General features: G+C 38.0%; 9 protein-coding genes and 1 long non-coding RNA gene across 10 annotated transcripts; 7 read left to right on the forward strand and 3 right to left on the reverse strand.

Moving 5' to 3' along the window:
• Positions 1-10463: 10463 nt before the first annotated feature.
• LOC116260252 (probable LRR receptor-like serine/threonine-protein kinase At1g53430) lies at positions 10464-45515 on the reverse strand. Its single transcript, XM_050079638.1, has 25 exons — positions 45263-45515; positions 37162-37321; positions 36984-37055; positions 36235-36303; positions 27085-27156; positions 25891-25962; positions 25102-25173; positions 24814-24927; positions 24663-24734; positions 24272-24343; positions 24113-24184; positions 23702-23773; positions 23523-23588; positions 23009-23068; positions 22874-22909; positions 22716-22762; positions 22212-22594; positions 21938-22133; positions 21475-21615; positions 18417-18426; positions 15152-15269; positions 14108-14318; positions 13637-13874; positions 12112-12262; positions 10464-11116 (listed from the first exon to the last, which is right to left on the reverse strand). The coding sequence occupies exons 1-25, from the start codon at positions 45375-45377 to the stop codon at positions 10706-10708; spliced, it is 3102 nt and encodes a 1033-aa protein (XP_049935595.1). The 5' UTR covers positions 45378-45515; the 3' UTR covers positions 10464-10705.
• A 5962-nt stretch (positions 45516-51477) lies between these two features.
• Positions 51478-129484, forward strand: LOC116260251 (probable LRR receptor-like serine/threonine-protein kinase At1g07650). Its single transcript, XM_031638435.1, has 24 exons — positions 51478-51776; positions 57174-57348; positions 59397-59468; positions 60690-60758; positions 61695-61766; positions 78561-78632; positions 79151-79222; positions 80308-80379; positions 81772-81843; positions 82155-82226; positions 82309-82380; positions 82579-82650; positions 82763-82828; positions 83949-84005; positions 84084-84122; positions 110163-110212; positions 110331-110701; positions 110777-110972; positions 111150-111299; positions 123767-123885; positions 124948-125158; positions 125360-125597; positions 125711-125861; positions 128869-129484. The coding sequence occupies exons 1-24, from the start codon at positions 51635-51637 to the stop codon at positions 129073-129075; spliced, it is 2889 nt and encodes a 962-aa protein (XP_031494295.1). The 5' UTR covers positions 51478-51634; the 3' UTR covers positions 129076-129484.
• Positions 84153-86989, forward strand: LOC126410383 (uncharacterized). The gene is made up of 2 exons (XM_050079637.1): positions 84153-86579; positions 86876-86989. Exons 1-2 carry the CDS (start codon positions 85574-85576, stop codon positions 86911-86913), a joined length of 1044 nt encoding a protein of 347 aa, XP_049935594.1. The 5' UTR covers positions 84153-85573; the 3' UTR covers positions 86914-86989.
• A 24872-nt stretch (positions 129485-154356) lies between the features above and the next one.
• LOC116260244 (uncharacterized) lies at positions 154357-157004 on the forward strand. The gene is made up of 3 exons (XM_031638421.1): positions 154357-154542; positions 154983-155141; positions 156582-157004. The coding sequence occupies exons 1-3, from the start codon at positions 154357-154359 to the stop codon at positions 157002-157004; spliced, it is 768 nt and encodes a 255-aa protein (XP_031494281.1).
• Positions 157005-199194: 42190 nt separating this feature from the next.
• LOC126410408 (uncharacterized) lies at positions 199195-200772 on the forward strand. The gene is made up of 2 exons (XR_007574334.1): positions 199195-200434; positions 200715-200772. It is a non-coding gene; the product is annotated as an uncharacterized LOC126410408 (long non-coding RNA).
• Positions 200773-203555: 2783 nt separating this feature from the next.
• On the forward strand, positions 203556-204257 carry LOC116260245 (uncharacterized protein At2g29880-like). The gene has a single exon (XM_031638422.1). It carries the CDS (start codon positions 203556-203558, stop codon positions 204255-204257), a length of 702 nt encoding a protein of 233 aa, XP_031494282.1.
• Positions 204258-207241: 2984 nt separating this feature from the next.
• On the reverse strand, positions 207242-241678 carry LOC116260246 (probable LRR receptor-like serine/threonine-protein kinase At1g07650). Its single transcript, XM_031638424.2, has 21 exons — positions 241473-241678; positions 239157-239325; positions 238226-238297; positions 237953-238021; positions 236524-236595; positions 231938-232009; positions 230738-230809; positions 229842-229913; positions 229687-229758; positions 217473-217544; positions 217313-217384; positions 216920-216991; positions 216008-216057; positions 215559-215920; positions 215284-215479; positions 214396-214539; positions 211985-212103; positions 211337-211547; positions 210417-210654; positions 210171-210321; positions 207242-207634 (listed from the first exon to the last, which is right to left on the reverse strand). Exons 1-21 carry the CDS (start codon positions 241591-241593, stop codon positions 207242-207244), a joined length of 2871 nt encoding a protein of 956 aa, XP_031494284.1. The 5' UTR covers positions 241594-241678.
• On the forward strand, positions 219338-221016 carry LOC126410385 (uncharacterized). Its single transcript, XM_050079647.1, has 2 exons — positions 219338-220259; positions 220556-221016. The coding sequence occupies exons 1-2, from the start codon at positions 219344-219346 to the stop codon at positions 220591-220593; spliced, it is 954 nt and encodes a 317-aa protein (XP_049935604.1). The 5' UTR covers positions 219338-219343; the 3' UTR covers positions 220594-221016.
• A 10654-nt stretch (positions 241679-252332) lies between the features above and the next one.
• Positions 252333-257089, forward strand: LOC116259818 (nascent polypeptide-associated complex subunit alpha-like protein 1). Its single transcript, XM_031637756.2, has 4 exons — positions 252333-252492; positions 255577-255667; positions 256088-256221; positions 256477-257089. The coding sequence occupies exons 1-4, from the start codon at positions 252433-252435 to the stop codon at positions 256807-256809; spliced, it is 618 nt and encodes a 205-aa protein (XP_031493616.1). The 5' UTR covers positions 252333-252432; the 3' UTR covers positions 256810-257089.
• A 15771-nt stretch (positions 257090-272860) lies between these two features.
• LOC116261481 (probable E3 ubiquitin-protein ligase RHC1A) lies at positions 272861-275613 on the reverse strand. Its single transcript, XM_031640255.2, has 2 exons — positions 275493-275613; positions 272861-274107 (listed from the first exon to the last, which is right to left on the reverse strand). Exon 2 carries the CDS (start codon positions 273983-273985, stop codon positions 273008-273010), a length of 978 nt encoding a protein of 325 aa, XP_031496115.1. The 5' UTR covers positions 273986-274107; positions 275493-275613; the 3' UTR covers positions 272861-273007.
• Positions 275614-279783: the final 4170 nt, after the last annotated feature.

Here is a 279783-nt window from a genome sequence, read left to right on the forward strand (position 1 = left end):
AACTCTTGATACGGGAGGAAGATGTTTCTAAGACTGCTTTTCGAACCATGTATGGACATTATGAATTCAGGGTCATGCCTTTTGGGTTGACTAATGCTCCCGCAGCATTCATGGACCTCATGAATCGGGTTTTCCAAGAGTTCTTGAATCGTTTTGTTATTGTGTTTGTTGATGATATTTTGGTGTACTCAGAGAGTGAAGCAGAGCACAGAGACCACTTGAGAAGTGTGTTGGGTCTTTTGCGCAAGCATAAGCTTTATGCCAAATACTCAAAATGTGAATTTTGGCTAGAGAATGTAAACTTTTTGGGTCATGTGATCTCGAAGGATGGAGTATCTGTCGATCCGGCTAAGGTGTCAGCTGTTCAGGACTGGAGAACACCCCGCAGTGTAACTGAGGTTAGAAGCTTTTTGGGATTGGCAGGATACTATCGCAGGTTCATACAAGACTTTTCGAAAATAGCTACGCCCATGACTAAGCTATTGAGAAAAGGAGTGAAGTTTGTGTGGAATGAAGAGTGTGAGAAGAGTTTTTAAACTCTGAAGGTCAAGCTTACTACTGCCCCTATTTTGACGCTTCCATCAGGTCATTCTGGTTTTGTGGTGTACACTGATGCTTTGGGAATCGGATATGGTTGTGTGTTGATGCAGCATGGCCGTGTAGTGGCTTATGCATCAAGGCAGTTGAATGCCCACGAGCAACACTATCCCACTCATGATTTGGAGTTGGGAGCAGTTGTGTTCACATTGAAGATATGGAGACACTATCTTTATGGTGCAACATTCGAGGTGTTTACAGATCACAAGTCCTTGAAGTATATATCCTCGCAAGGGGATCTCAACTTGAGGCAAAGAAGATGGATCGAATATTTAAAGGATTATGATTTCACCATATCGTATCATCCAGGCAAGGCGAATGTGGTGGCAGAAGCGTTGAGCAGGTATGCCAAGGCGACAATGTGCAGTATGTTGACTCGTTCTTGGACATTATTGCAAGATGTGATAGCTTGGCAGCATTACATTTGTGATGAGAACAAGGAAATGATGACGACCTTGATTCGGCATCCTTTGATGGAAGAACTTGTAATGAAACAAAAGGAAGATCCAGAGTTTGCTAAGAACATGGAAGAAAGCAAAAAGACAGGTTCTCATTGGCATCAAGATGAAGATGGGTCATTACGGTTTCGCCAGAGATTATGGATTCCTAGAGATGAAGGGGTGAAGCGTCTGTTGCTTGATGAAGCTCACAAATCTAAGTTTTCTATTCACCCGGGCAGTACAAAGATGTTTCAAGATATGAGAAGAATTTTTTGGTGGCCTGGAATGAAACGTGAAATTACAGAATATGTGGCAAAGTGCTTAATTTGCCAACAGGTAAAAGCAGAGCATTAGCGGCCAAGAGGCTTGTTGCAAAGAATCGATATTCCAGTGTGGAAATGGGAAGACATTATGATGGATTTTGTGGTTGTGTTGCCTCATACCAAAAGACAACAGAATGCCATATGGGTGATTGTTGATCGACTTACGAAGTCCGCTCACTTTCTGCCAATCAGTATCAGTCAGTCTTTGGAAAGTCTCGCAGAGTTATATATTGGCGAGATAGTAAGATTGCATGGAGTGCCAAAGTCTATCATTTCGGATCGAGATCCACGTTTTACTTCTAGGTTTTGGGGGCAATTACAGAAGGCTTTGGGTACCAAGCTTAAGTTGAGCACAGCGTTCCACCCCCAAACTGATGGGCAGTCTGAGAGGACCATTCAGACTTTAGAGGACATGTTGCGCGCATGTGTCTTAGAGTGGAAAGGAGATTGGGACAAACATGTGAAACTTGCAGAATTTGCTTACAATAACAGTTACCACTCTAGTATTGGGATGGCACCTTTTGAGGCTTTGTATGGAAGGTCGTGCAGATCTCCAGCTTGTTGGACCGATTTAGGTGATGGCAAGATCAAAAACCCTTTAGTATTGCAACACTACACCGACCAAGTGAAATTGATACGGAAAAAGTTGTTGACTGCTCAGAGTAGACAGAAAAGTTAGGCTGACATTCATCGTAGAGAATTGGCTTTTGAGGTGGGTGATCATGTGTTTTTAAAGATTTCTCCTACTAAGGGTGTTTTTCGCTTTGGTGCGAAGGGAAAGTTGAGCCCGAGGTTCGTAGGACCTTTTGAGATATTAGAGAAGATTGGAGAGGTGGCATACAGATTGGCGTTACCACCAGATTTGAGTCACGTTCATGACGTCTTCCACGTTTCCATGCTTCGAAAATACGTACCAGATCCGACACATATGATTGATTTTCAAGGTATTCTAGTACAAGATGATTTGACAATGGAAGAACAGCCCATTAGAATTGTGGATCATCGAGAGCAAGTACTTCGCACTAAAAGAATTCCTTTGGTAAAGGTGGAATGGCAGTACCATGGATTGAAGGAGAGCACATGGGAACCTGAGGAGGACATACGGAAGAAGTACCCACATTTGTTCTCACTTTGAGCTATGATCTAAATTTCGAGGACGAAAATTTTTTTTTAGGAGGGTAGGATGTAACGCTCGTTGTTTGGCAGGACGGGTCGGGTCAAGGTCCAGACCCGGACCCGAGCCCCTCACGCGTGAGCGAGCCCGACTCCACCTCCCCTCCCTCGTCTTTCCTTCTTCTCCCTCGTTTCCCCTCTTCGTCTCCCCTTACCCACGACCGGAACTCAGCGAAGCAGAAGAAGGCGACGGCGACGGTGACGGCGACGGTGACGGCGACGGTGGCAGCTCGCGGGTAAGCTCCCTCTCTCGCCCTCTCTGCCTGTTTTTCCCCTCCTTTCCTGCGCATCCCTTCCTCTCTACAACACTCTCTCTCCTCCCACACGCTGTCCCTCTCCTCCTTGCCCGAGCTCTCTTCCCTTCTTCTCTCGCCTCCTTCTCCCTTCTCCCTCGCCTGCTCCTCCTTCCTCTTCTTTCTTCTCCTCCTCCTTCCCACGCAGACCCTTCCCTCACCATCCGAACCGTACCCCTTTTGTCTGTCTCCCATCTCTGTCGACGTTTCCTCCCTGCTCATTCTCGTGCTCTTTCTCAGTTCTCAGCCTCCCCCAATCGAACCAATATTTTAGCCGAATTCCTCCTCTTGAGCACGTTCTTGCTTGTTCTCTTTAGTTGTGGCTGTTGGATTGGAATTTCAGTTTGAGGGTTCATAATTCTCTATAGAAGGCGTTGGTGGTGGCGGCTTGGCACGATTTCTACCATTTGGGGACCGACTATATGCTTGAGGTGGCTGTTTGAGGCATCACAGCAGTTTGGACGCTTAGATTGGGGTGAGCAAAGCCTCTTTGAGCTTAGATTATTGGATATTATATAGTAGAGCATGTATAATTATTGTTCGAGCATGCTAGAGCTTAGAATTGATGATTTTGGGACGCATGTTAGTGATTTTGTTTTTGGGGAAAACTTAGGATTTGCATTGGGAAGTAATGATTCATGTATTTAATGATCGTTTAAGCATGATGGATTAATTTTCGAAGCTTTAAGGAAACATGGTAGAGATTGTGAGGTTGTGGGGAAGTTTTGGAACCGTCTTAGGGAGTGTAGTGCAGACTTCGGTGAACGGGTGTATCATGAAGTTAATTAGGGAATATACGTATTTGGATGTGACTTTGGGGTTGATGTCTTAATTAAAGAACGTTATTGAGGAAGGAATTAGTGATGGATTGATTGATGGTTGAAGGCTTTGATTTTTCGAGGCAACGTCAAGACGTAAAGGAGGAGGCCTATTGGAGAGCTTGTTAGTCGACACTACCTGTCGACACCCTCTTGAGGCGACGACACGTGCCTCAAGGATTTTATTTTTGTATCTGTTTGTTTCTGTTTGAATGGTGTAGGTATCTAGTAGAAACCTTATTCTTGTTTATGTTTGCAGGTGCACCGGGCACATCCCGTCGACCTTGAGTTCGAAGCTTGAGGCATTTTGAGGAAGTTGGTGAGCGCGCCACAGGTATGGCAACTTTCCAGGCAAATTCCTGCCTGGGGCAAATGTGTGATTGGGTGCTCCTAGGATCAAGGGATCCTAGGATTGTGATGTTAATTGATTGACTGTTTTGTGAAAGAGTATATGTATGTTGCATACATGATATGAATGGGTTAGAAAGATTATTAGTCATTCGTTTTGAAATTGTTACGCATTGGCATGTGCATGCTAGAATTGATATCTGTTTAGGACAGATGAGGCGGAGTATCGAGTCGATTGTCTCCTCGACCCCAATTGTGCATTAGAAAGCACCATAGAATGATAATTGCATAGGACAGCTACGAGCCAACCGCAGATTGAGACTACTCTATGTGGATTGGCTAAGTTTTTCAAAGAGGTAATTGACGTGATTGATGTGAGGATTGATGTGATGATTGATATGAATGTGTATGTTGTTGCATATCCATTGCCATGGGCAATGATGCGAATGGATGTTTTGGTGGGTAGTTGTACCCGTATGGTATGACGGCTAGCAATAAGTGTTACTGTATGTATAGACCTCATGTGAAGGTAATCGGAGGTGTGGGTGTACTCGTGAAGTGTACTAGCCTCATGTGCTAGGCAGTCATCTTGTGAATGTGTAACTATAATGATAAGAATGAATAACTAAGAGATGTGAGGCCAGTGGGATATGGCTATGTGTTTGGGAGACGTCCCCCTTGTTTGCCACTGGTCTCGCCTGTCAGAGCGCAGGCGGTGCAAGGCCCCAGGGTTCTGTTGTGTGTTTTGCTTGGAGCGTTGGGCTCCCGCCTTCCCAACCTGGGTGTCCTAGGGAAGGCTGAGTATCTCACCTTGGACTTCACACATCCAGGGATGAGTACTCTACCGCTGCAGCGGGTGAAATGGATCCATACTGTTATGGACCACCACGGGGGTTGTCTCTCGGTTGTAGGCCGCCCGCGGTGTGCACGTGCCTGTGTTGCACCCACAGGAACTGTTAATGCACTAAAGTTAATGAAAATGTAATATATTTGATAGAATGCATGTGACCGACGTATATGTGATTGATATGAATGCAAGTGTTATGTTTAAGCATACTTCGCATGTGACTGATGTTGTGTTAGTGTGGCCATCAAGTGGCTTTTATGTGTCGTACTCTGACACGACATGACGATAGATGGGTTGATATTTGTTCTTTTATTTGAGCCTTACTTGAGAGGGTTTGGCATTTTCCTGGTTGGTTACCATACTGCGAAGGCTGAGCCTTCAGTTGTTTTCTTTTTCAGGTTTTGGCGGACCCGGGGCAACAGGTTGGGGAGGTTTTGGGATTGTCGTTTGTTGTGTCGGCGCGTCATGTTTTGGTTTTATTGATGTCTTCTTTTTGTTAGGCATCAATGTTATGATTTTGGGGCATTTTGGTCATGCACATAGATGTGAATTTGTATGAAACAAAATGGTTATATAAATGAAAGTTCGCCCCATTGTTTTGAATTGCTTGGCTCATCGTCTTTTTGAATTGTTGGGTAGTCACTCCTCGATGCTTTATGTTTAGAAAAAAAAAAGGGGGTTTGTGGGTTAAAAGGTCGGGGTGTGACATAAGTGTTGCTTAGTTTCTTTTCTAAAAGATTGGGAACTTGTTAGTTTCTTTTCTAAAAGATTGGGAACTTGATGCACGAAGCTCATGAATCTATTCAGCAGAGATAGATGTTTTTCCTCCATCAGGTTTGGTCACACTAGAACTAGGCTTCTTACCGCTAGATGACTTCCCACGACCATTCTTCTTTTTAGGATGCAAGTCTCAGCAAAACTCCATGGTATAACATGTTTTCTTGCAATGAGTGCATTTTCAGGAAGATCGAGTGGCTCCCAAGGTAAGCATGGGCACTAGGCCAGGCCGTCACCGGATACCTGATACCGAGCCTGGCTTGGGCTTGGGCCCGGGCCTTGAAAAAAACAGTTATTGGGCTCGTCTTATCAGGCCTGGCGCGGCCGACTACTTTAACGAGTTGGGCTCGGTCTTGAATCTGTTACCATTGACGACCTGATAAACTCGACTAACTAAAAAACATAAAGGTTAGGACTTAGGGTTTTTCGTTATCAAATCTGGGGAGTGTTGGTCGAAGGCAGCAGAAAAAGAAGGCTGTGGGGAGTGAGACAGAGTGGAGGTTGCGGGTGAGGAATCTGCTTCTCCTCCTTTATCTTCCATCATTCTAGCAACCAAGAAAAGGGGAAAAGAGATTAATGGAATCGCTAGCCCTTTGATGATGACGAGTGATGTCTCTCTTCCTTCTCTTCTATTTCTATCGAACTACAATAGAATGACAGTGAGTCTCACTCTCAACCGCCAAGCTAAACAAAATCATGCTTTTGTTGTCTATCTTGCACAACAACCTCGGATTGCAACCAATCATCAGATTGAAGAGGGAATGTACGGCCAACGAGAACCCATGGAGTGTTTGCTTAATCGCTTCCAAAAGACGATGAAAAGCGGGGGAGGAAAGAATGACGGAAAAAAGGGGGAAGCTTGAAAGGGGGCTGAGAGAGACCCGTCACGACAGCACGGAAAATCTTGAAAGTGGCTGAGAGAAACCCTTCACGGCAGCAGCAATCAGGTTGGGCCGGGCCTCGGGCATAATCTCAAGCCCGAGGCCCGATACTTCATCGGCCTGGCCCGACCCGGTTAGAAACGGACAGGGTTTTGGGCTGGCACAATAGCCCTAATGGGCTTAGTTTTTGTCACTTTTTTCAGGCCGGCAGGGCCTGATGCCCAGCCTTTACCCATAGGAGCCCGGCTAACAAGCGCAGACCTCTCAGTGTATGTGAGATATGGGCCTCTTTTCTCCCTATAATAACAAGGTGTATTTTCTCTTCAGCTTCAACACGAGAGTAGACATCTTCAATGCTACAGAGTCCCTCTGAATTAAGAAACTGACTCCTTATACCTTTGAAATCATTGTTGAGCCCTGCTAAGAATACAAACACCTTGTTCTTCCATTCTTTGTTCCAATAATGCACCTGGTCTTGAGGACAACTCCAAGCAACATTGGAGTAGTAGTCAAACTCTTCCCATTTTGATTTCAATATCGCATAAAAATCAGCCACAGAAAGTTCTCCTTGTCGCAGGGCATAGACATCCTTCATTAACTGATACACATGAACATCCTTCTTCTTTTGGCCATAGATTTGTTCTAAAATGCCCCACATGTCTCTAGCAGTCCTCTTAAAGAATAAGAGGTTGAATATCAGAAGATACAAAGTTGACAATCCAAGTTTTTACTTGATTGTCTTCAAGAAACCATGTAACCCATGTTGGGCTAGTCTCAGGTGGTTTAACCTTTTTCCCATGGACATAGGCAATTCGTCCCCAACCAGCGATCCCCATAGTGTTAGCAGCGGACCATCGAAGATAATTATCCTTAGTAAGACGAGTAGTGGTAACCTGAATAAGCATATTTTCAGTTCTAGAGACCCCAACATCTCCCTGGTCAGTATTAACAGTAGAGGAGGCTGATTCCGCCATCACAATGCAGTGATTTGACAGTCAAGGACAAAGAGAAATGCCTGTGACACACAGTGGCGCAGCAACGAACAAACAACTGTAACAGAAGATAATACTGGAAGAGGTTACTTGCTGAAACGAGGACAGGGAGACGACACAGCAGCTGTGTCGTGTGACTGTAGAGAGAAGTCGGGCGACGCAGCAGGACAGGCACCTCTAAAGTCGAGCAATGTTCTCAGGCATACAGAAGAGGAATAGGCAACACAAAACCTTGTGCCACTACAGAGGACAACGGCAAGGAGCAGTGACAGCAGGGAGCAGCAGCTGAGATGGATTTGCACCTGGCAGAAATGCAGAAGTGACGGATGACCCTCAGGGAAGCATGGCAGGGCACACGGTCGACTTACCTGAACTTCACGACTAAGACGGTTGACGGCAGAGCTCGAGTGACTTGGCGGCAGCAACGGCGACAGCAAGAAACAGGCGTACATACAAACCGAAAATTCAGAACCACGTCGGCTCTAATACCATGTTGAAGTAGAAAAAAGGATAGAACGGTAACTGAAGATGGGTGTAACGTGGAAAACCCCTCAACTTGAGGGAAAAAACCACGATGGAGGAGAGATGACGCCCACTAGCAACCAATTCTCTCTCTCTCTACAATAATTTTCATTTTATTTTTTGAAATTAGGGATTACAATGACTTAAGTAGAGCCTTAATAGGAACACACACTGGAACGAGCCCAGACCCAGACCCAAACAGAAGGCTCATTCACTAATACATGTCAACATATACCAAATTGAATTTATCTACCTGAAACTAAAAGAACAAAGAAAATTATATTGAAGTGAGAAAAAATAAATTGAAGTGGAAAGATTTGTCTCTTTTTCATATGTATTGAGGTCTGAAGTGAACATAGCACTCCAAGAGAAAGTCTACAATATGGACAGTCCACCCAATATGAACGTTCTAAATGCAAATATTTGTAGATTATGAAAAACATACATTGCATGGCCTCAAACAAGTGGCTAACACTTGGTTTAATAGATTTAACAACATAATGACAAAATGTGGTTTTAATCCATACATGTTGCTCCCTTTGTTAAGAATTCTAGTGCAGGTATTATGACAGTGTCATCATGTACGGATGGCATATTGATGACATGGTGCAATAAACAAAACCGAAGCTAAGGAAGTTGATTGTGACACATTTAAAATAGCTGATTTGATACTTCTAAACTTATCTTCTAAAATTGAAGTTGCATACTCTTCAAAAGGATACATTTTACCATAAAGCAAGTTTTGGTTTACACTGCCAAGACAATAATAAGAGATGATAAAGTAGCCACGCCACCAAAAGCTATTGGAACCAAGATAAAAAAATTTTCCAATGAACTCCCAAACACCTTTTAGTCAATTAGTTGGATGATGTACGTAACAAAAAGTCTGACATAGCTTCCAGCTCATGCATTAGCCAGTCCCAACATACACTTATAATATATATGCAGACTTTCATACCATTGACAGGACCAAATAAGAGAATATGTTTGTGCTTTAATGTTTCATTAGATTTCATTGCTTATATTAATGATGAGTAGCTGACTGAGAGAGAATAGATACTTCATTATAAGTATTTATATTTTCTTGTGAACAAGGTTTTACTATCATCAATAGAAGATAGAAATTGAACAATGACTAGTATAATATTGGAGATTGTAAGACTCAGACAACAATTATTAGACATAAGAATTCTTTTGGAGAGACCAACCAAGATATGTTGGTGAAAATAAAAGTACAATTACGTAGTTCAAATCACCCATTTTCTGCACGTAAAATTGGCCTGTTATTTCATATAGAAGAGTATTGAGAAATATCATTGAACATCACTTTGTTGCCTCAGTGTATAAGCTAACAATTTTTCACTGAAACATTGTGCTTCCCACAGTACATGCTTAATTCAAATAGATGCATGTATACTACTTATACACATACATGTATCTGTTACCTCTATGTAACAGATACATGCATGTGCATAATCAGTATACCGGTCTATCAAATAAGTGCATTTTACATATAGGTTCAGTCGATGCATTTTTCGGTTTTATATTTTCTATTCTTTATTTCCTGCATTTTTTTCTTGTTTGCATCCAAATTTGGACTTTGACCAGCTTTGACTAGCTACATTTTAGAGCCGCTGAAACTAGCCCAACAGGCAGTTCAAGAATCCTTTGCTGTGAGGGATACTTCCTCTGTTGTGATGTACTTCACATCTTGAGCGAATCCTCATTCAGACTTGGGTGACTTGATTATTTGTACTTGGAATCCTTCATTGTTGCTGTTTCAGTTTTTTTTCCTTTTGGAGAATTATTAGACATCTATACACTTCAGATTCATGTGAATCCAAGCTCATGCAGTGGGAAGAAGGGGAAAAAAGATAAAATATCTAATTAAAAAAATAAAGATCTCACAAATTCAGATTGTTTGCTCGCATGCCATATGGGCTACGTACGTAAAAAACCATCACAAGAGCACCATATGTAGAAAACCTCTGGTATTAGAAAGATCTAAGTGAGAACCCAAGTTGTGCAAGAATCTCACAGTTAAAAACATTACAAATATATTTCAAATGGCATGTCACGTGACAGAATATTGCAGTGATGACAGCTCTCATAATCATACATCATAAGGAAATTATTCATCGGTTAAGATGGCTGGTCTGTGTTCTCCACTCATGCAGCGGGCCAAAGCAAATACCCTGCTAGTCTAAATTAAAATGATATGGATCACATCACCATAGGGTACGTTTTCGTATGCATTTGACATGAAAAAAATATTCACTTGATCATATCAATGGAGAATGCTTCATATTTGAAGAATAAGTCACCTTCAAAACCATAGAACATTAGCTCACACGTTCAGAATCCCAAGCTGCATGCATGAGACTGTGAAGCCTTCTATCATGCACATACATCCTTTCAACATAAAGTCTAAGCAGTCACAATTAGTGGGGAATGTTTTGAATGAAAATGTAGGTCATATACTCAGAAAATATGACAATCGGAAGATGGAATTAATTGAAGTATTGCCAGTCAAAGAAGACAAAGTATTGACAGAACTGGTAAACTTCAATGTGTTGATCATGCCACTGGTACTCTTGACTTCTATTATCTCCTCATTTACAAGACACATTTGAAAGTTTCTAAGAAGCTCCATACCTATGTATCCACAGCTACATTCGTGTGACAGTTTTGACATCACGAATGCATATGGTACATCTCATTCTCAGTTATGGAGCATAGACTGCCTGTATACATTTGGTCGGCTGATGAAGTTAATGACCCTGCATATGACCCATATCCACTACTATGGGGTCCAGTTGATGATTCACTGGTCTTTGAGATGCTGGCTAGATAGGGATTACTGAATCTCCAAGCATTGCTCAGGGAAGCTTTGCCAAGAGTACTACTCAGAGTTGGTGATTTTGCCAGGATTCTCCCTTCAAGCATGTCAACAACAGAAGACATTGTCGGCCTGAGAGAGGGAGAGGGGCTGGTGCAAAGAAGAGCGATGTTCAGCATTCTTAATGCCTCATCCTCTGATAAATCTGAGCCTAACCTTGGATCGACTAGGTCCAAAAGGCTCCCCTTCTCTTGTAGAAAAAAGGCCTGTAAGTTAACACTACAGCTGTTAGAAAGTATTGGTACATGAAATGGCATGCATATCAATAACAATAAACTAATAGGTTTTTCTATTATGAGTACTTGAAATAGTAAATGAGCATGTGCTTTTCAGAAATACAGAGACTAAACAGGAAAAGCAAGGTCACAAGTCAAATTTTTAGTAAGCAAGATGAATATAAATATGTTGCTTAACGAGCTACATCACATTAATACATGGCCACAATGATCTGATGGAGATTTGACTTGTTAATTGGACAAAACATGAGAAAACAACTACTCATATCAACAGGAGCATGCCACTAAGATGGTGTATTCCTGTAAAAAATGGCAGAATAACAACTCGATCCCTCACGAATCTGGTGAAATCAAATGGTTCTCAAGAACCAATATGAACATGAGATCACCAAACACTCATAACAAAGAATGCTGAATACAAGGAGCGGCTCAGACTTTATGTATATTATATATATGAACATGAGATCACCAAACACTCATAACAAAGAATGCTGAATACAAGGTGCGGCTCAGCCTTTATATATATATATATATAGCAGAAAAGAGAACTCACTGATGGGTATCCCCAATGGCTAGTTAGCATTAGCCATTAGCTACCTTCGATAGCCCTATTATGGCTAATTAAATGAAAAGAAAAAGAAAAAATAAGATGTTACAGGAAAGAAATAAGCAACACACAAAAGATAAATGGAGCAGACATAAACTACAAAATATATATATATATATATATATAGTGTATACATATATATATATACACTATTCACATCATAGACAAACTATGTAACATGCACATGTACAAGCATGTGTAAATATGCATATACAATGCTTCTGTATGTACATAACCACACAAACACGATCTTTCTTAGAGAATTTAACAGCTCTTGCCTCGTAGCTAATCAGCCAACATGTACATAACTATTCCAGCTAGGAAATTATGCCAAGGTATGTCAGTCAAGAGAGCATACCCAGTCCAAAAGGAAGGCAAAATCCTCTTTTGGCATCGCATGTGCATTGCTTCGACCAGTAACAATCTCCAAAGCTACCACTCCAAAGCTGAAAACATCTGCCTTGTCTGTTAGGTGTCCACGCGTAGCATATTCGGGAGCCAAATATCCCCTGTTACCAATCATTTTGAACAAATGTTAGCACATACAGCATGCGCAAACACATAAAACTTATGATTTGAGATGACTTCATGTACATATCATACTATAGCATTCACATGTACCATTGAAGTAGGGAGAAGCATCAAGATGATAGTGGCATATGTACTGCAGCACATGAATCTGGCATATGTACTGGAGTGCATGAATCCAGCTCTGATAGCATGATTTATAGAAAATAATACATGGGTGTCCTTATATGATTAATGCATGTGTATATGTGTGGTGGGCCCATAACCCACAGGTCCCAGGATCGGAACCTGGCTCTGATACCATGTAGAAACACGAACCACAAGGAGAGAGCAGAGAAAGAACACACGATATACGTGGAAAACCTCTGAAAGAGGTGAAAAACCACGGGGAAGCTTTGACCTAGGGGCAAACTGCAACCCTAGGAGAGAGAAAATAATATTCACTTAACTCAACAATTACACGTAAGTGAAGAATATATAGGAGGGAGAGAAAGAGCGCCGCCTAGGGTACCGAGCCAGCCTCGGTACCCGTGCCCCATAGGACCGGGTCCAGATATGGACCCGGTTCCCCATTACGATATATTTTAACATGTGTGGAGAGAGAGGAAAGAGCACGTCCATGTGAAATTGGAGTGATACAGTTTGACAAGGTCAAATCATCTTTATGCAGGGGATCCTTGCATTGCACTAGAACAAAGGACCTCATTTCTCTTATTTGACATTCAAAATAGAAAGTAGTTCTGCTGTATATGATTTTTTTTGTTTTGGTGGTTATCCAATACTTCTAATTATGGCTGGTACCAAATGATTGTGTAGTCTCACTCAGGTCATGACTTTGACTTGGAAGACAAACAGAGAACCACCTATTAAGATGGTAAAATGATATTGCAGATTTAAGTTTCACGTTTTATCAACACTATCTAATTGGGTAGCTCCATTTTTCCAACATCAAACTCAGGGTTTAAATATCATCTGCTTCTATAATGAGGAACAAATGTTCAACCAAGAGAAGTTAAACCTATTGCGAGTGAGGTTCTCCAGAAGCTATCACTGCAGAAAACGAGAGGATAGGAAGAGAATAGAGCGGAAAGAAAACCGCATGTCTCAGCAGCCCTAGACGTGGTTCATTCAATCAATAAAAGGAAGGTTAATACCCTAAGACTCAGTCTTTACAAGAATACCCTCAAGTTAAACATTATTTACAGCATACAACATTTAGAACCAGATCTGTAAAGGATCCAGATCCAATAACTTACAAACCATCACGTCTTAACATTGCTCAACATACTTCTTCAGACAAATTAGAAGAGTGATCTATAAATCCTCAAAAGAGAGAGATAGAGAGAGAGACTCACAATGTCCCAGCTACTCGAGTGCTGATATGTGTTTTATCGCCTTCATCAAGCCTTGCTAAGCCAAAATCTGAAATTTTAGCATTGAGGTCTTTATCAAGAAGGATATTTGTAGCTTTGATATCTCTGTGAACAACCTTTAGCGTAGATTCTTCATGAAGGTAGGCTAGACCTCTTGCTACTCCAACGCAAATGTTCTGCCTTGTTGGCCAGTCCAATAACAACTGATGCTCGCATGGTCCTGGTATACAGCATTGGGGAGCATTAGCCTTTTGAACGACAAAATTCATTTCAACAAGTTGTTCCACCATCTTTATATATATCCTGTAAGAGATCATAATTCTGGTACACGTGCTTGTGAGCCTTCATATGCTGGCCACAAAGAATACTGACAATTTAAGATGAAGATTGGTGTCTTGCATAAATGAATTACTATAATTATGTGAATTGTTAGTAGGTAGTGCAGATTCTTACCAAAGAGAGCACGTGCAAGGGAATTATTTTCCATGTACTCGTATATCAGCATCAATTCTTTCCCTTCAATACAGCATCCAAATAAATTGACAAGATTTGGATGCTGCAAAGCTGATATCATGCCTACCTCATTCAAGAATTCTCGATTCCCTTGTTTTGATTTTGATGAAAGCTTCTTAACTGCAATTGCAGTACCATCTGTCAAAACTCCCTGCCTCCATGCCGGATGTAGGAACAAGAAACCATTAGGAAATCAACACAAGCTCGGAAAATTAATAACTAAAAAAAAGATAATATGTGCTTTGGTTTGAAAATGTATCTTCACAGATAATCCATCATCCATGCCACATCATGCAGGTGCAGCAATGTATGTACATGCGTTTGTGTGTGCACGTAAAAGTTAAAAATAAAGAAAATTCTCACATAATAAGCCTCTTACTGTAACAAAAAATATTTGGAAAGGAGGAAAATTGAAATCAAGCATCAACCTCTGTTTTGTATCACTAAAAACCGTTGCAAAAGGTGCATTCCATTGCTAAACGTCATGGTCAAGCAATTGCCATCACCAATGCACCTTTTGCAACGGTTTTTAGCAACACAAAATGAAAAGAATCTATCCAGCCACAGAGGTTGGCTGGCTGATTTCAATTCCTCTTGGAAAGTAAGATGACAAGAAGCAAAAAGGGACTTTCTGAGAAATGATGATATATGGGAGATTTAAAACAAAAAGGTACATATATGCCTGTCAATATCAAGAAGTTGTACTTATTACCACAAAGTCCAGTTAGCAGCCATTAGTCTCAAAAAGTCAAACTTCCAGTTTGGGCTTGTTTTTGTCACAGATAATGTTCCTTTTACCAATTGAAATTAACATAACAAAGGACACTGACAGCAAATGATGTGTTTATTTATCTTCTCGAAATAGTTTTACATGTTAGAACTCAAACCATAATGAAATCGACATTAGCAAATTGGGACATCTAACGATGACCAATTCAAAGTCATATTTATGCATATAATACCTTAAGTATTTCAGAAATATACCTTGTAAACTGGCCCAAATCCACCTTCCCCTATCTTGTTCTCAGGATGAAAGTTCCTCGTAGCTGCTTTTATCTGTTTAAGGCTGAAATACCCAGTTTGCAGCTGTAACCCCCAAGGTCTACCATGAAAAGAAGAGAAAATCAGTTAATAATAATATTGCCAGTCAATATTTGCAACCAGAACTTTTAGTAGTTAGCGGACATGCAATTATCCAGTAAAAATAGAGTTGCATTCTACCATTTTTTCCGGATACTAAACAGTTATTCAGGACATATCAATATGTTATCTTGAGGTAAACTGCAATGTATGCATATGGACATGTGTGTATCTGACTATACACGTAAAGCAAACATTTATTGGTCACGCTGGGCTGAACGTAATAGGACCCAAGGGACTCAATCTGAACCCAAGAGTTAGCCAGGCCAACATGGCTATTTTTGGGCAGAGACATATCTAGCCTACGTGACCCTTGTTGGGCCTTGGATCTCAGTCATCTTTCCAAGTTCAGTTGCTTCCTGTTAGAAAATATGTAAATAACATATTTTTTCTTGATTTTATGTTAAACATATACATGCACATATGCATAAGGATATGTGCATTGTGCATATATGTAAGTATCTATTTAAAGCAAATAATTATTGTATATAGGGCCTAAATGTATTTTTATTTTTCTTTTTTCTCCTTTTTCAAGGATATTTCAGTCATCCTAAAATGACAGAATGCCAGCAGTTGGCTATTCCCTGTCTTCATCTTGCATATTTTGGGTTAACCCTTCCTGTTATTTCAGTAAGCATTTGTTGTGAAATATATTACTATTTTTACAATGTCACTTAGTACATGTTGATTGATCGAGAGCAGTTCCCATTAGATGTGATGACAATGTACTGGGTTTTCTTTTTGAACCTTTTAGTTCCCTGAGTTGAGTTTTTCTTTTGGCTCTTATTCTGGTGGTTTTTCACATGAAAATCAGAGGCGTATAGCTTTTAGATCTGTGTGTTTTGTATGTGTGAAAGCTAAACTAGTTTAAAGATTGCTTGGAGTGTGGGCCTCTTGAAGAATTCATGCCATGGGATCATCAAAGGAGCTATCCTTACCTCATGGCTGAACATTGTGAAGCTACGATTTCAATTGTTTTCAGGTTAAATGAATCGAAAAATCAGCTCGTTTGAGCTGGAGACTTTGAGGCTGTACATTAAGAGATAAGGATTATGGGGCTGTGCTAAAGGAACTATCTCTGGATGGAACGCAAGCTCACCAAGATTGTTGAATGTCAAAATCAGAGTTCTTAATTACGCTGTTCTATTCAAGATGAGCAAACACTCCATGATCCCAAGACACGAGGGAGACTAACTGAATGAGACAAAAATAACTTGAGAAAGATACTCTTTCCTCCATGGGCATAGACCTGAATTTGAGCAAACAAAGATGTTTGTACTATTAACTCTTTATCTGTCACCTATTGTGATTATTTTCTCTAGGCATAGTAGTGAAGAAACTTGCCGTAACTTAAGCAAAACTAAGGTAGTGCGCTCATAACTTCCACTACAAATAAAAAGATGCCTCAAGAAGAAGAATATGCTCTAGTTTGGCTACACTAGTCACTATGAAGTATGAAAACATATAGGGTTTCACATTTTGGAAGAAATGTGGGAAAAAAAAGTATTAATCATAACTGCAATGAACCTGAACGCATAAATCCTGTGTCCAACATCTAGGGAAAATGACCAACGAAGAGCTACTACAGTAAGAGCCTACAACATTGGAGATACGTCTTTGACCCAACTTGTTGAAGCCCTCCAACCACTTAAAAAATAGAAATTTATCGTATCTTGGAAGTTGCAAATTCAACATCTTTGCCACCCAATATGGGTTCATATCAATGTGTTGTAAAATCAGTTTGGAATTGGATCATCTAAGCTGCTACTTCATTAGTCAGCCAACTCAACATTCAGCTGAGTTGGCTGTAAATTGGAAAAAAATTGCAAAAATCATGTTTTGAAAGAAAATAAATGGAGAAATATACAAAGAAATAATTAAGAAACTCCTTACAATATTTACAAAAATGACATGTAGTACTCTTGAATCCGCCACTGCATCAAATTATTGTCACCAATTCAACTTGAATTGGCTGATTCTGATAATGTTGGTTTATGGCTTCTTGATTGTACAGCATCATCTAATATGATTTCAAATAAGTCTATTTTATCACATTGCACCAGACCTTATATCACAACCACCCATGGCTCATCTTTTTGTGTAGAAAACATAGGAAATTTTGGAAAATATTTTGAAAATTTTATGTTACAAAAGTTAGATGTATTTCTTAAGTTTTTAGTCTTCAAACCTTGGATATGATGTCCTCTTCTCAGCAAAAGATTGTCCAGTATGGGATCACCTGGTATTTCGTAAGACCATAGTCACAAATAACATCTCAGAGTTTTAAACGGCAAGATTTTCTCGGGTAATACGGTAGGCTTGAAAAATACGAGAAAAAAAGGTCTAAAAATAGGGGAAAAATAAAATGAGTGAGAAAATAATAACACAAACATCAAAAGATAAGTATATTTGCAACAAATTAAAAATAGAAAATGAAAAAAAAACTGTTTGGCATTAAAAAATGAAAAAAAGTGAAAAAAACGCAAAAAAAACGTGTTAAAAATGTGTTTTTTCGTTTTTAACATTTTTAAAAAAAAACACATTTTTTTGTTTTAAATGACATTTCATTTTCTCTCGTTTTTTTGTGATTTGATTTTAAATAACTTGTTTTTTGTGACTATGCAGTAAGACCATAGGAAGGGAGATTGCTATTATATGGTTTTTGTATATTCTAAAAAATTTGTCTAAAACTTGTTTGTTCAAAGAATATAGATTTGGCATGAAAGACTGGGTCATCAAAATATAAACAAGCTCTCTTCTATTCTATTGTTCAAAAATTAGGCAATGAAACCTACCTCACAGGGATGTGATATGGCGTTACAACCATTATATTAAGTCCACATCTCCTATTGTTAGAGGATATGGAACAGGTTCCAAAATGCAGTATCTTTTGATATAAAATGAGGCATTTACCTGCAAGCATTGTATTCAAGCTTTTTCTTGAGAAAATAAAAATTACATGACTTAGAAACCTTTGAGCTGGTGCAGTAAGATGTCTAGGACCCTCAGCTATTATGCCAAAAGGAGGAGTATTTTATTATGTTATTTTTGTGGATTATAATTTTAGATTGTTGGATCTATTTTGTCACTTAAGTCTTGGATTCTTCACTCTAAATTTTCTATAACATGGTTCAAAGCCAATTTAATACAAACATAGTAACCTTTAGATCTGACACCAAAGCAGAACATTTATCAAATGATTTTGTAAGTTCTTCTAAAGAGAATGAAATTCTTCATCAAAGATCATTCCAAATGCACCTTAATGGAAGTAGTAGGGTTAGATGCAACATAATTATTTTCAAAAAGAATTCCTAAAAATTATTGGGCTGAAGTGGCTCTTGCATTTTTTAAAAGGTTAAACTGAAATAGAAATCCATCTGTTTTGTGAAGAAGTATATCTTCATTTTGAAAACCATATAAATTAGAACTGAGCTATAAAAGGCAAAGGGAATTTTGGAGGTAAAAGGATTTTGGTCAAAACGTCCCATATTAACAAATAAAAGGAAAACCTACTTTTAAAAGTTATACCATGTGTTTGGATTGGTTATGTCAAAAACCAAAAGTTAACATTGCTACGGTACTTAAATTGGCAAACTTGATGTTTCGAGAGTGCACCTTTATAGAAGTGAAAATGGTTTTGAAGGACATAACGCTAATGTAAAAGTAGATTGTATATTCCTATTTGATTTATTAACTAATCTCGACAACAAGAATTTTATGAAGAACGTTTGAAGATGTGCAAGATGAAATTCCTGCGCACAAGCACATAATGTAAAAATAGAAAAGTGAAAGGATGATAGAATATCTCCAACCTAGAATCAGAAACAGAATTAGGAGAAATCAATTTCAGGAAATCTGCGTTTCTAGACTACCAAATAAACTTGTATAATAAGAATATTTCTCCTGCATGACATAGAGCATCATAATATGAGTATTTCTCCTGCATCACATAGAGCATCCTTCTTGCCACTCACTCATATTATAAACCAAAAAATGATATAGAGAAACCAATGATCATTCTCATCAGGTTTAAAATATGATAATCGAATCAGAAGCCCTTGAAAAGGCTCATGCATAGGATGTTCAAGATTTTACTTAAAAGGAAAGAAAGCTATAGGATGCCGACAGATGTAAATGGTAAAAACCCAGATTGATGGAACACTGGAGAGATATAAAATAAGGTTAGGATACTCATAAGAGTAAAGTACACTATAAAGAGACATTTGGCCACATAGCTCATATGAATACCACGAGGACCCTCAGAAAAATAGCTTTCATTTAAGTGAGAAGTGCACATGAAGGCTCCTCTTGGTTTGATTGTTTCTCAAGGAAAGAATCTTTGCTTTAGAAAAGGTCTTTGTGGGCTTAAACAAGTGCCTAAGGCTTGGTTTGATTTAGCAAGTAATGATAAATTTTAGATTTCAATTTTGTTATATTGCCACAACTTAAAAAAAAATGCAGATGCAGGTAGTGTTTTTTCCTACTGCATCTTGTGGCAAGGTAATTATCGGATGGGGTTAAAAGATTAGATTATTTAAAAAAAAAGTGAAATAATTGATTTTAGGTATTTGAGTTTTTAACATGTTTTTTTAGGTATTAAGGGATCATGTTCCCCAAAAAGAGTTGTGCTCCAAGTAATCTTCTAATACCATGGAAATGCAAGCAACAGAATGTAACTCTCCTCAACAGAAGCAAAATATAAGACAATGACACTACTATAAAAGGAGATTGTATAGCTAAGACATTTGATTCAGAATAGGAGAACTAGTATTTGTTGACATATCAGAATGTAGTGTGATAGTAAGAGTACTATCTATATTACAAGCAATCACACCTTCCATGAGCATATTAAACATATTGAGATGAATTTGCCACTATGTCAAAGAAGATTATTTAAGGATATAAGTTTCACTGATGTTACTTCAAAGCTAAGTCACATGGGTACGGGTACAGGTACAGAGATACAGGTACGGACACAGCAACGTTAGAAAATGTGGGTATGAGGGTACAGCAAGATATATAATTATATATGTATATGTGCAAAATAATACAAAAAAATCAAAATGAAAGCAACATTGAAATAAACAAGTGATATAAATAAAAACATTACATATTAATGAACAATAACTCTAAAAACATAATGAAAACTGAGTTGGAAAAAATTAAAACAAGCAAAATTAAATAGTTTGGATCAGTTTCAAATTAAAAAGTGCCCAAGTACCCACTTTGGGCATGGGTACGGGGACACGGGTATGTGGGGCTTATTGAAGTACCCATGTTACTTAGCTTCAAAGTTTCAAATTGATCAACTTCTTCACTAAGGCTTTGTCCTCTCATAGATTTCATAAATTTTCAGATGTAATAACATATGTTTGAGGGAAGGTATTAAGAAAGATGTAAAATACAATAGTACTTTCTCTATGAATATACTAAATATATGCATGCATATATATATATGCCTTTCCTTGTGTATATAAGTATCTATGTAAAGTAATACTCATTGCACATTGATTGTGCACAGGGTTTAAGTGTGCTGTCATTTTGTTGTTTATTTTCCGTTTTTAAGTCATCTCCATCATCCTCAAATGACTGCATACTAGTTGCTCACTACTCCAAATAGCTTAGTCACTGGGATGAGCTCATCTGATAGCCCCTTGTTGTCCTTGCATATGCTGAGTTAATCCATGCCATTATGTGTGCCATGCTCTCACTAGGCCATCAACTGTGAAGCATATTTATTATTTTTACACTATCCTTAGTGCACAAGGGGTGAATGTTGGTGAGTTTTAATCCTCCAAGTTCGCTAGTCTTGTTTGGGCTTCTTTTTGAACCTCTGTCTCTGTTGAGTTGAGATTTTCTTACTGTTATTTTTGGATCTTTTCACACTTCTAACCAGGCCCAATGCCCAACAGCTCCATACTGTACAAAAGACTTCTGACCTACCATTATCTGGCTGATCAAGGTCTTTTGTGTTTTATATGGGGTTGATATGTCAAGTAAGAAACCTATAATGTGGCTCATTCCTGAGTTTTAGGAAGGGAATAAGACACCCCTGTTCACAGTACTACATTACTAACATGATTATTCTTTAATTATTAGAAATCTTGTCATTAACAATGAGCAGTCAAAGATAGCCGACAAGCCAATTTCATTTCATGCTTATGTACCTTCATCCACAGATTCTCTGCTTCCAAGGTAGCCTTTTATCCGAAGGATCACTAAAATAAGGAAGATGATGAGGCAAACAAAGAGGACAATCAGCACGATCATTAAAACTGAAGGTTCATGCTTGGTCTCAGCTTTAAAGTCTGTAAAAGATAAAATAACAGATATTAGTGCCATTGTCATATTGCACTGGTTTGGACCATGAAGTTGTTACAAACTTACAACAATCATTCAGATATGAAAATGAAGAGTATTTCACTGCTCTCAATAAAATATAAAACTTTATGGTGCTATTAGCAGTTCTACCAGGTACCAATGCGTTGGACTTACATTATTTGATAGAACTACAGGATTGATGTCATGATATGTTGTCAACCACTACTTTGTATGCATTAGGTTTTCTTCAAGAATATGTATAACTTTCAACATGGCAGTGCAAGAACGACCCAGAAAAACAAAACTCACTGGGTGTCACTGAAATTGCTGAAATAAGAGGCCCATATACTCCTCTAGTTGGAATCATGATTGTCCCCTTGCCTGCCCAATATAAACTGATCTCAAGAGTATTTTTTGTCACGTTAACATTGAAACTTTTAATGATTTTCTTGCCAGGGCCACCAGCTTCTCTTTCGATGTTAAAGTTCTCTAGAACTTTTTCATTCTGCACAGAAACAGTTGATAGAAATTCAATACCTAATATAGAAGCTATCCAGTAAATCAGTTCATCTGCATCATTCACCTGGATGGATACATCAAAAACACGCTCACCAAGGCTGCTAAAAGTTTGGTCATCAGTGAAAGTTATTTCAGCAAAGTGAAGGCCGACATTGTAACTCCCACTCTGTAGGCACAGACCATAATATGTCATTGCCATCGGTGACGTACGTGCTGTCATATACAATGTTGGATCATTCATTGACAATCTGCTTTTGTTGGCTATTATGTAAGTAAGAGGGGTATCATTCTCAGAGACATCCAAGAAAGCCCCAGTGCTGGTGAGGGCCCAGTTCCTTTCAGTACTAAGATAGTATGTGGACTCTCCCAATGGTGTTGGATCTGCTTCGTATTTGTTTTCATTGTCATTGTACTGATTCCCTCCACAATTTATGAACAAGGAAGAGTCTGGGAGTAACACATTCAAAAATCAATCCAGTCCCTGATGTACAATAAATTTCATAGCTGAACATATCAATTGGTTTAGAATTTTAATAAGATGTTTAGCCACATCAGTTGCTTTACTTACATTTTGCAATCTCACATGGATAATCCTTCCTAAAGCACGAATCAACACTGTTAAGAAAGAAATAATTTTCATGATTTCTGTGGAAATACAAATCAAGTAACTTTAACTGATTTCTTCCTGAGCATCTTCACAACTTGCATAAAAGAATGAAAGCTTACAAGTTGTCAGTGGAAGAGAAGCTGGACACAAGGTTCCTGGAGGCATGAGGAATAGCACATTTACCACAACACATACATGACAAGAAGATGCTGATTTAATATGAGGAGGGTGATCTTAGAAGAGAGTATCCTTACAATTTCCCTTGTGGACAAGATGATGAAGCCTTTCCTGTGAAATTGTTCACAGACAAATCCCTGGAGAGTTTTTTCCTTTTTGTAAATTACTTGCACAATATAAAATATAGCCAGCCACAGAATGCATTTGACATTTACATGCTCTTATGTTAAGGCTTGGAATAGGTTCATAATGCATAAGCATGAATGCAGTATGATGAGAAAACATTCCACAAATGTAGGAAAATAGATTGATGACGTTAAATATGAAGGACCTTAGAATGAATATCATGGCTTAGCCGCTTCAAAATGTCTTTTCATGAAAACAAGGCCTAAAGCTGTTGACGTCATAGAAAAGATCTCAGAGTGTAAGGCCTTTAACTGTTGCTCTTTATATTTCTTACTGGAATTTCTTAAAAAAGGCTCGCAAGAACAGGCATATTTGGTGGGTGTGGTATTGCAGAGAGCTATCTGTGGTTTTCAGCAAAGAAAAATAAGTTATAAATGAAAGTAATCAGGATCCGAGGAGCCATACAGATTGTTTTTGCTACTGAGGATCCACAGAGGTAACGTTCCAGTCAAATTGTTGTTCCTTAGGAACCTATATTAAAAAGGTTAGATCATACAAGGAGACATTAAGGGAAACATCATGTGAAAAGGCAATGAGAAAGGTACAACTTAAAGATTGATAATTTGTAACACCAGTCAGCTTACATTGCATTTAGACTTGCCTCAATAGACAAAGAAGCTGGGACATGTCCTGTTAAGCTGTTGAAAGAGAGGTCCCTGCAAAAGTAATATGGCAAAATAAGAAACATTATGCCAGGTTCTAGCATAATTAGTCAACCATGATAGTCTCGGAGTCAGAACATTATTCTGATGTACCAAAATGAATAAATTTTACTAGTTTAGCAATTTATTATGTCCCTGCTCTGATTCAATACTTGGAGTTTGATGATTACTAAATTCAAGCAAGACACTACCGACATCTGATTCCTTCCAGGAAAGAATCTCAAAAAAAAAGAAAAAAAAAGAAACATTTTATCGAAGGACAAAATCCACAACCCAAAATTGGATACAGCTTCAGGTACCTATATCTGAATTTATCACTAACAAGAAACTCACAGATGTGTCAGTTCATTCATAGTCCAGATATATGATGGAATTTCGCCTGAAAGTTTGCAATTTCTCAGTATCCTGCATCATTATTGCCAGTTAACTGATTTGAGAAGACTTGGATATTGAATTAGTCATTCAACACAGGGAAACTGTCAAGGAACTTACAATTTTTTCAATTTTTTCATTTTCTGCAGAGGCGGGAAACTTGAGACAGGACCTTGTAGATCAGAAATTCTCCTGAAAGTTAAAGTAAACTAGATTAACATTCTTTGGCTAAAACTAAGAATCTGTGTGCAGCTTTTGGCAGTTGGACCTGACTGGGGATGGTTCCTTATTTTCTTCAGTCATTGCAAACCCTACAGGCTGGATCTTTATGAAGAGATAGCTGAGTCCAAGTCCAACTGCTGCAAGGCACGTCATAACAGGCTAGAGAGCCCATGAAATGCATGCAGAGAAACCAAAAGTAATTTGAATTATGACAATTGGGTAGCTATCTAAGCTCAAAAACCTAGGCATTAACTTGAGCTTCCAGAACTACCATTGAAGTTGCACTTACAGGTCAGTGATATTCTCCAAAACTGATAAGCTAGAAGGTATAGGACCTTCCATATTCGTACCCATTATCATCCTGCATTTTGGTTCAGATATGATTAAGATCACAGAGAGAAAAGTTTGACTGGTTCAGATTAACATGATTATTTACATACAAGAGCTGAAGCTGAGTCCAGTTTCTAATGAAATCAGGTATCTTCCCAGTGAAATTGCTCCCACTGATCCAGCTGCACATACTACAATCATTATCGTCTTGTACACTGTATAGCCTACAAGAATGATGTATTCATATACTTATTGCTTGACAGTTAGTAGTTTCTATTGCAACCATGCTTCTAGGAGTCACATCAATGATCAACCTCCTAGTTAATATCAAGAACAGCCTTCAAGATGGTTTCCTACCTATGAAAGAGTCACCTATACAAAGCCTTAATTTCACTTACAAGTGATTTAAGTTGGTTAATTTGGCCAATGCTGGTGGTAGCTCCCCTGTGAAGTTGTTTGAATTCAGGAACCTGCATTTTGTGGCTGGCATTAGGTTAACCATATATAGCTCATCTTTACCAAAGGCAACATGAGGCAGGGCATAAAGGTAAACATAGTCAACTTATTAGTTGCTTTTTCCAGTGAAAAAGTAACTATGTTTTAGTCATTGATTTACTGCTCAATCCAAACATTGGAGAACAAGCAAAACAAAGCGTCCACTATGGATCTCCATGGAGAGTTGTGCTCAATACCACTTGTCCCGAGGTGGACCAGAAACATAATCACAAATATCAGTTCCAGATTTTTATTGGTAAGGTTTTCCAAAGGCCAGAATTGTTTTCAGAACAAAACACTGCGAAGTCAAAAAAATGAAAATATGTAGAACATAATATTAACATTATGAAATTAAGTTTGCACTGTATACATACGGACATATTAATAAAGATTCAAGTTATATTTAAAATTTTAAAATCAATAAGAATGGAAACATACAGCAAAAAATATATTTAACAAAGGATTTTATAAAAAAATGGAAAAGTGGTATTATCGCAAGAAATATTTTTCAGCAACACTTTAGAAATACCATGAGATTCTCCCATTGAAAACATTTTATTTTGCTTCACGATAGAAAGGTGATATTTTCAAAATATTGCCAATATTCGTGACCATAACTAGAGTAATAATCATAACAAAGTTATTGATATCAATTTAAGATAACAAGTCGAAGTAGCAGCAAGGTATAGTACATCTTTTGCATTCCGGCTAAGTTACCCAGTTCTGGAGGAAGTGGCCCTTCAAGTAAGTTTGCTTCAAGTCCCCTGTGTTTGACATCAGAAGAAATGAGAAAACTAAGAGTTGTATATAGAAGGTTAACACAAGTTCTATGAGATCAGTTGGCTGCAAATTGTACTGAACAGAGGAAAAATGTCCTTATCTCTAGTTAGTTAGTAGCCTTCACATTGTAGAGGATTACCACAAGTTCTACAAATCAGTCGTCCCGAATATAGTGGACAGAGGCAAAATGTCCTTTATCCCTAGTTAGTTAGTAGCCTACATATTGCCTTAATGCCCTCCAGTTTGAGTGACAAAATGAGCAATGCAAACCAGAAAACTGTGTTTCAAACATAGTTTCAAATTTCTTGATGCTAAAGAAATTTTATAAAATTTGTTTTTGCATTAGAGAACCTTACTCTTATAACTTAATTTAGAATAATTCACTATTTTTAAGTACTGAAGAAATGGTATATGATTTCATATGTCGCTGCCTATAGACTTTCACTTTTTTTCCAACATAGGTTTGAATGGAAAGCCAGCCCTGAACCATCTCAGGGGCACTGGTAAAACTAAAACCACTTAGGCATGCCTCCTAAACCATGGGCTGTACACCTAATAACATTGGCTTGCACAAGGAGTAGCAACCATGGGATCAGAATCATAAGTGCTGACGGGACAGCCAGAGCCATGCCCCACTTCCACAATGCCAACCCCTTTGGATCTACCTTTTTGTTTGTTACTGGTTTTGTCTTCTTTTTTAAAAACTTTATCCTTTAAAAAGTTCACTACACTCTATACATTCACTTCTTGGTTCGAGCTTAAGAGCTTCGTCACACTGAGATGGAAAACATTTAATGGTAGTAGGTAAATTAGCATTAGGCAGCCCTTACTGGTTCGAGCCAAGATATACACCTCAGGAATCAAACCCCTGACCTCCTAATTTGTAGATCCTAAGTTCAACCCCTCAGTCAAGTGGATTAACCACCTGTTACATCATATTCTCTTTTCTAGTTGCATTTCAAAAAGAAAAGGCAGAGAGTCAGAGACTTCTCTGATGGCCTGGGCATAACAGTATAACTAAAGGCAATGGTAGTGAAAACCTCAGGTTATAAGCAGTCCTAGCAAACTGTAAGCAGAAAGCAACCAGCCAAAAGATCAATACTTACAGTCCTTGAAGTGTGGTGATATTCCCAAGCTCCTTCGGGATCTGGCCAGACAAACGATTTCCTGACAGCACCCTAAAATAGTTGAACATGTAATATACAGTGATTGGATGAGAATATCATCTAACACAGCTATCAAGCATATGAATAGATCATGCTGATCACTTCTTTGAGATCAAAGATGAACCATGTAACTAGGTGCTTATACCATGCAAACGTATTAAGATAGGGCCACACATAGTGCCATAGTGATGAAATCTTCTAATGTCTTCCACAATGATGATTCTACAGGAAAAATAAAAGCATGATAGCATATGCTCATTCATGAAGATGATATGGTTTCTCAACCTCAAGGAGTTGTCTCATCTGCAACCACAGGCTGGCTAGATTTGGCAATAGAAAATATTTGTAATGATATGGTTTCTCAACCTCAAACAGGGGTTGTCTCATCTGCAACCATAGGCTGGCTAGATTTGGCAATAGCAAACACTTGGATGTGTTCACAAATTTAACACTGTTGATGTGTTCACCATGGTCCATTTGCTAAGAAAAGAAACTTGAACCATGTTTTTACTAAAATATCTAGAAAACTTTTGAGCAATTGATTTTTATATCTTTATGGAAACGTATATATGCATCATAAAATGAGATTCCAATTGCTGATCCTTATAAAAATTAATCAACATTCTAGTTTCTCGTATAGAGTAACTATATACCAAAAAATGAATCCTGAGTTCTGTAAACACAACATACTGATTACTTCTCTATTTTTTCTTTGATACTGAATTTCAAAGGGCAAACAGAAAATTCACTAAAGAGAGATGAAAAAAATAAACAGGGTTGTCATGTTCATACAAGTCATAGTTTTAACAGTTGATATATATATATATATACATACATATATATATATATATATATATATATATATATATATATATATATATATATATATGCATGTACCCGTGTCTTGAGACAGAGAGAGAAAAGTGTTAGTCTATATCAGTTCAATGCTATATATATATATATATATATATATATATATATATGCATGTACCCATGTCTTGAGACAGAGAGAGAAAAGTGTTAGTCTACATATCAGTTCAATGCACACCAGATGAATATCTCAACTGTGAGTCCATCTACTACCAAAACTAACTACAATGATATTTTAACACCCCAAAAGTTTAATCTTGTAATCTTGTATTGAAGATTTTGAAAGATCTTTAAGGGCTTGTAAAAGGGGTTGTTAAGTTGTTGATTGCCTTGGTTCCTAGTCTTTTTTTGGGCTTGTATAAAGTAGAAAAACAGCAAGAAGACGATCTTAACGTGGAAAACCCTCGACTCGAGGGATAAAAAAACCACGATAGAGGAGATCCGGCCCCACCTAGCAACCAGGCTCACTCTCACTTAATTTTTCATTCACACAGAGAAATTAGGGTTACAAAGACCTAAAATAGAGCCCAACAAGGACATCAAATCGGATCAGGTCCAGACCTGGACTAAAACCCAAACACCAAAACATGTCAACACTCCCCCTCAAGTTGGGCGTACAGATCAAACATGCCCAACTTGGTTACATTTCTTTCAAATGAAGTTGATGACGAGGCCTTTGTCAGAACATCAGTTGTCTGGTCTTTAGACTTCATGTAAGGTAGAACAAGTTCTTTAGCGTCAATTCTCTCTCGAATGAAATGCCGGTCGATCTCGACATGCTTTGTTTTGTCGTGTAGTACCAGATTATTGGCCAAGTTGATTGTTGACTTGTTATCGCGATACATCTTCCTTGATCTCTCGGTTTTTATCCCAATGTCGGCTAACAATACTTTCAGCCACAACAACTCAAAACTCCCATAGCCACAGCTCTATATTCAGCCTCAGCACTGGAGCGTGAGCAAACGTCCTATCTCTTACTCCTCCACACTACGAGATTCCCTCCCAAGTAAATACAGTAGCCTGAGGTGGATCTCCCAGTATCAACAATCCTGCCTAGTCAGCATCCAAATACCCTTCAATCTCAAGAGAATCTTGGTTAACATATAAGAGGCCTAGCCAGGATTCCTCTTCAAGTAACATAAAATCCTGTCTACAGCCTTCAAGTGAGCATCTGTGGGAGCATGCATGAACTAACTCATCACATTCACAGCAAAGGTAATATCAGGTCTAGTGAGAGTAAGATAAATCAACTTCCCAACAAGACATTGATATCTTCCATTGGCATCTTTACAGAGAGGCTCCCCATCTCTAAGACTAAGCTTGTGTCCAGCATCTAGAAAAGTAGAAGCAGGTCTACACCCCAGTTTTTCAGTCTCCTTTAGCAAGTCAAGGGTGTACTTCTGTTGATTTAAAACAAGACTAGTACCTAACCTAGCAATTTCAATGCCAAGAAAGTATTTTAATTTACCAAGATCCTTGAGATCAAACTCGATAGCCAACAGTTTCTTTAACTTTGCTATTTCTTCTTCATCATCACATGTAACAATCATATCATCAACATATACTAACAGAAGGGTAATTTTATGCTCCTTCCTCTTCACAAAGACAATATGATCTCCATTCCCTTGATGATAACCATGTTGTCACATAATAAGTCTAAATTGTTCAAACCATGCCCGGGGAGATTGCTTGAGCCCATACAAAGCATTCCTCAACTTGCATTTTCTAGGTTCCTCATATCCTGGAGGCATAAACATATACACTTCCTATTCAAGATCTCCATTGAGAAATGTATTCTTAACATCAAGTTGGTACATCTTCCACTCCTTTATCACCGCCAAGGAGATAATGACTCTGATTGTCTTCATTTTTGCAACAGGAACAAACGTCTCCAAGTAGTCAATTTCATATTTCTGATTGAACCCCTTGACAACAAGGCGAGCTTTATATATGTCTACACTCTCATCTAGCTCAAATTTAATGGTGTAAACTCACTTGGATCCTTCCAGATGAGCCGCTTCAGGGATATTCACCACCTCCCACGTTCTGTTTTTCTTCAGTGCTTCCATCTCTTCTTGCATCGCATGAGCCCACTTGGAATTGCTCTGAGCTTCAGTAACAGTCTTGGGAATCACAACTATAGGAAGAGATGATATAAAACATTTGTAATTCTTGCTCAATTTAGAGTATGATATGAAATTAGTAATTGGGTGTTGAGTACATGACCTGATACCCTCTTTCTAAGAGCAATTGGTAACTTTTCATTTTCAACCTCTATCTGAGTGCCTTCGACTGACATCTCCCAAGCACGACTTGGGTCATCCAGTGAAGGTATAGCATTAGGATTGGGGTTAGGATTTTTGTCACCAGTCACCCCACCAGTGGGCTTTGTTGCAGTCAATCTTCGCCTAGAGTAAATCTGCCGAAACAAGCGGTTACATTCCTCTTCATTCCCAGTTGAGCAACCATCATCCTTATCGTGCTCTAGAAGGTTTGTAGCTTGAATCTCTTCCTTTTTGTACTCCAGAAAATTTGTAAAATAAAATCTCTTAATTTGGAGAATACTCTTCTCTTGTTGTAGACATCTCCCCCTGAAGAGAATTATCACCAAAATAGAAAGTATTTTCTAGGAATGTGACATCTTTGGTAACATAGACACGACCAATGGAAGGGTCTAGACACTCATACCCTTTTTGAGTAGGGGAATAACATAGAAATACACCCTTAATCAACCTTGGATCAAGTTTTTTAATATGAGGATCGTGATTGTGAATAAAACAAACACAATCAAAGACTCGAGGTGGAAGAGAAAAAGGTCGACCATTCCCTGATAACATAGAATGAGGTGTCCGTCCATTCAACACACGACTAGGCATACAATTAATCAGATACGCACTGGTGAGTACAACATCCCCCCAATACTGTTTTGGAAGATGCCGTTGGAACAAGAGGGCGCTGGTAACATTTAGTAGCTGACGATTCTTTAGTTCGGCAACCCCATTTTGGGGGGGTATAACTACAAGACATCTCATGAAAAATCCCTTTTTTTCAAAAGAAACTATCAACAGAATGACACATACTCACGAGCATTGTCAGACCGAAAGGTCTTAACAGAGGTTCCAAATTGAGTTTCCACAAGAACGATGAAAGTCTCTATGACATTAGGTACATTACTACGGTCTTTCGGCAAGTATACAAAAGTGTTACGAGAATAATCATCTATAAAAGTTATAAAGTACTGAAACCCTCGGTCTTAACAGAGGTTCCAAATTGAGTTTCCACAAGAACGATGAAAGTCTCTATGACATTAGGCACTTCACTACGGTCGTTCGGCAAGTATACAAAGGTGTTATGAGAACAATCATCTATAAAAGTTATAAAGTACTGAAACCCATGACAAGAAGGAATTCCCGAAGGCCCCCACACATCAGAATGGATCGAAGCAAAAACTTCATTAGAACGATTGATAGAAACAGGATATGAAGCTCTAACATGTTTAGCCAAATGACATACATCACAAGATACCATAGTCATATGTAAACTAGAACATAAATCAAGAAACAATTGTCTAAGAATTCTAAAAGGAAGATGCCAAGACGCTCATGTCAATGCAGAACCAACTAAAGGAAGTTTTCTCTACACTTCTTTGTTTTGCTAACCGCCGTCATGAGAGCTGTGGCAACACGCATGGGTAATCGATATAGCCCCTCATAAACCAAACCAATCTCAATCTTCTTCCTTGTCATCAAGTCCTGCAAAACACAACGATTAGTAAAAAAAATAAGTTCACAATTCAACTCTTTCGTAATCTTGCTAACTGACAAGGGGTTCAAGGGAAGATGAGGGACATGTAGAGCATTGTGAACTAAGAACTTGTTTAAAAGTGAGAGACTCCCTTTTCCAATCACAGAGATAGAGGAACCATCTGCAAGATAAACTCGTTCCTTCCCTGACGAAAGCTTATACTCATGAAAAAACTTAGGATTGCCGGTCATGTGGTGGGTGGCACCACTGTCAACAATCCACTCTCCCATACAAGAATTACCTTTTTCTCCAAATATAGCAAGGGTGCAATTAACTCTCACATCATCTTATGCCTCAGCCTGACTAGTTTCAATTTGACTTAGGTATGCACGAAGCTCACGAATCTGTTCGGTAGATATAGATGTTTTTCCCCCATTAGAATTAGTAACATCAGAAATAGGCTTCTTCCCACTAGAAGATTTCTCAAGATTATTCTTCTTTTCAAGATGCAAATCCCAACAAAACTTCATGGTGCAACTGGTTTTATTGCAGTGAGCACATTTCCTAGAGGGTCGAGTAGCCCCCATAAGAGCTGGGCTAACACGAGCAGACCTTTCACTATATGAGGTATGAGCCCCCTTTTTCCCTGTTATAATGAGACGTCTTTGCTCTTCAACTTCAACACAAGAATAGACATCTTCAATACTAAACATTTCTTCTGAATTAAGAATTTGACTCTTTATCCCTTCGAAGTCATCATTCAGTCTTGCCAAGAACAAAAACACCTGGTTCTTCCATTCCTTTACCAAATGATGCAGCTGGTCCTGGGGACAATTCCAAGTATCATCAGAGTAGTACTCAAGTTCCTCTCATTTTGATTTCAATGCCACATAAAAATATTCTACAGAAAGTTCTCCTTGTCGTAGGGCATAGACATCCTTCATCAACTGATACACTTGAACGTCCTTCTTCTGGCCATATATCTGTTCTAAAATAACCCACATGTCTTTGGCAATCCTCTTACGAAGAATGAGGGGTTGAATATCGGAAGACACAACGTTGACAACCCAAGTTTTGACTTGGTTGTCCTCAAGAAACCATGTATCTCACACTGGACTGGTCTCAGGTGGTTTAGTCAGGTGATTCAGTCTTCATCCCATTGACATAAGCAATTCGCCCCCGACCAGCAATCCCCATAGTAATAGCAGCAGACCATTGAAGATAATTATCCTTGGTAAGACGAATAGTAGTGATTTGAACAGGGATATTTTCAGTTCTAGAGGCCCCAATATCTGCCTGGTCAGTGGAGGCTGATTCCGCCATCACCAAGGTTCAACAATGCAACAACAGCAGAGGTGCAGTAGACAAGGGCTTAAATGTGCACACAAGCGATGGAGGATTGGCGATGCACAGGGAACTTCGAGGGTTTGCAGAAGAGATGCAGAGTACTTGAGCAGGAGGCTGCACAGACAAACTCATTGAAAGATGCTGCCATCGAAAGACAGAGAAAATAGTGTTTGCACGACAGAAGCTGATTCAGACAATGCAACAGTCCAGGCTATGCAACCGATTCAACATAGGTCACAACAGAGGGCAACGGCAGCAAGAGCAGCGGTGGCAAGATATCGAACAGAGGTGCCTGGCGTCTGGCAAAAACAAGGAAGAAAGGTAGCAGGTGAAGCGAAGTCAAGCAACCTCAATCGATGCAGCACAAGGTCGACACACCACAACAATGGCTGAAAAGACAACAACAGGCAGCGACAGCCGCTGCGCAATAGAGGCAGAGACGGTGACGGCACTCCACGGACGTCAGGCGGCTGCAGTGGACTACAGGTGAAGGCTCGCCCGGTCAGGCGAGGCAGCAAACTTCCTCGGGCGAAGCAGGAAAGAAATTCCAAGAGAAGTCGGACAGAGGGCGTTGAGCGGAAGAGTCTCAACCACGGCGGCCGCAGCTGAGGATGAAGCGGCGAGCAGGAAACGCTGATCAGCATAGGCGAACGACAGGCAGACAATGACCGCCGTACGACTAGCGTACAACTTAGGCGACGGAAGCAGAGAGCAATGGCAGTAGCTGGCACAGGCGATCAGACCACCTCAACGAAAAAAAATCAACGACCACGATCTACCGTCGGAACTTCACAATGCTTCACCAAAACTTCACGGGAGATATGCAGCACCGACAGACAGGGTTGGGCAACTTTGGCGATGGCAAGACCCTTGACCAAACCGAACAGAAAAAATCAGAACCTAATCGGCCCTGATACCATGTAGAAAGTAGAAAAACAGCGCAAGAAGACATTATTAATGTGGAAAAACCTCCACTCGAGGGATAAAAAACCACGATAGAGGAGATCCGGCACCCACTAGCAGCCAGGCTCACTCTCACTTAATTTTTCATTCACACACAGAAATTAGGGTTACAAAGACTTAAATAGAGGACATCAAATCAGATCGGGTCCAGACCTAGACTAAAACCCAAACACCAAAACAAGTCAACAGGGCAAAAATCGAAACTGCTACGGGTGGGTTGGAATCTGTCAGATCAGGGGCCTGAATCCGAGAGTGGGTCAAGTTGTTATAGTGGTATCAGAGCATAGTTCAAACACTCAGACCTGTGGACCCACAAGCGCGGACGTGTGTGCCTTAAGGAGAGTGCATTGTAACTCCCCAAAAGTTTGGTCTTGTATTGAAGATTTTGAATGATCTTTAATGGGTTATAAAAAGCCTTGTTAGTTGTTGATTGTTCTGGTTCCTAGTCTTTTTTAGGCTGAAAACCAAAACTATCAAAGGGTGTGTTGAGATTTGCCAGACCAGGGGCCCGAGTCAGGAAGTGGGTCGAGTTGTTACAGTTTTAAAGATGCAGCACATAGATTTGAACATGAAACCCCTCATATACCAGTCACGTGCATACCCATTTGAGTAATCTACTTTTTCTATAGTGTAACACCTCAAAAGTTTAGTCATATACTGAAGATTTTGAAGGATCTTTAAAGGATTATAAAGGGAGTAAGTTGTTGATTGTTCTCGTTCCTGACCTTTTTTGGGCTGGAACCAAAATTGTCAGGGGGTGGGTTAGGATCCTTCAGACCAAGGGCCCGAGTCCCGGAAGGGGTCGGGTTGTTACAATGGTATCAAAGCACGGTTCAAACACTCAGCACCTAGAGCCCCACATGTGTAGACACGTATGCCTTGAGGGGGTGGATTGTAACACCCTAAAAGTTTAGTCCTGTATTGAAGATTTTGAAGGACCTTTAAGAGCTTATAAAAGGAATTGTTAAGTTGTTGATTGTCCTAGATTCTAGGCTTTTCTGGGCTGGAACCAAAACTGATAGGGCTCGAGTTCGGGAGTGGGTCGGGTTGTTACAAATGTGACCTCCGCATGCAAAAACCTTGAACTTTTTTTTTAAAAAAAAGGACAATGTTCTTTTGCTGCATGTGTAGGGCTTTACAAACTGAAGTTCATTCATTGGTTTTAAATCGTTAAAGAATAGGTGGTCTTGAAGGATCACAATGCTTTGCAAAATAATGAATTTTTTATTCCTAAAGCACAGTTCAAACACTCAGCACCTAGGGCCCCACATGTGTAGACACGTATGTCTTGAGGGGATGGATTGTGACACCCTAAAAGTTTAGTCCTGTAATGAAGATTTTGAAGGACCTTTAAGAGCTTATAAAAGGGATTGTTGAATTTTTTATTCCTAAATTTTTAAACATGTATATCACATTTATGTGTTTAATTTCACAAAAAGAACTTTACCGACTAACATATTCTGCCAGAGATAGACTCAATCATGTGTTAAAAGGTGTCTGTATGGGTTATGTGTTGGTCCTGTGGAGTTTCGATTAGGTTTCATTATATGTCCTGACCAAAAGTATTATTGATGATTCATCCAATCTGAACTTTCAAAAGGTTACTGAATACTGATATATTAGGAAACATAATTCCACATTGAGTTAATTTAGTGAAAGCGGAGTTCCCATTGTCCACTTTTCATGTGATACTAGCCATTAGTTTTTTGGCATCCCAAAGAAGCATAAACAAGCATCAAATGTCACTAACCTAATACATGTTTTTTACTAAATATAACATGATAAACTTCTAATATCAGTTTAATGTTTAAAACTTAACAAAGCACGTTACTAGAGTATGTGTCAGCCTGAAATGGGACCTAACCAAAGGTTGTGCTAACCAATGTACTTCCCAACCATAAACACATATTATCTATATAAGACTCTTTGAATTGAAAATCCATGCAAACTATAACAAGCTATCAAGTGGACTCATACGTTGCCACATAAAAATGGCTTTTCATTATCCAACTACCAGCTGACACCTATTTTACCCAAAAGGTACTTTGATGTAAAATTGCTCATAATGGTTTAGATGCAGCCTTTGGCAGTTTATCAGACCAATGCATGATTAAGATCCACACTATCAAGAGAAAATATACCACATAAATGCTAAGCAGGACTTACAGTGTAACCAAAGGCAAGGAAGCCCAAGTAACTGGAATGGTGCCATTGATATAGTTAGATCCAAGATGTCTGTCACAAGAAACGTTTGTTAAGAGAAGTCTATACATCTCTTTCCAACTCCAAAATAGACAAAGAATGCGTGATAACAGAAAAATATGCTTCTCAGTTACACACATACGCAGGAATTGATCGTTATACGGTTAAATGAGAGATGCTATGGTATTTAATACATTTTTAAAATAGTAAATATTATGTGGTTGAATTAGCTTCAAGTCATATCATGATGCAAATCTACTTTTACATATTTAAGTACACAGAACCATTTTCACCTATCGCCTAAGCATATTTCGATTGAAATCCAGGAAAAGCTTCATTTGCAATCTAATACACAAGACAAGAGCCTCTGAAATATTGTACTTACAAAATTTCACTGTATACATGGGTTTTACATCAGTGGTTTGAGAAGAATCAACCCTTGAACTTTTGAAAATGCAAATAGACGCATACAGGAAGCAAAAATGATCGTGAAAAAAGCACGTCTGTTTTCTCAAAATGAGAAGTCGTTCAGGGGCGACTTTATCATATCAATCATGTAGATCACATCTATAAGGTAAAAATGCACTCAAAACAACAAGAAAAATCAAACCGAGGATATTTGCACGGTGGCCTTTGTTGGACGATCCTGAGTCACTTAATATGTTTTACCAGTGAAAGTATTTTAAGACATAAAAAGTCACAGAACTGCTTACAGTTTTGATAAGTGGGTGAGCTTGCTCAGCTCCTCAGGCAGCACTCCTGTTAAGTTTTGTGTGCTTAGTTGTCTGAACCATGCAACAAACACAACAGACAATTTCAACGCCGTTTAACTGTAAGTTACACAAATCGGTACGACAAGGAGAAAGTTTGTATGATTGAAACAAATCGTACATGCTTACTATGTGACAGACCGTCCTGTTTGCGTAAGAACAATTACATGTGACATTGTTGTTCGATGAATCCATCCACCCTCCACTCCCCGAGCATGGATCCACGCTGAAATTCCAATCCCTCTTTCCCAACTTGGTTGCAACTGCTTTGAGTGCAGCGGCTAACGGAATTCATGGAAAACACAGTAATCAAGTAGAGTCTCGCTTCTTCTTTTTTCATCTTCAATCCTTGATAGCACAGTCCAGTATTCCACCACCAATGAAGTCCGTGGTCAATAGCAAAAGCACAGGAAAATGATACCGATGAACACCGCAAACTTGTTCTCAAACTTGAGTTTAAAGAACAGAGAGTGAAAGCACCAACAGTAGTGGTGGTAGAGTAATGAAAAGTTTTAAACCGTTACTCCGGACATGAGTTGGAGTGAATTGACCCTCGACTCGCGGGGTCTACCCGATCACTTGGCAATATTTTCATATGCATAAACGGTGCTTTTGATTCGTTATAAATTAATATTTTATTATAATAATGTATATGCATATGTAAACTACAAGCTTTAGCAATATATTTACTACAATTATATAATATTATATATATCTCTTATATATGTAATGCACTCAAAATTTTATATAATATGCGGGTTTCATATCATTTATAAGTACACTTATAGCGTATAATTTGAAGACTTAGATCATATCCATAGATGACTTCGTTAAACCCACATTTGACTCGGGCAAAATTCGGATAGTTCCGACTGTTCATCCTATAACTCGGTCCGACCCTATTACATGTGATCTTATGCTTGAAAAATATAAGGGAGATCTTCCGACACTTTAAAGCTTTTGTTTTCTTGAAAAATAAAGGTATATGAAGCACACAAAATATGTAAAAGTATGAACGTATGAAAGAGAGCCGAAAAAAGCAACAGTGTTAGACCAATAGATTGATAGAAAGATGCAACATTTTAAAGATCGGTATCTTCTGATTCTGGAAATATCATATTTTTCTCACATTTATATTGCCACTGGAAATTTTAACAATCCGGAAAGGCCAAGATTTTCTAGTCACTTTGGGGTTGTTTGATTGCTTCTGATTTTCAAGTACTCAGAATTTGAAATTCACGGATTTAAGATCAAACTCCCCCTTTCTCCTCTCTTTTTCTCAATGTAGAAAAGTAGGCTAAGGATTTTGAATGTAGATATTAGGTCAGATCTGAAATCCTTGGTTTGATAAACCATGAATTTCATCATGGACCTTTTATTACATCAGCAGAAGCATGTCACAACAGATTTTTAGATTTTAAATATGAGGCAATCAAACGCCCCCTTAATCACATGTATGCGGGCAGTTACGACAAGTCTACTAAATAGGACCCAATTTCGTATTTAAGCGAACATAAGCACGAGCAGGTGACTCGATCAGAGTTCAGAATCACCAAATCCAAAAACACTGTAAGGAGCAAGGCTCGGTTAAGAAATTTCTATGTCGAACATTCAAGCCGTTCTTGCTTGAGGTCTGTCTGCACTTTTGTCAATGCAAAGAGTATCAGCCTAAGAACTTGACTGGGCCAAGCTTGCTTACCTGTGGCTGTGACCATACCCAATGTATGGTATGCCGAACCCAAATCCAGATTTGGAACGACGACCGACTGTACTAGAAGCTTAGCATTGCACCTACGTCTAGAATCATTTGACTCTGAACCCGGTGATAGCGTTGGATTATCGGGATCCGTTCGTACTGCCAAAAGCTTTCAACATGTCCTAAAATCAGGAAGACCTATGGGTGTGGAGACCTTGATGACAGGCTTGACTTTGTTCAGACAATTTAACCAGGGCGGATCAGATTTTTTTTCATTGATCATTAAATATATAGTTAACAAAATTTCAATTGACTATGAGTAAGCTTAGGCATTGGGCTGGCCCGACATTTAAAACTGGGGCTCGGGGCCAGCTCGATTCAAAAAACCCAAGCCCGGCCCGATTACATTAAAAAAATATTTTTTAATATAAAATAAATATATAAAAATAATAAATTATTATTATTATTATTATTATTATATAATTAAAAACAAATCGTTATCGGGCTCGATTCAGGCTTATCGGGCCCGCCCAGCCGGCCTAGGTCACGTTTTCTTGGGCCCGAGTCGGGTCGGGTACCGAGTACTCGGTGGCAGCCGGCCCGGTGCCCAAGCTTAACTATGAGACAATGACCTAAATCTCATGGGCTAGCTCATATAACTGGACCCAGGTTTGTTTAGGTCCTACACTCAGGAAGCGGTGCCAGAATTTTTTCACGAGGGAAGCGAAATTAAAGTTTCTAAATGAAGTGGGGCAAGGGCCCATGCAGGCCCCCCTTTGGCTCCGCCCCTGTTACCACTAAAATAGAGAGATTGGGCTCCATGGAACATAGGCTCCATTGAGACCCCACGCATCACTGCTCCTGATCCCTGAGGTTACGCTTAGAGAAGCTTGTCTTGAAGGAGAAAAATCAACCTTAGTCCCAAATAAAAGAAGCTGATGCTTAAGAAGAGCAAAATAAAGCATAAATATTTACAGAAGACAGAAGTAAACAAAGAAATTTCGGTAGATCGACTAGTGTGAAAGCCCAGCCCTGAGGGCAAGTTCCCCACAAAAATTTTCCCCGGATCTCAGATCCAACAGTAAGAGGCACGGAGCAGTCGTTGAGGGAGCTTTTCCATCAAGGCGTGGCCTAATTACGAATCCAGTAATTCCAGGAACCAGGCCATGGAAAGATGCTCTGCCCACTAACACTATTTTGAGCCTTTTGTTTCTTTATAAGTTTATCTAAGTTTAATTCAACCCGCGCTTGACAAATTTTATGCAAAGTTAGGATGTCGTCAGAAAAGGCGCAAAAAAGTTATTTCACCTTTGAACGCTGGAGGTCAAAACCAAGCCTAAATTATATAATACATATATGTTCGTTTGTTTTAGACTTGCATTTGACCTACGTCCCGGAAAGGGTCCCACTTTGCATAAAAATTATCAAGCAAGCTTTGAGAGAGAGAAAGAGAGAGAGCTATCACCGATCTATAGATGCATAGCTCTATTGTGTCATTTATATTTTTAAACATAAAATTTGATTGTAAATATCTTAAATTATTTTTAAAAATAAAAATATTAGCCCTATTTGACACATACCGGCTTATACTGCAACACGGAGCCCCTTTTTTAAAACAATAGATGATCATATAGGGGCCGAGCCAAGGTAGTGCTCACATAGTCCTGGCTTTCCCTTTATTTTTTTTTCATTTTCATGTAAATTTTAAAAAATTTCATTTGTTTTATATACAAATTTTGAAAAATGATATTTCAGTCATAATCAAAATTTATAAACTTTAATTCAGCTCCTCTCATAAAAAATCTCTAGCTATGCCCGCTTGGGTGATATCAATGGTCAGTAGGTTCTCAATTCATTCACCAGCCCTCAAGGATTTGAGCTATTAATGATATAGCGGGCTTTCCCTAGTGTCCTTGCTTGGTGGCTGGCAAGCGGCCATAGTACTTTGTTTCTTACACAAAAAAAAAAAAAGAAAAGGAACATGTACAAATGGGGATAGGCTCCTAACTTTACTACCCCTCTCCCTGCCTCCTATCAATTCCTCTTACTTGCAGGGCCTCAAGCTGCTTTGCCACCAATATATTTCAACTTGGCCCAAGGACATAGTGCCCAAGGTAATTAACTTAAAAGACCCATCTTAAACAAGCCCTTATAGCCTCACCAGCTATGCTATAATGCTCCTCGAGTCAACTTACTTCCTTCGTTTACCAATATTTCTGGTCGAAACTCTGGCTATGATGCTCCTCGAGTCAACTTACTTCCTTCGTTTACCAATATTTCTGATCGAACCTCTGACACTAAACCTTAAACTCGCTACTCGGTTCCGGAGTTTGTAAAATTAAAGACATTACTTTGAGTGTAAGTGCTAGGATGCTAGTTTAACATGGTTTCCTTATGCGATGCTTTCGATCCATTTAACTTTTGCAGGTCCGGATAGGTTAAGCTCCTAGAAAGTCTTTCTCCTAATAATAAAACTAATGGGTTTAGATGTGATCCAACGAAGTGCAAACAATATTAGATTAAACGTATTAATAAATTCAAGTTGAACCTATAAACAAAAGATATTTGGCTCATAAAGTACAAAAAATATATATACTCGAAGGTTATTAAAAAATAACTAATAAGTACGTAGAATACTTATGCACCGATCAAGTGTAGATATGGTGTAAATCCGAAAACAAACTTAAATCGGACACCACTTGAGACTGGTGTCTTCAAAGGTGTGCACCACAAAAGCAAAAGAAGGCTCGGTTCACACCCAACAAGCTAACAAGTGCTGGGCCGACACCTAAGCAGTACAACAACCTGAGCCAATTTGAGCTTGACTTAACTCGCTCCGTTAAGCTCGACTGGAGCTCGATTCCTTTATAAACCAATCGAGCTCAAGCTGAACTGAAAACTTGAGCTTAACAAGAGAAACTCGCATAACCTCATTTAATCTAGGTTTTTTTTTTTAATTTTCAACTTTAAAACAAACCAAGGAAAGAGATCAAGCCAAATGGGGAATTGGTAAACGAGGTTAAACAAGCTGAGCTTGACCCCAGACTCAGCCTATGTAGTAAAGGTCGAACTGAGCTTGTATTTCTAGCTCAAGCTGACTCAGCTTGTGTACAACCCTACCTAAGAAGCTGACGAGACCGGTATAAGTAATTGCCGCAATGCTGAATAGCTGTCATAATAACATAATAATATGCAACTTAATTTATCATTAATGCCACCCACCTTTCAAACTTTTTGTGCTTTAATGTACAAAATATCCCGATTTCTGTTTCTCATTGATTTCTCGATATTTTCTCTAGTTAGTTGGATACTTTCCAAATGTCTATATACTGCTCACCCAAAACAAAGGGTGCAACAAAAAAAAAAAGAAATTACACGATAATATATATATATATATATATATTATTCAGATCTACCACCAACTCCAACTCGAATATAAATCACAAGCTCAACTCCAAAACCAACCTAACACCACTATCTATCTATATATATATTGAATTTAAAATTCAAAAAAATGCAAAAAGTAAGGTTATCACCATATACTGTATTTAAAAATCAACAAGATCCAAAAAGTAAGGTTTGGATTCACAAATTCAAGCACAATGAAATCTAAACCATTACTTGCGGTATTAATTACAGTTCTGTATATTAGTCATTGATGGAATCTTTATTAAAATAACGTGTGAAAAATGATTTGCAAAAAAAAATAGATTACTTGTTTATATTAATTTTTATTTCGCCTTTCTTGCCTTTCAAAATAAATATACCCAACAATAATTCCACAATAAAGAGAAAAGGTTAGTTGCCTTACAAGTTCAAACTGTGTATCAATTTCTTTGTAATTAAGATCTCATGTTCCACTTTTTAGATCAATAATGAAGGTTTAGATTGTATTAACGTTTGTTCCGATGTAAAGCGAAGACTCAAACTATGGTATCCAATTGAAACTCCAATGAGAACCCTTTCCGCGCCCGGACCCCCACCCCCCACCCCCGCAAGGCAATGAAAATAGGACGAAGCGAGACATGCAAATACATAGATCTACTTTCATATCTGCCTCCAAATTCGTTCTATCAGATCAAACATTCAATTTCACTTTATTTGCGCTCTTACAATAAATTAAATCGTCTTTCAATATTTCACAATGCCTTCGCCAGTTCTTTTTATATAAAGCTTATATAGCCAAACATGTCAGCTTTTGTACTTTATGTTTTCGCGTGATCACGGCCTTCAATACCCAGCTTTTCGTATTTTGTCTCTTAAAACTATAATATTTGCCGTTATATAAATAAATGTAAAATGTTTCAAATTTATAACGTTTAAAAGTATATAAAAAATTGATGTACAAATCAAATTATATATATATATTTTAAATAATCACTTTAATTTATCGGTGCCTTAAATTCAACCTATAGATACTTTTTTTATTCTCACGAATTATTTTGTCCACTTTAATTTACAAATAAAGCCTGTCGACAAAACACAACATATGTATATTACACATAACCTTTACGACCGTATGGTACTTTTTAAATCTGGGAATACTAAATACTGTCCCAACCAGTGCAACATGAGAAGCCTGTCCGCCCCTATTACCTAATAGCTAAATCATGGTTAAATGAGAAGTAAATCATTGCTAAAAACTACATAAATTGTCATTATATATTAGACCCCTGCTAGTGCTAGTACACAAATGTGATTTTCAAAAATTTTATTATCCGTAGAGAAGTCTCCCCTTTATTTTTTTTTTGCATAAGGAGGCATCGGACCTTTTAGAACGGGCACTCCATTTGGCTTGCCCCATACCTTGCGATTTGCAAGGGGAGGCAGTGGCCTATGCCATGGAGGGGAGGCAACAGCCTTTCTCCCCCAAAAAAAAAAAAGAAAAATTGCCTTTGACAAATTATTTTGAAAGATGGAGGCGGTCCCGACCCTGATGATTTTGGAGACGGTCATTCCTTCTCTTGTTCTGCTTCGACTGGCTGCCGTGAGGCCCAGGCCCCAGGCGGGCATCACGGTGACTGCACTTTCCCACAACAAGATGGCAGCATAGGCCCGTCATGTCGAACTTGGTGAGAGATACGGCAAATTTTAGAAAAAATTTAAAAACTAAAGAAAAATAAAATAAGTGAAAAACTAATAACACAAACATAAAAAAAAATGTAATAAATAAAATTAAAAAAACTAAAAAAATGGAAAAAGGTGAATATAATGCAAAAAAACACGTTTTTTTGTTTTTAACGTCTTTTTAAATGTGTTTATATATATATTACAATAATCAAATGGTCTTTTATTTATTTTGTATAATTGAAAAGCATAGGCAAATGTGCATTACCGACAACAAGTTGCTCGGCCATGTTTTTAATAACGAAATACGTATTACTACATTTTTTAATTACACTAATGAAAAAAGTAATTATTTGTAAAGTGGTCTGTTACCGTTGGGTGAGATTATTATTTGTTATTTTATATCACTAAAAATCGTCGCAAAAGTTATAGTTGCGATGGCCAGTTAGCCACGGGTTTTAGTGACATGTTTTAAAAACACAATAATAAAAACATAACTATGTGGCTGTAAAAGTAAGTATCAAACAAACCCTGGTATACTAAATTTGGATTGGACTCATTAATACTATCACCTAACACTTTATCTCTCCATCTCCTATTTGTCGGTTGGATTCTTCATCCCTCTTTTAAAGATAGAATTTGAGTGGGCAGAGCTCACCTTGGCTCCACCTCAAATATTTTAAAAAATTCTACTTATTTTATAAAAAAATAAATATTTCAACTCTAATCAAAATTTAAAAGCTTTAATTCAATCCACTTTATTAAAAATTTTTTGTTCTCTCTCTCTCTCTCTCTCTCTATATATATATATATAAAAGAGACTCACTTCTCATTCCCAGCCGCATCAAATCGCAAGACAAAAAAAAAGAAGAACTCGGATCGCTGTCTATATCTGCGGCAATCTTGGTGACGCACCCGCGTCGACGCAACGCGGCGCGGGCTGGTGCTACCCAGATTCGCACCCTAATGATTTCAATTTTTTCCACCGTTGCACCGTAATGTATCGCACCGACAACCTCATGCCCACCCGCACCTTGCATTCTAGTGACATAGATCGCTGTCGAGTCACAGCCATCGCCCTTCTGAGATGCCCTCGCCCTAATGATAAGAAACTAACATCCGGTCGCTCCTGGTTCTGAGCCGTACCAGCTCAGATCCCCGCTACTACACGTGAACCGATCCATTAGACCGGATGAACAAACTCCAAAGAATCAGTTGGAACTAAAAGGAACAAGAATGACCGATTCATTTTGCCGGACTTATAGCGAGATCGGAAGGACGAAATGAGTTAGAAAACTAAGTCGAAATTCCGAGAAACAGCGTCGGAATATTTCGACGAGACAGAGACCTCGTCGAGAAGAGGAAGCACAAAAGGGGAAAAGGAACCGCGGACTTCAGAAAGGAATTTATCTCTGAAATGGAACACCGGGAAAAGACCAAGGGGGAGAGAGATCCGCACCTTCACTGTCGGGGAGCTTCGCGGCCTCCGGCCGGACGATCTCAGTGGACTTCGCAGCGAGCAGGAAGAAGACGAACAAGAAGAAGAGCCTCAGAAGACGGGATACCGGAGTCATTTCTTCGGATCTTTCACCGATTTTCTGTATTTCTCGTGACAGTGGAGGAGCAGAAGAAGAGCAGCAAGAAAACAAGTTTCATCTGCAACTGGGAGGAAAGCGGGCGCGCCCTCGCCCGAAAGGGGGAGGAAATTGCTTGGTTCCTCGGGATTTTGCCTTTATTATGTTAAATTGCTTGTCAAAGTTTTAATTAGATGCCTAGATCTGTCACGTAATTACAGGAAGGTACCTTGACTTTTAAAGTTTCTCAGCCAGCCCACCAAGCGTGAGCACCCATGCCGGTTAACAATATTTGGATATCTTAATGATGAAGAGAGTGTATAATGTAGAGTGGACGGTTTCCTCAAATAGAAAGGCGGGTAAAGCTAGGTTTTTTTTTCGAGTATATAGATATCTAAACAAGTTTTAATTGGTCTTCACGCGGGGACTCAGTCCTGTGGCACCGGCTTATAATGATTAGACGGATAATCAAGTTTTAATTGGTCTTCACGCAGAAAATGTAAATTCAAAGTTACAGATTGGGTTGGGTAAAACATATGGCATGGAACCCCCATTTATTTTGCTGTGCGGGTAACCCTTCCCTTTCTTAATAATCACTTAATTAGAACCGTATTCGACTATTTGCAGAAACACAATCATAATGCAAAATTACAATAATGACTCTCGATGATCTTATGCTCTATATCTATAAGCATTTTAGAACTAAATGAAGAGTGAGAGCTCATAAAATGGAAATATAAGAGATATAGAACTAAGCTGGAGCAAATGCCAACGAATGGAGAGGTCAACGAGGTTGGTGAAGAATGCTGGTTGAATGAAGAACACGATGATGGAGCAAATGCCAACGGATGGAGAGGTCAACGATGTTGGTGAAGAATCCTGGTTGAATGAAGAACACGATGATGGAGCAAATGCCAACGGATGGAGAGGTCAACGAGGTTGGTGAAGAATCCTGGTTGAATGAAGAACACGATGAAAGATATGATGTCAGATGTGGTTAAAGGTAATATGACAACTACTAGCAAGGAGAGTCGGGTAAAGATGTGGTCAAAGGTAACATGACAACTATTAGCAAGGAGAGTCAGGTAAAGAAGATAGGCGCGCATAAGAGGGCATGACATGAAGAACTGGAGAGCTGGCTGGTAAGCAAGTAGCAAAGAGGTAGATGAAGGCACTGCAATTGAGCGGCAAGGCGGCTCACACTCAAGTGGTTTGAGGTTTGAACTATGCTGTCACACTTTGATGTGTTGCTTTTTGGGCTTCAAATGGTTGCAAGTACAACATCTGAGTTGAAAGATATTTTGTAGGTTGAAGCTTTCAAGCAAATCAAAACTTTGGAAGCCTTAAGCCAAAGTATGACTTAGGATGTTTTAAGTCAAAGGTGATTTTTCCCAAATAAGCATTGTAAAAAATGAATTTATTTTTAACAACCTTACTTGTGTAAAATTGTTTTTTAAAAATAGAGATAACGACTGATGCATCAGAAATTATTAGTCGAATCCATGACATGACCCATAGTTAGAGTTTGTGCCCTTTCGAGTGAGAGAGATGGTCAATCCCACTGCCCGAAGGCTCCTCCTATTTCTCCTGCTTCCGGAGTCTTGAGCTGCGTCGGTGTCAGTAATATTGTGCCCTTTAGTCTGGCATTTGGCAGATTAGAACCTCCTTATACGTATGTGCACGCACAGACACACTACAACAATATTAGAAATAATGACATCACATTATATGTATGAAATACCATGTTCCAAACAGATGACAACTTTAAAATTTATCTTATACACGACAATGAGCAACACTTCAATAATACTGTTCAAATAAATCGTTGCCCATACTTGCTTCCTCAAACACTTCTTGTGAACGTACTCAATGTACCACTCCTATCCCTTAATTGTGGTTCTGATCCGATAGTTCCTTCTATAGCATGGTTAGCATCCTAATTTTCTGTAATTTTTGTCGATTTTGATGTTCTTTAGATCAATTGTAAATGGAATTTATAAAATAAAAGCATAGTTATTAAAGCACTTGATGTATAACTCAATTTTTCAAGATCAAATTTTTAAAGCTTCTAAATATTTATGCATCAACCAAGTATAAGCATGTTGACTCATAGGTTTCTCATTCCATAAACTCACATTCATATAATTAGATGAACAAAAAAAAGCACCTCTAAAGTCCAAGGTGTTATTTTTCCAAAATGCACATTGGACTGTGAATGCTCACTCACACCCACATTCATATAATTAGATGAACAAAAAAAAAGCACCTCTAAAGTCCAAGGTGTTATTTTTCCAAAATGCACATTGGACTGCACACACACACACACACTTAGGTGCTAAATCTATAAAGAATCATCTTGACCATCTATCTTTATAATATGAACTGTTGAGACAAAAATTTTAAAAATAGAATATCTTTAGTCATCTATCATTAATTAACAATGCTTTCTCTTTTTTCTTTTTTTAGATGGATGGCTAAGATGCTTCCTTACAAGTTTAGCACCTAAGAGTGGAGTACTTTTATACAATGGCTATTTTTAAGTCATTATATGCTTTATAACCTTGCAAACATGCAATGTTAAATTTTAAATTTGCTTTGCTCATGATATACACCTTTATGTTGAAATTATTCAACTTTGTAAATTAACTATTTTATTTTTTTTAACTATTCTTTTTATCATGTCATGAATATGTAATTATGTCAAATCTCTGATAATTTTTTGCTACAAGCTGATAATTGTGTACATGTTTTCCACAGTAGTACTACTTATTTTGTTGTTAATTTTAAAAACTAAAATAACATTTTATTCGTTATCTTTTTTTAAACCACTTAACGCACATATGCATGCTTACTGGTTTGGTGAGACTCTAAATTTCATGGCATTATACACTTCTAGTAACATTTACCATTGTCGTTGTTCCTCTCGCTTCCTGTTTCTTCTTTGTGACGTAGTCGAGGAGGAATGAAGAGGAAGACGAGGGAGAAGAGGGCAACGTCAGGAGGCTTCACGTGTCGAGCTCGGGTCTGGACCCGCTCCACCAAACCCGCCGAGATATAAAGCGTTACATGTTGTCTCCCAACTATCGGTTGCCCATTATGTGCATGCATTTGTGTTTTGCAACCACTTGAGCTATCAATTAACATAAATGAATGTGAATGAATTGAATGTGTATGAAATGAATGTGAAAATAAAATGAATATGATTGAAGTGAATGTGAACGAATTAAATGTGACTCATAAGTGTGTTTGATTGTGGCTATTGAGTAACCCTTATATATTGTGGAATGTGTAAGGACTACCATGACAAGTTATGTAAATGTTTGTATGCATCATGATATTATAGTAATTATGTTTCTTTGTATGTTGGACTTCATATTTAAGCCCTTACTTTCTGGGGTTAGGGATTTACTTAGTTTGTCGTTATACTGCGAAGGTCCAACCTTCTGTCGTTATTTTTATGGTTTTAGTAGACTCGAGACAACAAGTTGATTTGATAGCTCAGCTCACATCCTATTGAAAAGATTTTTGGTGTATAGTCATGTTAACGTGTGATGTTTGGTTTCATTGATATATTGTTTTTGTTTAGACATTGATGCTTTGTTCTAAGAGCATTTTTGTCATGAGCATCATTGATAAATATGAAGTTATTCTTGATACATAAATGGATTATCTGCCCTACTATTATTTTGATTTACATAAAACCATTTTGATTGTTGTGTTGTTGCACTTCTATGTGTTATGTTGAAAGAAAAAAATTGAGGGGAAAAAGTCTAGGTGTGATAGTCTTTGATATCAGAGCCATAAAAAAACTCTACCACGAATGTGAGCTAAAGCCCGTCTTTGAAGTTGTGCCGCCCAGGTACGTGCTGCGTGATTGAGCTCATATAGTATTTTTTGAGTTTAACTGTGATTATATACATATTGGCGATTTGATATTTTGACGTTATTTTGACAATGCATTTTTGCAATTTGACTTGAAAAGCTTGACATGGACTTTGTAATAAGAATGAGGCTTCTTATTTGTACAGATGTAGTACCAATGAATGGGTAGGAAGCAAGGTGGGCCGGCTAATGAAGCACAGAGAGTGCCGAGTTCAATCCACTCAGTTGCACATACCCCTTTAGATGATAGTAGGTCGAGGCAATAGTTTGCTTAAACTAGTATGTGTGTCCAAACCCCACTGTTGCAGTCTCTACCCGTGGACCAACGGGCTATACTATTAACAACGTTGTAGACACTGACCTCCCTAGTCCAATCGATGGTCAACAACCAAAGGACTCATGTATCACCTATAGGAGACACCAATGTGCTGCCTAAGGAGAAGGTGGCACTCACATCATTTAAACAATTCATGTCGATGCAGCTGCCTATTTTTATATCCTGGATTATGATCCACGGATTTCGGGAGGGACTAAATCTCTAGAAAAAAACATCTATCCGTTAAAACTTGTCTTCTTCCTCTTTTTTCATCTTTTTCTGTTGCTGCCACACCCCACGACTGATTTATGCAGAAAAAATTTACATGTAAATTTTTAAAAAATATATTTATTTTATACAAAAATTTTAAAAATTTATATTTTAAATCTATCAAAATTTTAAAATTATACTTTTGCCCCTTTCATAAAAAATTTCTAGATGAGTCCCTATCCCTCATCTAAGTCATCTTCACTGGTCGCCGTTTGCTACCCAGCCCGTTGAATACCCTCCTTGCTCCTCGCCCCCTCATCTCCCCTTCCCATTTACTGCACAGCCCGTTGCAGACTCTCCTTGCTCGTCGCAGCCACGTTCGCTCACCGGTTGAAGGCAAAGGTTTTAGTGGCTTGTAAAAAACGAATGCAATTCAAATTTCAAGCCAGGGCAGAGCCGCCTAGGCCATGGCCCATCCCAGTTAATTGAAAAAAAAAAGATTATATTAAAAAATTGATTTTTTTTAATAATTGAAAAAAATTACATCAAAAAAATTAAAAAAATTTAGTTGCGTAATGTATTTTTTGAATTCATGTTTAGTTTGGCCCTATCCGGATAAATTTGTTGAACCATTTGACCCGTCCTTGAAAAAAATCCTTGCTCGCCCCTGTTTCAAGCGATCAAACGTAGGTGCTCTCAGCTCAAAAGGAGACACGTATTTGATTGCAGACACCTTGGAGCTTCCTTACGCAGTATTTTATCCTATTGTTCATTAATAGGTTTCTCTGTTTCTAATTCTCTTATCTTTATCAGATTGACTAGAGAAGCCATCAATGATATCAGAGCCCTTCCACTGAATCAGTATTATACTGTTTGAAAAAGGATAAATTTCTTTGTAATGCGTGCTTAGTGATATTGTCGACTTTCCAACATCGTTGTATATTGTTACAAAGGACATCAAAGATTTGAGAAGGTTGCATAATACCAATGTTCCAAATTTTTTTCCATGCTGCAGACAAACACTGGGATGGAACTTCAGTAGATTATAATCCAAGTTCAACAAACACGCCTAAAGTTCCCTCATGTCTATGGCTGTCAATTGATCTGATTTTAATCGGGATATGCTTTATCATATTAAACTTTTCTGATAGCTATATATTCAGATTCAAATTCATATTGGAATTTCGATGCGGAACATTTTATACCATATTCCAATGTGAAATTCATAATCCCAATCTGACTCGAATGCAGTTTTTAGATTAACATCTGAAACTGAATCCTATTTTTAAATTGAATTCAAACCATATTATAGACATTGACTGTAGGATATTTATTTAAAACTTTTGAATCCAAATCTAAATCCGGTCAATATTTACTTCTGAGTCAATCCGAATCCAATAACATGTCGGATTCTCATCTGAATTCTTAATTGGATGACAAAATCTGTTTCATATCGTCTTTTTTTTCTTTTTAATATGGTTTAGTTGGATCGAATTTAAAACCGTCTCCACTAGAAAGCGTATAAAAACAAGTTGACGATAAACTTTCCAGAAAGAATGCGTGCCCGCATTCGAAAATCCATGTTGATGGCAGCATATTTGAATATAGAAAAAGTTGGACAAAACTGAAAATTTCTCGCTGACCCGTCTAGCGAAGGTCTGCCACATTAGTCGTTAAAAAAAGGCGGCTTGCCAGTTCTTACGGAAAAGTCAGATAAAAAGAAAGAAGAAGGGGAGAAAATCCGGAGAGAAAGATACATTAGTGTCCACGAACCCTTTCACTCTGTCTCCTCCGTCAGCTTGCTTGATTCGTAGAGGAAGTTGGCGAGTCGTGAATAGAAAGAGAAGAAATGGAGGGAATTGGCCGCGGCTCTACTTCGAGGCTTTTCTCTGTTTCGTCCTTCTTCTTCTTCTTCTTCTTGATTTTGCACATGGCCGTGCATTCATTCGAGAATTCTCGATCCGAAGCCGCAAAACTCCCAGACGAAGAAAGTATGAGCTCTTTCCCTGGAAATTTTCCGATATTTTTCTGCATATCCTCTGAATTTCATGTGAAACTTACTGTCTGGAGCTCTGGATATACGTTCCTTGTTTTTTGCTATCATTCCTGGTATGATTTTTTTATTTATATACCCGCGAAATCGGGAGAACCTGAATCCAATGACTGGCTAGCCGGTTGTTCGAACTTCTTGTGTTCCTTCGTCGTTGACGGTTAATCTCGAAGAAGCCGCTAAGGATGTGAGATTTTTCAACTGGAACAAGGCAATTTTGCGCCTGGTCTCCGAGAATTTTTTACGGAAATGCTTGCTAATCCTGTCGGGTGGAGACAATGAAGTGGGGTTAGAGTTTGATCCTCGTCGACTATTTTTTTTTCGCGACCAGCCAGTTTTCAGCACCGACTACATTGTCCTTTTTACGACCGTCGGGGTCAGGGAAAAAAGTAAGGGTAAAATAGACTGTAAGATGATCTACCGGCTACGATCATCCGTTCGTAACGTTCAGTTAATAAAAATGGGGTGAAGGGACGGGTCCGTGAGTTCTGCTGTTGGACCTGCTTGGGATGGGGAATAGGTCATCCGGCATATGATCCTCCTGGAGCAAGACTACCTCTGTGTGCACGCCGAAGAGTTCTCTTCTGTTCGTGTAAATATATAATATAATTTTGAGAAACTTTCAAAATCGCACCTAGAGAATTCTCGATAACTAAAAAGTCATTTCGCTTTTTAATATTTTTAAAATGCACCTGGGAAATCGTTTGTTTTTGCACTAACAGTTTTTTTTTTTTTTCAATAACTCCAGCCTATGTCACTTAGGTACGGGTATGAGTACAGGTGCTGGTGCTTGTATGGGTATTGATTATTTTCAAAAAATTTAGGTACAGGGGTATATATATATATATATATATATATATATATATAAACAAAAAAAACTTAGAAAATATATATCAAAATAAAAAATATACATCAACATAAACAAATAAATAACATAAAAAATATATATTAACGGTTCATGCAGCAATGTGTTTAAGAAACCTATGAAAAACTTCAAACATATGGAAAACTGAGCAGACCTAGACAGTCAAATATGAAATCAGTTGAGTTTCACATCCAAAACACAACTCAACATTGTGGAACTAGAGTCTAAGCGCTAAATGCTGAACTGGAATGGTTTAGTTACAGAAAATGCAGGTTTAAGCACCAAATACAGAAAATATTGGAACGACTCAACATTGTGGAGCATGGTTGCATATAAATGTATAAGGGCCAACAATATGATTTTCAAAGAGAAAAAAGATTAAAAATGACAAACCAGTAAAAGAAGAAAAACAAAATACTACACGAACAACAATAAAAATAAAAATAGTTTATGCAAGAAGTTCGCCGGAGGTCGCTTAAGGTCGACGGAAGACATATCGCCCAAATCAGCAATCGTTGGCCCAAATCGTTTCCGGCAGAGGTCGACATAAGAATGACCAAATCAGCCAATGTCGGTCCAAATCGTTTCCACCGGAGGTCGCCAGAGGTTGCTTAAGGTCGCCAGAGGTTTTTCTCAACAAACAGCGGTTGAGAATAGCAAAACAGAGCCAGTTTTGTTGAGGCTTTGTGCTTTTGAAAGGAAATAAGAAAACACAAAAAAAAAAAACCCTACATTTTTGGAAGAAAATGAACTCGGTCAATATTGACCGAGTCTGTTTTTGGAGAGATACAGACCTGGGTACGTTGACCATACCTGGTACGTGTTGACCCGTATCTAGGCCGTATCAGACGGCGTACCCGTACCCGCACTGGTGTCGCACCCAACCGGTATAGGTACTCTACCAAAATTAACGTACCCATGTTACATAGACTGCAGGTTATTTGTAACTTGGGTATGGTCAATGTGATAAAACAAGATCAGGCTATATGTTATGGCCGATCCCATGTATCATTGGCCTGAAATGACCAGAATGCGTCAGCTGACATATTCCTCCCCGCAAAGGCAAAAATAGTATGGATAAAAATACCCCATAAAATGACAAAAATGCTCCTGGGGTTAAACCGTGAGGCACTGTTTTCCACGGCATGACAGGGAAATCGTTCTCATAAAAAAACTTAGACTTTAGAAACGCCTTCAACTAAGATAATTTTTCAATTTATTAGTTTTCGTTAGCCTTTTGAACAACACTCTGGCATGATTAACTATGTTCAAGTTAGTTACTTTCTTATTGGTCAATAAAGGAGTTTGCTGAGAGATAGGCTCCCGACCTTTTATTAGCAGAAATGAGATATGTACAAACAATGCAAAGCATCAGCAATACAAGTAGACCACCAAGCCAGTGATTGTAAGTAGCTCATGCTATGCCACAAATAGGACACATCAAAACTATAAACATGAGAAGAGAAACAGCAAAAAACAAAACAATCAGCCTCCATCATCTCTGTTATTCAAAAAACCGTATCTTCTTAGGAAAGCTCCAGCAGCACGAGTGGGATGAGAGAGCATAAACTCCAAACTTCCTGCCTGATGAAGAAGACATCTCCAGCTTCACGGAATGTGCCTTCTACCTCTAATAATAGAGGTGATGCGTTTGTGACAATTTTTGTTAGGAATAATTAGTTTTTTATGCCCTGCAGTCCAGGTGTGACCTTCCAGCCACTTGTTGATCAGCTCTGTGTCTGCCCAACAAGCCTGATCAGTTTCCTGCATAACACTCCATTTAAGCTCCTCCTGCCTTGGATCATACCAGACTGTGATAGCTAGGGATCTACTATGCCTCTAAGCTGAGATTTCTGCAGCACATTAGGATCCTTTTCTAGCTTTCATCCCTTTCACAGATGATACTGAATTTCATCCAAATGTGCAGCATACTTTGCTCAGTTTCATCCCATTTGAGGCCACAATAGCAGTCCACGGACTCCTTCCATATAGTGTGTTTAAGGAGGGAAACACCCCTTTGCGTCCCAATGGTCATGCATCTTCATATTCCCTGCCTTCCATAGCTGCCAACAAACAATTTGAAAGGTTGAATCCCGGTACTTTTTGAACCAAGATGGAGAAACTTTAATAGAGGCCCAATGAATCTGCTCCTCAGGGATAGGAGTGTAAATCAGGCCCAAACAAGACAAATGCTTCAAAAAATTCACCCCTGAAACTTCCTCCAACTTAACAAAATAGGACCTCAAACAAGAGGAGAATAAAGCATATATTGATCTCAACAAATAATACAAAAGGTGGCTAAAAAGCCATAACTAAACAAAAGGAGAGTTGCCCTATTTATAGAGGAGAGGGCCAAAAGGAAGAAGGAGGAGGCAGTCCCAACGGCTAGAAATCTAGCCGTTGGGACTAGTCTCCCTCTAGATAAAAGAGAAAAAGGAGAGCGATGAAAAAGGAAAAACAGAAAATACAGCAAGAGAAAAAATACATAAAGAAAGTGAAAAATTACATAAGTGTCCTAAGTACCCAAAATATACGACATATATATATATATATATATATATATATATATATATATAATTGAGAGAGACGAGAGAGATTGTGAGGAAAGGAGAGAATGAGAGAGAGAGAGAGAGAGAGCCAAAAAGATTAATCATTAACGTAAACCTAATCTCCTTTAAAAGAGATTAGGGCTCGCCGTACACACTTAACAAACAGTCCAACAATTATAAAAACATATTTAAAAACCTCTTCTCTAACTTTCTAATATTTCAGAAATACTCTTCAACACTCCCCCTCAAGATGGAGCGTATATATCAATCATGCTCAGCTTATTGCAACATCTCAGAAAATCGCCTACGGAAAGAGCCTTGGTGAGGATATCAGCAACCTGAACTTCTGAGGAGACATGAATAGTGCTAACAAGTCCTTCTTGAACAAGGTCCCGAACATAGTGGCAATCCACTTCAATGTGTTTAGTCTTTTCATGGAAGACATGATTGTTAGCAATATATGTAGCTGCGTTGTTGTCACAATACATCTTCATTGGGAGATTCACTGAAACACCCAACTCTAAAAGTAGTGATCTAACCCACGACATTTCAGCTGCAGTTTGAGTCATAGCCTTATATTCCGACTCAGCACTAGATCGAGCCACCACATTTTGCTTCTTGCTCCTCCAGGAAATAAGATTACCTCCCACAAAGACACAAAAACCTGTAGTAAACTTCTTGTCCTCTACAGACCCTGCATAATCAGCATCACTATACACTTCAATGTCAACACATTATCCTTTTTTGAGTCATAACCCTTTTTTCGGTGCTGATTTCAAGTATCTGACAATCATTTGAGTAGCATTCCAGTGAACCTTCTGGGGTTTTTATTCACGGCAAAGCTAATGTCGGGGCGAGTGACAATCAAATTAATACTAGATGACTAAACTGCCCCATCTTCTTTTTCTCTCAACTATCTATGTGTAAAAAATCAAAGGCCAAGATTGTTCCTCATGGATCCAGCACTTATGGGTTTTGAACCTACCTGTCACACACACACACACACACACACACACACACACACACACACACACACACACATATATATATATATATATATATATATATATATATATATATATATATGGTGTATCATATCACACACACGCATGTATAGAGGTGGTGTGTGTCAACTCCATGCATGACAGCACACACACACACACACACACACACACACACACATATCTGTTGAGTTCTATAGAAACCACATTTAGCTTAAACATTTGAATGTATCACACTAGAATAAGATAAAATGTCATTTAATTTAGTAGTTTGAAAAATTGAAGTAACAGCAGAAAACAAGTAGCCAAAAGAAGGGATATAGGTCATAAAAGGAAACTGTGGAAGGTGGGTTCACCTCTTAAATGTTTTACTGTGTATTATTTCAAGTACCCTTTGTGTGTATGTTTTGGTAAGTGCCATCAGTTGCAGCGGAGGCCAATTTTGAGTGCTTATGCAGTATCCTGTAGAAGATCAAGCATAGCCCTCATTAAACAAATCGGGTATACTATATTTACCCAGAAAACTCGAAGAAAACAATTTGGGGGCCAATACCCAGCTTAAAAGCTTATGACTTATGAGGCAAACATTGTGCAATAGGCTCCCTTCACCATCATCCAGCTGGAATAGAGTGGCATTTATTAAGCAAAACACATTTTCATGGAATGACACAGTCACATTTGGTTTTGAAAATTCAAAGATAACCATGACCGTTCTGGTGCTACCATGCATTCTTTCTAAAATGGCATTAAGAAGATTAAGCAGAACTGGAGGCGACTTCTAAAAGATAGACTTGAAGCTCTGCAAATGGATAAAATAGATAATAGTGGATCTTTTCCATCTTTGTAGTTCAACATATCCCTTTGGTAAGATTTTGATTTTTTTTTTTTTCTAAGACCTTTGTGACAATTTTTCTGTTGGATAGTTGCTGCTCTCAAATCCATTGGAAGCAAATTGAGGAAACAGAATTGGAACTTCAGTGTGGATCCATGTTCCGAAAGCTCAGGTTGGAACACAACTGACGTGGACTATGGACATTTGAACAGTGTCATATGTAATTGCTCTTTCATGAATGGGAGTGTCTGCCATGTAGTAAGCATGTAAGTGAAATTCTTTCCCTTTTGGTGGAAGTGAAAAACTTGTTTGATCTTACATGTGCAAATTACTTATGATGCCTTGACATCACATTTTGGTAAAAGTTACCCTCGTTCATTTTTTTACATGTTGGAACTGGTTGATTTGAGGATGTAATCTGCTTGATCTATTTTCTAAATATTAGCTTCTGTGTCATGTAAAGGTGACTTGCAAGCAAGTTGTACCTAAAAAACAAACAGTGTAGAATGTATCGAAGTGCATGGCCGACAGGTGTGTTAACTCAAAATAAAATGACCCGAAGTGTGGTTCCTACTCTAGTACAGTAGACCATCCTGAATGTGGTCATAGCTGGATTGCGTTTGGTGCATCTTCCAATTATGACTTGTTGATGATAGGACAGTAATTCCAATATGTTTCTTTACACATCAACTCTCTCTATCTCTCTCTCTCTCTGTGGCAGTCAGCCACTTTGACTGATTCTCTTTTAAAAATCCGACAATGCATATGTGGTCTCTGCAAATGTATGGAGCAAAAATCATGATTTTTTTATGCTTAAATAAGATTTTATGACTCAAAAACTTAAGAACTTTAACTTTTGGGCCTTATAAGATCTTGCATACATTAAATGTTGGTGAATCTTCTTTGTATTTTATAATTTTGGATATTCAGCCATATCCATATGGTTGGATTGTTGGACCGCCACTACATATATAAATGCATACATTTACATGACCGCCAGATTCTGTGTGTGTGCCTATAAGAATTGACATCAGCTCACTGCCGGATGTTGCTGGATGACAAAATATTTAAAAACTGTCACTAAAAACACCATGCAACAGAAGCACTACGGCATATCGACAGTTTATGGTGTTTTTAGCGACAGTTTATGTTGCCACAACTTTTAAATATTTTGCCATCTGGCAATGTCTGGCAGCTGGCCGATTTCAATATATGTATGTATTTAAAGAGAGAGAGTCTAAGATGCCAACATGGTCAATATGTTGTTGATATTGTTCTTCAGATAAACATGATCCTTTAGCACTAAAGTTTGCACGATCATGGCTTTAAACTCTTAATGAAACATGTCTCCTAAGATCTTGATCAGCAAAGTACTATGAAATGCAATAAGAGAGTACAGAGTAGTTGTGTGGCTCTATGTGAGATTGTGAACCATAGTTGCAAATTTGTCTGGCAAATATCTTGATATTATCACCATTTGTAAGTTGGCCAATATCAATGTTGTTATCAAAATGTTTAAAAAATGAAATATCACTGTAATTCTATTGCGTGCATGCATTTTCTTGAGGTGTGTGGAAAAGTCCCTTTTCCATATTTTTCATGCATGTGATTTTTATCTGTCTTCAAAAGGTTCTTTACCTGTTTCTTTATATTTTTTTGCAGTAAAATACTAGAGAACCCATTATCTGATCCCTTTTTTGGTTCATTGGTTCATACAAGTTTCTTTTGAAAACCTATCTCACCCCACCCCAAAGAAACTGTATACTGGAAAGGGAAAACCAATCAAGAAAATCCTTGCCAAGAAATTCCAAAGAATAGTGTTCATGGTTAAGGAGTGAATGATGAAGCTTTCAAGAGAAGAACAATGTAAAGAGAGGCATTCCTAGTTTGCAAACCAATGTAAGTCCCCCTTATCCTTTGAGAGATTAAAGCTACTCAAGGAGTTGACATTTGACACCAGCTATCTGAGAACCTTGAAGGAACCTTTATTCTTGTGCTGGATTCTGCACAAGCAAGTATCAATCTATATATTAACCACTGGGATGCATTATGAAGTAGGCCGAAATGGAGGTTGTTATTTGGTAACTGTCATTTCTCTTTGGTTGCAGAAGGATGTATACATGTATATGTGAATATCATATCATTGCATCACATTAATTAAAAATCTTGTCATTTTATATGATTCTGTGTGTCTATCTGTGTAGATTATATCCTTGCACAGCATTAAAAAAATATAAAATCTGTGTAATTTGGAGTTTGTTGTGCGTGCACGCAATGACATTGACCAAATGTTTTGTTGTTTTGTATGATTCAGAGCTCTAAAGAGTCAGAATCTAACAGGGGTACTTCCAGAGGAGTTGAACAAGCTGAGGTTTCTGAATACATTGTAAGTAGTTCATCAGTTCAAAAAATTACCGTTTCTGATGATGGATTGGTTTTATCATGATGATGGTTACTCCTAACAGTAGTGTACAATTTTGGAGATTCTGAAAGAACTGTGGTAATATTGCCTTTTTGGAGCCACCACTAATATTTGCCATAATATCCCCATTTTTTTAAATATCGCCTCGAGCAAAACTATTGTCATATAATTCTATTGCATTCCTGATATTTTCCCAAGATTTTCATTTTTTTTAAATTTTTGAAGCATGTGATTTTTTTCTTGCTTTATCTCTGTTTTCAAAAGTTCTTTTTTTCCAAAATTTTCTCTTGATATTTTCGGAAGAACCTGTTCATCTCATTCTTTAGTTTTTTAGGTTTTGAAACTTCAGAGCTTTTCTGCAGAAACTACATTTTGTAAAACCTTTCCAAGTAAAAGTTTGTCAAGGATGGTATTGGCAACTACATCCCTGACTAATGAAATACATGTATTGGTGAACAATATGTCTTTGGAATGACTAATTTGTGGGCTTGATGTATCGCTACATGGACATAAGCTGGATATGCTTGAGCCAATTGGGACATGATGGATATACATAATGTAAGAAAGGGTTTGGTGTGCTTAGATAGAACTTCAAGTAAATATAGGGTTAAAATTAGGCCTGGGCGTTCGGGCCGGGAAAAACCTGGCCCGGGCCGGGCCCGATAGGCCGGCCCTGGTCAGCCCGGCCTGGCCCAATTCGGCCGTTTAGGATTAGAAAATAATTTTTTTAATTTTTTTGTTTTAATAATATATATTTATTATTAACAAATATATTTATATTAAAAAAATTTATTTTATAATTAAAAATTATTTTTTATTTTAAAACGGGCCGGGCCGGGACCCAGGCTATCAGGCCGGGCCGGCCCGGCCCGATACGCAACCTTAGTTAAAATAAATATTTGAAATGGATTGAAGAGATTATAAAATATAGTTTCTTTTCAGTTGAATGTGAGGGTGGATTCAGAATCAGGTAAAACTGCACAAAGAATGTAGCCAGCTAACATGTGGCTTCTATCTGCCAGCCCAAACCGGCCAGTTGGCATCTAGTGCTAATTATTGTATCCAATTATCAACTGTTTTATGCTCGGGACCGATTATCTAATCCAGATCGAGCAGGTGTGCTATATATATATATATATATATATTGAGATAACCTACTGCTAACATTGATTTTTTTACTCCCAGTGATCTAGCACTTAATTACGTCAATGGGACCATTCCAGCTGGCTGGGCCTCCTTACCATTGGTTAATCTGTAAGTTTAATCTTAGTGTTTTCTACAGTCATTCTAAATTGCTTGAATTATTAGGTAGCCATTTCTGGATTTGAAGTCCTATCCAGTTTTATATTTATAATGAGTCTGACACTGCATCTCTTGACTACACCACTCTTATGAATTTTGTTAAGCTCAGTCACAAAACAAGAACTTCTGTGAATGACATGATCCATGAATGCTCATGTTGAAAGTGCCTGCTAGCATTAGTAGGTAATGGTTTAAACAATTAGGTGGATGGGCCAAATAATTTAACTTGAATTAGTATTTTGCATACAATCATGGATTATGTCTTTGTGCTAACAATATCATGCACACATGATGGAACCCCTTGGTTTTATCTAGTATTTATACCCTTACGATACCAAGGGACATAAGTCTCGGAACTTAAGTTGACCCAACACTTTAAAGCAGTTGCTACAACCCAAGTCGACATGACTTGGGTGCGAGTTCTGGCAATGGTATGGTTTGGGTGTGGCAATCAACAATCTGCTTTCATTTTTGTAGAATCATTGATAAAACTGTAGCTTGTTGACGATTGATTTTGTTGTACCTACCTGCATCCGCTGGTGTGCTCAGCACCATAGTTAACTTAGTAAGAAAGATCTTGAAATGGTTGTTTTAAGGTAAATGTCATAAGAAACTTAGAAAATAAAAAAATGAAGAAATACTGCAAAATTAGAACGAATAATACTATAAAATGAAAGTATGATATCATGAAAATTATTTTGAAGAAATTTATTTTTTTCTCTATAATATCATGGAAAAATGATACATTTAAAGTATCTTAGTCATCAAACTTATGCAGGGGAGGAAGCTAAAATTGCATTACTGTATCATTTATAATAATAATATGTTGTACCATTCATGTTACTTGAAATTTTTGTCTTGCCATTGATGTGAGTTCGCCTATTGTAGGTCCCTTATGGGAAATCGTGTATCTGGATCCATTCCAAAAGAGCTTGGAAATATCACCACCCTTGAACAGCTGTAAGTATCCATTTTGGAATATTATTGCTACAATGACAATGCTTGCTTTTCGAACAGTAAATCCTTATTGCTAGTTCCAAGGATAGACCCATCAAGGTGGCTGCCTCATCATGGGACAATACACTTTTTGCAGAATTTACATAAAACATTGAATATACTTTAGAAAGATATATAAAATTTAAAGAAGAACCAAAGTGATGTAGAAATTGTAGAAATGAAATAGAAAGGAGAACACGATATAACGTGGAAAAACCCTCAACAAGAGGGAAAAAACCACGAATGAGGAAGACTGGTGCCCACTAGCAACCAGACACTATCTCTCTTAGATTTTCATTCACACTCAGAAATTAGGGTTTACACAGGTTAAGTAGTGCCATAACAACACACTGGATTGGGTCCAGATCTAGACCTGGATAGATGACCCAAATACAACATATGTCAACACTTCCCCTCAAGTTGGGCATACATATCGAACATGACCAACTTGGATGCATTCTTCTCAAACTGAGTCAAAGGTAAGGTTTTAGTCAGAACATCAACAATTTAGTCTTCAGACTTCATATAAGGTAGAATCAACTCTCTGGCATCAATCCTCTCCCAGATGAAGTGGCGGTCAATCTCGACATGTTTAGTTCGGTCATGTAACGGAGGGTTGTTGGCTAGATTGATAGCGGACTTGTTGTCACAATACATCTTCATTGGTCCTTCAGTCTCTATTCCAATGTCAGACAACACTTTGAGTCACAGTAATTCTCACAATCCCATAGCAACCCTATATTTGGCCTCTGCACTTGAACGGAAACAAACACCTTGTCTCTTGCTCCTCCAAACAACAAGATTTCCTTCCAAGTAGACGCAGTACCCTGAAGTAGACCTTCTAGTATCAACACAGCTAGCCTAGTATGCATCTGAATACCCCTCAATCTCAATAGGCCCTTGTTTCACATACAGAACTCTCTTGCTTGGATTCTTTTTCAAGTAGCACAAGATTCTGTCGATAGCCTTCAAGTGAGCATCTGTAGGTGCTTGCATGAATTGGCTCATCACATTTACAGTAAAGGTGATATCAGGTCTAGTCAGAGTGAGGTAGATCAATCTTCCAACCAAACGCTGATACCTCCCCTTAGCCTCTTCACAAAGAGGTTTTCCGTCCTTAATACTGAGTTTGTGTCCTGCATCCAGAGGAGTAGAAGCCGGTCTACACCTTAGTTTTCCTGTCTCCTTTAGTAAATCCAAGCTATACTTCTTTTGATTCAACACAAGGGTAGTTCCTGACCTAGCAATTTCAATACCCAGAAAATATCTTAGTTTGCCAAGGTCCTTGAGATCAAATTCGGCAGCCAGTAAGCTCTTTACTCTTGTTATCTCATCTTCATCATCACCTGTAACAATCATATCATCAACATAGACTAATAGAAGAGTAACCTTACATTCCTTCCTTTTTACAAACAGAGTGTGATCTCCATTTCCTTGATTGTAACCATGTTGTCTCGTCACTAATCTCAGACGTTCAAACCATGCTCGGGGAGACTGTTTGAGCCCATATAAAGCTTTCTTTAATTTGCAACATTTTCCTGGTTTCTCTTCTCCTGGGGCCATACACATATATACTTCTTCTTCGAGATCTCCGTTGAGAAGAGCATTCTTAACGTCAAGTTCGTATATCTTTCATTCCTTCAACACTACTAGAGAAATGATAACTCTAACAGTCTTCATCTTTGCAACAGGAGCAAAAGGCTCCAAGTCAGTGTACGATACGCCTATGATACACGATACACTTGTGTATTGTAGGTGTATCGTCTGTATCGTGCGATACGGGGGGGCGTATCGTACAATACGCCCCGATACACCCCCGTATTGTACGATACAGGGATAAAATTATTTTTTGTGGTTTTTTACAAAAAAACTTTTTTCTCCCTCTTTCTAAACATGTTTAAAAGTTGTCAGAGGGGAAAGTTTTACTAGTTTTTCTACAAAAATCACCCATTTATGTGATAAGTCGTCGATTTAGAGGAGAATTTGCTTGTCGATAAGAAGGTTTACTCATGGCCCGTGGGGATGATGGGGACTTGATTGATGATAATCATAATATATTATTTGTTGCAAACTTGTAATGTAATCTAAAACACTTTAAAGTTTAAACTTTAAAGTTTTGATGGATGTTTATTATGTTATGAATTTCTTATTTGTCATTTCTAAATGTTCAGTGTTGTTAATATATTATGGCTTATGAATGATGTGATGAGTTTTTTTTTAATATATATAAAACATGATTTTTTTAATTGATTTTTTGCTTTTCTTGATTTTACTGATTTTTTCTCTATTTTTTTCTTATTTTTTAAATATTTTTCTGAATTAAAAAATTAATTTACGATACATTACGCTACGTTTACGATACGTTATGATACAGTGTATAGGTCGGCCCGACCGATACACGATACGCTACATCTTTTATAATATTGCTCCAAGTAGTCGATCCCATATTTCTGACTGAACCCCTTGGCAACTAGGCGGGCTTTGTACCTGTCAACATTCCCATTTGGTTTGTACTTAATGGTGTAGACCCACTTGGATCCAACCAGATCAACCGCTTCAGGGATCTCTACCACTTCGCATGTCCGGTTTTTGCTCAAGGCTTCCATCTCTTCTTGCATAGCATGAGTCCACTTGGGATCACTCTGAGCCTTTGTAACAGTCTTGGGAATCATAGCCAAAAAAAGAGATGATACAAAACATTTGTAATCTGTGCTCAGTCTAGAATATGACACAAAATTGTTGAGTACATGACCTGACACCCTTTCTCAGGGCAATGGGAAGCTCCTCATTTTTAGTTTCTGTCTGAATGTCTTCCTCAACAGGTTTCTTCTGAGCACGACTTGGGTCATCCAGGAAAGAAGTGGCATTGGGATTAGGAGTGGAATTCTCACCATCAATCATCTTATCTGTACGAACTCTTTGCCTAGAGTACACTTACCCAAACAAGTGATTACATTCCTCTTCTGTCCCAGTGGAACACCCTTCATTCCTCTCTTGTTCAAGCACCTCAACAATTTGTGGACTCTCTTCTCGCTTGTACTCCAAGAAATTTGTAAATTGAATTTCTTGACTCGGAGAATATTCTTCTCCTGACATAGACTTCTCCCCCTGAAGGGGACTCTCACCAAAATAAGAGACATGTTCCAAGAATGTGACATCCTTGGTAACGTAAACACGACCAGTGGTAGGATCAAGACATTTATACCCATTTGAGTATTTGAGTAGGAGGATACCCAACAAATATTCTCTTAATTGACCTTGGATCAAGTTTTTTAACATTAGGGCTGTGATCATGAATGAAGCAAACACATCCAGAGACACGAGAGGGAGGTGAAAGGGTTGACGATTCCCTGAAAGCATAGAGTGGGGGGTCCGCCCATTTAACACATGACTAGGCATATGGTTAATCAAGTATGCACTAGTAAGAAGAACATCTCCCCAATAATGTTTTGGAAGATTCCTTTGAAACAAGAGGGCTTTGGTGACATTAAGCAGCTGACGATTTCTCCTCTCAGCGACCCCATTTTGAGGAGGGGTATAACTGCAAGATGTCTCATGAACAATTCCCTTTTTTCGAAGGAAAACTTCAACAGCTTGACACACATACTCACGAGCATTATCAGACCGAAAGGTCTTAACAAAACCACCATATTGGTTCTCCACAAGAAGAATGAAGGTCTTTATGACACGAGGCACTTCGGTACGGAGTAATCATCTATAAAGGTTATAAAATACTGAAAACCACAATGGGTACGAATTCCCGAAGGCCCCCACACATCAGAATGAATTAAGGAAAAAACTTCATTAGCACAACGGTTAGAAACAGGGTATAAAGCCCTAACATGTTTAACAAACTGACAAACATCACAAGGTAACATAGATATGTCCAAACTAGAACATAAATTAGGAAATAACTGTTTCAAAATCCTAAAAGGAAGATGCCCAAGGCGTTCATGCCAATACAAAAGTAACTGAAAGCAATCTTCTCTTTTCTTCTCTGTCCTGCTCCTGCTAATTGCTGTCATAAGAGTTGCGGCCACACAAATGGGAAGTCGATATAAGCTTTCAGATACCAAACCAATCCCAATCTTCTTCGCTGTCACCAAGTCCTGCAAAACACAACAATTTGCAGAAAATATGAGTTCACAATTCAACTCCTTTGTAATCTTGCTCACTGACAAAAGATTCAAGGGAAGATGAGGAACATGTAAGGCACCATGCACTAAAAATTTGTTTAACAAGGAAAGTCTCTCTTTTCCTGCCACAGAGGTAAAGGAACCATCAGAAAAAGAAACACATTCCTTTTCAAAAGATAGCTTATACTCGTGAAAGAACTTAGGATTGCTAGTCATGTGATGGGTGACACCACTGTCAACAATCCATTCTCCCATACAAGAATTACCTTTTCCCCCAGAAATGGCCAGAGCATAGTTAACCTTCACATCATCTGACACTTCGGCCTGACCAACATCAATCTGACTTAGATAAGCACAAAGCTCACAAATCTGTTCAGCTGAGATAGAGGCTTTCCCTCCACTAGAGTTGGTAGCGTCATAAATATATTTCTTTCCATTAGAAGGTCTCCCTCGACTATTCTTCTTTTCTGGATGGAGGTCTCAACAAAAATCCACTCTATGACCAGTCTTCTTGCAGTGAGTGCACTTGCGAGAGGTCGAGCAACTCCTACAGGACCACGACTAACAAGCCCAGACATCTCATTATACGAGATGTGATCCCCCTTTTTCCCAGTAATAACAAGGCGTCTTTGCTCTTCAGCCTCTACACGGGAGTAAACATCTTCAATACTAGGCAGCCCGTCTGAATTAAAGATTTGTCTCCTTATACCTTCAAAGGCATCATTTAACCCTGCTAAAAATAGGGACACCCTATTCTCCCATTCTTTGGCTAAATGACGCACTTGATCTTGGGGACAATCCCAAGTATCATTATAATAGTAGTCAAGTTCCTCCCACTTAGATTTCAAGACTGCATAGAAATCTGCTATAGAGTGTTCACCTTGCTGTAGAGAATAGACATCTTTCATCAATTGATACACTCGAAACACTTTCTTCTTTTGGCCATACATCTGCTCAAGTATAACCAACATATCTCTCGCAGTCCTCTTGCGAAGAATGGGGGGCTAAATCTCGGGGGACACAAAGTTGACAATCCAAGTCTTAACTTGGTTGTCCTCAAGAAACCATGTGTCCTAAGCAACATTCATCTCAGCCGGTTCACTCTTCCTCCCATTTATATAAACGATTCTACCTCGACCTGCGATTCCCATGCTGATAGCAGCGGACCATTGAAGGTAGTTTTCTTTAGTAAGGCGAATAGTAGTAACTTGAACTAGAATATTTTCAGTTCTAGAGGCCCCAACGTCAGCGTGGTCTGTATTGACCGTAGAAGAAGACTCTGCCATGATCAAGGCCAACACTGCAGAGAAACACAGAGAAACAAGAGTGACTGTGCACGAAGGCAGCAAGCACGGCGGTGGGAGGTGACCTCTGGCCCGACAGTGGCTGGAAAGAGAGGCTGACAATGCAGGGAGCATGGGCGGTGCTAGGCAGAGAACGACAGAGAGCGGCGGTCGACGGCAGTGCTGCACTGGCTCCACGGGGCGACACCAACAACACTGGAACTATTAGGTGTGAGAGCGCCAAACGCCAGACCTTCACGGCGATCAGCACCGGACGAAGTTGGAGCTGGGCAACGCTGATGGAGCAAAAGCTGGTCAACGACTGAGGACGACAGAGCAGAAGCTGGATGGACGTCAACAGGGAGAGCAGCAGGAAGCAGGGTGTCTGGCAGAAATACAGAAACACGGGAGACCTTGGAGGGATAACAGAGACTCACGAAAGTCGATGGCAGAGCGACAATGGTGCTTGCCGGCGCTGGAGCTGGACGACACAGTGGCAGCAGGCGGGAGGAGAGGGAACAGCCGCAGTCGACAACAGTCACATAGAGAGCAGCAGAGATCGACACAATGGCAGCGGCAGAAGCAGACAACACTGGTGAAAAAAATGAGCAAGTGGGGCTGCCGGCGACAGGAACACAACTCCTCAAGCGACGACGGATGCTGGGCGACGGTGGATGCTGGGCAGAAAGTCGACTCCCCTGAACAAGATGACGCTGGGTAGAGAAGAAGGACATAGCGGCTGGGAGCGGCGCCAAACCATCGACGGTAGGACGTGGTAGCTGGGGCGACGGCGGTAATCCCTTTCCTGGCGGTACCTTGGGCGTTAGCAGGCCACAACAGCATCGGAGGTGAGCCGGAACTTCACGGCTGCATAGTGCTTCACTGGAACTTCACGGCTGCACAATGCTTCACCGGAACTTCACGGTGGGTTTGACAATGGCAAGATCCAGTCCAAAACAAACAGTAAATTCGGATTCACTTCGGCTTTGATACCATGTAAAAATCAAATAAAAAGGAGAGCATGATATAACGTGGAAAAACCCTCAATAAGAGGGAAAAAACCATGGATGAGGAGGACTGGTGCCCACTAGCAACCAGACACTCTCTCTCTTAGATTTTCATTCACAATCAGAAATTAGGGTTTACACAGGTTAAGTAGTGCCATAACAACACACTGGATCGGGTCCAAATCCAGACTCGGATAGATGACCCAAATACAACATATGTCAACAGAAATAACATAATTTGTTAGTATTTTCTTATAAGAACATAAGACTCAGATAGATGACCCAAATACAGCCGGGAGACAACCCCCGTGGTGGCCCATAACAGTATGGATCCATTCCCGCTGCAGCGGTAGAGCATTCATCCATGGGTGTTTGAATTCCAAGGAGAGATACTCAGCCTTCCCTAGGACACCCAGGTTGGGAAGGTGGGAGCCCAACACTCCAAGCACATAACACAACAGTACCCTGGGACCTTGCACTGTCTGCGCTCCGAACAGGCGAGACTAGTGGTGAAGGAGGTACAACTCCCAAACACATAGCCACATCCCACTGACCTCTCATCTTTTATTCTTTCATTATTATCATTATAATTGCACATTCACAAAATGACTGGCTAGCTCATGAGGTCGGTACACTTTATGAGTGCACCCACACCTTCAATTGCCTCCACACGAGGGCCATACATATCATTACATTCTTAGCTAGCCGTCATACAGTACAGGTACAACTACCCTTCAATTCATTCATTGCATCATTGCACGCGGCAATGCATATGTAACGAATAACAACATTCACATTCATAAAAACTCACATCTTATCAAACACATCATTCACATCTTTAAAAACTTAGCCAAATCCCGGAGAGTAGTCTCGATCCGTGATTGGCTCGTAGCTATCATAGACAGTTATCATTAGGCCTGGGCATCGGGCCGTCCTGGCCGGGTAAGGGCCTGCCCGATCCGGCCCGGGCCCTGCCCGATCTGGCCCGTTGGGCCGCTCAGCCCGGCCCGGGCCCTGCCCGATAGTCCGGTCCGAGGCCCAGGCCCAACCCGCCCTCCCCTCTCCCTTTCCCCCTCCCTCCCGACCCCCTTTCCCTTTCCGGCTTTCCCCCTCCCGTCGCCCTCCGATGGAGGAGGAGGGGGAGGGAGACGGAGGAGGGAGGGGGAGGGAGACAAAGGAGGTGGAGGAGGGGGAGGGAGACAGAGGAGGGAGGGGAGGGAGATGGAGGTGGAGGGAGACGAAGGAGGGAGGGGGAGGGAGACGGAGGTGGAGGGAGACGGAGTAGGGAGGGGGAGGGAGACCGAGGAGGAGGGAGACAGAGGAGGAGGGAGAGAGGGAGCGGGAGAGGGAGAGGGGAGGGGGGAAGCGGAGAGGGAGAGGGGGAGCAGAGAGGGAGAGGGAGCGGAGAGGGAAGTAGAGGGGGGGCGGGAGCAGAGAGGGCGAGCGGAGAGGGAAACGGGAAGGGAGAGGGAGAGGGAGAGGGAGTCGGGGGCCGACTGCGGAGAGGGAGGCAAGCGGGGGACGGAGGCCCGAGGGCAGGGAGTCGGGCCGGCCTATCCGGCCCGGGCTAGATTTTTCCCAGCCCGAACCCGGGTCCGATAGGGCCGGGCCGGGCCGGCGGTGGCCCGGCCCGTTGCCCAGGCTTAGTTATCATTCTAGGATGCTTTCTAATGCACAATTGGGGTCGAGAAGCCACTCGACTCAATACCCCACCTCATCTGTCCTAAGCAGCTATCAATTCTAGCATGCACATGCAATGCGTAACATTTTCAACACAAGCTTCTAATAGCTTTTCAAAACAAATCTTATCATATATCAAATCATTTGCATGCATACATACATTCACTTACAAAACAATCGTTCAATCACATCACAATCCTAGGATCCCATGATCCTAGGAACATACATTCACACGTTGGCCCCTAGGCAGGGATTTGCCTGGAATGCCACAAGACCTGTCGCGTGTCCACAAAACACTCCAAAACGCCTCGAGCTTCACGTCTAGTTTCTTAAGGTCTACTGGACGTACCCAATGTAACTGCAAACATATACAAGTGGTAAATGACTAAATTCTCTACTGGTTTAGCTCTACAATCAAAACAAATAAAAACAAAATCATTGAGGCATGCCATTGCCTCAACGGGTAGTATCGACCTACAAAGCCCTCAAAAAGGTCTCTTCCCAACTCTTTGAGGTTGTCACCAAACATCTTAACTCAAGGCTTTGATCAAACTATCATTAACACATTCTCAATTGTTTTCTTTAGTTGAAGCGTCTCCCCAATAGTACATCCAACTTACATATTCTTCTCCAACTAGCACAACAATACGCCCGCTCACCAAAATGATTCTAAATCTTCTCACCCACATCAAATCTCTACCATGTTTCTAAATAGCTTCGAAAATCAACACATGATGCTAGAAAAACACTTATACACGTAGATCCTCGTCTTCTCAACATAGTCATAAACTTTCCCCAAAAAGGAAAGTCGCTAACATGCATCCCAAATCATCAATTCTAAGTTCTAGCATGCTCAAACAATAATTATACATGCTCTAATAGATAATTGTTGATAGACTGTGTGTTGCGGGTCCGGATCCATACCCGACCCGCCTTGTAGCCCGTTTTGGGCTATACTTAAGTCATGTAACCCTAATCCTTAAGTGTTAATGATAATCTTTAGAGAGAGAGAGTCTGGCTGCTAGTGGGCACCAACTCCTCCTCATTCGTGGTTTTTCTCCCTCGTGCTGAGGGTTTTCCACGTTACATCGTGATCATCGTTTCTCTTCGTCTTCTTTTCGTATTTCTACATGGTATCAGAGCCGTGAAGTTCCGGCGTTTCTGGTTTGTCGTTTGCCCGTGTTGGAGGAGGATTCGCCCGACACTGTTCATTGACTCACCCGGCACTGTTCATCGTCTCGCCTGGCACTGTTCATTGCCCGTGCCCGACGCTTGTGCCCGAGCTTCGCCCGACTCCTCGTCTGTCGCCGTCTCCACCCAGCGCCGCCCTGATCAGCGCCGCTCAGGATTCCGCCGTCTCCTTCAAGCGACGACCGGCCCAGCGACGTCCTAATCAGCGCCGTTCCTGTTCCGCCCAGCGCCGCCCTGATCAGCGCCGCTCAGGATTCCGCCGTTGGACCGGCCCAGCGACGCCCTGATCAGCGCCGTTCCTGTTCAGTCGCTTCCGCCCAGCGTCGGCCTGCCCAGCGACGCCCTGTCCAGCGGCGTTCCTCTCTGTCAACCGACGCATCGCCCACCGCCGTGCCTTTTTTTTTTTCCGGCGCCGCGCCGCTCTGCCTGGTTCCGGCGGTTTATTTCCGCCCAGCGCCGTGCCGCTCTGCCTGGTTCTGGCGGTCTGCTTCCGCCATTGCGCCGCTCTGCCTGGTTCCGACGGTCTGTTTCCGCCTAGCGTCGCGCCGCTCTACCTCGTTTTTTCTCCGGCGCTGCATCTCTGTTGCTGTCTGGTGAGGTTTAGGCGTTCTCCGTTTTGTCCGTTGCCTGCTCTCTGCCTTTTTTTGGTGTTGTATTGTGCTGTTGCTCCCTGCTGCCCTTGCTGCCTACTGGGCTTCTTCCGTAGCTAGACTGGTCTGTGATTATGGCAGCCTCTTCCTCTTCAACCGTCAACACCAATCCCACTGAAATAGGGGCTTTTAGAACTGAGAATGTTCTCATGCAGGTCATCACTCTTCGCCTCACCAAGGAGAATTATTTCTCGTGGTCACCTGCTATGACTATGGGGATTGCTGGCTGTGGTCGCATGGCCTATATTGATGGGAGCAACTCCGAACCAGCAAGAACGAGTGATGTGTGGAATACTTGGTTTCTTGAGGATAATCAAGTGAAAACTTGGATTTTCAATTCCGTTTCCGCCGATATTCAGCCCCTTATCCTTCGGAAGAAGACTGCTAGGGACATGTGGGTGGTCCTCGAGCAAATGTATGGCCAAAAGAAGACCACAATTCGTACTTACCAAGTAATGAAGACAGTTTATGGCATTCGACAAGGGAACTCGTCTGTTGTAGAGTACTATGGGGCTTTGAAAGCAAAGTGGGAAGAGCTTGACTATCATTCTGATATTCCTTGGCATTGTCCCCATGATCAGGCGCTCTATGTTGCTCATGAATGGGAAAACAGGGTGTTCCTATTTTTAGCAGGTTTAAATGATGAGTTTGAAGGTGTTCGAAGCCAGATTCTGAATTCAGGGGAGGTGTCCAGTATTGAAGATGTATACTCCTGTATTGAAGCGGAAGAACAGAGGAGGCTTGTTACAAAAGACGGGAAGAAGGAACTTGTGCCCTATAACGAGAGATCCGCTCTCGTGAGTCGTGGTCCTGGCGGCCCGTCTAGATCCCTTCGCTGGTGCACTCACTGCAAGAAGACAGGTCACACCGTGGATTATTGTTGGGATCTTCATCCAGAAAAGAAGGGAAACAAAGGGAGATCTTCGATTGGGAGAACGCCTGTGTCTGAGGTGCAAGCATCCAGTGGAGAAAAAGTCTCCATTTCTGCTGACCAGCTTCATGAACTAAGGGCTTATTTGGGCAGGCTCGATGTCAACAAGATTGAGACCTCAGAGGGAACTACAGCTAATCATGCTCTCGCGGTTATTGGCAATCAAGGTAAATCTTCTGTGGGGGAATGGATTGTCGATAGTGGTGCTACTCATCACATGACAGGTAATCCAAAATTGTTTCATGAGTATAAGTTGTCCTCGGGAAAGGAACGTGTTTCTCTTGCAGATGGTTCCTCTACCTGTGTGGCAGGCGAAGGCACTCTGTCCTTGTTGGACAAATTTCATGTGCAGGGCGCTTTACATGTTCCCCAGTTTCCTTTAAATCTCTTATCAGTCAGTAGACTTACTAAAGAATTGAATTGTGAACTTATATTCTCTGCCGATCGTTGTGTTTTGCAGGACTTGGTGACAGGGAAGAGGATTGGGATTGGTTTAGCTTCTGATGGATTATATCGTCTTCCCATACGTGTGGCTACTGCTCTGTTGACAGCGATCCGCAAGACAGATAAGAGAAGAGAAGATTGTCTTCAGTCTTTTATGTACTGGCATGAACGCTTTGGGCATTTACCTTTTGGGATTTTGAAACATTTGTTTCCAGACTTGTGTTCCTCCTTTGATTTGTCTTCCATTTCTTGTGATGTTTGTCAGTTTGCCAAACATGTGAGGGCTTCGTACCCTCTTTCTTCTAGTTGTGCTAATGAAGCTTTTTCCCTTATTCACTCTGATGTATGGGGACCTTCGGGCATTCATACCCGTCAAGGTTTCCAGTATTTTATCACTTTCATTGATGATTTCTCTCGTGCTACATTTATATACTTGTTAAAAGACCGCAGCGAGGTTCCTCGCATCATAGAGACATTTATTCTTCTTGTGCATACCCAGTATGGTGCGAATGTTAAAACTTTCAGGTCCGATAATGCCCGTGAGTACATGTGTCAGCCTGTTGAGGAGTTTCTTAGACAACGGGGGATTGTTCACGAGACATCCTGTAGTTACACCCCCCCTCAAAATGGGGTAGCTGAAAGGAAAAATCGTCAACTTCTTAATGTCACCAGGGCTCTTTTGTTTCAGAGAAATCTTCCTAAACACTATTGGGGTGATGCAGTTCTTACTAGTGCCTATCTTATTAACCGCATGCCCAGTCGTGTTTTGAATGGTAGGACTCCCCACTCGTTGCTTCCTGGTAGTCGTCCACCATTTCCTCTTCCTCCTCGTGTTTTTGGTTGTGTATGTTTTATCCATGATCACAGTCCAAATGTCAAGAAACTTGATCCTAAGTCCATCAAAGGTGTCTTTGTTGGATACTCTCCTACGCAAAAAGGATACAAATGTATTGATCCTATTACTGGTCGAGCTTATGTTACGAGGGATGTTACCTTCTTGGAACATGCCTCTTACTTTGGTGTGAATCCTCTTCAGGGGGAGCAGTCTGTGGGCAAGGAAGAGTATTCTCAGAGACAGGAACTTCAGTTTATAGATTTTTTGGACTACAAGAAAGCAGAATCACTTAATACTGTTGATGTGCCTGAGAAGGAGGAAAGGGGTGACAATAGCATTGAGAAGGAAGGCCCTCAGTTGTTTGGACAGTTCTACTCTAGACGAGGTACTCGGACAGAGGTGATGACTTGTGATGCTAGATCTACTTCCAATCCCAATGCCACTCCTTCCCTGGATGAACCAAGTCCTACCAAGGAGACCGTGGAGACTCATGATGAGGTTGAAAAGAAGAATGACGATCTTCCCATTGCCTTGAGAAAGGGTGTTAGGTCATGTACTTAACACCCCCTTGGTAATTTTGTTTCTTATTCCAGACTTGGGAAAGATTACAAGTGCTTTGTTTCTACTCTCTCTTTGGCTGTGATTCCCAGGACTGTCGTTGAAGCTCAAAGTGACTCCAAGTGGGCTGATGCAATGAAAGAAGAAATAGATGCCCTAAGAAAAAACTTGACATGGGAAGTGGTGAAGATTCCTGAAGCCGCTCACCTAGTTGGATCCAAATGGGTGTATACCATCAAGTACAAACCAGATGGGAGTGTTGAAAGATATAAAGCTCGACTTGTGGCCAAGGGGTTTAGCCAGAAATATGGAATTGATTACTTGGAAACCTTTGCTCCTGTTGCGAAAATGAAGACTGTGAGGGTGGTTATATCCCTAACTGTGATGAAGGAGTGGAAGATGTATCAACTGGATGTTAAGAATGCATTCCTCAATGGTGACCTCGAAGAAGAAGTATATATGCATATGCCTCCAGGATATGAAGAAAAGTGTTGTAAGCTGAAAAAGGCCTTGTATGGCCTTAAGCAATCGCCCAGAGCGTGGTTTGAACGACTGAGAAGAGTGATGATACGTCATGGATACAAACAAGGAAATGGAGATCACACTCTGTTTGTGAAGAGGAAGGAGAGCAGGGTTACTCTCCTGCTCGTCTACGTAGATGACATGATTGTTACTGGAGATGATGAGGAGGAGATTATCAAGCTAAAAGGGTTACTGGCTACAGAATTCGACCTCAAAGATCTTGGCAAGCTAAGGTATTTTCTTGGTATGGAGGTTGCTAGGTCTAGTACTGGTCTTGTACTAAACCAAAGGAAATATACATTAGACCTGCTGGAAGAAACTGGTAAATTGGGATGTAGACCTACTCCTACCCCTTTTGACACTGGGCACAAGTTGAGTCTCAGAGATGGAAAGCCTCTCTGTGAAGAAGACAAAGGAAGATATCAACGTTTGGTTGGGAAGCTAATTTATCTTACCCTCACGAGACCTGATATCACCTTTGCGGTGAATGTTTTGAGCCAATTCATGCATGCGCCAACCGATGCACATCTGAAGGCTGTGGACAGAGTGCTATGCTACCTGAAGAAAAATCCTGGTAAGGGACTCCTGTATGTGAAACAAGAGACTGTGGAAATCGAGGGCTATTCTGATGCGGATTGGGCAGGTTATGGTGATACCAGACGATCCACTACAGGGTACTGTGTCTACTTGGGAGGAAACCTTGTTGTATGGAGGAGCAAGAGACAAGATGTTTGCTCTAGATCCAGTGCAGAGGCAGAATATAGGGCAGTTGCTATGGGAGTGTCAGAGTTATTATGGTTGAAGATATTGTTGACTGACATTGGAATAGAGATTGAAGGACCTATGAAGATGTACTGTGATAACAAGTCTGCAATCAACTTAGCCAACAACCCTGTTCTTCACGACAGAACAAAACATGTTGAAATTGATCGTCACTTCATTCGGGAAAGGATTGATGCGAAAGAGTTGATCTTACCTTACATGAAGTCTGAAGACCAAACTGCTGATGTTCTGACGAAAGCTCTTCCTTCAGCTTCATTTGAGAGGAATGTATCCAAGTTGGGCATGTTTGATATGTATGCCCAACTTGAGGGGGAGTGTTGATAGACTGTGTGTTGCGGGTCCGGATCCATACCCGACCCGCCTTGTAGCCCGTTTTGGGCTCTACTTAAGTCATGTAACCCTAATCCTTAAGTGTTAATGATAATCTTTAGAGAGAGAGAGAGTCTGGCTGCTAGTGGGCACCAACTCCTCCTCATTCGTGGTTTTTCTCCCTCGTGCTGAGGGTTTTCCACGTTACATCGTGATCATCGTTTCTCTTCGTCTTCTTTTCGTATTTCTACAATAATATTCAATAATCTAGGCTCGATTAGGTTTCCCTCACCCCAATCTTAGTGTCCAAACTGTTGCAATGATCTTGGCAGCCACCTCAAGTGTTCGATTAAGTGCCAATGCCCAAGATTGCTTGCTGCCGTCACCAACCACACGGCCTACTGTTCACTATTATAAGGGGAAGAACGTGTCCCCAAGCTACAAACCAACCAACAGAAATAGGTAGGGTAAGATTTAGCGAAAAAGGGGTCAAAATAGGAGTCTGCCGTAAGAAGAGCCCCACGGTAGTGGTGAGGGTGGTTGAAACGAGTGAGAGAGGGCGCTGTCAGAGAGGAGAGATTGAGAAAACATGCGGGCAGAGGGTGCTGACGGAGAGGGGAGAGGCTGCGTAGGAGGGAGGAGGAGAAGAAGGAAGAGGAAGGAGGAGGCGGAGAGAAATCGGAAGCCTCACCTGAGCGCCGCCGCCGCCATTCTCGTCGCCGCTCTGCACCAACCTCCGTCTTCTTCTTCTTCTTCTTCGCGCTGGCACGAGAGGCAACCAAGGGGGAAGACGAGGGAGAAGAGGGCGACGTCGGGCTCCCACGCTGCTGGATTCGGGTCCAGGACTGGACCCGATCCGGCCCACCTACAAAAAAGAGTGTTACAAAAGGAGTTACCAGTCATCTTATATTCATTAGAACTTTCTAACCTGCTACCGTCAGCCATAGTAGGAAACAGAAAAAAACTGACACACAATAGTAAGGATGCAACAGTCAAATACCGAAGAGAAATATATTTCTACTATCCTCAAAGATCATACAGGTATCACATGATAGATAACAAAACAAATCTGTAATCACAGGAACTGCCCACATCTAAACAGCATAACAGAGAGTAGCATGGTGGATAGCAAAACAAATCTGTAATCATAGGAGCTGCCCACATCTGAACAGCATAACGGAGAGTAGAAGATAGATTACATAATATTTTTTTTTGTTACTTTTGGTCGACTGCTATTGATTTCCTGTTTCTGTTGCTATCTGTCAACTGTTTACAGCTTCAGAAACTGAAACAACTGCTGTTTTCAGTTTCCTCACACAATGTCCATGCAAATTCTGCTTTCTGCCGACTGTTTACACCTTCAGAAAATTGAAACTGTTGTTGTTTTCAGTCTCCTCACACACCATCGGCAGAAGATCTTCCACTCCAAAAAAAAATCCACGTTCATCACGCCTCAAACATCATAAACAAACTGCTCCACACGATCTGTTTTTCCTCATATCAAACAGCAGCCACGTGATCCACTTAAGGATCTGATCACGCCTTCCACATAGGCGTGATCAGTCCTCCTCCACGCAGCACACCCAAACTTTATTTCTTTACCGCTTCCCTGTTGGTGGGTAAGAAGAAATAAAGATGGGTGACGAGAAGAGGAAAGAGAAAGAAGCCGCCGGAGGAAGAAGTCGCTGGAGAAGAAGGAGTCATCAGAAAACTTGACTGTCGCAGGCGGTGGAGGCTCTGATACAATGTCGTAATCAGAGAGAGAGAGTCGTTTCTATTATTGATCACGTAACCCTAATCTCAGGTTAAAAGAGATTAGGGTAAAGACTACATATTTATAATTTTAGTCCACTAAAATATAAGAAAACAATAAGTAGTCCCTAGTTCACTTTCTAATATTACAGAAAGCCTCAAATTGACTCTAAAAAGAACTTTAACATTTTCTGAAACCTAATCAGAAACCTAATCAGTTTAATACATTTGGTACATATTTCTTAATAGTTAAAAACTGATTAACATGCACTACATGTGCAATAACTGGACTGGAGACACTTAGATACACCAATGAAGCTATAGGATCAAAGGAAAAACATAATCTATCTTCAGTGTGGCTCCTATGATTGAGACTCTCACAAACGTTATTATCAGTTGTTATAGACCTATCAATTTCAGTGCAGCTTCTGTATTTGTCAACCATATAATCTATACCTCATCTTATAATAGGACAGCTTAGAAAAGTCCACATGGTAATTTTGTTGGTGATTTTTATTATCACCATTGGTCCACTGTAACATTCAGGATCTAGTAGATGCTGAAAATTATTTCCTGTTTATGTAGAAGTCTGTAGCAGATAGTTGAAAGTTGGAACATTGGGTTATCAATATGCATGTTTCTTAAATATCATATGGTCTGTGCAATTGGCAATTCAGGGTATTTGATGCAAACAAGCTTGATGGGATTCTTCCTCCAGATCTTGGAAATTTGACCAGATTGACTAGATTGTACGTTCTTCTATTCCCTTTCTTTCACTCCCTAAAGTTTTAAAGGCAACTGAGAGTTCTATCCAGGGGCATACTAAAAATCATCCATCTTCAAGATGAAAGGTGGTTTCTCTTTTCTTGTGCAGTTCATCTTGAGCATGAATAATATAAGACTGCAAAGAAATTCTCTTGCACAATGAGACTGTTTTGTCTGAAGAAAAAGAACTGAACAGGGGTAGAAGACCCAGTTTGGCAGAGAACTTGGTTCATTTATTGGTTCCTGTAACATTTCATGTTACTTTACATTGCCATTTTTTCTCCAGAATTATATCAGAAGAAAAATTAATGAACAGGGAACAATACCCATTGGGCCATTCAAGCAAAGAACTTGGTTGATTCCTTGGTTGTTTTAGTATTTTTTTTTTCCTTGCATTGCCATTTTTACTCCAGACAACTTATTTAATAGCCATGAACCTTTGTTGTAGATTATGACCAGTTAGCTATATGCATTTACTGATGCTTGCGTGGTACTCATGCAGGTCCCTCAAGTCAAATAAGTTTGCAGGATCATTGCCATCAACCTTTGGAAACCTCACAAGCATGAAAGACTTGTAAGGGAATAATGCCGAGATAAATAACTATTTGCTCAAGCACACTGCATCTAGGATAGAATCCTTATTTCATTTTTTTCTGTCTTGGTAAGATATTTGCGTCTATTAGAATGCAAGTCATGTTCTGTCTAAGGGTAGATAGTATGCAATTTAGAAAAAAGAAAAGAAAAGAGGTGGATAAAGTAAAATTCATTAACTATCTATTGACATTTAATAGTTGTATGTTACAGCCGGCAGTCTTAGAGAGAGAAAATTCCTATTTACTAACCCTAATCTCAATAATAAATAAATTAGAGCGGAGGTAGTGACTTACAAATAACATCAACCAAAAATAGAGAAATGTTTAAAAAGAACTCCTAAATGTTAAACATTGCAAAGGACAGTTAAGATTGTACGAATTGGACCGGGTCTGCCTAGACCCGATCCATCTTGCCCACACACCCAAACATAATGGGCGGTGACATACTTGTAAATATGGTCCATGTGCAGCTATTCTTCCACAGAGCCAAAAAAAAAATCTGATAAGAATATGGTCCATGTGCAGCTATTCTTCCACGAGCCTATATCTGACTTAGAACTTTCCAATGCAACTCCCACGCAATTGCTCACGCTTCACTACGTCCACGTTGGGAACCTAATCACACATACTTCTCACATGTGATTAGGTTGCCCTTCCATGCTGTTCCACTATCTCCCAATCAGCAGAGAGAAGAGAGAAAGGAAGGGTAGAGGAAGAAAAAAAAGTGAGAAGAGATGGTGGAGAGAAGAGGAGAAGAGGTCGTCGGAAAGTCATGTCAGCCACTAGCGGAGAAGGGTGGAGATCGCCGGCTCTGATACCATGTTACAGCCGGCAGTCTTAGAGAGAGAAGAACTTATTTACTAACCCTAATCTCAAAAATAAATAGATTAGGGCAGTGGTAGAGACTTACAAATAACATCAACAAAAAATAGAGACATGTTTAAGGAGAACTCCTAACAATTAAATGTTGCAAAGGACCACCTACAAACTTAAAGTCTTCTAATTCAGCATTGTACAATATTCATCTTGTGCCTGTTATGAAGTCAAGATCTTCTTATGCATGCAGCCGGATCACAGGAAGCAACATCACTGGGAAGATACCAGATTTTATTCGCAATTGGAGCCAACTTGAGACCTTGTAAGAACTGATTTTCTTGGCTTATATGAATTTACTTAACTTGTAAGCGTAGGACTTAGCATGATGACCATGACAAATATTCGCAATATTTTTCAGAAAAATGCAAAATAAGGGGAAAGTAAAGGAAAAAATTGGAAAAAATTACAATATGTTGAAAACTATGTCACATAGGTACGGGTGCGGGTGCTGGTACGGGTACGAATCATTTTCCAAAAAAGTATATATATATATTTATATCAAAAAAATTACAAACAAAATAGCATATTCATAAACCATTAAATCATAATCCAAAATTTATAGATACTAAGAATTTCATGACAAAAACTCTGTCCTTTGGGAGTTCCAAGGGGCGAAAAGGCGAGGAATGAGAGGGGCAAGGGGGGAAAGGTGAGAGGATGAGAGAGGCAAGAGGAGTGAAAGGGGCGAGAAGGCAAGGGACAAGAGGGCAAAGGCATCGTGCGAGAGAGAGGGAAAAAAATGGTTTTTTAAAACGTGCAATGGACGATTTTGGACTCGGTCAACTTTGACCGAGTCTGAAAATGGTCAGATTTGACCTTGGGTACTTTGACCATACCCGACACGGTCAACGCCGCACCCAGGCCGTGCCTGACGCCGTACCCGTACCGGTGTCGTACCGGTATGGTACTGGTACTGCTCCTTTGGAGCAGTACCCGTGTTACATAGGTTGAAAATGTGTCAAAATGAGTTCATTGCATTTTTGCTTTATTTCTTAGAAAAAATAACATAGTTTAATATCTAGATGTTTCTTTTAAATATTATTGGTATTTTGGGTTTCTTTTATAAGAAAGCTGAAACTCATTTTTTTCATATGTTTTTCTGTTTTCACTTTTTATATTTAAAAAATTTTTGAGATTCCAAGAATTCTAGAGAAAAACAAGTTTTCTGATTAATACCTAAGAAAAGCCTTGCAGCAAATTTTCTAGAGAAAAACAATATTTGTGTCAATGTCAAAAATTAAATGATTCATATTAGATGGTCTGATTGATCAAGGATCCTACTGTTGTTCACTTGCAGCAAGTTGTATTGGGTCAACCTTCCATGAGAGGGCTATCTCTTGGTGCACTAGCAAGGACGAGAATCTAGGCCCATCTTCATGATGTTGAACCCAACCCTTTTGGAGCCCACTGTATATGTTCCTTTTTTATGCCTGAATGATTCCCATTTGGAATATTCCATATCGAGTGTTCTATTTAGTATGCTTCCAAACTGAGGTTGTGTTCTTTGTGTCCTTTGTCATACCTTATCTTCTCCATATATATGATAATCAATTCTTTGGATGTCCTTTGACATACCTTATTTTATTTGTAAATATGATCGTGGATTCACTTATTTGAACATGCACACCTTATATACATTCTTCAACCTGTTCAGGGTAATAATGGGCACATCTATGGGAGGGCCAATACCTTCAGGAATATCTGTTTTACGGAATATGACTGACCTGTAAGTGCTACTTCATCGCTAATTTTCAGGATGCTTCAATCACAAATTAACTGGTTGGATACACCAAGCTCGTCTTGTGTTAGCCAGCCATACATTTCACACTGGTGCCCTCCAATTATTTAGGTTTATGAAACTGTAGACCTCCCAACAGTACCTAGGTGGCCATATTTTGACAAATAATACCTTAGGAAGCATAATTTAGTTAGCTACCTGACATCATGGTGCTAGAAGTTTAGCTGATACATTATCTTGAACTATGCTCGTTCTTGCATAATTTACAGGTAGTGACCTAACTCTTGCATAATTTACAGGAGAATTACTGACTTAAAGGGACCTGGTTCAGGGTTTCCACTGCTGCAAAATATGAAAAAATTGAGAACATTGTAGGTTCCAATATCCACTTTCTTTTTCATGACCTATTGGATGTTTGATTCTCCTAATCCATTTAAATCGGCATTGTTGCAGGATATTGAGAAACTGTTTAATTTCAGGTGAAATTCCACCATACATTGGGATCCTGACTAATCTGAAAATACTGTGAGTTAGTAATTTATAATGTTTCTAGCTTCTTGTAGACTAAAACTTCTACATTCTCACTTATCTCTCATGAGTCAAAAGTAAACATTATAATATGGTAAACTTCTAGCCCTTCATGTGAATACTCTACTGACAACATGCTTATGATGTGATCTAGGCAATGAAAACATTCTTTATTTTCCGTATATTCCTTTGCAGTGATCTTTCATTCAACAACTTAGCAGGACAAGTCCCACAATCTATCGATGGCCTTAAAGTTCTAGAAGCTGTGTAAGTCAAATGGCTCCATGCTGTAAATTGGTGATTTTTCGTACTTTCATTTAACTATTGTGCTATTGTTTCTTCTTCAGCATTTTCTTGACATATGTTATTCCTGATGCAGGTTCCTCAGGAACAATAAGTTGACTGGGGAAATACCTGATTGGGTCTATCGCAGAGCCATTAGCTTGTATGTATTCTCCACTAATAAGTCGGTGCTCCCTGGAACACCCTGTTATTACTCTCTATATATAGTCTGATTAAATTGATCAGTTGACTTATAATGGTGTTTACAGTTCTCATATTTCCGAGTCATGCATATGTTTCATGCGTACATATAGATATTTGTTATACAACTATTTTTATGTGCAACATTTTTGTCTTTCTTCTTGTAAATCCATCCCCTTACGTGTGATTTGTAAGGTTGGTATAATTTAGATTGGCTTTTGGATTACCAGAATTCCGCATTTAAGTTTCAGTTTGCTTTTTTTTTTTTTCTTGTAAGCTTAAAAAGAATTTTCTTTTTTTTTTTTTTTGGGTTAGAAAACACAAAAAGGTTGATCGATATGTCTTTGATTGTGCTGAATACATCTGTAACACTAGATTGAGTTGAAAGAAACGAATTTAAGATGCCAATGCAATTCTCTCTCTCTCTTTTGATCTATATATATATATATATATATATACATATATATATGTATGTATGTATATGTATGTATGTATATATCAAGAAAGAGAAAAAAAGGGAGAGGAAAACTCAATGCTGCAGTGTGCCGGATAGTTGTTGGATCAGGATGGCTAAATTTAAAAAGTCATCACTAAAAAAAAAAGCTATAAATCATTGTTAAAGCCAATAAGCCTTCATAAACTATCACTGCATCATAAACTGTGGCTAGTACCAATTTAGTGACTTTTTTTAGTGACAAATTTTAAAAATTTAACCATCCAACAATATCCTGCACATGGCAGCATTGAACTCGCCTTTATTCTGGGTCTTTGAACACACATGGGTTGATTTGATTGGTACACCATTGATCATGTTGAACACATCTTTGACACTAGATTGAGATGAAAACAACCTGGATTTTAAGATGCCAATGCAATTCTGTGACACTTAGTGGCCCATCCCCTTTGTTTCATACTTCCTACTACTCCATACTCACTTTATGCCTTTTTTTCCCGGGCCACAATGCAGATAGTACATATATTCTTTATTTGTTTATGCATAAATCAAAATATTGTGCTTTCTGATCTCTACTTTTTTAGGCTATTTGCAAAATGAAAAGTCTTTTGAAGATATTTTTGTGCAGGGATTTATCAGAGAACAATTTCACAGCGACAGCATCACTTTTTTGTCCAGCACAACCGTAAGTTGTAAGGATATTTTTTATGATATCTTGTCTTTAAGTAGCATTGCTATACTTATGTGCTGCTTCTTGTTTCAGGGACGTGGTCTCTAGCTTATCTTCAGTGGATGATAATTCGTAAGATTCTTGTCCTTTTAGAAATTAAATCTTGAGACAAATGACCATGTTAGTTTATTTAGGGTATTGCTGATGCAGCAACTGTAATCTATATGGTTACTGTTGTAGAATATTGGAGAGAATAAAAAATCATTCATTGATTAATCCTAATCTCCCTTAAATAGAATATAGGAGTGGTGGCAAAGAAAAATTACATAGAAATCTAACAAATGAAAAATTAATACGAAGCTCTTCCCTACTTTCAAATATTTGCAAATCACTACCTGCGGTCCTTCGTTTTCTCTTTTTACACTCCCGCTCAAGCTGGAGCATATATGTCTAACATGCTCAGCTTGTTACGACATTCAGAACCTAGATATACGTAAAGGTTTATTAAACACATGGCAAACTTGATCTGCAGCCGAGACATGAATCATAAAGATGTTTCCAACCTTCACCATGTCTTTGATGTATTGTCAATCGACCTCTATATGTTCAGCCATTTCATGAAAGACTGGATTGTTTACAATATAGATAGCTGCTTTGTTGTCACATAGCATCTTCATTGGAAGAGACACTTGGGCTCCCAAGCTAGTAAATATTGCCTTTGTCCAAATCATCTCAATTGTAGTTTGGGCTATGGCTCTATACTCAGACACTGCACTCAGTACCACCACCACTGTTAAGATGTGTTTATATTCAGTTTTAGGTTTAAGAGGGTACTTTTGTAATAACTTTTCCTTTAGATGGTTCTCTTGTAACTTCTCTCTCTCCTCTAGTCTATATAAAGAGGAGTTAGGGCAGATTTCGAGGTTAATCAAAGATTATTCTTTCTAATCTTATCATGGTATCAGAGCAGCAGCCGTCTCCTCCTCCTTGGCGCGCCGATTGAGCGGCGCCGCCCGCCGCCTGACCGCGCCCATCGCTGCGCTTCCTCCACCCGCTCGTGTCCACCCATCTCCGCCCGTCGCTGACCTCTCCACCCGACGCCTCCGCCAGTCGCCGTCCTGACCTCTCCGCCCGACGCCTCCGCCCGTCGCTGACCTCTCCACCCGACGCCTCCGTCAGCTGTTGCAGTCATCTTCGCCGCTGCCCGCCGTGGCTGTCACCTCCACCCGCCGCCGCCGTCCGTCGCTGTTGCTTCTCTGCTGCTGCTGCACGCTGCATCGCCTCTGCTGTCTCCACCACTCTCCTCTGCTCCGCCGCTGCTCTGCACGCTGATTTTCCTCTCAGCGTCTTCGCTGCATCGCCTCTGCTGTCTCCACCATCGCCTCTGCTGTCTCCACCACGCTGTCGTCTCTGGTATCTCTCTTCGTTCAGTTCTGTTGTTGCCTCTTCCAGCCGATCAGCCTTATGCATTGCTGCCTGGGTTAACTGCTTCATGATCAGCATGTTGTCTTTCGATATGTGATTGTCTTCTTTTTGCCTGCACTTCCTATTCCGTGGCTCGGTTTCCTCCATTGTGTTGAGCGATGTCTGAAATTAGCAGTGGCGCTAATACCTCTTCCTTTGTGTCGTCGGGAGAGATGAAGAGTTCCCCATTTTCCAGTTTTATCACCAAAATGGATGGGGGTAATTACGAGATGTGGGCCATGCAAGTAAAAAGAACCTTGATCGCTCATGAGAAGGAACATCTTATATTGGAGCCCGAGCCCGTACAGAAGGTAAGAAAATATACTACTTGGTTTAAAGATAATTCGTTGGTTATGGTATGGATTGTTGGTACTCTTACTCAAGACATTGCCAATGAAGTCCTGCATAAGGAAAGTGCAAAGGATATGTGGGATTCCCTTGCAGCCACCTATTCACAAGCAAGGAATGAAACAAGAATTATGCAACTTCATCATGATATTCATCAGATGCGCCAAGATGGTCGCCCTCTACATACTTACTATTCTAGTCTCAAGTCCATGTTTGAGAGACTAAACAACTACTTTCCTGCATGTAAGTGTGAACAACAGAAGGCATACAGAGATATGCTTATGGTCGGAGTATTTCTGTCTGGATTAGACTCTGTTTATGAATCAGCAAAGAATCAGATGCTCACTAGTCCCTCGATTCCTCCTATTGATGAAGCTTATAGTAGGCTAAGCAGAATTCCAATCCCTTCATCGTCTGTTCTTGATACCACTTCTGCTATGCTTGCTACTCGTGGCAGAGGTGGGTCCCTCTTTGCCAGAGGACGAGGATACCGTGGCCGTGGCAGTACCCCTTCGCGCCCAGTCTGTCAGTTTTGTCATCGCATTGGTCACACTGTGGATAAGTGTTGGCAGAAACATGGTCGTCCAGCTGTTGCCAATCAGACTGTATTTACTGATTCTCCAGAGCAGCCTAAGACTCAGCATCCTGTTTCCTCCAGTGAGTTACGTGCAGATGATATTATCTCTCAGTTGAGACACTTGATTGGAGATAGACCTCAACAAGCTCCTGATCCGACCACCTCTACTATCACTACTGCTGCCAGTGCGTCTTCATCTGGTATGTATTCTGACACTACAGATTGGCTCATTGATTCGGGTGCATCGACACATCTCTGTGGAGACAAGGCACAGTTTACTTCTTATGTCCCTACTCCACCTGGTCGCTCGGTTATTCTAGCAGATGGCAAATATTCTCCAGTTGTTGGACTTGGAGAGGTCCAACTTACTTCATCATTACCATTGCAACATGTTCTTCATGCACCAGAATTCCCACATAGCCTACTATCTATCAGTCAGATTACCAGAGATTTAAACTGTCGTGCGATATTTGACTCCTCTTCTCTTGTGTTTCAGGATATACTGACGGGCAGGGTGATTGGCAGTGGCCGTGAACAGGGAGGTCTTTACAGGCTAGTGCATCCCTTTCCCTTTGCTGGGTCTACCTCTGCAGGGTCGTCCTCATCCTCGGCTTATACTTGGCATTTACGTTTTGGACATCTACCGTTTCAGAAACTGCTGCATGTTCTTCCTCAGCTGTCTCCTAAGTCTTCTTTTCAATGCAAGTCTTGTCAGTTGGGCAAACACCATCGGTCATCCTTTCCTCCGCGGCCCAGTCGAAGTAGCCATTCTGTGTTTGAGTTACTTCATTTTGATGTTTGGGGTCCGAGTCGTACACCTGATCTTCAAGGTCATCGATATTATCTTGTTGCTGTCGATGACCATAGTCGTGTTAGTTGGGTTTTTCTTATGAAGCATAAATCTGAAGTGGGTCATGTAATCAAAAATTTTATCAATGAAATTCTGACTCAGTTTGATACTTGTGTCAAAATTGTGCGCTCTGACAATGCTCTTGAGTTCTGTGCTTCCTCTTTGGAACAATTTTTCAGGGATAAGGGTATCATCCACCAAACTTCTTGTGCCTATACCTCCCAACAAAATGGGGTTGCTGAACGGAAACACCGTCATATTCTTGATGTTGCCAGAACCATTATCATACATAGCCATGTTCCCCATTCTTACTGGGGAGATGCTGTTCTCACAGCATGCTATCTTATTAATCGTATGCCGTCATCTGTGTTGGGAGACCTTATTCCTATCTCTGTCCTCTTTCCTGACAGAGACTTGTTTTCTGTTCCACCTCGTGTTTTTGGATGTGTTGCCTTTGTTCAGTTGCTTGGTCCTGGGCGAGATAAGTTGTCTCCTCGGGCCATCAAAACGATCTTTGTTGGTTATTCCCGCACTCAAAAGGGATATCGATGTTATGATCCTTCTACTCGTCGGTATTATGTGAGTGCTGATGTTACATTTTTTGAATCAACCTCTTTCTTCTCCCCAAATGGAACTCAATTAAGGGCGCCTGAATTACATGATGAAGTCCAATTTCCTCTACCTCTCATGAGTTGTCCAAACCCAGTTGATCCACGTTTTGGGGCAGTCTACCAACGTCGTACTAAACCTGTTGCACCTGTTCAATGTGCACCTGTGCCTTCACCCAGCACGCCCAAGGTAATTCCTGACACAAACTCAACTGACAATTGTTTATGTAATGATGACATAGGAGAATGTCACGAGCATGTTCATACTCCTAATGAACTTGATATGCCCATTGCTCAAAGGAAAGGCAAACGCAGTTGCACTTTGCATCCTATCTCTGGTCATTTATCCATGGATAGACTCACCCCTATGTACCGACAGTTTGTCAAGGGGCTGTCGGCTATTGCTCTTCCACAGAATCCCATGGATGCTCTCTCTGATCCCAAATGGGCAGCCGCTATGCAAGAAGAGATGGATGCTCTTCAGTCTAGAGGCACCTGGACACTTGTTACTCCTTCAGCTGATGCAGCCATTGTTGGTTGCCGATGGGTCTTTACTATCAAATACAGAGCAGATGGCAGTATTGACAGATATAAGGCTCGTCTGGTTGCAAAAGGCTATACCCAAACTTATGGGGTTGATTATTATGATACCTTCTCTCCTGTGGCACGACATGCTTCTTTACGGATTCTCCTTGCTGTGGCTGTCAGCAAGAATTGGTCCCTCTCACAGCTTGATGTCAAAAATGCCTTTCTCTATGGTGACTTACATGAAGAAGTGTATATGCAGCAACCACCAGGGTTTGTTGCTGAGGGGGAGTGTCAGAAAGTGTGCAGATTGCGAAAGGCGATTTATGGTCTGAAACAGAGTCCTCGAGCTTGGTTTCAGAAATTGTCAGAGAATATTGAGAATGAGGGCTTCAGACGTTCTTCGGCCGACCATTCCCTCTTTGTCAAGAAGACTTCTACAGGTACGGTGATAGTTCTTGTCTATGTTGATGATATCATTGTTACAGGGGATGATGATAAGGGGATTTTCAACATCAAGGATGTCCTTGGACAACACTTTGTCACCAAGGACCTTGGTGAACTACGTTATTTCCTTGGTATTGAGTTTGCCAGAAATCAAAAGGGCCTTATCATGTGCCAGAGGAAATACGTTACTGATGTTTTGCAAGAGACAGGGATGCTGGGGTGTCGGCCTGCATCCACGCCTATGGATATCAATACCCGCTTGTATGATGATGATACTGAAGATGTTGATGCGAGACAGTATAGAGGGATTGTTGGGAAGCTCCTATACATCACTGTTACTCGACCTGACATTGCCTATGCTGTTAGCAGAGTGAGTCAATTTATGGATAAGCCCAAGAAAGTTCATTGGGATGCTGCTATGATGATTCTTAGGTATCTAAAGAATTCACCAGGAACGGGACTCTTCTTTCAGAATGGTACCTCACTCACTATATCTGTGTATGTTGATGCCGACTATGCAGGATGCCCCTCGGACAGAAAATCCACTACTGGATTTTGTGTGTTTATTGGATCCAACTTGGTTACATGGAAGAGTAAGAAGCAAACTGTGGTTGCCAGATCAAGTGCAGAATCTGAGTATAGAGCTATGGCTCAGGGTACCGCTGAAGTTATGTGGGTTAGATCCCTGATGTTGGATCTTACTGTCGAAGTGCCTCTTCCTATGCAACTGTTATGTGATAACAAAGCTGCACTGTTTATTGCTAATAATCCGGCTTTTCATGAAAGAACCAAGCATGTTGAAGTAGATTGTCACTATACTAGAGACATGATTCAAAAGGGGTTTGTAAGTACCTCACACATTTCAACTACAGGGCAAACGGCTGATATCTTTACTAAGGCTCTTGCAAGGGGACCATTCCAAAGCTGTTGTTCCAAGTTGAGCCTATTTGACATATACGCTCCAACTTGAGGGGGAGTGTTAAGATGTGTTTATATTCAGTTTTAGGTTTAAGAGGGTACTTTTGTAATAACTTTTCCTTTAGATGGTTCTCTTGTAACTTCTCTCTCTCCTCTAGTCTATATAAAGAGGAGTTAGGGCAGATTTCGAGGTTAATCAAAGATTATTCTTTCTAATCTTATCAACCACTAAGTGCTTTTACTCCTTCAAGTAATTAGATTTTTCCCAACAAAGATGCATAATCTAGAAGTAGATTTCCTATCTTCAATTGTTCAAGTATAGTCAACATCCTTATAGGCCATGGCATCAAGAGAATCACTTTTTTGAAATAGTTATTTCCATGGTGCAGATTTAAGATACTTGTGTACCATCAAGGCTCCTTCCCAATAAACCTTTTTAGGTTTTACCATAAACTGGCTTAGCTTTCCTACAGCTTGATATATATATCAAGGTGTGTCACTGTTACAAGTTTGCCAGTCAGTGAACAATATGATTTGCTTTCTACCTGTTTAGAGTTTCGGTCATATAGATGGACCTGATGATTTAGATGGACCTGATGATTCATAGAAAAGTTTGCAGGTTTAGCACCAAACATCTTGTCTTTTAAGGCAGATTGTTGCGTGAGACCTGTTAGAATGTTAGAATGTATGCATTCTAAATGTCTATATATATATATATATATATATATATATATGGATATTAGGATACTTATGTAATTTTTCCTTTTTTATGTATTTTTACTTTCCCTTTTTTACCCCCTTTCTTTCTCTTTATTCCCTAAAGGGGACTAGTCCCAACGGCTAGAATTCTAGCAATTGGAACTAGTCCCAACGACTAGCCCTCTTCTTCCTTTTGTTCTCTCCTCTATAAATAGTGTATATTCCCCTCTTTTTAGTTCATGGCTTTTTAAGCCATTTCTTGTTTCATTGTTGAATATCAATACATGTTTCTTTATCCTCTTGTTAGAGGTCTCTTGTGTATTGCCTTGTTGAGTTTGTGGGAGTTTCAACAGTGATATTCTTGAAGTATTTGCCTTGTTTGGGCCTGATTTACATGGTATCAGAGCTAGGTTTTGGCTATTCATCTTGTTGTCCTTCAGTTTGAAGTTTCAGCTCTTATTCCTTCTTTGGAGCTGTGAAGCACTCCAAGTGCTCGACGTTATTGCTGGCTGAGATTTGACACAAGAAGGTGCTGTTTTGCCGACCTCTATTGGTGGTGAAGATTGTGGCTGATGTGCTGGTTTGCTGATTTGCTGGCCTCTATTGGTGGTGAAGATTGTGGCTGTTTTCTTCATTTTTTCATCATCTCAAACATACAAGTTTTACACAAGAAGAAGGGTGACTGTTTTCTTTTATTGTCGTGGACTTCTTTTCACGTGGCAACTAGATTCGTCATAACTTGTAAGTGGATCTACCTTGTTGATTGTGCTCATGGATGACAAAGTCTCATCTCTTCCATTTTTCAAACTCTCATCAACAAACTATATACAATGGGCTAGAACTATGAAACATTTTATTCGTAGTAAATGCCTTGGGGACTAGTTGATAGGACAAAACTTGAACCGCAACTAGTCTTTACTAAAGTTGTAAAGTTGTTGATGGAAGAGCTATGGAATTGGACGGAGCCGAAAAAGAAAAAGTAGTGGCTGAATACAACAAGAAATGGGAAGAATGGAGTGTTGGTCATCACCAAATTATTACTTGGATCTTGACTTGTGTCGACAATGCTACTAGCGGGCAAATGTCTAAATTAAATTCTGCCCTAGAAGCTTGGGAATATCTAAAGAAAACTCATATCATGAGAGATGTTGCTTATATGCATCATGTGCAACTCAAAATTCACAATCTCCAACAAGGAGATAGATCCATTAAAGATTATGTGGCTGAAATGGATCAATTGTATGATGAATTGAGTATTTTTGAACCACATTGGACACAAGATCTTGTTCTTAGAGAAAAGCAAATACAACGTGACAAGTTTTATAAGTTTATCATAGGTCTTAGACCCGATTTTGATAGTGTTAAAACCGCTTTACTCCATCATTCTAAAACACCATCTATGATGAGGCTATTGCGGAGCTTCAAATGGAAGACAATCGACTTTGTCTTGATAAAGAGAAGGTCAACAATGTGCTTGCTATATCTAGGCCGGGGGCCCATTTCAGACCTTATAGACCTCCTCACTTCAATCGTACAAATGAAGGAGCAAGAAGAAAAATGATTTGCTATCATTGTCAAGAAGAAGGACATACCAAGCCTAGATGTCCAAAACTTAGAATTTTTGACAAAAGAAGCAATGTTGCGGCTCCAATTCAAGAAGAAAGGAAAGAAGCAAGCTCATTTCAACTTGATCAACTCATAAGTGCTCTTCAACCCAAGCTCATTGAAGCTATTCAACTTTTACTAAAGGGAGGAGGCACACCTTCAACTTTGGGTGCTACCTGGCATCTACTTCTTCGAGTAAGTATTCTTGGATTATTGATTCGGGTGCATCTTTTCATATGGCTCATTGTTGATCCCTTCTCATCGAATGCACTAAAACTGACTCTTATTCTTTTGTGAAAACGGCGGATGGTACCTCCCTTGAAATTGATTCTATTGAAAATCTTGACCTAGCTTTTGAACCCAAAACTTTAAAAGTACCTCAAGTAAGGTACATTCCTAAATTAAACTTAAATAGTTAAATTTATTGTCTGTTTCTCAAATAGCCGACTTTGGTTTTGATATAATCTTCTCACAATACAAATGTTTGATACAGGACTGTGTATCCAAGAAGACGATTGGGGAAGGTTTTAGAACAAATGATCTCTACTACATAGAGTTTTTGGACCTTTCAAGACCATCTTGCAAAATCTCCGAAGAATGTGACATTCAAACTTGGCATCAATGACTTGGACATTCCAATATAGAAAAAATGTCTCTTCCCTTCATGGAGAATTTTTGTAAAAAGAACTTTTATTGTGATGATTGTATTATGGCAAAAATGAAAGCCTTACCTTTTGATAATAGAAATTTTATTGCCCAAAAATCTTTTGATTTGGTGCATTCGGATGTGTGGGGACCCGCTTCTATTATGTCAAAAGGAAGATTATTGTATTGTGATCTTTATTGATGATTATTCTAGGCGTACTTGGGTTTACTTTCTCAAACACAAATCGGAGGTTTTTACAAACTTTAAGAATTTTTACAACATGATCTATACCCAATTTGGCTCAAATATCAAAGTCTTTAGAAGTTATTCGGGAGGAGAATTTATGTCAAATGAATTTCAACAATTTCTAAAAGAAAAAGGCATTGTTCATCAAAGATCTTGTACTAACACTCAACAACAAAACGGAGTGGCCGAGCGTAAACATAGACACATTATTGAAACTACTAGAGCTCTTCTTTTATTTAAAAATGTTCCCAAAAACTTTTGGGCTGATGCTGTTTTGACTTCAACCTATTTAATTAATAGAATGTCTACCAAACTTTTGAAACATATTTCTCCTTTTGAAAAACTTCACCATGTTAAACCTAATTAGAAGACTTAAAATCTTTGGTTGCAAACGTTTTGTGAGTGATAAAGACTGTTGAGAAAAAGTTTTGTTTTGAGGTTTTCTGTATGTTGGACTTTATTGTTAGGTAGTTTTCTGAATTTTTCAATACTTATTGGACTCTTTATGTAAAGGGTTAAACATAACCCTAATCAGTCTTTTTATTATATTAGAAGTGTGGGAGCCGTAACAAGTTAACGAGCTCTCTTCTCTCTCGTTCTCTCTTCTCTACCTTCTCTCAACTATTTCTCTCCTCTCCGTCATCATTCTTGCTGGTTTTACACTGAAGATCAACATGGTATCGGATCGGACAGTCTTGGGGACCCTGATAAAGCTGTTCTAAACCAGCAAGTTCCCTCGTTCTCCTATTCTTCATCAACGTCTGGGTGTTGTCTATGTTTTTTTGACTGAAAAACATAAAAAGGTATTTCTCAGCCTGTCGAGGGTTAGGGTTTTGATCATAAATATGTAAATCTGTAGACGTGATTAGAAACCCTAACCCATGTCGATTGCAGTTGGTGGTAGAACCTCTAGCATGTGTAGACAGTTTTTTTTGTCGCTTGAAGATAAACATATGAGTTAATTTCTGCTGCAAATGTGTGCCTGTCGTGGAATTCCAAAGCTTGACGTGATGTTGCAGAAATAATGTGTTGCAAGTCAGCAAATTTGTTCTTTGGTGTTTAGTTGCTGTCGCAGTGGGATTCTGCCTCTTTTCTTTTGTGTATAGTTGCTATTGCAGTAGAATTCTGTTGTGGTGTTGCAAAAAGAACAAAGGGGACAAAATTAAGAATAAGATTCAACCGTGGAATAGCAGTGGATATTCTTCTTTGGGTTGATTATCTTCACATCGTATTAAGTAAGATTCAATCGCCTGTGGTCTTCTATATTTGTGTATCTTCAAGGATCTAATTAAGATGTTTGGGCCAGAACTTTCATGCTTTCAGTCGTTGGACATAGAAAGAAATATATATTAGAAGAAGATGAACCAACAGAAAAAATTGTCAAGTATGCACAGTGGGAGGAAGAAAACATCATAATTAGCGCTTGGCTTATGAATAGCACTCGGCCTCATATAGCTGCTGGGCTTTGCTATTATAATACAATTAAAGATATGTGGAATTTTCTTCGGCAGACATACTCTCAAGACATGAACATCAAGACATGAACATCAACAAAATTCTACAAGTTCAGCAAGAACTATTACAAATGGAGCAAGGTGACATGAATTTAACCGAATACTTTACGAAATCGAAGTTTACTTATGAAAAGATGAACTCTTTAAAACCTCCCTGCAAGCATTGTCTCAAATCTCGCATGGAGCAAATGATAGTGGTTAAATTTCTAGGTGGACTATCATCAAATTATTCTACAGCCAATGCTCAAATGCTTACAGGGTCAGATTTTGCTGATCTTTTACTGATCTTGAGGAGGCCTTCAACAGGTTAAATAGATTGGCTGTTACTCTTCCTCCATCTACAAATAATTCATAGCCGTCTGCACTTGCCTCATTTGGAGGAGGACGAAATGCACACTAGTCTTCTCGTGGTACTAGGAGGATGGGAAAGACTCCAATGCACTTATTGTGGTCGTCTTGGTCACTTAGAGGACAGGTGCTGGAACAAAGTGGGTAAACCGAACACATCTGCGTCCACAGCTGTGACATCCTCATCCATTCCAGCTCCAAACTCACAGTCCACTAGTATGGTTCCTAAGGTGAATCCAACTGCTGCTTCGGTAGATGCCACTTCTCTCAAGTTAATTCTGGCTGAACTTGACTTAATTATGGAGCATCGATCAAATACTGCACCTTCCACCTCATCGACTTCTCCTGCTATCACAAATTTAGCATTTTCTGCAGGTAGAACTCCTTCTAATGGCTGTTGGATAATTGATTATGGAGCATCTAAACACTTTTGTGGAGATACTAGTATTTCAAACTTGCAGAAATTTTATCCCTCACAATATGTTCGATTAACGGATGGAAGACTATCTCCGGTTGAAGGACTTGGAGATGTCTGCCTATCTCCATCTTTACATGTTCATGAAGTGCTATATACCCCTGAATTCCAAAAGAACTTGTTATCTGTAAGCAAAATTACTAAGGAGATGAATTGTCGAGTTATTTTTGACCCGGGTACTTATGTATTTCAGGACCTAACGTGTTTACAAAATACCGTCTCAGTTCATCCCATTTCATCAGATCGGGGATGTGATATGGTTCCGAAGGATGAACCGGATATGGACAGTTCTAATAAGATCGCATTCTTGAACAAAAACCCGGAAGAAGTTTTCATGAGTGCTCCTCCTGGTTTTGACCTACCTCAAAACGAAGTTTTACGTCTTTAGAAAGTCCTTTATGGGTTAAAACAAGCTCCCAAGGCTTGGTTTGACAAGTTTAGTGGTGTCATGTTTAATCAAGGTTTTCAGTCTTGCTACTCTGATATTGCCATGTTTGTTAAAACCACCTCCGTAAGTGTAATGGTTTTATTATTGTATGTTGATGATGTAGAGATACGAACAAGAAGAAGAGGAAGAGAAGCAATGATCACGATGTAACGTGGAAAACCCTCAACACGAGGGAGAAAAAACCACGAATGAGGAGGAGTTGGTGCCCACTAGCAGCCAGACTCTCTCTCTCTTAAGATTATCATTAACTCTTAAGGATTAGGGTTACATGACTTAAGTAGAGCCCAAAACGGGCTACAAGGCGGGTCGGGTATGGATCCGGACCCGAAACCCACAATCTATCAACACTCCCCCTCAAGTTGGGCGTACATATCAAACATGCCCAACTTGGATACATTCCTCTCAAATGAAGCTGAAGGAAGAGCTTTCGTCAGAACATCAGCAGTTTGGTCTTCAGACTTCATGTAAGGTAAGATCAACTCTTTCGCATCAATCCTTTCCCGAATGAAGTGACGATCAATTTCAACATGTTTTGTTCTGTCGTGAAGTACAGGATTGTTGGCTAAGTTGATTGCAGACTTGTTATCACAATACATCTTCATAGGTCCTTCAATCTCTATTCCAATGTCAGTCAACAATATCTTCAACCATAATAACTCTGACACTCCCATAGCAACTGCCCTATATTCTGCCTCTGCACTGGATCTAGAGCAAACATCCTGTCTCTTGCTCCTCCATACAACAAGGTTTCCTCCCAAGTAGACACAGTACCCTGTAGTGGATCGTCTGGTATCACCATAACCTGCCCAATCCGCATCAGAATAGCCCTCGATTTCCACAGTCTCTTGTTTCACATACAGGAGTCCCTTACCAGGATTTTTCTTCAGGTAGCATAGCACTCTGTCCACAGCCTTCAGATGTGCATCGGTTGGCGCATGCATGAATTGGCTCAAAACATTCACCGCAAAGGTGATATCAGGTCTCGTGAGGGTAAGATAAATTAGCTTCCCAACCAAACGTTGATATCTTCCTTTGTCTTCTTCACAGAGAGGCTTTCCATCTCTGAGACTCAACTTGTGCCCAGTGTCAAAAGGGGTAGGAGTAGGTCTACATCCCAATTTACCAGTTTCTTCCAGCAGGTCTAATGTATATTTCCTTTGGTTTAGTACAAGACCAGTACTAGACCTAGCAACCTCCATACCAAGAAAATACCTTAGTTTTCCAAGATCTTTGAGGTCGAATTCTGTAGCCAGTAACCCTTTTAGCTTGATAATCTCTTCCTCATCATCTCCAGTAACAATCATGTCATCTACGTAGACGAGCAGGAGAGTAACCTTGCTCTCCTTCTTCTTCACAAACAGAGTCTGATCTCCATTTCCTTGTTTGTATCCATGACATATCATCACTCTTCTCAGTCGTTCAAACCACGCTCTGGGCGATTGCTTAAGGCCATACAATGCCTTTTTCAGCTTACAACACATTTCTGGTTCTTCATATCCTGGAGGCATATGCATATATACTTCTTCTTCGAGGTCACCATTGAGGAATGCATTCTTAACATCCAGTTGATACATCTTCCACTCCTTCATCACAGCTAGGGATATAACCACCCTCACAGTCTTCATTTTCGCAACAGGAGCAAAGGTTTCCAAGTAATCAATTCCATATTTCTGGCTAAACCCCTTGGCCACAAGTCGAGCTTTATATCTTTCAACACTCCCATCTGGTTTGTACTTGATGGTATACACCCATTTGGATCCAACTAGGTGAGCGGCTTCAGGAATCTTCACCACTTCCCATGTCAAGTTTCTTCTTAGGGCATCTATTTCTTCTTTCATTGCATCGGCCCACTTGGAGTCACTTTGAGCTTCAGCGACAGTCCTGGGAATCACAGCCAAAGAAAGAGTAGAAACAAAACACTTGTAATCTTTCCCAAGTCTGGAATAAGAAACAAAATTACCAATAGGGTGTTGAGTACATGACCTGACACCCTTTCTCAGGGCAATGGGAAGATCGTCATTCTTCTTTTCAACCTCATCATGGGTCTCCACGGTCTCCTCGGTAGGACTTGGTTCATCCAGGGAAGGAGTGGCATTGGGATTGGAAGTAGATCTAGCATCACAAGTCATCACCTCTGTCCGAGTACCTCGTCTAGAGTAGAACTGTCCAAACAACTGAGGGCCTTCCTTCTCAATGCTATTGTCACCCCTTTCCTCATTCTCAGGCACATCAACAGTATTAAGTGATTCTGTTTTCTTGTAGTCCAAAAAATCTATAAACTGAAGTTCCTGTCTCTGAGAATACTCTTCCCTGCCCACAGACTGCTCCCCCTGAAGAGGATTCACACCAAAGTAAGAGGCATGTTCCAAGAAGGTAACATCCCTCGTAACATAAGCTCGACCAGTAATAGGATCAATACATTTGTATCCTTTTTGCGTAGGGGAGTATCCAACAAAGACACCTTTGATAGACCTAGGATCAAGTTTCTTGACATTTGGACTGTGATCATGGATAAAACATACACAACCAAAAACACGAGGAGGAAGAGGAAATGGTGGACGACTGCCAGGAAGCAACGAGTGGGGAGTCCTACCATTCAAAACACGACTGGGCATGCGGTTAATAAGATAGGCACTAGTAAGAACTGCATCACCCCAATAGTGTTTAGGAAGATTTCTCTGAAACAAAAGAGCCCTGGTGACATTAAGAAGTTGACGATTTTTCCTTTCAGCTACCCCATTTTGAGGGGGGGTGTAACTACAGGATGTCTCGTGAACAATCCCCCGTTGTCTAAGAAACTCCTCAACAGGCCGACACATGTACTCACGGGCATTATCGGACCTGAAAGTTTTAACATTCGCACCATACTGGGTATGCACAAGAAGAATAAATGTCTCGATGATTCGAGGAACCTCGCTGCGGTCTTTTAACAAGTATATAAATGTAGCACGAGAGAAATCATCAATGAAAGTGATAAAATACTGGAAACCTTGACGGGTATGAATGCCCGAAGGTCCCCATACATCAGAGTGAATCAGAGAAAAAGCTTCATTAGCACAACTAGAAGAAAGAGGGTACGAAGCCCTCACATGTTTGGCAAACTGACAAACATCACAAGAAATAGAAGACATATCAAAGGAGGAACACAAGTCTGGAAACAAATGTTTCAAAATCCCAAAAGGTAAATGCCCAAAACGTTCATGCTAGTACATAAAAGACTGAAGACAATCTTCTCTTCTCTTATCTGTCTTGCGGATCGCTGTCAACAGAGCAGTAGCCACACGTATGGGAAGACGATATAATCCATCAGAAGCTAAACCAATCCCAATCCTCTTCCCTGTCACCAAGTCCTGCAAAACACAACGATCGGCAGAGAATATAAGTTCACAATTCAATTCTTTAGTAAGTCTACTGACTGATAAGAGATTTAAAGGAAACTGGGGAACATGTAAAGCGCCCTGCACATGAAATTTGTCCAACAAGGACAGAGTGCCTTCGCCTGCCACACAGGTAGAGGAACCATCTGCAAGAGAAACACGTTCCCTTCCCGAGGACAACTTATACTCATGAAACAATTTTGGATTACCTGTCATGTGATGAGTAGCACCACTATCGACAATCCATTCCCCCACAGAAGAGTTACCTTGATTGCCAATAGCTGCAAGAGCATGATTAGCTGTAGTTCCCTCTGAGGTCTCAGTCTTGTTGACATCGAGCCTGCCCAAATAAGCCCTTAGTTCACGAAGCTGGTCAGCAGAAATGGAGACTTTTTCTCCACTAGAGGCTTGCACCTCAGACACGGGCGTTCTCCCAGTCAAAGATCTCCCTCTGTTCCCCTTCTTTTCTGGATGAAGATCCCAGCAATAATCCACAGTGTGACCTGTCTTCTTGCAGTGAGTGCACCGGCGAAGAGACCTAGATGGGCCGCCAGGACCACGACTCACGAGAGCAGATCTCTCGTTATAGGGCACAAGTTCCCTCTTCCCTTCTTTTGTAACAAGCCTTCGCTGTTCTTCCGCTTCAACACAGGAGTACACATCTTCAATACTGGACACCTCCCCTGAATTCAAAATCTGACTTCGAACACCTTCAAACTCATCATTTAAACCTGCTAAAAATAGGAACACCCTGTTTTCCCATTCATGAGCAACATAGAGCGCCTGATCATGGGGACAATGCCAAGGAATATCAGAATGATAGTCAAGCTCTTCCCACTTGGCTTTCAAAGCCCCATAGTACTCTGCAACAGACGAGGTCCCTTGTCGAATGCCATAGACTGTCTTCATTACTTGGTAAGTACGAATTGCGGTCTTCTTTTGGCCATACATTTGCTCGAGGACCACCCACATGTCTCTAGCAGTCTTCTTCCGAAGGATAAGGGGCTGAATATCGGCGGAAACGGAATTGACAATCCAAGTTTTCACTTGATTATCCTCAAGAAACCAAGTATGCCACACATCACTTGTTCTTGCTGGTTCGGGGTTGCTCCCATCAATATAGGCCATGCGACCACGGCCAGCAATCCCCATGGTCATAGCAGGCGACCACGAGAAATAATTATCCTTGGTGAGGCGAAGAGTGATGACCTGCATGGGAACATTCTCCGTTCTAAAAGCCCCTATTTCAGTGGGATTGGTGTTGACGGTTGACGAGGAAGAGGCTGCCATAATCACAGACCAGTAGGCAGCAAGGGCAGCAAGAAGCAATCACACGATACAACACCAAAAAACGGACAGAGAGCAGGAAACAGAACCAGGCAAAGCGGCGCGGCGCTGGGCGGGAACAGACCAGGCAGTCGGCGCGGCGCTGGGCGGAAACAGACCAGGCAGAGCGGCACGGCGCCGGAAAAGGACACGGCGTTGGGCGGAAAAAGACCGCTGCTGGACAGGTCGTCGTTTGGGCAGGCCGACGCTGGGCGGAAGCAGCAGAACGGGAACGCCGCTGGGCAGGCCGACGCTGGGCGGAAGCGGCTGCGCTAATCAGGGCGTCGCTGGGCCGGTTGTCGCTAGGCGGAGACGGCGGAATCCTGATCGGCGTTGATCAGGGCGGCGCTGGGCGGAGACGGCGGCGGGACGACAGACGACGCTCGGGCACGAGCGTCGGGCACGGGCGAGACGATGAACAGTGTCGGGCGATTCTCCTCTAACACGGGCAAAAGACAACCAAAAACGCCGGAACTTCACGGCTCTGATACCATGTAGAGATACGAACAAGAAGAAGAGGAAGAGAAGCAATGATCACGATGTAACGTGGAAAACCCTCAACACGAGGGAGAAAAAACCACGAATGAGGAGGAGTTGGTGCCCACTAGCAGCCAGACTCTCTCTCTCTTAAGATTATCATTAACTCTTAAGGATTAGGGTTACATGACTTAAGTAGAGCCCAAAACGGGCTACAAGGCGGGTCGGGTATGGATCCGGACCCGAAACCCACAATCTATCAACAGATGATATGGTTATTACTGGGAGTGATGATGAAGGGATTATAGAGGTAAAACATTTTCTTAAGAAATGTTTTTAAATAACTGATTTGGGAAGACTAACATATTTTCTTGGAATTGAAGTTGCTTATAGCAAACAAGGTTATCTTCTTTTGAAAAAGAAGTTTACTAGTGAATTAGTTGACAGAACAGGTATCTTAGATGACAAAGTTGTGGATGTAAATCAGGTCCAACCAATGATAATGCTTCTATAATGTCACACTTGAAGCTTCCTCCAACCCAACAAAGTAATACTCAAGAGACCACACTAAAGAGGAACAAAGAACAAATATTGATTCTAATAAACACATCAAGAAGTGGCTAAAAAGTCATACCTATTACACTAGAGGATATACACTATTTATAAGGAAGAAAACAAAAGAGAAGAGAGAGCTAGCCATTGAAGACTAGTTCCAAAGGCTAGAATTCTAGCCGTTGGGACTAGTCTCCCTTTGGGTCCCCTTTGGATAAAATCAGAACGGGGCAGGGGTAAAACAGGAAAAATACATAAAAGAAAAAGACAAAAAGAAAGTGAAAAGTTACATAAATATCCTAAGTACCCAAACCAATAAAATACATACATATATATATATATATATATATATATATATATATATATATATATATATATATATATATATATATATATATAAAAGACACATATTAGATGACTAATATGTAATGTATATATATATATGTATGTATAGAAGGGATACATACATTCTAACACCCCCCCTCAAACTTACGGTGTGATAACCGAAAATTTGCCAAGGAGAAAATGAAATCTGGCGACCGCAAGAGCCTTTTTGAAGAAGTCGCCTACTTGATATTCAGAAGAAACATAAGAGAGATCAATATTCTTCTGAAGGAATTCTTCACGAACATAATGACAGTCCATCTCTATATGTTTCGCTCGTTCGTGAAAAGTGTGATTGCTAGCAATATAAATTGCACTTTTGTTGCCATAGCAAAGCTTGACAGGATCCTTGATATGAATTCCCATATCTTTCAACAAGCTCTTGAGCCACACTATCTTCATTGTTGTAGTTGCTATTGCACGATACTCAGCTTTTGTTGATGATAGTGACACATTGTTTTGTTTCTTGCATCGCCAGGAAATTGGAGAATCACCTAAAACACACAAAAACCAGTGGTGGAGTGCCTATCATTGGGATCTCCACCCCAATCAGCATCTGTATAAGCAACTAATTCTAATATAGAAGAGGAAGACAGAAATGGTCCTTTGTTGATAGTGTTTTTCACATAACGGACGATCCGCATTGCCGCTCCCATGTGTACTGAGGTGGGTCTTTGTTGAAATTGGCTTATGACATGCACGGCATGAGCAATGTCAGGTCTGGTGATGGAGAGATAAGAGAGAGCATCAACTATTTGCCGAAAAGGAGTGAGATTCTCTAATATCTCTCCATCATCAATTTTCATTTTTACTCCCAGTGCTTCTGGAGTATCCACAACTTTGTCATTTGAGATACCTGTTCTGTCAACTAATTCACTAGCAAACTTCATTTGAGAAAGAAGATAACCCTGTTTGCTATAAGCAACTTCAATTCCAAGAAAATATGTTAGTTTTTCCAAATCAGTCATTTGAAAACATTTCTTAGGAAAATGTTTTACCTCAATAATCCCTTCATCATCACTCCCAATAATAACCATATCATCAACATACAATAATAAAATAATTACACCTACGGAGGTGGTTTTTACAAACAGACAGTATCAGAGTAGCAAGATTAAAAACCTTGATTAAACATGACATTACTAAACTTGTCGAACCAGACTTTGGGAGCTTGTTTTAAACCATAAAGGGCTTTCTTAAGACGTAAAACTTTGTTTTGAGGTAGATCTAAACCAGGAGGAGCACTCATGAAAACTTATTCCTATTGGTGACTATTTAAAAAGACATTTTTAACATCCATTTGAAAAATAGTCCAATGTTTAACAAAAGCAATGGTAATAAGAGTTATAACAGAAGTCATGCGAGCAACAGGAGCAAATGTTTCTTCATAATCAATCCCATATTCTTGAACATATCCCTTGGCAACAAGTCTGGCCTTATATCTTTCTAAAGTTCCATCACTTCTAGTTTTGACTTTATAGATCCATCTACAACCAATAGTCTTCTTTCCTGTTGGTAGAGGCACAATATCCCAAGTCTCATTGCTTTCAAGAGCTTTAAGCTCAAGATTCATGGCTTCAATCAAATTGGGATTTTCCTTAGCTTCAAGGTAAGAAGAAGGCTCATAAAAAGAATGGTGTGCCATAAGACAAGTTCGAAATTTTGGAGAAAAAGACTCATAAGAGATAAATCTTTGAGGAGGCCTAATGTGCCTTTGGGATCTCCTAGCAAGAGATTGATTAGTTTCTTGACTTTGGAGATCTCTTCTTCTATAAACTAAAATCTCTTTTGAAGGGTTGATATGAGTAGGATTATCATTGTTGACTTCTTCAACTTTATCGGATTCATCATCATCAATATCACCATCATCATCAATATCGTTAGTCCAAAGAAAAGTATAATCTTCTAGTTTCTTGGGTTCATCTTTAAAACCATCTTCATTTTCTAAAAAAATCACATTTCTAGAAACATACATTTTATCTCTTTCAATATCATAACATCTATAACCCTTTTGAGTTTCAGAATACCCAATAAAAACACAAGAAATAGCTTTGGAAGAAAGCTTATCGTTTCAAAACATTTGCAACCAAAGACTTTAAGTCTATTGTAATTAGGTTTAACGTGGTGAAGTTTTTCAAAAGGAGAAATATGTTTCAAAAGTTTGGAAGACATTCTATAAATTAAATAGGTTAAAGTTAAAACAACCTCAACCCAAAAGTTTTTGGGAACATTTTTGGATAAAAGAAGAGCTCTAGTAGTTTCAATAATGTGCCTATGCTTACGCTCGGCCACTCCGTTTTGTTGTGGAGTGTTAGGACAAGATCTTTGATGAACAATACCTTTTCCTTTTAGAAATTGTTGAAACTCATTTGACATAAATTCTCCTTCCGAATCACTTCTAAAGGCTTTGATATTTGAGCCAAATTGGGTATAGATCATGTTGTAAAAATTCTTAAAGTTTGTAAAAACCTCCGATTTGTGTTTGAGAAAGTAAACCCAAGTATGCCTAGAATAATCATCAATAAAGATCACATAGTACAATAACCTCCTTTTGACATAATAGGAGCGGGTCCCCACACATCCGAATGCACCAAATCAAAAGATTTTTTGGACAATGAAATTTCTATTATCAAAAGGTAAGGATTTAATTTTTGCCTTAATACAATCATTACAATAAAAGTTCTTTTGACAAAAATTCTCCATAAAGGGAAGATGAGATATTTTTTATAGATTAGAGTGTCCAAGTCTTTGATGCCAAGTTTGAATGTTACATCCTTTGGAGATATTGCAAGATGGTCTTGAAAGATCCAAAAATTCCATGTAGTATAGATCATAAGTTCTAAAACCTTCCCCAATTGTCTTCCTGGATACACGGTCCTGCATCAAACATTTATATTGTGAGAATATTATATCAAAACCAAGGTCGGCTATTTGAGAAACAGATAATAAATTTAAGTTTAATTTAGGAATATATTTTACTTGAGGTACTTTTAGAGTTTTGGATCGAAAGGTTTGGTCAAGATTTCCAATAAAATCAATTTCAAGAGAGGTACCATCCGCCGTTTTCACAAAAGAATAAGAATCATTTTTCGTGCATTCGGTGAGAAGGGATCCACAATGAGTCATATGAAAAGAAGCACCCGAATCAATAATCCAAGAGTACTTACTTGAAGAAGTAGATGCCACGGTGGCGCTCAATGTTGAAGGTGTGTCTCCTCCCTTTAGTAAAGGCTGAATAACTTCAATGATCTTGGGTTGCAGAGCACTCATGAGTTGATCTAGTTGAAATGAACTTGCATCTTTCCTTTCTTCTTGAATTGGAGGCGCAACATTGCTTCTTTTGTCAAAAATTCTAAGTTTTGGACATCTAGGCTTGGTATGTCCTTCTTCTTGACAATGATAGCAAATAATTTTTCTTCTTGCTCCTTCATTTGTACGATGAAAGTGAGGAGGTCTATAAGGTCTCAAATGGACCCCCGGCCTAGATGTGGCAAGAACATTGTTGACTTTTTCTTTATCAAGACAAAGTCGATTTTCTTCCATTTGAAGCTCCGCAATAGCCTCATTCATAGATAGTGTTTTAGAACGATGGAGTAAAGCGGTTTTAACACCATCAAATTCGGGTCTAAGACCTATGATAAACTTATAGAATTTGTCACATTGTATTTGCTTTTCTCTAAGAAGAAGATCTTGCGTCCAATGTGGTTCAAAGATGCTTAATTCATCATACAGTTGATCCACTTCAGCCACATACTCTTTAATGGATCTATCTCCTTGTTGGAGATTGTGAATTTTGAGTTGAACATTATGCATATAAGCAACATCTCTCATGGCATGAGTTTTCTTTAGATACTCCCAAGCCTCTAGGGCAGAATTTAATTTAGAGATTTGCCCACTAGTAGCATTGTCAACACAAGTCAAGATCCAAGTAATAATTTTATGATGACCAACACTCCATTCTTTCCATTTCTTATTGTATTCAGCTACTATTTCTCTTTTTCCGTTATGTCCTATTCCATAGCTCTTCCATCAACAATTTTAGTAAGGACTAGTTGTGGTTCAAATTTTGTCCCATCAACTAGTTCCCAAAGGCTTTTACTACGTATAAAGTGTTCCATAGTTCTAGCCCATTCTATATAATTTGTTGATGAGAGTTTAGGAAATGGTAGAGAAGAGACTTTGTCATCCATGAGCACAATCAACAAGGTAGATCCACTTACAAGTAATGAAGAAGCTAGCTGTCACGTGAGAAGAAGTCCACAGCAAGGAGAAGAAACCAGTCACCTTTCTTCTTGTGTAAAACTTGTATGTTTGAGATGACAAACAAATGATGAAAACAGCCACAATCTTCACCACCAATAGAGGCTAGCAAAACAGCACCTCAACCACAATCTTCACCACCAATAGAGGCCAGAAAAACAGCACCTTCTTGTGTCAAAAGTCAGCCAGTAATAACGTCGAACACTTGGAGTGCTTTACGGCTCCAAAGAAGGAGTAAGAGCTAAAACTTCAAACTGAAGGACAACACGATGAACAGCCAAAACGTGGCTCTGATACCATGTAAATCAGGTCCAACCAATGATAATGTTTCAATAATGTCACACTTGAAGCTTCCTCCAACCCAATAAAGTAATACTCAAGGGGCCACACTCAAGAGGAACAAAGAACAAATATTGATTCCAATAAACACAACAAGAAGTGGCTAAAAAGCCATACCGATTACACTACAGGATATACACTATTTATAAGGAAGAAAACAAAAGAGAAGAGAGAGCTAGCCGTTGGAGACTAGTTCCAATGGCTAGAATTCTAGCCGTTGGGACTAGTCTTCCCTTGGGTCCCCTTTGGATAAAATCAGAAAGGGTAGGGGTAAAACAGGAAAAATACAGAAAAGAAAAAGACAAAAAGAAAGTGAAAAGTTACATAAATATCCTAAGTACCCAAACCTATAAAATACATACATACATATATATATAAAAGACACATATTAGATGACTAATATATGTAATGTATATACATATATGTATGTATAGAAGGGATGCATACATTCTAACAGTGGATACTCCTGAGGCACTAGGAGTAAAAATGAAAATTGGTGATGGAGAGATATTAGAGAATCCCACTCCTTTTCGGCAAATAGTTGGTGCTCTCTCTTATCTCTCCATCACCAGACCTGACATTGCTCATGCCGTGCATGTGATAAGCCAATTTCAGCAAAGACCTACCTCAGTGCACATGGGAGCGGCAATGCAGATTGTCCGTTATGTGAAAAACACTATCAACAAAGGACTATTTATGTCTTTCTCTTCTATATTAGAATTAGTTACTTATACAGATGCTGATTGGGGTGGAGATCCTAATAATAGGCACTTCACAATTGGTTTTTGTGTGTTTTTAGGTGATTCCTTAATTTCCTGACGATGCAGGAAACAAAATAAGGTGTCACTATCATCAACAGAAGCTGAGTATCGTGCAATGGCAACTACAACAATGGAGATAGTGTGGCTCAAGAGCTTGCTGAAAGATATGAGAATTCATATCAAGGATCTTGTCAAGCTTTGCTGTGACAACAAAAGTGCAATTTATATTGCTAGCAATCACACATTTCATGAAAGAACGAAGCATATAGAGATGGACTGTCATTATGTTCGTGAAGAATTCCTTCAGAAGAATATTGATCTCTCCTATGCTTCTGAATATCAACTTGGCGACTTCACAAAGGCTCTTGTGGCTGCCAGATTTAAATTTCTTCTTGGCAAACTTTCGGTTATCACACCGTAAGTTTGAGGGGGGGTGTTAGAATGTATGCATTCTAAATGTGTGTGTATATATATATATATATATATTTATTTATATATACATATTATATATATTAGTTATCTAATATGTGTCTTATATGTATATATATATATATATATATATATATATATTTGGATATTAGGATACTTATGTAATTTTTCCTTTTTTTATGTATTTTTACTTTTCCCTTTTTATCCCCTTTCTTTCTCTTTATTCCCTAAAGGGGACTAGTCCCAACGGCTAGCCCTCTTCTTCCTTTTGTTCTCTCCTCTATAAATAGTATATATTCCCTCTTTTCATGGCTTTTTAAGCCACTTCTTGTTTGATTGTTGAATATTGATATACATGTTTCTTTATCCTCTTGTTAGAGGTCTCTTGTGTATTGCCTTGTTGAGTTGGTGGAAGATTCAACAGTGATATTCTTGAAGTATTTGCCTTGTTTGGGCCTGATTTACAAGACCACGGGAGAGGAGACGAGGTTGAGAAGGAGAGAGAAAAACTATTTTGCTATTAACCCAAATTTCTGATTAAAAGAGATTAGGGAGGGGGGCCAAAACAAAAATTACGTATGAGTCCTCAAGAAATATAAAAGATAACAAATAAGACATGTAGCTTACTAAAAATTCCATAAAACTATCTAACCCATTAACCAATATTCTAACACTCCCCCTCAAGCTAGAGCATAGATGTCAATTATGCTCAACTTGTCACAACCTCTCGTAAACTCACCAATAGGTAGTGCCTTAGTGAGTAAGTTGCTGCCTGGTTCTTTGATAAAACATGTATTGTAGATATAACTCTTTCCTGCACCAAATCCCTAATGAAGTGACAATCAACGATATGCTTTGTCCTCTCGTGATATACAAAATTGTTAGCTATGTATGTGGCAGCCTTGTTATCACATACATACTCATTGGAAGTGTGACAGAATTCTCAAATTTTTATGCATAGACCAAACATAAGTCATTTCTGTTGCAGTTTGGGCCGTAGCCCTATATTCGGATTCAACTCTAGACCTAGTCACCACATTCTACTTTTTGCTTCTCCAGGATATAAGATTGCCTCTCACCAAGACGCCGAATCCTGTAGTAGACTTTATCTTCTACTGATCCAGCATAGTCAGCATCAGTGAAGGCTTCAACTTCAGATGTTGAACCCTTTTTAAACTATAACCCTTTTCCTGGAAACGACTTTAAATACCTAAGAACCATCACGGCTGCTTCACAATGTACCTTCCTCAGTTTCTCCATAAATTGGCTGAGATATTCCACTACAAAACTTATGTATGAACGAGTGATAGTTATTTGCAGAAGTTTCCCAATGAGGGATCTATATGGTCGTGAGTCGACAACTTCAAATTGATCTTCATACAGCTGTAGATGAAGATTCATGGGCAGATTAGCAGCTTTTGCTCCAAGCATCCCGGTCTCCTGTAATAAGTCCAGTACATACTTCTTTTGACATAGAATTTATCACACCCAAACACTTTTACCCCGAAATAATTTTTTTCCTTAAAAGCATAAAACGTCGAGGTGCAATGACACATCAATTAAAAAGGAGCAATCAGTTCCATGAGAATATGTTTTGTAAAATTGAAATAGTAGAACCTAAAACAGTCCTCCATGGAAATAACAGAACTTCAGCTCTTGAACTGACACACTGAATGATAAGTGCAACAGTTACTAAGGTTCATCACCAAAACAAAAATGAAAAATTTCATGAACAAATACCAATCGGGAGTCCACGAACAGCACCACCAAGCAATCACTCCCTAACAGATACACAACAAAACTCTAACCCTAAAATAGGCACCAGGACTTCTAAATAAATACTCAGGCAATAGATAAAAAGGACCTGTTTACCACAATAATTTCAGATCTATCCACGTAGTCTATTATTCAGAATACCCCAGGATGATTTCTTCCTGCTCAAGAAACTCTTGCTGACTTCAACACAGAAGCTGATTGCTGCAACAACTACTTGGATGAAGTCTCTACTCCATAGCTAGAGGTGCTTCATCCATCTACACAACTTCCACGATGAGAGTTTGATCATGATGGCATATAACTTTAACTGTGATCAGTTCTCTGATTACGTGACCAGAAAAAGAAAAGATGTTGAGTGCAAAAGTATAGTAGTGAGAGATGGAGGGAAGGAAGAGGAAGAGGAAGTGAAGAACAGAGGGAAAGAAAAAAAAAGAAGATCGAGTAGGAGAAGAAGATCAAAGCAACAGACATCAGAAACTCCCAGGGCACGGTATCTCTGATACCATGCTGCAAGATATTGGAGAGAAATTGGAGAGAAAAAAAAAATCATTCATTGATTAACCCTAGCCTCCTTTAAATAGAGATCAGGAGGCGGCAAAGAAAAATTACATAGAAGTCCAAAAAATGAAAGAATTAATAAAGAGCTCATCCCTACTTTAAAATATCTGCGAATCACTACCTACAGTCCTTTATTTTCTCTCAACAGTTACTATAAGCATGATGGATGAATTAACAATACCTCTGTTCTTTTCCTTACATTTTTCCACTTATAGGGTGCCTTCATGCTTAAGGAAGGATTTTCCTTGCGATAGTACACCAAAATGTAAGTGAATTACTGGTTAAATGGGATAATATTGAAAGGTTATTGATGATTAGTCTAAGTTGGTGATCATATTCCTTTCATATTATGTTTTATTAACTACTCACATATTTATTGTCAGACTATTCCTTGTTTATAAATTGTGGAGGGAATCCATATACATCTCATGGGAATGCATATGAAGGAGACACAGAACCACGTGGGGAATCTATGTTCTTCTATAGCCCAACAAAGACTTGGGCTTTTACCAGTACTGGGAGATCCATTGATTCTCAAAGTTTTGATTATGTGGTTACAAATTCAACTCGATTGCTAATGGCTGATCCGACACTATACATGAATGCACGTTCTTCGCCAATCACAATGACATACTATGGACTATGCCTACAGAAGGGAATTTACAACGTCACACTTCACTTTGCTGAAATAATTTTCACTAATGATCAGACTTATAGCAGTCTTGGAGAACGGATTTTTGACGTATCAATTCAGGTGAGTACATGAAAGATTATACCTATAGATACTTTTAATATTGATACTGAATTTTTTGATCTTTTCTTCTTGCAGCATGAGATAGTACTAAAGAATTTCAACATTCAGAACGATGCTGGTGCCCCAGGCAAGGAGGTTATTAAAAGTTTTAATGCCAATGTGACAGAACACACTCTGGAGATCAGTTTCTATTGGGCTGGGAAAGGAACTCTTGATATTCCTTCAAGTGGGGTTTATGGTCCTCTGATTTCTGCTATTTCTGTGACACCAAGTAGGTCCTTTATCAATCTTATTTATTGCATCCTTCCTTTCAAGGTTGTCTTTGAACACTTATTATGTGTTCTATGTAAACTTCAAATGATCAAGACTCATAAGCGTTACTACTTTGTTGAGATGCAGCTTATATGTAACTGTTTAATACATACTTTTGCTAATAACTTTTTTGCAGAGTTCAAACCTGCCAACTTTGACGAGTCTTCCAAGATCTCCATTGTGGTCATCATTCTGATAGTCATGGCCAGCTTCATCATTATTATCTTGGTTTTGGTAATCCTTTGGCTAAAGGGGTATCTTGGAAATAGAGATGTTCTGGACAAAGGTGAAATCAACAACAAAATGCTTACCTGAAGATATATGAAGTTACCTTTTTATGAGGGAAATTTTATATAAGCATATTATTAATTTTTTTGTGTGTGTATGTGAAATTCTGTTCGTATGATCCACATCTGTTAGGTCTGTCATTTGTGTCCTCCAAGAAGCATAGCTGCATGCATCCTTTCCCTTGATGGTAAACTGTTTTAAAATAAATTCCGTATACATTTTTTTAGAAAAGAATATTGCATTTGGGTGTGTTTCCAACAAGTGCTTTTTAAGCAGATAAAAAATCAATGATATACGTAGCATTCTAGTAGAACAAGGAGACATTTATTTATTTTTTAATAGATAAACTTAATATAATCTCTCTTTCTCTCTCTCTCTCTCTCTCTCTCGCGTGTGCGCGTGCATGCCCGTGTGTAATAATGTAATTATTTGTGTCATTGTATGCATGTGTATGTATAATTATTTTCCATCATTGGATGTCATTCATTCCAACATGATGTGACCTATGTTGGTTCAATGACATGTGGCCAGAGTGTCTGGCAACTAAAACTGCTAGTATTTCTGTATAGGAAGTTGTTTCCATGCATCTTGTTTTTAAAACTTGATGTATCTTATTGAAGTACAGTTTTTTTACTGGTCTAAAATTTGAGGTCTCTCTAGGTCTAATTGACTGGGCCGCTAACTCACACAAATGCTGGTTATGGTGTCACATGGTTTGTCTGCATCCTGCAGCATAGGTTTCTGTTTTCTTTCTTGTTTCTGTTCCCATTTTCCCAATTCTAATAAGAAGAGAGTGGGATGGCTAGATGTGCACATGTTGGACAGAAACTTGTGAATACATACTCTTGGAGCAAGAAGGAATTTTACTTGCTTATGGAAGCACAGACAGGAAACTAGTTGACTAATATATGTAATATACATACATATAGGTATATATAGATCGGGATACATACATTCTAACACCCCCTCAAACTTACTGTGTGATGACCTAAAGTTTGCCAAGAAGAAATTAAAACGTGGTAGTAGCAAGAGACTTGGTAAAGAAATCTCCTAGTTGATATTCAGATAGAACATAGGTGAGATCAATATTTTTCTGAAGAAACTCTTCACGAACATAATGATAGTCCATCTCTATGTGTTTTGTTCTTTCGTGAAGTGTGTGATTGCTAGCAATATAGATTCATTACACTCTTGTTGTCACAACAAAGCTTGACAGGATCCGCGAGATGACTTCCCATATATTTCAGTAAGCTTTGAGCCATACAATTTTCATTGTTGTAGATGCCATGGCTCGAAATCCAATTTCAGTTGATGATAGAGACACCTTGTTCTATTTCTTACATAGCTAGGAAATTAACGAATTACCTAAAAACACACAAAAACCAGTGGTGAAGTGCTTATTATTGGGATCTCCACCCCAATCAGCATCTGTATAAGCAAATAATTCTAATGTAGAAGAGGAAGATAAAAAAAGTCTTTTGTTGATTGCGTTTTTCACATAACCCACAATTCGCATTGCTGCTCCCATGTATACTGAAGTGGGTTTTTGTTGAAATTGACTTATAACATGAACCGCATGAGTAATATCTGGTCTGGTGATAGAGATATAAGAGAAAGCACCAACAATTTGTCGAAAAGGAGTAGGGTTCTCTAATATCTCTTCGTCATCAATCTTCATTTTTACTCCTAGAGCTTTTGGAGTGTCTACAATTTTGTTGCCTGAAATATCTGCTTTGTCAATTAATTCACTAGCAAACTTCGAAATCAAATAGCCTCTTTTGCTATAGGTAACTTCAATTCGAAAGAAATATATTAGTCTTCCAAATCAGTCATTTGAAAGCAATTCTTAAGAAATTGTTTTTCTCTATGATTCTTTTATCATCACTTCCAGTACTATATCATCAACATACAACAACAAAACAATTATACCTACAGAAGTGTCTTTCACAAACATAACAATATCTGAATAGCAAGATTGAAAACCTTGATCAAACATAACACTACTAAATTTGTCAAACCAAGCCTTGGGAGCTTGTTTTAAACCATAAAGAGCTTTCTTAAGTCGTAGCACTTTGTCCTGGGGTAGTTCAAGTTTAGGAGGGGCGCTCATGAAAACTTCTTCATTTAGAAAAACATTTATAACATCCATTTGAAAAATAGGCCATTGTTTAGTTGAAGCAACGACAATAAGAGTTATAACAGAGGTCATACGAGCAATTGGAGCAAAAGTTTCTTCATAATCTATACCATATTCTTGGACATATCCTTTAGCGACAAGTCTAGCTTTATACCTTTCTAACATCCTATGACTCCTAGTTTTGACTTTATAGATCCATCTACATTTTGTGGTCTTTTACCCTATAGGTAGAGAAACAATTTCCCAAGTCTCATTACTTTTGAGGGATTTAAGCTCATGATTCATAGCTTTAATCTGATTTGGATCTTCCTTAGCCTCAAGGTAAAATGAAGACTCATAAAAAGAATGATGTTCCAAGAAGGTAACATCCCTCATAACATAGACTCGGCCAGTGATGGGGTCAATACATCTGTATCCTTTCTGAGTAGGGGAATACCCAACAAACACACCTTTGATAGACCTGGGATCAAGTTTCTTAATATTGGGACTGTGATTATGTATAAAACACACACAGCCAAAAACACGAGGGGGGAGTAGAAATGGTTGACGACTGCCGGGGAGTAACGAATGGGGAGTCTGACCATTCAGAACACGACTGGGCATGCGATTGATAAGATACGCACTAGTAAGAACTGCATCACCCCAATAGTGTTTAGGAAGATTTCTCTGAAACAGAAGGGCCCTGGTGACATTAAGAAGCTGGCTATTTTTCCTTTCAGCCACCCCATTTTGTGGGGGGGTATAACTACAGGACGTCTCATGAACAATCCCCCTTTTTCGAAGAAAATCCTCAACAGACTGACACATATACTCATGGGCATTATCGGACCGAAAGGTTTTAATAGTCCTACCATATTGAGTATACACAAGAAGAATGAAGGTCTCTATGATATGAGGAACCTCACTGCGATCTTTTAATAAGTACACAAAAGTAGCCCGAGAGAAGTCATCAATAAAAGTGATAAAGTATTGAAAATCTTGACGGGTATGAATTCCCGAAGGCCCCCACACATCCGAGTGAACCAAGGAAAAAGCTTCATTAACACAACTAGTAGAACTAGGGTACGAAGCCCTCATATGTTTAGCAAACTGACACACATCACAAGAAATCAAAGACAAATTCAAAGAAGAACACAAATCGGGGAACAACTGTTTCAAAATCCCAAAAGGTAAATGCCCAAAACGTTCATGCCAGTACAAAAAGGACTGAAGACAATCTTCTCTTCGTTTCTCTGTCTTGCTGATCGCAATCACAAGAGCTGTAGCCACATGTATTGGAAGACGATATAGGCCATCAGACGCCAAACCAATCCCAATCCTCTTCCCTGTCACCAAGTCTTGTAAAACACAACGATTGGCAGAAAAAATGAGTTCACAGTTCAACTCTTTAGTAAGTTTACTAACTGACAAGAGATTTAAGGGAAACTGGGGGACATGTAATGCTCCCCGCACATGAAATTTGTCCAACAAGGACAGAGTCCCTTCGCCTGCCACAACAGTAGAGGAACCATCTGCGAGAGAAACTCGTTCCCTTCCCGAAGATAACTTATATTCATAAAATAATTTTGGGTTACTTGTCATGTGGTGAGTGGCACCACTATCCACAATCCATTCCCCCACAGAAGAGTTACCTGTATCGCCAATAACTGCAAGAGCATGATTAGCCTTTGTCTCATCTGGTGTCTCGGCATGGTTGACATCAATCCGACCCAAGTAGGCCCTCAGTTTACGAATCTGGTCAGCAGAGATGGAGATTTTTTCTCCACTGGATTTGGACACCTCAGACACAGGCATCTTCCCAATAGAAGACCTCCCTTTGTTTCCCTTCTTCTCTGGATGAAGATCCCAACAATAATCCACGGTATGACCAGTTTTCTTGCAGTGAGTGCATCTGCGAAGAGATCTGGTCGGGCCTCCAGGACCACGACTCACAAGAGCGGATCTCTCATGATAGGGCACGAGATCCCTCTTGCCCTCATTTGTAACCAGCCTTCTCTGTTCTTCTGCTTCAACACAGGAGTACACATCTTCAATACTGGACACCTCTCCTGAATTTAGAATCTGGCTTCTAACACCTCAAACTCATCATTTAAATCAACTAGAAAGAGGAACACCCTATTTTCCCATACCTGAGCTACATAAAGTGCCTGATCTTAGGGACAATGCCAAGGAATATCAGAATGATAGTCAAGCTCTTCCCACTTGGCTTTCAAAGCCCCGTAGTAATCTGCAACAGAAAAGTTCCCTTGTCGAAGGCCATAGACAGTCTTCACTATTTGGTAAGTACGAATTGCCGTTTTTTTTTTGCCATACATTTGCTCTAAGACTACCCACATGTCTCTTGCAGTCTTCTTCTGAAGGATAAGGGGGTGAATATCGGCGGAGACGGAGTTGACAATCCAAGTTTTCACTTGATTATCCTCAAGAAACCAAGTGTCCCATACACCACTTGTCTTTGCCGGTTCAGGGTTCCTTCCGTCGATATAGGCAATCCGACCGCGGGCAGCAATCCCCATAGTCATAGCAGCCGACCACGGGAAATAGTTCTCTTTTGTAAGGCGAAGAGTAATGACCTGAGCAAGAACTTTCTCAGTCTTAAAGACCCCGATTTCAGATTGATTGGTGTTAACGGTAGAGGAAGAAGAGGCTGCCATAATCTCAGGCCAGTCCAACAAAGGGCACAGGCGGCGGTAAAACACGGGCGGAACCAGCGACAACAGGAAGTACCAGCGGAAGCAGAGAGCAAGGGCGACGTCAGCGGCGGCAGCAAGGGCGACGTCAGGGAGCAAGTCGTGGCAGCAAGGGCGACGTCAGGGAGTAAGTCACGGCAGCAAGGATGACGTCAGGGAGAAGGTCGACGGCGGCGGAGCAAGGGCGACACAGCCGGTTGGAAACGGCGGCGGCGGTGATGGCGCACAGGGCGACGGCGACGTCAAAGGAGAAGATTGACGGCGCACAGGGCGATGCAGCCGGTTGGAAACGGCGGCAACGGAGATGGCGGCGGTGGTGATGAAGACGGCAGCGACGGTAGTGGCAGCAGCAACGGCGGGTGGAGAAAACACCACGATCACCAAAAACGTCTCAACCTCGTTGGCTCTGATACCATGTAGAAACACGAACACAGAGAAAGAGAAAACGAGGAACACGATGTAACGTGGAAAAACCCTCAACAAGAGGAAAAAACCACGGATGAGGAGGAGCTGGTGCCCACTAGCAGCCAGACTCTCTCTCTCTTAAGATTTTCATTAACCTTAAAGATTAGGGTTACAATGATATAAGTATGCCCTAATTTGGACATACTGGATCGGGTCCAGACCTGGACCCGTACACCAATATCCGTCAACAGAAGGTGTGCTTCCTCCCTTAAGCAAAGGTTGAATGACTTCAATGAGTTTTGGTTGGAGAGTGCTTATAAGTTGATCAAGTTGAAAGGAACTTGTCTCCTTCTTTTCTTCTTGGATGGGAGCCACCACATTACTTCTCTTGTCAAAACATCTTAGCTTTGGACATTTGGGTTTCATATGTCCTTCTTCTTGACAATGGTAACAAATAATTATTTTTCTTTCTTCTTCATTTGTTCAGTTGAAATGAGGAGGTCGATAAGACCTTAAGTAAGCTCCCGACCTAGATGTAGCAAGAACATTGTTTGTTTTTTCTCTATCAAGGCAAAGTCGATTCTCTTCCATTTCAAGTTCGGCAATAGCATCATTCACAGATGGTGTTTTAGAATAGTGGAGCAAGGAAGTTAACACCATCAAATTCGGGTCTTCGACCAATGACAAACTTATAAAATTTATCACGTTGGATTTTCTTCACCCTAAGAATAAGATCTTGTGCATCAACCTTATGTGGTTCAAAAATGTTCAACTCAACATACACTTGATCCATTTCAGCTCATGGATCTATCTCTTTGTTGGAGGTTTTGAATCTTGAGTTAAATATTGCACATATAAGCAACATCTCTCATTATATGAGTTTTCTTTAGGTATTCCCATGTCTCTTGGGTCAAATATAATTTTGAAATCTGCCCACTAGTAGCAATGTCAATACAAGTTAATATCCATGTGATAATCTTGTGATGACCTATATTCCATTCTTGTCATATTGTACTCAGCCACAACTTTTTTTTTTTCTGTTCCATCTAATTCCATAGCCCTTTCATCAACAACTTTGGGTAACACTAATTGAGGTTTAATTCTTGTTCCATTAAATAGTCCCCAAAGGCTTTTACTACAAATAAAATGCTCCATACTTCTAGCCCATTGGATATAGTTTGTTGATGAAAGTTTAGGAAAGGGGATGAAACTTTGTCATCCATTGAGCACAATCAACAAAGATAATCTACTTACAATTCTTGGAGAAGCTTGCTTCCACGTGAAGAGAAAAAGATCTCAGCCACAATAGGAAACCAGCCACAAGCACCGCAGCCAAGGATCTTGAGATGATAGTGTCAAAACAGTCACAAAGATCACCAAGAAGTCATGAGAAACAATTGCCAAGGGCCAAAAAGAAAACAACACTTCTTGTGCAAGACCGAGCCAATACTTACATCGAACAGTTGGTGTGCTTCATGAACTGATTCTTTAAGGTTTGAAAATCAGCAACTCGAAGAGCCAAACCATGGCTCTAATACCATGAAAACCAGCCACCTAAATTTGGAGATAAAATTACTTCAAAGAGATACACTTTTGAAAATTCCAACCGCTTCAATAAGTCACACAAACTGAACCTCAAACTAGAGGAGAAATAAACATATATTGATCTCAAATGGATACACAAAAGCAGGCCAAAAAGCCTTAACAAAACAAGAGAGCAACTACACTATTTATAGAGAAGAATACACGAGGAGAGAGATCTAGTCGTTGGACTAGTTCCAACGGCTAGAAATCTAGCCATTGGGACTACCCCTCCTTTAAACAATAAGGCAAAAGTAGGAGGGTAAAAGTGGAAATCCAAAAGTACAGAAAATGAAAAATACATAAATAAAGGGAAAATTACATAAACAACCTAAGTATCCTAATATATATATATATATATATATATATATATATATAGGACATATGTTATGTTGCGTAGAGAGGTAGAGAAGAGGGAGAAGAGAAGAACGTGAGGAAGGAGGAGAGAATAGGTAACAGTCATCTATCTATCGGCTGCTCATTTTCCATTAGACTAAATAAGGATTAGGGTTATGTTTAACCCTTTACATAAAGAGTCCAACAAAATTTTAAAAGTTCAGAAATCTACCTAATATTAAATTCCAAAATACATAAAACTTTAAATACCAAAGCAACACGTTTCTTCAACATTCCCCCTCAAGCTGGAGCATAGATGTCTATCATGCTCAGCTTGCTACAACACTTAATGAAACTGGATATCGGAAGAGCTTTGATAAATATATCTGCAGGTTGGTCTTCGAAAGCAACATACTCAGTATAAATAATCCCTGCTTGGACCAAGTCTCTAATGTAATGACAATCAACTTCAATATGCTTGGTCCGTTCGTGGAAGATCGGATTATTTGCTATATAAGTAGCCGCTTTATTATTACATTGCATTTTTATAGGCAATTCTACCTGAATTCCAAGACCTTCTAGCATGCCTCTCACCCACGTGATTTCAGTGGCTGTTTGGGCCATGGCTCGATATTCTGACTCTGCACTCGATCGAGCAACAACAGCTTGTTTTTTACTTCTCCAAGAGACTAAATAATAAACCCTTTCTAGGGGAGCCTTTTAGAAATTTCAATAATAACATAGCTGCATCCCAATGGGCTTTTCTTGGCTTATCCATAAATTGGCTTAGTTTTTCCATAGCAAAGGATATATCAGTTCCAGTAATTGTTACATATAGTAGCTTTCCAATGAGAGACCGATATGATTTGCTATCAACAGGTTCAGATTTGTCATCATATAAATGAGTGCGAGAATTTGTAAGAATAGATGCTGGTTTAGTTCTAGTCATACATGTTTCGTGTAGCAAATCAAGAACATATTTTCTTTGAGAAAAGACTAGACTTTCTTTACTTATTGCCACATCTATCCCCAAGAAGTAATGTAGAGAGCCAAAATCTTTAATAACAAAATGTTGTTGTAAATACTTCTTTGTGTCTTGTATTTCTTGTTCATTGTCGCCAGTTAAAATAATATCATCCACATATATCACCATAACAACTATACCTCTTGAAGTCCTTTTTATGAACAATGAATGATCTAAAGGCGATCTTTGAAACTCAAACTTAGACACAACGTCACACAACTTCTGAAACCATGCTCTAGGACTCTGTTTCAAACCATATATAGCCTTGTTTAACAAACATACCTTGGTACATTCCCCCTATTTCTCAAAGCTCGGTGGTTGCTGCATATAAACCACTTCAGTTAAATCCCCATACAGAAAGACATTTTTAACATCGATGAACTACAACAGATATAATGAGTCGTATAGTGCCCAAACGTGCCATAGGAGAGAAAGTTTCAAAGAAGTCAACACCATATGTCTGTGTGTACCCTTTTGCTACCAACCGTGCCTTGTAACACTCAACTGTACCATCTGAGTTGTACTTGATAGTGAAAACCCATTTCGAGCCAACAATATCTGCCCCAGAAGGAGGTTCAACGAGATCCCAAGTGTGACGAGATATTAGAGAATCCATCTCTTCCTTCATAGCCTAGTACCACGTAGAGTCCAACATAACTTGCTCATGTGAAATAGGAATTGATGTAGCTGACAAGGCATCAATAAATTTGCACATATGATCTCCCACATGAGTTGTACTAACAAACTTAGAAAGATGATGAATTGTGCATTGTCTAATCCCTTTACGTAGTGCAATAGGTAGTTCATCATGAACAAGAGCATCAAGGGAACACTCGGGCATGTCATGTAATTCAAAACTACTTACCTCCCGAGAGCAAGATGGTTCAGGGTCATTAGATGATGAATTCCTTCTTGAATATGTGAGAGGAGGATATTTAAACCTTGGAATGGAGGGAGTGGAACAGGTGGGTGATGATGAAAAAGGAAGGGACTCAAGTGGAATTGGAAGAATTGGAAGTGGAACAGAAGAGGGTATCACAGACTTTGGATATGAAGGACTTGCAGGAAAGAATGAAGACGACTCGAGAAAGGTTACATCGGCACTGACAAACTCTCGATTAGATATAGGATCTTGGCATCGATTCCCCTTTTGATTTTTAGTGTGGGATTGATTTTTAGAGTATCCCACAAACACATATTTACTTGCTTGAGCAGCTAGTTTATCTTGATTGGGACCAAGTTTATGTACAAAGCATGTGCACTCAAATATACATGGGGGTAAAGAAAATAAAGCTCTATTTGGGTAGAGAATTTGTATTGGAATTTTGTTGTCTATGGAAGATGATGACAATCTATTTATTAGGTAACATGCGGTGAAAATTGCATCTTCCCAAAATTTGGAAGGCATATGAGAATGAATCATGATTGTGCGGGCTACATCTAACAAATGGCGATGTTTTCTTTCAACTACACCATTTTGTTGAGATGTGTGAGGGTAGGTAAAATGTGGCGCAATATCATGGGATTTATAGAATTCAAGTAAATGAGAAGATTTGAACTCGAGAGCATTGTCGGTGCGAACAACCTTGACACAAAAATTAAATTGAGTTTTTATTTCCAATATGAAAGATTTCAAGATACAAGGAGCTTCAGTTCTGTCTTTCATAAAAAACACCCAAGTGACATGAGAAAAAATCATCAACAATAGAAAGATAATAATGAGACGACAACCGACTTGGAACCCGACTAGGCCCCCAAACATCAACATGAACTAAATCAAATAGACTTTGACTAGACTGACTTTGACTCAATGGAAAGGAAGTATGACTATGCTTGTCCAGTTGACAAGCTTCACACTCGATAGACGTTGTAGAATAAATTTGAGGACATAGTAGCCGAAGTTTAGAGAATGATGGATGACCCAATCTGAGATGCCACTAGAAGGCACTTGAAGAAGAATCAACCAAGAATGACGCCTCCTTATTGGATGTATCCAAGATGTATATTCCATCTATCTCATGGCCTCCACCAATCTTCCTCCCAGTCGATAGATCCTGAAATACACAAGTACCCGAGTAAAAAATAACTCTACAATTCATCTCTTTAGTTAGTTTGCTTACAGATAACAAATTCTTCGAGAATTCAGGAGTATATAGCACATCATGAACAAGCAAAGATGGAGAAAGATAAACATCTCCATGTCCTTCTACTGGCGATAGTCTTCCATCCGCCAATTGAACATATTGAGGTGAATCAAATTTCTGCAGGTTTGAAATACTAGTATCTCCACAAAAGTGTTTAGATGCTCCAGAATCAATTATCCAACAACCTTTAGAAGTAGTTTTACCTGCAGAGTATGCTGAACTTGTGACAGCTGTAGATGCCGATGAGGTAGAAGGAGTAGCATTTGACCTATGCTCCATAATTAAATCAATTTTAGATGGACTTAACTTAAGAGATGTAGCATCTACTGAAGCAGCAGTGAGATTCGCCTTAGGAGTTATATTGATAGACTGTGTGTTTGGAGTAGAACTAGATGAAGATGTCACAGTCAAAGAAGTGGATGAGTTAGGTTTACCCACTTTGTTCCAGCACCTATCCTCTAAGTGACCAAGACGACCACAATATGTGCACTGAAGTCTTCTACGTCCTCTAGGACCTCGGCTTCTTCCTCTACCACGGGAAGAGTATAGTCCACTTCTTCCTCCTCCAAATGAGGCAAGGGCAGAAGGCTGTGAGTTGTTCGAGGATGGAGGAAGAGTAACAACCAATCTGTTTAGTCTATTGAAGGCCTCATCAAGATTAGGAAAATCTGAACCTGTAAGCATCCGTCAAATCCATGTCACCTTGCTGCATTTGTAACAATTCTTGCTGAACCTATAAAATTTTGTTGATATTTTTATCTTGAGAGTACGTCTGTCGAAGAGAATTCCACATATCTTTGGCTGTATTATAATAACAAAGCCCTGCTGCAATGTGAGGCTGAGTGCTATTTATAAGCCAAGAACTAATAATGTTGTTTTCTTCCTCCCACCGTGCGTATTTACCAGTCTTTTCAACTGGTTCATCTTCTTCCAATATATATTTCTTTCCATGTCCAACGACTGACAACATGAAGGTTCTAGCCCATACATCATAGTTGGCTCCATCAAGTTTGATAGTAGATCCAAACGAGAATGGATTTGAGAAAGCTTTGTATTCAACACCTGCCTCTATGTGCTGATTTCCAGATTCAGTTCTATCAAGTTGTATAGATCTGTTGGCAGCCATGCTAGAACCATGAAACTAGAACCACGAAAATAGATAACTATAAAAGCCAACGACAAACAAGATATATACTAGCAACCACAGAATTTTTCAGCCAGATTTCAACACCAACCTACGACAGACTGAACATAAACAGCATTCACAGACTTACTGCAATCAGATTTCAAGACAAACCTGCTTCATTTTGACTAAGAATCAACTCTGCACCAGATGGCCAGGCAGATCAGACGTTCTCTGGTCTGATATTTTTTAATGACATCCACTGAGTCAAATCTGACATATTCTGCGACATTCAGATCTGATCAACATCAACTGTTTGTCAACGACATCACCAAAGTTAGATCTGATACACTTCGACATTCAAATCTGAACAAAGACAGCAACTTGTCAACTTCATCTGATTAGGTTCTTCAGCAACATCAAGACTTCGACGCAACATAGGGTGCAGATCACGTCTCTACATGTAGAACGTGATCAGCCCCTTTTTCATCAAACAGTCCCACCGTATCTTTTGAAGGTAGCAGCAACTTTAGACGTTCAACCTTGTAACCCTAGATGGCACGGTCCTAGGTCCGAGGCTCTGATACCATGTTGCGTAAAGAGGTAGAGAAGAGGGAGAAGAGAAGAACGTAAGGAAGGAGGAGAGAATAGGTAGCAGTCATCTGTCTATCGGCTGCTCCTTTTCCATTAGACTAAATAAGGATTAGGGTTATGTTTAACCCTTTACATAAGAGTCCAACAAAATTTTAAAAATCCAGAAAGCTACCTAATATTAAATTCCAAAATACATAAAACTTTAAATACCAAAGCAGCACGTTTCCTCAACATATTAGTTGACTAATATATGTAATATACATATATATAGATACATATAGATCGGGATACATACATTCTAACAAATGTAACTTGGAGCACATATTTTTTTTGTGACTTTAAGTTGAAGGATAAACTAATTATAGTTTATGGACTAAATTTGTTAGGATTGTCATGCTTAAAATTCTCCGATTGTTTGCTTGTTGTTGCAGAACTCAGAGATCTCAAGTTGAAAAAAAGCTATTTCAGCTTGAATCATATAAAAACTGCTACAAATAACTTTGATTTGGAAAATAAGGTTGGAGAAGGCGGATTTGGACCAGTTTACAAGGTACCTTTTGAATTTTGTGAAATTATAAATGATTTTGTTCATGCTAGGTCTTATTTAAGAAACATTTTTTTGCATAATAGTAGAGCAATATTTGTTTCTTTTAGGAAGATAAGGAAATTCCTCTACGAAAAGTCATACATATGCTTGGTATTTGTATTATATACACTAGGTCAGCAGGATGAGGAAACATGATTTATTCTTTAGGACTAAGTCACATGGGTGCTTCAGTAAAGTCCACGTACCCGTGTCGCCGTACCCGTGTCGCCGTACCCGTACCCAAAATGGGTACTTTGACCCTTGGGTACCTATAGATCCAAACTACTTAAGTTTATTTTGATTTAATTTTTTCCACCTTTTTATTCTATTCTTTAGATGTGAAAATTCGATTGATGTTCATACTTGACTAGGGGGCTGCTTGGTTGTCCATATGTTTAAAGTTTTTCATAGGTTTCTTAAACACACTACTGCAAGAGCCGTTGATATATATTTTCTATATTATTTATTTGTTTATGTTGATGTATATTTTTTATTTTGATACATATTTTCTAAGTATTTCTTATTGTTTATATATATATATACGGCCGTACCCCGCACCCAAGTTTTTTGAAAATGGTCAGTACCCGTACCCGCACCGGCACTCGTACCTGTACCTATGTGACATAGTTTTAGGATCATTTTCAAAGCTAGTTTTTACTAGGAAGCACATTTAAGATAGTCTATCCTCCACACTTGCATACTTTGAGAAATAAACTAATATATTTATCATAGCCGATAGGGTTGTAATCTCATATGAGCCTTCATTTCTCCACTAGTATGTCATATGTCCATGTTAAAGCTGTTTTTAATGAGGGAAGTTCCTTCTCTACCTCCACACTTGCACAGTTTAAAAGATTAAATATATATCCGTTCTGGGGTTATAACCTTGCATTTTACATGATTAGTATGTATCTATGCTGGGGTTATAACTTTGCCTTTTACAAGATTTACTTTTACTTTACCAGTATTCTGAAATTTGTGGTCAGCATCAACATTTCCTTTTTATTTTTCATGCTTTAAACACAGGGAACACTACCAGATGGAAGAGTAGTTGCAGTTAAACAGCTTTCATCAAGGTCAAAGCAAGGAAATCGGGAATTCCTGAATGAGATAGGTGTTATATCTGCTTTGCAACACCCAAATCTTGTGACGTTATTTGGCTGTTGTATCGATGGCAAGCAGTTGATGCTAATATATGAATACATGGAAAACAACTCCCTGGCGCGTGCTCTTTTTGGTAAGATTTTAATGTGCTTGACAATTGACATGATTCTTTTTATGATGGTAGATCAGTTCACTACTCTTGCAGAACTCAACCTATGTTATACAGTCTGCGGAATCATCTTAAAATCAATACTCCAGTTCAAATGTTTTTTTTTTAAATAAATGACACATCATTACCTAACATTGAAAATGATAAGAATTTGGTGATTCATAGGTCCAACTGAACACCAATTGAAGCTAGACTGGGCAACAAGATGCAGTATCTGCATTGGAATTGCGAAAGGTTTAGCTTATCTGCATGAAGAATCCAGGCTGAAGATAGTTCACAGAGATATCAAAGCTACAAATGTCCTTCTTGACAAGGAGCTGAATGCTAAAATATCTGATTTTGGTTTAGCAAAGCTTCACGAGGATGAAAATACACACATCAGCACTCGAATAGCTGGCACTATGTGAGTCACCAATTCAAGTGCTCTCTCTCTCTCTCTCTCTCTCTCTCTCTCTCTCTCTCTCTCTTATTTCCTTTTTGGTTAGCTCAGAGCCTTCTTGTTGATTGTCCTTGCAGAGGATATATGGCTCCTGAGTACGCAACACGGGGATACTTAACAGAAAAAGCAGATGTTTACAGTTTTGGTGTTGTTGTCTTGGAAATTGTAAGTGGCCAAAGCAATACAAGTGGCTTACCTGGGGAGGATTATACTTTTCTATTAGACAGGGTATGTCTCTTTTCACTTTCTTATAAGCTCATTTAGATAATAAATGAGGAGGCTACCAAGAGAGCTCTTGAATTGAAACTAAATGCTAACGGATTCCTTTCTTTAGTCCATTGATTCTGTGATTTTATGTTAGATAATGGACCGTACAGTATTAGCTAGCTGTTGCATCATGGACATCTGAGATGAGATACAAGCAAAACTTGTCTTTTTTCCCTTACTTATATATATATTTTTTGGAAAATGAGAGTTCATAGAGAGATTGCATCTTCTATCTAACTGCGAGAACATACCGGCATGCACTTTCGTGCAACTAAAACCGAGTATGGGATCCCTTAGTTTGAAGATCTTTTGACATTTTCATCAGATGCTTGATATACCCTTGAGACACAGAAGGGCCTTGTGCCTTTTCTTTGTAATCTGCTTGCCTTTCTGTCTTCAATATTGCATTGCATTGAGAATGTGTCCCCAGTTTACTGTACTATCTTATCATTAGTATTAGTTGCAAGATACCTTCCAGACAATTTTCTCCCCATTACCAGCCATCCTAGTTTGCAGAATCACTGTTCCTTTGATTGATGGACTCGCACCGATCGAGTGGTGTCCTCCATTTACATTTATTTCCCACCACTCTGCCAGAGTAGACATTTGAGTCCGTTTGGGTTAGGTTGTTATAGTTGTTAATCATAAATGGCATGTTCCACTAGTCTTAAATTGGGACTTCATTTGGACTGCTTTCTCTTATGTTTTACTTCTGAGACTGTTGTTCTAACATTTGTTTAAAACTTAAATCTTAGGGGTTGATGGTTGAAATTTCCAAGTATTTTCTTGCAAAATGATGTTAAGGCGTAGGCAATCTCGTTTGACAAAATGGAAATCAATCAGTTAGTCTTTGGATCCATTCAAGTAATATTTTTCTGTCACAAATGTTCAAATAGGTTTTCTACCATGATCAGAGACCATTCAGGTTACATGCTTTATTAATATCAATCTTATACCACATAGATACCTTTGTGACACGGGTACGCCCGATTTGCACTTGTACCCGTGTCGACACGTGGTTACAGCAACACGGGTGCGGCCGCGGCATTGGGAGTGCGGCTCGAGTAGGGCATTGACTGCACCGGGTACAGTCAACGCACCTGAGGTCGAGTCCAACCATTTTCAGACTTGGTCAAAGTTGACCGAGTCCAAAATTGTCCATGCGCTTCATGCTCTGTGCTATGCAGGCAGGTAGTCGATCTGGTCGAGAGGGTTCCTGTTCCCCTTGACCAAGGTCAAGGGTTTCTATTCTAAAACCCTTGGCTTGGTTCCTCGACCTGCTCAAGGATTGTAGAAACCCTCGACCAGATTGAGGGTTTTTGAAACCCTCAACGAGAAAGGGAGAGATGAGGTGAGGGTAAGGAGCAAGGCCGTTTGAGTGACTCCGGCCACTCGCCCAGCCTTGGCAGATCCAGCCAAGCTAAATACAGCAGAGGGAGGTTGTCCCCTCGAACAGGCACATTTGTCCAAAGGCCATGCTGGACAGTGGCCCGGGGTGATACAAAGAGACAGAGGTGAGAGAGAGAGAGAGAGGTACCTCCTTCTGTCCTCCGTCCTTGCCGTTGCATCCAGAAAGCGAGATGGAGAGGAGGTAAAGAAGAAAAAGAGGAAGAAGAAGAAGAGAAAGAGAGGGGGAGGGGGTTGTGACTTACAGTTTCAACGCGAAAGAGGAGGTGAGGAGGAAGAAGTAGAAAAAGGAGAGTGAGAGACAGAGAGCAGGAAGGAGGGAGAAATGAAAAAAAAAAAAAAAAATGAAACTTATACGAGTAGAGTCGAGCTTAAACGTGTTGAGGTCTTAAAACTCGAACTTGACTCGTTTTATAACTCGAAATCAACTCGTTTTATAACTCAGAGATTGAATTTACACTCCAACTCGTCGAGCTTATATGAGCAACTTCGTCGAACATCCCATTTTCGAACGTTTCTTAACACCGTCTTTTACGTTTCATAAAGGGATAATTTTGTCATCTTTTACTCATCATCATAACTACTCCCACTTCCTTTCTGTCCCTTTTTCTATAGCACAAATTACATTCCGTGATATTTATTGGTAATTTAGAACGAGCGAATGTCTAATACTAATTATGCTTTCATTATCACCACATAGACATGCCTTTATATGTGTGCGTGTGTACGGTACCCGTACCCACACCGATACCCGTCCTGTACCTATGTGACATAGATGGATAGATGGATTACTCCCATGTCAGTGCTATAATGGTCCTGCTGGCGGACCTTGTACATCACAAATCAGGTCTAGGTCTAAGTGGAGATCAAATCCATTTTCCCTTTAATTGGATTTTGGATTCCTTAAACGCCAAAGTGATTTTCTTTTATGCTTCTTCCATTCTTCCATCTCCTACACTGTTGCCCGCCTGCACCAATCTCCAGTGACTGACAACAAACTCCTTCAACCGATGGTGACCTTTCAACAACTGGCAGTGACCTTCCAGGAACATATTCTTTTCTTTGTTCTCTTCCTTTTTTTTTCACTTAAATGCTGCACATGAGATTTTGTGTGCCTGGGATTTTATTCTGAATAGAAAAAAAATATCTTTTTCCTTTATTTTTTGTTCTATATCTGGTGTTGCTTCTTTACAAGTTTTATTGTAGTGTTTATTTTCATTTTTCTTTCTTCCGTTTTTATTCAAATTGGGCTTTCTTCTTCATAGGAAAAAATTATATATATATATATATATATATATATATATATATATATATATTCTGTAATTTTCCTATTGTACCTTCTGTATCGACAGCCGTTCCCGCACTTGAATGACATAGTATTGAACTACTGGGCTCATTATGAGAACATCTTGTGACATTTGAATGTCATACTAGATAAGTAAATCTAGAAATCAGTTTGATAGTAACTGAAAAGGTGAATTATTTTTATGATGATATTGCTAGCTCCAAAAACGAGATGAAAAGAATGTGCCTTTCTAACTACTGCAATATAACACTACAGGCTTATGTGCTGCAAGAAAACGGCAACCTCTTGGAGTTGGTAGACCCCAAATTGGAATCAAACTTTTCCAATGAAGAAGCAATTGTAATGCTGAATTTGGCTCTTCTGTGTACCTGTCCTTCACCTTCTCTTAGGCCCAAAATGTCTGCGATTGTTGATATCCTTGAAGGGCGAAGCACAATTCAGGATGTCCTAAAATTCGAGTAGCAGCATTTATGAGTGGAGCTTTCTCAAGTGCAAAGTGGCCTTCTGAAAGGTAAATTTATTATTCATTCAAATCATGTGATGACCAACCAATAGTATAGTTTGTGGTTGAAAATGTGGGGCCTATTCCTTAATATGTATTTGAGACCTTGTTGTGCTTGAAAGATGTCCAGTGATAAGTGTATTACTAACAAAACTATGATGTTCACTCGTCTACATGCAAGAACTCCAATGTACCTAGCTAAAGAGCTAGCTTAAGATGTGTTAGGTCAAGGTTGAGAGTTTAATAATACTGCGTTTGTCCTGATGACACTTGTTCTATGGATCTGGGTCATAGTCATGCTCGATCTATGTTGTGTGTATTATTGTAAAGGACATACAATCAATGCCAAGCCTATTGTTTTGTGTTTCACTAATGTACTCTCATGTAATCCTTGAATTTTGTGTTGTAATGATTCAATAGAATTAGGGCATGCCCAACTCCTTTCAATTGTCTTCTCTTTCTTGGATTCTGTCTGTCTAGCTTTCCCTTTGTTATGATGATTAAACCGATAATTGGCTTTAATATGCCCCTAATTTACATGCAAAACAAGTGGGAACATTTTAATGTTCATGTTCTCATGTGCTTGGTGGCATGTTGGTAGTAGGGTGGATGCTTCAGCCTGATGATCTGCTCCTACCTTGGCTTCTTGTTCCATGATTATTAATTAAAGAAAAAATTACATATAAATGCTTAAGTTTTGGTCAATAACAAAAAACCGCTCACCTTTTGGGCGTGCACAAAAGGGCCCTCAAATTTTAATAGTTATTCACAAATGTTCATATTTGTGACTATTTCCGACGAAAAACGTTGCGTGAAAAACAAACTTACTGAAGTACCCATTAAAGGTTAAATGAAAGGACCCACGACCTTATTTTGGAACAGAAAAAGAGAGTTTTCTTTTTTCTTTTTTCTTCCGACTGTCTCTGTCTCATCTCAATTTTCGGCTAACTCTTTGAGGAATCTCTTGCTTAATTTTCCGGCACCCATTTCCAGCCGTCTCTCTCTCTCTGGTTTTACGGTAAGGCGTGCTGGTTCAACGTTGGAATTTTTGGTGTGGCGGAGCAGCAAAGAAAAAACTTTTAGAAATGATGCAGTAATGGGTGGGGAATGCCACGTTATACGTTAGCCTTTCGTTTGAGAAGACTGCCCTCGTCGGTTGCAACAGTGAAGGCTTTATGGTAAGGCGTGACTGTTATTGTGAATGTTTCTTAAAGTGAAGCATCTTAGTGCAGAACGTTTGCTCGTGGAATATCATTTTGTGGCAGACGGTCATTGCCAACGCCTTCATTTGTTTGTTGAAATGCCCACAAAAGCATTCAGTAAGCAACAGTCTTTATGGTTGTATACGTAGCTTGTCATGTGTTCACTGTGACATAGTTTGCAGGTAGAGGGAGAGGGAGCGAGAGATTATTAAATCATTGATCTGAATAACAAAATTATAGCAAAAGGATATATACATAATCTAAAAAATTGTAGTGGTGGCTTCAGTATAGTAATGTCCACAAGAGGCCTTCCAAAAAGGTCCTGTATTATCAGGCCAATGTGTTGCAATACCTTAACCAACATGCCAAAACTAAGTCACTAACCTATTGCAAATTTGTAATTGAAAATTTCAGCACAAAAAACGTAAAAGCCAGAGGGAAGACACGACAAGATAGACGGCTTTTTGGGATCTTAAAAGCAGTACATTGTTGGCTGAACGAAGAAAAATCCACTAGAATTCAAATTGGAAGGAGAAAAAGGACAACGTAGGTTAGCTTTTAGAGGTCGCCATTAGAATTTTTAATAAGAAAATAGGAAAAAAACAAGTTTACTATAAAGGTTGGTAATGGCATTTGAGATTCTTACAGCTAGCCTGTGGAGATCCCTCCCACAACCTGGCATGTCTTCTCCGAGCAACAGCTTCAATTAGTCTCTCTTTCTCATCAATGTTTCTTGGAAAATGAAAGGAAAATAATAAGGACCAAGTTTCAGTAAGCTCTTGAACCTTGAACTGTGACCTGTACTAACACAATCGTTGGCTGAAAGCTAATGCCGAAACTTGCATCTCTATTCTAGAATTTCTCACGGCCAAGAAACTCAAATAAAGAAAAATCATCCTGAAAGTGTAGCCGAAGTTCGTGGGAGATTTCAAAAAAACCCTTGGGTGCCATCTCATACTGTAATAGCTTGACACTCAACTCTCATAAGTAAGAAGGACAAAGAGACGTAATAAGTAGCAATCACATCGTTCCTAACCTGCTGAAGATCAGTTGCACCATGTCACTGTCACAAGCGAGATATCTTGTAGTTGCGAGCTGGTACCTGATTATCTTCAGCTTGTTCAGATATTACAATATATACTTCTGAAGAAAGTCTCTGGATCTTGACTCATAACATGAGCTGGCACACGTCTCTGCAATATAGAGCACGCTATGTGTGCGTAGACATTACCTTTGCAGCAATTTCCAACAAGAATGACGTCTAGCATTAGAATGCCACGAATATGTTTTGATTGATTAAAGAATTTAAAAAATGTCTCAGTTCCTATTTACAAATGCTGTCAAGTTCACATATTGTACTTGTTGTTTAGTTTTGATGTCAATCTTATCAATAAGTGTATATATATATATATATATATATATATATATATATATATATATATATATATATATATACTTTTACTAAACGCCTTCCTTTGGCTTGCCAACATATGATTCTGCCCTAACCCTAATTACAAGGTCTATAAAGGGTCCCCTTGCTATTGGATCTACCCCCCATGACTGAGCGTCCCAACACCAAACTAGTTGGAAGCCTAGTGTATTCTTTTTATTAATGGATATATTGCACCAACTATACTCCACCTACGCGCCAAAATTTCACCTCGTCATCCAGGGCGAGAACCTGAGAAATCAATGTTATAGTACAACTTTCCCATGTTGGCACATATACTTCTTTACTGATCCATTTCACAAGCCATTTAGTTTGCAATCGTATGTCATTTTGAAACCCCCTCTATTGGTCTAGTATTTTGAAAGGCTTAGGCACCCTAGGGTCCCCTGAATTGGATAATGGAATATATGTGGTGTAACGCTTTATGTTTTCAGGTGGGCCGGATCGGGTCCAGACCCGAACCCATTGGCATGAAGGAGCCCGACGCGAGGGCTCTTCTCCCTCGCCTTCCCCTCTTCTCCCTCGTCTTCCTCCCGGTTGCCTCTCATGCCAGCACAGAGAAGAAGACAGAGATGGTGCAGGGCGGCGACGAGGATAGCAGCGGTGGTGCTGGTTAGCCCATTGATCTCTCTCCGCCTTTTCCTCTCCTTTCTATCTTCTTTCTTCTCCTCCTCCCTCCTGCGCAGCCCTCTCCCCTTTCTGTTAGCATCCTCCTTTTCCCGTGCCCTCTCTTCCTCTCTGCTCAAGCTCTCTCCCGTCTCCTCTGCTCCTCTCAATCTCTCCCATTTCCCCCACTCGATTTCCCTCCCCCCTGCCAGTCTTTCCCCTCTGCCCGGACCCTCTCCCTGTCCGTCTCCCCTCTATCGGCAGCCCCTCAATCGTGCACTCTCCTCTGTACACTCTCTCTTTTCCGCCAGTTTTTCCTCACTCCAAGAGTCTCCCATCTTTAACTGAACCAGCTCTTCACTACGGAAGGTCCTCTTCTAACTTCCTTATTGCTGTTTTTTATTATTTTGGGGATGTTGGTTTGGATTGCAGTTGGGGACACATTATTTCCCCTCATACCAGCGAGTTGAAGGCTTGGGAGGTGACGATGACAGTTAATTTTGGTTGTTTTGGGGATCACTCGAACTCGTGAGGTGACTATCGGGGGGTGGGGCGGCGGGAGGGATACAACAGCTAAGACTCTAAAATTGGGGTGAGCAAGGCCTAATCCAGCCTAGATTGTTGAATATTTTCTGTTGGAGCATGTATGGTTATTGATTGAGCATGCTAGATTTAAGTTTTGATGATTTAAAATGCATGTTAGCAATGTTGCAATTTTGGGGAAAGTTTAGAATTATTTTGAGAAAGACGAGAATTCATGTGTATATTTATCTCTTAAGCAGTTGATTTTCGAAGCAATTAGGAAACATGGGAGATTGGATGTGGTTGAGAAGAGATTTAGAACTGTCTTAGTGAGCATGTGGTGCATGCTTTTGTGAATGTGTGTATCTTGGCGTTATTTGGGGAAAGAATACGTAAGTTGGACGTAACTATTGAGTTGATGCCTCGACTAAAGAATGCAAATGAGAAATGTGTTACTGATAGATTGATCGAAGCCTTGAGTTTTGACGTTTGGTGGCAACATCAAGAAGTTGGGAAGTGGCCTATTGGAGGGCCTTGTGGGTCGACACTACCCGTCGACACCCTCTTGGGGTGATGACATGCCTCAATGATTATATTTTCAGATTTGTATAAATAGGAAAACGAAGTGAGTAGAGAACTTACCACTTATTTGTGTTTGCAGATACACCGGGCACATCCAGTAGACATTGAGCAACAAAACGTGTAGCTCGAGGCGTTTTGTGGATGCGATAGGTATGACGGCATTCCAGGAAAATCCCTGCCTGGGCTCAACCTTTGGAATGTGTGTTTCAAGATCGATGGATCCTATGATTGTGCTGCGATTGACTGATTATGATGTGATTGAGTGAATGTATGTGATGGAATTATATGAGGTGAGTTCTGTTTTGAATAGTACTATAAGTTTTGTTTTGAAAATTACTATGCACTTGTATGTGCATGCTAGCAATGATAATTGTTTAGGACAGATGAGATGGGGTATCGAGTCGAGTGTCTCTTCGATCCCGATTGTGCATTAGAAAGCATCCTACAATGATAACTGCATAGGACAGCTTCGAGCCAATCACGGATCGAGACTACTCTCCGAGATTTGGCTAAGTTTTGAAAAAGGTGATTGATGTCTTTGATGAATGTGAATTTTGAATAATTGTGAATGTAGTGCTTTGTTGCATATGCGTTGTCGTGGGCAATAATACAATTGAATGAAATTAAAGGGTAGTTGTACCTGTATTGTCATGATGGCTAGCGAAGAATGTGAATGATATGTGTAACCCTCGTGTGGAGGAAATTGAAGGTATGGATGCACTCGTGGAGTGAACCAACCTCATAAGCTAGCCGGTCATTTATGAATGTGCAATCATAATGATAAGAATGAAAGAATAAGAGATGAGAGGTCAGTGGGTTGTGACATTGTGTTTGAGAGTTGTCCCGTCTTCGCCACTGGTCTTGCCTGTTCGGAACGGCAGGCGGTGCAAGGCCCCAGGGTAATGTTGTGTGATGTGCTTAGAGCGTTGGGCTCATGCCTTCCCAACCTGGGTGTCCTAGGGAAGGCTGAGTATCTCTCCTTGAAATTTACATACCCATGGATGAGTGCTCTACTGCTGCAGCGAGAATAGATCCATACTGTTATGGGCCACCACGGGGGTTGTCTCCCGGCTGTAGGTTGCCTCCGGTTGCACGTGCCTGTGTTTGCACCCATAAGAACTATCAATTCACTAAAGCTAATGAAAAGAAATGTATGTGAATGAAAGTATATGAATGAAATGTATGTGAATGAAACGAATGAGAATGATATGTTTATGCATGCCTTGTAGGTGTGTTGAAATTTTGTTATTGTGGCCATTGAGTGGCCTTTACATGTCGCGGTCTATGTGAGGGACCTTCTTGGCAAATGATGTGACTATGTCCTATCACGGCATGATGATGATTTGTTTTTATGATTGTGATTATCTCATATTTGAGCCATACCTAAGAGGGTTTGAGATTTTCCTGGCTTGTTGCCATACTACGAAGGCTAAGCCTTCAGTTGTTTCTTTTTTTTTTAGGTTTTGGCAGATCTGGGGCAGCTGGTTGATCAGATGGCTTCACCCACATCCTATTGGGGAGGTTTTGAGTCCTTTGTAGTGCTGGTGCATCTTATTTTGATTTTATTGATGTCTTGTTTTTGTTAGGCATCAATGATGTGGTTTGGGGCATTTTTGTCATGGACAGTTGTAATTTTGTATAAACTGAAATTGTTATATAAATGAAAGTTTGCCCTATTATTTTGAATGGCATAACTCCATCCTTTTTGAATTGTTGTGTTTTCGCACCTCAACGTTTATGTTTTAACAAAAAAAAAATTATTCGAGGGTCAAAAGGTTGGGGTGTGATATGTGGCACCTTGCTCCTGTCTTTTGTATGCCTTAAGTCTAGATACATGAAAGATAGGGTGAATTGTTGGCCTTGGTGGCAGCTTCAACTCAAAGGCGATATGGATTAAAGCTTTCAAAACCCTAAAGGACCCATAGTATTTTAAGTTTGTTTCTTCCTGTGTCGGCATCCTTTCAATGTTGGTAACCATTTAGGTAACACAAATTCCCAATCTGAAATGTGTGCTCTGTTTTTTTTATTTTTATTTTTTAATTGTAAGTCTGCCTCAAGATTTTCACCTTTGCGAAGATTCTCCTCTAAATACTCTTAGATTTCATCCTGGTTGTGAAGCTTCCTGTCAAGCTCCTCATCTGTTGCACTCCTTGCTCTTGTATTTCGTGAGTGTTAAAGTTAGCCTTCCATATAAGCGCTAGTGGAGCCAGAATGTTTAGGTTAATGGCTGCTATTTGAAAAGTTTTTATGCTTTAAGGAGCACTAATATATGAAAATTAACAAATAGTTGAGAGCACATTTAAAGAAATAAAGGAGAATTGATGGGCTCCCCCATGTAGCTCCGCTACTACATATAAGTGAAATATTGTACGAGTACTTTCCCCAATCAGTATATCTGACCCAATTATATGGTTGATCCCCTCCAAAACATCAAAGGTAGGTTTCCGAGTGTGGTTCAGCACTTCTATTTGTCCATCCATTGTAGAGGGTAGATTGAATTCTTACGCAACTTCGTTCATAGAGGTTGAAATGGCCACCAAAAGGAACTTAGGAAACTTGTGTCTCGATTGCTGACTATACTCCATGGCATACCATGAATTTTCTCATGTGTGAGAGAAAGGCCTTTGCTATTCTTTTAGCAGTATGAGGATGACTCAAGGGGTCAAAATGGGTATATTTAAATAGTCAGTCTACCATTACTAGAGGAACTATTTTCTCCTGTGAGTAACCTTTGATAAAGTCCCAAGAAATGTCTTCTCAGATCCAGTGTTGAATGATTAGAGGTTACAACAGCCCAGGTGGATTAATGGCTTCATATATGTTTACTTGGCATGTTGGGCATTTTTTTATAAATTGCTCTATACTATGCCACTGCCTTTCCCAAAAATGTTAGAACTTAGGTGGCAACCTAACAGCTCTACTCTGCCATATCTACCTTCCAGTGAACTATGGAAGTGCTCCCACAATAGTGGGATAAGCAATGAGTCACATGGAAGGTAGATGCATCTGTTGTAGTATAATGCTTAGTCCTTTTCCCACCAGCACGGCATGCAGATGATCTTTTTTTCTTTTACTTATTGTCTTATCCTTTTAAATGGAGCAGGTTCTTCATACTCCTTGACTAATTGCTTCCATATTTTAGTCGGGAAATTCTATGCACACCACTGTCTTGTGCAAACCATCTCTTGTCATGATAATGCGCCTGCCACTTTGTTGTCAGTTCCTCTTTTATACTTAATTTCAAATCATATCTGAGGACGTTTGTCACCCACCTTTATTGTATTAGTTTCAACATCTTATGAATGACTAAATATTATAAATGTAATGATCAATCAAGACTACAAAATGTTAGCCAGGCAAATAAGGTCACACTTTTGTATAATCAAAACCAAGGTGGTAGGCTCCTATTCATAAGCTAATAAGAGCTAAAATGATCGGTCATGGTCTTGTTGAAATAGGACAGTGGGTGTCTTGGCTATGTGAGAAGAACTATTCCATTGCTGGATGCATCTATTCTGACTTCAAAGGTTTGTGAAAGTTGGGCTGTCTCATGACCGATGCATTAGTGACTACTTCCTTCAATCTCTCAAACGCCTTACTTGCTTATGATCCCCATAAAAAATTGATTTCCTTCAACACTGTTAAGGGTGTTGTCATCTATCCATAATCATGAACAAACCTTCAATAATAAATGTTAGTCGTAGAAGCCCACGTAATGCCTTGGGATTGTCATGGTGAGGCCATTCTTTCATCACAAGAGTCTTGTTGGGAACAGTTGCCACTTTGTCTAGGATATTACATGTCCCGCCGGTTGGAGTGGGAAGGTAAAGGGCATTGCTCTCCTGTTGCGCAAGTTTGCCAGCTAAAACTAGATATCAGAGGGTGTTTCCCAATGCAAAAGCACCTGTTGAAGTAGGTTACCTCAGCAAGTTCATCAAATAACAAAAAAAAATTATAAAGGTTTAACAAAACTGAAAATAGTAATAACAACAAAAAATGGGAAAAGTTAAACTGTTCGAAACCTATCCCTTTATTGCTACGACAAGAAACTAACCACCAGTGATGCCATTTCTAGTGAAGAGCCTTGTTTTTGTTTTTTACAACAGAATATCCTTCAGGTTCCACAACATCATCAAAACAAAACAAAAATGAGAAAATGCTAACAAAATAAAAAATAGTAATAACAACAAAAAGGTGAGAGAGCTAAACTGTTTGAGAACCTAGCCTTCTATTGCTACAATAGGAGAACCAATAACCATGTTTGCACACACCCCTCCCGCAAATGGAGAGCCATGGAAGCAGTAAATAGAATTTGTTTTGGTTTGAGAGTTTTTGAGAAAAAAAAGGATCTACTTGCTGGTACAGGGTCAGACCATTCCTGCTACATTTAACATGAGAAATTAGACCAATGTCTAAACATTTTTTAAATTGTTCAAGTCATTTTGATTATGATTATCCTATATGCTTGTGCAAGTATTGGATTTGGTTTTGAAATTAATTGTGAACTTGTTTAGTTTGAAGTTCGATTTTGATAATCGAAAACTCGAATTTATTTGAAAAATTGAGTTGGGTAAAGATTTGAACTTGATTAGAAATTTGGATGAATTTCAGCAATTTTGAGGTTTGAAGATATGGATGAATTATTATGGATGATTGTAGAAAATAATTGAAATTGAATATTTGGTTTTATTCTCAAATTTTGATTTTGGGAAATTTGATTTGGAAGTTTGGAAATTTGATAGAAATTAGGAACTGGATTTTGAATATTTAAATTCTGAACCAATTGGATTGAGAATTGATAAATTTGGGAATTGAAAATTGAATTTCTTTTCAAAAGTTAGATTTGTTTTAGTGGATCTTCAAATTCTTTTGAAGTTGAAATGTGGATTGAGTGGCAAATTGCTGATTTTGGAGTCCATTTTGGAAGGCTTGATTTTGTGACGAAATTTCCTTTGAATAATTTCGTATTTGGTACCTTGAAAACTTTGAATCAACACTGAGAATTTCAAATTTAATTCAATGCTGGGAATGATTTCTTGTTAGGTTACATACATAAAATGTACAGGTTAATTGATTCTAATTAATGCATATAATTGGGTTTTGATCAAGAAACCTACATAAACATGTTTTTCCATAAAGAAAATAAGGTTGTTGTCAACCTATGGACTCAAAAACTAGATTTTGAAAATTTTCAAATCAAGGAAAGAATCTATGGTGAGATATCCCAAAAATAGGATGTGTGTTGCATCTCTCAACTATATGTTGCTTACCTACTTTGTCTTTCTTTTCGTGCTCTTGTCATGGTGAATGAAATATGTGAGAAAGGAAAAAGAGAGATCAATTGTTCGCACCTCACCCCTTTCTCAAAGGGCGTCGAAATGCGAATCAGTAAAATTCTTTCAAAATTAAAGTTTTGAGGAAATTTTTTTTAGAGAAATGGATCCATGACAGGGGTAATTGGACCAAGAACTAAGGATCATTTGAATCATGTATGAGTTATTGATGCAAATCCTATATGCTTGTGCTTTGAGGTTTTGGATTCAAGAACCAAAATTCATTTTGAATAAATGATTTGAACTTGTTTTGAAAATGAATTTGAAGATTGGAGGGTTTTCAAGTTGATTTAAAAACCTATGTTTTGGTTAGATAGAGTTCATTTTTTTGATGGAACATAAGTTCCAAATTGTTAGAAAATGTGCTGTTTTCTAAACATATTTTGGTCAAGATTGTGAATGCATTGCTTGTGTTTTCTTTTGAAGTTAAGTGAAGTTTATAGATTCTTGTTGCAATATGACTTAGTCACTTTTTCAACTCAAATTTGAATTACTTAATTTTTTGAGAATGTGCATGTGGTGCTATTGATTTTGGGTGAAAGTGAATGCATAAAATAAGAAGGGAAACTACATGAGACATTCATCATTCTCTCTTTTATAATCTCTCAAAGTTCATCCATATGAAACGTTCATTCTTCACTCTCTCATAATTTCTCAAAGTCCATTAATTATAATTAAATGTCATACAATATGCACGTAAAGATTGATTTTAATTAAAATGTAGGACTTTCTCTAAATGTGCTTACTATATTATTAAGCACATGAATCAGAGATGCAGTCCATAAGCAAGAGACTTAACATAAAATTATCAAAATGATGAAAAATATACAAATGATGTCAAAATCAATTTTTGAAATAGATGAGAGACGTGGATGACATCCACTTTTGTCTCAAAATAGCTAAAAAAATCAGATCTTGGGTTGATTTAGATAACTGAAAATTGTTGACATTGATTCCAATAGAGAGCTTGTTGCTTAGATAGAAAAGATAAGTCTTTTAAACCTATTCAAATTTCATATTCCATGCCAATGGAATCGTCATCTTCTTTGGAAAATTTTAGGATAGTTGGTCTCCTTTTTGGAGAAATGAAAATGAAAATTTTCAGCATTCGAGGAGATGGATTAGTCATGCAAATCTGAAAATTTATGAATGAGAACAACAATCCATAAAAAGTATTTTAAGATGCCAATTGGATAGGTTTAGATTTTTTTTTATTATTGTTCCTCAAAGCCTTGCCACTTTATGGTTGAAATTGACATTTTAAATGTATAAACTTTGACATTATTAAGCTAATTCTTATAAAGCATGGTTTGATTTCAGCAACTTGCATACACTTTACGTATGGATTGCAGAAAATAAAAAAAAATTTAAGATGAAATGAAATTATTTCATTGATCTGTACTACAAAAATCAATAAAATGACCCCTTTTCTTAAAACCTAGTTTGGAAACATGTTTCAACTTTATTTTAAAATGTGTATATATATATATATATATATATATATATATATATATATATATATATATATATAGACACACACACACACACGTACTCTACTCTTTAAAATAAAATTTAATCAAGAGACCACATAACTCATGAATCATGATGATTCATGGCTGGGTTCTTTTACGTAGGAAGATTAAAAACTTGTTTCTAATCTCTCCTACCACCCTTGATCAATTGAAAAAGCATTGAACAAAATGACTTTACATAGTAAGAGATGAACGAATGCTCAAGCTAGTCGGTCTTTAGTTTCGCCATGCAAAGGTGGATCACATTCATGAGAATGCATCCATCCTTAATAGGCTTTCGCATTATATATGTTACAGAAAAATCACTTTCTTACCGTGAGATTTTCTCATGATGGGGAGTTCAAAATGGTTTTAAGGTGGTTGTTTTGAAAGAGGCGTGACATTGGGGCCCTTTTCGAAATTTGATTCATGGGTTCATCTTTTAGAAAAACCGATACATGCACGCATTATGCATAAACATGTACATTTAATCGTAGGTTTCTCTTAGCTAGACATCATTCCCAGCTATAAAATAAATGAAAATAAACTCCTCCCACAAATTTTTGAAATTAAAATGAACCAATAAAAAGCTAAAATATATGAGAAATGAGTTAAAATCACCTACTTTGTGGTCGGTCTTGATGCTTGATCTTCTTCTTTACTTGTTTTTTAAATCAAGGAATCCTAACCAAGAATCCAAGCTTGGATTCGAGCTTAACAAAGCAAGAAGAAGAAGAATGACTTGCTAAAATTTACCGTGGGGAAGAGAAAGCTTCTCTCCACTAAAATCCTAAGGGTTCACTTAAACACCCTAACTTAGCAAACTCAACAGAGAGCTTCTCTCCACGAAAATCCTAAGGGTTCACTTAAACACCCTAACTTAGCAAACTCAACAGAGAGAATGGGGAAATGAAGAAGAAAATGAGAGAGATAGGGGGGGGGGGGGAGGGTTGAACGAATCTTCTTTCTCCTCCTTGGCTTCTCCTTTCTAGCTCATTGGCTGCAACAACTTGATGAAAACTTCAAAGTTTTGTCCCTCCCTTCCTTTTTGGTGGCCAAAGGGAGGCTTACATAAAGGAGGAGGTGAGTTGAAGCACCTTATTAACTCACATCGGGAACTCACTTAAGACCTTGAAAACTTGTAAAATGAGTTAAATAGGGTTTAATTATTCTAATTGACCATTCTTAACCCATTTACACAAGCTAGGTAGGCTGGGCTAGGCGTGGTCAACCTTGGTTCAGACCTAGCTGACCAACTTTGTCCAAAATTTTTGGATGAAAATGCCCTTGCACCGGGTTTTGCTTTATTTTACTCTATTTATTTATTTTTTGGTTTGAATTTGAGCTTGTTAGGTTAAAACCTAGTTGTTAAGCTCCAAATGTTATTGAATTATGACAATTTAATTAAAATTTGAATAAAATTTGAAAATTTTATCAAATTTGGTTCGAAAAATGTATTTTTGTCCATAACTTGATTAAAGATGGATTTCAACCGAATCAAACTTTGGTTTGAAATATTGAATTTTAATTTGGTATTTGATTTATGCATTTGACAAATCCAAGTGTATATTTGCCTTTCATAAAATCTTAATTTAGGTTTTGTAATTTCAATGTGCTCATAAAAGGGCAAAATTGTTCAAATTGATCAAATTTGACCAATTGACTAAAGTCGAAGCTCATTTGCGAATAGTTTGACTTTGTTTAGGTAATTCAATGAATTTGAGCTAAGAAAGCTCTTAATTGAGCTAAATTGTACTTTGACGGAGTTTAATCAAAATGGATTCGATTCGATCAAAGTCTATTTACGTCCACTGATTGGGTTGCGGGACAAACCTACCCTTTTGACTGAGCTGAGCCCATGTTGGCTGAGCCTAGTTGAAATTGGCACCATATTTGGGTGTACCCAAGTCAAACCTATTTGTATTAAGTAGGTTAAGTGAGTTTAATTTTAACACTTATTGCTTCTTTGGAATTTGATTTTATTTAACTAAGGGAGAGAGAGAGAGATTAATGTCTCTCTTTTCCTATGAACCCTTATTTATTTTCTTTTGAAAATAATTTTTTTATTTAATTGAAGGAAGATATTTTTGAAAAGAGGGGGGGTGCGTGACCTCTTGGGTGGGCTTCTGACCACACGAGCTGGGTGGGCTCATATGTGGGTCCCACATAGCATTCTAGATCGAATTAGATCCAATTCTTGGATTTGAATCAAAATTTAAAATTTTCAATTGGATATGGATTTCAAATAACATTTGTAATTGGATTTGGATTCCAAATCATAATTTGGATCTAGTTTAGACTTGCAATCCCACTTTGGGATTCATGTCACGAGTCAAATTCATGATTTGAATCTAAATTGTGTTTAGATTCAAAATTGGCTTTCAAATTACAATTTTTCATAGTTTCTTTTATAAAATTTTGATATCGCGTCAATTCTGATGTGCCTGTTAAGAATGAGACTTACTCAAACAAGTGTAGTTTACCTCCGAAGCAGTTAAATCAATCACAATGTGCTTGTATTTATTCAAATATATTTCTAAACTTTTCAAAAATTCCTGCAAATTTCAGAGTTTTGCTCACCAAAATTGATGGAAAATCAATGTGTAATCTAACTTGCTTTTCAATCCTACGAATAAGAGTTTTTTTTGTTCAAGAACACAAAATCTACCTAACTGATAGTCAAAATCGGTAACTATGCGAAGAAATCAGATTGTCTTCTCTTTTCTTATCAAATTTGGCCCATACATTTATAAATCGACATTGAAAAATTAAAACTTTAGACATCAAATCAACCACCTCAAAGTTGGATGTGACGGTCTAAAACCGCGGTTTATCAAGGAGCCAGACCTCTTCAAAATAAGCTTGCAAAATCAATTTCACAAAGATAAATTTATAACTTGCTATTGCACTAAGACCATCCAAAGAAATCTGAAATTTCAGATTTTTAAGATTCAAAAACATGCTTTTTCTACTCAAAAGGAGAGCTAGAATCAGCCAGCCAATCACTTAGGCTTGACCCCTAAGTTTTCCAACACATCAATGTCTCAAAAGGCCAATTTTGAGCAACATCAATTTCCTATCATTTTATAAAAATGTATGTCCATTTCTATCATATAAATAGAAAGTGCTATGGGACGAATTCATGCAAAAAACGACCGGCCACCTCGGGACACAGAAAAACAGCCCCTTGAAGAAGACAAAATCTTTAAAGTACTTGCAGGATTAGGCGATGACTATGAGAGGTTGAGAGGCCATATTTTGATGTCTAAGTTGCTTCCTTCCTATAACAAAGTGTGTCATCCTATTCAATGCAAAGATGCAAGATGAAAGGTGACGCAAATTGAAAAAACAAAATTTTTAAGCAAAATAAGAGCCAGAAGAAAAAGACGTGTTTCAAACCCAAAGCATGCCAAAGTGATATGAAGGGGATCAAAGAAATAGAAATCACCAAGGTGTAGCCACTGCAAAAAAATTGGAGCATGTTCGTGACAAGTGTTGGGACATGATTGGGTGGCTCAGCCGTGACAACGATGACAAGGCACCAACCAAGAGCAATGACAAAGCCAACTACGCCACCAAGGAAGAGCTAGAGAATTTTTTTCAAAATTTACCAAATCAAACCTCGTGACGCCGAGTAAATATGAAGGTCTGAATCATGATTTACTTGCTAATGTTAATAAAGTTTATTGGATAGTAGTCTCTGGGGCAACAGATTATATGACCGGGACTCCCACTCAGTTGAATAATCTATGCCAAGTTGATGGTAGAAGTGCTTATACGGCTGATGGATCCCCAATTGCTGTTAAAGGTATTGAAAACAAAAGTTTTATTCAAGGAGGACCAAGCTGTGAAGTTTTGTATATTCCTAATCTCCCTTCAAACTTGATGTCTCTGAGTAAGCTTACAAAGAAATATAATTGTCTTGCTGTTTCGTCCAAAAAGAATGTGATATATCAAGAAGCGGGAACGAGGAAGGAAAATGGTAGAAGCATTGAGTAGAGCAGGCTTTATGTACTTGACAACATTGATTCTAGTTTGTTTTCTGTTGCAGAAAATAAGTCGTATAGACAATGGCATACACGCCTCCGTCACATAAAAAAGTGTTACCAAATCGTCATTCAGATGACCACTCAATTGACGCCTGTGAACTATCCAAGTCCACAAGAATGCATTTTCTAATGCTAGAAAATCGTTCAACTGATTTGTTTGCCTTAGTTCATTTTGATGTATGAGGACCAGCCCTTGTTGAGTCTTATTGTGGTTAAGAATATTACATCACTTTCAATGAAGATATGATTAGAGTAACATGACTTTACTTTTTGAAAAATAAAAATGAGGTTGCTGCTGTTTTTGAAGATTTCTTCAATTGTGTCCTACCCAATTTAATGTGAAAATTAAGAGCCTTAGGTCTGACAATGGTGGAGAATATGTGAATGATTTTATGCATCATTTTAAAAGAAAACATGGGATTCAACCCCGAAACACATGTGCAAGAACTCCCCAATAGAATGGGATTGCCAAGTGGAAAAATAGACAACTTCTGAATGTGGCACGCTCAATTCTATTTCATATGAATGTGCCTCTAAAGTTTTGGTTTGAAGCCATAGCCACTGCCAGCTATGTTACAAACATTGCATCCCTAGCTCTAGCATTGGAGACCAGGTACCTCTACAACTCTTATATGAGAAACCTGTGTCTATTAAGCATCTTAAAGTGTTTGGATGCAAATGTTATGTGCATGTTCAGGTCCTTTTTAGAAACAAACTTGAAGCTAGAGCTGCTAGGTGCATTTTTCTTGGGTACTCTAACGTCAAGAAAGGCTACAAATGCTTCAACCCAACTACAAGAAAATTTATTTATGCACTATATACATGGGATCTATGTGAGTGGTTTAACAAGAATCAGTCATTTCTAAACTAATAAAAAAGCAAGTACATGCATACAAAATCTACAAGCAAAAATGAGAAAATTTTATGAACAGCAAAGCTTTTGTGTTAAGAAGAAAAATGGTTCATGGACTGATTTCATTATACCAATAATGTATATCACATTTATTAATTAAAAGTACAATTAAAACAACATAAAACAGTGAAAGGATTGTTCTTGCATGGAGTCATTAATTTGTTGGCAACCCTGAGTTAACTTATTTGTTTTGCCAATAAAGGTATATGGTAAGACACAAAAAGTCATAGAGTTACTCACAGTATTGATAAGTAGGTGAGCATTCTTAGCTCCTCAGGTAGCACTCCTGTTAAATTTTGTTTCTTCAGTTGTCTAAATCTGCCACAACACACAATTAGACAATTTTAGCATCATTTAACTATAATAATTACATGGATAAACACAATAAGAATAAATATTGCATGATTGAAAAAAATCATACACGCTTACTACATGACAGATCATTCTATTTGAATAAGAGCAATTACATGTGACATTGTTCATAGGTGAATCTGCCCATCCTATACTCCCTTAGTATGGTCCACGGCGAAATTCCAGTACCTCATCTCTAACTTGATTGCAATTGCATAAATATGTCTCACTTTATCTTTTTCCTATCTTAATAGCACAGTCCACTACAAATGAAGTTATAGTGCATAACAAAAGAATGAAAACAAGAGAACTTGTTTTCATTGATTGGGCCCATCCATGGAACAATAATAACTACTCTCATTGCTCAATGGCCTTTAAAAGGATGAATGCATTAAAAGAAAAAGAAGAAAAAAGGACCTTTATTATGTTAATGGGATTGATAGAAAGATGTGATATTTGAACATTTTTATATTTTGGAAATATCATAAATTTTCACATTATACTGGCATTTAAATATTAAAAATCTCAAGAAACTGATATTTTGCTACTCACTGAATATTTTTTTGTCAAATACATTCAAGCAATTACTCATAGAATTTTGAATATCTTATCTATGTAGGAAAAGTTCACAATAACCACAAAAATAAAATTGAGAACAAAAAGTTGAAAAGGACTTTCGCACTTTTGCACAAGTGTAATCAATATATCATTTTATTATGTTGAAACAATTGGATCCATTCCTACAAAGAGAAAATGCTTTATATAGAGCCCTAAAAGAAACTATGCAACCCTCAACAAAATGTTGCACATTTTCAAATGAAACATCACACTTCTTGGTAAATTTCAAAGAAGTGTAAAGGTACAATGTTTGACCAAATAAGGTATCTCTTAAAAACACATTTTTATTTTCATGTCATTTCAATTTTGTACATAGATTTCAGATATTAAATCTAAAACCAGGTTCAAAGTAATATTTTAACATCCTCCCTAATTTTTTAATTTTCAAAAATGAAATATTCAACTTTATACCTGTTTAAAGATAATATTTTTCTAAATATATCTACAACATGCCTATTGCTTGTCGGATTCTAGATTGATTTTTTTTTTGTCTATCTGTCGGTTTTGGTTTTTTTTCTATGACATATCATTTATCTATCATTTTGAGATTTCCATCTTCCAATATTTTTTTTCAATGACAGGTGTTGACAGCAAGTTTGATGAACCCCTTTTTTACTCTCATGTTGCTTCCACAATTTTTGATATCAGTTTGCTCTTATTCATCAACCATGCAAGAGAAAATAATTTCATCGTTCTCATCTTTATTTTTGAGAAATTGGCTTCAATTTTTCTTGAAACTTACAATCCTTTGGGTAGTTGAATTTGGTATTTGTCATCTTGTGCATATGAATTTCAGACTCATGCCCAAATTTTTTTGCATACAAGGAAATTTTTCTCTTTACTTAGCATCCCTTGACTTGTGCAAGATACTTTTCTGTCAGTTTTGGTTTTTGTCTATACCTCATTTGCCTTCATTATTTTGAGATTTTTCATCTTCCAACATTTTTCAATGGCAGCTGTCTCATGTAATCTAACAAACTCTTTTCTACTCTCAATCATGTGGCTTCCACAATTTTGTTTTTACACCACAAATTAATTTTCTATTACTCATCAATCATGCAAGAGAAAACATTCAAAACCAACAATCGTTTTGATGGTGATTTGGTATTCAACACCTTGTATATAAATATATATTCTTCAGAATCATGTCCAGATCTTTTGCATATAAGGCAGTATTTTTCTCTATGCTTAAACTTGGCTGTGTAGGATATTTTTTCCTTTATCGCAACCTTTGGTAGACATTCAATTCCTTCCTTTCGAAATTGAAATTCTTTTGGTGGAACTTCTTTTTCTTCATCAATATTGAGTCTTGCTGGAATGCAGGATCAACATTTCGAGGATTGACCCTTTTAAGCTGCTTCTCATGTGCCTCAAGAGATCCCATAAACTCTTGTGATGATAGAGTTGATAAATATTTTGTTTCTTCTGTTGCAGCTATAACATAATCGTACTGCTACAACAAACTTTTCAATATCTTGACAACTATTTTTCTTTCTTCAACTTTATTGTTATAACTTTTTATTTGATTGATAATTTCAAGAGTTATGAAAAAAAACTTTTCAATACATTTATTGTCCTTTTTAGACAATGTATCCAAATCTCTGTATAATCATTGAAGCTTGTTGGAGATGATTTTTTTGAAGACTTGGGCTTCATTCTTTAAGATATTTCAGGCTTCTTTTGGGAAAATTGAAATTGCATTCATAATCTAGAGAAAGATTGCATTACTTACCCTAGGCTAGATACATAAAAGTGTCTTTGCATCTCTCTCCTTGATATCCTCAAATTCTTTTTTGTTTTGTTGATGTCTATGGCACGAGAATCACATCATCCATTGGCTTTCCATGAACACTTTAGATAATCTCCCAAAGAGCTCCTGTGAGGCAAATAGAGTCTTCATTTTGAATTCTTTTTTTACAATTATAAATTAAGGGGGATGTTAAAATATTAATTTGGTAATTGCTTTGGATTTTAACACTCAAAATATAGATGCAAAAGTGAAAATGCATGAAAATACAAAGCTGTTTTGAATGGAGATATTAATGTTTGGTAAAAAGTTGTAATACTACACTTCTTTTACATTCAACAAGAGGTGTGTTACTTCACTTGAGAAGGTACAACCTTTTGTAGAGGCTGTTATGTCCTTTTTGAGGCTCAAAAATTCCAACACTTGCAACTTCAAGCTACCAATTAAGACCTGATTTCAAACTTGATGATATAAGCATGAGCAGATGGAAAATTCAAAGCATGGAGCACTCTAGAATCCAAGTACCATGTCGGATGACTAAAAATAAAATTTATCGTTAAAAGTGCTATAAATTATTGTTAAAAGTACGGTGAAGGATTGCTAAAACATAAAATCATCACTAATGCTTATGTGACATTTGTATTTTAGTGATAGTTTTAAAATTTTTAACCATCCGGCATAGGATAGCGAGAGAGAGAGAAAGAGAGAGAGAGAGAGAGAGAGAGAGAGAGATTCAATTGGAGGGCTAATGATAGTCTTGTAAGTGATGGGGATCAGTGTTGGATACACTTGCTCATCAATACACTGCCTGCTAATATATATAGCTAGGCATCAACTTATACTGCTTATTTTTTATTTTTTAACATAAAAAATTGATTTAAAATAGTTTAAAGTAATTTAACAGTATAATGTGTATTAATATACATATGAACCCAATATTATATCGACAAAGAGCCAATACAATGCGTATTGGCCATTTTTTTACAACACTACTATCTGTTCTTGAACTAGTCGTTGGTGAGATCAGCTTGCAGTGGACTGGTCATTCATTCGCCAGCCCTCAACGAGAGTTTGAGATATCAATAATTAAGAGGCATTTGATGGTCTCTTTGTGGCGACCTACAAGCCATCCCTCCATTTTCAGTGTCGTACCTGAGTTGACACAACTCGGGTGTGAGTGTGGACTGAGGAGCGGTTCCGACATGCACCAAAGCCAGTCAATGAGAACCGGGCGAGGCTGACCGCATCCAACCAAGATTGTCCGATTTTGGTGCCCACTCAAACTTGGGTCAAACATGAGTCAGGTACGGTCAACCGTGTCAAGACTACATTTGTCTATTTTTTTTTTTAAATTTTCTTACTCATTTGTTAGAACACAAAAAGAAAAGGGAATTAGGGTTTCGACTTGGTCGGAAGCCCTTCGTTCACCCTTGAGGTGCCAATGTCCAACACATTCGATAATATTATTCAAACAAATCGTAACGCATACTTGCTTATCATTTTTTGAACCTATTCGAAAAATCATTTATTTCTAAGGTTCTTTCCTTTAGTGTTTGTCATTTTAATTTTTTAATCAATTCTAATTATATTAGTGAAGGTTAAAGAAAACATAGGAATTAGCAACATGGGCTTTTACGGATAATTCAAATTTTTAAGATCAAAATTTTAACTTGTAAATACTTACAAAATATCGCCATAAAAAAAAAAGAAAAGAAAGCGACTGTATCCATTGACGTGGTCCCCAAAAACAAAACATTATCATTGGAAAAAAAATGTTAATTTTTTTGGTCATGTTATATACATTTAAATTTTAATTACTCACCGTTATTAATTCATGATTTTTATTTTTAAATTATTCTTGTCGTCATGTTATGAATGCTTAGTGTTATTTGCAAATTTTAAACTTTTCTGTTGTCATAATTTGATAATTACAAATTCTTTGTAAAACAAGTGCCCCTTTTTTGTCAATTAAAAAAAATATATATTATATTTTTTGCTGATTAATTTGTTTAAAATCGCTGAAAGCACTTGCACCCTGTGAGGATTGGAGGGAGAAGGAGAAAAAAGAACGGAAAGAAAGACATTTTCTATGTTTAAATGACTAATTAATGGGGAGGGAAAAGAAATGATGGCTAAGAACTCTATTTCGTAAGAGGAAGGGAAAGAAAAAGATGTTCTAATGTAATTTTAATCCCTCAAAAAATGTAGAAATTGAAAGGGAAATGAAAAGGTTTTCTTCTCCTTTCTCCCTCCATTCCCTTTCCTTTCCATTCATTTCCTGCCATCCAAACTGCTTGTTAAACGTGATGTTTCATCAAGGCCCTAAACACTTTTGGTACCAATATTAGGTAAGGGGTTTTCTTTTCTACATAATTTTAGACGAGAGGGAGAGAGAGAAGTGGTGATGATGAGCATCCTAAAGTACAAATTAATTATTTTTAGTGTCACACCTTGAAACAGGTGATTTCCCATACATACATACATTGGGTCATTAAAATTCATGGATCTCATGTGGATCTGACCTGAAATGTTTTCATCAAACTAAAGATCTTAGGTCATGCGTACTTTACTTAAGGTATTTATTTTAGTATTCTTTGCATTGAGAAAATGGCGGATATAAGATTGGAGGGAGATGGTTGGATTCTAAATCCAAATCTAAGGTTATCAAACGCACCGAACCCCCTCCCATCTGACCAAAATATGAGGTTTTAATCATAAACTGAGTATCTCAAATCATCTATTTCACTTAATGGTAAAAACCAATGTTTGCTTACATTATGGGACCCATGTGAAAGGGATTTATATCAGCTTTGGCTTTACATATTGAGGCTATGAAACATACCTTGATGTGCATGTGGATGATGAAAGTTAAATTCACCCACCGGAGTTGTTTGACTTTCCAAGCCTGTTCAATGAAAATCGAGCCAACCTGACAGGAGCAGAGCATTCTGGTCCAATAAGGTCGTTGCCGCATGAACCCAGGCTTTACATGTTTGAAATTCTATGTACAGACCCAAATTTTAAGATTAATTACTAGATAAAAGGTTAAGGGATAACACAGAAGAAAGGCTATTTTGGTATTTTCAACCCCTAGCATATAACCTGCTCCAAATTAGCCTTAAAGCGAATTCAAATATGTCTCATGTAGTACATACATCAAAAATGGTAAAAACCCCACAGCAAGTTGGGGTTCATGTCCAGAAATCAAGATTTATATACATAATTGTCAAAACCAGCCTGCATTAATGGGATCGATCCCCTAATTTTTTTTTTTTCTTTTATTTTTGTTCAGTTTCTGCATGAATTCAGATCAAGTGGCATCTTCAATTCATTTTAGAATTATGGTACGATGCCTCCAATTCACAGATTAACTTCTTCATTAATCTATTTTAGAATTAGGGTACAATGCCTCCAAATGACTGATTAATGTGTTTTCTAATGTATTCTTATAATTTTATTAATGAAGGTAGCATCTGTAATGACTTGTAAAGTCAAATAATATTAATCAAACTTATTCAATAAGGTGATTCAATAAAGGTTTGAAGTTGCGCTTCCCTTTCCTTCACTTGTTTCCATCAATGGAGTTAAAGTTGCAATAGTGAAAAACTAGTTGGAGGGGCACCTTTTTAGAAACATTTATATCTAGAGGGGCATCTATACATGTATAAATATCTTCCCAACTGGCTAGACATTATTATTCAACCCACAACCGATCTCTTCCATATTATCACCTCCATCGGTGCCATTTCTGAAGTTTCATAACAGTATTAAAGGGATTCAATTCCAGTAGGATATAGACTGGCCAGCACCTTCTACAATAACTCTCCTGGCTGACACAGCTTCATTAATAAGCACCTAAAACCTATGTCACACGGACTCTTCAAAAAAGGAGGTACACCCGTGTCGACACGACGCTGGTGCCCAAATTTTTTGGGATACGCCATGTCGGCACCCACATCTGCATTCGCACCGGCAACCGCACCCCACACATTGCCTAAAACTTGTGCTTTCTCCTCCAAAGGGGTTGACTTTGACTTGATTTCCAAAACAAACGTTTGGGGTTGACTTTGACTTGATTTCCAAAACAAACGTTTGGTTGTGTCGTCTAGCTATTTTAACATTCGGCAATTCATTCTCTTCCACCCTATCAACCTTTGCATTGTCAATGGTTACCAAGTATTGCCCCACAAAATGTGCTGTTGGAGAGGTAGCTCTCTTCACAGGCATGTTCCTGCACATGCCTGTGATGCTGCCACATGGTATTAGAAGCTTTGGAAAAATGGAATAATGTACAGTGGGGACAAAAAATTATGTTTCAAAATTTTCCTCAATTAAACAAAGAATGTATTGGGACATAAATGCTTTTTTAGTATGTAGACACAAGCAAAAGCAAGAATTTATCATCTTCATCTAAATGTCCGTTAGTGCATGGATGCACATAAAATGTAATTTTCTGACATACCATTTAGGGGCGGTGCTAGGATTTTTTCCTAGGAGCTGAATGGTCCAAAGACAATATATATATATATATATATATATATATATATATATATATATATATATATATATATATATATATATATATATATATAATGTATAGAAAATATATAATATATATATATATTTATATATAATATATATATATTTATATTTATATATATATAATATATATATTATCATCTATATATTATATTATATATATACACACACCTTGGTTAGCATTTCCAAACCAAGATATAATAAAAGTGAACTATATATATAGTGTACAAATATGCACATCATGAACGTGAAGCACAACCTATTCTATGACACATTTTGACATTAGCACAAAGTGCAATTCATCTTTTTCTTTTCATTAAAGTGACATAGATGTGAGCATAAGGTGGGCATACAAAATATTACAATCCAAAATTTGGCAAACAAGTACATCCTTAACCCCAAAACCCAAAAAAAAAGTTAGATACTTAAAAACAAGCAGTTTGCATTCTTCCTATTTAACACAATGACCTTTTGTCTATGTTTTTCATTACACATCAACATTCATTCACTTGTACAATAAAATATAAATGTAAACTACATCATTTATATTAAAAATGAAGAATGACTCAAAAAACATTAACATCAAAAAGATGCAACGTTTTTTAACTTCCCAGCATCTTGGTTTTCTCCTTGACCCTCCTGTTCAGTAACCTTTTTTTTTTTTGAAAAAATTATGAATGTTTTTCAATGAAAATATTAAGTAATTGCAGCCCATAACAAAGACAACCAAGAAATTGATGATAATTTGAACACAGAAAATAATCATCAAAACAAACTAAAATCGTTATCCAAATTCCAAAGGTGGAACCGTGTAATGATGAAAAAAGGTTATAAATCACAACCAAAAGTCATTTTGAAAAGATATAAGTCCATTTGCCTAGTGCATCATGCCTCTAACGGCAAAACCAAACATATTCCATAAATTTCAGTACTTGATTTCTGGAACTAACTTTCAGTACGAATAAAACAAATGAAAGAAAAAAACTAGTCAAGCAAATAGCAGATGACCAATAAAATGAAAGGCATTCACTTTCCAAATGCTTGTGTATAAAATAGAAAATTCAAGCAACAGCTTATAATTTAGGGTGTAAGAAAAGGGATGAAGATACAGATTTGGGTTTCCAGTTATTCTATAAATACCAATTAAACATTTGAGTCATCAGCAACGGGAGGGATCTAGAGAGTTAGTCGATTTATTTTCGTGATGGTAAGAAAGTGCGACAATTCAGACACGCCCTGGCTTTATTGGTCTGTTGCATCTTTGAAGAAGAAAGTGAAATTACCACAATGCTGGGATATTCAGTACCAAATACTATAACATAGGCCTCAAGCAAGGCACCAATGCTACATGTATAAAGTAGTAAAGTATAATGTGTACCAAAGCTCTAGTATTCAGCTAATTCATTAGTTAATCTGGAGATTGTGAACAATCAGCAAATGTCACATACTAATAAGTAATAAAATCTCAAGAAAGTATGCTCACTTTTAGAATCTTGACATTGAACAGCTCAAATGAAAATTTTTACTATTTGATCCAAATAAGTTTTTTCTTTTCTTTTCTCAGGTTGAAAACAGTTATATAGAGTAATAGAGCCATTCAGCACTCCAGTCTCCGGATATAGATATCATTAATAGTAACCAATAAAATGGTCGGTAAGTGCCAAATGTCAAATGCCCTGCATTTGAGAAGAGGAATTAGGAAGGAGAGCCAGAGTCCAGTGTGACGGCTGGACGAAAGACATACCAGTGACCAACTGACCTCAGATCAGACCTCCGGCTGGAGGACGGTGGACCAGACGACCAGAAAAAACCCAGACGATGGCGGCAGACTGCAGTCCAGGCGGCAGAGGCGGCGAACGCCCGCCGGCCCGGCTCAGCGGCTCCGTCTTTGCCTTTGCGTGCAAGCAATCGACAGATTCAGGCAGGCAACTAGGCAAGCACCGCTGGACTCCGGCGGGTGGTAGTGCGGCGGACGGCGGCCCGGTGGGTGGCAGCAACCGGCAGGTTCAGAGTCTTCAGATGTTCGTTCAGGCGGCCGGTGGAGTGAAGGAGCGCATGAGCCAGCGGACTTTCGATTTTTTCGTTTAGGCCCCCCGTTTGATGCCCAGTAAAACTAGAAAAACTACTGTTTATCGAGGGGAAAAAAACTTACCTGATTTACCACGGGCTGCCGGGGAGAAAATTGCCCCCGCAAAAAAAAAAAAAAAAAAAAATCGGACCCTACAGGGTCCAACTGTTTACCACAGACAATTAGTCACAGACAATTTTTCTGCCCGTTGGGCTTGGTTGAGACGCTTTCTCTCTCTTTGCGTCTCTTCTATTCCTCATCTTCTTCCGTGTTGCTGAACCCATCCAGTTTTGGTACTGCTTCTTCACGCTTATTTACATAGCCATCTTCTGTTTCATTTTTGTTGGCCCCTTCATTCTCTCATTCCACTATGCAGGTAGCAGACGATGAGCTAGTTGGCGCGATCGCGATCAAGATTACTGTTGGTTTTGGGGGATTGTTTTCATTTCATGAAATTGTGCCTTCTGGTAGCGGCAGCTTCATATGTTTTTTTGTCACGAAATGGGATTTGGGTGATGCCTCAAGCCTTGCCATGGTAAGACTGTTTGCTCGCACAATCTCTCAGGGACATATGTCACCCACAATCTTTTTGCTGTCGATCTTTTTTACGATCCTCAGATGTTCATAGGCAGCATTAATGCGAACATTTCCACTGTATCTTTTTTTTATATTGGTTGTTTCGTATTGTTTCTTAGTTATTATTTGCTCATTCTTTTCTTTTGTTTAGATTTCTTAAGGATTGGTGTTTAAGTGGAAGAACTTGTGTTGGTTGTACTTTTTTCCGCTGCTTGGGTGATCTATTATCTCTAATTCATCTAAAAAGAAGACAAGTTTGAATGAATGGCTCTTCCTGGGTGCACCATAAGACTCAAATTGTTGTACTTGAAGCTTACGTTCACATTGAACGTGTACTTTCGGGTAATGGTGTGGCAGTTATTTCATTAAAGTTGTAAGCTTATTTGGCCGCTGATTCGATTTCATTTTCAATATATTAAAAACTGCGAGCAGTAACGTCTTTTGATGTATAAATTGACTTGAAAAAAAAAAAAAAGTAGAGAGCAAGCAGCACTCTTTAAAACATAAGTCAATTCCATTATTGAATCCTATCAACACGTGGCAGGACTTTGAACATCTGAAAGATGTTTGTGGCGAAGGTACGAGTGCGTTATGAAAACTAGCGGATTGCAATAACCCGTGAGAAATACGGCAGGTCTAGAAACTTTTCTCCACGTTGACGCAATTCATTTTATAATAATTCAAGGCTTTCGGGGCTTATGCAAAAGGTGCAATCTTTTAAATTTTGTGAGGCCCACTAAGAGCGTAAGAACTTGAACTCATTAATTACGTGGTATATTTTTATTCAAGAGTCAGGCTGAAGGTCCCAACAGGGTTGTGGCTGCTACTCCTTCTCTCTTTCCAGTTAAATTCGATTGATTATGTATTTAAGAAACTTCTTGTTCTCAAATTTTGTTATATATTTTCATTTTATGGGTTCTTTCTAGTTAAATTCACGTTGAATGAAGACGACAGGTTTATCATCTTCTTTGAACTGGTCTTCGATTAGATTCATCATCTTCTTTGAACTGGTCTTCCATTAGATTCAATTAGATGTCATCTTCCTCCTCTGATACACCATCTAGCCCACCTCTTCTTTTATTCTCCAGAGTCCCCGTCTTTCCTGCTCGAAGCCATTGAATTGAATCCATCTCACGAGCCTTCCATATGCACATGGGTAAGGGAAGACTTGGTGAGCGGCAGGAGGAGGAGGCACGTCACATGACAGAAAACTATACATGCTGATATCCTCACTGTCGCCGCCACCAGCCTCTGAGAAGGAGCAGGCAGCACCGCCTATCCAAGTGCAAGATCCGTACGATAAGCGGTTTCTATGAGACGCCAAACGATGCAATGTTTCTTCATCTTCCTGATTATGGTGGCGTCAATAAACCTGAACTTTTCCTCTTCGGCCGAACAGGCGGATCCATCATTGAATAGCTGTCCTTCTGTCAGTAATTCTGGAAACGAAGAAGGCAATAAATCAAAGAATTCTCCGCCTCCTTCTTCCCCAGAGCTTCGTCCGCCTTCTGCTGCCCCAGAGCCTACCCCTCCTCCTCCGCCTCCCTGTTCCCCAGAGCCTCCTCCGCCTCCTTCTGCCCCAATGTCTCTTTCTGCCCCAATGCCACCCACTCCTCGTTCGTCTTCAGCAGCACCTCCCGCGAAAGAATGGGTTTCTCCAAGCGGCAGCCAGAACGTGGGGAAGTTCGTCGGGCTCGTGTTCTTGGGAATAGCCGGAGTACTGCAAGTTGGAGTTGTCTCCTACTTGGTCTTCAAGAGACGGCAGATAACTCGGACTCAGGATGAAACCGGAGTTCGTCTTGTTAGACGAATCCACGATTAGATGTGAGGAAAGAAAAGAGTCCTCTTGAAGGCATGAATCATACGGTTCTGTGCCACTGCTGCTTTCAACAGTAACGGTAAATTATTACCTCGAAAATATTTCTCCCAATTGTTTCATCAAACAAGAAAAGGTTTCGTGTTTCTCAATCTGCCGTCGGGAAGAAAAGCAAAATTCATGATCAATTATCGAAAGACTGTATCAATTTGATATTAGTTTTGCTCATTTTCCTATATGTGTATGTACGTGCGTGTCTCAACTTGCAAATGCAAGGTTTATTTGTTAAAAGCCAGCAACTAACTAAGTCTATGAACATTGCCATCCGTTATGATTTTCCAACTTTCATGAGACCTATCCATGTGCCGTGATTGTGTGCAATTCATTTGAGGGCCATTGAATGCAATGGAATAGACCACATCGGTTAACAAAAACGTATGAATAGGGCAATGTATTCAACTTTGGGAGCTGGGGTTTTTCACCTTAGATATTTCTAACCTTCAACTCCAATTAGTCACGCATTCAGGGTCGTTTGAATGACATCTCATTTAATCTACTTTTGTGAATACTTAGTTCGTGAAAACTAATTTTTATAGCCAGTCCTGAAAAATTGGTTTAGTTGTTTGAGTAACCAGGTTTTGTCGAAACTGGGTTTTTCTTAAACTCAGTTTTGACAGCACCAAACACTCCAAAAACCTAATTTTGGGTGTCATCCAAACACTCTTCTATGCAAGTGAGACCAAGTTTGTACACCGCTGAGTGTATCTCGAATGTGAACTTTGCTATTAATATGCATATTTACTTTAATATTCATATGTAACATTTGTTATTATCTCATACCCGTATAGTCTAAAATCATAACATAAAGTGGTATGAGATAATAATAATGATAGATGTATGAGATAATGCTAATCACAGGTGAGGTGAGATAACAAAAGAGGTATTAATGACAAATATATGAAATAACGTTAAACAGAGATATAAGATAACAAAAGATGTATGAGATAATGACAAATGTATGAGGTAACCGTAAATAGAGGTATGAAATAATGTATATAAGATAACAAAAGATATATGAGATAATAGCAAATGTATGAGATACATTTATTGAATCCTAAAATCTTTTTTTGAAATTTCATTTTTTTGTCTATACAAAAACTTTTTTGTATTAATCATGAGTATTTTTTGTCATTATTAAAATGGTGCATAAAAAATTTATACAAGACACAACATTAATAACCAGCTTCAGATACAAGTCACATAAGAAAAAATTAACCCTTTTTGTGAAAACAGACTGGTCTGATCAAATATGATTCCACTAACTTCACAACCAACTTTCCTCTCCACAAACAGCCAAGCCAAGGAATTGCAAACCGCACAAGGCACCAAAGCTCCCTCTCCGTTGGTCTTTTACTGAAGTAGGTTCAATCCAACGGGCCACCGGATTGGAGGGACAAAAAGGGCCCCCATTGTAAGGACAAAATAGAAAAACTGAATTTTTTTTAACAAAAAAAAAAAAAAAAAACCATCTCAACTTTGTTTGTCCCTTGGAACGTCTATCCACATACACACACAACTTTTTGATTGTACAAAAAAAGCGCCTCCATTGTTGTTATCATTCTCCCACTAAAGTCTGTGAAGTCACAACATAACGATTAATTGCTAAAATGGCCGTTGCTTCACAGAAGAGGTTATATAAGTTCACCCTAATATGAGACTTTATTTTGTGGGCCTAAAAATGATGAAAATATGCTTGATGGTGAAATGGTGAATAATGGCCTGAGCGGCGTACCATAGGTGGTTGGAGCAAGGGATGCATAGATGGCACATCCCAACATTGATTTTCATAGATGCTACTTTTTTGGGTCGCAAAAACTATAAGTGCTCTTTCAAGTTGCATAGAAGACGGTGCATCCTTGCTTCGATTCTGATATATGCTACTAAGGTTGGGCATGGGGACGGGCTTCCGGTGGGTTACGTGGGTACCCAGTACTCGGCGCGACTCTAGCCCGAGTTCAGGAAAAAGGCAACTTATTTTATTTATTTATATATATATAATATGTATTATAATGAATTATATTTATATATTATTTTATATTAAAATATATATATTTTTAATTTAATCAGACGGAATCCAAACCAAACTCAGGTGGAGTTTTAATGGTCGGGCTGAGCTCGACCTGATGGCCAAGCTAAAAAAGTATAGCTACAGTGTTTGAGTTCGTGTTGAAGCCCACTATCCATCAAGTCCTGAGACCGTCGAGGACTTCAAAGGCATGAGAAATTGAGGATGTTCAGACCTCTTTTTTGAAGAGTGAACCTAAGAATACCGAACTAGTTAGGTCAAAAATAAAACAAACAAATGACTCCTTTAAAAAATGAAAATGTCACTTGGCAAAAAGTTCGGTTCTCGCATTGGAAAAATTAATTTTAAGATGGACATCTGCAGTACCCAAAAGACGACTGATTATGTCATTGCACCTTCCACTGGGTCTGTGGTTTCCTTGTCTCTCAAACCAAATCAGACATCGGCCCTTGATGGCAGCTATGCTTCATATATTGGTCTTTTTAACCAGACAACAATATGCAATCAGAAGCGCAAGCAGGTATTGTTTACGGGCGCGATTGCAGATCGAACACAAAAAAAAAAAAAAAAAAAAAAAATTCTTGTTTTGTTATTGATATTTTTGAGTAATTTTTTTTCATTTATATGTTGGTACCTCTTAAAAATTTAAAATTTTATATTAGTGTCTGTTAACCAAAATTTCTTAGCGCTGCCTCTGAAACAGATATTATAAGTGCGTTATATTCGGTCTTTAAAATAGTTTGAATCAGATTTTATCGTACAGTGATTAAAAGTTCGCAATCCGATTTTGACAAAGACTTTCCATCATCTTTTGAGTAAATACTATGATGGGGATACTTCATGATCCGAAACATGCGTTTTTCACTACAATGTCTTAAATATCGGCTCTAATTTTATTTATCCAAAGAGAAACAATGATATTTTCAATAAGAAAAAAAAAAAAACTTTTATCTGCTTGGATATAGAACATAGTTGCACATAAATGTGCAATTACATTTTCAAGTCGAAATTGGAAGTTCTCTTTTAAATTTTAACCTGTAAATCAAATATTCGCCATCCAAAATCGACTCGTTCATTGGGAAGCTCACGAGACTTCTTTCAAACTGTCGATTTTTTTTTTGTCAAACTTCTGCGCCGTCAAAATTCAGATCTTTGTACCACTTTATTTGTTTATTTGTTACAAACAAACCCTCCAAATAACAGGTTACCTGTCAAGGTCATCAGCGAGACATGCAATATGGCCCCAACAGGGTTATGGTTTCCATTGTCAAATGACTATTTATAGAGTTGGTTGACAATAATAACAATTATTTATTTATTTATTTTTTAAAATCTGTCTTAAAGTAAGTTTGGAGCAGATTCATGAAGCATTGACATACAATGTTGCATAAATTTGCTAGAATCTTGGAGACATATTCATAGAATAGTAATAAACTATAAGTTTTCATTTGCAAACAGCTCTTAAGTATATTAGTTTTTTGGTGCTTAAATGTTAAAAATAATTTTTATTCACTCTATTATACAATGATTGAGAACCGGATTCTGTAGGTTCTCACGTCCATTTTGACAACACTGAGTACCATAACCGACTGAGGGCTTTTTTCAGTGTAAATATCATGAAGGGATACTCTACAAGAACATGACAACATTAAAAAAGCCAAGGAGAACTTTAGGTGTGATGGAAATGAGTTTCAATAAAGTGTTGTGAACAATGATTTCATACTTTTTTTTTTTTTTCACCTAAATGGGCCAGTTTGGTAATGGTAACAAGTTTAATAACAGATTTGTTAAAAGGTGAGACAAATGCATTACATGGTAACAATATGTTATTGTTGTCAAACAACCCCAAACACCTACGGTGACTCCTTTCAACACTGCGAAATGTATTACGCGGCAACACTATGTTATTGTTGTCAAACAGCCCCGACTCCTTGCATCACGGCAAAGGTTGATGCTATTGTTGTCAAACCACCTCAAAGACCTACAATGACCCCTTGCAACACGCAAACGGCGGCGAGAGTTGATGGTGACTGCCAACCCTTATTAGACGGTGAGGCCGCTATCAACCTTCCTTAGCTTTACAAAACAACGAAGGCCAACAAATGGTGGACAATTGTGAGCCTTACCCTTTCAGCGACGGGTTACGATGGTGCCCCTTTCTGATGATAACCAGGGTTTTTTTTTTTAATTTTATTTTTAAAATACGTATTAATTTTAGAAAAAAAATTATTTGTACTTTGTTGTATTAATTAATTTGCTAGCTTTTTAAAAGAATCGGTTATTTGATGACTTCTTTCGAAGTTGAAGGGGTCTTTGATGATTTTGGAAATTAGTTAAGGGGTGTTAGATGTACACGTTTTATTGAGAGACGAGCGCCGGAGCGCGACTTGTGTGTGAGGAGGATGCGTGAAGGAATCTCCTCTCTCCAGCAGGATTAGAAAATTATAATTTCGAATTATAATTTTAAAATTTTAACAAGAAATAAAAATACAATTTTTTTACAAATAAATGTAAACTAATTTTTTTTAAAGGTCTCCCCCTGCTTCTGTGACAAGCAAGTCCGTCTGGGCTGCGTGTCAAAAGTGAGGACGTATTTGAATTTAACAAAAATATTTGGTTGACAAATGAAACCTTACTCCTTTTTCACTCTCTCACTAAAAATTGGAAGGGAGAAGGGATGGGTAGTGGTAGGGGCTGAGCGAAAAATTTTAACACGTCTTGAAATATTTTTTTTAAAATTTTTTTTATATATCAAATTAAAATTTTTTATATTTACATATAAAATTTTTAAAATCTGAGGAGATGCGAAGGCTCTGATCCCCTTGGTAGTGGGGTCTGCGGTTTGCGATGCTTAGAACACTAACTTGAAACGGGAAGGAATCAGGTCACCCCATGGGTGATCATCCTAACGGCGAGTAGTGGGAGTAAGAGTTGAGCAATGGGCTCGGTATGAATAGTTGGATGTTGATGGGTTGATCTTAAGCTGGTTATTTGACATTTGGGTTGGCCGGTTAAGCTGGTTATTTGACATTTGGATTGGCCTGATTAAAAAAAGTTTGTTAGACCACCAGACCTAAATAGGGGGCAGTTGGCTTTGGACCAAATGCCTAGTTTTAGTAATGCTGGCATGTGTAGGCTGATTTTTTTTTTTTGGTGTGGAGACATAAAAATTCTTTCTTTGGAAAAATTTTCATAATCTGACTTAAAAGAATATGCTAAAATAACAAATACATCTACTTTTTGCACCCTTAAATTATTTGTTTTCACAATTAACTCCAGGTTATCAATTATTACCGACTTATATAGTAGTGCTTTCAGTGTTATGGTCCGGGCATGGGAAGCGCGCTCCCACATCGTAGTGCAGGGGCATTTTCGTTATTATATAGGGGTAATTTTTTAGGTTTCAATTTTGCCTTTATGGGGTGGGTGTCTTCCATTTTACCATCAAGGGCATTTTGGACATTTATGTCTCTAACATATAATGACTAGTTTAAGGGGTTAAAGCGATTAGAAGGACTTCAAATTTATTAATATTCGGTAGCCTATTTAATTAAATTTCAAAGCATTATTAAATGATTAACTATATCCAGGTTAGTCATCTTTTTATTATCAATTATATAGCTACATCATAGATGAGTATATTCTTTTTCAATTGATGCTCAAATATTGTTAAGGAAACCGAGAGATATATATATACATTTCACGTTGCTTTCGAGGGACAAAGTGGTAACTTTAACAACTAATTGTGGTAAGTATGATTTTATTGATCATTTTAATAAGCAACACAAAAATCTGTTGGTAGAGTTTCAAATTAACAATTTAAAATTAAAAAAATAAAATAAGCACACAAAAATCTGTTGGTAGAGTTTCAGACTAATAAATTAAAATTAAAAAAATAAAAAGTCTGTCTTTTCGTTAAAAGATGCAAAAGAGCCTTTATTGGCATATGTTGTGAGAGAATGAGCCGTTTGGTTAAGTTCATGCTTTGTTAGGTAGGGCGGAGCCACCAAATTAAAGTTTCTAAATTTTGATTATAGATAAAATATTAATTTTTAAACTTTTTATGTAAAATAAGTGAAATTTTCTAAAATTTATATATAATTTTTTTTTTAAGGTGGAGCTAGGGCCCATGCGTTTGCTCGGCCCCAAATTTAAGGTTGTATTATTTATTTTTTTCAGGGCAAGTGTTTTTTTCAATGCTTGTAATTAGTAGCTGCTCTCCTTTTTACACTAGTTTCAGTCATTTGCATGGTTGAGCTCTTCTATGCTTGCAAAACCGAGATATATTAGCCTAATTACATCCTGTTAACTTTTATTGACATTATGTCTTTCCCAACTTAGGAATAAAACACCGCAATTGAAATTCTAGTCTTTCATTCAAGGCATTTATCTCCTTTTTCTACCACCAAACATGTCAAATCCTCAGGTGTGATTTTGGAAATTTCCCATAGGTTTAAAATAAGTAAAGGTTAGTCAGTTCTTTATCAAAATACATAAGATGTTAACAATAAACACAACTATTTCTTGTTCACTTTTTATTAGAACTATTGAAAAAACACTTACGCTGTTTGTGGAATAGCCCATCTTGGCTTCCATAATTATGACAATTCTGTCGACCGCCGCCGTTCTGTGGTGTTCTGTTTTCAAGGCTGCTAAGGTCTGCAGTTATAGATTGGGATGGGACTAGTCCTCAAGCCAAAGTAGGGCCTATATGGGCTTTGGTCTCACCTCAGTTTTTTTAAAAAAATTATAACTACATTTTAAAAAAAATTATATAAAAAGTTTGAAAAATAATATTTTAGCTCTAATAAAAAATTAAAAACTTCAATTTGTCTGATGAAAAATTTCTAGTACCCTCCCTATGTTAAACAATCAAGTGAAAATTAGATTGGGTCTAGCTGTTAAAAATCAAATCTGAAGTTTGTGTTCTTGAAAAATAGATATGGATCTAGCCGCTAAAAGAACAAGTTTGTGTCCTTGAGAATTGAATCTAGATGAAAGGTCTTGAAAAAGAATACTTCTCAACTTTGTGTCTGCTGGATTGCGTCTCTCACTTTCTCCCTGCAACCATTCCATGAAGTGGGTCTCTAAAGGAAACTTATCATAAATTGCAGTTTTTTTAACAGTAGTCCATATTTATTATTTCTATTTTAGAAAATAACCTTCGGCTTCATTTTCCTTAATTCAGGCATCTTTCTTCTCCAACAAAGGCGAATTCTTAAGTAATTCAATGTCAAAAGGAGCGTCTTTCTTCTCCAACAAAGACGAAAAGAAGTTAACCAAGAAGAGTCAAAAGTTCTAAGAAGCAATTTTTTCTTAATGCGCCATATCTCGGGTTGAGGACTTCAAATAATGCCTTACCGTGAAAGACGGTCTACGTTGCCAAGTGGGAAAAACGCCTCCGAGCTGGGTTCATTGTTGTTCTAACACTGAAAATTGTCCATCTGCGGCGGAAGGTTGCCAGGTCGCATGTTGATCCTCCATCTAAGCAAAATCAGAAAATCTAGAGGGTTGGCCATAAAATTGTGCACTATACATAAGTGCACCCGATGCCTGTGTAGAGGGTTGTTCTATTATGCGTTTGGTTTTTAAGGACGGTTACCAAATCTATCTGTGTTGACTCTATTATGGCATGAGCGACTGATTAGTAGGCTGCTCGATCTATGTACACACTAGTCATGGTTTCTCACGAACTCTCTTGGTCAATCTTTCTGCTACATAAGCTTCATCAGTTATCATCTATGTCACATAGATGCGGGTATGGTATGAGTTTGGGTACGGTGATATGGGTTCGGATACGGAAATTTTGAAATTGTAGGTATAAGTACCACAAATTTTATATTCTAAAAAATGATAAAATGAAAAAAAAGGTATTAATAGTCTTATAATCCACAAAAATTCTCAAAATTAAAGAAAAATATAGAATCTTAGTGAAAGGGAAATATAAAAAAAGGAAAAATCAAAATTAGAGAAAAAATTAAGTTTGAAAATATAATTTTAAATGTTTTTAAATGCAGCCGTACCCCGTACCCGTGTTGTTGTACCCATGTATAAACATAGACACGGGTACCTAGGCAAAAATGACGTACCCGTGTCACATAAATTATCATGTACCAGATGTTGTTCACTTGTGAATACTGTATAGATGTACCATAAACAATTTGTGGATGGTGGCTCCCACCTTAAGTGTTTTTTCCAACTGCTGGCTCGATCACTGTTTCTTTCTTGTAATCTAGGCAAGATATGTTCCTGATGGTGAACATTACATAGAAAATTTGATCTTCCTTCACTAGAAACTGTGATATTATCAAGTATCTTTTTTATCCTTATCTCCCATACCTTCCCCTCCTGGCATACCACAATTTCTTATGGAATGATTATGTTTCTCAAATTGTCTGCCCGGAAGAGTGATATTTTGAGCCATTTACTTGCCATGGCCATGAAACCACTTTCTAGGTTTTTTTCCCTTCCTAACATTGCAAGGCTTTCTTTGGGCCTAGACTTTGCAAATCTGCATTGGACAAAATAGTCAATGGAGTCTACAAGAAATTGGTTCATTTGTTGGTGGTTCCTGTAACTTTTCATTCCTTTACATTGCCAGTTTTTTCTCCGGACTTATGTGAGAAGAAAATTAGTACTGAACAGGGGAAGAAGACTAATTAGGCCATTCAAGCAAAGAACTTGGTTGATTCATTGGTTGCCATAACATTTTGTGTTGTCATTTTTACTCCAGGCCACCGACTCGATTGCCAGCTGAACTTTTTTTTAGATGTATGCCTTTACTGATGCCTTTGTGGTACTCATTCAGGTCCCTCAATTCAAATAAGTTTACAGGATCATTGCCATCAACGTCTGCTAAGTTAACAAGCATGAAAAGATTGTAGGGGGTTTATGCCAAGATGAAATAACTATGCTGAAGCACACCGCGTCTATGATGCGAACCTTATTTCTTTTTTTCTGTGCTGGAAACATAACAGGTCTGCCAGGTGCAATTCATGTTCTGTCTAATGGTATCACATTCAATCTGAACAGAAAAAAAAAAAAAAAGTAGATGTGGATGAATAAAAATTCACTGAATGATCTAATGATATTTAATTGTTGTCCCAGATTCTTTTTGTGCGTGTTGTGAAGTCAACATGTTCTTATGCGTGCAGCCAGATCACTGGGAAGATACCAGGTTTTATTGGTAACTGGCGTCAACTAGTGACCTTGTAAGAACTTATTTTCTTGGCTTAATAAATTTACATAACTTGTGTGGCTAGGACCTTGATGAACTATGAACAAGACACTGTGACAATCATGGGCAATTTTCTTTTTTTCATAAAAGTGCAAAACTGGGGAATTAAAGAAAAAAAATTGCAATATTTTAAAAAAAATCAAAATGAATTTATTGCATTTTCTGAATTTCTAAGAAAAATGGTATTTAATACTTTTTTGAGGTTCCTTTTAACATATTATTAATTATTTTGGATTTTTAGTTTTTTACCGATGCTTTTGCAAGATAATTGGTAGAAAACTCGATTTTTTTTTTCATATTTTTGTCTTTCACTTTTATATTTTAAACATCTTGAATTCCACAAAATTTCTCAAGGAAAACAAATTTCTTGGTTAATATTCAAGAAAAACCTGCTATAAATGATATTTGTGACAATGTAACAAAGTAAATGATGCATATATTACATGGTCTAATTGACTAAGGATCCTGTTGTCACTTTCACTTAGGCCACTTTCACTTAGGCCTAGGCATCGGACCTGGTTCAAGTTTTCCGCAGCTGCAAAATATGAAAAATTTGACAACATTGTAAGCTCCAACATCCACTCTCTTTGACGTGATTAATGAGGTGTTTAATTCTCCTAATCCATTTAAATTGGCATTATTTCAGGATTCTGAGAAGCTGTTTAAATTCAGGTGAAATTCCATCATATATTTGAAGTATGACCAGACGTGGAAGTTCGAATACTGTGAGTCAGCAACTAATAGTGTTTTTAGCTTCCTGTCAAGCAAACTTCTACATTGTAGCAACCTGCCTTGATTCAAAAGTCAGAATATGATAAGATTCGAGACCTTCATGTGATACTCTAATAACGACATGCTTTTTATGTGTTCTAGGTTAGCCATATAAATTATTGGAAAAGGTCAGAATGGTTTCAAAAAATTGTAAGCTTGCTTTTATTTGTTTCACTTTTGACAAACTGCCATTGCCACAAAGTATCTATTACTTTCTGCATGTAATCCATAACCTTCCTGCAAATTAGGCAAAGAATTCACTGTTTAGTTTACTTACATGCCTTTTCGGTGACCTATCATTCAACAACTTAGCAGGACGAGTCCCACCTGTTGGTGGCTTTGCATTTCTAGAAGCTATGTAAGTCAAGTGGCTCCATGCCTTCAATGGTTGAAACATCTTTTGTATCTTTCATTCAATTATTATGCTATTGTTTCTTTTTCAGGATCTTCTTGTGACATGTTCCTCCTGATGCAGGTTCCTTAGAAACAATAAGCTGACAGGAGCAGAACCTGATTGGGCTCCCGATACAACATTGACTTGTACTTACCCATCAACAATCCTGAATTTTTAAGGCTGTCAACCAGTAGTTTTGCTCAATTATGCTTCAGCTTGTATCAGTATCTATCCTTTGATAGTCTTGACTTAATCTTCCTTTGGTATACAGTTTTAGCTCTTATTTTTGTCAAGAATGGCCTAGTTATGTGCATCACTGTTTACTGATGACCATATTTTAGTTGGCTGCTGAATTGTGATGATTTGTCTGGAGTTTTACATCTTCCATTCAACTCTTTTGAGTTGAAGAACAAAGCTTCAACAATGGTTTATTAGGCAGACACATCATTTGTATTTATTTTTATTCTCCATTTTTGTCTTTTGCCGTATTTTTTCTGCTCTTTTTCTGTATTTTTATTTTCTTTATTGTTTCAGCTAGTTAGTTGCGGTAACTGTTGGCTGACCCCAACATTTTCTAGCCGTTGGAACTGGCCCAACAGCTAGCTTCTTTTATTTTTCTGATTTATTTGTTCCATATATAAGAGACTTTGAGCCCCTTATTTTGTAGCGTAGTCACAAAAAGCGTGAAAAAAATGATAAATAAAATGGCCGTTTAAAACTTAAAAAATGCCTTCTTTAAAAAAAAAACATGTTTTAATTTTATTCATTTTGTCACTTTTTTTTAATACTAAACCGTTGTATTTCATTTTTTAACTTTATTTGTTGCATATCTAATTATTTTTTAATATTGTATTATTAGTTTGTCACTTATTTTATTTTCCCCTCATTTTTATTTTTTTTTAATTTAAAAAAAATTATAGTATTTTTTTTTTTTTTTAGTTCGTTGTATTATACTTGAGAAATACCTCGCCATTTAAAATACGAGAAAGATTTTTGTGAAACAACCTATGCCTCGAAAACTATAATTTCCATTGATCCAAGCTCTGATACTATGTAAGGAAGTGAGAAATATAGGTCCAAACCTATGTTCTTGAATTATTTAATAACAATTACAAGGTCCAGGCCACACAAAAAACACAAAAATGATCTCATAGAAGAAAACAGTTCTCTAGGGCACCAAAATATTCATTAAACAAAGAAGGACATTAAAGAAGCTTTGCAAAAAGCACTTGTTTATTTACACATGAAACTAGCTGTTTGGGCCCCAACAGCTAGAAAACCAGCCGTTGGGCATCCCAAAAGCTCTATTGCTGAGCTCCGCTGAGCTTTCAATAGAGTAAGAGAATACAGAAAAATAAAAAATAAAAAGTACAAAGAAAGCACAAAAAAATGGAAAAATAAAAATACAAAAGAAGATCCCAACCAAAAAAAAATTTCAAATCCTAACATCCATGCTATCCCATTGTTGTGCAGTTTATGTGTTTCTTATGTTTCGAGATGGTTTGTCAAACAAGTAGAGAAAGTTTGAAAAATAAAATTGAAAAATCAAAAGGGTTTTGAACTCCTAAAGTTAGTCGTATTCCAAAGCTTAATTTTAATCTCCTTTTCATGTCTCTACTTCTAGACGTTTGGTTATTTTTATTTTCTTTTCATGAAAAGATTATGCCACGCAGGTATGAGTCTGGGCTGGTGATTGGGCAAGGCTATAAGGCTGCAGATCTTTATTCCATGTTTTTTTTATATATATTCTAAATAGACTATCTTGTAATCTTGTTTATGACAAAAACATAAATACTTCAGACATCAACAAGTCAATCGTCCAAATGTAAACAAGCTGTCTTCAATTCCTCTGTTTAAAGAATTATGCAATGAAAATTTTTCTTGCAAAGAATGTGCCCTTAGAAGCATGCATGCTATTTCATTTGAAAATACAAATGTGTGTCTAAAAAGGCAATTGAATTGGTGCACTCAAATGTGTGGGGCTTATGACTATCATGTTAGAAGGGGATACAAAGTACGGTAATAGTGATGCTAACGATGAAGCACTATTGGTTGATCATCATGATATTTTTGAATCCCATCTTAATGAAGAAAAATCCAATGACATTTGAACTTATAGCCATAGGAAGAATGAAAGTAGACAATTTCTCTCTTATGAGTACTCTTCACTTAATTATAGAGTCACCTTATGAATATTACTCATAGTATGAACCTTTGTCATGCAATTAAGCTAGGGATCATCATGTTGGATTGAGTTTATGAAAACTGAAGCGAAAACCCCTCAAAAGCTCCTACTTGGGAGTTTTAGAATTGTTAAAAGGAAGGAAAACCACAACATCAAATTGACAAAACTTTTGAAATTAAGGTCTGAAGCTAGGATGGTTGCCAAGGATTACTTTCAAAAGGATGAGATAAATAGTGAGAAGACCCTTGCCTCAGTAGCTAGAATGAGTATTATTTGAACACTTATTGCCATAGCCTTCATTAGGAAGTAAAATATCTACCAAATAGCCATAATGAATTCGAATTAAGTATATATGGGAGTACATCTTGGCATGAAAATTCATCTATAGTTTTAGACACTATCATAGATATTATGAGATTTTCAAAAATATTGCAATATCTATAAGAAAAAAGGTAAATTTTAAAAAAGAAAAAAGAAAATTTCGTGGTATATTGAATGTGTTGGCAAAATGAAAATCTCACCATTTGCACAATTTTTTTTTTTGCATTCTTTCATGATTTCTTTTGCATTTTTTCTTAATTGAGTTTGAGGGCAACTTTGTGATTATAAAAGTTCCTCATTTTTTTTTCAATTTGTCAAGATTTTTCCGAGTACAACAATTTCACTGAAAAATACCACACTTAAAAGACGGACATGTCGAGTCTAGATAGACCTATGACCCGTCCAGGTATAAGCTTGTTAACACTCCCCATCAAGTTGGGCATACAGGTCAAACATGCCCAACTTACATTTTTCTCAAACTGAGTAGATGACAAAACTTTTGTTAACACATCTGCAACTTGATCATCAAACTTCATATATGGTACGATGAGCTCCTTGGAGTCAATTCTTTTACGAATGAAATGTTGATCAATCTCCACATGCTCGGTCCTATCATGTAACATGGGATTGTTTGCAAGGCTTATAGCAAGCTTATTATTGCATTACATCTTCATAGGTCCATCAATCTTAGTTTTAATATCAACCATCAACACTTTTACCACAATAATTTAGAAACTCCAATAGCTATAGCACAGTACTCAGCCTCAACACTCGGATAAGAACAAACATCTTGCATTTTACTTTTTCATACCACCAGGTTACCTCTGAAATGGACACAAAAACCAGTGGTAGACCTCCTCATATCAATGCAATCAGCCCAGTTAGCATCAGGATATCCTTCAATGTTAAGCTGATCTTGTCTCACGTATATGAGATCCTTACCAGGATTCTTCTTTAGATAGCATAAGATCCTTTCAATAGTTTTTCAATGAGCATTAGTAGGAGCATGCATGAATTGACTCATCACATTCACGACAAAAGTGTTGTTAAGTCTAGTGAGTGAGATAAATCAACTTCCCAATTAACCGTTGATATTTCCCTTTAGCTTCATCATCAAGTAGCTTCCCATCTTTAATGCTGATCTTAAGCTGAGTAGAAGCCAAAACTTTTGTCAGTATATCTACAACTTGATCATCAGACTTCATATACGGTAGGACAGATTCCTTGGAGTCAATTCTCTGAAGAATAAATTTTCGATCAAACTCCACATGCTTGGTCCTATCATGTAACACAAGGTTGTTTGTAGTATTTATTGCAGATTTATTATCGCAGTACATTTTCATAGGTCCATCAACTTTAATCCCGATATCAGCCATCAACACTTTTAGCTATAGTAATTCAGAAACTCTCATAGCAACCGCACAATACTCAACCCCGGCACTTGAGCGAAAACAAGCATATTGTCTTTTACTTCTATATACCAGTAGGTTACCTCCCAAATAGATACAATAACCTGTAGTAGATCTCCTTGTATCAATGTAGTCAGCCCAGTCAACATCAAAGTATCCCTAATGTTAATCTAATCTTGCCTCACATATAGAAGGCCCTTACCAGGATTCTTCTTGAGTGGTAGCCTTCCAAAGGATTCTTCTTGAGTGGTAGCCTTCCAATGAACTGGTAATGAGTGTGAAATAAATCAACTTCCCAACTAAATAGTGATATTTTTCTTTAGCTTCATCATCAAGCAGTTTCCCATCATTGATACTAATCATACTACAGACATCCATTTGAGTGGAGGATCATTGGCAGTCAAGTTTCTCACTTTTCTTCAGCAAGTGGAGAGTGTATTTCTTTTGATTTAAGACAAGACCAGTGCTTGACCAAACCATTTTTATACTAAGTTAGTATCATAACTTTCCAAGATCTTTGAGATCAAAATCTATAGCTAGCATCTTTTTTCAACTCTGTAGCCTCTTCATTTTCATCTCCTGAAACTATCATGTCATCCACATAAACTAAGATAAGTGCAACCTTGTCTTCCCTCCGTTTCATAAAGAGTGTGTGGTCTCAATTGCCTTGATGATATTCATGCTTCTTCATCACTAGTCTAAGACATTCTAACCATGCCCAATGAGATTGTTTAAGATCATACAAAGTCTTCTTCAATCTGCAGCACTTTCATGTTCTCTCATAACCGAGGGGCATGCTTATATAAACTTTATCTTCCAAATCACCATTAAGGAAAACATTCTTCACATCAAGTTGATACATTTACTACTTCTTTGAAACAATAAGAGCAAGAACCACCCAAACAATCTTCATCTTTGTAACTAAGGCAAACGTCTTCAGGTAGTCTATGTCATACTTCTGACTGAAGCCTTTTGTGACCAGCCGAGCTTTGTGTCTTTCCACGAATCCATCAGTTTTATACTTGATTGTAAGCTCATTGTGATCCACAAGATGAGCATTTTTAGGAATATTTACAACCTCCCATGTGATATTCTTGTCAAGAGCTTTCATTTCCTCTTGCATAGCACAAACCCATTTCAGATCCACCTAAGCTTCAGCAACAGTCCTGATAACAATAGAAGCAAAAATAAATGATATGAAGCATTTGTAATCTCTGCTAATCTTCAAATAAGACACAAAGTTACTAATAGGGTGCATAGTACATGACCTAGTATCTTTTCTCAGGGCAATAAGAAGTTCTTCAGTATTCATGTCACTACTGACATCTTTATTATGTTCTTCACACATTGGACTTGGTTCATCCATGGATATCTCAGGATTAATATTAGTGTCTTCATTCATTTCAACTTCAATAAGGTGCTTCTTGGAATAAACCTGTCCAAACAAATGATCACACTGCCCTTTTACACAGTCTTGTAGTACTCTGTGGTCCATTTACAATCTTATAGTGCTCGGTCACATCAGCTTCTTTATATTGTTCATGTTTATAGTCCAAGAAGTCTGCAAACTGAAATTCTTGCAATTGAGAATACTCTTCCTCCTTTCTTTTTGAAATCTCTCCATAAAGAGGATTCTGTTGGAAGTAAGAAACATGCTCGAATAATGTCATATCCTTGGTCACATAACAACATCAAATAGAGTGATCCAAGCACTTATACCTTTTTAGTGTAGGAGAGTAACCCAAGAATACACCTTTACTAGCTCGAGGATCTAATTTTTTGGCATGTGGTTGTGATTATGAATGAAGCATACACAACCAAACACACGAGGGGGATTGGTGAAGGGATCCCGACCAATTATTAATATAGAGTAGGGAGTCTGCCCATTCAACACACGAGTAGGCATATGGTAGGTAAGATAAGCATTGGTAAGCACATTACCCCAATGTTTCTTGGGCACATGTCTCAGGGATCGAGTGACATCAAGCAAGTGGTAGTTCTTTCGCTTGGCAACGAGATGTCTCATGCACAATTCCTTTTTTTTTTTATGAATGTTTCAATAGAATGGGAGACATACCCACAAGCATTATTAGATTTAATGGTTTAAACAAAAACATCATGTTGCATTTCTACAAGGGTAATAAAGGTTTCAACGGCATGAGCCACTTTGCCATGATCTCTCAACATATAGACAAAAGTGTTGGATGAATAATCATCAATAAACATAATGAAAGCCATGACCAAATGAAATGCTAGAGGGTCCCCACACATCAGAATGAATCAAGATAAAAGCTTTATTAGATCGACTTTCAGAAATGGGGTATGAGGTCCGAACATGATTAACCAATTGGCATACTTCACAAGACACTAGATCTTTGCCAGTGTAGGGAAATAAATGAGGAAGCACATGTTGAAGTAACACAAACAAAAGATGTTTGAGTTTCTCGTGTCATCTCAAAACAAGCTGAATCTGATAATCTTTATCCTCTTCTCATTGATTGTTGTCAAGAGCACTGTTGCAACCTTCAATGGCAGCTGATATATCCTCTCAAAAGCCAAACCAATCTCAATTTTCTTCCTCATCACCAAGTCTTGTAAAACACATCAATCAACATAAAATATAAAGTTATAGTTCAAATCTTTGGTGATCTTGCTCACCAACAGAAGATCCAAAGGAAGGTAAGGAACATAAAGGGCATTATGAACTAAACATTTGTTTAACAACAGCACAAGGCTCCCTTTTCTAGCCACGGATATAGAGGACCCATTGGCTAAAACAACTCTCTCCTTCCCAAAGGATAGATGGTATTTCTTAAATACCTTAGGATCTCTTGTCATGTGTGCAACACCACTATCAACAATCCATTCACCTATACAAGGATTACCTTTATCACCACTAACAGCAAAAGCACAATTGATCTTCACATTATTAGAAGGCTCCTCTTTGTGGACATCAATGTGACTTAAGTAGGCTTGAAGTTCACAAATCTGATCGACAATAATCTTCCTTTCTTCACGAGTGTAATCAGCAACATCAAAACCAGCAGCCACTTTTTTTTTCTTGGGTTCTTGCCATAGTCATTCTTCCTTTCCGGATGGAGGTCCCAACAAAAATCTATAGTATGACCATTCTTTTTGCAATGTGAACACTTTGAATGCCTTTCTAACTCGATCATGGACCATGACTAACCAAGGCAAACTACATCATGGTCTCGATAGAATCTTGGCTAACCATAACAAAATGCCTTTGTTGATCAACCTTGACTTTAGAGTAGACATCTTCAATGTTAGAAACTTCTCTAGAGTTAAGATTCTGGCTTTGAATGCCCTCAAATTCATCCTGGTCATACATATACTCCCACTTATCTTTGAAGTAATAATCCAACTCTTCCCATTTCGACTTGAGGGAAGCATAGAATTCAGCTATAGTCTTATCTCCTGCCGAAGAGCATATATATCCTTCATCAATTAATAGTCATGAACATCTTTCTTTTTCTTACCATATATATGTACAATCCACATATCGTAGACAGTTCATTTCATAAGAATTAATGACTGAATTTTTGTAACTAGATACCATGTTCCCAATAGGGATCAGTCTAAGCCAGTTGTTTCTTCTTCTTGTTTACATAGGAAATCCGGCCTTGACCAGCAATTCTCATCATAATTGATGCAGACCAATGAAGGTAATTGTCTTTGGTCAACTAAATCATTGTGACTTGGATTGATAGATGATCTGATTTTTGCAACAAACACTCCATCCATTCAGTCAAGCTATTCTCGTTCTCTTCAGCAGCCATCCAAAGAAGAGATGAACCAATTCACAGGCACTTAGATGACCCTATTGTCGATGCCAGCCAACTGCACACATGCAATGTCTGCAGGCTGCAATAGTCCCAATGATGGCACCAAAGACAGCTCTGGCAATAATGCATCTGGAGACAACTTTCAGGCTATGACATGACTTTAGCCACTCCAACAATGACGTAGCAGGCAAGCGATGGGTCCAGCCTCTCCAGCAATGACGTAACAAGCCAGCGATGACGTCTTTAGCAACTTCAATGATGATGTAGCCGGCAAGAGGCTACGACGTCTTTAGCAAGTCCAGCAATGATGCAGTCGACAATAGAAAGAGACACCTTTAGCAACTTCAGGGATGATGTAAGATAAGAAAAAAAAAGTTCTTCAATCTCTAGTGCTCTGATACGACGTAGGAATATGGGAAAACAAAGAAGAAAATTAGATGCATAGATTTAACATGGCAAAACCCTTCAAACAGAGGGAAAAAACCACTGGCAAGAAGTACGATGTACACTAGCTATCGTTGCACTCTCTCTTTCAAATTTCTCATTAAAAATTGATCAGAGTTAAACACGTCCCTTAACTACGCAACAATCAGCCGCAACTTAATAGGTGGCCGGGTCGAGTCTGGACCCAGGACTCATCCAAATACATGTCCATTAACAGTATAAACTCACTTTGATCTCACAAGATGAGCATCCTTTGGAATATCCATAATTTCTCACGTTCTATTCTTGTCAAGGGCTTTCATTTTCTCTTGCATGACAAGAATTCATTTCGAATATACCTGAGCCTCAGCAACAGTCCTGGGAATAATAGATTAGAAAAAGAGGATATGAAGCATTTGTGATCTCTAGTAAGCTTTGAATAACACACAAGGTTACCAAGAAACTGCATAGTACATGACTTGGTCCCTTTTCTCAAGGCAATAAGAAGTTCTTCAACATTTATGTCATTTCTAACATTTTTATCATGTTTCTCACACATTGGATTTGGCTCATCCGGTGATATCTCAGAATTGAGATTGATGTCTTCATTTTTTTCTTCTTCTACAGGGTGCCTCCTAGAGTAAAGTAAACTTGTCCAAATAAATGATCACACTGCCCTGTAATACTTTAAGATCCAATTTCACTCCCATATTGCTCAGTCACATTAGGTTCTCTATATTGTTCACTCTTATAGTTCAAGAAGTCAGCAAACTAAATTTCTTGCAACTAAGAAATTGTTCTTTGTTTCTTCTTAAAATTTTTCCCTAAGAGGATTAGTTTGCATCCCCAAAAATTATTTGGTTTTATTTTGAATTGAGAGAGAAAGGGACTCGCCTGTTGGTATGAGGATTGACTGTCTCAGTGTCTTTACCGGGGATAACCAATCTAAGGGCTATGTTTATTTTTTATGCATTTCATTTTTGCTTAAATATCTTTTTCATTCTAAATACAGTGTAATGTTTGATAGTGTAGAACATTTTGATTTAAGGAATCCTAAATTAAAAAATCTTCACAAATATTGTTTGGAAACATTTGAAGATCACCTTTTAAAGTCAATTTGGTGTTCTCTTAAGAATTAAAGTAAGTTTGAGATTTTGCTCTAGTTTGGTTACTAACTAACTAGAACTCTATTTCATCTTCCTTAAGTTCTTTTAGAAATGTACTTGTGATCATTTGTAATATTCAGTGAATGTGGATGTATGAATGCATTAGCCCTACATGATTAGAAGTGAATCATCCATTCCTACCATAACATTCATCTAAGTTTATCATTTATAATTATCATAAATATTTTTGGTGAAAAGAGAAAAGTTTTTGAAAATGGAATGAGATTGTAGACCATCAATCATGATTTCAATATTGGGCCATTACTTGAGTTTTGGTCTTGTTGAAGTTGGCAAATGAAAAGATCTTGGGAGAAAAATATTTAAAAGAATGGAAAAGAGAAAAGACTTTAATCCGAGAGGAATAAAGAAAAAAAGAGAGAGAAAGAGATTTTAAAATAGCAAAATAAAAGGTTTTTAAAAAGAAAGAGAGAGAGGTATATATACATATTTGTACCTATGTGTGTGTGTGAGAGAGAGAGAGAGAGCTTATGAAAAGAAAGTATTACTCAAATGGAGAGTATATATGTATGTGTGTGTGTGTGTGTGTGTGTGTGCATGTACGTGTATGAGAATTAGCAAAATGATATATTAAATCATAAAAGAAAAGGACAATGAGGGATAGTCATGTGCATGTATATGTACACAACATGTGTATACATATATGCTTTCATGAGAGTTGAAATTAAAAAATGACTTGTAAATACTTGACTTCGATTTTTATGTAGGCCGGGTTGGGCTCATGGAAGAGCCTAGCCTAAGTCTCCAAGGCCTCATTAGAGAGGGTTCTTGCTTTTTTGGAAAACATGATTCCAATATTTTTATATGTAAACGTAAAATATTATTATTTTGTTTGTTACAAGAGAATACATTTATTCTACCATTAGGTATGGAAGAAAATCAAGCAACGTAATGAAGTACTCATTGGGGTTCCTAATCGGATGATTAAGATTGAAACTAAACGTAAGAATAACAATGCATTTTAACATATACATATTTGTGAAGGGCTTTCTCGGGTTAGATAAATCCTAACCTAAAAAGTCAACATAACAATGAAAATATCCCAACCCAGCACTCATTCTTGCCATGCATTCATATATAAATAGGAAAATCAATCAACTATGCATGAACAATATCTCGAAACAAAGCAACATTTAAGAAAAGAGAGAAACATGTTTCTCTCCTAAAATGAAATTACCTTTCACCTTTCACGCTCCCGGTGCACTCAAGAATAGCTTTTGACTCTGAAGATGAGATTTGAGAGCTATCATATATGGCCATGGAAAGATGAAGTAGGGAAAAGGAAAAATGAAAATAAAATAAGAACTGCATACCTCTAGTATCTTCCATGCTCTCTTGAAGAGTTGGAACTTTGAGAAGAAGAAGAAGAAAAGAATAGATAAATGGAAAAGAAGAGTCAAATAAAATTTTAAATCTTCAAGTGAAGAAGCATTAGAAATTTTCCAAGGATTAGCTCATGCCCAAGATGGAGGATTGTGGGGGTATTTATATAGAGTTTTGGAACTAAAACTCAAAATTTGATTTTTTTTTAATTTAACAAGATTTTCATACGAATTTTAAGTATTTTTGAATAGTTTTTATTTTTTTTTAAATAGGCTTTGACCAAGTGGGATTTGCCATTAGCCCTTCAAAAACTCCTTTCGGGTGTGGCCGGGGCTAATGCCCACCCAATCTGGCCAAAACCGCCCCCTAGGGGTGGTTCTTCATCAAAATGGGCCGTAAGCAGCGGGCATCTCTCGGCTCTGTTGCTGCCATGCGCCAGACGAGTTCTTGGCACATCGGCGAGCTGTGTGTGACCGCGCATCGCGAGGCAGACCGTGCATCATGCGATCGCGCATGACTGATTTTTTTACAATTAAATAAAATTAAATAAAACGAAATAATATGAATAAAATAAAAAATTATGAAACCTTTTCTTTTGAATATGTATAAAAATGGTTTTCATTACAAATGAAGGGCCGACTCTGTTTTGAGTTATTCCAGGCTCGTTTTAGATCCAGATTGGGTTCAATGGGATGTCGACACCTTCTACAAAGTGGTTTTAGCTCAAAAACATATTTTCGGCATGATGGCGAGCCATAAAACAAAGGGAAGGTCTGTGTGCGCGTGCGGTGCTCAATGGCATCAAATTTTGTTGTTTTGATCTCGATTTTGGGTTTTGAGTTTGAAATTCTTGATTTGGATCTAAACTTAAATTTTGGATCTAATTTAGATCTGAGAGTTGGATTTCATATTTGAATCTCGCGTTTGAATTTGAACCTTGCGTTTGAACTCAGACGTGGGTCTAGAGATTCATTTTGGATCGAATATTCATGAATTGGACTTAAGTAAGGATATGGAGGTTTGTTTTGGGTCTAGGGTCATGCTTAAGGCCGAAGAATTAAATTCAGATGAAATAATTGAGATTTGAGTGAAAATGAAATGCACCCCTTTTTGGAAAATTTGGGATGATAACAGGATTTTGTTGGAAGTAGAAAATATGGTAAAAAATGTTGCATCCTTAGTCACATAACAACGCCCAGTAGAGGGATCCAAGCACTTATACATTTCAGTGTAGAAGATTTAACTACCTTTAATGGCTTGATGAGTCAATTTCTTGACATGTGGACCATGATTATGAATGAAGCAGATACAACCAAACACACGAAAGGGAAGAGCGAATGGATCCCAGCCAACCATTAACATAGAGTAAGGAGTCTGCCCATTCAACACATGACTAAGCATGTGTTTTATAAGATAAGCACTAGTGAGTATAGCATCACCGCAATACTTCTTGGGCACATGTTATTGAAATCACAGGGCTCGAGTGACATTAAGAAAGTGACGATTCTTTCGCTTAACAACCCCATTTTGAGATGGGATGTAACTACAGGATGTCTCATAGACCATTCCTTTTTTTTTTAAAGAATGTTTCAATAGAATGAGAGAAATGCTCACGAGAATTATCAAATTGAGAGATTTGAGCAGAAGCACTATATTGAGTTTCTACCAGATTAACAAAGGTTTCAATAACATAAGCCACTTCACTACGATCTTTCAACAGATAGACAAAAATGTTGTGTGAGTAATCATCAATAAAAGTAATGAAGTATTGAAGGCCATGACCAGTAGAAACGAGCAGCCACACACATCAGAATGAATCAAGGCAAAAGCTTTATTAGATTTACTCTCAGAAATATAGTATGAAGTCCGAACATGTTTAGCCAATTAGCGGACTTCACAAAATACTAGTTCCACGCTAATGTTGGAAACAGATGTTGAAGTGAAACAAAAGGAAGGTGCCCGAGTCTGTTGTACCATCTCAAAACATGTTGAATCTGATACTCTCTATTCATTTTCTCAATAATTGTTGTCATAAGAGGAGTCGCAACCTTCAATGGCATTCGATACAGTTCATCAAAAGTCAAACCAATCTCAATCTTCCTCTCTCTCATCAAGTCCTACAAAACACATCGATCAATAGAAAATATTAAGTTACACTTCAATTCCTTGGTTATCATGCTGAGAGACAAAAGGTTTAATGGAAGATGAGGGATGAGAAAAGCATTATGAACTAGATATTTATTTAATAGCACAAGACTTCATTTTCCAGCTACAGATAAAGAAGAACCATCAACTAGCAACCCTCTCCTTCTAAAAGGAGAGGTGGTATTCTTGAAATGCCTTGCGATCTCCGGTCATGTGGTGTGTAATACCACTATTAACAATCCATTTGCCAAAGCACGAATTATTTTTATTACCACTGACGGCAAGGACACGATTGATCTTCACATCATCAAAAGGCTCATCCTTATGAACATTAATGAGGCTTAAGTAGGCTTGAAGTTAACGAATCTAATTGGTTGTTACCTTCTTTTTTCACCAATGTAATCAGAGAACCAATGACCACCCTTCTTCCTCCCACGTTCTTGTTTCCACAATTATTCTTTTTTTTTTGGATGGAGATCCCAACCGAAATCAATACTATGGCAATTCTTTTGCAATGTGAGCATCTCTGAATGCCTTTCTGGCTCGATTCTGGACCACGACTAACCAGGGCAGTTTGCGTGCCAGACACGGTGTCAGTGGAATCCTGGCTTACCATAACAAGTCACTTTGTTCATCAGGCTTGACTCTATAATAGACTTCCTCAATGTTAGAAACTTCCTTAGAGTTAAATATTTGACTTTGAATACCCTCAAATTCATCCTTCAAGCCTTCAAGGAATACAAAAATGCGACTTTTCCACTCTTTTTCCCAAAATAGTATATATGCACACTCCCACTTATCTTCAGAGTAATAATCCAACTCTTTTCTATTTCAACCTGAGGGAAGCATAAAATTCAGCTACAGTCTTATCTCCCTACTGAAGAGCATATTTATCATTCATCAATTGGTAGACACAGACATCTTTCATTTTCTACCCATATATCTGTTCAAGGACAACCCACATATCATAGGCAGTCCTTTTCGAAAGAATCAATTGCTGAATTTTAGTAGAAACTGAGTTAACAATCTAGGTTTTGACCTGGTTGTTTTCAAGTTACCACGTTTCCTAGTAGGGATGCTTTTCAGCAGGATGTTTCTTCTTCTCATTTATGTAAGAAATCCTGCTATAACCAGCAATTCTCATCATAATGGCTGCAGACCAACGAAGGTATTTGTCCTTCATCAAGAGAATCGTTGTGACTTGGGGAGAAAGATGATATGATTTTTGCGACATACAATACATCCTTTCAGTCGAGCTTTCCCTCTTCTGCTCAGTAGCCATCATACGTAATGAGAATCACGATGCAGAAACCAGGCAACGCAAGAGATTCTGCTCCAATCTGTAGCACCAGAGCTGCACACAGTCGAAGCGCTCACTCCTGCTACCGCCTGTGCCATGCAGCAAGCAGCGAGCAATCCTCAATTTTTTCATTCAGTGATATTCACGGTTTTTCGACGACTGGCGAGCTATCTCCCACAATAGGTGGCAGTTCTTAGCGTTTTTCCAGCGACAAGAGGCATTGATTCAGGTTGAGGGCTCCAGTGGTGGCATACTCAAGCGACTGCTCAGGCAACAGCTCCAAAAGTGGCTCCAGTTATGGTTCAGCAAGAAAAAAACTTCTTCGATAAAAAAAAAAAACGCTCTGATACCATGTAGAAATATGGATACCGAGGAAGAGAAGAGAAAAACATAGATTTAACATAGAAAACCCCTAAAAAACAGAGAAAAAAACACTACAAGTAGAACAGCGCTCACTCGCTGTTGTTTCTTACTCTCCTTATTTCATTAAAAACAAATTAGGGTTAAAACACCCCACTCAAGTGACAACAATCACCACACTTAACAGATGGATGGGTCGGGTCTGGACCAATGACCCATCCAGGTACAAGCTCGTTAACAACAAGCAATGTAAAATGCAAATAAATTTTTTTTTTGGAAAACCTATTTGAAAATGATTGAATTGATATCATAGATCATGTGGTTTAGGGCCTTAGGCCATGATGAATTTTCATGTCATAAAATTCACACATTATGGGTCATTGTTCTTTTAAGATACTAAGATATCCATATCTACACCGGGATTGCATATTGTATAACTTGGTTTCTGCTGGAAAATGTATGTAATCATCTACAAGGTTTGATGAATAACAGTGCATAAATGGTTTAGGTGCTCGCAGGAGCACTCCATCATTTACTTTATATGCAAGATCCACTTAAATTGGTCAGTTGATTATATAATGGTGTTTACAGTTGTTATATTTCCATGTCATACATATGCATACATGTAGAGATCTGATATACAAACATATGCACAACATTTTTGTTTTCTTTTATAAATCCACCCCTATAGATGTGATTTGCATGGTTGCTTTGGTGGGGAGTGACTGGAATTCAGCATTTATCAAGGCTTTATTTGGATTTTATGTAGGCGTAAAAAATTTTCTTTTTTTGGGTTAAAGTACACAAACGGGTGGAATGGCATGTCTTTGATTACGAAAACACTTCTGTGACACTAGATTGAGTTGAACACAACCTGGGTTTAATATGCCAATGCAAATATATATATATATATATATATATATATATATATATATATATGTATGTATGTATGTATGTATGTGTGTGTGTGTGTGTACAGATATGACTGTTCAACCCAACGACAGATGGCTAAAATTAAAAAAAAAAATTGTCACTAACAATCTGCATTAAATTAGCATTAACCATGGTTTATGTTGCAGTGATGGTTATGGTAGTTTTAGCAACAGTGTATGATCCTTTTAGTAACAAAGTTTTAAACTTTAGCCATCGGGTAACTATCTGGCACCTGGTAGCATTGAAGTCTTTATATATATATATATATATATATATATATATATATATATATTTTATTTGTTCTTGGGGTATTTGAACACAAATGGCAGATTCCTACATCTTTGATCATGCTGAACTCATCCACCATACTAGATTTGCTTCGAAAGCAATCTACAATGAAAATGCCAATGCAATTCCATAGCACGTACTGGCCCATCTATTTTGCATTATACTTCAAACGACTCTATAACTTACTGTTATGCTCTGTCTCAGGGTCATGATGCAGATAATACATATGTTGTTATTTATTTAGGCATATAGGACATTATTGTGTTTTTCCAATCTCTATTTCTAAGGCTATTTTCAGAAAGGAAAAGTCATGTTTACAGCTTTGGTGTTGTAGTCTTGGAGATTGTGAGTGGGAAAAGCAATACAAGTTGCATACCTGGTGAGGACAATACATTCCTTCTAGACAGGGTATGTCTCTTCTCACTTTAGATAACTCATTTAGATAACAAATGAGGAACAAGTTCACCATTACTAAGAGCTTTCTTTAATCTAAAAAAATAATACTCTTATTTTTAGTCCATCAATCTCAGATATTTATGTTTTGACTTTAGAATTTGATGTTGGAGAACGGACTATGTGATTTAGCTTGCTGTTGTATCTTGTTTACATATGAGATTATGTACGAGTAATCTTGCCCCTTTTTCCTTATTTTTTGTGCAATTTTGAAAATTATTATTCATAGGGTGGTTGCATTTTCTGTCTGAAGACAAGAACGTAACCACATGCACTTGCTTGCAAATAAATGCAACTATAGGATCCCTTAGTATGGAGATATGTTGGCATTTTTACCTAAGTGTAAACTTTACTTGTAAAAGACAAGAAAAGATCCTCTCATCGATAAATGTGTCACCGCTCTTTAAGAGCTTACTAAAAGAGTTGGTAAGATAGAATAAATAGAGATTGGAGAGAGCTTTGGAGTCCAACGGCTTGATAGATCCAGCCATATTTTTGCTGGAAAAAAAACAACAGAAATAAAAGAAAATAGGAAAAATGAATCTATCCTATTACATTAATAATAAATCTAACATGTCATACTAATTTGTGAAAAACATAGTCTTCTAACACCCCTCAAACTTACGGTGATATCACTAAAAGTTTGTTAAGAAGAAATTGGAATCTTGCAGCTCCAAGTCCTTTGGTGAAAAAGTCAGCAAGTGAAAACTTTGAAGGCATATATGGAAGTTCAACGTGTGTTTAAGAAACTCTTTTCTTACAAATGACAATCCATCTCAATATATTTGGTTCATTCATGGAATGTATGATTGCTTACTATGTAAATGGCCTCTTGTTGCCACAACATAGCTTGATCAGTAAATGTCTATTCCCATGTCCTTAATAAGATTCTTCACTGGATGATCTTTGCAGTAGTGGCAGCCATGACTCGAATTATGCCCCAGTGGATGATAGGGATATTTTTTCTTGTTTCTTGCATCTCCATGAGATTAAAGAACAGCTAGAAACATACAACAACTAGTAGTTGAGTGTCTGAATAGTCTCATGATGGCTCCCATGTGAACTGCGGTGGGTGCATGTTGAAATTGACTAGCAGCATGCATGATGGGACTTAAGTCAGGGCATGTGATGCTCAAATATAAGATTGCTCCTATAAGTTGTCGATTGGTGTGAAATTATGTAGCAATTCTTCATCGTCTCTTCTCATTTCCACTCCAAGTGACCCAGGAGTCTATACTATCTTCTCATTTGTCACACCTGATCTATCAACAATATCTGCAGCAAGCTTTATTTGAGACAATAGATTTCTTTTCCTTGAATAGCATACTTCGATACCAAGAAAATAAGTTAAAATTCATTAGTCTATCATGTCAAATTTTTCTTTTAAGGGTTGCTTAATTAAACACACATCTTCATCATTGCTACTTGTGATTTTCATATCATCAACACAAAGTAGGAGTATAATAGTACCTTTAGTTATAATTTTGACAAAGAAAGTAGTGTAAGAATAACACGATTTGAAATTAGTTTCTATCATAAAATTACCGAATCTATCATACCATGCTTTGAAGGCTTGTTTCAGTCTATAAAGAGCTCTCTTTAGTCTAAGAACCATATTAATTGGTGCTTCATAACCTTATGGAAGAATCATATAGACTTCTTCCTCAAGATTTCCTTTAAGAAAAACATTATTGACATCTATATGAAAAATAGACAAATTCTTGACTGCAAATATAGCTATGAGAGTTTAAGAAAAGTCATTCGAGTTACTGGAACAAATGATGCTTCATAATTTATACCATATTCCTGAGAATATCCCTTAGGTAGTGTTTGATGGCAAGGAAACCTGGAATTGGAAATATATTTCTGGAAATATATTTCTTGGAATAAAGGAATGAGAAAAATTTTTCCGATTCTCATTTTGGTGTGTGTGTGATGACTGAGAAATATATTTCCAGAAATATATTTCTGTGTTTGATGATATAGAAACATATTTCCAGAAATATATTTATGTGTTTGATAATAAGGAAACATATTTCCATATTTACATAATCTTTATATAGTTTCTTAAACACATAGATAAATACAGTAACCATGTACGAACTCACGACCATCGATAAAATGAACATGATCTTTACTAAGCAAGAGCTCCATTATCAAACTCAAATTTACTGACTGAGAATGTCATAATCAAGTGTCAACTTTATGTTCAAACTAATAAAATTCATATCCCAAAACAGCATGATAGAAAGTTTAGTTGAACCTTCCAAAGCAGCTGATACACATGCAACATGGCTACTCTCAGCCCCACTAGCAATATGGGTGGCGCCATTCTAAGAGTGTGCATCCCCGTACAAAATGTTAATTTACATATGACAGAAGCATCAACATTAAATACATAGCACAGACAAAATGTAACTTTCATCATGTATATCATTTTAAACAAAAAGGTTCTTCCAAAATATGGTGATTGTATTTCTTCATATGTCCCTTGAACGACACTCGAACATGACATTGTCAGAGAGTCAGGGCTTCATCTCCGATTACCTATGAACATAAACATAAAGATCAGCGTGATCAACTCATATTCTACATACAGTAACAAACAAAAGTAAAATATAAACAAAATAAACATATGAATAACTAATAATCATCAACACAATTGTTTCCATGTGTCATAAGTTCCTATGCACCTACGATTTTGAAAATCCATGAACATTTGAGATGTTATTGAAGTGCGCAGGTCATTATTTGATCCTCGATGAATACTTTGTGTTGCACTTTCAAGTTCGGTTACGAACGATGTACTCTCATTTGCATCGTCAAATGCACCTTCATCAAGGTCAAACTGTTCCGCATTAGGATTATGGTCTGTCATCATCTGACAACATGACTGCAGCATTGGGTAGCACATACAAAAAAGTAACATTCGTCAAATCTAATCATACCATCTACAAATAATACATTCTAATATGCAAAGCGGAAAGGAATTAACAGTCATAAAACGAACATGTATGTATCAAGTATAAAGCAATTTCAATAGCATATAAGTTAGAATGAACACAAACAAAGAATTATGAAGAAGTAAGAGAACATGTACTACTTACTATTGATGATTGAGATTAAGCAGCAACCAAGGAACACGTTCGATAGGCAGAAGTTTGAAGAAGATGGCTGGCTTATTTCCCTGCTCCATTAGCATGTGGGCTCTTAAGTGCAATTGATTATCAATCTCTCCTGAGTTGAGCATTTCACGCAATATGTCCAAGCATTGGTCTAATTTTTGTCCTGATGATGTGTTTACTATTGTTCGAAAACTATCGGCTATGTCATGGAATATCGTTCGATATTCCTCATCGTTCGTACTTAATCTTGCTCTTTTGTTTGATGAATTTGTTGCCCTACTATCAGATGCAGCAGGTTGTGAATCTTGTTGAACATGTGCTGGTGATGGTATAGGAGAATCATCGTTCAACATTTCTGTGAAAGATACATTTTCTTCAATATTTATCCCGAAATGATGTGTATGGGATACAGGGGTCTGTGGTGCTTGATTAGACTCACATTCTTCAATCATCATGAATGAATCACAATTACTAGCATTGCGACCTGTGGCAGTTGACGGACCATACACTTCATGTAACTCGTCATAGTGTTTCCATTTCTGCCCTCCTTTGAATCTCTGCTTCTCAGGGAATTTCTGCAGTTTGAATTTTAGTCACATATCTTCTATATAGTAATTGATATGATTAATTTCATACACAATGTTCTCTATCTTACCTGAATGTAGACGGCCCAAACTTCATTTTCAACTACTACTCACTTGTTTGTTGAGTCCCAACCAAACCCACTTGTTGCCAAAATTTGCTTGCATATATTATAATCTGCTTTTGTAATCTTCTACTTGTTTTTTATTTTTTCTACTGTGGAACCTAGCCCAAACTGTTCTATCATCTTTTGTTCAATCGCCTTATAAGCCTTTGGCTTTAGATTGCCGCCTGACTTCATGCCAGGTAGTCGTGATTGTTGAACTAGAAGATTTATGAGAAATTCTAGTTGAGCATCAGTCCATATGAGACTATCAGTTCGTGAGTTGTTTGTTCCTTCCATAGCTACTACAGTAGAAAAAAAATAGGCTACTTAAAGAAATGGGAGTTACAATTTCAATGTGCAAAAGTTTTTAAAGAAATACGAAAGAAGGTCGGTGCTCATGGATAAAAAAGTTAAGAACAATGGTGTACCAACAAATTAGGACAAGTTTAAAATGAGGGAACATTTTAAACTCAACAGAAATTGAATTTACCAAGTGACAGCTATCTGAGGCAAATTTCAGTCTGATCAAACTTATAGAGGTGCAACTCCAAGTTTCCAACATGTGTGTCCAAGTTTAACATTCATGCATCTACACATTGGATTATCTTCTAGAATTATGTATTCGTCAAGGATAATGGCTTCAATGCCAGAAGGCTCAATGGTGTTGCCCATGGCAGCACAGAGACGAATCCAGAAGGTTCAATTAAGGATAAAAATTAACTGACTCAAAATAATAGATAGAAAACAAATGAAGAATGCATCATGTGAAGTATGCAAAATCAACTAAAAATGCCCAAACGCTACCTGGAAAAGTAGAGCAAATTAAGAGCAATTACATGGAAATGAATAGAAGCAGACTACCATCACAAGAACATAGATCAGAACAAAGTCAACAAAAAAGTATTCTCAACTCCATAGTTCATACCTGGCCAAGAAAGCTTACAGCCACCACAGCAGGAATGGAAAAGGCCTTTCGTACAAACCTCTGTGCCAACAGGGAATGCAGCTATCCAACTGTAGCGACAATTTATAATTTTCTAGTGACAGTTTCATGGTTGTTTTAGCTACTCATGTCAAATATTTAGCCATTCAATAAGATATGACAGTCGAATGATTTATATATATATATATATATATATATATATATATATATATATATATATATATATATATATATATATATATATATATATATATATATATATATATATATATATATATATATATATATATATAATCAATTAAACTAAAAAAATCAATTTGTCGCAACATTTTTAGTGAGATCACGTAAATGATTTTAAATTTACAACCTCAGTTACAAAAGATGAGGCAATGAAATAGCTTGTAGCGTGCAATCAACTCGGAGATAAGGTTTTTCTGCTTCAAACTTTTCCAACAAAACTTCTTAATTTATAAGTAAAGTTCAAGGTTCTGCTGAAATACGAATCAGACTTGATGAGCTGACGGGTTCATCTCAGCTTAGAGCTGATGACACGACAAATGGTGCAGCAACAGCTTCTGATGAAGTTGAAGCTGCTATATGATCACGATATTCGTTACAAGACAAGAAGAGGCATCAACATCAACTACTGTCATGCTTCTTAATGAATGCTTCTGATGAACACAGATTCAGATAAAATGAAGGCAAGTCTGCAGAACCGTGTGAAATAGGAGGCAGAAAACAAAACAACAAAAAGAAGCGAACAGATAAAAGGAAGGCAAGTCACGCACGCACGGACAGGAAACCAGAAAACAAAAAGAACAAAGATGGTAGAGCTAAATATCTGGAAAATCAACCAAAAAGTTTAAAGGGGGAGAGAAGGGAACTGACCTTGGTGAAGGTATGGGAGAATGAGAGAAGATGAAAAATAGGTGACGGAGCAGGAGGAGCAGGGGAGGGAAAAGCAATCTCCTCAGTTGTTCTTCTTCGTCTGTCAATCGACCCCAACTGCTTCAACGACAACAAAATCAGGCTATCTTCAACAATAGCAAAATCATGATTTCTACCCCAGCAAGGATTTTCAGGCCACGCCCTATGTTTCCTTTCGACATACAGGCCTCTATCCGCTCGCTGAGGAGGCGCAAGGAGGAGAATCAAGAATGTATCCTGAAAGCAGAGGGACCGTCAAACGCCTTCACTTGTATAGAATCTCAAGGGTTGCCAAATGAAAAGGCAGAAATCAGAGTGGAAGAAAAGGGGAAAACAAGGGGAACTCACCGTGATGGTCTGCAGCAAAATCAGGCGTTCACGCACAGGTAGGGAGGGACTTGGGAGGGAGCGACACGGTGTAGGGAGGGAGACAAGGGAGGCAGCGAGAGAGATATGAGGGTGAGTCTCCGGAGCAGGAGAATGAGAGTGCGTGGGACGACGAGGACGTAGCGGCTGTGGCTGGGTGAGGAACTCGCGGCAGGGAAGAGGCAACGCGAGCTGCGAGCGCTAGGGCAACGGTCCGAAAAATAACTCCGGAAACATTATTCCGGAATCGACCTGAACGGTCGAAAATATAATTCCGCGTTTGATACGCTGGAATTTTTTTTCAAATTTGAATAATTATTCCGGTGCTACAGTAGAATACCAGGCTATCAAACACTACCTTAGCAACCAATCTAGCCTTGTAAGTTCGAGTGTTCCATCACTTTTGGTGTTGATTTTAAACACCTATAGCACCCTATGGCTTTCTTCCCTTCAGTAGAGGACCATATTTATCATGTTTCACATCTATCTAATGCTTCTAATTCAACATCCATGGCATTTCTCTAGTTAGGATTTTGAACGGCTTCACCATAAAAGGTTGGCTTAGTAAATGAAAGTACAGTTGAAAGGCATTTTCTAAACCTTGTGGAGAATGACTCATAGGATACAAACTTTTGAGGTTGCCTAGACTATCTTGTCAACCTTTTATCATGTTGACTTTCAGTGGCATCCTTTTTTTTTTCTATGACAGGTATAAGTTTCTTTGAAGATTCTTCTCTATGACATAGAATACTATCATTTGAGGCATCTTCATCAGATGAACTGCCAATTATATCACAATCATCATCTAATTCATAAATAGACATCAATTCATTTAAGAAAGTATAACCAGTATCATGCTTGGACATTGTTTTTCCAAAACCTTTTCCTTGTTCACAAAAATAATATTTCTTAAAACATAAAGTTTATCTTTTTTAACATTGTGACACCTATATTATCTTTTAGTCTCAAAATAGCCAATGAATACACATTATAGTGCTTTTGGTGAAAGTTTGTCCCCTTTATCATTAAGAATAAAACATTGTCATTCAAAGATTTTAAGCATGTTGTAATTAGGTTGAAGATTATAAAGTTTTTGAAAAGGGAAGATTTTGCCCAAAACTTTTGAAAGCATCATATTAATAAGATAGATAGCAGTAACCACAACTTCAGCCCAAAGATTGTTTGGAACTTTCATTGCTAGAAGAAGAGTGCTTGCAGTTTTCATGGTATGTTGATGTTTCTTTCTGAAATTTTATTTTGTTATGGTGTTTTTGGACAAGATTTTTTATGTTTGATGTCATTTCTTCCAAATAGTTTTCAAAAATATTTAAAGTGTATTCTCCACCAGAGTCCAAGCCTGTGGCGCCAGGTTTCTGAACCCCTGTCCTTGATCAACTCAAGCGGGCTCTTATTTTGATTTACTTCTGAATCAGATCCAGAACATTGTGTTCAGTCCAAATATGTGATCCATGAATCTCCCAGAATCAATCAAAGTGATATCCCCGTTTGATTTTGAGCTAGGTCAAGACCAGACCCATGCACATCTGGACCATAGATTGAGCTCAAACCTTGGCCTTTTACCTCAAAGCTCGAGTCAAGGTTCGACCTTCCCTATTTGGATCCAACTCTAGTTTAGGAAATGGCCTGATATACATCCAATAGGGTTACCCAAACCCCATTCTCATACATACCTTCTGCAAACCCCACACCTACACCTAAATGATCATCCAAACCTTCAATCCGTCCAAACCCAAAATTATCTTCCAACCTAGTACCAGAATCCAAATACACAATCTATACCTCGCCTGAACAACTAGATCCAACCACATCCATATCCAAATCTGATCCATAAGCCCATGCGCCCTTACACCTTTCCCCCCAGACAAGCCACTCACTCACAAGCCACCAGTGCGGACCTCCTCCTCCACGAGATTGACAAAGGAGCCTCTAGGTGCATAGATATAGCACAGGCATGCACTATAGGAGCACCCACCAGCTCAAGTAGAGGGTTGGTGCCTAGTGCAGTACACTGACTAGGGTGAGGTTTCACTTGAGTTCCAGTATTCAAAGGATGATGCCTTCTGTCACAGGTCGGTCTTATGGCTCATGACGAACTACCAAATCTCAGACAGAAGAGGCCCTCCATGTACGGCCTCAAGTTGAAGTTGCATGGGCATGCAAATTTGATGTAGATGAATTCTTTGATTGGACTCATCTAATGCAGCTCACCTTCAACTACCATGATGTTGCAGAGCACCAGTGGGTTCCCTTAACTTCCACCAGTCTATGGGAACTCACATAGATGTGGTGGGTCGAGCTTTAGAAGTTGAGGACAAGACAGAGATAGGATGTGATTCATACATGGATCAAGCTGTAGCAGTTGATGTAAATGAAGTTTGTTTCCTTCAAACTTTGGCGAGAAGGCATATTAGGAGTACCTCGAGCTCTGTCATGGCTCTGGGACTAAAGCAGAATACACTGTGGTGTTCCACTACCTGTCACCGCGTGTTCCGATTGTGGAGACCGAGAATAAGCAAGCCACTAGGTATATTTCGAGTTTTGGCTTCTCTATTTTTGATGTCTTCAGTTGTATTGGAGTAGAGACAGTAGATAAGGCTAATAGTTATGCCATGAAAATAGAGTCTCTAAAGCATAAATAGGAGTCTCATATGTCTAAGTCTGAATGTTTTGTTCATTTTAAGTCGTGTTCTTCAGCCCAAGGATCAAACTCCTCAACGTTAGAAGATTGTAGCTCAGAGTCCCAAGTCTAAACTTGCATCCACTTACAATGAAAAAGGGCCTGCACTTAATACGTGTTTCAAGTCCTGTAGTATTGACACTTCTGTCCACTGCTTCAAGTGTCAAGATTTAGGTCAAGTTTAGCAAATATCCTAATGTGGTTAAGAAAAATGTCATGGTCGAATCAGTTGAGGGAAATCCTAAGTCTAAGCATGAGGATACTAAGCAAGGTAGAGATAGGCTCAACCAACGATGAAGAAGTTGTATATAACAGAGATGCTATACATAACTTATTGTTTGTGTGACATGTTTTAGCAACCCCAGAAACAAACTTTCCATGACAAAGTGTCACCGCAAAGGGCATGTCTACAATGTCATAATGAACTAATATTCACAACTTCTTAGTTGAATTGCAAGTTACTGAGACAATCTCTAGAGTCTATGATTAAAGCATCAAGAAATCAAGAACCACTCAAATAGGACTGTCATTAACAGTAGCAGAGCCACATGGTGGTTGGTGCAAAGTTTGTTTATTTTTTACATTAAAATTATTGAATTAGTGCCCCTCCAGCAAAAATTTCTGGTTCAGCCAGTGGTCATTAAACTAGATTGGTTTGGAGCTACTTTATAGCAGATGCATAAAGGTGGAAGCCTATCACTGACCAAACGAGAAAGAAAAGGATTTAAATATGTGATTCTGTTTGGAGAAATTGACCTTAGATCTAAATAGGAGACGGCCTAGGGCTCAATAAGATCCATATCCAGATCTGAAGGTCATTTGAATTCCGAATGGCAAATGATCTGGATAGAGGATATATGGATCAAGAATAACAAATGGATCATGGATCTCGAAAAGCCAATAGTTCAAACTAAAAACGTGAGACCTAGATCCAGAAACAAAGACTAGATAATGAATCTAGATTGGATCATAAAGCATAATTGTGCGTACGGAGTCCAAAAGAATAAAATTGGACTCCGGATATAAGATTGAGAGAAATAGTTTTGAAATAAGACCTATTGGAACTCTTTGAAACCATTTTGCAAAAACTTATTTCAACATTACTGAAAAATGGGGAAATATAATTGGGAATGGTTGAAAATTGTAGAAAATGAGTCCTAATGAAGGCAAAATGATAAAAAAAAAGTCCAAAAATTTTGGTATGTTCATAAATGTGTCTAATGACTTCCTTGTATACTTTTTAAGGTGCCTTATTATCACCATACATTTGCCGATACTGGAGGCAAGTAGGTGTGACGAGCTAGTTTGGTGAGACAATTCGGAAGAACCTATCACCTGTCATGAAGTATGGTTGAGGATAAGGAAAAAGGGCCATCAAGAAAGATAGCAGAACCTAATTTGGGATAGAAGCGGTCTCTGGCGAGCCTCTTTGACTTTATTTGTGGGCATTGCTGACCGACTCCCACAGGATAACTATGTTTAGAAATAGTAGTTTATCTAGCCTCAAGCCATAATGACATAGGAAATGAAAGTCATATCTTCTTCAGATGTCCTGAAGCAAGTTTCGATAGGGTCATTGATGGTAACATAAAAGAAATTCAATGAAAGGATGTCAGGAAATTGTTGGAAGGATTGTTTCCATGTTGTCGTTTGGTTCTTATGGAAGCTAAGAAACAACAACAAAGATAACAAAGATAACGGCGACATGCAAATGTTTGCTTGGAGATTGGCCCTCCAGTGCAAAGGTAGAAGAGAACTTGACTAGAAGAAGCAAATTGGGTATCTAAAAAATTTCAGAAAGATATTGGAACTACTATAAGAAGTACCTATATTTTATCAAATGGAAAGGACACCAGGCCTTGGTGGTCAGGAATTGGATAGGCTTAGGTATATTATGGGGTGGAAGAGTGGCATCAGAAGATATGTGAGCTAATATTGAAATGAAAAGAGTGCATGACATATTTTTACATGGTTTGGATAAAAAATCCTACATTCATAGTTGCTTACTCACACTGCAAGAAAACAGGGCATTTCTGATGCTATTTGTGCATTATCAGTAGCCCCGAGTTCTGGAGCGCTATTGTACATCAACAAACTATGACGTTCCTTTTTTTTCGCCATTAAATACTTTGCTGCTGGTCCACTACGTACTACAGATTGGCCGTGGTTGTCTGAAACTGTGGAAGACCAAGCGAAGTTCCTAGCGCTCCACTTTTCAGCGTCACAGATTTGTTAGTGGCGACTTTGGAAACCCTGTCGATAGTACAAGAGTTTCAACGATACATTACTCAGCGCCAGAAAAGCCCCTTTCCCATGAAGCCTCAGAACAAAACCTGTTTCGCGCCCGATTATTTCCACCCAACACCATCTCTCCCTCTGCATCTGTCGTTGTTGATTGGCGCGTGCTCATCTCCAGTCACCAGATTCCATCGGGAAATCAGTGCTTCCTCTTTTTCAATAGCCAAATGCACGGTTGAGCCACCGCCAGTCAAGCGTCACCCTACTTCTGGGGCCAACTTTTTATAGGACGCCTTGTTCATCCAATCCTCCTCCCTACGCCTTCTTCCTCCTCCGCAGCAGGACGCCTCCACGTGCACATCTCTCTCCGCATGGCCGCACCATTGACATTTCCATAATGTCTTCTCTGCCTCAAGCTTACTCTCTCTTCTTGCCCTCCGCCTTCTTCTGCTCCAAACAGACGATTGCTGACGGCGTCGACCCGGGGCCAGCACCCCTCTCTCCCTTGCCTTTGCTTTTGGGTTAATGCGTGGTTTTAATGTTTTTACTTTTCCTTTCATTTAATGCGCCCCTCGACCAAGGTTCTCAAATTAGTAGGTTGTGCTCTGTTGTTCATCAAACGAGTTGTGTTCCCTAGAGAAAAAATATGTTCATATTCTTTTCATGTCTATAACTTTCTTCTGCAATCTAGAGAAAAACCTTTTTTCCAAAACTCATATGAATGGAAATATTATGAGTTCTTATTTTCCTTCATAACTGATTGATTTATGTGCAATTACCTCTAGTTCAGTTACCTGGCTTGAGCATTTTGCTAGTATTGATTACTTTTCGGTAACTGTTAACTGCTCTTGTGCGTCTCCGGTATCCTTCCTTGATACAACTGACACAGAGTATGCTAGTGGCGAATTATGCTTGTTAGTTTCACATTTGATGTAATTTTAAGCTACTCAACGAATATGTTGTCCTTTTACCTTGTTCGGTAAAGAAAAAAAGCATTTCATTGCCTGCATGAATTGTTACATAATTTTTAATCCTCTTACCTTGTTTGATATCCCTTCGCCATATATTTTCGATATAATAGTTATATATCAAACTCTTGTCGAATCAATCAAGACAGGACTTCATTGAGAAAAAGCTCAAAAGGTGAAATCATGGATGATTAAAATCATAGACTATGTCAGCAGGGCCATATGTTTTGTAGCTTAATCACATGACCAAAACATATGTAAATCTTTTCAATAGTTCAGTTCCTCGATGCAGCATCATTATATCTCACCATCCTTCAGATCTTAGTGCTTAAAGAAACGAGAGGCAACAATTATTTTGTTGACATCAAGTTGAGGTGTATGTGTCACTCGTAGTGTGTTGTTAAAAATTAGAAGTAGGAAAGTGACTTGTTGGCATTTGGAACCAGTTTGCCCTTCAAGAATTTGTAGATGTTTGATATGAGCAGACATCTACTGCCACTAATTGTAGCACCAAAACGACATGACATTCTTACTCTTTAAATAGCTATTGTATTACTTAATCTCCCCAATTGACATTACATGGGGTGTCCACCAAATTCCTTTTTCTTTTTGGTACAATCATTGTACAATTAATTCAAATACTAATATTATACTTTTTTTTTGTCTTCCTAGCTAGACATGAAGTCTTCCAGTACCTTGAAGTTAGATAAGGAATTTCTCTCTTCAGTTCCTAATTAAATTGACTGCCTTCCAAGTTTCAGTAGAATTATAACAGATAACACTTGATTTTATTTATATAATGTTTAATATAGAAGTAACAAATTAGTGAGGACAATGGGCCAAGACTAGCTTGTTCTAGTGAGGGTAAACATGGATATTTCTTTCATCATTAACCTTTTTTATAAGAATATTTCGTTTTTTAAAGTTTACCCCAATAATTGGTCTGGAATATGACCTCTGAAGAAACTTTTGAACCCTTCTTTTTTTTTTTGGACCTTTCTTTTTGAACTTTTCACAAACTATTTCGACCCCTTTGGCCTTCCAATCTCTTTTCAATGCCTCGGAAGATATCTCTTTAACCAATAAGAAAGATTTAAGAACATATGAAGTTTGCATCATCACTAGTTTGATTCTACTGATTCATTCGATTAGGTAGTCGACTTTTTTATATAAAGTTGCTCCCTTGCTCCTTGTCATTTGCTTATTCATATATATTTTGCCCCCATTCATTTTCGTATTGATCTAAATCAACATTTTTTTAAGCTTTAAAATATAGTCTATTTTATGTCCATTAATAAGTAGAGCAGTGCTAACCATGGTAACTTTTAAACCCATAGACTTGTCCCTCAAGAGAGCCTTTCAAATATCATGGAAGATGGGAATTGAATTAACAAAGATAGGTAAATTATGACCTCAAATTTTTTCATTGTGCTTATGAATTAACGTGAACTGATCTATTGATAATGTAACTTGAATGTATTGTTCCTAGTCAAAAGTATGTCAATTCATTTTGGAATACAATGGACGATATATTTGATTATTTGATGTAGCATGCCTTTATTGAAAATTATACAAGTGGTATCACGATGGAAATTCAGTCATACATCCTGAAAATAGGGAGAATGATGATGATGACACAGATGTCAATGATATAAATAAGTTAATTACCAGTACATACACCATTTGGGGTATCGATGACTATGATGATTGTGATGAGATGAACAACATTGAAGATGAAGGGGAAAATGATGAGTTGAATGCAAGATTTTACAATGATGCCAACACAGAATTGTACCCTAGTTGTCATCGCTTTTCAAAGTTGTATTTTCTTGTGTGGCTTATTTCACAACACAGAATTGTACCCTAGTTGTCTTCGCTTTTCAATGTTGTATTTTCTTGTGTGGCTTATTTCACTTCAAATGTCTTAATGATTTGAGCAACAAAGGATTCAAACAGTTGAATTCTTGCTTGAAGCATCTCCACAACCTATTGAGCTACCAAAATCATGCTGTGTAGCCAAAAAAAATAATATCAGACCTGGGACTTGACTACAAAGAGATTGATGTCTGCCAAAATAATTGTATGTTGTACTAGAAAGATGTTGTATAAGAAAAAGTATGATTTTTGTGGTGTGTCAAGATGGAAGGAGTAAATCTCATACAACCAAAGTTCCCAAACATCACAAAAATTCAGCAAACATTTTGCAGCACTTCCCACTTTACCTAGACTTAAATGATGATTTATGTCTAGAAAGACATCATTTGAGATGAGATGGCATCATGAAGGTCATATTAAGGATTGAGTTATTAGACATCCCCCTGATGCACAAGCTTGGAAATCTTTCAATGAGTTGCACAATTTATTAGATAGTGTCACGTTATTTTATTTTACTCATATTACAATAACACATCATGGATGTTACCTTTGTTTTTTTTACAGTTAAGCCCCAGCAAGTGATTTTGAGTCTTCTAGAGCTTAAATCTGGATAAAGACACATACATACTCCAATGTGCAATATCGTAATGTAAAGACATAAGCAATGATTGTAAAACTACTTTCTTTTATCCTAATTAAAAAAAAAAAAAACTATTACACGTTTTGCTTTGAATTGTTTCTATCATTTTAAGCATGATGTTATTTTAAGGATTTTGAGTTAATTGCATATATCAAATACAACTTAAACTTATAAATTTACTATATTTAGGACAAGATTAGAAGAATTATCAGTGCAAGGTTAGAAGGTGAACCGGATCCATGATCTCAAATGAATGTGTTATCCTAAGCACATGGCTAAGATAAATATGAATGTGTGTGCACATGCAGGATTGAAGTGAAGGCATCTACATTATTGGGTAAAATGCTTAGTCGTTATGACTTGCTGGCACAAAACTTGGTTTATGTAAAGCACTACAAGATATATGACTTTTAGTGACGTTTTAAATGTACCCCTGAAGGTTTTCAATGTCGAACAAACCATGCCACTGAAAAACGCTAAAGAAAGTGTCAACGGTGATTCATTTCAGTGGAAAATTTCTAGAACGCCATAGGACCTTCCAGGACAACTGAAAAATATCATTGAAAGATTTTTAGTGACGTGATACTTACGTTATAGTTGACCTTTTCATGGCACATTTATAATGCCACAAAAACATTTTCAATGACGCTTTCTGCATGCCATAATTGACCGTTTCATGGCACTAGAATAACACCACTAAAATGTTTTCAGTGATGCTTTTTGCATGCCATAGTTGACATTTTCTATGGCTTTATGAGAATGTCATTGAAGTTCTTTCTATAGTCAAGTGAAGATGACATTGCCGATTTTTAGTGACACTTGCATCCAATGTCAGTAAATATGCATGTTGTACCTTCTCTGTCACAACAGTCAATACTGAAAGTTATATATTGGTAGTAGGGTCCACTTCCGCACAGAACTTCTCTAGTAAGGGTTGTGAATGTTGCAAGTTGCATCATTTTCAAAAAGCTGAATGGTGGAGTCTGGTTTGGCCCATTGGGGATCCAAAAAAAACCCATTTGATCTTGACTTTCTATTAAGCCAAGTATCTGAGTTTGCCAAAGTAATATATAGGATGCTGCGGTAGAAGAGCCTGATCAACAACAAGAAGCGTGCTTCAACAAGAAGGATCTATCCTCATGAATGTGGGCGCTCTGGCACAATGAAAGGAAAAATGTGCACTACAGATTTTTACGTGGTTCAGATAAAAAAATCCTATGTCGATCGTTGTTTACTCAGCTATTGACGATGAATAAGTTTCCGTTCATGTTTGCTTTTATACAATAGCGCATCAGTTACATAATTTGAATTTGAATTTCTAAGCTGTTATTTTGCAGCTGGTTTTTATACATGATAAATAGCATGCAGATCCTTTAGATCCTCCTTGCCTTTCTTGCTTGATATTATGGTTTCAACCAAATCCCTATTTGAATGTCATCTTTATCAGTAGAGATATCACTATTATGGGCAGGCGGATGTCGTCGTGATTTTCGGGAGACTCTCTATCAAATATTAAAATGGTAACCGGACATAAATTGAACAAAATAGGTGTAGCAGGTCTAATGGGGGACAAGCACCGCTCCTACCTTTGGCATTGCTGAGAGGAAGTTCAGGTGAATGGAGCAGAATTCTCAATCCTTGACGAATGCATGTAGTTCCTTAACCACCTTGAGGATGGAGGTGGTCGCATTTTGCGTCAGTCCAACAATGGTGACTGGAAAAAGGAGGTTGCAGAAATCAGTTTTCTCTCGAGAGCTGCTAACTATGTGTCACCTTTTGGCATTTTGCGGTAGAATAACAAGCCAGATAGCTTCTCTCTACAATTCCAGACAATAGCTCTAGCAGGAAACGGATTATGACAAATTCTGTGGTGAATCTCTGTATGTGGGTTAAGATCCTTAGAGGTCGTTTGATGGGCATAGGACACGCAGAACAGGACATGCGTGTCCTGTTTAATTGATTTTGTTATCAAACGCTGTCCATGGTACACGATGGACAGAACGGACAATTAGACAGGGGTATAAATTTAAACTCTGTTCTTCGCTGTTCCGAGCTAACCCTCGGAACAGCGCCTCGGAACAGCATGTCCTGCTCAACCCCAAGCGCATCCCTCGACTCTCGAGCGTCCCCCGAGTTTTCCCCTTTCTCCTCCTCCGACTCCCGAGCATCCCCCGACTTTTCCCCCTGTCTCTGCATCCAATTCTCCCTCTTCTCTTTGAGTCTCCCCTTTCCACTGCTTTACACCTCTCCCTTTCCACAGCTCTACGCCTTCCTCCCCTGCTTTACGACTTCATCTCGAGCGATCACCTCATTTCTGCAAGTCCATAGTTGGGTGAACAACTTTTTTCATGTGATTTTTTTCCCGTTCTCTTGTTTTCTCTCTCGCTCGCTCATTCTCGTCTCTGATTTGCAGTTGATTTACAGTAACTAGGGTTGCCCCGTAGGCCCTTCTTACCTGCGGAAAGGAATTTTTTAAGTTATTTGCATCGAAAACATTTTTTGTGGCTGCGTATCCCTCTCTCTGTCTTTTTGTCTTCCTCTCGTTCTCTATCTTTCTCTGTCTTCCTTTTTGAAACACCCGAAAGGTCGCCCAAAAGGTTGTTGATCGGCTTTGCCTTTCCTCTTTGCAGGTGTCTTCCGCACTTCCTCGGAATTTCGAATCTATGGAATCCCGTTGCTGAGGAAGAGGTAAATGCGTTTCCCCTCTTTGCTTGCCCGCCTTCTCTCTTTCAACGGCTGAAATCTTATTTGAAATGTAATTTATCTGTGTGTGGTTATGTTTCATGAATGCCCCTCTATGGGGAAAAAGAAAGCAGACAAAAGTGAACCTCTAACTTTCAGCTGATTTTGATGGGAACCTTCGAGCGCTATTTTGTTCTAATGTTTTTTATTCGACTTAAGGCTTCTCAAGACGAGAAGCGTATGAATATCATGGCGAAGCCTTTTGCAGAAAACGTTGCTCCAGTTAGAACAGAAAAATGCTACGTATCTTTCCGTTTTGAATCTGTTATGTTTAACATGCATGGAAACTTACCTGAAGTTCTGGATATTTGTAGATGCAGTTGAAAAGCTTTTTTGTGATAAATTTTAGTGCATTTGAAGGTATTAATACCAATCAAAAGGTTCTTTCTGCAGCCTATCGCAATCTGTCCTTTATTAAGTTGCTATTGAGCTTTCTTCTTGCGCTTCAAAGAATTGATATACTGTAAAGGCTTTTCATGCATTTTGAATCGCTGATTTTACATGTTCTGCCTGCTGTTCTTTCTGTTCATATCTTTGTAGTCCAAGCTTTGGTTTCCTCGCATCTTTGTTGTGCAGTTTTTCATCGTATGCCCAATTTGCCAGATTTAAAGCACTTGACTTGGCTTGAGATTCTTTGTTCTTCAGAAAATCTGTGCCATTTTTCTTATCAAATTTGATTGCCTTCAAATAATTTGTGCTTAGAAGGTGCTCTATTGATAGAATGCTGGTCCTGGACTAGCATGAGTTCTTCATCTTTTCATTTTTCATACTGGGGAATTTTGGGACTCATTGTTTGATTCACGAGACCATCATTTGTCAAGAAAATGGGTGGTGAATGCAACAGTAAAATTTGGATAATATATATATATATATATATATATATATATATATATATATATATATATATATAAAATTTTGGGACATCTGCTAGTCAATATATATATAACTACTTTCTTCTTTTTCCTTTTAGATCCATGGTCCTTGATGAGGTTCACATTCAAGGAGTTGACTTAGTATCACCATTATTAAAATCTATTTTTTTGGGGAGCATAATCACTTTCATAACTTTTGATGAGGTTCATACTCAAAAACATTGTTCTCCTATTCCTTGATCTATTTTCTAGTGCATTTCCTATTACAGTATTCTCACCAATTTCTTATCATCCATTTTTTTCTCAATGATGAGGAAAACCACCAAGTTGTGCTGAATATTGTTTAGTAAAGTATTATTTTCTTCTTAGTCAGAAATTCATTGGTCATGGCCATTAGGCCATCATGTGCCGCATCAACAACATCAATGATGTCATCATCAACCCAACCAGCTCACATGAGACCTTACCATTCTCCACTTAAAAGCAACTTTTATTGTGTTGGCATGGCATCCCATGATGTCACCATCATCATGTCGTCTCCTCCTTGCTGCCAAAACAATTCTTCTATAATAGTGAATGTGTGGTCATTATCAATACAGCCGCTGCCAACCGATGGTCTTCACAAATTATGTGAAAAATCTTCCTAATCAGATATTTGTGGATGACTGGTTTGAATCTGGTTGTTGATAATTTTAACAAAGTTTGGCTGCAAATTTGTTAGGCACAATAACATTAGAAAGCAACAGTATCTTTCTGCTTGTGAAAATCCTCCATGTGTCGGCCAAGGTGCTATGCTATGATAAATTGGCCAATACCACCAGAGCGTAAACTAAGAGAGAATTAATAAGATCGAAATCACATACATAGGAGGTAGGTAGGCATTTTCTTTGCCGAACCTCGTTAACCTGTGCATTTTTTGTGTGACTGTGATATGAACCGATTTGTTTAAGTGCATGGGGTGAACTTTTTGATTTGAGATTAGGACTTTTGACATTTCATAGAGTGAATTGTTATCGATCATAACTGCACGTATGTTAAATAACACTTTTTTAAAAAGTTGTCAGTTACAATCTTAGCAGTATCAAATTAAAAGATGCGAGAGACTAGATGGTGTAGCCCAAAGTTTCCTGTGCAGAAAATTCTTATATTAGTAGATAGTGAGTGAATATCAAAATAAAATGTAAAAAGAAAAGTCATTTGACGATATGAAAGCGATGCTCCCTTTCATTGTCTTGTTCCTTCCACACCGTATATGGAGATCTACTCTTCTCATTAGCACTGTACTCTGTTTTATACCAGACAACTAAAAGAATTCTTTGCTGCAATACACCGGCATCCTAAAAGCATTGGGATATTTGCTTTGTTAGTAGCATCACTTTTGTTGTTTCTCCAACCTGTGAATGGTCATTATATAACCCTCAGCAAATAAGAGCCCTATTAATCCATAGAAAGGGGGGGAAATGACCTTCTTGCTCCATGAGTTGCTTGTAATTGCTTTGATAATGTCCATTATATCATCACCAAAGTGCACATGTCTTTGATGTGGCTTATCAGAGAGTTGAACTATAATGTAAATGGGGACTTCTTGATCGGTCTGTTCATTGCTTAAACATATTTGTTTATTTGATATTGCTGATTGTATATTTGCTTATTTGCACAAGCAGTCAATTGTTTAAACTTATTTCATGTAACTAAATTGTTTGATTTTCTTGCACTTCTATTTGTTAAACTTAGATGAGTAGCCACCATGACAAACTACAGTGGGATGAAAATCAAGTGCAGTTTTTATTTGACATGATGTTAGAGCAAGCAAAGATTCCAAGAATGCGAACATAAGGTGGACTAAAAGAAACTGCTATGAAGGTGGTTGAACAAAAAATGATAGAAGCATATGGACCAATGTTTACATTAGAGAAAATTCGAAAGAAGTTGAAAAGAGCAAAACCTGACTTACAACTGATGAAAGAGATGCTTACTGCTTCAGGATTTGGGTGGGACCCAGATAAAAAAATGATACAAGCGGATGATAATGTGTGGAAAGAATATACACAAAAGTACCCAAATAGAAAAAAATATAAATTGTCAGCAACATGGAAATATTATGAGCATGCAATAGAAATTTGGGGTTCTTCTACTGCATTGGGTGACAATAGGAGTGGCGTAGACAGTAGGCCACTAGATGATATACAAATAAATGTGGATGAGCAAGATGAGAATGATTTTCAGTTACCTACTTCACCAATGGATAGCAATACTCATACTCAGGGAGAAACCTCTAACAGCATGAGGGGAAACAAAAGAGCGAGAACCTCTACAACCATGAATGATGATACTTTTGAAACCATTGGTGAGTACATACGGCAACTTGTGGAAACCCAACCTGCAGCTATTTTGCAGAAGAGTGGAGCAATTTTAAGAGATATGCATGCAAAAGGGGAAATAGATAATCATTTGTTTTTCAGATCAGTTGATTTACTCTCTAATTTTGATAAAGCAAATGTTTTTCTTATGATGCCACGTGAGTTGCAGGTTACTTGGTTGCGCATGCAGATTGGCTAAACGGCAGGTAATGTTTGTAGCTAAGTATCATTATGGAGGTTTATGCATTACTTTTGATATGTGGAATTGTTTGTAATTTGTGATATATAATAATTGTTTGTAATAGTGTATTTTTGATGTTTTTAATTATTTATAATTTGCGATATATAGTAAATTGCTATGAACTCACATGCTTGCAATTATTTTTTATTTCACAATTCCTTGCAATTAAATAGTGTTTATTCTCATGAAATTTGTGTATTTATTATCAGGATGGACGAAATATCCACAATTATCTTTATTCTTCTTATGTGATTGATGATGGAACGCTTGAAAGCTCAAAGTAGACCTACTAGAAATTTAGTACATACTAATCGACTAGCAGGAGCCCAATTTGTGCATGACTGTATGCACGGACACCCAAGAAATTGTTTAGATCTATTGAGGGTATATCAACGAACATATGCATTATTATGCAATTTGCTAAAAAGTAGGGAGTTATTGTGTGATGCAAGAGAAATCACAATTGAAGAACAAGTAGCGATGTTTCTCGTTACTTTGGGACATGATCAACGAAATCGACGAACCCAATATGATTTTCAGCACTCAGGACAAACAATTAGTAAGTACTTCAACTTAGTTTTGAAAGCAATTCTTCGCATTGCACATGAATACGTGGGACGTAGAGATGATACTACACCAACTCGAATTAGAGGAGATCCACGTTTCTTTCCATATTTTAAGGTAAACAACTATAATCCATAATAGATAGTCAACATTTTTATTTATGGTAAAACATTTAGAATACTAACACATATTACGTATCAATAGGATTGTTTGAAAGCAATTGATGGTACACACATTCCAGTATATGTTCGAAGAGATGGCCAAAATCGTTGGCGAAATAGAAAAGGGTTTTTATCTCAAAATGTTTTAGCAATGGTGGGATTCGATATGCGGTTTCACTACATACTAGCCGGTTGGGAAGGAAGTGCAACTGATGCAAGAGTATTGTATAGTGCATTGAAAGATAATCTTCATCCATTAGAAATTTCACATGGTAAGAAAATAAAGATTCATGATTTAAATTTACTATCATTAATTTAATTGTTTGACTGACAAAACACATATTGTTGATTATGAAATAGGTAAATATTATCTTGCTGATGTTGGATACCCAAATATTGTCGGATTATTAACTCCATATAGAAGATGTCGGTACCATCTATCAGAGTTTAATGTGTTTGGATCTAGGCAAATTGAGACAAAAGAAGAATTGTACAACTATAGACATTCATCTTTGCACACTACTGTGGAGAGAGTATTTGGTTTGCTTAAGGCAAGGTTTTCGATTTTGAAGAATCATGTGTCATATCCAATATCCACTCAAGTTAAAATTGTACAAGCAACATGTGTTCTTTATAATTTTATAATCAACCACAATCCAAATGCTGAACAATTTCCTTCTGATGATATAAATGATAGTGAAGTAAGTGAAATTATAAATGATGATGAAAATACTGAACAAACGCAAATACGTGGTAGCAACAATAAACTTCGTGAGCAGATTACTTCAACAATGTGAAATGATTATGTTTCAAGTAAGATATTGATTTTGTAACATTCTCATTATATTATATGTCATTGTTTTAATTATACTTGATTATTTTAATACTTTATGGTGATAACCTAATTATTTGTTTGTCTTTTTAATTTCTGAAATACAGGAACTAGACGGTGATGCATCTTCTCAAGTATTGCATGACTTCGATGGGAAGAGTAGTGTGCATGACAGAAGACTAGTTATTTAGCAAACTGTCATAGTTGTATTTTGCTTTTACAGTCGATGTAATAATCTCTGCTTCATCTATCGGATATTTTTGTAATTGTTCGATACTTAATACTTGTTAACATTGACAAGGAAAATTGTGAGATGTTCATTTTTGTACTATGGCATTCAGGAAGAATGATTCATTTTATGTTTAATTGAAAGTTTTTCCTGCTTGAACTGTAAAGATATTTGAAGAGATGTCATGTTGTGGCTAAGAGACCCGCCAGATCTCTTTCTTTCCATCACATTTTTGTTGTGAAAGTGTCAACTGTTCTTCCAGTTTTTCATAAAAGCTTTGTCACAACTGTGGTTGTGACATTCTGAACTGATTCCTGTGTATTTAATTAAATGTATGCTTTTACTCTTTACAAGAAGAGTTCATTTGAAATGAAGGGTGCACGTTCTTACATTATTTGAACATGTTCCTTCCAATGTGATGTGAATGCTTCTTCCTTTGTTCACTGGTGTTTTGTATTGCTTCCTGATAAAAGTCTTTTACGTTTTTTGTTTTTTCTTATTTATTGTTGATAAAGTTGTATTTGTAAATAAAATATTCTATAGAAATAGATACAAGAGATATTGAAATTGAAGGTTTCTTTCAGTACAAACATTAGACAGGACGGACAGAACGGATAGATCAGACAAGACAAAAACAAACGTCAGACAGGACGGACAAAACAGACAGAACAGACACACACGAAACAAACGCCGAACAAGAAGGACATAGTGTTCTGTTCCTAAAATCATCAAATGGTGGACAATGAACACTATTGTCCATGAGGACAGGACAGTGATGTAATGGACAGGACGTCCTGTCTGTCATGTCCCAATGGACAGCAATCAAACGACCTCTTAGGGAACTCATTTTTTGCTGTACATGATTAACCCATTTTTCTTTTAATAAAAGGCAGGGGGGGCTATCCCTCATGCAGATTTTGTCTGGAAAATGAGTCACTGGTCAGGATATCCCTGACAAATTAAGCATGCAACTAAGACTAATATATTTATGTGTTGAGAAGTCTGTAAATAATGTACATGCATAAGATTTACATAATAGAAGTCTTTTTCACTTTTTGAAGAGATGAGCATGAATGAAAACGTTAAGATACACAATTGAATTTGAACGCAAATGATAGAACTTAGATGATCTAGTAGATCGTGTAAAGGAAAACTATCAAGGTTCATATCGTATGGGTCTTTCCCATATATTTTCACCTGTGTTGGGAAACGAGTCGCATGAGCTTGTAGATGGTCCATACCCACTACTAGAGTGTCTGGTATAAGATACACTAGTTTGAGTTGTGGTTCTGCTGTGCGGATTACTTGCTCTTCGAGCACTGCTTAGAGGAGATTTCTTCATGGTGCTACTCAAACTCGGAGCCTGCACCGGGATTCGTCCTTCGAGCATGTCAACGACGGAAGACATTGCAGGCCTTTGTGAGGGAATCGAGCTGGTGCACAGAAGAGCAATTTCGATCATTCTCTGCACCTCTCCAGAAGAAAAACTTGAGCCTAAACTGGGGTCCACCATATCCAAAAGGCTACCATTTTGTTTGAATGTCAAAGCCTGCAGAGTCAACAATATTAAAGATATCAATCAGAGATAGTGTTTTGCCATTGTTTTGCATACGCCGATACCAAAAATGAGGAAATATTATGGGTCATAGTCATAAATATCGCTTTTGGTTTTAAACAGCGACGTTTTATCCGGTATAAATAATATGACAAACTTGGAAAGATGGGAAAAAACAGGGTAAATTAAAAAAAAATCCTAAAATTAGAAAAACATAAAATAAATGAAATAATAATAAGTCAACATCAAAAAATAAGTAGATAAGCAACAAACAAAAATTAGAAAATTGAAACAAGCATTATAACACTAAAAAATGTGATAAAAAGCCTAAAATGAAAAAAAAGGGGAAAAACATGAAAAAAGTACGTTTTTTCGTTTTGGCATTTTTTAAAAGAAAACAGCATTTTTTACCTTTTCTGGCTGACTCATTTTTCACGTTTTTAATGCATTATTCCAAAAAAAAAACATACCTTTTCTATGAGTACGTTCTAGATTAACATGAAGCAAAATGACATGCCCATAATGGATCCGTGAATACTTTTTCTTTAATTAGTTGATGAAGGATACTAACGAGTTTTCGGAATGTGGGGAGCCTTGTAGTTAATCCAGGACGGCACGTGCCACTTGTCCCTCCATACCACTATATATTGTAAGGACTTAATATTCTTTCGCTAAAAAACTTACAAAAATCTTAAGAACCTAACCTGCCCAGATTATATACCTTCAACACCATTCAGCATAAAAAAAAAGAAGAAAAAGCTAAAAAGAACACGAAGAAGGTGATTGGAAGTGAAGGCTTTGAGGGAAAAAAAGAAACACTCATTCTCTATGAAAGAAACCGACCAATTATTTCCTAAGCTAAGAACCAAAAATAACAATAGTAATAATTTTTGTTAGGACTACCTGAGTACCATAAAATAGGAATTTAGGCTGTGGCCTAATGATTAGGTGGGCACTTAAAAGCATATTGCTAGGTGATTTAGATACAATCAAGGACAAGGCAGGACCAGGACCTTTCTTTGGGAGTCTCACAGTCTAGGACTGACTACAAATAAGCGCCAGCCTACAGCTCGAAATAAAATACTATATATATATATATATATATTCCCGGGCCAGCTCGATAGGTTATCAGGCCGGCTTGGGCCGGTTTTTTTGAGCCCAAACCCATGCCCAATAGGACCGCATCAGGTAACCGGGCCAATGCTCAGCCCTGACTACAAAGCTTCCAAAAAAAATACTACTTCGTAGCGTCTATGAAATGCAACAAATTAGTGTCCTAGTTCATAGATGTGAAAACCCAAGCAGTAGTGGAACAGGTTGACATATGATAGACTGATATTACAAGCACTTTATGTGGCATAGGTGGTAATTGAAATATATATTTTCTAGGCATACACAAATATTCATGTCAATAAAAAGTGCCCAAGAGTTTCACACCATTAGATACTAAGTTTTAGTCATCTAAAAAGAAACGTTCCAAACCGACCTTTTGGTTCTCATAAAGGCCAACCGATATAATGCTAAATTTTTCGATAAGGTTATTCCCTCTCCTTCATACACATACAGTTGTGACTGTAGTCATGCACATCTGACTATGTTTCCAAGAGTTAAACACTAACTGTAATGATATGCTCAACCAAAATGTGTTGCTTTGTGGTCCTAATTAACTCGCCTAATAGCTAGATCTGCTACTAAAAAATTAGCGCAAAAAGTTAGTAGTCGAGTTTAAAAACCCTTCTAAGAGAGGATGAGACCCTGAATGCGGTGCTCAACCATATACAAGGGCGGAGCCAGGGGGACCATGGCCCCTCCCCTCTCACGTTTTTAAAAACAGCCTTTACACATTAAAATTTTCAAAAATGTTAATTTGGCTCCTGTAAAGTATTAAAATAGGACTTGGCTTCAATGAAAAATTACCAAAAATTCTATTCAGTGTGTCGCATGACCAAGACCAAGTATTACCTTTTGTTCCGTACTCCGGGCCCCGACCCCACCCCACCCCCAAGGATGAAATCCTACCTCTGCCCGACCATCTCCACCTTGAGACGTTAATTAAGAAAAGTGTGCGACCTTTTGGCTCAAAGAAAACATCTATCTGTTTGAATAAACATTAAAATATGCCCAAATTTTGGTGAAATTTTGTAAATAAATAATTGTCCAGTAATGAGATCGAAAAAGCTAAATTGTTCACTGTTCATTCTGCATTACTAGAAGATTAAAGCTGACAAAAAACAGCGAACGCCAGAAATTTCTTTATGGGGGTATTGTGTTGTTCTAACTCAAAATAAACATGTCAAGGTTATATTGATGGATCTGCGACTGTGATCAACAATGGATGATGTGTCAGTACTAATTAGGTTAGCTTTTATTCTCACAAGAAATTTAGATGCATCTTTTTAGCAAACTTTCCCTAATTAACAAATAGATGTATGTTTATGTGCTTATAAAAATATTAGTAACTTATAATCATTTTTCACCAAAAAAAAAATTATATTATATATATCGTGTCAGCAAGGTTCCAAAAACATACCCAGTCCGGCAGATCAATAAAATCCAACATCCTCATGGCATGTGCACTGTTTTGACCACTCACAATTTCCAAGGCTACCACCCCAAAGCTGTACACATCCGCTTTATCTGTTAAATATCCTCGTGTCGCATACTCTGGCGCCATGTATCCCCTGTCAATCATCATTTGTAAATCAATTTTAGCAAAAAGGACGCTCATACGATTTTAGGACATTTGGGGAGAGAAGAGAGAGAGAGAGAGACTCACACAGTCCCAGCTATCCGAGTGCTGATATGTGTATCATCTCCTTCATCGAGCCTCGCTAAACCAAAGTCGGAAATTTTAGGATTAAGGTCCTTATCAAGAAGGATATTTGTAGCTTTGATATCTCTGTGAACAATCTTCAGCCGAGACTCTTCATGAAGGTACGCTAGGCCTCTTGCGATTCCAATGCAAATCTTGTGTCTTGCTAGCCAGTCTAAGTTCAATCGGTGTTCAAGCGGTCCTACAATCACAGCATTCTTGACTTTGAGAATGCTGACTACAGTATATAACATCATAGAGTTTTTTTTTTCCATACACCAAAGTCACTAATCGTACCTATCTGCTATAACCTGGAGCACTAATGCTACAATTATCCTTTTAGTTCAACACCGCTGTATGCCGGATATTGTCAAATGGTTAAAATTTAAAAATTAACCGTTTAAAAAAGTCATGAAATTGATATTAGTCATGGTTTATGATGCGGCAACAATTTACCGTCTTCTTAGCAACAAAATTTTAAATTTTAGCAATCAGACAACTACCCAACACATGGAAGATATATATATATATATATATAAAAGACTGAAAAAATTTACTTGTCAGTTTTCTTCAGAGATTAAAAATGTGAAACTTTACATGTATTACCTTATGATTGGATGATTGAATCAATTATAGTTAATGCAACTAGATTTCACATTTACTTAACATACACATTCTAGGAACTTATTTAATGTACATATTCCACGAACCACATATTGATCTTTGCCAGGTTCAAACAGACCTATACCAGATTATGTGAAAAGATGAACACCACATATATATCAAACCTGGCTTGAAAGTTAAGCTGGCCCCTAGCGAAGTGGTGTAGAGTTTTTATGAGCTACCTGGAACTGCATATCGCATGGTAAAACAAATTAACTTACCAAAGAGGGCATGTGCAAGGGAATTGTTTTCCATGTACTCGTATATTAGCATCAACTGGTTGCCTTCAATACAACAACCAAACAACTTCACAAGATTTGGATGCTCCAAAGCAGATATCATGCCTATCTCATTCAAGAATTCTCGATTCCCTTGTCTTGATCTTGATGAAAGCTGCTTAACGGCAATCAGAGTACCATCTCCCAAAGTTCCCTTTTCAGCAGATGATGAAAATGTAAGACAAAAATGAATATGTAGGACACTCTAACAGCAGACACAAACTTTCCAATTCCCCAGTTCTCCATAACTCGAACAACTTACAAACGAGAAGATTGGGTTAATTAGGAAGAAAGCAAAAAAAATGTAATGGAGTAGTACAGAACGATAAATTGCTTTCCTTTCCCATTTTGCTTCTATAGTTCAAAGTATAATTGATGTCCTTAATTCGTTAATTTTCTGAAACGGGGAAAAAAAATATGAAAGCTTACTAAGAAAGATTTGTAGATCCGATACTCTGAAAGTTTGGATGACATTTTTACGAACCTTACATGACAAGACGGATGTAAGACATTTAACAATAATAATTGTGTAACACAAAGTTCAAAGAGAAAGGAGGGAAATGGACATTGTGGTCTAGTCCAGAAACATACCTTGTAAACTGGCCCAAATCCACCTTCACCAATCTTGTTTTCATGATCAAAGTCCTTGGTGGCTTTTTTTATCTGTTTAAGACTGAAACAATGAGTTTGCGGCCGTAGATCCTGAAGTCCTACACATTAAAAAAAAAAAAATAGTTAATGAAATTGACATCAATCATCCCAGCCAATGTCATCGGAATCAGCCGCACATCAGTCTCTACAGGCGATAACTGGATCGAGTTGTATGCACAGGAAAAAGGAAGGGAACAGTTGGCGTTTTTTGGGAGACTATGTACTAACTAATTTTTAAGCTACATGCCAGTATCATCTTCCAATATGACATTAGACATTTACAACATAGGTCCCAAACGTTAGAACATCCTAATGTTTGATGGGTAGTAATAAATCAACAATTATACCACTCAATATATCGATAGAGTGCATGTGCAACGGTTAGACAAGCTCTAACTTCTTGTCAAAATCAGACAATCAAAATTCCTTGTTGGAAAGGTAAGATCAAAGAAGAGATGATCTCCTTCAACTTGTCAAAATCAGAAGTAGACTCAATGCACACCAGGTCTCAAAATTGAAACCGGGTAAATCAATAAATCAGACCAGCAAAACTTGCGACCTCTAAAGTGCTGAACAAGACGAACTCTATACTTCTTTTCAAATTGAGAAGGGATGCCTATCGCCTTACTTTCAAGTTCCTTTGCTACCAATAGCAGAAAGAGAGCCAGAACATCAACTTACACCTAGACTCCTATTTCATTACTAGCAACCTGCTTGGGGGAGACCCATGTTGTCAATATCATTCTGCGCAACTAATAGAACAAACTGGCATATTCGTGTGACCTGAAGGGAGAGTTTGGCAGAGGAACATTAACACAATATTCCCTGAACCTGCGCCGAAGATTGGGGTATCCATGCATCTGCCCTAATCCTTGGAACAGATTCACAGAACCCTTAGTATTCCTATTGCTACATGCCCCCCATGGTTCACGTCAGATATTTAGTCAATAGTACAACGTATAAGGCACAAGTGCTTTATTCTCTATGTATTGGTCATGGTGCTCTTTTTTGTGCCAGTACGGGGCACAAGATACTGTGTGTGAAGCTGAAAGAAATCAAAATGGAGTATATAGCTATGCAATCAAGTGCAACAGATATGAAAAAAAGGTGGGAGTCGAGGTATTTTAGGGATTTTCCAAAAAGAAATATCTTTTTTGGACTTTTAGCTGTTTCACTGCCTTTTTTTGGTCCTTGTAGGAGGCTCCCTCCTTTTTACTGGCCAGGGGTATTGTGGTCATTTTTTGTGAACAGGGGATTAAACAAAACCAGCTTCATATAGCTACACCCTAAGCTGCTATCAACTTGTAGCATCGTATGAAATTCTTGTAGGAAAGTAGCAAGTAATCTCCTCGAATCACTTAAAGCCCTTAGATTTCTTCACAGCTGGGAGCCTGGGACGTCAAAGGTAGAGCCACATTATGTAAGCTAAAGAACACCAATAAACCTTAGATGCTAAGTCACATGGGTACTTCAGTAAGGTCCATGTACCCGTGTCGCCGTACCCATACCCAAAATGGGTACTTGGACACACTTTGGTACCTATAGATCCAAACTGCTTAATTTTACTTTGATTTAATTTTCTCCACCATATTTTTTATTCTATTCTTTGGATGTGAAAATTTGATTGATGTTCATATTTGACTAGGGGGCCGCTCAATTGTCTATGTGTTTAAAGTTTTTTATAGGTTTTTTAAACACACTGCTGCAAGAGCCGTTCATATATATTTTCTATGTTATTTATTTGTTTATGTTGATGTATATTCTTTATTTTGATACATATTTTCTAAGTATTTCTTATTGTTTAGCCGTACCCCCGCACCCAAGTTTTTTTAAAATGGTCAGTACCCATACCAGCACCGATACCCGTGCCGGCACCCGTACCCGTACCTATGTGACATAGCTTAGATGCCTATTAAGAAGGGTTAGAAGTTGAGAGGTGCATTTCAAGGGGCATGCAATTTCGTCATTCAAATGGTACCCAAGAAGAAAAGCACATGAAAGCTGCCAAATGGGGCTCAAAGTTGGACAGCAAAGATTTTTCTTTATTCTTGATCTGTCAGTCTCTTGATATGATTCACCGTCCGAGTTACTAACAGAGATGAAAGGTATGTAAGGCAGATGAGGTTCATTCAAATGAGGCTACACCTTTAACCTGATCCTTTCCCTTGGGAAGCTTAATGTACATACGTTCACTTTTTACCTCAGGGCTTTTTTCCACCTTCCTATTTTTTCAAAACTTCACAAGTTTCTAGTTATGGACATTTTTTCCAAAGTTCTAATAAAAAACTTTCTTAATATCATGAGAGGCAAAGAAATATGGCCAAGAACAATAACTATCACTATGCTTGTACCTTTATCCTGAGCTTCTCTGCATCCAAAGCAGCCCTTCTTCCAAAGAACAATTGTAGTTAGGAAGATGACTACGCAAACAAAAGTAACAATGATAGCAATCATTGTGACGGGGGTCTTCCTCTCATCAGTATTGGGTTCAACATCTGCAGAACAAAAGAATATCAGATTATAAATTAGTCACTTTTTTATCATATTGGCTGTTTAGCTCAAAGAAATTGGTTTCATCAAGTCTGTTGAATGTGGTAAATGAAAATGCTCCACTAATGAAAAGAAAATCATGAACCATTTTATTGTGCTTTCCCAGATACAAGTAAGGTTCTGCTAAGGCTGTCCAAGAAAAGCCCCTTCCATCCACTGGTCTACGGGATTGGCTTCAAGTATTTAAGTTGAAAGAAGCAAAGAACTCGACCAATAAAGTGCATCTCTTGACACACACCCATACGCCTACTTAATCCAAACATTCCAATGGAAGGTCCAATGGAGAAATAACAATACGAAATTTAAGTCCCACTGAAACCATCCTTAAGACGGTAACCAGTATCACCTACCTGGTTTTTTTCTAGAGAGAGAGAGGAGAGAAAGATAAAGAGAGAGAGAGACTTATTTCTTGCTTGTGCATGACGTTCCTAACTCATGGAGAGACCACATTTATGATTTAACACTTAAACAGCAGCAGACAGACAACATCAAGTGTCCAGTTTTTTAAGATATTCCTATTTTGTGCTTGGTTTGAGGAGTGTTAAGGCAACACAACTCAGAAGACAAAACACAGGAACTAGACCATTAGATTGTGTGTGCTTACTTCTTGCACACAAAAAGTTTCTCCTTCAAGAATGTGTACATCTGTAAATAAAACAGTGCAAGAGTGCAGCTCAAAGTAAACTTACATGGTGTCACTGAAATTGCTGAAACAAGAGGCCCATATACTCCCCTGGTTGGAACATTTAATGTCCCTTTTCCTGCCCAATAAAAGCTTATCTCTAAAGTGTGTTCTGTCACACTTGCTGTGAAAGTTTTAACTATTTCCCTGCCCGGCCCACCAGCTTCTTTTGCAATATTGAAATTTTGTAGTACTCTTTGATTCTGCATTGAAGCAGTTGACAGAAAACCAAAATCAGAAAAGGTACACACTAATGTGGTCAGCTAGCTAGCTGATCATCACCTGGATAGATACATCAAATATCCGCTCGCCAAGACTGCGGAAGGTTCGGTCATCAGTGAACATTATTTCAGCAAAGTGAAGGAGAACAGTATATTTTCCACTCTGTAAGCACAGGACATAATATGTCATTGCCATCGGTGTGGTACGTGCTGACATGTACAATGTGGGATTACTGATTGACAGCATGCTTGTGTTTTGGACTATGTAAGGGAGACTAGGAACATCCATGAAAGTTCCAGTACTGATTAAAGCCCAGTTGCCTTTTGCACTAAGGTGGTACACAGACCTTCCCAACTGTGTCGAATCTTCTTCATATTTGTTGCCAATAACAGCACCTCCACAATTGATGAACAAAGAAGTATCTGTGAACAACATATGTATAAATTAGACCAGTTGCTGCTATACAGTACCAACTTGTTCTGTTTCTGTCCATTGGTTGGTTTACTTACAGTTTGCTACACCAGGACAAGGATAATTCTTTCTATAACATGCAGGTATTCTGTTTAAGTAAAGGGGTAAAAGTCACTTGCCAAGCTTTACGCCAGAATACACATAAAAGTAACCATAATTGGTTTAAATCTTTATATTTTGAACTGATTGAATGAAATAAAATAGCTTACGAGTTATCTGTGGAAACAAAGCTGGAAACGAGATCCCTGAAGGAATGAGAAGACACTTTTAGTCACAGAGCACACAGAACAACTAGATGTTGCTTAAACATAAGTAATGTGATATTAACAAAGAATATCCTTACACAGTCCCTTGTGGACAAGATTTTGAAGCAATCGATCCTATGAAGCCATTCCCAGATAAATCCCTGCAGTTCCTTCTTCTCAAATTCTGGTTTGCCATATAATGTAGAATGCCAGCGAATCATGTGCATGTGATACAAGATGTGCTTATGTTAAGGTGGCTGCAATGTGGTAAGTAGAAGTATTGACAGAAGAATTTAGTTTTGTTTCAAAAGCTTAAAAATGTTTCAGTTAATAACTGTCCTTGTCTGCTTTTCTTGAAGGTCTATGAAAGCGTCTCAAAAGTGTAGGAAGGGCCATTAACCATCATTTCTTTTACTTCCAACTACGTTTATTTGGCAAGGAACTGCAGTTTAATAACAATAAAGGAGGAAATAGCAATATCAAAAAATTGAATGAGGAACTGATTTCAGTTAAGAAGTTGGGGAGCTTTACCAGTCGTTTGTGCTACTATAGATCCAGTCTGGTACTTCTCCAGTTAGATGGTTGTTGCGAAGAAACCTATGGAAGTATCATTGGTCACTCAGAGAGAAAGTAGGAAAATACCAAGTAGCAAAACAAAGGCATTAAAGAAATTTAATGTTCTTCTTTATAAATTGATTAACTTACATTACTTTCAGGGTTTCATTAATAGGCAAAGATGTCGGGATACGGCCTGTTAAGCTGTTGAAAGAGAGATCACTGGAGAAATAAAATGGTGAAATCAATCTTGATCATTTAGCTAGATTACAGCATTAACCAATGCTCAATATAAAAGTGTCATATTTTAATTTTCAGAATAATCCCCTATAACCTATAGGCAGCATTTTAAACTGTTAAATTACTATAGCAATTTAATTGTGACTCTGGTTCATGCAACATGTTTTGTTCTCTCCTTACAACATTTTTATAGTTCGAATAAGAATTCAAAGCAAGAACAAGTTTATCAAAAAAATCTATGAAGCAAGAGATATAGTATGAATGTGCATATCTGTATGAAAACTATTTTCCCAAGATACTCACAGCTCTCTCAGGTTTTTCAAGCTCCAGATGTATGATGGAATTTCACCTGAAAGTTCGCAATTTCTCAATATCCTGCAGAATTATGTCACTAATTAAGCGATTAATGTAAGTTAGACATCAAATTTGGTAATACATAGGGCGAAGGAATAGACAAACATACAATTTCTCCAAATTTTTCATGGTATCAAGAGGTGGGAAATGCCAACTAACACCATTTAGATCCGAAATTCTCCTGCAAATTACAATAAAAGCTTAGCATATTAATGTTGTTCTTACCGGCAAGATGAAATTTAGTTACAATTTTGGACTACGGGACCTGATTGGACATGGCTTTGGGTTTTCTCAGGCTTGGCAAACCTTATAGCGTGGACCTCTAATGAAAGGCACTCCTGCAAGCCTCAAGGGTCACCTGAGGACCTGGATCTTCAAATAATCCATCTTCATCACTTCACTACAAGTCTGTTAATGAGTTTTTGACTTTTTTTAATGTCAGATAAATTCATTATATATGGTTCATTTTGTCTTCAGATGAATCGATCCCCAGATTTTAATTTTATAATTCAGAAAAAAATCACATTTCTTTTGGTGCACTGCAAGACAGCCATATGCAATGGCCTAGTACCGTGACTTTCAAAATTCACATAGATCACCGCCATCACAATTCATCCTTATGGTCAAATTTAATTAAAAAAAAATTGCCTACAGATCTTGAAACCGAATAAATTAGCCATATTTGGATCTGGTTCATCTCCTGGGGCCTAGATCCTCTATTTTCATCTCCCTTGCACAACTTGTACTTATGGGTCATTCTAACGAATTTTCATCTTACAAATACATTTTCTTCTCAAATAGAAACAGAAGTAGTATTTCATAGACAAGGATAGGAGGTTGCACTCATAGCCAAAAATTCGTTCTCGGGTTTTTATTGGCGTTTTCTCTGGTATTTTTTGGCAAAGTTATTTTTTTCAGGAACATCTCAGGAAAATCTTGGGGTTTAAAAAGTATATATAAAAAAAATCAAGATATTAGGTAAAGTTACAATAAGTGAGAAACTACTCAAAACCATAATCTCTAGTTAAAATCATAAAAATGATAAAGTAATTGTTAAGATGTGTTTATATTCAGTTTTAGGTTTAAGAGGGTACTTTTGTAATAACTTTTCCTTTAGATGTTTCTCTTGTAACTTCTCTCTCTCCTCTAGTCTATATAAAGAGGAGTTAGGGCAGATTTCGAGGTTAATCAAAGATTATTCTTTCTAATCTTATCATGGTATCAGAGCAGCAGCCGTCTCCTCCTCCTTGGCGCGCCGATTGAGCGGCGCCGCCCGCCGCCTGACCGCGCCCATCGCTGCGCTTCCTCCACCCGCTCGTGTCCACCCATCTCCGCCCGTCGCTGACCTCTCCACCTGACGCCTCTGCCAGTCTCTGTCCTGACCTCTCCGCCCGACGCCTCCGCCCGTTGCTGTCTTCTCCGCCCGACGCCTCCGCCCGTTGCTGTCTTCTCCGCCCGACGCCTCCGTCCGCTGTTGCAGTCATCTTCGCCGCTGCCCGCCGTGGCTATCACCTCCGCCCGCCGCCGCCGTCTGTCACTGTTGCTTCTCCGCTGCCGCTGCACGCTGCATCGCCCCTGCTGTCTCCACCATTCTCCTCTGCTCCGCCGCTGCCCTGCACGCTGATTTTCTTCTCAGCGTCTTCGCTGCATCGCCTCCTCTACTCCGCCGCTGTTCTGCACGCTGATTTTCCTCTCAGCGTCTTCGCTGTCGCCTCTGGTAATCTGTCTTCGTTCAGTTCTGTTGTTGCCTCTTCCAGCCGATCAGACTTATGGATTGCTGCCCGTGTTAACTGCTTCATGATCAGCATGTTGTCTTTCGATATGTGATTGTCTTCTTTTTTTGCCTGCACTTCCTATTCCGTGGCTCGGTTTCCTCCATTGTGTTGAGCGATGTCTGAAATTAGCAGTGGCGCTAATACCTCTTCCTTTGTGTCGTCGGGAGAGATGAAGAGTTCCCCATTTTCCAGCTTTATCACCAAAATGGATGGGGGTAATTACGAGATGTGGGCCATGCAAGTAAAAAGAACCTTGATCGCTCATGAGAAGGAACATCTTATATTGGAGCCCGAGCCCGTACAGAAGGTAGGAAAATATACTACTTGGTTTAAAGATAATTCGTTGGTTATGGTATGGATTGTTGGTACTCTTACTCAAGACATTGTCAATGAAGTCCTGCATAAGGAAAGTGCAAAGGATATGTGGGATTCCCTTGCAGCCACCTATTCACAAGCAAGGAATGAAACCAGAATTATGCAGCTTCATCATGATATTCATCAGATGCGCCAAGATGGTCGCCCTCTACATACTTATTATTCTAGTCTCAAGTCCATGTTTGAGAGACTAAACAGCTACTTTCCTGCATGTAAGTGTGAGCAACAGAAGGCATACAGAGATATGCTTATGGTCGGAGTATTTCTGTCTGGATTAGACTCTGTTTATGAATCAGCAAAGAATCAGATGCTCACTAGTCCCTCGATTCCTCCTATTGATGAAGCTTATAGTAGGCTAAGCAGAATTCCAATCCCTTCATCGACTGTTCTTGATACCACTTCTGCTATGCTTGCTACTCGTGGCAGAGGTGGGTCCCTCTTTGCCAGAGGACGAGGATACCGTGGCCGTGGCAATACCCCTTCGCGCCCAGTATGTCAGTTTTGTCATCGCATTGGTCACACTGTGGATAAGTGTTGGCAGAAACATGGTCGTCCAGCTGTTGCCAATCAGACTGTTTTTACTGATTCTCCAGAGCAGCCTAAGACTCAACATCCTGTTTCCTCCAGTGAGTTACGTGCAGATGATATTATCTCTCAGTTGAGACACTTGATTGGAGATAGACCTCAACAAGCTCCTGATCCGACCACCTCTACTATCACTACTGCTGCCAGTGCATCTTCATCTGGTATGTATTCTGACACTACAGATTGGCTCATTGATTCGGGTGCATCGACACATCTCTGTGGAGACAAGGCACAGTTTACTTCTTATGTCCCTACTCCACCTGGTCGCTCGGTTATTCTAGCAGATGGCAAATATTCTCCCGTTGTTGGACTTGGAGAGGTCCAACTTACTTCATCATTACCATTGCAACATGTTCTTCATGCACCAGAATTCCCACATAGCCTACTATCTATCAGTCAGATTACCAGAGATTTAAACTGTCGTGCGATATTTGACTCCTCTTCTCTTGTGTTTCAGGATATACTGACGGGCAGGGTGATTGGCAGTGGCCGTGAACAGGGAGGTCTTTACAGGCTAGTGCATCCCTTTCCCTTTGCTGGATCTACCTCTGCAGGGTCGTCCTCATCCTCGGCTTATACTTGGCATTTACGTTTTGGACATCTACCGTTTCAGAAACTGCTGCATGTTCTTCCTCAGCTGTCTCCCAAGTCTTCTTTTCAATGCGAGTCTTGTCAGTTGGGCAAACACCATAGGTCATCCTTTCCTCCGCGGCCCAGTCGAAGTAGCCATTCTGTGTTTGAGTTACTTCATTTTGATGTTTGGGGTCCGAGTCGTACACCTGCTCTTCAAGGTCATCGATATTATCTTGTTGCTGTCGATGACTATAGTCGTGTTAGTTGGGTTTTTCTTATGAAGCATAAATCTGAAGTGGGTCATGTAATCAAAAATTTTATCAATGAAATTCTGACTCAGTTTGATACTTGTGTCAAAATTGTGCGCTCTGACAATGCTCTTGAGTTCTGTGCTTCCTCTTTGGAACAATTTTTCAGGGATAAGGGTATCATCCACCAAACTTCTTGTGCCTATACCTCCCAACAAAATGGGGTTGCTGAACGGAAACACCGTCATATTCTTGATGTTGCCAGAACCATTATCATACATAGCCATGTTCCCCATTCTTACTGGGGCGATGCTGTTCTCACAGCATGCTATCTTATTAATCGTACTGTGTTGGGAGACCTTATTCCTATCTCTGTCCTCTTTCCTGACAGAGACTTGTTTTCTGTTCCACCTCGTGTTTTTGGATGTGTTGCCTTTGTTCAGTTGCTTGGTCCTGGGCGAGATAAGTTGTCTCCTCGGGCCATCAAAACGATCTTTGTTGGTTATTCCCGCACTCAAAAGGGATATCGATGTTATGATCCTTCTACTCGTCGGTATTATGTGAGTGCTGATGTTACATTTTTTGAATCAACCTCTTTCTTCTCCCCAAATGGAACTCAATTAAGGGCGCCTGCATTAAATGATGAAGTCCAATTTCCTCTACCTCTCATGAGTTGTCCAAACCCAGTTGATCCACGTTTTGGGGCTGTCTACCATCGTCGTACTAAGCCTGCTGCGCCTGTTCAATGTGCACCTGTGCCTTCACCCAGCACGCCCAAGGTAATTCCTGACACAAACTCAACTGACAATGTTTTATGTAATGATGACATAGGAGTATGTCACGAGCATGTTCCTGCTCCTAATGAACTTGATGTGCCCATTGCTCAAAGGAAAGGCAAACGCAGTTGCACTTTGCATCCTATCTCTGGTCATTTATCCATGGATAGACTCACCCCTATGTACCGACAGTTTGTCAAGGGGCTGTCGGCTATTGCTCTTCCACAGAATCCCATGGATGCTCTCTCTGATCCCAAATGGGCAGCGGCTATGCAAGAAGAGATGGATGCTCTTCAGTCTAGAGGCACCTGGACCCTTGTTACTCCTTCAGTTGATGCAGCCATTGTTGGTTGCAGATGGGTCTTTACTATCAAATACCGAGCAGATGGCAGTATTGACAGATATAAGGCTCGTCTGGTTGCAAAAGGCTATACCCAAACTTATGGGGTTGATTATTATGATACCTTCTCTCCTGTGGCACGACATGCTTCCTTACGGATTCTCCTTGCTGTGGCTGTCAGCAAGAATTGGTCCCTCTCACAGCTTGATGTCAAAAATGCCTTTCTCTATGGTGACTTACATGAAGAAGTGTATATGCAGCAACCACCAGGGTTTGTTGCTGAGGGGGAGTGTCAGAAAGTGTGCAGATTGCGAAAGGCGATTTATGGTCTGAAACAGAGTCCTCGAGCTTGGTTTCAGAAATTGTCAGAGAATATTGAGAATGAGGGCTTCAGACGTTCTTCGGCCGACCATTCCCTCTTTGTCAAGAAGACTTCTACAGGTACGGTGATAGTTCTTGTTTATGTTGATGATATCATTGTTACAGGGGATGATGATCAGGGGATTTCCAACATCAAGGATGTCCTTGGACAACACTTTGTCACCAAGGACCTTGGTGAACTACGTTATTTCCTTGGTATTGAGTTTGCCAGAAATCAAAAGGGCTTTATCATGTGCCAGAGGAAATACGTTACTGATGTTTTGCAAGAGACAGGGATGCTGGGGTGTCGGCCTGCATCCACGCCTATGGATATCAATACCCGCTTGTATGATGATGATACTGAAGATGTTGATGCAAGACAGTATAGAGGGATTGTTGGGAAGCTCCTATACATCACTGTTACTCGACCTGACATTGCCTATGCTGTTAGCAGAGTGAGTCAATTTATGGATAAGCCCAAGAAAGTTCATTGGGATGCTGCTATGATGATTCTTAGGTATCTAAAGAATTCACCAGGAACGGGACTCTTCTTTCAGAATGGTACCTCACTCACTATATCTGTGTATGTTGATGCCGACTATGCAGGATGCCCCTCAGACAGAAAATCCACTACTGGATTTTGTGTGTTTATTGGATCCAACTTGGTTACATGGAAGAGTAAGAAGCAAACTGTGGTTGCCAGATCAAGTGCAGAATCTGAGTATAGAGCTATGGCTCAGGGTACTGCTGAAGTTATGTGGGTTAGATCCCTGATGTTGGATCTTACTGTCGAAGTGCCTCTTCCTATGCAACTGTTATGTGATAACAAAGCTGCACTGTTTATTGCTAATAATCCGGCTTTTCATGAAAGAACCAAGCATGTTGAAGTAGATTGCCACTATACTAGAGACATGATTCAAAAGGGGTTTGTAAGTACCTCACACATTTCAACTACAGGGCAAACGGCTGATATCTTTACTAAGGCTCTTGCAAGGGGACCATTCCAAAGCTGCTGTTCCAAGTTGAGCCTATTTGACATATACGCTCCAACTTGAGGGGGAGTGTTAAGATGTGTTTATATTCAGTTTTAGGTTTAAGAGGGTACTTTTGTAATAACTTTTCCTTTAGATGTTTCTCTTGTAACTTCTCTCTCTCCTCTAGTCTATATAAAGAGGAGTTAGGGCAGATTTCGAGGTTAATCAAAGATTATTCTTTCTAATCTTATCAGTAATAAGCATTGTATTGCATCTGTTGAAGTGTTATGTATGTCTTGGTCCAGGTCTGGACCCTATCCGACCCGCGGTCCATGTTGAGTCCTATTTATGTAACTTGTGTAACCCTAAAATTAAGGGAGAGAGTGACCGGCAGCTGGTGAGCGCTGGAATCATCTCCAACATCGTAGCTTTTTCCCTCGTGTCGAGGGTTTTCCATGTTATTCTTTGTTCTTTTACTATTCAACATGGTATCACAGCTTGGTGTCTGAGCTCTTGTCGAACGAGGTTCTTGTCGTCGCGGTCGCCTATCTAGTTGCTGTCGCTGTTGAAGTATCTGTCGCTGTCGCTGTTGAAGTAGCCGCCACTATCGCGGTCGTCCTCGTTCCTCCCCGTCGCTGCTTGTTTCCACCGTTTGGTGACCCCTTCCCTCTGTCGTTTGCCCCATGGTGTCGCCCCTTCCCTGCCGTTGTCTGCTGACCTCTTCCCTCTATCGTCTGCCCCATAGTGTTGCCCTTTCCCTGTCGTGGCCCGATACCTCTTCTTGCCATTGTCCGGTGGTGCCTCTGCTATTTCTAGCGTCGCTTACAGCCATGAAGCTTTCCCTTTCTCCACTATTCCTGCTGTGAAGTTTTGGCACCTTCCTCTACCGTGAAGCTCTATCGCCTTCCTCTTCTCTGCCATGAAGTTCTGCTATCGTCGCTGCTAGTGCTAGCATGACCCTCCTCTGCTCCTGCTGTGAAGCTCTAGTGCTGCCTCCATCGATTCACTGCTACACAGTGATTGTTGATCATCGACCAGCAGTTCAGCCTACTGTCCTCTGGTGCTAGCGTCGCCTTCATCGGTTAAGTCTCCCTTGTTGATCGTCGACCAGCAGCAACTGGAGTATTTCTGCCACAAAGCAGTAGTTGCTGCTTCTTCCTTAGTAGTGTCGGCCATACTCTGAGGATACTTGGAATTGTCCCCAAGACTAGATGTGGTATTGGGCTAAGGAACGAATAACAGGGTGTTTATCTTCTTGGTTGGGTTGAATGACGAGTTTGAAGGCATTAGGAGTCAAATTCTTAATTCAAAAAATAAGGTCAGCATTGAGGATGTCTATTCCTGCATTGATGCTGAAGAGCAGCATCGTCTTGTTATGACAAGGAAAGAGGGGCCTCGTTCCTCATGCAATGAGCGGTCTGCTCTCGTTAGCCGAGCCCTTATGGGTGCTCCCCGACCTTCTCGGAAATGTTCTCACTGCAAAAAATTTAGACACACCATTGAGTTTTGTTGGGATCTTTATCCTAAGAAGAAAAATAGTCACGGAAGACCTTCGGGAATTTCCTCTTGTCATGGTTTTCAGTACTTTATTACATTTATAAATGATTGCTCTCGTAACACACCTTTGTGTACTTGTTGAAGAACCATAGTAAAGTGCCCAGTGTCATTGAAACCTTTATCATTCTTGTGGAAACTCAGTTTGGAGCATCTGTTTAGACCGCTCTGACAATCACGTGAGTATACATGTCACTCTGTCGACAGTTTCTTTAGGCAAAGAGGGATTGTTCATGAGACATCTTGTAGTTATATCTCTCTTCAAAATGGGGTTGTTGAACGAAAGAATCGTCAGTTGCTAAAGTCACCAGAGCTCTCCTGTTCCAACGATATCTTCCAAAGAAGTATTATGGGGATGTTGTGCTAACCAGTGTGTATTTGATTAATTGTATGCCTAGTCGTGTGTTGAATGGACGTACACCTCATTCTATGTTAGCAGGGAATTGTGAACCTTTTTCTCTTCCACCTTAGGTTTTTGGCTGGGTCTGTTTTATTCACAATCACAGTCCCAATATCAAAAGACTTGACCCCAAGTCGATTAAGGGTGTGTTTCTTGTTATTCTCCTACTCAAAAAAGATATAAGTGTCGAGACTCTTCCACTGGTCGTGTCTATGTAACCAAAGACGTCTCCTTCTTGAAACATGTTTCCTATTTTGGTGAGAATCCTCTTCAGAGGGAGATGTCCACAAGTAGGGAGAGTATTCTCAAAATCAAGAGATTCAATTTACAGACTTTCTTGAAGCACAAAAATGATGATAACTCAACTGAAAATGATGATGAGCGTGACTGTTTGTTTGGGCAGGTTTACTCGAGGAGAAGATTGATTGCAACAGAACTAGCTGGTGAGTTGACTAGTGACACTGATCCGAATCCTAACCCTAGACCTTCCCTGGATGACCCAAGTCATGCCCATAAGATGTCAGTCGAGGGTAGTCAAACAAAAGCTGGAAATGAAGAGTTACTCATTGCTCTCAGAAAGGGTATAAGGTCATATACTCAATACCCTATTGGTAATTCATATCATATTCTAAATTGAGCAAGAACTACAAATGTTTTATATCTTCTCTTTCCATGGCTGTGATTCTCAAGACTGTTACTGAGGTTCAGAGTAATCCAAAATGGGCTCATGTGCTGCAAGAAAAAATGGAAGCATTGAATAAAAATAGAACGTGGGAGGTGGTAAATGTCCCTGAAGCAGCCCATCTCGTAGGATCCAAGTGGGTCTACACCATTAAATATAAGTCAGACGGAAGTGTGGAAAAGTACAAAACTCGCTTGGTTGCCAAGGGGTTTAGTAAGAAATATGAGATTGACTACTTTGAAACGTTTGCTCACGTTGCAAAAATGAAGACTGTCAGAGTTATCCTCTCCTTAGCAGTCGTAAAGGAGTGGAAGATGTACCAAGTTAAGAACATTTTTCTAAATGGAGACCTCGAAGAGGAAGTATATATGTGCATGCCTCCAGGATATGAAAAACTTGGAAAATGCTGCAAGTTGAAGAAAGCCTTGTATGAGCTCAAGCAATCTCCCCGGGCATGGTTTGAATGACTCGGACTTGTAATGAGACAACATGAATGTCATCAAGGGAATGGGGATCACACTCTCTTTGTAAAGAGAAAGGAGCACAAGGTAACTCTTTTGTTGATATATATTGATGATATAATTGTCACAGGTAATGATAAAGATGAAATAACAAAGTTAAAGAAAATGTTGGCTATCGAGTTTGATCTCAAGGATCTTAGCAAGTTGAAATATTTCCTTAACATTGAAATTGCTAGGTCAGACATAAGTCTTGTGTTAAATCAAAGAAAGTACACTCTAGATTTATTAAAGGAGACTGTAAAACTTGGGTGTAGACGTGCTTCTACTCCTATAAATGCTTGAAACAAACTTAGCATTAGAGGTGGAGAGCCTCTCTATGAAGAAGCCAAGGGAAGATATCAACATCTTGTTGGGAAGTTGATTTATCTCACTCTTACTAGACCTGATATTACCTTTGTTGTGAATATGATGAGCTAATTTATGCATGCACATACAGATGTTCACTTCAAGGCAGTTGATAGGATTTTATGTTACTTGAAGAGGAGTCATGGCAAGGGTCTCTTGTATGTTAAGCTAGAATATCTTGAGGTTGAAGGTTCATCAGATGTTGACTGGCAGGATGTATGGATACCAGGAGGTCCACCTCAGGTTACTGTATTTACTTAGGAGGAAATCTCGTGGTGTGGAGAAGTAGAGACAGGACGTTTGCTCCCGCTCCATTGCTGAGGCTGAATATAGGATTGTGGCCATGGGAGTCTTTGAACCTACGTCACACTGATACGCCACAACAACTGTGTACCCATACTGATACGCCGGTATGGAAAAACTGGTACGCGGGTACGTTGTGGTACTTTTGGATCTGGTTTCGGGTCGGAACCATATCCAAACCACAATAAAACATAAAAACAGACCCGCATTTTCTCCCTCTCGACTTTCTTTGCTCTGGTTCCGTCTGGTGCTTGGGTAGGTGAAGACAGACGGTGGCTGGATGAGTATCTTCTGGCGACGGACAGCGGTTTACTTCCAGCGACAGACGGTGGGTCTTTCGGCGATAGACGACGAGTATCTTCTGGAGATGGACGGCGGGTTTCTTCCGACGGGTGCTTAGGTTTCTTCATTTCTTATTTTTTTGTTTTCTTTTGATTTTTAGGGTTCTGATATGCTTCATTGAGGCGGGATTTGTTCTTCTTTGTAGTTTATCAAAATTGATGGCACATTCTGAAGGAATTTCGTGCTCCCTATTCATCTGTTTTGAATTTTGCCATCTGTTTGACTGTTTCAAAAACATGTTCATAACTGGTTCGCCTCCTGCTCCATGTTCATGCCGTATTTTGAGTTTTTTCCTTTTTTTGATACATTCAATTATCAACTGAGGTTTCTTGCTCCCTGTTCATGCCATCTCAAATTTCCTACTCCCTGTTGATGCTGTGTTCTGTTGATTTTCTGTCTTCTGTGAAAACTGAAAATTGTAGCTTGCAATGCTTGAAATTAGAGATTGTTCATGTCGTGTTCTGTGAAAACTGTAAGTCTGTAACTTGCAATGTCATGATTGTTCACGTTGTGTTCTGTGAAAACGGTAAGTCTGTAACTTGCAATGTCGTGTTCTGAGATCTCCTGCTCCCTGTTCATGCCATCTCAAATTTCCCCTATGCTTTTTGTTAGGCTTCATTTCCCTGTGCTTCAGACATGTTCCATTGTCTGTCTCTTACATTTGCATCATATGCAAAACGCAAGTGGTTTTGCATATGCCCTTGTCTAGTTATATTTAATTTGATTACAACCTCGTCTCAGGGGTAGGAGGAGTACCCGCACGGTACCGGTACGGGTATGCCCCTGGGTGCGGCAGGGGTACTGCGTTGACCGAGTTTAAAATTGTCTGATTTTAATGTTAACGTTTTTTACATTTTAACATTTTAAACCATTTTAACGTTAAATTTTTCGAAACCCTTAAAACACTTTTTCGTTTCATTTGCTTTCGTTTCTTCATCTTCACTCACCGACGACCACGCACAGCAAGCGGCGAAGGTAAGGGTGGCAATCGGCGACTGCATGCAATGAACGGCGACGGCAGGCGATCTCCGGCGATGGAAGGCGGCGAAATTTTTTGACATATATATGTATATGTGCATGTGTGTGTACGGCCGCACCCCCGTACCCAAGTTTTTTAAAAATGGTCTGTACCCTTACCGCACCGACACCCGTACCTATGTGACATAGATTATAACTTATAAGTTATGCACCATGCAGCTTACAATTGTTGTTACCTACGAGACTATGAAAGGAACATTGTCATTTGTTTTTTCAATTTTTTGAATTAAAAATATGTAATTTTTGTCGTACCACCGTACCAAGATTTATGAAAATGTCGTACCAATACCCGTACCCGTACCTATGTGGCATAGCTCTGAACCGTTGTGGTTGAAAGTGCTATTGGCTGACATCGAAATCAGAACTGAGGGTCCAGTGAAGATGTATTGTGATAACAAGTGTACAATCAACTTGTCAAACAATCCGATGTTATATGATAGAATGAAGCATGTGGAGATTGACCATCATTTCATTCGAGAGAAAACTGATGCTAAAGAGTTTGTCCTGCCCTACATGAAGTCCAAAGATCAGACAGCTTATGCATTGACCAAGGCCTTCTCATCTACTTCATTTGAGAGAAATGTATCCAAGTAGGGCATGTTTGATCTGTATACCTAACTTGAGGGGGGGCGTTGAAGTGTTATGTATGTCTTGGTCCAGGTCTGGACCCTATCCAACCCACAGTTCATGTTGAGTCTCATTTATGTAACTTGTGTAACCCTATTTTGCAGTGATAATAAAAATTAAGAGAGACAGTGACCGGCAGCTGGTGAATGCCGGAATCATCTCCAACATCGTGGTTTTTTCCCTTGTGTTGAGGGTTTTCCACGTTATTCTTTGTTTTTTTACTGTTCAACAACATCAAAGGAGTCATGCTAAATACCTAAAACAAAAGGAAATAAAACAACGAAACAAAATTTGAAAAAAATGAAAACAGAAAATGAAATAAACATAAATGAAAAATCACGATAAAAATCGTGTTCAAATCGCGACAAATTGTTTTTCAACAGTTTTCAAAATATCACCATTTTCCTTTGTCCGTTTTTTCTATTAATATTGCGATATTTGTGGCTATGGTTGAACTCAATCAGCCAGCCATTAACCCAAGTTTTCTGAGTGAAATTGTACTCACAGGTCAGTCATGTTCTCCAAGGCAGATATGCTATTAGGAATTGGTCCTTCCATGTTTGTGCCCATTATCATCCTGCATTTTGTTTCCAAGATGCTCAGAGCTAGACCAAATCTGAGTAATCAATTCAATATTATCCTGACAAATTATTTACGTACAAGTGTGTGAGCTTAGTCCAGTTTCTAATGAAATCAGGTATCTTCCCAGTGAAATTGCTCCCACTGATCCAGCTGCACATACTAAAGATCATCAATCGTTTTGCAATGCAAGCTTAAGAATAAGGCCATGTTCATATTTAACACTACCTTGCATCTTTTGTGTTCTTCTTTTTTAGTATTTCTGGGTACAACCCACTCCAATGATTAAGAATAAAATGAAAATGAGGTCCTTGGAAGATCAAAATGATAAGCAGGGCTTCCGAACCTTCATGTAAGTAACTAGTTTTGAAGCCAAGGGGCAAGAAGTGACATTTCTTGGGCCGATGTCTGTATAATCTAGAAAATTCATTGGCCACTTGCTAATAAACAGTTACGATTTTTTTTTATCATTTGGAATGTCAATGTCGTGGTTAGATGATACAATTTAATCAGTGAACCTACCTTTTCTTATAAATTTAAAGTCCTAACTTGTAAATAAACATATTTCTTGTGATAATATTTTTCATTGAGGCAGCCTAAACATGCACTCGTTTGTAAGAAATGTTCATACATGTGTGTGTGTGTGTGTGTGTGTGGGGGGGGGGATCCTTTGATTTCTCCATCCATGTTTGGATGAATCCTCTGGCCTCTCACAACACACCGCCCAATGTATTGCATTGGGTGGTGTGTTTAATCTCACCAGCCCAATACAATGCAGAGGGCGTCTGTGGTTGTATGGAGGCTTGGATGGCTGGAGGATTTAACCCCTCATATATATATCCATTTCCAGGCCATGCCAATATTTCTCCTTTCTGTTCCACCAATGGAGACATTGCTTCATGCTTAATCTACCAGATAGAAAGTTTCTCTGATTCTCTGAAACAACCAACCAATTGAAAGTTTTATGATCAACTTACAATCGGTCTAGGATGGTCAGTTTTTCCAACGTCTGCGGCAATGGTCCTGTAAAATTATTTGCATTCAGAAACCTGCATTGGATGGCTAGCAATTAGGCAACATGTAAAGTTAGAACCTTTAGCAATTACAAAATGTGGAAAGTGAACCATATTCCTTTCTCAAGTGTTGCTGAGCTTTTATTAGCCCAACTGAGGCTTGAAAAAGTAACTTGCTGGGCCATGTATGCAACTGGTCAAGTAGGAAAGGAGATTCTAATTGTTAATATGCTGCTCAGCTCACTAATAAGGTTTCAACCCAAACAGAATTGTGGTTCACAAGCACGCAACAATGTGGTGCTTGCATATAACGGAGCCATCAATATTATTCTCCATCAATATTATCTTGCTTATATTTATCCTTGAGAAACTTTAAAAAAACTTCACAACTTTTGAAATATTACTTATAGATAACTGCTCAATGTTTGAGAAAGTGCAATTAAGTTCATAAAATAATTCACAAACACACACTTCACAAATGGGGAACATTAAAATATGCCTAAAGGAACATTTTACTTCTAATAAAAGAGTATCACGACATAAAGAGCTTTTCAAAAGACAGAGAAAGGTGAAACCATAGAGAAAACGTCCTAGAAATGGGGTTGGCAAATTTATTTGTGGAAGAAATTATACTCTTTATTAAGGGTGAAGTAGCATTTTTAAGCATATTGTAGTGATTTCACATATATACCTGAAGTTTGTTCCTATCAATGATTTGTTTTATAAGTTAACTCAAAAGGTCGTTTGTAATTTCTTGAACAATGGACACTTGTTAAACATCAAAAGTTGAGCAGCTTTTTTCTCATTTCCTTTTAAAGGTGCCCTTTCTTATAAAATTATGACGAAAACCAAAAAACCTTTAGAAAAATAAAAAAAATGATTTCTGAGATATTAGGTGCTTCATAATTTCTATAAAAAAACACAAAACACATAAAAATGGTAAAATATAATTAAATAATGAAAAAAAATACAGTGTGTTTGGGTTCGAGAGATGTTTTGAGGATAATGTATCATATTGTCAATATCAAATCCAAAAATAGTTAGGTACTTTGAGTACCTATGAGCCTTTGAAAAAAAATGGACGGTTTGTCTGTACTCTTATCACCAGCTCTAAAACAACACCAAGAGCCACTTTAGTAATAAATGGAGGCCAGCAACACGTACATTGTTTTCATATTATACAAATTGCCAAGTTCTGGAGGAAGTGGCCCCTCAAGTAAGTTTCCTTCAATTGACCTGCATTTAACAATAATAGAAAAGTATTAAGACCTAGTATAAGCCTAGAATGTCAAAAAAACTTAATTATGAGCAGACCAACATCCAAAAGTGAACCTTTCATGACAGTTATCAGAACTCATGGTGATAATTGATATACAAAAATAGAAGTCAATAACAGAACTAGAAAGGGCAAAATATTGGCAAAAAGGCAGAGCTAAGAATTTTTTCTTTGCACGGAAGAGAAGGAAGGAGGGAGGGGGGAGGGGCTTGGTGTTGAGGTAGTATATTTTCAAAAAAATTTTTAGGGCCGGCCTATATTTTTCAAAAATTTTACAAGGGTCAAATTATAATTGTTCAAAATTATAGCAGGTACATTTTTTTTCCAAGAACAATCATAGGCAGCCCCTAGCTCCTCCCTTGTCTATTGGCAGGATAATTTCATAAAAAAAAGTCAAATACTGTTGCAATGAAGAATGAAAACGATTCAGAAATGAACTCAAATCGAGTAGAATGCAAGATACAATAAACAAACAATTAAGTTTGATTCTGAAAATTATTTGTTAACATGAAAAAACACAAAAAGGCTATAAGTAAGGAATAAAGAATAAAATAAACAAGGTAATCAATAAGGAGCAGGTTGAAATGCTCTGTATGGGTTTCTCAGCCTGTATAAGTTGGTCAAAGGCCTCATACATCACATTTCTTTTATAAACTGTTTTAAAAACTCTGTTGTTATAACTCATATAAGTAAGGTGCAGCACAGTAATTTACTGTATTAAGAAAATCTTAAACAAGCATTTCAACTTTCTGTTAGATAATTTTTCTGGTTTTGGGGATTATTGAGGAGCCGCCATAGTGTTCAGCTGCAACTACACGACCATACTGGTGCAGCAAAATCTGTAGCTCAGGTTGGTCGCTATGTCACCTAGGTGTGCAGGGTGCTGGTGCCGGTGCCTATGCGGCACATCCCAAAAAATTTAGGTGTGGCGCCGGGGAGAATATATATATATATATATATATATATATATATATATATATAGACACACTCACACATATAAGAATTAAGAAATTTAGAGTATACAGTATAGTCTATACACTCTACACTACACACTTTATGGATAAATTATATATGAATATTATATATTACATACTTATAAGTTATAATGTATTGTGTATATGAATGTAACATATTAAGCATTAACATGCTTACAAAGTACAAACATTAAACAAGTAAACAAAAAACAACAAAACCATGACAGAACACAAAAATGGAAAAAATGTTAAACCCTCCTTTTAACGTTAAAAATTTTTAAAATAAAAAATATCAGAAAAGTCTAAAAAGGACAAAAATAGGCTTGACGAGGTTTGACCGCACCCGTACCCGAGTCGTGTCGACACAGGTGCAGCAGTCAAATTGCAGCGTCCAAGTGACTTAGGTTGGTCGTTTCTCTGTATTTGATGCTTTGAGTTTCTTGTTTGGGTGCCATTTGAACATGGTATCAGAGCCAAAGCATTTGATTTTGACCTAGGGAAACTGGGCACTGTTTCTTTTTTCTCTTCATAAGACTATCCGTACCCTCTCGTTAACCTGCACCCTCGGCGGCTGCATTGTTTGGTTGATATGATGTCTTTGTGTGGGTCAATTTTGGAAGAAATATGTTGTCGTTGAAGTCTGTTTAGGGGTTCAATCTTGCTTCCTATGTGTTGCTATGTGTTATTATGGGATAGGGAAGAAAACTTCTGTATAAATCATAGTTGTGTTGCTGGAACACAATAGTCACAACTCACAACAGCAACGTGCTGCTTAAGGCACTTCTTTCTGTAGAGGAGGATGGTAGGCTTGTAAAACATTATTGGCATTACTGGTGAGTTGCTATTACCAAGGGCAATTTTGTAGCTGAGATGACTTTTCGAACTAATGGGGTGGTAGTTGTATGACTGACATAGGTCAGCTTATGCCATTGCTGAGAGTGTATTGTTTTGACAATTTCGAAGGCTGAAGAATAAGTCTGTTGTTGGAAGTCTATATGCTAAGTTAAGAATATTGTGTGTTGCTTGTTGGGACATACAAGCAATGTTATCCATATCGTACGATACGCATGCGTATCGTACGATACGTATCGTGCAGGTCGAAGAAACCTATAAGTTATGCTTGCGATACACGATACGTTCGCGTATCGCCCGTGTCGTACGATACGGGCGATAGACCCCCATATTGTACGATACGGGTTAAAACACAAAGTTCATTATTTTTTTAAAGTTTAAACACTCCTCCCTCTCTCCCTTATTGTATTTAAAGACTCCAAGAGACGTAGGAGGGAGAGATTTTGCTCATTTTCATCAAAAAATAACCAAGGATTCATCGATTTGGGAGATATTATCGTTGAATCATGAAAGATGATAACTATATGTTTTGAACTTATAAAATTGTGATGTAATCTAAGTCCTCAAACTCCAAGTCTTAAAACTCTAAGTCCTAAGATTCTATAAAATTTTCAAGTTTAAAATTGTGATGGATGCTTATTATGTTATTTTGAATATCTGATTTCTTATTTTTTTAATGTGTTGTTGATATACATGAATGTTCCTTATGTATGATGATCTTTTTTATATTTGAATACATTTTTCTTGATTTCTGATTTTTTGTTCATTTTTTCAGATTTTTAATGATTTTTCTGTATTTTTTCTGATTTTTAAACATTTTTTAAAATTAAAAAATTAATTTTACAATACGTTACGCTACGTTTGCGATACGTTATGATACAACGTATAGGTCAGCCCGACCGATACGTGATACGCTACGCCTTTTACAACATTGCATACAAGTATGGACAATAAAGAACTTTTGCAAGTCACAGCTGTAAATTTTGATGGGACAAACTATGCTTATTCGGCTGAGTACATAAAGTTGTCTTAATGGGGCTTGGATATTAGGAATATGTTGATGGGACTAAGGAAGAACCTGTGGAAAATGATGAAGATTTTGTCACTTCCCTTTGAAAATGGGATAAAAATAACTCCAAGGTGAATTCTTGGTTGCTTGGAGATATAGAACCAAATATAGCTATAAGACATATACAAATAGGTTAAGCATAGTTCCTTAGGACTCATGGTCTAGTCATGATTTCTAACAAAAAAATCTTGTAGCATAGCTAGTCAGACTGAGTGTAATGTTATCAATGTGTCCTCAGTTTGATTACGATGAGTGTTATTCTTCTGAACTGTAAATGGTGACATGCGCGACACTGGAGTTCAATGGTGTACTGTAGGATCACCTAGGTTCCGAAGCAGCTCTGAGCCCTAGGGGCAGGGAAAAGGAAGGTGTTTTGGCCTCTCACTTGAGCAGTGGGTTCCATCCTGCTCACCTTTGAAGCCATCATAATTTGGCACATTTCAGCACATTGATTAACACCCAGCCCCTTTGATATTTCTAATTACACCCCATTAGGTGGTTCAAAACTTGCTTATTAATGTATATCAGGTTTTCCAATCATCTGATCATTTGATTGGAAGGTTTCGAGATGGGGCATTTGGAAGCACACCAAAAGTTAGACCATACCATGAAATTTAACTACTTAAGCATTTAGTAATTAGCCTCACTATGTTAGTTGAAAGTTGAAACACATTATATTATGAACTCTCTTATACAAAAAAAGGTCACGTATTAAAGAATGTCTGGGCAGCTAAAGTTGGAGGGAATACAGGTGTAAACCAAAAAAAAATGTTGCAAGCCCCTTAAGTTATAAACAAGGCTGAGAAGTAAGCCAACTGAACTGAATATAACATTTTTTTGCCACCCTGAGACATCCACATAGTTCAAAGAGAATTAAGTTGCCAAATCATGAAGTAAAAGTGAGAGCTGATGCAAGAAGCAAGATACATTAAGAAATTTAGGAAGTTGGAAGAGATGAACAAATTGAAAGTGAACTAGGAAGAAAAACGAAAAAGAAATAAGAAGTGACCCAAGATGAGAGGGCAACCAAACAGTGATCAAAGAGAAGAAGTTCCATCTATAGAAAAAGCATAGAGGAAAGAGAGGAGGGAAGCATACTTTTGGTACAGATACTGGTTCCTAAGGATTAGAGTTCCTTTTTCCAATGGCACTTTAAGTAACCGTAGTCCAAACTTGGCCCATACCTATGAAGGACCCAACTTGGTTCAACAGTATCAAGAGGCACGTTGACATATTTAACCTCAGACAGTCAACTGATTTATTCACTTGACAAGCCAAAGGTGAAACTCAACTCAAGCTTGAGCTCATAGTATAGCAAGTCTCTTTTAATTTGGTTCATACAAGCTTAGCTGGTGCGTGAAGACATTTTGCAATTGACATGAGCTTATGGGTTTAGTTAACTAACAAACAAAAATGTCAGCCAAAAAAAAACAGTTAGTAAAGCATCGGTGTAATTCAGGGTATCAATGAAGGTGTTTCAGAGGATCAGCCCAATGTCTAAGTGGCATGCTTGCTGAAAACCCCATCCCTTTTTACAACTAAAACCTAGGGAGCTAACAACAAGACAATCAGCACTTACAGTCTTTCAAGAGTGGTGATATTACCAAACTCCTTTGGGATTTGTCCAGATATACGATTCACTGATAGTATCCTGAAACAGTTGTGTTAATGAAGGAAAAATCAATATGTTTAGAGATATGAAGGAGAGTAGTATAGCAATTAGATAATAGATATCAACTTTGTCTCATAAATGGATAATATAACTTGATGTTGGCTTTTGAACCGCCACAAAGACATCTAGTCAACAATGGGGCGAAACATGAAAATAAAGTGGTTCAATCTTCAAAATAATCATAGCAGCAAAAAAGGAAAAATACGTTTACAAACATTTATTAAATATTAATCAATATGCACTTCCCATAATCACAACTTATGTAAGTCAAAGCTACCTTATACAACTAAAGGTCAAGGAGAACATGTTATTTGGGGCAAATACATGAAACAGTAACATATTATTATTATTATCAAACACCCATAGGTTTTCATTGCTTACATCATGGCAGTTTAGCATTGAGTTTCCCCATTTCGACTAAGAAAACTCAACGTTTGACATATTTACAGATAACCACCTAATTTTGAGAAATTACAAATAACTGACTGAGTTTATAAAATAATTTACAAACGCATACTTTATGAATGGACAATGTTAAAATATGCTTAAACTGGATTTACCCTTTAAAACAGTAGTTTCTTTTAAAAAAATTGCGTTCTTTAGGTCAACTTATCAACAATTGCTCGTCTTTCAGATATACCTTCCCTCTGCTTTGTCTTTATAATCACGCCTAAAAAAAGTGATATTGGGAAAAATCTGACCAACAAAAAAGGGATAGTGCAAAGGTCTCTATCCAAAATGAGGGGTAAAATATAAAATTATTTTTATAATTTTAATGTTTTCCATTCAAGAAGCATATTTCTTGAATCTTTCACAAACTTAGGCTGTTATATGTAATTTTTCAAGTGTTAGGTGGTTCTTTGTAAGTAAACAAAAATTGAGCAGTTTATGCAATTTTCTCAACAGAAAATAGCTGGATATATCCCTACTTCATCTTCAAACCCAAGACACAGTCGCAGTGTCAGAATCTAATATATATATATATATATATATATATATATATATATATTATTGAATAATTTAGAAAAATAAGATAATAAAAATCTCCATTAGTGAGAACAATTTATGTGGATCTGGATATGGTTTAAAGTTACGGAACAACCGAGGTGGAACTCATAAGTGAAATTACTCAACCAAAGACTTGTTACTAATTTACATGGTTTACTTACTGAATTAAGATTTCCAGGTTCTATTGGTGCCATACCACTTCAAATGAGTCAACATGTAATTTCCATACTTTTGGATTATCATCTTGAAGAGAGAGAGAGATGCAATTAAACAGTTGGCATCATATGTCGAGCAAATAGAAACCACGAAGTTTGAAATGACTACTTACACAATTTCCAAAGGCAAGGAAGCCCAACTGGCTGGAATGGTGCCACTTAAATAATTAGGTGTTAGATCCCTATCATACAGGACATTGTGACATTAGAAACATTGCACAGCTCTTATTCAGTTCAAATGGCACAAACAAAACATAATTGACAAAAAAAATGGTAGCTTGTACAACTGAAATCTAGAGTTACGCAATTACATTACTATTAATATGCCACAATACATATGCAACTAGAACACGCATGCCACTATGGTGCTTGAACCCAAGACTTACATTTTCCTCAAGTGAGTGAGCATGCTCATCTCCTCAGGCAATACTCCTGCAAGATTTTGTTCCTTCAAGTTGCTGAATCAAACAAGACAAAATAGATAATCTCAACACCAAACAACTGTAAGGGAGGCTGATGTAACGAAGCTAATTAATCGTTCTTTATAATATGTACTTTATCAGCTTTTTATTACAGAAAGACCCAAGGGATTGAGATATATAGTTCGATGAGCCTTTCATGCACATGATCGTTGCTCAAATCCCACGGGTGTCGCTCATCGTGCGAGCTGATGCCACAAGCGAGGTATACTAGATTTTACAGCTGCTCCCAAGAGGGTTGGGATCAGAGTCTCCCTTTGAATTTTGTTAAAAAGGAAAATTTTGATATAAAAATTACAAAAGTTGTTTAAATTTGAGTGGCATAACAAAGAACAGGCTAATCTTCAAAATTTTTCATTTAACCCTTTTTTGTTTAACTAAGGCAACTAAATGTAAAAAACTAAAAATACTTAGAGATCAACACAATTTTATTTTTCATCCAATGGTCAATCACTTTTGACATCATTTGTTTCTCTTTGTTGTATTCTGAACACATCCTCGTGATTTTGGATGTTAGATTGGCATTGCACTTTTACTAACTTCCAACCAAATCAAATTTATTAGACGGACTTGAGTTTGTTAAAAGGTTCAAAAAGACGTTTATTTCATAAAATCATGTTTTATCAACTCGGCCATCTCTCTCTCTCTCTCTCTCTCTCTCTCTCTCTCTCTCTCTCTCTCTGCCATCCCCATCCTTCCTCCCAACACTGCCCACCGCCCCCCCCCCCCCTCCCTTTCTCCTTTTTTTGCTTTACCCATCTAGCAAGAGGAAGTTGAATGTTGGACTTCAAGTCTTAAGAATAGAAATATCAATTAAAAACATTTTGAACGCACATACATGCTTACTATGTGGCAGACTGTCCCATTTTCGTAAGTGCAATCACATGTTACATTATTCTTTGACGAGTCTCCAGTTGTGATAAATCCTCCACTCCCTGAGCAGGGATCCACGCTAAAGTCCCATCCAACTTTCCCCAGCTTGCTTCCAATAATCTTGAGCGCAGCAACTAATGGAAATGAAAAATTGTAATAATACTTTTTACCGTGACATTGAATATTTCACAGGAAACTAAGAAAAGATTTTCATATATAATAATGGCCACAGGCTGATATTTGAACATTTCACATTTAGGCACTTGACTTAAGAGGAATAACAGAAAAAATAATCAGTTAAATGAAAATTGAAAACCTGAACATGTTTCTGTTAACAATTTGACCAAAATATTGACAATTAAGTAGAAAGTAGTTGTGATCCAAAGAAGGTTTTGTTCCAAGCTCATGTATGCTTCCAAAAGCTCGTTCCCAATCATTTGATCAAATGATTCAACATTAGTATTGGCTTGATCATATACATGATTGGGTTGTTGACAAAAATTAGTGCTTGAATCACCATAAGCCTACTAGTGTATTGGATGTTAAGATTGCCTGGTGTCTAATTGACAATGTGCGGGAAGGAATTTATGCATTTGGAAAATCTATCTCTATAGATATACAACTATAACTTCAGCAATTTTTATCAACAAGGGATCTCATATCTGTGGTGAAACCTATGTCGTCATGGTGCCCAGGCAGAAAAGCCTAGAGCCTAGGCGGGCCTACACGAGCCTAGGCAAAAAGAAAACCAATTTTTTTTTTAATTCTTTTTAGTTGTGCTAATACGTGAATTTATTTTGATTAACTATTACTAATATTTGAAATGTGGAGAGCAGTAATAAAACAAACATAATCAACTTCAACAATAAAAAATTAATTGTTAACTTCCTTGAATATGCACAATCAACAGAAGAAGTTTTATATTACTCATTAAATGCAATCTAATACAAGAAAAAAAAAAACTAAATATGACCTCTAGAAGAAGGAATGTAAATTTGCAAGAAGGCTTTAATCCATCTGTAATTAAAGAAAGACATAATATAACAAAATTTTTAACAGTACATAATAGTATACACAACAGCATATGTAAGTACATAACCATACTAACATATACATACATAACCATACTAACATATACATATAACAGGTATCACAATGTACATATTATATAGCAGGACTAATAATATATACATATAATAGGTTGATGCAATACTATGTAACGGGTATAACAGACTGTACATAACGGTATATACATATAACACGTACTACAATACATATAACAGGAATAACAAATTATATTACAATACAATTTAACATAATAGTATATACATATAAGTTTATAACAGATCATATAACTATATGATATAAGTATGTACATAACCATACTAATGTATACATATAACAGGTACGAGGAATCACAATACTATATAATAGACTAAGTGACTGACACTATATACATATAACAGCATAATCAACATCACAATACATAAAAATACGTAATGAATACAAAACAAAGTACATAACAGTATATATACTCAATTAAAAAAAATGGGAAGGTGACTTTTCGCTTTTCCATGGACTAGGCGTGTTGATAACCTGTCGCCCAAGTGGTGGACACAGTCCACGCCTAAGCGAGGCCTAGGCGAGGCCTTAACAAGATAGGGTGAAACAGTCAGTATTTCAGCAAGTAGGCCAGAGAACTACATTTTCCTCCTTGACTCTGCCCGTCAGAACCTACTCTTAACAATTACATATGGTTTGTTTCTTTCGTTTTCTTGTTTATCAAGCTATCCTCATTTAAAGTCTGATTTGAGAAGTCAACAATTTGAAGGACCCGACCCGTTAACATTCCCAGGTTTGACCGAATGAACAATGATAACTTCGAAAATGGACATCCGGAAAGCATTGACTGATGCAGGGGATATTGGGAATTTTAGACCTCCATTCATACAAAGGGATCACGTCAACCAAATCGAGATCAATCTGAAAGATCAAAGCGTACAAGCGAATGTAGAACTCGGATGAATGGATCAATCACAATGAAGCTGTAAGAAGAAAGAGAAATCGGTTGGAAATTCAATCAAGAAGGTTGAATTCATTAACAAAAAAGAGAGAGACGATCGGACTATATAATAGAAGTTCAAAGTAATTTGCCGAAGAAGAAGAAGAAGAAGAAGCAAACAATTAAGAAAGAGGAATTATTATATGATCTAGATGGTGAATTCGTCTAAGAAGTGGAAGAAAATTTGACAATGAGGAATCAGGGAGAGAAGTTCCTTACCTTCGTCATCGGGGAGCTTCGCAGCTTCTGATCGGAGAGTGTCCATGGAATTCGCGGAGAAGACCAAGATGACGAAGAAGAAGAGTAGTCTCGAGGAGACGCAGTTGCGAATTCTGTCCATTTTCCCGTCCCCCCTTTCTCACCGCGCCTCCACATTCTTCATAGGAATTAAGGATGTGAGAGAGAGAGAGAGGGAAGGAGGGAGGGATTTTTTAGAGGGAACAGGGAAGCGCCGAAGAGACCGAAATGGCGGCAGAGAATTATTTTAATTTTTGTTATTATCATTGTTGCCCACACCATTTTGGCCGTAACGTCGAGAACGGACCTAAGTTTCCATAATTTGTCAATAAGTGTTATGCTTTTACTCGCAACCGACCAGGCCAAAATCATAATTTTTGTGAAATATTATATATTATATATAGAGAAAAGTTGTTGGTTATTTTTATTTTTGGATGTTTAATTTTTATTTTGTGCCGTAAAAAACCATTGTAAAGGTAAATTTCATTCCTAAAGACCATGGCCAAGCAACTGGCTACCTCTATAGCTGGATAGTTAACTTTTTTATTTTGTGTCGCTAAAAATTGTTGTAAAATGTGCATTTGCGATGGCAGGGCTGCTTAGCCATGTTTTTTAACAATTGAATATACATTTTGCAATAGCAACAAAATAAAAAAAATAACCATACGACTGCAAAGTAAGCTGACTTTGACTTTTCTAAAAACCTCAGCCAAGCAACTGGTTACCTCTATAGCTTTATAGCTTTATGTTCTTTGTTTTGTGTCGCTAAAATTGTTGTAAAATGTGCATTTACAATGGCAGGCTGCTTAGCCATGGTTGGTAGCAATTGAATATACATTTTGCAATGGTTTCTAGCAACAAAATAAAAAAATAAACATAGGACAGCAAAGATAGCTGACTTTGACTTGAATAGCGTACCCACATGTTGGGTTGGTGTGGGAAGTTACCTACACCAGCTCTTTAAACTTCTTTTATTTTTACATTGGCAAAATTTAATAATTTATTTTTATACATATATAAGTGTCTATTCAAATCTAAAGGGTGCCGCTCCAACTAAGTTTTCTGGCTCCACCAGTGGTCAACTTATTTCAATATATATATATATATATATATATTCTTTTGTATAAGTGTTGTGTACAAGTTGAGAAGTAGTTATTGGATTTCGTGAGAAAGAAAAGTGGAAATTGTCATGGTTCTGAGAGTGTGCATTTTAAAGACTGAACAGTAGAACAAAGAATAGCTCTTTTTGACAAGGGTATTTTGCATGCTCACCTTAATAGCTTGTCTGAATGGAGGAGAAGCAATTTTACATCTCTTTCTCGTTAACCTGAGCAGATAATCTGCTCTGTTTCTTGAACAAGCCATTCTGTAAATCTGCTGTGTCTTTTTAACAAGCCTTTGTGTAAAGCAGCAGGTTATTTATTTTGGCATTCCATTCGAATGATGAACGGTGACAACAATAGTTTATCGTGTCACCTATTTTTAGTTGATTGTGGCATTCTACTATAACAGGTGGAATCCCATCATCTCACCTCTCAGGTCATGACAGTTGTTTTTGGAACCGCACCAAGTGATTTTCTTTTTCTTCATTCAAACATGAAGTTAGGGACAACAAGAAGAGTTATTTTGAGTTTGATCTTAGCAGCTTTGAAATCGAAATGCTGCCATTAAATCTGAATGTGTACATTAAATATTGGCATTTTTCTCTTTATCAAGGGCAATTTTGTTTTTCTTGGTTTTCCCATTAATAATGCTCATCATGCAAGAGACTCTCTGGCATGGATATTATATAATTTAATTGTCCTCACATGCCCAACTACATAGATATGAATTTCAAATGGCTAAATTCATAGGACAACTATATATACATTAAAGTCTTTTGTTTTTGTTTTTGTGGTTTGTTCTTGTACTTAAGAGACTTCTTATCCCCAAATTTTGCTATGAATTATCATTTTATCGGTTCTCTCTCTTTCTCTCTCTCTTCTGTATATATAGAATTTGAAACCAGCCAACTATCTTTGTGGTTGGATGGTTATATTTTTATTTTGTGTTACTAAAAGTCATGCCAAAAGATATATTTCATTTCTAAAAACCATAGTCAAGCAACTGACCATCACAAATGCACTCTGATGGTTTTTAGTGATACAAAATAAAACAAAAATCAGGCACAAAGGTAGCCAACCGATGTCAATTCATATAATAGTAATAACAATAATAATTGATAAGCATCAAACCACTTGGTTACAGGATAAAAACTAAATTTGTGTTAAACAAAATGTAAAATTGTCAATTTGTTTATAAACACTAACTTTTTATAAATCATATTTTATTTCAAGTTATTTTTGTAAAAAAAAAAAATGATCTTCCATTTGGGTATGTGATGAAAACCAGTCTTTTTAAATTTGTGTTAAAAAATGTTCTAAATAGAATGTGAACCTCTTAAGGTATTTATAAACACTAATTTTATATAAATCATGTTTTAGTTTAAGCTATTTTTCTAAAAGCATTGACCTTTTCCAAATTTTGAAGTTATAAAAGCTGTTCATTTGTCTATTACTAAAAAAAATTGTCAAAGTCAAAACATGAGTAATTTAATATATGTTTCTCACCAAATCACCTTTAAAATCATATATGCAAGGTTAGCTTAAAGAAAAAACAATTCAACAATTGATTTTAATGGATATGCTCTTTGTCCCCTGCCAAACAGTTTGGCTCTTACCAATATATATATATATATATATATATATATATATATATATATATATATATATATATATATATATATATATATACACTTGAGTAAGGGACAAAAACCAAACAATTTAAATTTGTTTTGAAAATGAATTTAAACAAAATATGAACATCCAATTGTGTTCTGTTTTAGTTCAAGTTATTTTAGTAAAAATCTTGATTTTTTCTTCTATCAAAGCTCTGATGCTGTAAAAGGCGTATAATTTTTATTATTAAAATGTATTATTATAAAAAATAACCAACTTAATACATGTTCATCATCAAATCACTTTTAAGATCAAACGTATATGATTAGATTCCAAAAAAAATTAAAAAACACGTCAATAATTATTTTTAGTGGGTCTAGTTTTTGTCCCTTACCAAGGTGGTCTAACATTTATCAATCTACCTCTCTCACTCTCCACACACACACACACATAGCATGACAAACTTTTGCTAAAGCAATTAATTATAACTTTTTTTAGTTATCAAATATATATATATATATATATATATATATATACCAAATTACATTCTAATTATTATAGACTCTATGTGCATTCAAAATTTTTATAGCTCTAACATGAACCAGAAAATTAAGTGAAACCCAACTACGTGAGCATCACAACATGATACAGCTGTAGCATATATGTTTGACCGGGTAGTTTGAATAACAAGATTAGTTGTATAAGAAGAAAATAAATTGCACCAATCAGTGAACCAATAACATGAACAGCACAAAGATAATTTGATCAAGGAACTGCTCAATAATGTTCCTTATGCATATAAACTTAATATTTTTTAATGTCTAATACATGAATTTCACTTGTTATTCTTGAACTTGGATTGTATTTAAAATCAAATGTGGATTTCAGATGAACCAAGATCTGTCAGTTTGCAAAGTAGTTGGATTAAGGTCAATCTCTCAAGTTGGTTCAGAAAGGATTCAAATTCCATTGATCACATAGACTTCTTTTTAGTTATTTTTTATTGGCAAAAGAACCAATGGTTCGGAATTAGGTATGCATTTGGATCTTTTTAATATCTAGATTTAGATTTCATGCAGATATTCCTTTAGATTGAAATTCATATCTATGGAATGTGTCTGTATATGATCTGCACTCTCCATAGATGAGTTTAGTAGGGATGGAAGCAAAGAAGATCATTTCGAAATTAACATGCATCAAACAATTGTGATCCTTCATTTGGCAATCGGTGACTCTTCGCTTGTCACTGTTCAAAGTGGCTCCATCTTGGCACTTATTCAAAGTCACATTTCATTTTGATTTGACTATATGGTGAGAGCAGTATGGTTGGCGAGAAATCTTTGAACGTGTTGGAAACGAGGCCCTTTGTAACAACCAGACCCACTCTTGGGCTCGGGCCCCTGGTTCGATGGATCCCAACCCGCCCCTTAGCAATTTCGGCTCCAACCTCACAAAGACTAGGAACCAAGACAATCATCTATTCAATAATCCTCTTTATATGCTCTTAAAGATATCTCACAATCTTCAATAAAAGACTAAATTTTGGGGTGTTACACCTTCTTTTTCTCTCTCTTATGACACCAAGAAAAGAAATTGAAGAAGAGAATGTTGAAGAAGAAGACACAAGGATTTTATGTGGCGTGAAGACAAGGTTTTCCTATGTCTATGGTCAAAGAGAGTTTTTACTAGCACAAAAGAATCAAAGAATACAAGTAACCGCTCCTCTTCCTCTCCATAAACATGTAAATTAGTGCAAACCCATAAAAAAAATGCAAAATTATACAAAGGCCCTTACAAAAATTTGCCTTGGGACCTACCTTCCGAGTATGGGCCTTTGTCTCCTTGCAACACCCACCAACTTACATTGTTGTTGAACCCACAAAAATTAAGGAGGCCTATTAAGTATGGATCAAGCACCACACTCCAACAACCTCCCACTTGGAGGCTAATCTAGCATTCAAGCCTTGTACTTTTTCTTCAAGTCTTCCAATCACATTGTGTGCACCTCCTCAACAATTAACCTTAGAGGCCAACTGAGGTTATGCTTAAACCTCAATCTCTCAACAACCGTAAACTTTGTTAACATGTTTGCTGGATTCTTTTGTTCCACAAATCTTGTCAAGTGACAACAAATTATTGTCCAATAGCCTGCAAATAAAGTGATACTTCAATTGTATATGTTTTGTCCTTAGATGGAACACCAAATTTTTTGGTCAAATTTAAGATACTTGACTATCACATAAAAGAACACTTCTACCTTCTTTTTTGTCCAACTCTTAAGAGATTCTTTAATTTAGTACTTGCTTCTGTGACGGAAACATATTCTCCCTTGATGGTAGATAGTGGAACAATCTTGTAAAGTTGAGACAACCAACTCACACTTGTTCTACCCAAGGTGTAGATATATCTAATTATATTATGAATATTGCCTATATTTACATCCACTAAGCCTTATGAGGACAAGCCATTCTTCTTGAAACAAATTGTCTTACCTGAAATTCTCTTCAAGTATCTCAAGATCCATTTAACAACTCATAATGCTTCTTCCCTAGATTAAACATGTACATACTCATTGGTCCCATTGCAATGTTTGGCCTAGTGTTGTCCATAGCATGACTTCCCACTGTAGAAGCATAAGGGATATTGGACATAGCTTCTTGTTCTTTGTGTGTCATTGGTGACAAATCCTTTGAAAGTTTAAAATGTTTTGGCAAGGTACTGCTAATAGTTTTTGCATCTAGCGTTTTAAACTTACATAAGATCTTCTTAATATAATTTTTTTAGATCATTTTAAAGTACTTACCTTCTTATCCATCAGTATTTCATTGTTTTACAATACCTAAGTCCTTCATTGAAAATTCTTTTGAAATTGTTGTTTCAACATATACATCTCTTATAAATGGAACCTATGAAAAGCATGCCATTCACATACAAGAGCAAAATACTATAAAAACCATTAAATCTTTTAATCTAACAACAATTATCCATATCACAACTCATATGAAGCTATCGAAGTTTTTATACCATTGTCTTGGTGTCTGCTTCAAACCATGTGGGCTCTTTTCTAATTTTGCATACAAGGCTTTTTTTCCCAAAAACTTGAAAGCCTTCTGGTTGTATTATATAAATGTCTTCTTCTAAAATTTCATGGAAGAAGGCGGTTTTGACATCTAATTGTTCTAGGCATAGATTTTCAGCTGCAACCAAACTCAATACCAATCTAATTGTAGTCAATTTAACAACCAGAGAGATCATTTTCAGTGTAATCAATATATTCTTGCTGCGGGAAACCCTTCATCACTAATCTATTGATTTTTATGATGTATTGGGACCAATCAAACTAAGTATTAATTAAAATTGGAGGGGTGGTTGAGTAGAACGTTAGGACTACTAAAAATAGTGAATGAGATATTAAATAGGAGTGGAATAAGCCAAAGGGTCAACTTTTTTCTTTTGGGTAACAACAAATTTGAATGAAATTTTTGGGACCATCAAAAATGGTTTATTAAGCTTGAGTAGACAACATTTTAGCCTTCTACTTGTTGCTATCACAGTGAAAAAGACTCTTGTAACGAAAATATTGGAGAGAGAAAGAGATATCTTCCATTTTCTTGTTGCATCCCTCGTTAAAGTCTAAGTTGAGGATAATAACTTGTTCTCCTATCATTTCAACGACAAAGTGTTAGAGGAGGAAGCTAATGGGCTGCTGATTTAGATTCAAGTCATCTCTGTTCAGGTAATTGCTCTACTTAATTTGGGTTTGCAATCTTGAATGTAAAGATACAATTATATGCAAAAGACTATGTGGTAATTTGGATGTATCTGATGTATGTGTAGTGCAAGGAAGGAGAAGGAACTGATCAGTCATAGTCAACCAGGACTGCCTCTGTCCATAAATTCCTTATGTATTTAGAAACAGAAACATGCCCATGTTTAGAGAGATGTTTTACTACTTCTTGCATCTCCACGAGATCAAGGAATCCCTTAGAAACACACAAAACTAGTAGTTGAGAGTCTACTATTGGGATCTCCTCTCCAATGTGTCTGTATATGTAATTAAGTTAAATATAGATGAAGCAAAAAGTAAGATTCTCTTGTTGATTGTGTTCTTGATGTATTTGACTATTCTTATGACTGCACCCATGTGAACTATGGTAGGTGCTTGTTGAAATTGACTAGAACATGCATGATATGAGACATTCTAGGACATGTGCTACTCAAATATGAAAGTGCTCCTACAAGTTGTTGATATGGTGTGGGATCGTCTAGCAGTTTCCCATCATCTCTTCTGATCTTCACTTCAAGTACCTTAGAAGTCTATACTATCTTCTCATCTGTCAAACCTGATCTTTCAACAATATCTGCAACAAACTTTGTTTGAGACAAAAAATATCCTTTTTGAAAAACATACTTCAATGCCAAGAAAGTATGTCAAAAAACTTAAATCAATCATGTCAAATTTTTCTTTCAAGGTTTGCTTAATTAAACTTGCCTCTTTATTATCACTACTTGTGATTATCATATAATCAACATAAAGAAGAAATATAACAATATCTTTGTTTGTGCTTTTGACAAAAAGTGCAGTGTCAGAGTAGCATGATTTGAAATTGCTTTCCATAATCACCTGAGCTATCGTGCATATCACATTCATCATCTAATGCATAAATAGACATCAAATCATTCAAGAAACCATAATCAATATCATGTTTGGATATCTTTTTCTCAAACCCTTTTTTCTATTCACGAAAAGCCACATTTCTTGAAACGTAAAGCTTATTCTTTTTCAACATTGTAACATCTATATCCTTTTTTACTCTCAGAGTAACTAATGAATACACATTGCAAAGCTTTCAATGAAAGTTTGTCTCCTTAATCGTTAAGAATAAAACATTTAGATCCAAAAACTTTAAGTCGGTTGTAGTCGGGTTCAAGATTATACAGTTTTTGAAAAGGATACATTTTGTCCAAATTTTTTGAAGGCATTCTATTACTGAGGTAGACAGTAATAAACACTGCTTCTGCCCAAAGATTTTTCAGAACTTCCATTGCTAGAAGAAGAGTATGTAGTTTCTATGCTATGACGATGTTTCCTTTCTAAAATTCTATTTTGTTGTGAAGTTCTTGGACAAGATTTCTAGTGTTCAATACCATTTTCTTTCAAATAGTTTTCAAAAGCTTTCAAAGTGTATTATCTTCTGGAGTTGGGTTTAAAAATTTTTATATCAATTTGGAATTGTTGATCAGTTGATGAAAGTTCTTGAAATTTACAAACACATCAGATTTATGAGTTAGAAAAAAATTCACGCATATCTAGTATAATAATCAACAAATAGGATATAGTAAGAATAGCCACCTTTGGACATATCCGGAGCTGGACCCCACATGTTTGAGTGAACAAGTTCAAAAGGCGATTTACTTACAACAGTTTTTTCACCAAATGGAAGGGACTTCATTTTTCCAAATATGCATTCATTACATAGAAGATTTTCATTACATGCATTCTTCAAAAAAGGAATACATTTTATTTTTTCATGACTAGTGTGCTCTAGTGTTTGATGTCATGTGAGAATATCATTTGCTTTCCAGTATTACAAAAAGAGTGTATTAAATCCAAAAATTTCATGTAATAAAGATCTCCTCTTCTAACTCCTTCCCCAATCGTCCTCTTTGAGACTTGATCCTGTATCCAACATTTATCTTGTGAGAAAGCAACTTTGCCACCATGCTCAGCAATTTGGGATACATACAACAAGTTCAAGTTCAATTTCATTATTTGTCTAACATTGGCTATTCTAAAAGTTTTTGAGTTTTTATCATGTTTTTTCAAAATCTACAATACTTTCTATTTTCAAAGAAGTACCATCCGCAGCTGAAACAAAGTAAGGAAATGAGTTTGTATTAGATTTAAAAGTTTATTTTTGTGAGGTGTCATATGGAATGAAGTTCCGGAGTCCAAAAGCCAGGCAATATTACCTTGAGTTGCAGCGGTAATAGCTCCAATAGTAGAAGTACCTCCTTTGAAATAGGGCTGCAATGCTTCGGCAAGTTCTACAAGAGAGAATCCTTGAGCAGTCCTTTGATAAGAACTTTCAGTTGTAGCTTTATTTTCAGCAACAACTGGTCTTTATCAAGTATCCTTAATTTTAGGCATTTAGGTTTAATATGCCTAGGTTCATGACAATGAAAGCAAATAATTTTCTTGCTAGTATCCTCATTATTTTCCCAAAATAAGCAGATCTATAATTCCTTACGTGATTTCCTAGATTTGAAACTGCTAGAACACTATCAATTGATTTCCTTTTCCTTATAGTGTATAAGCCGATTCTCTTCCATAATAAGTTCATTCAAGGCCTCATTCACAGTAGAAACAGTTGGCCTGTGAAGTAAAGACGACCTTGCAATATCAAACTTAGACCTTATTCCCATAAGACAATGATAGAACTTGTCCTCTTGAATCAGTTTATCTCTAAGTAAGATATCTTCGGGATCCTTCCATTTTGGTTCAAAGACAGATAATTCATCCTACAATTGAGAGAACTCTCCATAATATTCTTGTATGGACTTGTCTCCTTGCTGCAATTTAGAGATTTTTACTTAGAAATTCCATTTATGTGCCGCAACTTTCATTGTATGTGTCTCTTTCAAGTAATTCTATGCTTCATGGGCCAAATCAAATTTAGCTAACTGGACACTAACGATAGGATCCATGCTGTTTAACGAAGACATCACCCTGTGATGATTGGTTTTCCATTCTTTCCATTTTTTTAAAACTCCTTGACTGCCTTATCTCCCTCAGTTCCTTTTGACTCTTCAAATTTTCCGTCTATGGTTTGAGTAAGGCTTATTGTAGGCTCAGTTTCAATCCCTTCAATGTAACTCCAAAAACCTTTCCCTCCTATATGGTGCTTTATGATTGAAGCTCATATAACAAAGTTGGTTGCACTAACTTTAAGAAGGGGCTGGAGTGAGATATATTCCTTCTCATCCATTGGAAAAGCAAACCGGCATGCCTTTTGAAAAGAAAAAAAAAGTGTACCAGGTTCTGCTATAAATGATCCACAACAATATGTCACAATAGATAGCAACTTCGACCTCGATCGGTGCTTCTAATAATGCTGATATATCACCAATAGATCACTCCAAAACAACAAGTCAGAGTTGACAGCAGCTCTAACTTAATCAGCACTTCCAGTCAATGCTGATACAACGTCAATAGATCTCAGTCAGCCTGTTGTTTTTTTAATCGTCAAGGTTTGAACAACACTTCAACATTCACTCCAACAGACGTGCCAGTCTTTGATCAACAGTCTTCAACTTCTTACTAAAAGAAGCACTCAAACAACTTCTAACTAAGAGAAGCACTCAAGCATAGCCAAGCTCCAATACCATGTAAACTTTATTCACTAGAGTCAAGAAAAATATTATCTCATTGATGAACAAAACACTGCTGTTTAGGAACTTTCAAAAGAAAAAGAAAAGATACAATAAATAGAAAATGGAAATGGAAAGAGCCCTCGGAGTCTCCAGATGTTTGGATAAAGCCTGCCATATCTTTGGCTGTAAAATATAGAAATAAAATATAAAATACAAAAGTAAAAGGAAAATAATAAAAGAAGTGAATCTAACCTATTACAAGATAAATTTATTGTATCAAATTAATTGAAGAGAAACATAGGCTTCTAACAAGAGCTTCATCAATACCAAATGGTGAGATCTCCATGAACTTTAGCTTATAAGTAGGTCTTGCCCCTCTTATGATATTGGATCATAGCTTCCGCATGCTACACCCATTCGTTTGAGCTATGCCTTATATAATTTATGATTTCCTTTTCCAAATAAGAGGAAAGATACCGTTCTATTATCAAATAGAGGAACGTGGATTTTTATGTTGTTTTATTTTCTTTACTTTCTCGATTGTCTTAATTATTAATTATGCTTAACCTTTTTTATTGCAACAAGATAATAACCTATTTACCTTGATTTGAGACGTCCCACACAAACTCGTTGGTTTTGTATTATTTTACAAAACGATTTCCCATACAGGAAGTCGACATATGTTCTGCGGGGTTGGTCACCTGTCGTCATTTTAGTGAAAAGAAAGGGTATTAAAGGAAAAGGATGGACTAGGGTATGTAAGCAAAGCCCAGAGTTGGAGTGGCCATTCTCTCTCGCTCTCTCTCTCGCTCTCGGGTTTCTTGGTTCTGCGCAAGAACCCTATCGCCACCATGACGCAGAAAACTCAGGAAGAGCTTCTCGCTACTCATTTGGAAGAGCAAAAGCTACACGTAAGATTTTACTCCCTCTTTCTTTTTTTCTTTTGACTTATAAACGTATATACTTCTGGGGGATTTGCCTGGTCTAATATTTCTGTCAGCAAGATCTTCTATTTGTTGTCTTTTTCTTGTTGAAAAGCTTTATCTGGATCTTTACGATTTTCGTGTGGTTCTGGGGCTTCTTGTTCATTTTTGTGGATGGATGTTCTTTCCCTCTTTTATGCGGACCAGTTGAAAAATTTCACATAATGGTAATTCTGATTGTAATGGGGTTGAGAATTAGGCTTCTTGATATTGAATGATGTTATCATCTCGTTGTAAGTTGGGAACTTTACCTTTCTCCCTCTTAAGTGTTCTTGTTTACAGTTTAGATGACATGTTTGTTACAACTTCTGTTCTTATTTCAAGAATGGAATTTTTATGAGGCTGGTATGCTTGCCTACTTGGCCATTTACGTCAATTTTATGGACAGATGTAGTTTTTTATCTCTTTGTGGCTTCTTTTACCTCCTTTGATTTGCTTTGACCATACATCGCTCTTTTCTTAATTTTCACCACATATAACTTTACTGTAAAGGGAAAAAATAAGTTTGGTTGGTGGGATCTGATGGATGGCTTGTGGGTGCATTTTTTACTTTCTAAACTTCTTCTAGTTTAGCTTTTCTGCCTTATATTTTCCAGTTACCATCTTTGTGCGACACCATTGCCATTTCTATAGTTTGGCGTTTGTTCTAGGTGATTTTTGGTTCCATGCCTGTCCTTATTCTCAAATAGTTCATTCTTGGTCTTGATAATTAGGAAATAGGCGCTTCCAATCGGGAATCTCTTCGCTTCTTATTTTGTTTTTCACTTTTTAAAATGCTTCATCTGATCTGTTCAAGTCTTTTAGATACACAACCATTTGTTATTAGTCATTTGCTTGTTCACGGTATCCCTAAATCTTGACAAAGTATAAAATATCTAGCGCTTTATGAACTATCTGATAGTTATTTAGTGAAAATTGCAAGTCAGTGACAAGTTAGTAGAACCCCTAAAAGGACTGAAATGCACTAATCTCACAAAAAAATGGGAACAAAAATCTTCAGCATTTACATGGAAAGTGAAAGTGCTGAACAGAAAAGCAACACAGTACACACATTGGGAATGTAGTGCACAAAGAAACAGTTCGGAGAGTGAGTGGGAAAAAATTCTGAATCGGAATAGTGGAAAGTGCCGAGAAAAACAACAAAAAAATTACATAAAGAGAAGGAAATAGAAAAAATGACAAAGTTCTTTGGCATTTATGTTGAAAGTGAAGGTACTGCGCAGAAAGACAACACAAGACACATATTGGAAATGGAATACACAAAGGAACAACGGCAAGTGAATGGACGAAAAACAATTATAAACCTGAATGGTAAAACTAAAAGTGCTAAACAGAAAGTGAGAAAACACAAAATGAATTACAGAGAGAGAGAGAGAGAGAGCGAGAGAGAGAGAGAGAGAGAGAGAGAGAGAGAGAGTTGGATCATTGAGGACTGAAAATGAATGTTAATGGAGGGTTTTCTTCAACCTAGATATTCCTTGATAAAGCAACACTGAAAGAAGAAAGAGAAACAAAATTCAATTTTTGCCACTGGCTTAAGTCAATTGACTAGAGTCACTAGACAGTTTGGTACTTTTGAGTCATCATTGATTAATGCTATTAAACTAGTTGGTTGACAAGTAACGAGGCTTAGCAGTTGACTAGTGACCGAGCCACTCACAGTTTTATAACCAATTCTGACAATAACTGTGATTGAGGGATCTCAAAAGAGTGGCTATATGACTTTGCTTCTTGTTTGGCCTTTTGATTGGTAATTGCTTAATGAAGTCATTCCGTACTTTTTCACCAGTTGCTTCTAAGTTTTGAAGCATTCGGGCAGGTACATTGGTTATTGGTGTTATGACATTTTTTATAAATCTGGATATTCCTTTTGACAAAACTGATAGCAGTTGACACTTTTCGAGCTTTCCCCTTGATAATTCGAATTAGGAAAAATCAAGCTTTTTTAAAGGCTTTAGCTGCACCCAAATCATAACCTGAGCCCTTTCTCTTTCTTCTAATTTTTTAGTTGCCAAATGTATGGCTAATGGTTCTATTGCCTTAGCTTAGTTAATATATCACTAGTTCCTCATGTTCTTACTTGGAGCCAACTTAGTATCCTCAATCCATGACTGTTGATGGTAGGGTTATTTACTGGGTTGTTTTCTTTTTTTTTTTTTCCGTTTCCCAAGGGGCTTATTTTATATCCTTTAATTATTTTGGTTGGGGCTGGGGATGTTAAGTTTCATGGTCTTCTCTGTTTTTATTTCTTTATGGCCTTATTGAATTTGTGCCGTGTAGCCTTCTACTACCATATGAAATTTGGTACATCTTCCTGCCGTTCTTTGCTCAAGAGAATGAGAAGGGAAAATCTGATGCCACTTTTGGAGCCTTGGATCATTAAACAAATTACCTAAGTCGAATTCTCCTAAGCATACATGCTGTTACTTGTTTTAGGTTTTGCAGAAGCAGCATAAATGGCTTGAAATGGATTAACTGTTTTAACTTGCCATCCGTCTGCTCTTTGAACTTTGAACATTTGCTCTGACATCTTGACATGCCATCCATCTGCTTTTTGAAATTATAAAGGGACTGTTGTATGATGATGTTTTTTGCTGGATCTTTCCAGGTATTAAGTTGATTATTGGCTCTGATGTCTCCGATGAGTGATATTCGACATGATGTTGGTCAAGTTGGATTGAGTTTAAGCTGATTAGCATGAATGTTATGTTCCATATACATTTTTTATTTTAGTCTGTGGACTTATGGTTTTCTATTCTATCGTTGTTACTAATGTAGGAACCACAGTCTGAGACTGCCTTTTGATATAGTTCAAGAGGATTATGTATGTACAATTATCCAGTCTCTTGCTTTAGGGGTTTTGATGATCTTGTATTGGACCCTGTTTTTGTTGGAAGAGATAATTGCTTAGGCTAGATTGATGAGTATCTGTGTATGCCAGTGTTTGCATGCATATTTATGTTTGGCTGTTAGGAAGGAAGTGTAACTGGTTGTGGAAACTCTAAAATGCAGCAAGACGAGCCAATTGTTGAGGATGATGATGAAGATGAAGAAGATGATGATGATGACGATGACGATGACGAGAAGGATGAACATGCTGAAGGTAATATCTTCATTCCATGCATTTTAGAAAGCTTTGTTCTAGTTCCTGCGGTTTTGCTCACATTTCATTATTCATGTAGGTCTCATCCAGCTGGTCTATTGACAAAGATGTGTGATGTTGTGTTGTGTTTATATAATAAAACATTGTCATTATTTTTTAGGCTGAACATTTCCTTCAGTGCTGGCGTATCCTTTAGACATAGTTAATTTTATTTTCCTCCAACTAGGGGCATTGGTCAAGGTTTTAATACAGTAATTTTCTAATCTCCCTGTCATTTCCTATTTCCTTGCTTGCCTCCATGTGCATATGGGTCCTTTTATCTGAGCCACCAAACTTTAACTGCTCTTGTGCTTAAGTTTGTTTCAAACACCTAGTTTGTATGGTGTGCACTTGAGGCTCATTGTTTTTCTGTATAATCAGGACAACAGGAAGGGGATGCAAGTGGCAGATCTAAACAAAGTAGAAGTGAGAAAAAGAGCCGGAAAGCAATGCTGAAGCTTGGCATGAGACCTGTTCCTGGTGTTAGTCGGGTCACAATCAAGAAAAGCAAAAATGTTAGTTAAATTTTCCATCTGATCCATAACTTCCAGGTTTTTCAGATTTTGATCAAAATAATTCTTTCTCAGTACACCTAATTTGGCACGTTAAGTCTAGGAGTAGGTCAACTTGTATAATATGCATTTGTTTTCATTTGATAATGTTTGGCTGATCATTTCAGAGTTCTGACCATTCCACATGTTTTCCCCCCTTTCCAGCAATCCCTTAAATGTCATTCTGCTAACGTAATTACTTCTTTGTGGGCATTGTAGATACTATTCGTGATTTCCAAACCTGATGTCTTCAAGAGCCCAGCATCAGATACCTACGTTATATTTGGAGAGGCTAAAATAGAGGATTTAAGCTCCCAACTGCAAACTCAAGCTGCTGAACAATTTAAAGCTCCTGATCTTAGTCATGTGATCTCCAAACCAGAGTCTTCAACAGTGGCACAAGATGATGAAGATGTTGATGAGACGGGTGTTGAGCCCAAGGACATTGAGCTGGTCATGACTCAGGCAGGGGTGTCAAGGGCCAAGGCTGTCAAGGCTCTCAAGGCTGCTGAAGGAGACATAGTCACTGCCATTATGGAGTTGACCAACTGAGGAATATCATGGCAAGTAGTTGGTCTTATTCTATCAGGAGCTTGAAGTTTCGTCCATTTTCCTGTTGCAGCTAAATGTGGACTTTTTTGGTCTATCATTCTCAATATAGTTTGCAAGTCAAATTTGATGCCTGTATGATTTGCCTTTTCCTCTTTGTTTCATTTTGTTAGTGATGCTCTAACCTTTTGTTAATCATGATGGTAGAGCTTTCAATGGGAAACATGATAGTGGTTCTTGGTATCTTTCTCCTCAAGAGCTAAATCCTGTGAAGTTTTTCCAAGTGTGCTTTATGACTGTTTTGGTTTTCATCGTATCTCTTGGACAATCTGTTTCTCTTTTGGGCTAAAAAATTACACCTTGATTTGCTACTCCCCGTTGCGCTTGTGCATTTTAGCGTGATTAGTAGAGGTTTTAGTTTTTCACTTGTTCTTGTTAATGCTTCTCTCACCATTTTCTAGTCTATCTCCTTTAGTACTAAGTTCCTACTTGTATAAGATTGGGAATATCGAAATAAGAAAGTTAACCTATAACTTGGCTGGAATTGGTCTTGTGTTAAATTAAATACCCATTTCAGGGCAGGTGACCTGGCCTGCACTTGTTTTCATCCTACTGTATCACTGTTCCCATAGATGCTTCACATGAGCAATCATCTGGGTTTCTGCCTCACAAGGGGCCTTGGTGAGGTTTGGAACCCATGACCAGTGATCATCGTAGCCAGTGCATCAACCCCGCTAACCTCTTCCATTCTGCTCATCAGAAAGGCTTGAGAACTTCAATGGAACCTCCAAAATATGCACTTGGCTTCAAGCTTGGTGTCATGCAGCTCCTCCCTTGAGATGCATGCAATTGGCTGGATGGCGTTTTAGCTGTTGTTGCTCTAGTTTGGCGATTTTCCATGCTTAGATGGTTTTACACTTCAACGGCTTCATTTTCTGTAGTCATGCTCTGATGGTTCATCTCTTGCTTCCGTTATTTCTGATATGCTGGTCTGTGTTGTGAAGCAAGTCTACCTGGCTTTTATTTTTACCAAGATAAACAAATAATAGACATATATGTTACTCACAAGATGCATGCCTTCACTAGAAGTAATGAAAATTGGACTTTTCTTCTATCAAAATAACTTTTCATCATCTATGATTTAGTCTTTTGATTTCCTAAGAAACTTATGGTCAACAAATTTGACTTTTTTTTTTAATGGAAAAACATAGGCTCGTCTACAAAACTCCCGAAAGCTCTAATTGGCTTACACTGTATTAACAGGAACTCTGGCTTTCATTATGTGGGAGTGTACATGCCGCCTAATGTGACTTTCAGAGATCTATTCGTCATCTTTGTGACTAGTCGAGTCAAGTGACGCATCCGATGTTTATAATGAGAGATTTCAATGCAACGTGTAATGCAGACAGGAAGGACCCAATCTCGCCTGTCTTGTGAATCATGGAGGATGATCGGTGCATTTTCACTTGGTGTAATGACAGACATGGAAAGGAGATGATTGGATAAACCAATTGACTACGCACCCAAATTTCACTTTGAGAGTTCTGACCTGTGCAACCTCGGACCATAGTCCATTGTTCCTCATTGTTAATGAAGGAGAGCTCAGAGCAGCTGGAAGAAACATCTTCAGATTTTAATATGGTTGGACTACAAGGCCATACCGTTGGCCAGTGGTCAGAAAGGCATGGGGGAGGCCCCAATACAGATGCCACATGATCTGGGTGATAAAAAATGTTGAAGAATGCCTACAAGAGCTTTCTTGGTGGAATTCGAAGCATTATGGGTGGGTTGATGTGAGAATTAAACACCTTAGATGTGAACTTGATAGAATCCACTTCTCAAGCCAAGATGACATTCTAGAATGGGTTGTTTGACAAGAACTTAACCAGACCCTTTGCAAAGACATGTTATTCCGGAAGCAGAAGTTTACATGCTTCCAAGAGGGTGATAAGAGAACACTAAATTTCTCCAGACGTATGCTAACCACTGGTCCATAAATTAAATTGGTCTCACACCTGGTGTTGATTGTGGAGTTTCAGGACACAATGGCCATAAGAGACTTTCACCCAATCGCATCGTGTAATAGTCTCTATAAGTTCATCTTGAAATTAATGGTTAATTAATAGGATGAGAGGCCATTTAATGAAGCTGATAACTAGAGAGCAAGGAACTCTGTAACTCATTTAAGAGTGAATCCTCAGGGTCCAGGAGCTCTGAACTACCTCCAAAACCATAGGAGAGCATCCTTACTACTCATGAAGCTTGACATGTTGAAAGCTTACGATGGAGTCACTTGGTCCTTCCTCTCAAATGTTCTGGAGGCCTTGTGGTTTTAACCTGGTGTGGAGAATGAAAGTGATGACTTGTGTCTCTATGACATCTTATGAATGTGTTTCCTTTTTTTTTTTTTTTTAAAATTTCATTTTATTGCCATAAGGGTCTCAGGTAGGGAGACCCACTCTCCCCTTATCTCTTCCTTATGGTGGTGGATATGTTTATCTGCAAATTTAAATGAGAGAAAAGAAAAAATGTTTGTCATGACTCTACAGGCTACAAGGCTTGGTGAGACCTCCCAATTCTAGCATTCACACATGATATCATCCTTTGCTGTATGGCCAAGCCTCATCTAGCGCAGCAGTTGAAGCTAATCCTTATTCAGTTTGAAGCAAAATTTCCAAGGAAATTCTCAGATTAGAGTCGATGTCCGCATAATGAAATTCTAGATCCAAGTCTAAGATCTAGAATTTAATGAAGTGCAAAAATTTAATGAATTGACAAAATTAGGATTTTTGTCAAATTTAGAGAAAATTCCAAGATTAAGTTTGTGATCAATGCAAATCAAGATAAAAAAAACTCAAATGTTCAATGGAGACTAAAATTCTGGTTATAGTGAGAATTAAAATCTTCTTTTGCGAAGAGAGAAAATAAGTCAGTGTGACCTTCTCTCTCTTTATTCTCTTTCTTAGATTTATTAAAGAAAGACCCAACTCGAGAAAAATCTAGGAATGAATCGCCTAGAACAAAGAATTTCCTAAAAACTGTTTAGGAAATTAATTCACAAAAATCCCAAGTTTGAATTAGCTTGAACCAGACCCGATCGAGCTAATTCACTCCTAATTCAAACGACCCAAAAGACTCTTTCAATCTCAAGGCGCCATGATAAAACGCATAAGTCTAGATCAACAATGATCTAGACCAATCAAATAAAGAGTGCCTCAAGCGAGCTTACTCTATTAAAAAATTTTTCAAATTAACTAATCAGTTTTTCGAAATAATGAAAAACCGAGGAGACATTTGAAGAATATGTTCTTCTTCACCCTCACCTGGAACTTCTGAAAAGGCAAGAGGAAAAGGTCCAAAAAAGGCTTGCCTCTCTCCCTAATTCCAATTTCAAGAAAGTTGAACTAGCTTTTTAAAAAACTATGGGGCAGCCCATTTGGTGCGCCCTCCCAACTGGTTCCAAGGAGGAACCAGAAAAATCTAAATCTGGTTAAGGAAGATGAGAACCAGCCATTAAAGACATTCCTTCCCTCCCTTTTCTTTCGTTATTGAATTCTAACTAGCTGGCAAAGACCAGATTTATGAAGAGACAACTGCTACATGCTTGCTTGATTTTTAAGCTAAGGAAGATAGACAAGAAAGCCAGAGTGGGAGAGCTGATTGGCAAGGGAGAAGGTGCCCCTTGCATGCAGCTTTTGCTTCATCCCCATGCCAAAATTATGAAGATTGCTCCATGATTTCTTGGCTTCCCAAGAAATTTGTCTAACACCAAGCCATTATGACTTGATGCCTATATAATCCAACATTCAGGAGCAGCTAAGGACCCCTGGCATGTCTAGGTAGCCCCTGCTCTAGCCGACTCCCCTTACTCAAGACTCAGAGCCCAGCCGAGCCAGGCCTAGACGTCTTCTCCACTCAAAGTGACTCAGTCTAGTCGCCCCTGCGTTTCAGCCTAGTTGACTTGCTTGTTCAAGGCCCTTCAGCCAAGTCTACGGGTGGGTATCGGGCCAGGCCGGCCAGCCCGGGTCTCGTTCCGGGCCCGGCCAGCCCGGGTCTCGTTTCGGGCCCGATCCATTTAAATTTAAAAAATATTTTTTAATTATAAATAACATTTTTAATATAAAATATATTTATTAAGAATAAAAACTATTATTAAAACAAAAAAATTTTTAAAAAATATTTTTTTATTTTACAGGGCCTAAACGGGCCGGGCCGGGTCTCTTTCTGGGCCCGGCCCATTTAAATTAAAAAAATATTTTTTAATCATAAAACAACATTTTTTAATATAAAATGTATTTATTAAGAATAAAAAATATTATTAAAACCAAAAAATTTTAAAAAAATATTTTCTTTATCTTACCGGGCCTAAACGGGCCGGGCAGGGCCAACCCGGGCCTAGCTGTCGGGCCCGAGCCGGCCCGGCTCGACACCCTGCCTTAGCCAAGTCGGCTCCCTATCTAAAATGACTCAGCCCAGCTGGTCTTCAATCAAGCAACCTCCTGCTCCAGCCAGCCTGCTCAAGGCGTCACCAGCAAAATACCTCCCACGGAGGCCTGGTGGGCATCGGGCCGGCCCAATGTCCAAAACCCGAGCCCGGTCCTAGGCCTTATACTCAAAACCCGAGCTCGGATCTTGCCCAGCTCGGCCCAATTATAATAAAAAATATTTGTTAAATATTTTTTAATATATAATATATTTTTAATAACAAAATATATATTATTAATTAAAAAATAATATTTAAAATCTATGGGGCCGAACTGGGTACCCGTCGACTGACCCGGGCCGACCCGATACATTATCGAGTGAGGCTGGTTCTTTGGGGCCCAGGCCTTGGTCTGATTGGGCTGAGTACCGGGTACAATGGGTACCGGGCATGATGCCCACCTTTACTCTCAAGCTCAAGCTGGTTCCGTCTAGCACCACCTAGCTCCCTCAAACTGATTTAGCTCACTAGCCGACTCATGCTCAAGTTGATTCTAGCCTTACAACAAGTCCAGCTCGGCACCCCTGTTCTGCTCTGTTTTGGACATCATTCCAGATCATCTTCGCCTCAATATTTCCACCAAATCAGGTCAGCTACCTCTCTAACTTGCATGTAATTCAATTATAGTGTCATGCACGTTTGAATTTTCCTCAAAAGAATGAATGAAGATCAGACCTCATTTGGCAGTCACAAAGTAGCTGGCTGCTGACACGGTCAGACCGACCCCACCATGGCCTGCTTTGCAGCAGCCTTGGTGAAGTCATCGCCTCTTTCTACCAAGTTAAAAACTAGGGTTCAAATGCTCATGGGTTTTAACCCCTTAACACGCAAATCAATGGGTTTCATTTCTGCTATTCAATTATACATAGCAAGTTGATTTTGGAACAGTGATTCGTTACCATGATCTAGACCCTAACCAGTCCCATGGATCGAGGTTTTTCGCCAAGCTATCTAACTCAAAATGGCATCTCTCTTGCTGTTCCAAAACAGCAACCTTCATGCATGATTTTTTTCATTCTAATTTTCATGATGTGTGGCATTTTCCCAAGCGTTACCTTACTGGAAATGGTTAACGAAAATGACAAATGAATCGTGGTTTTGTGCTAGGATTTCTTCTATGTTTAAAAGCAGTGAATGATGTCCAGCAAAGTCAATACAAAGAAAATGTACATGTTAATGCATATGTGCATGCATTCCCATAATCTTCTTAACCCATTTGAGCTAAAATTCTGTTTTCAAAAATCAGAAAATGATGTTTCTAAATTCTGATTTAAAGAGATCCAATTCGTACGATACTGGAGGAACATCACCATGGTTTGGGCAAGAATGTCAATGCAAAGATTGAGAGAAAGGAGCACAGCATAGATGTACTCTTGAATGCACAATGGATTGAATCTCACAATTTTGCCAAAATGGTTCCATCAAGGATTTGATTTGCTCAATGCATGAGTATGATCCATCTTAAAATGAAACAAATGAAGTAAAGTGGACTTGTTTCAACTTATTTCATATTCTCAAATTTTCAGAAATCTATACGATTTCGAAAATCAACAATTAACAAATTCTTCAAAACTAGACTTGGAATCCTAGAATTTCACCAAATGTGACCAAGTTTTCCCAAAACTTTCAAAACCAAGATCCAAACCCCAAGGTATTGGTCGATTTCTGACCCTGCCAAATCTAAAATTCTTCAAGCTCAAACAATCCAATTTTCCAAAAATTCTAGCTAGATTTCAATCCAATTTCTCCTATCCAATTAAAATTTCAAATCAAATTTCAAATTCCAAAATCCCAAGCTATCCTCAAAATTTCTAAAGTCTAGCCCATATATCCAATTTTCGATGATTCTATTCAAAACAGATCTAATTTCAATATCTAATTCCAATCCTATCTGAATTCTCAAAAGTCCAATTTTTAGACCAAATCAAAGTTCAATTTCTAAAATCCAGGATTAATTTGAAAATCCCACTCTAAAATCCATCCTCCAATCTGTGTGCATGCATGTAGGAAAAGCAACTTGTCAAAAGCTTGAGAAAACCTAGATCTTGAATCGATTACCCCTGTAAATGGTGGTAGGAATAGTCGATCCTCATATTGATGGGTGGGTCCCTTTCTCCTAAAATTTATTTTCTAACAAAAACCCAAATTTCGTTGCTTGGCATGCGATTTTCCTTCATGCACAGGTTGCGGAAAGATTGGGGTGTGAACAACATCAATCCTAACAAGTCTTCCGTGAACCCTTTAGGAGTTTTAGAGTGCCTACTTGAGAGACTCCACCTTTGTTGGGCTCAGAAATCAAGCACTTTCCTCTGGCCTATTTGAGCCATCCACTCTTTGTTGGTAAGCTCAAAGAAGGCTATTGTATTACTTGGACAAGATTATGTCTAGACTAAGTAGGTGGAAAGTTAAACTCTTATCTTATGCAGAGAGGTCTGCCCCATGAAATCAGTTCTATTCCAGCTATTTAACTATTGGGCTAGACCTTTTCGTATCTCTATGGATGTGATCAAATGAATCAGTAGAGCCATATTGGATTTCCTATGACGTTCAATAATGAAGTCGAGTCGAAAATAGCCACTGAAATGAATGGTTTCGTTTTTGTAGTGTAATTTGAAAATTGTTCTAAATTCTGATAAGCGGCATCCCATCGAGCCATTCAATTCTTACCATAACTATCATGCATGGGCAGTAGGCTCAGAATCCACCGGAAGAGTGTCGCCAGAAGGAGAAAGCACAGCTATTTAACTATCACTTTCCATTAGATATGTGCTTCTGCCAGTGGCAAAAGGAATTGGTGGACTATCATTCATTGTGAGAGAGAAAAGCTCATTTGATTGTTCCTGGAACTAAATTTTGAAGTATGAATTCCTCGTACATCTATTTTTTAGAGAGCTTATGAAAAAACAGACATGTTATGTTTTTGGAAGAGGTTGGTTGGGAAAGATATGGTGATGGTACTGCTAATGGTGGTTAGCTTCTTATAGAAATGTGGGAATAAAGTTTTCTATGGTAAAAATCTTATTCATGCCCCTTCCATTACTAGAATTAGAAATGTACTATGAGTGAGCTCGACTTGAATTCGGCTGGTTCGACCTCAAGTTGAGCTTTACGAGCTGGAGCTCAACTTGATTAAACTCATGTCACTTGATTTGTAATATTTTTTTTATTTAAATGAAAACAAAAATGAAAAAATGTGTTAATTAATCAAGAATTACCAATATGCCCTTGAATGTTAACAAATAAGGAAGTCATGAACTTAACTCGAACTTAATTAGTTTACGACCTGAATCTTAACTCGAGTTCAAGTTTACATGGGGGCAGGAGCACATACCTAACCAGAATGCTACGGGACTCTCTCATGTCACTGGTTCATCTCTTGTTGTAACCTAGATATTTAGTTTTATGACTCGTCCTGAGGCCTTGTTTTCCATCATATAGGAGTGCCTTGGAAACTCTCCCACTTATGTAGAGATTTTCCCCTCCATTATTGTATGTAGTTTCCTATACTTTGACAATATATAAAACTTATCGTTACAGCATGTCAGTGAACTACCAACGTGCATCAAGCCATTGGCATTTGGTTCATCTTTTCTCATCAGGCGATGCTGTAGGGAGTGAAACATGAAACCTCTTTTTCCTACCTTCATTGACCTTATTGTTATGGCAACAATTGTGGCTGTCGACAATGACATGCATGCCAAACCCCTTATGAGAAGTGAAGATCGACACTCGACTGTGCGCTATTGGAGCAGCTCAATTGCCCCATGTTCATTCCTCATTTCTTTTTGTCTATCGAAAAGCAAGGTGAGTGATAGACTAGGTACATTTTCATCATTAGTTGCATGTGTTTGACAGACATAGGAGTTTGCCTCCCTTTCCTATCCCTTTGATGCAATTGTATTGTTCCCCTAGGTTCTTGATTCAATTCTGTAGGGATCATCTGCTTGTATTCAATCGGCTGCTGCTCGTGTTAAGAGATGACTAGTGTGGTGTTTTATGCTTTGGTAAGCATCTCTCTCTCAATCTTATTTTGACATACGAAGTGTCAATAGCAGTGAAATTCCACCAAAGCTCGATGTTGGTAAGACATGTGAATTCACAACGGCCTTAGAGGTTGTGCCAATTCCTAATGGCTATAATTGTTAGGAATTTGTAAGATATTCCCAACAATGTAGGCATTTGGGAATTAGAAGAATTCCTAAAAACTTTAGCATTCCTTTGAAGAATTGCCAACAGCGGTAGTTGTTGGTAGTTTTCTTAGAATTGCCAATATAATCGACTGCAGTGTACAGGGGACATCCCCAGCAACGTTGTAGCGAAAATCTTGACAAAAAAATTGATGGGACCCAAAGTTAGTTTCATAGTATAAAAAATTACAATTTTGATTTATTAGTATTAAAAATTTATAGCAAATTTTTAAAAACATAGAAAAGTACAAAACAATGAGCGCAAAAGAGGAAAAGTACTTTATGGAGAAGAAAGAATATCGTAAAAATGTATTAGAGGTATGTTATTCAGAACATGCATTTTTTCATTAAAAATAATCAAAATTGGCTGTTTAACTTTCTCTTAACATTTAAATGAGTGTCTGAATAAGTTTTCATTACATATGACTTGCTTTTTAATTAAAGTCCCTATGTAGCTTAGGGTTATGTAAATTGAATCTTTAACTTTTGAAAACAAACTTAGGCTCTTCTAAAAAGAAATCTAAAAGGTCTATTATTACTACAAGAAATTAGCCTTTGAGTTTAATCTTTCTTACTTTAAATGTGTAAAAAATTATGAAACTTTAGATCTTAAAATCAAAAAATGACTGGGGCCAAAATTAGTACAAAATTTGTAAATTTGACTTTTCCCCTAGAGTTACTTCGGGACTTGGGTGGACCTATAACCCAAACACCCTTCAACGTGGATGTCAGACACACTTGCCACCATTTACAGTATGGTAGAGCAATTTGGCTGGAACCAAACCTGCAACATGTTGTGCACAATAACATCGGTTCCTCCAACTGTGCTATGCCCCTTGGAGCGAGGTCAAAATTCAAATCGGCTACCGATTTTTTGGGTGGTGTCTTGGTACTTTGGTTTGATTTTTCACTACACTCACCAAGCTTATTAACATAAGATAGTTCTCTCTCTCAATTCAATATCAACTTCAAGCTTCTATCTCGAACTTTTCACCTTTATTTATGGCCTGTAATGTTTGGTAAGCAGCTTCTCCTCTTTATTGATTTGGCCAATTCCTCACAGCAAATGTGTGCCTCACATTCTTGCAAGCGACTTTAATTGCATGCTATTTTACTATGTCTCCAATAAACATGTTTGTCTTTAACAAATCAATGTAGCTATTCAACCAGCTTCCTTGCTCAACATCAACTCATAACTCTTCATCATTCTTGTGAAACATTTGCTTGGTGTAACAAGTGATTGGCCCTCTGCTTAAGAATTACATTCAAGTAGCTTGTGTCTTTTAGAGTCCGGCTTCCTCCATTGACGTTCTTACAATTGGGGGCGTCAATAAATCGAAATGAATATCCATTTAAAAAATGACATCCAATTAAATTCAAATTCAAGTTTACTTTTAAATAAATAATCGATCACTTTTCCAATAAAGGGTTAGGGACCCTACTTTCCTGCAAGTTGCATCAAAAATAAATATTCAATCAGATTTGGATTCAGATCTAGTGTTAAATAAATATCTTATATTCATTATCCATCCATTTTGAGAGTAGGTTCTGAGCATATCATTTGCAGTTTGGATTTGATTTTGTATTTAAAAGTCATATTTGGATTCATATGTACATTTAAAGGACAGATTAGGATTTTGAATTTAACAATTGGATTGTTGATATGCACTTTTTTTCATTCATATTCAAATTTCAAATCGAAGTCAAATCCAATACATGGGCATCTGGTAAATTGGATATAGCAAGATGTACTTCCAATTCGCTTTCTCTCCACAAACGACCCTAGCTTGAACCTTACCTCTCTTTCCCCCTTATGGTATAGAGAAAATCAGTTTTTGCAGTTCCCGTTTATACTTGACACCAGCGGCGCTGCAAATGGATCGGATCTGGTTTCAATATCATATTTGGGGAGTCCAAAATGGGGAAATCTGATATCCAGATTCGAACAATTTGCACACCTACCCATAGATTCGCCTTTTTTTTTATTTTTAAGGATAAAGAGATCGGACCCATTTGAAAGTTTACCCTTGATCAGGCCTGCAAGTAGTCCAGATCTAGATTGAGCGTTTTGTGATTACTAATGTATCAGATCCGATTCTGATCCAACCTTTAATACATTTAATTGCACTAGATCCTATCCGTTTTGCAACCCTCTTCATGACATTTCATCAAACCTTGCTCCAGTTAGGCGGTGATCAGGAATTCAGAGAGAGAGAGAGAGAGAGAGAGGTATTAACCTGTAACACAACCCAACCAGTTGTGCTACCCATCATTTGGAGAGAGAGAGAGAGAGAGAGAGAGAGAGAGAAAGAGAGAAGAGACAAAGGTGCCTTGCATTCAACTTTATGCAGGACAGGGCAGCATGTCTGCGAGCACTTCATGACCTACACACACAGGCAGACAAGCGTGCACACACACACACATACACACAAGCAGAGGACACATGCCTCATAATCTAAACATATACACACTATATATGCTAAAAATCTAGTTGGCCAAAGTAAAGCCTTTTGCAGTAATAAACAAGGCAGTGTAGAGAGCAGCCAAAACCGTGTTATTGGTGAACGGCATTGTGGGAGGACTCAAAAGCAAAGACAAGATGCAAAAAGAAGTCATAAATGGCACCCATGATTTGCTTACATAATTTCTTTCTTGGATTCCTTTTGTTTTATTTGGGGGAAGACTCCATTCCTCTCAAGGACAAGCAGACCAACTTCTTTTGCTCAAAGTCACAAGGTGGACCTAACCCAGCCGGAAAATGGCCATGATCTAAAAGGCAATATTCTGTAGCCCAGACTCAAAACAGCTGGATTTGAGTTGGGTCCAGCAAAAAAATTTCATGGAGTTTCAAAATCTTGGTTCAATTTAATACATATGAATCAGCAGGCCATGATCTCAATCACTGGAAGCTTTTCAAAATGTTTGCAGATAATTTGTCATGTTAAAAAATATCTGTCTCTGCTGGAATGATAAGGAAAATCCACAAGATATAGTGTAGCTGAGACTAAACATGCTGAGGGGATAAGCCTCGAAAGAATCGTTTAAAAGCAACCAAACAAGGAGAATATTTATCCGGGTAAATGTGTACTTTCCTTTCTTCTAAGCGACAAGCCATGTTGGCTACTAAACCCTCATGCAAGCAAACATCCTTCTACCACTTTCATTTCTTTTTGAAAGAAGCTTTACCTTCACAAATGGCAGATATGCTTTTCATCATCAAGGCCTTTTCTCTGGCCTCTCCATCAATGAAGAAAAAAGTATTTCTATTCAATGTTGATTTAGAAACCTCTGATGCTGCTTCACTTGTATCCGCTTGTTCCATTAGCTCTTTACCAATACATTACTCGGGTTTTCCCCAGATATATCCTCATAAGAGTGAATGGTTCTTTTCAAGCCTAGTTCCAACCTCGGAAGCCACAGTACCTCTTCTTGGTAGGCAGAGTGACCCTGGTCACCTATGTCCTGTCCACAATTCCGATACACTACATAGCTAATCAAATCTCATTTTGAAATCCTTTCTCTAGAATCGGGTCTAGTATCTGAGAAACATCTCTTGCCCTGGATTTGGCTTGCTTGCCATGTCCTAGGGGTGGCTTAGGCATCCTTAACATTAAACTCAAAAAATATTGTGCTACTGCTAAGATGGACACTTTTGCTGTCACATTCGGATGACCAATGAGCACTCTTCATTAGAGTAAATGCTTTGAGGTTATAGATCCCACCATACGTAGTTTAGCTGATCCCACCCAAGCCTTTTTCTGATATCTATAAAGCTTGGTTCTCTGCCATTAACAGCTTCAAATAGGCCAACATGACAATCCATTATTTTCCAATATAGTGCAAGAATAGTCGTGGTTTCATCTCTATATCTCTCTCTCTCTCTCTCTCCAAGTGGAGTTCCTACCTCTAGAAATTTGGATTTTATAATATTGGCCTTTTTCTAGTATATATGGAAACCAAAAAATGTAACTATTGGAATATACCTACATTTATTACAATACTAATAATATATATACAGAAGCAATTAATATATGCAATAAATTTCCTATCCGGGTGAGTGAAAAGGTTAACCTCACTGCCTAGGCAAGAGCCGAAGCACCACCTCCGTCTCTTGGCCTAGGGTCCAGAACTGTATCGTGGGGAGATTTCTGCATATATATTACATAAGCAATTAACATATGCAATATATTTCCTATCTGCATGAGTGAAAAGGTTAACCTCACTGCCTAGGCAAGAGCCACAGCACCCCTCCTTCCCCTTGGCCCCAGGGTCCAAAAATGTATCGGTACTAGGTGGCAAGATTTCTGCAAGCTTCAACTTGCACATAGTTACCACCTCCCTTACAATATAGGAGCATAACCCTCTGCAGGTTCCAACTGTAGATGCGCCCCAAGTCCGCCCATTTAAGCTAAGAACCTTAGGACATGCAATATATTTCCTATCATTCCTCACTTTCATCACATAAGCTTTTGTAAATGTTTTGGAACTTGGCAACTCTGCATTCTCACATATATTTGTGATTAAAAACCATTAATTAAAGCCTGTTCTTAACAAATGCACTATGATGACCGCGTGGACATTATCATTATTTTGACTTTCCATGTTCTAAAGACACAAGACACAACAATGGCATTGCATTTCAATTCAGCAACTTTTCAAAATCTAGCGATAACGTCATAGGCTATGATGATGACATTTTCAAAATATTAACGGCATTTATCACCAGGGTTCGAACTCAGCAAGCCGTTGAGGCTTTTGCGTAGTGCGAACTACTGTACTCCAACAATCATCTGCAGTTATTAGCATGCAAGAAATACATCAAAATGCCCCAGAAATGAATGTAACCAGACCGGTTTCAACGCAGATGTAGCTTTTACCTCCAGCCAACTAGTCAGATATTGCCTAATCAAACATCCCATGGATTCAGAATAAGATGCACAAACAGGACCCAAACCAAACGTCCATATGCACTTAGATTCGAATATCCATTTGGTTCAGCAAGAAAAATCTAGGAAACACGTATGAGTGTAATTGTTAATCAGATATAGTGATTCGATGAGAAATCGAAATCGAAATCGAGACTGACCCCTCTCCCCCCTCCCCTTGGGGTGCAGGGTTACTTTGAGACCTAGATGAACATATGGTTACTCCCATCAACTTGAGAGTGGTTGAATTTACTTATTTAATCAATCAGACAATATTATCCAAACGATTTGCATTCTTAAGATGGACCTGAATGCCTTAACGCATAAAGTTAAGCCCTCAAAACAGACATTCTGTTGTGTTGTGGTAGAAGAACCAAAGTCATATGCAAGATATATGCAGCCAACTTGATTTCAAAGAGGAAGATGATGGCAACAACTCAAATATGACCAATAAGAAGGCAAAGAGCTGGTAGCCTGTATATAGATAGAGTGCATCTGCGGATCTTCATGTTTCATGGATAACCAGCCAGGAACATTTGGAGAAACTTTTCCTTGATGCAAAATTATCGTTATAGAGAAGGCAAATGCATGCCAATTATACATGGATCGAACTTCTAAATAGTTTCTGTAGCTTGCTTAGGTGGTGTTAATGTCGGTTTGAAGATGAATCATTCACAAGACTAAGAAAATCGCTCTGAAATTGGGATAGATTCGAAACAGAAACACGCGTTGGCCATAACGAAAAGACAACATAACGCTATTCATAAATATGCACTTTTATGGTTTTTTTTATATCGAGAACGCTCGATCTGTCATTGAAGTCCCACTTGCAAGTCTAGGAAACGTCGAATAGAGTTCGAAAGAAAAAGAAATGCTGGCTGACATGAACTGACTTCGTAACAAAGGAGAGGTGATCAGCCTCTACTGATATAAAGCCAAAATGATCTCAGAAAAACTACAGGTTGAAGTGCTAAAAAATATTTTTGCTTCCAATTTCAGTCTCAACTTTCGCACCAAACATGCTCTAGACTGGCAATAGAAAGTGACACACAATGGGGAAAGGAAGACGTGGTTAACATGCACTATATAAATTAAAAAGGCAGGTCGAATGCATCCAACAAATAAGCCGCTTGGATCATATTAGAGAAACTCTTCATCGTTCTTCCAGATAAACTGTTGGGATCTCTTAGTCAGATTCGCTTTGTTGGCAAGGCTAACAAGGCTGGATCGATTATGGGAAGACAAGCACCTAGGATTATCTAGCCTACTTTTGGATTGAAGGAAGGAAAATGATAATTAAAAAAAAAAAGAGGAAAACAAAAGAAAGAGAGAGAAAGAAAGAAAGAAAGAAAAAATTGTTATAAGAACTTTTTCGTAAATGAAGTGGAAGAAATAGTTACATATAATGTTTGTACGGAAAATAAAAAAAATTAAGTTTATCTAACTATCATTTTCCCCTCTTTTCCTCCACCCAAATGAGGAAAGCATTTTCTAAACCCTCTTTTCTCTCCACTTGATAGAAAAATTGGGGCACGGTTTCATCACAATGTTAAAAGTTTTCTGGGAACAACACCCAAAAACAATTCCCGATACAGTTGTTAGCCAAAAGACTCCTCACCCTTTCATTCAATGAGAAAACAGGGGAACAATAAGGGCTGTTTGGCAAAAGGAACAGATTGTTACTGTCAATCTATGATAAATGGAGTAGATTTATTGAACACTTGTTTATATTGTTATTGTTATATGAACCTGCCCCCTTTTTTGGGGCAGGCTCATGGAAATAGTAATAAGAGTGTTATTGTTGCCAAACACCCCCTAGATTACAATCACAAATAAGCAGACAAGAAATACACTAAAACCAAAGATCATCGTTGATATCAATCATCAAACAGATAGCCTCCTCCAACAAAAGGAATTTAGGTAACGTCAGTGAATATCATACTTATTGATATTTTAAACATCGGTCTATGTCAAACATCCTAGTCGGGTTGGTGGAGACACTCTCAGGCCAACTTGTAAGCATGATTTTAAGCATTTAAGAACATACAGAAAGCTTAGGGAATGACCACGTGTGCTTATTGATCTAAGAAAGATGCACGATACTTGTGTTCAGACAGCACAACAACCGACTATCATACAAAAAAGTCTAATTGAAAACAAAACAGCAAATTACAACTGCCGTAAGAAAGCAATTCCAGCATCGTTCTCATATTCTAAAAAAAAAAAAAAAGAACGGGCTATTTAATTGAGATTCAATGTGACGCTGGAGACTTAAAATAATCGTGTGATTTTACACTCTGAACGATCATTGTCACGTGGAAACCCCGCTTATATGTCTGCTAAACCACATGACTTTGAACTTAGAAAGCACCTATCCTCCTTACCCAGAACACAGATTAGAAGCAAATAAACCACCTCAAACCCCATAGCCAGCAGAAGGAAGAGAGAGAAAGAGAGAGTGAGATCCAAAGGAGTGTTGAAGAACACCATCGTATTATCTACAGACAGGTAATAAGCAAAGGTCTTACCTATATGTTGAGAGGAAAGGATCTTACAGAAACTTCACACGGTGTTGCACTCAAAGATGAAGCTATTATTGAGATATGTTAGTCAGAGAAAGGCCAACCACTGTAACTCCTTTGAGTATTTTCTTCACACGCAGCTGAGCTACTTCCTGCAGAACCACGGCTAGAATTTCCAGAGCGAAAGGGCCAGAGGAAAGAAAAAGGGTTACGCCTCCCTTGGTTATCAGAGTTCATGTTGCTTTCCCTCCAGCCCGGATCGCCAGCAGACAAATTCCTGAGGCTTCCACTTCTCTGACCAGTTGATGAAGGAGGATTTACATCCACTGGTGTCACTGTTCTTGAGCTGGAACTACTAGCACCCGGTGCAGGCAACTGGTAACGACAGACAGGGCAAGAGTTGTGTTGAACCAACCATGGCACGATGCATTCAGAATGATATATGTGCTTGCACGGCATCTCCCGGGCTTCTGTACTAATGTCAAATTTTTCTTTGCAGACAGGGCAGTGAGAATCCACACGCAGGTGCCTCTGGCCAATCTTGATGGTTGGCAAGGCTTCAATGGATGAGCGGGATGCTGGAGGAGGTCCCCTTCTGTCATTCATGGTTAACTGTTCAATCAATTCCTCAAGATCCTGATTCATAAAAAGTTCACCAGCATTGGCAGGAAGGCGCCTCAATCCTATCCCAGATCCCCCATCAAATATTATCTCCATTCCACCATTATTCAACATTCCAGAAGGCATTTGACCTCTGAAGATCACAAAAGGGCCCAAACCAAACCCGAGAGGTTGTTCACCTTGATACCTGCCCCTTGCATCTAGATCACGGTTTCTTCTTCCAGATCGTGGACCAAGGAAAGCAGACAAAGCTTCCATTATTCGGATACTAGGCTGTTCCTCATAATCAAAACCAAGAAAGTCAAAAGGGCCATTACCCTCCATGCCATCAAGCTCTTGTATGAAGCCACCACCACATCTAGAACAAATTGTGTCCCTTCCAGACACATTAACCAGGCAGTTGCACTGGTAACACCAATGGGTACTTCCATTTCTAGACATTGTATAAAGTTTAAATTCGAAAAAGTATGGCCTTTATCAAAATGAATGTTAACTACAAGATGGCAGCTGAAATCTAAATTCTGATGCCAAGTACTTTGCCTTGTTTTGCCTTTATTTGTTGTCTAGTCAAAGAAGAAAAAACAAAAGAAAAGCATTAATTAGTTCCAAAGTTGTTTGCTCCATAAAAATGTAATCGCACAATATCTAAAGCAAGCAGATTAGGAAAGGAAAAAACCCATGCAACAAAAGATTTCCAAAAAACAAAAACCCAGTTCACATCCCCATTTAAAAACCACTCAAGGAAAGTTCCACTAAATTATGAGCTGCTCCAAGCTAGGGAAAGTTCCCAAAGCTAAAACCAAAATCATATGCGCAAAGCAACAAAACCAGAGCGATGTTGGCCAAATGAGTTAATCTCTGTAAATCCTGACACACGAATGCTGACAGAAACACTGTTGGCCAAAAAAACCGTCATGAAAAACACAAGCACACTAAAATTCAGCGGAATCTGAGAAAAAAAGAAAAAGAACAAAAAGGACTCACTGAAAAGGACAATAGTTAACAGGATCACATAGCAAAAGGGAGAAAAGAACACCATAATACAGAATTGATGGGGCTAAATGAACTTACCATCCACTGAAACGGCCAGATCAGTAAGATATCAATAAAAACCGTACATGAGGTGTAGTATCAAAGAATTGGTCTCTCAAGCAAACGTCGAAAGACATACAACACCAAAATCACATAAAAAAATTGGCAGATAAAAATTATTTTTGACACTTTGGAAAGCAACAGTTGATTCTTTCCACCATAAAATCAAGGAAAATAGAATAAGATTAAGAATTAAAATAAGCAGATGAAACCCTAACTTGGGTCAGGAATAGTAGTCTAGAAAAGGATAAATTCAGCACTGTTTAACAAGAATCAGACCAAAAAAAAGAAAAAGCTAAGTATACAAACTCTACGATACAAAGTTTAACATGGGTCACCGTCCTGATTTAGTCCAGGAAAACAAGATCGGGCACGTACATCACACTTGTACACCAAAATTGACCAAGTAATCCTCGCCAGACACTAGCAGGACGACCTAATCGCGCAATGAAGTACCAATTCAAAAGCCAAAGATCCAAAACAGCAATACTGAAAGAAAAGACTCATAGAACGAGATAAAATTTGACAAAACAACCGAAATATCCTAAATTTACACACCTCAATGAGAAAAGGGAACAACTAAAGCAACATGCCTCGAGAAAAATAAATAAAAATATCACAATTATCCATCCAAAGTAAGGAGAAATGTGCAGAAGAGAACTCCTCACTAGACGAGAGTCAAACGAAATTATGAAGAAAATCCTCATCAGACAATCATAAACACTAATTTTCTGTTGAGGATCATCAGACAATCACAAGGATTCCAAAGAAATCCGTCAAAATAGCGAAAAAATCCGCCAGAAAGTATGAGATAAGCAAAGGAGCATTAGATGAAGAATAAAAAAAACAACAATACCTGGAAAAGAAACGCTAGATGGATCTACAGGAAAAAATCCCATGGCGAAGTAGAGAGAGAGAGAGAGAGAGAGAGAAGAGTAAAACTAAAAAATCGACGGCTCATCCGAAACCCTAAATACCAAAAATTTGCATAATTAAGGAAAAACAAAAAAAATGAACAAAGATAAAGGAAAGGTTTCATGCCGCACCCAAGATTTTGCTTGTAATACGGCTGGCTGCTCCGACCTTTTTCTTTTTCCATTTCTGTCCTTACGTTTTGAAATTTATGAGAAGCTGCACTTTATGGTTTTGAAAAACTTTTTTTCGTGCGGTTCACAGACAAGGAAAAGCGGTTTTTTTTTTCCTTTGCTTCTTTTTCGTACATGTTCATATTAAACATGCCTACTATGTTGTTGATAAACTCAAGCTTTCCTTATAGCTATTGACTTGTCCATTTGTACCTTAGGAATCTCAAGTTATTTGTAATAAATTTGTCAATAAAAGCTTATTTATTTTCGCTGAAAAGCAACACTATAATAGCGTTGAACTTATACAACAGAGGCAGGCATTTTCTTAAAGGCCATCAAAACAATATTAACTTAAGTTCCTAACTGTAGGTAAATGAATACTGTAAAAGTTGTAAATACTGGACATAAATTGAGTCCTACTTGGTCAAGAACCGTTCTTTTGTTGACTAAACTTGGAACAATTTCGTAAGAAAAATGAAGGACATAATTGTTGTATTTAAATTGATAGAAAACGTATCTGATATTTTTGTATTTAAAATATTTTAATGGAAAGTGTTATGAAAACAAAAAAATTATTGAAAATGAATTTTTGAATCAGAAAGAGCCGATATCTAACTTAAGTAGAGCACTTTCCATGTGTACCGAACATGGGAAGCTATGTTCCCACGGCTCAATCACTGGGCATTCTTTTTTATTTCATGCCGGTGTTTTTTTCATTCCAATTTTGCCCTTATAGAAGGGTCTTCCATTAGGAGCAAGAAATGTCTATCATAGGTCTCTTCGAGTGGTAGAGTCGGAATTGTTGGTTGGAGGGACATTAATTTAAAACTTTTATCTGGTCAATGTATTTGATTTGAAACGAATATCCGATCAAATCAATCTAAAAAAATTGGATATGAAAAAAAAAAATTTAATATCTGATTAAAGTAATCATCTCAGATTGAGATTTAATAAATGACATATGATCGGATTCAGATATACATAAATATCTGGTCGGATTTGGATTGAATTTATTTTTAGGCAAATATCTTGTATCTAATGTTATTAGATTTTGAAAATTGATAAAATTCGGCTTAAAATTCGGATTCAGATATAAATATAAAAATTAAATTTTGGTTGAACTAAGATTGTAAAATCGGATTTGGTATTCAAATTTGGATATAACTTTTTTTTATTTGAGTTCTAATCCCAATATGTGAATATCCAAAAAAAATGATATAATTAAAGTAACCCAAATCGGATCCATTGACATGCTCCACGGGCGGAACCTTGTTAGGAGTCAAATGAACTGCTTCATAAATTTAAGGGAGTGTATTGATATCATACATAAAAAGTGGCACGCCATTGAATTTTATTAAAAAGTGAACGGCTAAAAAGAAATTGCGATGTGGCAAGTGGGCTCACAATTTTTTTTTTTTTGTCAAAAAGGTGTGCGCAATAATTCGGACAATTTGGAGAAGCAATTGAATATTGTTACACTTCCACCGAGATTTTGTTTGTTTCCATTTTTCATTAGAGGGCTCTCCGCCTTTTTCCTAATAAAAGCCCACCCATATGATCTATGTCTATGTTGTTGCCTATTATAAATTCTTTCGTGTGTGTTTGGATGATTTTAGGTTTTCATGATTTTACCTGTAAAATCAAGTTTTTGAAAGCTTGGGCGTCATTAAATCTGGATTTGAAGAAATTAAACATAGTTATGACAAAAAACCTGATTTTATAAAAAAGAGTAAAAAAAAGAACCAACTCCCCTTAAATTAATTCATAAAAAGTTAGGCTTTGAGCGTCAATAAAAAAAAAAAAACAAGCTAATTTTAATTTCATTGTTAAAACAGTGGTCTATACTTCGATTATATGGGAAAGTGAAGGGTAGAGTTTTTTTCCAAGTCTTTGATAACGGAGCAAGCGTCCTTTCACAATTTGTCATGTCCGCAATTAATTTTGCCACCAACGCCACTCGGTGCCTGCTGCAGGTGTGTTAAGATCGGGTCGGATCGTGTCAGGTCCACAATTGTTCTTCTCATAAATGTGAATAGGGATGTTAATGGATCGATTTATGTCGGATATATTCTTAATTATATCCGCTTTTTCAGATTCGAATTTGAATAAAGAAAAGTCATTTCCAAATCCAAAACCAAAATCTGATTTTGCAATTCAAATCTGATTTTTATATTTATATCTTAATCTGAATCTAAATTTTGAACCGGATTTTGCCAATTTTCAAAATTTAATAGCATTAGATACAAGATATTTACCTAAAATTAAATCCAATCCAAACCCGACTAGATATTTATGTATATCTGAAACAAAATCTGAATATGATGGAATGCCATTTATTAAATGTGAATCCGATCCGATTTTTAAATCGGATGTTAATTTTTTTTTATATTCGATATTTTTCGGATCAGATCGGTCGGACATCCAATTCAAATCAGATATTTGGGAGGACAGTTTTTGCTTTCATAGTATTAAATTAAGAATGTGCTGATCCGTTGTATGCAAAAAATAAAGGGGGAAAAAAATCATATTGACTAGTCTTGCTGCATGAACTAATTAAAAGTCTTCTAAAAATAAAAAAGGAAAATTGCATTCTTACGAGCCAATAGTAGGTTAGATGCGAGGGGCAACGCGTTTATATTCTTTTTATCGCTTCCATAGCTTTATTATCACTTACATACTAAAGAGGCGTTTGATTAACTTGGAATCAATGAAATTCTAGAATCATTATTTTGAAAATAGGAAATGTGTTATTAAACAAAGGATTTTGATTCTGGAATTATGAACTCATCCCATAATCAAAATTCTAAAATTATGATCCCACCTTAGGGGATGGAATTATGATCCTAGAATTCTGGAATTTTTTATTCTCTCTTTTGAGTTCAAAGCACAAATGTCTTAATGAATTCTAGAATTTTAGTGTCATTTTCATCAAACAAGTTATGCTTAATTGTAGAATCAGAACTCCATACTATTAAACTCTGAGAAAAATTGGAACTGAAATTTTCATTTGAATTCCAAATTGAGGAGGAAATTTGTTTTTTGGAATTTTGATTTCAAAATAGGGAAAGAGAAGAGCGATTGGGGAATGAATATCTTACACAGTTATAGTAAACGACTCTTTGAAGACATCCGAGAAAATTAGAACGATACCTATTTAAAGTAAATCCGACTTAATGAGTTTAAGTAAGTAAGTCTGAGGGATGTTCTTCATCGGTACACTAAGACGGATTAGTATGTATAGCAGTTGCCGACCTAAAACTCGTTATAATGACCCAATATTAAGTCTAAGAGGCAACCACACAAGAATACCAAAGTCTAGGGCTTGGCAACTTGATGGGCTACTAGGTTTGATGATAGATGTAAGGCTCTAGAGGAAAAAAGAGATCAGAGTTGAAAAGAGAAAATTGCACTTCTAAAATAAAAAAATATGATTGTATTGTAACTCTGAAATTAATATGTGAATAACTACAAGTTTTAAAAATATTGACTATAGTGGCAATGTTGTTAAGTGCACTTATGTGAAGCGATGCGTTGAGCTCGTGAGGCAAACCCATGAGTAATATCAAGTTCAAAATGTTCAAATATATAATATCCTTAAAAAAATAAAAAATAAAACATAAGAAAGTAAAAATGATTTCGGAAGCTAAATTATATGAGAAACTAAAACTACCTATGTATATTTTTCTATAAATCGAAACTAACTATAGCGGTATGATATCTAACTTGAAAAACTTAAAACAAAAATTATGTTTCTTCGAAGCACAATAGAATTTCATGAAAATTCAAAAACCAAAGGTCTAAAGCTTTCTTTAGTTTGTTAGCTCCATTGTGCGCATGAAAAAAAGAAGAAGAAAATTTTGACTCTCAATTCATAAAACTTGGGAAATGAGAAGTGAAAGAGTTTAATATATAAGGATTAGAAGTAGTACTCAATAACTGATGAAATCAATTAGAAGTAGTACTTTTCAGAACTCACCCGATGCACACGCACCATGCAGCAGATGCGCATCTAGTAAGACATGCACACTAGGTCAAGCATGCCTCACATTTACTTTTTGAGGC

This window comes from Nymphaea colorata, chromosome 9 (genome assembly GCF_008831285.2).
Source record: "Nymphaea colorata isolate Beijing-Zhang1983 chromosome 9, ASM883128v2, whole genome shotgun sequence".
NCBI lineage: Eukaryota > Viridiplantae > Streptophyta > Magnoliopsida > Nymphaeales > Nymphaeaceae > Nymphaea > Nymphaea colorata.

Bases quoted from the DNA above. Each gene is read 5' to 3' on its own strand.
- LOC116259818 (XM_031637756.2), top strand. From the start codon at position 252,433: ATGACGCAGAAAACTCAGGAAGAGCTTCTCGCTACTCATTTGGAAGAG. The intron at 255,668-256,087 runs GTAATATCTTCA...CTGTATAATCAG, and splicing joins GAAGGATGAACATGCTGAAG to GACAACAGGAAGGGGATGCA. The intron at 256,222-256,476 runs GTTAGTTAAATT...TGGGCATTGTAG, and splicing joins CAATCAAGAAAAGCAAAAAT to ATACTATTCGTGATTTCCAA.
- LOC116260244 (XM_031638421.1), top strand. From the start codon at position 154,357: ATGGCGGCAGACTGCAGTCCAGGCGGCAGAGGCGGCGAACGCCCGCCG. The intron at 154,543-154,982 runs GTTCAGAGTCTT...TCCACTATGCAG, and splicing joins TGGGTGGCAGCAACCGGCAG to GTAGCAGACGATGAGCTAGT. The intron at 155,142-156,581 runs GTAAGACTGTTT...TCGGCCGAACAG, and splicing joins ATGCCTCAAGCCTTGCCATG to GCGGATCCATCATTGAATAG.
- LOC116260252 (XM_050079638.1), bottom strand. From the start codon at position 45,377: ATGACTCCGGTATCCCGTCTTCTGAGGCTCTTCTTCTTGTTCGTCTTC. The intron at 22,910-23,008 runs GTAAGGATACTC...TCATGCCTCCAG, and splicing joins TCTTGTCCACAAGGGAAATT to GAACCTTGTGTCCAGCTTCT. The intron at 13,875-14,107 runs GTAAGAATCTGC...GCTGTATACCAG, and splicing joins CCTTGCACGTGCTCTCTTTG to GACCATGCGAGCATCAGTTG.
- LOC126410385 (XM_050079647.1), top strand. From the start codon at position 219,344: ATGGATGGGGGTAATTACGAGATGTGGGCCATGCAAGTAAAAAGAACC. The intron at 220,260-220,555 runs GTATGTATTCTG...CTTGTGTTTCAG, and splicing joins TGCCAGTGCATCTTCATCTG to GATATACTGACGGGCAGGGT.
- LOC116261481 (XM_031640255.2), bottom strand. From the start codon at position 273,985: ATGTCTAGAAATGGAAGTACCCATTGGTGTTACCAGTGCAACTGCCTG.
- LOC116260245 (XM_031638422.1), top strand. From the start codon at position 203,556: ATGAAGGTGGTTGAACAAAAAATGATAGAAGCATATGGACCAATGTTT.
- LOC116260251 (XM_031638435.1), top strand. From the start codon at position 51,635: ATGGAGGGAATTGGCCGCGGCTCTACTTCGAGGCTTTTCTCTGTTTCG. The intron at 61,767-78,560 runs GTAAGTATCCAT...TTGGCAATTCAG, and splicing joins ATCACCACCCTTGAACAGCT to GGTATTTGATGCAAACAAGC. The intron at 84,123-110,162 runs GTAAGATTCTTG...TTCCACTTATAG, and splicing joins TCTTCAGTGGATGATAATTC to GGTGCCTTCATGCTTAAGGA.
- LOC126410383 (XM_050079637.1), top strand. From the start codon at position 85,574: ATGTCTGAAATTAGCAGTGGCGCTAATACCTCTTCCTTTGTGTCGTCG. The intron at 86,580-86,875 runs GTATGTATTCTG...CTTGTGTTTCAG, and splicing joins TGCCAGTGCGTCTTCATCTG to GATATACTGACGGGCAGGGT.
- LOC116260246 (XM_031638424.2), bottom strand. From the start codon at position 241,593: ATGGACAGAATTCGCAACTGCGTCTCCTCGAGACTACTCTTCTTCTTC. The intron at 238,022-238,225 runs GTAAGTCTTGGG...CCTGTATGATAG, and splicing joins CTCACTCACTTGAGGAAAAT to GGATCTAACACCTAATTATT. The intron at 215,921-216,007 runs GTAAGTAAACCA...TGTTGTTCACAG, and splicing joins TTGTCCTGGTGTAGCAAACT to ATACTTCTTTGTTCATCAAT.